The following is a 217,089-nucleotide window of genomic DNA, read 5'->3' on the forward strand; positions in this document are numbered from 1 at the left end:
TAATTTTTTGTTTAATTTTATATTATTAAAATAAATTAAACAATCAAATTAGCTATAAAAATAAAATTTAGATTTTTTCGTATATGTTATATTTTGAATTTTTAAAAACGACAATAAAGAACTAAAACTATTAAAATTATTATGTTAAAAATTAATGATCAATGGTTTAACATTTTTATTATAAGAAGATACACATGATTTTAAAACCATATGAGTAAAAAATATCATTTAATAATAAAATAAATAAATAAATATATATATATATATTAAACACTATATACCATAAGATTACATAAATATTTTAATATTTAAACTTTCAATGAATTTTCAAGAACATTTATAAATTATAAACTTATTAAAGATTTCAGATTGAAAATTTTGTTATCGATGATTTAATTATTTTGTTATAAAACGATATGAACGATCATAGAACCGTATGATTATAAATTCTTATTTAATAAATAACTATACAAAATATACTATTCCTAGAAAAATAGGTTGGTCCATCTTAACTTATATTACACTTTTTATTAAACTAACTATCAAATTGATAAATAACGTATCAAAAAATGTTTTGCACTTTCCTTAAATAAAAGCTACGAAATTACCTAATATGATTAACGTATATGTGAAAATTAATTATAATAAATAATAAATATTTGATAGCAATTTTTGTATCTTAGTTCTTTTTTTAATTTTATATTATTAAAATATCTTTAAAAATTACATTAAATATATAATAAAAACATTTATAATTTTTCTTATATGTTATATTTTGAATTTTTCAAAACGTCTATAAATTATTAGAAATTTGAAGATCCCCACTCTGAAAATTTTGTGATCAATAGATTATTTTTTTGTCGTAATAAGTTACAAATGATCATAAAATTGTATTAATATGAACTTTTATTTAATATTATAAGAAGATACACATTATTTTAAAACCATATGAGTAAAAAATATCATTTAATAATAAAACATATATATTTATATATATATATATATTATACTATATACCATAAGATTACATAAATATTTTAATATTAAAACTTTCAATGAATTTTCAAAATTTTTTATAAATTATAAACTTATTAAAGATTTCACATTGAAAATTTTGTTATCGATGATTTAAATATTCAGTTATAAAATGATATGAATGATCATAGAACTGTATGATTATAAATTCTCATTTAATAAATGACTATATAAAATATACTATTCTTAGAAAAATAGGTTGGTCCATCTTGACTTACATTATATTTTTTATTAAACTAACTATCGAATTGATAAATAATCTACCAAAATGTTTTTTGCACTTTCCTTAATTAGAAGCTACGAAATTACCTAATATGATTAACGTATATATGAAAATTAATTATTATGAATAATAAATATTTGATAACAATTTTGGTATCTTAGTTCTTTTTTTTTAATTTTATATTATTGAAAGATATTAAAAAATCACATTAAATATATAATAAAAACATTTATATTTTTTCTTATATGTTATATTTGAATTTTTCAAAACGTTTATATATTATTAGAAATTTGAATATTCCCACTCTGAAAATTTTGTGATCAATAGATTATTTTTTTGTTATAATAAGTTACAAATGATCATAAAATATAACGCATATGAATTTTTATTTAATAAATATTCAAACTAAATAATATATATATATATATATATAACCACTAATGATTTAAAGTAATAAGATTGGCTGATCAATTTAGTCGTCCAGTTGAAATCTTTCAAAAGTATGTGAAAGACTAAAGTCAAAGTAAATATGGATTTAGAATAGTAGTTATATTTTACTAACCAAATACCGAAAAAAACCGAACCGAACCGAAACCAACCCGATATTCGGATTGAACACCCGTAATCCAAATGAAGCCAAACTATTGTTTCATTCTCCAAAATATAATAAAAATAATAACTTAATCCCGCGCAAGGCGCGGGTCTTATCCTAGTCACAAGTTAAGAGACGAACCTGAGCTTCTAGATAGAGAGAACCAACCTCTTCTTGAGTTTCAAAGTCAAATATTTGAAGCTTACGCATTAAGAGTTGCGTGTTAGAGTCTGTTTCATGATCTGAGGAAATCACAATGAAAGTCACGAGTTGATTTTCATGCAATCATTCTCAAGATTCTTGTCTATTTTAATTTATTTATATGTAATTAAAGATGCTCATAAACAAAGAACGTTTATTCAGTAGACAATAGTTTATAATGTTTGAAGAATTAGACCAATGTTTTTAGCTTATTTTACATTTCAGGATTTGATTATATTTTGATCGGTCACACGTTTGAAATATTCATTGGTCAAAATCCCAAATCCTAAGTGAAAGTGAAAATTTCAAAAAAATTAAATTTATTACAATGCAAGATTAAGATCCAAACCCTTCTCTTCTTCTTCTTCTTCCTCCTCTTCTTTCACCTTTACATCCCCTTCCTTGTGATCTGATACAGCCATCAATGGCTTCACATCCGTACCACACTGAGAGAAATCTTCCGGCTGAAACGCCGGAACCACAGCACCGGATGCCTCTCCGACGTTAGTTTTCTTCCTCACATCTCCTGAATTTTCAGCCAACTCTTCTCTTCTTCGTTTCCGTGCTTCTTGATAACTTTTGATGAGCTTAAAGAACGTATCAATCCTCTTCTCTTCTTCATCTTCGTCTTCTCTTTCTCTCTCACCGATCCTGCTCGTCTCCTTGGTCTCGACATTTTGGTCCTTCTCGTTCTTCATGGTCTTTAAGACACTGTAGGTTATCGTGTAAATTAATTAGTTTGGGATACATTTACAAAGGTGATATAACTGGTTTATGGAGAGCGAGTTAAATGGCAAAAAGGTCTGATGATATTCTTTTAAAAGGAAGAAAATGAATTCATGACCAAACGACCAAGGGCATAATAGTCAAAGAACGCGGAGATACCGACGTTGCCATTGCGTCGAATGATGCTTTGGACAGATAAAACGACATGAAGCAGCTTATACGAGATTACGTTTGCGTACGTCATTGTGATGACGTAATCTTAAAACATTCTATTTGGGAAAATAATTCACAAAAGACTCATCATCAACAGCCTTGACTTGATGCGTTTACTTTGCTCGTGGTTGGTCGCGAGAGAAAAAGGATCCAGTGAACTGATCGTACATAACTTTCTTTTATGAACCGTTAGATCAACTTTCCTGGGAATTATTTATGAATCTAATGATAATGAGAGTGAGTCTTATTAAAAGAAAACAATGTCCGAATGATGAGATTTTCTAAAGATATGTCGAATCAAAATTGTACAGGTTGTCGGCCACTTGTTTTGTAATAAACGAGTAATTGATTCATATAAAGAAGAAAGAAAACTTCTCGTTTTGTTCTTTAATTATGAACCCTAATTATATCATCTCTGTTTTTTTCCACAATTAATTGTTGTTTTTGGGTCTAATAAACGTGATTAAAAAAGTTTTAACTATTCTTGACACGAAGAAAGAAACAACGCACCAACTATTTTCCGTACGTTTAAATTCTTAAATTGAAGGGGTCAAAGGTTTGATGAGTGCGTGCATGTATGTATGAAAAAGACTAAACGTATTGAACTTTCTTCTTTCTCGATCGCACATTATCAAAGACCAGATCCGAGGAAATTCATGACCCAATGGGTTCAATTAGGATTGTTGTCAAAGAATATGGACCAGTAGACTAATGGGCCTAAAGGTATGAATAATTTTTCAAATCTTATTGTTGCAGGTAGGGTTTTGGCAGACACCATATTCCTTAAACTTTCTTGAATATATCAACTAATGTTTTAGCAAAGAGCATTGCTCGTACAGTAATAACCTTTTGGCACACGATCCACAAAGTTTCACTCTCATAACCTCAAGTCTCAACATGTGAGAAAGTTAATCTATTAATTGACTGCGCGAAGTAAAGTAAATCATACTTTTGTCTGACCCTTGAGGTTATACGAATACGACTACTCTTTCCCGCTTCGAATCCACACACCCATAAGAATAATAACCTTTTTCAAATGAAACTACAAGAATGAGTGTTTTAAACCTTTAAATCAGTAAAGCTGTTAAGGTCAAGGCATCCTTTATTCGTTCTTCTCACACTTTTTCACTTTCTGGATCCTGAATTCACCTTTATGTAAATATTCCCTTTCCTATTCGTATTACATATATGATATATACCATGTTGGTAAATGGCTGCATGCAAAAGCTGAATAAGTTTGAACTTTTACGCATGGAGCTAGTTAATATGATTTAACTGACACATTTGTTAAGTTTTCAACGAGTATTAAGGCAAAAGTATATCGTTTAGTTTTTAGGAAAAATATATTATTACTCTTGACTAGATGGTTAGATAAATTTGTCAAAAAGATATATCAAAAATCACTTGAAACAAACCATTAGAGGCATAATTAGCATTGAATTTGTTGAAGTTAATTTAATTTGATCCGGATAATGTATAAATTGAATGGCAATGCAACCATGCAAGAGCTGCGCGCCTTATAGTTATTCTATTGTAAAATACTAAAATGGCTCAGTTATAAATAATAACAATAATAATAATAATAATACCAAATTGTGATGTAATTGAACATTTGTTTGTTAAATAACCCCTCTGATCAGTAACTCATTCACCTTCAAAAAATGTAGACGACGATGATAATTTATTTGAGAATGAACTCGCAGTCGCAGTGACAAAAAATGTTACCGCTAAATTCTTATTTTGTTGATTCAAAATAGAGGATTAGACTAATATAATAGAGATATATTGATACAGTCATTTCAAACAAAGGGGTTAATTTCCATACCACCTTTGTTTATGGAGAGCCTGACCAGACTAGAAGACAAGAGGTGTGGGACAACCTATCTACGCTCCATTACAACAACTCTACCCCTGGTTCCTTACAGGCGATTTTAATGAGATCATTGATAATTCAGAGAAGTGTGGAGGACCTGAGCGAGCAGAAGGTTCTTTTTGTGCATTCAGGACGTTCCTATCAAAGCATGACCTATTTGACCTAAAGCATTGTGGGAGTTTCCTCTCATGGAGGGGAACAAGACACTCGCACCTGGTACAATGTAGATTGGACAGAGCTGTTTGCAACACTGAATGGTCAGACCTGTTTCCCTCCTGTCGTAGCCAGTATATCCGCTATGAGGGCTCCGATCATCGCCCTCTGATATCGTTCCTGGACACACGAAAAAAGAAAGGAAATGGCATATTCAGGTTTGATAGACGGCTAAAAGATAACCAAGAAATTAAGGAGATCATAAAGGAGTTGTGGGAAAGCAACGCTCACCTTCAGGTTGAAGAAAAGCTGTCTATGTGCCGAAGAGCAATTTGTAGGTGGAGTAAAGCCTTCCAAGAAAACAGCAGACTTGCCTTGGAACAGTTAAAAGAAGAGTTAGACGCAGCGATGTCCAATCCTATTCCTAATGACTCCCTCATTAGAGAGATAAACTCTAAACTCCTAAAGACTTACAAGGATGAAGAGAACTTTTGGAGACAAAGAAGTAGGCAATTATGGCTATCTCTAGGAGATGCAAATACTGGTTATTTTCATGCATCTACCAAAGGAAGAAAAGCAAAGAATAGACTGACGGTGCTGGAAGATGAGGATGGACTACCTTGTTATGAAGAGGAACACATATCAGAGGTATTATGCAAGTACTACTCCCAGCTCTTCACTTCGATACCCGCAAAAGGAAATAACACAGTCCAGGAAGCCCTCGCCCCCTGCATTACTGATAAGAAGAATGAGACTCTAATCCAACTACCATCTAGTAAGGAGATTAAGGTAGCGACCTTTGCGATCCATCCGGACAAAGCACCTGGCCCAGATGGTTTCTCTGCTGCTTTCTTCCAGTCTAACTGGGAGGTAACAGGACCAGCCATAACCCAAGAAATCCAGCAGTTCTTCTCCACGGGAATCCTGGCAAAGTCAATAAACCACACTTACGTCAGACTAATCCCCAAGAACTTGGATGCAAAAAGAGCAGAAGACTTTCGACCTATTGCCTTATGTAACATCTATTATAAGATCATCTCCAAACTGCTTTCTCTACGGCTGAAAAAGGTGCTAAGTCCTATTATCTCCGAAAACCAGTATGCTTTCATTCCGGGAAGATCAATTACAGATAATGTTCTGATTACTCATGAAGTTCTGCAGTATCTAAAAACTTCCACAGCAACTCTACAATGTTCTATGGCAGTCAAGACTGATATGTCTAAAGCCTATGATAGGATTGAATGGAACTTTGTTGAGCAAGTGTTGACAAGGCTAGGCTTTCACAGCAAATGGGTTGGGTGGATTATGGAATGCATTTCGACTGTATCCTATTCCTACCTCATCAATGATAATGTCTATGGTCTAGTTAAACCTAGTAGAGGAATCAAACAGGGAGACCCTTTATCCCCTTATATTTTCATCCTATGTGGGGAAGTTCTATCCGGTTTATGCAAGAAGGCAGCGAGAGAAGGCTCTCTAGAGGGGATTAGAGTAGCAAGAGGTTGTCCAAGAATTAATCACCTATTATTTGCAGACGACACAATGTTCTTCTGCTCTGCTTCAGCGAACTCTTGTAAGGCCCTTCAGAGAATTCTCACACTGTATGAAGAAGCATCAGGCCAACAAATAAACAAGAGTAAATCAGCGGTTACATTCTCAAAGAAAACTCCTGTGGAGATGAAGGAAGAAGCCAAAGCAATTCTTGGAATTCATAAAGAGGGAGGAGAAGGAAAGTATCTTGGAGTACCAGAACACTTTGGACGGAAGAAGCGAGACCTGTTTACATCCATTGTAGATAGGATCCGTCAAAGAGCGGTAAGCTGGTCATCCCGCTGTCTCTCGAGAGCTGGAAAGCTGACAATGCTGAAGTCGGTTCTCACTGCAATCCCGACCTACACAATGTCATGTTTTGAACTGCCAGTTAGCTTGTGTAAGAGAATTCAATCGGCATTAACTCGTTTCTGGTGGGATGGACCAGACAACAAGAGAAAAATGAGTTGGGTAGCATGGAGCAGATTAACGAAATCAAAAGCAGAGGGAGGCCTAGGTCTCAGAGATATTCAGCTATTTAATCAAGCCCTTCTAGCTAAGATTGCATGGAGAATCATCACAGTACCAGACTGTCTACTTGCAAGAGTCCTCAAGGGGAAGTATTGTCACAAACAAAGCTTTCTAGAGGTGGAGCTACCCTCAGTAAGTTCTCATGGCTGGAGGGGAATCCTACATGGCAGGAACCTACTACGCGAACATCTAGGCAGGGCTATAGGAAATGGCTTATCTACAAAGGTTTGGAAAGACTCATGGATTTCGCTAGATGAAAACATTAAACCTTTTGGACCTATTCAGGAAGAAGCTCTAGATCTTCGTGTATCTGATTTACTTACGGATGATCTCAAGTGGAACAAGCAGAGAATTGAAAGATTCTTACCTGGATTCACTGATCAGATTCAATGCCTAAAACCCAGCCAGAGAGGAGTAGAGGACAGCTACGTTTGGCAACCGCTTCCTTCAGGAGTATATTCTACACGATCAGGGTACAATGCTATGAGTAGTCCACTTCAAAACCGTCACACCAACAGACCAGAGATTGAATTTGATTGGATAAAAGATGTTTGGTCTACCTGCTGTTCACCCAAGATGAAAGCTTTCCTTTGGTCGATTCTCCAAGATGCCCTGCCACTGGGAGAAAATCTCCAAAGAAGAGGAGTCACCACAGAAGTCAAATGCCCTCGGTGCAAGAGTATTGAATCTCCTATCCATATTTTCTTCCTGTGTCCGTTTGCACAAAAGATCTGGAGCAGAATCCCGCTAAAAGAAACAGTTCACATAGCTGTCACAGACACTTTCAAAACTGCAGTGGTCCGGTTCCGATCAGCCATATGCCTACCGCCAAGTGGAGTCTCACACAATATCATCTCGTGGGTGTGTTGGACTATCTGGAAGGACCGCAATTCGCTCATCTTCGAAGGCAAGGGCGATCTCCCTGAAAACTTAGCAACAAAGAGTATAGCTTTAGCACGAGAGTGGAGTGAAGCACAAGTATCGACAGCTAAAAGTCAAAAGACTTACTCTCCACCACTGAACGATAGACTCAACGAAGTGCCACATCCCAATATCGCGGTTTGTATGTCGGACGCAACGTGGGAAGCTACCCGATTCAGAGCCGGACTTGCATGGGTAATCAAGGGAGAGTCGACATCGGAGGTTAGGAGAGGATCATCGGTACAGGACTTTGTCAATTCACCTCTAGTCGGGGAGGCGCTGGCGATCAGAAAAGGTCTATTCATGGCGGCGAATCAAGGGATCTCGAATCTCTGGTGCTGCTCAGACAACTTAACGCTCATTAGAGCAATTACTCACAAAATACAGAGGAAGGAGCTACAAGGAATCATCAAAGACATTCACAATCTTTCCTCTGCTTTTGTTTCTTTAGATTTTTTTCATGTCTCGAGAGAGAACAATGAGGAGGCAGATGCATTAGCAAAGGCCGTACTCAGAAACTCTCATTTGTAATTGGACCCTTCTTGGGCTTGGGCTGTTTTTTGGCTCTTTTAATTAAGTATTTCTGTGACAAAAAAAAAGACTAATATAATAGAATGTGCGCGAAACACAAGTAGTTTAGGAGCATTCATTGATAACTAAAGTAGACATATTTGATACGCTTCGTCTAACTAGAATTGGGAATTACCTAATGAGAGGGTGTGAGTGTGGTGGGAATAGAGTCGGTCATAGATAGAGGAGACAATGCAGAAAAGCGAGAGAAGGAGAATCTTTATAATTTATGAGCTAACCAATAAAACAAGGGTATGCTTAATGTCCACTCACTTGTTTCATTTAACTTTTTCTAACTTGATTGGTCATTTTAAGGAAACTTCTGATGATTAATAACTCTTATATATGTGTCTAATATATACTTGAAATGTGTCTACTATATATACGCTTAAGTAAATTTGATTTGAAACATATCGATGCAAATGCAAAATAATGGATCGACAAAACATGCCTGGTCATGCAGATATATGATCATGCTTTAGATCTCATTTGAATATCTGGAAATATAAAATATCTGTGGACTATAATTTCATTTAAAAATTAATTTGGTCATTCTATATATGTTTGAAATACCTCCAAATTAATATCAAAAGTCCTAGATACCTTCAAATTAACAACAAAGGAAAAGGTAATGCGTCCATATTTATATATTATGAGTTCTTTTACGTACCTTGTAAAATATGAGTTCTCTTGACACAAAAAAAAAAAAGTAAAATATGAGTTCAGGTTACTGGAATAGGCATATTACATATACAGATTTGCAGATTTATTACTGATTACTGAACCAAGTATATAGTTATATATTGAGTGCTAGATACGTTAAACTGGGATTACGTGGTCACACCGAAAAAGGGGAGAGAATCGGAGGTGGGTATGTCTAACATTCCAATTGCGACCCACCAAACTTCTCCATTTGTTGATAAACTATATAATATTGTAACATATATCTTTATTTATTTAGTATTTACAGAAAACGAGAACCAGAACTTAGAATCTTCGGGTGGCCTTGTAAGCTTTTTCAGTTTTCCTTAACCTCAAAAAGGAAGTAAAATATTTCTTTGGTTGTATAATTGCATATAATATACATATACGTATATATGAAAGACACATACGCGTGACAGATTTCCATAATTAGAATTTACATCTTTATGCCCAAGTTACTTAGAACATGCATATTTCTAGGTGAAAATGATATGGTTTTTATTTACTGTACTGGAGATTAGAAAATTAAATCACAGGGGCTGATTATTACTTTAGTTACATTAAAATGTAAGTCTTGAATCACCAGCGCTAGCAATTGATAGGTTCAATGGCTATGCATGCATACATTTATATTTATGTATAAATGAAGACATAGGTACTCTAGTGGCTGAGCGTGCCTAGGAGAACCATGTAAACTTTAAACAAGTTGATCATATCAACTTTCAAAATCTTAACACACACAAGAACAAATAAATGCACAAAAAACTTCAGAAGTACAAAAGTAAAAAGGAACTCGACACGGAATAATTAATCGCCGTAGGACAAAGTTCGTTGGAAAAGAGGGGAAAAAGAAAGTTGTATGGTTTAAAAAGGAAATTGTATGGTTAAAAAATGGAAATTTGCGGGTTATCATATTAATCCACGAAAATTTTCAGGTTATCATATTCGTTATTATTTTGTTGTAAAATAGAGGATTTAAAAAAATTAACAATACATTTTCCACGTTTGTTTACAAACACTCAATTAATCTTTATTCGGTTAATGATGATTCAACCGGTCAATTTTTGAGGGAATGAGTTTTAAATTTATTCAATAAAAAATCGGTTCAATGATCATTTCAACAGATGTTATATATAACTCGAGTTTTGCCTGTAATGACCTAGCGGATCGCATATTAATTTCACTGATATTAAAATCTTTTACATAGTCAAAAGGTTTAACATCTCTATAAAAAATACATCGGTAGCTTCAAAATAATACTAGATAACGTAAATATATGACATGGATCAAATACAAAACATTTAACTTAAAACCATATGATTCCCTTATCATCATTATCTATTTTTTGGCTAATGATTTAACTAATACATTTCCTTGACTATGAAAGGTACACGTCGAGAGACAAATGAGCATATATGATTTAATATAATATCTAAACATTAATTCAGTTATATATTTATTAGTTCGACCTACCAAGAGACCAAGACAACATCCAAAAGTTGGAATATTCTTTCTACTTTCTACTAATATAATCCACTAGTTTATATATCATATTTAAGTGCACCAAGCATTTAGCTTAGATGATACTGGAAGTGATTGGTAGTTGCTGTAGATGCTGTCCACAGCCCTATTTATTTCTACAGCACCAAATTCAGAGCAATCAAGCTTTAAATTTTTTTTGAAACCACAGCTCTTAAAATAACCTACAGCTATACAAGTGCTCTGCAGAGCCAAATATCCAAAGCAATTTTTTAATGCTTCAATAAAATTCTACAGCAATAAAATCTAAAGCCACAGCAAAAAGTCTACAGATTTTATACTACAGCAAAATTTTTAAAGCTACAACAATTACCAATCGGACCCACTATATTAGATAAAGACATATTTCAACAACAACAAAAGAAGATAGTGACATATTAGATATATTGTTTGTAAAAAAAAAAGAAGACGACATATTAGATATAGACAAAACCAAAATATTGTTGCATTCTACGACCGTTTTAATTGTTTATGACTTCTATTTAACCATACGACACATTTCCTTTTTTATTTAAGATTTTTTTTTACTGTGAGATGGTAAAATTTTAACCTATATATTGAGTTATTTTAAAATTAAACAGGTAACAATATTATCTCAAATTAAAATAATAAACTATTTTCTAAGGAAGCTGTTAGACTTTTTTTACGATTCGATGTTGCAGTTTAATGTTAACACTGAACATGCCACTTGTACTGGTACATGACGGCACTATACTACTGGTCTAGTCTACGGTACAATAGTAATATGAGTATAAGAAAAGTTGTATCCATAGTGACATATAACATACTGAAGCTAAAACACAATCTTAATTATATTAATTACTCCATCATTAGTAAAACAAACACTTCATAAATCAGCATATGAAACTTAAACACGACTTTTAAATAGTTGGGAGGCAAATAAAACATACCACTCCTTAATGAAGAATCAATAATATGACTCTCCTCAAACTTATATACATTTCCCTCTAAAATCTCGTTAAAAGTTTAGAATATTGTCTAACTCAATTATTGATCCGAAGATGCAAATCACGGTGAACCGCACTTGTCAACAAGAGCACCTTGCAACGCCGTGGGAGGATCTGACATGAGACACCAAACCGGAGGAATCGAAAGCTCTTCCGCAAGTCCATAAGCATTCCAACAAAACGGATCCAGAACGATGTCGCCCTTTGCAGGAAGCAACTCGATGCCCGAAAGAGTTAGATTTGTGCATGGAATTGCATCGCTGCATCCAAAATGCATTGGAGGACTTCGAATATCGTAAGTTCCTTTGATGCCTTGGTATGCAATATCAGATACAAAAACCGCAGATGTTTTATTAGAACAATCTTTGGTCATGCAATAGTATTGGTCAATGATTATTGGGTTACGGACTGACTCCACGTGGATGTTGTTAAATGTCACGCCTGAGACCGAACCAGAACCACCTTGCCACGTTTTGATCCGAACTCCGTTGTCGGAATATTTTATGATGGAGTCTCTTACAGTTATGTTTGATACGCATGCGTGTGAGTTGTGGTTGCCCAAACTTCCAATACTGAAAATTTAGTATATAATGAAGTTAATAACAGTTTTTTATGACTTTTTTATTGGGATCTGTTAATAACAAATGTTTTTGATTAATTAACAAAAAATAAATTAAGAGTGATATATAGACCTAATTCCATGGCCACCGGGTCCACAAGTGAGATTCCGAATATCAACATCGTAGGATCCCGAACCAATCGATACACAATCATCTCCTGCAAAATGGAAGCATGAGTTTAATTATTCAGACAAGAATCATCTCTAAATAGTTCTGTTGAAATCCATATTTTCTTCTAGTTTTTAAATTAATCTATATCTAATCTATTAAAATAGGAGTACAAAATTAGATTATCCCTTAGTTTTCTACTATATTTACAATGGAATGCCACTGAAGTTATTAATTAACCTATCTTTTAGTATTTTTGTCTTTTCTCTTCAATTAATGTATTTCCAAAATCAAATTCTAACTAAAAAATCATGGCAATCTAATCTATTAAAATAGGAGTACAAAATTAGATTATCCCTTAGTTTTCCACTATATTTACAATGGCATGCCACTGAAGTTATTAATTAACCTATCTTTTAGGATTTTTGTCTTTTCTCTTCAATTAATGTATTTCTAAAATCAAATTCTAACTAAAAAATCATGGCAATAATAATTAATAAACCTAACTTTTAATATTTTTTTGTCTTTTCCTTTTTATTATACATATGTGTATTTGAAAATAATTAATTCCATATATACATTTCGTAATTACATACATTATACGGTAATTATTTTACTAATTCCACATATACGTAATAAATAGTATACAACAATTTCATTATACATAATCATAAAATTTTGATCCATAAAAACAGTTTATACAATAATTTTATTATATATAATCATAAAATTTTGATCCATAAAAAATAAAAATACATTTGTGTGATTTTACAGGTCGTATTCTAAATAAATGGATGATATAATTAAGGGTTTACATGATAAAATAAAACTACTCAATATAAACTATAAAATTATTGTGTTTATAAATGTCATATTAAAAAAAAATTAAACGGGTAAATTTTAAAATATATATTATCACTTATACAAATAAATATTCATTTATCAAAAAACTAACACCTGCGCGGGTGCGCGGGTCAAGCTCTAGTTTTCTCCTTATTATTTAAGTGATGTTTTTCTGTCAAGTTCAATTATAAACATATTACACAATCTATCTGACCCTTTAATTACAAAATAAATTATATTTTAGAGGGCTCCCGTTTTTTGGAACTTTATAGCGGTTGTTTAATGGATTTATAACTTTTTGTGTATACCGTTGGAGATGACGGAGTTGTAGATGGTAACGGAGTTAGAATTTTCAATGTGGATGCCGTCAGTGTTGGGACTTAACGGTGGAGCAGTGATGTGAAGGGACTCGACGTGAACGCCTTGGCATCCGTCGAATCTGAAATTAAACTGCGGGCTGTTTTTTATCATTAGACCTTCCACCGTTAGATTCGAGCTCATAAAGAACCTCAAAGCCTGCATGCAATTTAATTCATTATTATTTACCGAATTAATTAAAATAAACATAAGCAAATAAGTCGTAAGCTAACTTACAATGGGGCTGTCGCAGGGACCAGCAAAAATTGCAGATTTGTTGACGGACTGTAGGGAATTTAAAAATAACTCGTTACTTCTCTATTGAAGAGTTTTACATTCATTTGAAAATAAGGTAATAAATCAAACTAACTTGGAGATATTTGCTACAATTTCTTAAGTATTTTCTCTAGCTCGTGGCATTTGTTAAAACAGTCTGAATGATTAGTATAATATTTTTAAAAGTTTAATTAATTACCCGGTGAGGTTTGCAGGGAAGATCCCACCATTTTTGTCCCCGGCCGTCAATAACTCCGGCACCTTTCAGAGCCATTCCGTTGACTCTATAGAAGACAAGCCACTGTCTTTTACTTATATTACTTGGCCACGATTCTGGTCCATCTGGTGTTATAATGGTCCCGTCCACCTATTATATAAAAATGGTTATAAGAAAAACAAAATCTCATTTGACCCAATTAATTAGCTAGATAGTATATCGAAGACCTTTAATATTTTATTAAGAAGAGAAATAATACTTGTAATATTTGGTAAGAGTGGCAAGGACCGGTAAATATAGTAGAGTGAATCATGAATGTGTAGCCGTAAGGAACAAACAAAACTGAAACGGTGTCGTTCTGGTTACTACATGAAGAGTCCCACGCAGTTTTGAATGCTTCCGTGTCGTCCGTGACACCATCTCCGACCGCACCAAACTTTCTCACGTTGTAGAATCCATTGTTATCTTCTTCAGGCTCGTCTGTAGGTGACGGTGGCAGCGAAGGTGACGGTGAGTCATTGGGGCCTGGAGGAGGAGTAGGAGGCTGAGAGATTGAGGAAGATGGTGGCTCTGGTTTTGAGGAGTGATGGTTATGGCTATTGTGTTTGTGTTTCTCTTTGTGGTGATGGTATCGAGATTCAGTTAAAGAGGTTAACGTGAGAATTAGTGCAATGAAGAAGAGGATATGGTTGCGAGTATAAGAAGAAACAAACATTTTTGTTGGACAGAACATGTTTTCTTTTTGGTGATTTTGAGGTGAGTGTTGAGATAAAGTATGTAAAGTAGAGAGTCGCACTCACTAAGTTTAGAATGCTTCTTGGAAATGTTAATGCAGCAAAAGCAGACAAGGCTGGTTCCTTTATATATACTGCAAGGTCGTGGGCTTATAGGAAGTGGAAACCGACTCCGTAATGTTCTTATTATCCCTTTTTCATACTATTAATTTAAACAAGTGGAGTGTAGTGAAAGTTTACTTGCGGGGTTTTTGTTTGGTTTCTTTTCGTTTTTCTTCTTCTTTTATTGTCTTTTTGATTTTTGTTTGTTTGTAGAAAAATAGACTCACCAAACTGATGACGTTATCAGCTAGCATGAGACTCGGGCAGTATAATTCTACTCTCCGTTCGAGTTTTTGAATTTTTTTTTTTGTAATTGATCTATATTTTTGTTTCATTTTTCCTTTTAAGAAATCTTTCTCTTCTATATTCGGTTTAGTTATCTTTTTTTATCATTCATATGTAAAATTATCTAACAAAATTGACATTTGGATCTTATATGATCTGCTTTTCTTTTAAATCGGTTCATGTTTGTCAGACACTTTTATTTTATTGAATTTCCTCATGTGTAAGTGATTATTATTTATCATTATAACATATACATATATATTATATTTGAGAATTTACCTTGGACAAATCTATGGTCACATAATATTTGGGAACGAATACCATGGATGCGGCATGCATGAGAGTATCCACATAAATAATTTCTAAATCAAAATTTATCATCCTCATCATATGTATATGATTGGCTTGTACATCAAATACTCTATTAATTTAATTTGGAATTAAAATTTAAAAATATCTCGATTGTTTCAAATAATAGTGCGTACGCATAGGCTCATCTGTGTGGTACAGTTTAAGACATGCAAGGTGGATATGGGCATATGTTCATCATGGCAAATTGAATCAGGGTAACAATAATAGTCATAATTCAGTAGATTAATTAAGTTCGTGAATAAATCTCTTCTTTTAGAACGAAACTCTTTTGGTTTTAAGCAGAAACTCTTAGCAAAAACTCTTTTGGTTTTAAGCAGAAAAAATATTAGCCAGCCGGTATATGTTGAAATGACGAATACTGTTAGATTCAGGTTTATTATGGGCTTCCAACTTAAAACCAATTGGCAATTAGTGGATTGGCCCTAACCCTTTATATATTACTTAATGTCCCATTGATTTTCCAATGTGGGATACATATCCCTTAATACCCCTCCTCGAGATGATGGCTCTTATCGGCCAGAAATCTCGGAAACTTCTTAAGACAGTTATACTCGGTCGAGCGAGTCAATTACGACCTATATACCCGGTCGGATAGGGTTAATATTAATTAGGGGTTTAACTTATTAGGATCTGGGCTCTGATACCATGTTAGATTCAGGTTTATTATGGGCTTCCAACTTAAAACCAATTGGCAATTAGTGGATTGGCCCTAACCCTTTATATATTACTTAATGTCCCATTGATTTTCCAATGTGGGATACATATCCCTTAATAAATACACATAAATAGTCCATGAATAACCTCTTCATAGTGTAAGAAAAAAAAAATCCTCTTCGTAGTTATGAGCTGGTCGAAACGTTATCACAGTACATCTGTACATCTAATCTATTAAAACTGAAGTACAAATTTAAATTAACCCTTAATTTACTTTGATAATTACAAGCCATGCCATTCCTATATTAATGTTTAAAAATGTTTAATCAATATTTTGTTTCCTGTCACCTAATTAAAATCGGATCCACGCAGATTTTGTTCCTAATTAATAGGTGAATTTTAATTCATTGGTTAATCACCTAATTGCATCTATTTAATTCATTGGTTACAGTTGGAGTTTGCAAATCTAGAACACAGTTGCTTTGCATTTCTTTCTTATTTACAAATATGTCACTTCACTTAAAAACAAAAAATTAAATTACAATGAATTGTAATTTATTTTTGCTGAAAATAAAAACACAAACTGTAATATATAGTATGGTGATGATTGATTTGATTGTGGCTTTAAAAATTTAGCTGTAGATGTTTAGGTGTAGATAAATCGGTTGTAGCTGTAAAGTTGTTACTGTAGACTTTTTCTGTAGAGACTTTTGTTGTAGTTAAATTTGTTGTAGATGTAAGTTGTAGGCTGTAAATATTTTAAAATAAAATATATGAAATATGTGTCGTATATATAAAATTATTATTTTATATCAATTAAAATCATTTATATTAAAATTTATTGTAATTTAAAATTTATTGTAAATTAAATATCTTAATAATTTAAAAACACTCAAAATAAAAATTAAAATATTTATAAAAGTTTTTATTTTGATTATATAATTTGTTTGATATTATAGATATTTTGTTTTTTCATTTACAGATTCTACAGCCTATAAAAGGAAGATGTAGAGTTTTTGTCTAAAATACATAAGAAAAAGTTTTGCTTTATTTTTTTGGTTGTAGCTTTAAAAATAAAGCCAAAGCATGATTAATAAAACTAAATAAAAACTTTAACTTTTTTTTTTGGCAACAACAAAGAGACTCATATAGTCGCTGAATAGACTTTAAGTTTTAAAAGTAAAGCTACAGCATGATTGATAAAATTTAGTGATTTAAAAATAAATAAAACTAAAGTAGAGAGATAAAGCCCAACCAATCACTCCATATATATTAATCTGCTACAATACAATTTTCAAAAAAAACTAAATATCATAAAATTTATAATAATTCATAAAACCGTACTGTAAAAAGTTAAATAATTTTTAAATAAATAAACAACAAAAATATCAATAGGTTAATATATGAATATTACAATTACATCAAATTGCATTAAGTTATAAAATTATATATATAATATTACGTACATATAAAAAAATATTATCAAACATCTATTTTAATATAATATATTATACTCTAAATATATTTTACAAAACATAAAAATATAAATGGATATTTTATAAAATCTATGGTTTATAAATTTACATTGAACGCAAGTTAAATCAAACACCCGCGCATGGGCGCGGGTCAAGATCTAGTGTGTAGTTAAAGTTCACGTCCAAACGGTTTAATCTTGGAACATAGCAATGTAAAGACAGTGTTCACAAGGTCCATGAACTTGGTTAACCTTGTAAATATCAGTCTATCGTATTATTGTTTAATGCAGATATAATTAATGACTACTCCTTCCGTTGCTTAATTTAATGATAGACTTTTTAGAAAAAAAATTTGTTTTACAAAAATGTATTTTTTGTGTTTTCTATGAAAATTGTAAATTTCAAAAAAATTAATTGATTTTATTGAATTACTATTGGTTAAAAATTATTAAAAATTAAAAATTACAGAAAACGATATATTTATTATGGTAGTTTAATGTGTTTTTTTAATATGTGTGAAAATAGTAAAAAGTTTTATTTTTGTAGAATAGATGAAGTACTAGTTAATCTCAATAGTTTGTTATTTGTAATAGACTATCATTTTTAGCTTCGAGGGTTGTGCTAGTGTCGCCGTCACTACACCCTTGAATCCAAACCTGATTATCATACTAGGATTAGTATTATTAATAAACTCTAATTAGCCTCTTAATGCGTAATGATAAAAAACAGTTCTCGTCGTAGCTTTTGTCTTTATGTAATTAATAAGTACTTATATACTCCTAAAGTTTCTTTAAAATGCACATCTTTAAAATGGAGGGTTTACAATATTTTTTCTTCCCTTTTTATTTTAGTTTATCCACGCTTTGAAAAACTTTTCTGAATACGCGACGAAACATTTAACATGTAAAAAGAAGTATTCTCCACTAAAGATAATTGAGAAGAAAAATGAAATACAGTTCTTACGATAACTTTTTTTAGATATATAGCTCGATTATTTTTCAAAGAGAAAATAAAAGGAGGATGTCCACGAGTGGGTTATATCTAACGTCTTTCGGCTTCTTCAGTGGCCCAGTTCATTTTAATGATTTAATATAAATAGAGAAGGTGAGGAACGAATGATTTTTTAAAATGAATAATTTTGTTGCCCAAAAAAAAAAGAATAATTGATTGGTTATAAAAATAGAATATAAATTTGTATAACCCACCAACCATTATTGACTGTATACCCAGAAAACACTATTGTATGATCGTATTCGAGAATTTCACCGCCCCTCTTTGCACTTTTCGGTGGAACTCAATTATGTCTGGTCTCCTCTCTCATCTTCTTCCCTTCTCTCTCTTTTCTCAAAAACAAATTTATAATATTATAGGCTTTTAACACATACTTGTACTTACCCTGTATCTAATGGATTATGAATTTATAAATTCCAAACCTACATACTGCGTATAGTTTTCGGTTTCTTACAATACTTCATTTTTTTCATTTACCAATTTCCACCTCACTTATCTATACTATTATTTATGAAGTGATTTTGCTGATTTGTCACATTCTCCATGATTTTAAATAATTTTTGCTTATTTTTCATATTCTTATTATTTTTAACTTAAATATTTAATTTATTAACTGAAATAATATAACTATTTCGAAATTTCTAATTAATTTATTAATTTAAATAATATAACTATGATTTTGCTGATTTGTCACATTCTCCATGATTTTATATAATTTTTCTTATTTTTCATATTCTTATTAGTTTTTAGCTTAATTATTTAATTTATTAATTTAAATAATATAACATTTCGAAATTTCTAGTTAATTTATTAATTTAAATAATATAACTATTTTAAATTTCTAACTGGAACTATAATTATAATTATTTTAACTTTCACAAGTTTCTTATTATTTTTAAGCTTAAATCATTAATTTATTATTTTGAATAATATAACTAGCTTGAACATTCTAATTGGAACTAGAATTATAATTATTTGAACTTTCACAAGTGAAGACCAATTCTTATTTTAATGTGACGTAAGAGGTTTTAAACTCTATAGTTTCATTTTCATTCATTCCAAGTTGTATCGGTTATAATTTTTGTTTCATCCTCTAGGTATAGTGTTTTCTGGTTGTTTCAATTGTTTGCATTCTCTTAATCACTTTCATGCTGATGTGGACGTTCTCTTTTCAGTGGTTTAATCATTTTGTGCAGGTCAAACAATATTATTGGTTGGAGTTGTTTACATTAACGGTTATATGAACAACATCAAAATAGAAAACATGTTATATTTAATAAGTTTAGAGAGTTGTCTATGTTATCATGTTATAAACATGTGTTAATAGTTTAGTTTCTAAAACGGCTAAAGTAGATATATTCTTAATGAATAATTAGATTTATCATTATATATTAATTATAATAATAAAACTATCATTATATTTTTTTTAAATTGAATGTAAACTTATGAAATATTAAAATAAGTTAATGTATACATTTATCAAGTAAACTAATGAAATATTACCATTATCTCAATTCGTTTTTTAAAAAGCTTTCTTCTAAATTATCATTGAACTTTATTATTATTATTATTTATTTTTTACTTGGATATGTGTGTTTCAATGTTTTTTGGTAATTTAATACATTTTCTGGTTCAAAAATACAAAGTAGATTAAGAAAGACCAAAAGTTCACATTTTCCATTGTAAAGAAAAAAGTTCATATTTTTACTTTACTTTATTGTATGCAATATTTGATATGCGGTTATGCTCTCATGGTTTCATTGTTTTATGGTTTTGCTTTGTGTTAAGAAAACGTAGATCGAAATAAAATCAAAGAAAACTAAAATGATTAAGAATATAAAAAATAAGTTATCATCATCATGTTTAAATCATAATAGATATATTACTAATTATTAGCAAAACGATTATGCACGCATGTGCGGACAAAACACCTAGTTTTGTTTAATAAATATAGTGATTATTATTAGTGAAACAGTTATTAATTAACTGATTATGTATATTTGTTTTGGACTACCCTTTATTATTAACAAGTTTTTTGGTTTTGTGATATGTAAATAATCTATTCCCAAACACAGCACTATGTTTCAGCTGAGATCTAGTAACTTAAAATTTTCGAACGTCCTTTTCTACTTGGTTAATATTATCACAATTGAGTTTTGCAACTAGTACTTGATATTCGGTTTTTAATCGAAAGAAATGGTTTCACCTGTTTGAGCAATATGTGGCCAGCTACTTGTAAACCTACATCTTGTCGTTTTACTGAAATCTCGTTTGAATATGTATCAAGATATATGCCAATTTACTAGGACAATATCACGAAGTATTCCTTTTCTCTAAACCTTTGTTAAGAACTTGTAAGAAAATTGAAAAACGTTAAACTAAAATTTTGGATAAGTAATGGTTTTGGATTAAAAATTAACAGCGATTTTAGGTCGATTTAACCAAACTATTCATGATTATATAGACAAAAAAATCTGGAAACATTATGTTCTTAAGATAAAATATCAATTAATTTTCCTGATGGTATGATGTTATTTGATATGAAAAAGCATAACTTAAAAAGCTTATTCTCTTTTTTTATTAACCAACTATTTAATTAAAATTTATCTGCCAATTACCTAATTTCAATTACACATATACCTAATTTTATCGTCTTAGTAAATTTAATTTAGCCACTCTATAATATCATATAAGAACATAATGGATTTAATTATTTGTTCAACAAGATCATTATGAAATTTTACGTGCATCTTGTGACCTCATCCTCCACACAGAAATGGCGGCTACATTACGATATAATAAAGCCAATGGTTTTTTTTTTTGATATCTAAAGCTAATGAATTTGCTAAAATGATTGCGTAGGTTAAGTACGGATCTTATTATACAAAATTATATTTTTCAAAGTTGCTAATTAACATGATCGCGATACAGGCAATTATATATTTTAAGATTGTGACATGTGTTAATCTATCTCGAAACTAAACCTATATATACTAAGATATTAACAAAAAAAGAATTTTATTAAAAAGTAATTAAAATATTATTTAATAATAATTATCCTTTTTTAAAATCCTAATCAAAAAATAATTGCAAAAAACTATTTGATAATAATTTTTTTATAATATTGTGACATGTGTTTAAATATATAATGATTAAACATATATATAATAAGATAATAAAAATGAATTTTGATAAAAACTACTTTTAAAATTGATTTAATAGTATTTTTTTTAATATTTAGTAGTAATTATTTTAGAAATTTACTTTTTACAAAATCCTAAAACAAAATTGAAAACCATTTATTTAATAGAATTTTCCTTTTCTAAAAGTTTGGTTCTTCAAAATTTTTAGTTCATAAGATCGCGATACATGGTAATTATATATTTTAAAAATGTGACATATGTTAATTTATCTCATAATTAAAAAATATATATTAAGATATTAAAAAAAATCATTAAAAAGTAATTAAAATATTATTTAATAGTAATTTCCATTTTAAAAATTCTAATCAAAAGATAATTGCAAAGACTATTTGATAAAAAATTTCCTTATAATATTGTGACATGTGTTTAAATATAAAATAATTAAAAATATATATAATAAGATAATAAACCGAATTTTGATAAAAACAACTTTTAAAAATTATTTAATAGTAAAACTATTTTTTTTTAAAAAATAGTAGTAATTATTTTAGAAATTTTCTTTTTCCAAAATCCTATAAAAATATTTGAAAACAATTTAAGAGAGTATTTGATGATGAACATACAAAAAATTATTTAATTAACAAAATAAGTGTAAAATTAGTATTAATACGAAATGTAAATTTTCTTTATTAAAAAGTAATTATTTGATAGCAATTAATTTTTTCTGAAATTCTACAGAGAAGATAATTATAATATGTTATATGATAGTAATTTTCTTTTTCTAAAATCTTAAACAAAATTATAAAAGAGTATTTAATATTATTTTTTAACTGTAAATAAAAATGATATTTATAAAATAGAATTTTTTCTAATAAAAAAATCCTAACAAAATTTTTTTTAAAGAATTATTTAATAAAACATTAAATTATTACATAATAACATGTATAATTTTGTCATTGACTCGATTGATGTATTTGACTTTCATTTCTTTTTACTTTTCATTATGTTTCTTATTTCGGGTTGTATTTAGTTTAAACGTTTAGATATAGTATTTTATCTAATCCTAAGTACAAATTTTATAACAATTCATCTATGTACCATGACTATAGAATACAAATATTAACTTAAATTTATGTGTAAAAATGGGTTTTAGTTATAAAATAAATCTCTCAAACAACATATGCAAAAAAAATTATAAAACTATAATAAAATTATTTATTATTTTATATTTTTTATTAAAATTAAAACATCACACAAAATCTGTTGCAACACAACGGACTCATATCTTGTACTTTATAAAGATGTGATTAAGCATATAATTAAATTTGGTGTGTATATATTATATTACATTGTGTGTATATATATATATATAAATATATAAAAATATACTACTATTTGAGAAGTGAATTTACTTTTTTTTGTCATCTTATCCATGATTTTAATGAATTTTCTTATTTGTCGTTTTTCATGATTTTAGGATAAGTCATTAGTTTAATTAATATTGTTATTTAAATATATATATATATATATCTTGATATATTTAAAATAATTAATAAACATTAACCCATTCTACCATTACTTTAATATAAAATTATTGTGATATTTAAGATATTTAATAAATAAATATTAACAATTGATATTAACAATAACTACCGATAATATCATAATTATGTTTATCTATATTTAGTTTATGAATTTAGTGACTAATATTATAAAAGTTTTTCGGGGAAATTACATGTTTACCACTTTCATGGTACCACTTTTCATTTTTACCACCACTAAAGAGACATTTTCAAAAATATATTCTTCATTAAGTGGCAAAAGACTCTTATGCCCTTAATATTTATATATATAATAAATTATTATTTAAATAAAAAAAAGTAAAAATTAAAAAATTAAAAAATAAAAAATAAATAAAAAATAAATAAAATAAAATAAATAAAAAACAATAAAATAAAAATAAAAAACAATAATTTTTTTTTTATGTTTTCGAATTATACTTTTTCAAATTCGAATTTTTTTATAAATTTTTTTTTGAAGCTTTTTTCGAATTTTTTTTTTTTCAAATTTCTTTTTGAAAAACGAAAATTATGTTTGAAACTATTTTTAAAAAAAAATTATATATTTTTTAAGTATTTATTTATATATTTATTAGAATCCTAAATTTCGCATTCCAAAAACTCTACCCCACCCCTCAACTCTAAATCCTAAGTCTAGATTAGTTAAACCCAAGGGTATAATTGTCTTTTATCCTTCATTAAAAGTAAGTGTAAAAGTGGTTAGTGTAAACATGAAAAGTGGTACTATGAATGTGCTATTTGTGGTAATTTCCCAAGTTTTTCTTTTTGTTAGAAATAGTTATCCAAATACATATTATTATAAAATTTATATATAAGTATACTATTATATTTTAATTAATTGGTTTTTTTGTTTATTCGGTTAATATATTGAACCATATCCATATACTGCGGTTTCTTAAAAATAACATCCGTTTGGTGTATTCAGTACTACCAAATCCAAACTATTTTTCTATTCCAGTTCAGTAAGGTTTTAAATGGTTCGATTTTACCTGATTGATCACCCTTAGGTTGTTGTAATTTTGTTAATGTTTTGTGGGTTGTGATTGTTTATAATCCTTTTAATGCCACTGGAATTGTTTTTTTTTTTTTTTGACAGCAAAGTATTTACAGACTCATGTTGACTCTGTAAACCAGATCGGTAACTCCGCATCCATGTGTACGACAAAAGACGGTTGTTTCCTAGTACTGCGTGCTAAGCTATCCGCCCGAAGGTTCGCCGTCCGAGGTACATGGACGATGTCTGAGTTGAGGAAGCTTCCTTTGAGAAGCTTGATGTCTTCCAGATAGCTTTCAAATGTTGGCCATTCTTCTGGTTCCGAAACCATCTTCACCAATTGAGAACAATCCGTTGCAAACGTTACTTGAAACTGTCTTAAATTTTTCGTACATTTCATTGCCCAAATCAATGCCACTGGAATTGTTTTCAGTCTAAATACAATAAAAAATTTAAATTTCAAATCCAAGTTTCTTAATTTGATTATTATTATAGAAATTTTTTGATCCAAAATCTACATTATATAAATAAAACTATAAAGTTAAAGAATATAATTAATATATTGATTACCAATATAAATATTAAAGTTTATAATATTAATTAATTTTTAATCTAATATAGTAATTCATTTATAAATATAAAAATTAAATTTTTTTAAGTATGAATATATATTAGTCCGCACAAGATGTGTGACATCAACTAGTATCTTTCATATTGAAGTTTATAATATTAGTTAATTTTTATTCTAATATAGTAATTTATTTTTAAGTATAAGTGTATATTAGTACGCACAAGATGTGTAACATCAACTAGTATCGAATGTAAAAACAACTAGCAGAACATGTTTGTGAGTGCGGAAAAAATGTTAGAAGACAGAACAGTTTATCAAGTTAAATCAGTTAGCCATATATTTTGTTTGTACTCTTAATTTGTTATATTTATAAATTTAAATAAATGAAAATTCTATGATATAAAATACATTTAGAAATAAGAAAAACTAAAATATTTTTTACTGATCTTATGAATTATATGTAAATATAACTACTTTTTAGTTAATAACATCAAAACTTGTTAGACTTTATATTAGCCTCTAAGATAACCGGGTACTGAGCATTATAAAAAGGTGGAATGCATCTATTTCCTAAAACTATTTTATTGAGCTACGGTAATATTTAGGTTGATTTTCTTAACCAAATCAGCATATACTATGTTATTATATTTTGTAGAATATTGTATTTTTCTTATTTTTGTCACATTTGTGAAATTGTGTGTTGAAAATAGAAGGTAAAGTCATAATCTAAGATGGAGATCCATATGAAGAAGTTGGTCCCTATAAGGCACGAGGCTAGGTTAAGTGCTTAAGAATACCTATAAGCTAGAAGACTCTAACCTGTCTATGAAGAGTATGGAAGATGTGGCATGCTTCTTTACAAATATACGGGTATATATATATATATATATGTAAGCATTAACCTTGTGGATGTGAAATAATTTATGTTCTTTTTCATATGCATTTTTTTCTAATTATTGATCCGGTCGGTTCCAAAGAAATGCATTTAGTACTGTATAGTGGATATGTTATCACATTATCTGTTCCGAATTAAATGTTTTAATATTAAAAGATTGAGCAATCGTATGTTACGATCCACCATGTTAATCATCTAAACTGAAATCCAAATTTATGCAAGCTAAACAATAATAATCTAGGTTCCAAAAAGAATCATACTTATTATCGACATGAATACACATTGAATCCCAAAAAATTACCGATAGATACGTTTTGGTTAAAATTGTGAGTGTGAATAGGAGATTGACACCTTATATTTACTTAGATACCGTATACATTTTATATACACATGTGGGTATAAAATTGTGAGTGTGAATAGGAGATTGACACTTCCTACTTATGCCCCCAATCTAGAGGATTTGGTAGCTATACACTTTGCTTCATCTCCAGTGCACGTCTCCATAGTCCATACTTTGCTCCATCTTCTAATTTATCCAAAGATCGCTATCACTAATATATACGTAGAAGTTTTCTTGGTTCACCAATAACTTGAGAGATTTTACAGTAGACTAAATATCCTTTAAAATCAATTTTTCTGTCTAATTCCTCTAAGTTTCGAACTACTGTTTAAAATTATACCGGAAACGTGTTCAGTTGAAAAAGGCAATCTATAATTTGTACACATTAAATTTTAAATGCGATAAATCGTTAAATCTATATGTGATTCCGTAATTTAAATGCAAACTCGTTATTTTATATTTTACATAAAATGACGTATCAAATAAAAGTATGACATGATGTTTAGTATATTAATGTATTACTGATCTTTGTAAGAGTTTACAAGAATATTTTGTCTTTTGTGCAATTGGTTTGCCATCTGACGAAAAATCTAAACATAACTAGCGAGACTTTTCAACCGTATAAACGAACGGGCCACATTATACATACACAAGAGTGGAGATGTCGGCTACATTCGAAATGATTATAGGAGACTTGTGTGATATATCCGCATGAGTTTACCCCACTCATTTACTGTTTCTTCCACTCCTCAGTTGCTTTGAGAGTTGAGTTGATACTCTCTTTCTCTTCCTTCTATTAATGAGGGCCATTCAAAAATATTTAGAATTGTCATAGCCCTAAGTATAAATGGATTTTAGACCCAAGATTAGGATTTAGGAACTAAGTAAGACAAACATCGCATGAGAACAAACTCTGTTTTAAGTCGTTTGACTTATGCTAATAATCATTATCATTTCTTTATAAAAAATTTGGTGTAAATTTCTTTATAAAATTAGTAACGAAAACGTATGCATTGGAATAATATTCAACAAATATTTGTTTTGATAGATAGATATTTAGAAATAACAACATTATATCATGTTTGGACATGTTGCCTCCCAACAAAAAGCAAAAACAAAACACACTACAGAAAAAGAACAATTTATTTGGATTAATGCACATAACGTAATGTTTGTTTATGCCTTAAGTGGTCTTCACGAAGGCAGCAAAACTTTCCAATCCTCCACGAATAAGCCCCTCCATAAACGGTTTCATTAACTGAAAAGTTTTAAACATACATAATATATACTGAGACAAAATGTTGAGTAGAAAAAAAATTAAACGAGACAAGAAAAAAATACATAAATAACTACATTAACGTATCTTGCTTACGAAATAATCTATCATTCACAACATGGAGAATACTAGTAGGCTTACGAATGCAACTGGAGCAAAAGCATGTGGAACTTCAAATGAAAAGTTGATCTGAAAAAGGAGTGAACAAACGAAACTAAAAACAATTTCATTATATGTAATGAAAATGCGAAAAAATAGTGACAAGATACAACTACTAACCTCTACCAAGCACGAGGAAGGGCCTCTGTGGAAAAATCGAACACTGCCTCTGTTTTGATAAATACATAAAAATTTTACTTTCCAAAATTAAACTTGTATAAACCAAATTTGAGTTTACCTATTCGCAAAGCCTTCGATAGATCTCCAATGCAGCTTTCGATCCGGGATTGGCTGTTGAGATGATTCAAGACTCATATAAAATGTTAGCTATTCAAATATCAAACAAGAGTAAGATAATCTGTTTGGTTCATGTAAAAAACTTTTACCTCCAAATTTTTTGCGAGAAAATAATATTCAAATTTTTTACCAAAAGACTCGAATTTCACCAAATAACGCGATAAATCCGGACTGCCCTCCACTGCCTAAGAGAAGCAAAAGATTGTTATAACCTGTGAAAGAGTGAAATCTTCTAAGACTCTCTTTCAGAGTAAGGCTTACCTCAACGGATGACAAAAACGGCAACCACTTAGGGAACAATTCACGATCCGCGTATAACTTGTAAGCCACGGAAGCTGGTGCGTCCACTACCATCTTTACCCTATTTAATCCAAACCAAAGAATTATATTACATAATCTCTCTAGAAAGTATAATATATTTTAACATTTTTTGTTGTCTTTTGAGAAATTTTACGTGATGTCTTGCCATTGTACATGGAGAAGTCTTTCCTCTTCGAGTCTATCAGCTTCTCTGCTGCGCATAACGGGTCTGAAGGGTTTAGGAGATGAAGAAGAACTTGAGGAACCATTGCTAGAGTTTAGGAGTTTTGCAGAGGCAGGTGATGAGGAAGAAGATAACGATGATAACAACATTGACCGAGATGAATAAGTTCTTCTGAAACAAGCAGCGGATTTGGTGGTTGGAGCTGTACCAGACGCTATTGATGACATCTTTTTAGTCTTAGAGAGAAAGAGATTTGGAACTGATCATATGGGGTATTCATAGATTTTTAGGAAGTAGGTTTGCTTTGGCCAAAGTACAAAATTAGGAACATGGACTTTTCAGGGACAAGCTCAATGTCCTTTAGTGTCTTTCTTTTAAATGTTATCACACTCCACGCAAAGTGTGTTGACGTGTTTAGACGATCAACTAGAATAGAAAGGAAGAAAGAAAAAAACTCTGCTTGCGTGACTTAATTTCTTGTTTGGTTTGTTTTGTTCTTTTAGGGGGTTCACTAGTTCACACTCACTCACCGCCATAATTTCTGGTTGGTTTATTGAATTTCTGTTTTTTCTTGGTGACCAAAAGTAGTTCTGTTATAAGAGAAATAAATATTGTAACTTTTAATAATACAAAAGTCAAGAGTAGACAAAGCCCTCCTTAATCATGGGGACAATAATCAAGTTCCAGACCATTTATAAGCCTAGAATCAGAAAGACACAGAGATGCATACATACATACAGAGGTTCCTGCAAATGCAAAGTGTTGATATTTTATTTCAGATAATGAAATGGTTTAGGTGTATTTAAGGTTTTGTTCAATAAGTGTGTTACGGAGCATAAAGCTGACCTTTTCTTTAAGTGGTTTTAGCCAATGTTGCAAATCTTTCAAGCCCACCTCTAAGCAAGGTTTCTAAAAAGGGCCGGAGCGCCTTAAATTGAGGCCAACAAAGAAAAAAACTATAAGAACAATAGTCTGTTCACATAGAGAGGTTTGAATGTGAAAAGAGCCAAGATACTCACCGATGCCACGGGGGTTAAAAGTGCAGGGACTTCATATGATACAGTTAGCTATATAGGATAAGCATGAGAGAATTATTCAACAAGTAGAGTGCTCGATGTGTAGTTAAAAAAAAAAATGGAATGTTGTTTACCTCAACAAGGCAAGATGAAGGACCTTTAGGGAAGAACCGAACACTGCCTCTGCATCAGTTAATAAATTAAAAATGTTAGTCTCAGACTCTCTCAGGTATAAAGAGAGAAGAAAAAGAAAAAAAAGTTGAACACTGATAATCTCTTGGCTTACTTATTAGGAAGACCTTCAAGAGATCTCCAATGGATTTTCTGATTAGGAGTAGGCTGCAACCAAAAAACAAAAAAAAGTCAAAACAGTTTACTTGACAAAACACAAAAGCTGTAAGATCTAAAAAGAATAATGGTTTGCCTGAAGATTGCGAGCAAGCCAAGAATACTTGATGTCTTGGCCAAAAGCATTGTACTTGAGTGACCAACGAGATAGATCAGGCTTGTCCTTTAACACCTAAAACCACAACACATTCAAAAGTAACTAAAAAGCTAAAAGCAAAAGAAGCTTTTCATAGATAGTTTGGAGAAATGAAAAGAACCTCAACGGATGAAATGAAAGGCATCCACTTGGGGAAAGATTCACGATCCAAGTAGAAGTTGTACGCTACTGATACTGGAATATCTACTTCCATCTTCACTCTGAAATTAGATTCATTTCAATTTCAATTCCAACACTACTGTTACTTAAAGGATCGAACTTTAGAAGTAAAATTTCGATCAAAGCAGAGCAAAAGAGAGAGACTTTACGTGCAGTCTTGCCACTCCATGGAAACGGATAAGCGTTTGTGAGTGTTGAATCTCGATCTTCGATTGAGAGGGGAGGAGCCATTTAGAGATTTGGGAAGCAACTGAGACTGAGAACAGTTGGGTTTACGAGGAGAAGGTAGAGCGAATCTGCGATTGGAGCAGATGGGTAAGTGGAGATTGGGGGTTTTACAGGATGCTGACAAGTGATTGATCGAGTTCATGTGTGTTGCTGTTACAGACATTGAAGCTGTTTTTGCCTCTTTGTTTTTTTTTCTTTTGATAAACTAAAAAAAAAGTTTAAAAACCTTCGCAACCACACAAATGCCGTCGGAGATTTAATCTGTTTAAACTATTATTCTTCCACATAAATGATGGTTTAATGGACAGTTTAAGTAATAGAACAACAGCGGGGATAGCTCAGTTGGGAGAGCGTCAGACTGAAGATCTGAAGGTCGCGTGTTCGATCCACGCTCACCGCAATTATTGTTTTTTTTAATTTTGTTTGCTTTGACTCAGCCCATTGGACCTTTCTTCTATTTTGAACCTTAGCAAACAGTTAATTAATAAAGCCCATTCAAGACCCAATATAATTGGTTTAAACTTTCAAAGTCCAAGCCGCAGAGCTTTGTATCATCTCTGGATTTGAAATACGAGACAACGTGAAGGTAATCACACAGTTAATGCAAATAGCATCTCGCGGGGAATTGGGAATTGCGGCCCCCATGACCACATCGGATATACATTAATTAAACCATATTCATTCAGCTTGGTTTTCAAGATAGTACCAAAAAAAATTCTCATGTGTGATGTGTTTGTAATGGTGACGCAAGCAGTGACGGTTTTGTTTGTTAAAGTTTGTTTTCGCAGACTTGGATATATTTAATACGTATATTAAGTAAGATCTTTTAAACACTCTCTCTTTAATTAGTAGGTTTTTATACACAAATTCTTTCCTACAAAAAAAGTTAACAAAATCTCACATTTTGCATGAAACTAATAAAATCTTAATACAGCAGATCACTATATAGGGTTAACTACCCCTGCAAGTTGCAACATCTTTATATATAGCCTAGGCTTTAAATTGATCCGACATGTGATTTTGTTTTTAATTATTGTATCACACCATTGACTTAGTATATTTAATTCATAGTGTATTTTTGGTCTTACAAGGGAGCAGTCAGCATTAAGTTAACTTCTTCTGAACGCATACAAGTAAACTTATATGACATCGGTTTGGTTACAAAGCTTTGAACATTATTATAATTTATTCTATAATATGGACTCATCATGCCATGTGTTCCTTATTATAGAAGACAACATAGACGGACGAATGATTATAATCACTCACTAATTGTATTATTTCGGTGCTCCAATATAAATACTAACTAGGTTAAGCATGCGCGGAATGAACATTATATATATAAATTATTTTATATATTATATGTTTATAATATATTATGAAATAATAAATATATATTGAATAATTAAAAAATTATTATCTACTACTTATATAATTAAATTGGTGTGAACATATAAATAAATTTAATAAATCAAAAAAATATTTTTTCTATTTGATATGATATATAATTAAATTTAAATGATAGTAACATATACATGGTATATGTTAATATTAATATTTATTAAATAATGCTTTTTGCTCATTTTTTTTTATCATTTGTATATGTTATAGCAAAAAATCTAAATTACTGATAACAAAATTTTTACTGTGGAAATAATAGTTTAAGTAATTTATAATATTTTAAAAAATTAAGTTGTCAATATTTTTTCAAATTTTTTTATCAAAAAAATGTTCAAAGTAAATTTCAAAATTATGATATTTATGTATTTTTATATGGCATATAGTTTAATTTAAAATGATGCATATATTTATATATCTTTTATTTTTGATACTTATTAAATGAGACTTTCAATTTATATTATTTGTAATTTATTTGTATCATGTCATAACAAAAGTTTTAAATCATAGATCACAAAATTTGAATGTGAAACTTTTAACAGTTTTAGTAATTTATACTCATTTTTAAAAATTCAAAATATAATATATAAATAATTTTTTTTAATTTTTAGTATATGGTTACTATGATTGTTTAATTTATTTTAATAGCTTAAAATTAAAAAATATAATTATAATACACACTTATTTTTATCAAATCTTTATTATTCAAAATTATTAATTGTCATATATACTTTATCCACATTAGGCAATTCCGTAATCTTATTTAAGGAAATAATAAATCATATTAATAATGTATTTATTATGGTTTAATAAAAAGCTTATTATATATTTAAATGGACCAACCTATTTCTCTAAGAATTCTAAGAATCATTCTAGTGATGACACGTGGTTACAAAAAAATGTTGTAATACTTCTCAAATAATATATAAAGGATAATGTAACAGTGAATAATAAAATGCCTTAGCGGCCAAGAAAATATGTTTTATCTCTCAAGGGGGTGAGATATGTTTTACTGCAATATATAAAGTTGACTTATTGCTTTGTTGCCAAGGAATTAGTCAAAGGTCCTTTAGAGTGAACATTCTCTCCATCTCCATTTGACACATAATGACACTGTTTTAATAATCGGACGTGATTATTCAAGATGCAATTGGCTCCTTGATAAGAGTATTTGATCATGATTTCTTTGGTTTTAGAAGAATATGCGTTGGTTTGATACAGACTAGATGTGATTTCACGTAGCTCTTAAATGATATTATAATTTAATTTGACAGCTATTTTTTTAAAAAAAATTAACAACAAATTTTGTTTGCTAAATAAAACATGTATGTGGTTACTGTTTTTATTTTCTCTTAACATAATCTCACGAGGTACGGCATTTTGTGTGTGTGCATAATATGATATTTTTAAGATTATCATGTTTGCTGTTGGGAAAAAGAAAAACCAACCACAAATTCTGTCTGGTAGTGGTAAGTTTTAATCCTATCTAACATTTCTTATAATAGTCAGTCAATGCTCGTGTCCAAAACATTAGTTGATCATTTGGTTTTTACTTTTTATACAATAACCTAAATTGACGTTCAATAAATTCTGTATTAAAACTCTTATAGTTTTTCTTTTTAAATTTACAGAATAATTTTATTTCATATACAGTATATATATGTGTGTTCGTGAGAGGCAAAACAATATTTCTTGGGAGCAGGAAAAAAGAAAGAATTTTTTTTTGAATATAAACTTCAAAATGTATAATGATGATGCTTTTTGACTGATCCATATAACAATAGTTTATTCCCATTTCCCCTTGCTCCTCAAGCAATTTTCACCCAAAAATAACGATTGCATATAAAAAGGCAAAAAATGCTCTTAATTTTCTGCAGATACAAGTTGGAATCTACAAAGTTAGAATAAAATATACTAAACAAAGTTTATAACAAGTTCACAGTTTCGTCTTCTCACGTCTTATTCCCTCAAAGTTCCAAAAACCTTTCGATTTTCGCAGCTTCGCATCTTCAGGTCTGTTCTCTTTTAACTTCTTTCCTTTTCAGTTTCTTAATGTTTTTAATTGATCACCGATTTTTCGGGTAATCTAAAGCATGTGACTCTTTTCCCATAACAGACTCTGATTCATTGGTGATAGTTTCTGGGAACACTTTAGTTAGATTTTTTTTAAACGGACAAATCTTTTTCCACAAGTTGGTTTTTATATTTACATTAGCAAAACCTTTTTTCATAATATACGGTCGATCTCGATCTAGGTTTTATCAGATTTATAACGTTTTTCGAAATATTTATTTTCTCTGCCAGAGCCGGAGATGGACCGTGGCGAAGCCAGAGAAAGCGACTCTGTTTCACACGAACCTTCAACTTCTAAAACTCCCAGAGAAGGAGAAAAAGAAGATACTAAGAAGGAAAAAAACGATGAAAAGACGAAGACAGTTCCGTTCTACAAGCTATTTGCATTTGCTGATTCCATTGATGTGTTCTTGATGATCTGTGGCTCTGTTGGAGCGATGGGGAACGGTGTTTGTTTACCTCTCATGACATTGTTGTTTGGTGATCTCATTGATTCATTTGGACAAAACCAGAACAACAAAGACATTGTCGACGTTATCTCAAAAGTAAGCGGTGGTGGAACACAATAACCTTTTTAACTTTTTAGATATGTTCATAGTTACTAATAATGTTATTGTCTTGCAGGTTTGTCTTAAATTCGTCTACCTTGGACTTGGAACCCTAGGAGCAGCCTTTATTCGTAAGTCATAATCCATTTTCTAGCTTTAAAGTTTTTATCATTTTTTTTTTGTTTCTTCGTTGCTTTTTACACAAGTTTTTATTTTGTTGTTGTTGCTGCAGAGGTGGCTTCTTGGATGATCACGGGAGAGAGACAAGCAGCGAGGATAAGGAGTATGTATCTGAAAACAATTCTCAGACAAGACATTGGATTTTTCGATGTGGAAACAAACACAGGAGAGGTTGTTGGTAGAATGTCTGGAGATACTGTTCTTATACAAGACGCCATGGGTGAGAAGGTAATAATACCACAATAAATAAAACTTTGAAGCTTAAATAATATAATGACTATTTATTTATTTTTTAACAAAGAGATTATATTTTCTTGAATCTTGCAGGTTGGGAAGTTTATTCAGCTGGTATCTACATTCGTCGGTGGATTTGCATTAGCTTTTGTTAAAGGATGGTTATTAACATTGGTTATGTTAACTTCTATTCCACTTCTGGCTATGGCTGGTGCAGCCATGGCGATTATAGTCACTCGAGCTTCTTCCCGGGGACAAGCCGCTTATGCCAAAGCAGCAACTGTAGTTGAACAGACAATTGGTTCTATCCGAACGGTAATCAAACTCTACTTACATAAAGCTACAAATTTAACATCTGGGCTCCCTCAGTGTCCGGTGACCTACCTAGGCGTACTCCAGCCCGCGTAGGCTGCTACGGGCACTCGCCGCTAGTCTGGACCAATCTCGGTGGGGGCCAGGATACACCGGGTTATTCAAAAAAAAAAAAAAAGCTACAAAACACTCTTTGACTGAGATTTGTTTCTAAAATTTATTTTCTTTTTGTTTTAAAGGTTGCTTCTTTCACGGGAGAGAAACAAGCCATAAACAGCTACAAGAAGTTCATAACTTCAGCATATGAACAAAGCATTAAACAAGGTTTCTCTACTGGTTTGGGACTCGGAGTAATGTTCATGGTGTTCTTTAGCAGCTATGCTTTGGCCATTTGGTTTGGAGGAAAGATGATTGTTGAAAAAGGGTATACTGGTGGTGCTGTGATCAACGTGATCATCATTGTTGTCGCTGGTTCAATGTAAGTAAAATGCCGAGACGATCATTTACGGTAGATACTTCCTCTGTACTTAAAAGATTGTTGTTATAAAATTTGCATACATATTAGTAAAACTTAAATAAATATTTTATCTATAGAAAATTTAAACACACAGTTAATCTATTGACTTTTAGTTTTGTTTTTAAGTTTTTTGCTTCCTATTAAATTGCACCACTTATACTTTTAGATTTTAATTTATGTTTTACTTTAAAATCAAAATGTATTTAATTAAGTTTAAACAATTAATCTCTTAAATACAAAAACTAAAACATAGTGGATAATGTATATGAAGGGAGTGTAAGATACTAATCTTTTTTTTTACTTAACTTTGTGTGATTCCTAACAGTTATGTTCTGTTTTTTGTTTGTTTTCTTTTAGGTCGCTAGGACAAACATCTCCATGTCTAACCGCGTTTGCAGCGGGCCAAGCTGCAGCGTACAAGATGTTCGAGACGATTAAAAGAAAGCCTCTGATCGATGCTTACGACGAAAACGGAAAGGTTCTCGAAGACATCAGAGGAGACATCGAACTCAAAGACGTGCATTTCAGCTACCCGGCGAGACCGGACGAGGACATCTTCAACGGATTCTCCCTCTTCATCCCCAGCGGCGCAACGGCAGCGTTAGTAGGAGAAAGTGGAAGCGGAAAATCAACCGTGATCAGCTTGATCGAGAGGTTCTACGATCCGAAATCCGGAGAAGTACTAATCGACGGCGTTAACCTCAAGGAGTTTCAGCTGAAATGGATCAGAAGCAAGATCGGTTTGGTTAGCCAAGAACCGGTTCTGTTCTCGTCCAGCATCAGGGAGAATATAGCCTACGGGAAAGACAACGCGACCGTTGAAGAGATCAAAGCCGCCACGGAGCTAGCCAATGCTGCCAAGTTTATAGATAAGTTGCCTCAGGGGTTGGACACGATGGTGGGAGAGCACGGGACGCAGCTCTCGGGAGGACAGAAACAGAGGATAGCCATCGCGAGAGCTATTCTCAAAGACCCGAGGATCCTTCTCCTCGACGAAGCGACGAGCGCGCTTGATGCTGAATCCGAGAGAGTGGTGCAAGAGGCTTTGGATAGAGTGATGGTTAACCGGACTACGGTTATCGTCGCGCATCGGTTAAGCACGGTCCGAAATGCGGATATGATTGCGGTTATCCACCGCGGGAAAATGGTGGAGAAAGGTTCACATTCCGAGCTGTTGAGAGATCCTGAAGGAGCTTATTCGCAGCTGATTCGTTTACAAGAGATTAACAAAGGACACGATGCGAAAACATCGCCCGGATCATCTTTCCGGGGTTCGAATCTTAAGAAATCAATGGAAGGAGGATCGGTTATTAGCGGCGGGACGTCCTCCGTTGGGAATAGTAGCCGTCACCATTCGCTGAATGTACTCGGTTTAGCTGCTGGATTAGACCTTGGCGGAGGTAGCGTGAGCCAGAGGGTAGGTCAAGAGGAAACTAGTCAAGAACCGGCTCCGAAAGTATCTTTAACCAGGATCGCGGCTTTGAATAAAACCGAGATCCCGGTTCTACTTCTAGGGACCGTTGCAGCAGCAATCAACGGCGCGATTTTCCCGCTTTTCGGGATTTTGATTTCCCGAGTCATCGAAGCGTTTTTCAAACCGGCCGACCAGCTCAAGAAAGATTCGAGATTCTGGGCGATTATATTCGTAGCTCTTGGAGTGACTTCGCTGATCGTCTCACCGGTTCAGACCTATTTGTTTTCAGTAGCTGGAGGGAAGCTGATTCGACGGATTCGATCCATGTGTTTTGAGAAGGCCGTTCACATGGAGGTCGGGTGGTTCGACGAGCCGCAGAACTCGAGCGGTACGATGGGCGCGAGGCTTTCGGCCGATGCAGCTTTGATTAGGGCTTTGGTTGGGGACGCGTTGTCTCTAGCGGTTCAAAACGCTGCTTCCGCTGCGTCTGGATTGATCATAGCGTTCACCGCGAGCTGGGAGCTGGCGTTTATAATATTAGTGATGCTTCCTCTTATTGGTATCAATGGTTATATTCAAGTCAAGTTCATGAAAGGATTCACCGCAGACGCTAAGGTTGGTACCATCCTCTCTTTTTTTTATTCTTGTGGGTCAAGGAACTTATATTTGCTTTGGATTTTAACTTTGCAGACAAAGTACGAGGATGCGAGTCAGGTGGCTAACGATGCAGTGGGGAGTATAAGGACAGTGGCGTCTTTCTGCGCAGAGGAGAAAGTGATGCAGATGTATAAGAAGCAATGCGAAGGTCCGATAAAAGATGGGATAAAGCAAGGTTTCATCAGTGGATTAGGGTTTGGAGTCTCCTTCTTCATTCTATTTTCTGTCTACGCCACAAGCTTCTACGCAGGTGCTAGATTGGTTGAAGCTGGCAGGACTACTTTCAATAATGTTTTCCAGGTAAAGTAGTTGTCCTAAATTAATTTTCATGTCTCATAGTTTATAATAGCATAATTATCCGGCTTTAAAAAAAAACAATTTACATGTTTAAAAATCTGGATGGATCTTGATTTAAATATTTTCCAGGTGTTCTTTGCGTTAACGATGGCAGCTATTGGGATCTCTCAGTCGAGTACTTTCGCTCCTGATTCTAGTAAAGCTAAGGTTGCTGCTGCGTCCATCTTTGGAATCATCGATAGAAAATCGAAGATAGATTCGAGTGATGAGTCAGGGACGGTACTTGAGAACGTTAAGGGAGATATTGAGCTTCGTCACATAAGTTTCACTTATCCAGCAAGACCAGACATTCAGATCTTTCGTGATCTTTGCTTATCCATTCGTGCCGGAAAGGTAAAATATCACTCAAACTTTCTCGTTAACCATTTTTAATATCACTCGAGTTTTATGATAAGTTTCTTGTCCCTTGTCTTTTTTTTTCAGACCGTTGCTTTGGTCGGAGAGAGTGGGTCAGGGAAATCTACAGTGATCTCGCTGTTACAAAGATTCTACGATCCGGATTCGGGTAACATAACTCTAGACGGAGTTGAGCTCAAGAGTCTGCAGTTGAAATGGCTGAGACAACAAATGGGACTGGTGGGACAAGAGCCTGTCTTGTTCAACGACACCATCCGAGCCAACATTGCTTATGGCAAAGGAAGCGAAGAGGCAGCGACCGAGTCTGAGATCATAGCAGCTGCTGAGCTCGCCAATGCACACAAGTTCATCTCTAGCATTCAACAGGTAACGGAAAAAGTTTTGTTTTGTTTATTCTGCTTTTTAAAAAGTTTACTTACGCAACACTCAATCCACTTTTTTTAGGGCTACGACACGGTGGTAGGAGAAAGAGGGATTCAGCTATCAGGAGGACAGAAGCAGCGTGTGGCTATCGCACGAGCCATAGTGAAAGAGCCGAAGATATTGCTTTTGGACGAAGCAACGAGCGCTCTAGATGCGGAGTCAGAGCGAGTGGTTCAAGACGCGCTAGACCGAGTGATGGTGAACCGGACCACGGTCGTTGTGGCTCACCGGTTATCAACTATTAAAAACGCTGACGTGATCGCTGTGGTGAAGAACGGTGTGATAGCTGAGAAAGGAACTCACGAGAAGCTGATCAAAATCGAGGGTGGGGTTTATGCGTCGCTTGTGCAGCTCCACATGACTGCTTCCAACTGATGTATGCGAGGGATTCACAGTTTTGAGTCATGGGTGTCAAACCTAGTCTATGTACTAAATGAAAGTTTTGTTTTGTTTTCCATAATAAATATCATCAAAACCCCTTACCTAACAACCGAACTATACAATGAGTGATTAAAAACTATCCGAACCGATCTGGCAACCGGTTCTGGTCTTATTTTAGTTTAGTTCGGTATGGTTTTGAAAATAGTTTGGTTTTTATTTCTTCAAAAAACTAAAATAAATAAATAACCAAAAATATCCAAAAAAATCGAAAAACTCAACCAAAATACCTGAGTCTAACTGAAAATATCCAATTTTTTTTAAAAAATTATACCGAAATCTATCTGAAATAAAAAATGTGTTAGTTCGGAAGTTTAAAAACCGAGACTAACTGAACCAAACCTATTTTTTGGTTCACTTCGGTAGAATTGTGGCTGGACCAAATAGACCGAAACCAAAAATACTCTATTCGAATAACCGAAGTATCCAAAATCGCAGGGCTAAACGAATAAACCATGAATAAACCAAACGAATTATAACTCTCCAAAACCAGAAACTGACCCGCTCCATTGGGTTAAAACCCGACCCGATACGAAAATAGATAATAATCAATTAGAGCCTCTCTACTGAAGTCAGATTAGTCACACTCTTCGCAAGCAAAAAAAAAAAAAAAATCCCCAAATTTCGGATAAGCCTCGCCGGCGACGAAATCAGGGTTTCATCGAACAACAAGATGGCTCACGCTTGCGTCTCCACATCAGCTTCCTCTCTCAGGTTCACAGCCGGATTCGTCTCCGCGAGTCCCAACGCCTCCTCGTTCGATTCTCAGAAGCTTTCCCTCCCTTTCGAGCCTCTTCGTTCAAGGTAGTGTTTCTTCGCGAAATCGTAGATTAGATTTAGGGATTTGAAGGAACTGAACGAATTTGGTTTGCAGAAAGACGAAGAAGTTAGTTAGCGGCAGAAAGACGGCTCCGAAGGCTGTATACTCCGGCAACCTCTGGACTCCGGAGACTCCCTCTCCTCAAGGAGTTTGGTCCATCAGGTGAAGCTTTTGAGCTGTGATTGTTTTTTTTTGATGGTTGAATCTTGAACTGTGTTGTTACTTGGCAGAGATGATTTACAAGTCCCTTCTTCGCCTTACTTTCCTGTGTACGCTCAAGGACAAGGACCACCTCCTATGGTGCAAGAGCGTTTCCAGAGTATCATAAGCCAGCTCTTCCAATATGTAAGACTCTCTTTTGTTTAAAGATTATCAAAGTTTCAAGCTTTGATGAATTGGTTTCTTTTTTTCCTCAGAGGATTATTCGTTGTGGTGGTGCTGTGGATGATGATATGGCCAACATAATCGTAGCTCAGCTTCTTTACCTCGATGCTGTTGATCCTACTAAGGTCAGATCTTTATTTATCTCTTGTTCCTTGTTGCACAATGTTTTGCTTAGGATTCTGATTGTGCTTGCTTATTTATGTTTGACAGGATATTGTCATGTATGTGAACTCTCCTGGTGGATCAGTTACAGCTGGTAAATAATAACTCTTTATTAGCTTCTACTTTTCTCAGATATCGTTTCTCGTATGTATTTTTTTTTTTGGGTTCAGTGTTACTGATTCTTGTCTCTTTCACTTTCCTCAGGTATGGCTATATTCGATACTATGAGGCATATCCGACCTGATGTCTCCACTGTTTGTGTTGGTCTAGCTGCTAGGTATAACTTTCTCCATCCTTTAACTCTCATTATGCGTTTATGTTCTTAAGGTCTTCAGTGTGGTTGGCTGATCTTTATATTGGATGCATGACCAAAAGCATTTATGGAAAACAATTTCTTGTATGGGTGGATAATGTGAGTTTGTATGGATTGTAATACCTCCTTTTTTCTGTGTATGTGATTTTTTAAAATGTACAGTATGGGAGCCTTTCTGCTTAGTGCTGGAACCAAAGGTAGGCTCATAATCCTCTCATTCATAGTAAAATCTTTGGTTTAACTCTGTTCTTCTCAATTTCTTGGTGCGAGCTTAGCTTTATTTGTCATATCTGCAGGGAAAAGATACAGTCTCCCAAACTCAAGGATAATGATCCATCAGCCGCTTGGTGGAGCTCAAGGTGGCCAAACTGATATCGACATTCAGGTCATTTCATTAAACATCTTCTTATATTTGTTTTCCAGTCTCTGTCTTAAGTGTTTTTAAGGGACTAGATTGAGTTCAATATTCGATTTGATTTTTTAAACCTAACCTGGCAAGTTCATGATATGAAAACAGGCAAATGAAATGCTGCATCACAAGGCAAACCTAAACGGTTACCTCGCTTACCAGACTGGTCAAAGCCTAGAGAAGATAAACCAGGACACAGACCGTGATTTCTTCATGAGTGCTAAAGAAGCAAAAGATTACGGGCTTATCGATGGTGTTATCATGAACCCTCTTAAAGCCCTTCAGCCACTTGCAGCAGCTTGATCGCCTGAAGGTAGTGTTTCGGCTTAGCACATCTATTTTGATGGGTTTCCATAAAATGTGTGTTTGGTTCTAGAAAGAAATCAAAATCAGTAGCTGATACATACATGAAGAACAAGTAAAGTTTTCTTTATCTGCTGTTTGATTGAACAATGACTTTGTAATGTTTTGTTACTTTGTAATCGAATTATTGGTCATTCTTATTTCGCGTATCAGTATTCTAGTGTCGTACTTATATGCTGATAATCACTGATCGGTTAAATTGTGGAAGCAAATGTAGTTTGTTTCTAAGTGAAAAAAGTTACCGCATATACATTACCTTTTAACCGTTTTTTTGTCGGCTGCTTCTGGTAGCTTTCTTTGTGTGTTCTCACTTGATTTATTATGTTTAGACGGTAATGGATAGAACTTAAAAGATTTTACCAACTTAAGCATTTTTATTTGACTTTTATTTCGAAACTGAAAGTTACAACTCCACTAAACTTAATGATGTTGTCAATTTTTAAACACAAGGATTTATAACTAACTTTCTATTGAGTTATTACCTGTCGTTCAAGACCTTGAATTTATCTCCTTTTTTAGAAGAAAAATCAGGAAATACTAATATAATGTTTAATCTGCATATAGTATTGTATATACACGTATTTTTGGTCTAGCTTTTTAAAGATAGATGTGAAGCAAGTTTGTCCATGTAATGGTCGAACACTAAGATATGCAAGGGTCCTACGATGCATATTGGTCAAAGTCCATTGGCACATTATTTTCAATATAAAAATATGAACAACTTGTAGTAACCACCACGCTTAACGCGAGTTTTAGCTTAAAGTATTAACATTGTCCTCATTAATATTCTTTTTTCAAATATATTAAACCAACCACGAAGAGTATCGGCCGGCTTAACATATATGAAAATTGTGGGTAATTTTTCATTAGAAAAAAAAAACTGATTTCTTTTTGAAATAATAGATTAAAAAAGGAGGAATTGGAAAGGGACCTTTGAAGCTAGACGACGATCAACGTGGTTGCCAAACACACTTTCTAAAAGTGTTATATAAATGATATCCCCTGTTTCTTCTCATCCAAGCGACAGTGTCTTTCATTTTCTTCCTCAGTGTTTTATTTCTTTGCGATTAAGATGGAAGGCGAAGTAGCACAGAAGAACACAAGAGTCAGCTGGTCACTGCTTCGACCATTTCAAATGATATCCATTAGTCTTCTTAGCCTCCTCGTCCCTCTCTCCTTCCTCTTCCTTTCACGTCTCTCTCTCTCCTCAGTTCCCGTCACCGTCTCCCGCGTATCCTCATTTCTCCATCAAGCCGATGTCGGAGTCTTATACACAATCTTATCTCTCATCATCGTCTCCACTTTAGTCAACAACCTCTCAGGAAAACCAGAATGCTCTCTTTTGCATTCCCATCTCTACATCTGCTGGATCGTTCTCTTCCTCGTCCAAGCTTGTGTCGCCTTCGGAATCGAAGGAATCATGAGCACCACCACGCCAACAAATCCAGACGAAAACTTATTTCTTGCATCACAAGAAAGGTGGGTCTTGGTTAGGGTTATGTTCTTTTTAGGGCTACACGAAGTGATGATGATGTGGTTTAGAGTGGTGGTTAAGCCGGTGGTCGACGACACCGTTTTTGGGGTTTACGGGGAGGAGGAGAGATGGTCGGAGAGAGCGGTCGTTGCGGTGACTTTTGGTTTAATGTGGTGGTGGAGGCTAAGAGACGAGGTAGAAAGTTTGGTGGTGGTTGCACAGGTTAAACGTAAGCTTCTGGCTAGTTTGGATGCTTTTGACTTTTTGAACTGGTGGATGTATTACATATGTGTTGCGATTGGAATGGTGAAGATCTTCAAAGGTGTTTCGTATTTTGTGAATATGTTCATTTTGACCATTAAGAGGTCGAGAAAAGGATGTGAATCTTGTGTTGTTGTTGATGTTGATCATGTGTAAGACATTCGACACTTTTTAGTGTCAATTAAAGTTAAAAAAAAAACTCATTCAGTTGTTTTTTATCATTCTGATTTCTGACGGACTTAACTAGAATGTCAACAAATAGTATAATATTTTGATATTAACGATAAACTAGTCCTGTGCGGATATGAATTTTCGGTTTTTGATTATTTATTTAACTAAATGATGTATTTGTAATATTTGATGTACTATATTCAACAATTAAATATTTTTTTGGCATCTTAAACCATCTATTTACGACGAATATTCAATATCATATAAAAATTGAACAAATAGACAATTAGATAATTGTAGACGATATATAAAAACAATGGTTATTAACGTAAAATATGAAGAAATATTATATTATGACTTAGTATGACATAAAAGATTATAAATCAGTTATACATGTTTAAAGGAAATACAATGATTTTTAAACTTCTATGAAAAATTTAACATATAAAAAGGACGATGAATTAGTCATCAAATTGTAAATAATTTCATAATTTTATTAATAATAAATTATTTATAGTCTTTGTTTTTCGTCAATATAATTATTAAATGTCCATAACATTAATATATTAAAATGCCGTATTATGAAAGCCCATGTTGTAACAGTTTTTTTTCCGGGAAGTGTAACAAAAAAAAATTACCATTAACTCTTCGTTTTGTTTAAGTTCTTTGTCGGTAAAAGATTAAAAAAAATCTCTCTATCATTTTCAATGTTCAATTTGAAGCTTATTATGCGAAAATCATACGCAAATATAGGCAATTGGTTGGAATCTCTATATCTTTATATTCTTACAAATTTTAAATTTATTGTTTCCTCTTATGCAAGCAAATCAATTACCAAAGTAATAGATCAATTGGTTGGAATCAAATCTATTCTTATAATTAGTGTAATCATGGTTACAATTTCTATATTTAATAGGTACATTAAAGAGACGACATTGAAGATATTTTGTTTTGATTAATAAAAGATATTGGATTTTGAGTTAGTATTTATTGATTTGTTTTTTTATAAAGCTTAGAAAATCAATAAGATGATTGGTTGGTTGATACATCCTATAAAGAAAACGAAAACTATAGGTGGTTTGAATATTGTACATCGATAGATGCATGATGTAAGTTGACTATATAAAACTTGAGCATGATCATTTAAAACTAAAGTATAGTTAGGTTATATGCATTTGTTATATTGTAGTTAATATATTTTAAATATTACATATGTCAAGTGATTCATGTTTTCGTAAAAATAAAATTCAAGTTCATTATTGGGTTGTACTCGTTCGTAATAAGCTACGTTATATATGATGTATTTTTAGGTTTATTTAATGACATTAAGCTTAAATTTGATTAAGGAAAACTCATTAATTTAACTGGAAAAGACAAGCATTGAAATATGTAGGTTCATTTAATGACAATAAGTTTATATTTGAATAAGTAAAACACATTAATCTAACTGAAAAAGACAAGCATTAAAATAGGAAATTCAATTTAATTCTTAGTGGCATGGAAGTGTAATTAACTTTAAAAACTAAGGGGTATTTTCTAATGAGTACTTCTCTTTTAATAATAGAGATGGGTGTTCACATTGTTATTTTGTTAACAGGACCAGCGTAGGCCTATAATTTAACCCAGATCCGATATCCGAAATCAGTGTTTTGAAAATTCTGACTAAACACTTTGGTACTAAAAGTGATTTGAATCCGATTCAAGCCTTGTAGGCTCATAATAAGAAAATGAAACAGAGTTGGAAGAATTGCAATGCAAAATATAACTGTGTATCCTTTTTTTTAAACACATTTTAGTTTCATTATCATTCAACAATTTTAGGTACAGTGATTAGAGAGATACATCTTTTTTGATAATAAGTATAAACTACAATAAACATAGAAATTAAATGAGATAGATCTTTAAAAAATGACATCGGATTGCTTAAATGCATCGATAAGGCCTTCATGACTAAGTCCGGACAACTAGGAAATAGTCACAGAATATGGTTATGTGACGTTGCAAACCAGCTCTCACATGCGAGAAAAACTAAGGTAATTTTAACGATATTTTCTGATTCCGTGTAGACTGCTAAATAAGATGATAAATTGGTGAAGACAAAACCAAAACTCAGCAACAAAACCGAAGGATCGTCTCTTTTCATAGAAAGGAGAAAAAGTGACAAGTTATTCTTCTCAAGGAAGAGGATGATGTAGACATAAACGAGCCCGATGAGACCACATGTAAATTCTTCAAAACAATTGACATTATGCTCAAATTAAAGGCTCTTGTGAACCCATAGAAAATTTTTAAATTTTTTGCCACATAAATCAAATCATCACAATCCATAAACATGAACTTGAGATTTGGTAGGCCAATATGTGGGTTTACAATAAGAAACATTAGAGGCCTAGGCCAACATATTTAGCACTCTCGGTTTGGAGAGCAAACAACGCTTGATCGAGAGATATGACAGATTCAAATTTTTCTAGAGTCAAAAGGGTTATCGCATGCGAGTCATGCAGCAAGGAAAAGTGGTAATATATCCTCATTGGAGTCGGCAAGATTCACAGCAGGATATGTTAGAAGTGAAGGAGACACACCACTAACACATCAGATCTCGACATATCTAGAGAGGAGGATTTTCTGGAATGGAGATGATTGTTTCGATTTGAGAGTGTTCATCCTTTTCACTATGAACTTCCAAACCTAAACGATGGTTCAAGCGTGGAACCCCACAAACAACACTCACCTGGTCACCGTAAGAGGGGAGAACTTACAGTGAGAAAAAATAGAGTTCCAGTGAAAATTTCTGTTAGAAGCCTCTACAAGATATTGAGGAGGACATAGCTCACAAATATGAGCGAGGAACCAATAAAGAGACTTCAGTGAGGAGAGAGAGCAATAAGATCACCCGCATGATCTCAGGCAATAAAGAAACTAAGTACAAAAGAAAAAGTGAGAGAGAATCCGAAAGGATACATAACTAAAACAAACAGAGAATGAAAACGATAGCCACGATGCTGACGAGCAAAATCGTCACCGACGCCAAAAAATGATTTCAAAGGAGGTTGCTCTTAATTGTGACTGAGAGATTAGGGCGAACTCGTGCATGTGCATATAACCGTGTATACATTTTCGCAAAATACAAATGCTATGTACCAGTAGATTTATTCGTAAAATCGAATATTTTATTTCGGCTATATCCAGAACGGGCTCGGTAGAAAACCATACATATTAAGTATTAAATCTACAATAAAACATTTCATATTATCTTCCTTTCAATCCATGCAGTTCCATATATACGTTTATTCCTGGTCAGAGTTTTCATTGTTATTTTTCTTTGCCATGGTTTCTTTTATGTATCCTATTTAAACCACATACATTGGCTTCCAACAACATCAGAAAGCACTTGAAAATAAGAAGCGAGGGGGTAATGGAGAAGGTAAATTTACATGTTTGTTACACCATTTCTAGCTTTCTCATTATTTAACTTGTTTAGAGTGGAATCGAAGATTGTTTGAAAATCGGCAGAACTCTTTGGTATTCTAGTCGACTAGGATCTAAATCAGCAATATAATCTAGAATTTGAGCAATACTATGCAGCGCAAAACAGATCTGATTTACTAGTGTAGTAACATAGGATTTAGTTGGTTGTAACGATAGGTATTCCTTCTGATAGATTTATGTTATACGTCCGATGATCCATAAAACTGCTCAGAAGCGAGCACTAATAGGCATGACTGGATATGTGCCAAACTTAATGAAACATTGGTTTTGACCCCCAAATTTTTTATAGATTTTTTATACCAGCATAAGTTTTCAAATTATGAAGAAAAATTGTTTTTAAAAAATTCTTAAGAAATGTTTATTGCTTCCAAATTTTCAGATCCGGTACTGTTTACAGAAATTTCGTCATTTCTATTTGGTTTGTGGTGTATAAGTGATTCTGCTTATCTTTCCTGTGTATAAAATTTTTCGTGATTTGCTTCTCTTTAATTTTGATTTTATATTAGAAAAGGCGTAAAGATGGCAAGGAGTTGCTACCCGACTTGAATGAGGTCAAAGCGCAAATCGGAAAAGAAAGATTTGATCATATTAATGTAAGTAACTCTTGGTTGCTTCTTTACATCTCTTTTCAGCGTAATATACAGTATTAAAACCCGAAGGTAGCTTTAAATGCCAAATATCGATAAAACGCTTGATTATATGGATCATCAGAAGTCGCTCAACTATATATTAAAAGCTAAGGGTGAAACCACATGAACATTGTATATTCATTTTCTAAGATAATTTACCATATTTGATTGACAGAATAAATTCAAGTCGAGAGTCTTACCGAGTGTGACTGCTCATGCTGCCCATAATCATTTGCTTCCCTTAACCCGGCACAATGGAAAGCGTAACAACGAAACAGCCATCAAAATGCTTTCTTCGAGAATGGAACCTCTAGTCCATCATTTCAATGAAAATGATGATATTTCTTATGAAGAAGTTACATTTAAAATTCCTGATGAAGAGGTTACCAAGCTTATATCTGTTAAACAGCTACCTCGATCCCTTACCTGGGTTTTCACGGATAGGTATGTTTGTTTTATTTCACATTAAATTCAACAATCAACCATATACAATATATAGCACTTATATTGCATCTATATATTTCGTTAACATTGCAGTAATCAGCTAATGGCTGCAAGTGAGTCTGTGATTGGTAAGAAACAATTCCATTATGTGGATGGTGAGGCAGTGGAATTGAGTCCTGACAAGAAAAAGTATGAAGACGCCAAGAAACAAAAAATGGAGTTTTCCAAAGAGGTTGATCGGTTTATATGGTTAGTTTTTTGCGTTACATACGTTTTTGGTTATTTAGTGATCACTTATATATGCATGCAAGTAGTGCATTCATACACAACTTCGATTCTGAAATAATTTAACTATATTTTATAAATATGTACATGAACTAAGACCTTTACTTTTCTTTACCGATAGATATTGAGACGTACGGTTCATTAATATACGTTGTTAATGCTAATTTAGTCAATGATTTTGTAGGAAGATTGGTCAGAAATATAGTCTGGATGATCTGGTGGTGCAGAGGACTCTATCCAAGTTCCTTGAACTGAAGGTTTCAGATATTTTGGTAATAATATGATTGAATCTAATGATCCATCAATGAATAATCTTTTTCTTTTTGTTAATGATCGATCAATATATAATCTTTCTGCTTATTTTTTCTCATTCATCCTCGTGAAAAATGTTTTAATTTCGAGTATAATGTAGGAGAGATACAATAAGCTTAAGAATGATGGAGATATTGGTGAAATTTCTGACAAAAGCAAATTTATTTCTGTTCCGGCAACTGCTGATAAGCACTTTTGCCGTCGTTGCTTGGTAACTTTTGAATCTTTATTTTTTTGTCACCAAAATATATACATACATATATATATATATATACACATGTTTTACTACTATTTTTTACAGATATTCGACTGTCATCTTCATGAAGAATATCAGCCTCTGCCTGTAAGCTTTTATTTATTTATTTTTGCGTTGCATAAGCCTAAAGCTTAGTGATTAATTAATTTGATGACTTTGGCTTGTCAGAGAGAAAACAAATCTAATTTGTTTGAGAGGGAAGATGCTGAAAAACAATGCAGTAAGCATTGTTACCTTAAGGTAACTCTCTCCCTCTTTCGATCGCACACACAATAGTTGTCATATCTTAATTATGTTTATTACTGGTTTAATAGCCAAGGAGTTTCATAGAAGCTGATCATGTGGTGGATAATGATAACTCTATATCAAACGATAAAGGGAATAATGTGGTCACAGGTACAAACACAGAAACTGTAAACTGTACATGTACTAACTGATCGATCCTAATGAACTAATAAAAAATATTACAGAGATGTCACATACATATAATGAGTGGAGCCCTGTAGACAAGAATCTTTACTTGCAAGGAGTTGAAATCTTTGGGAGAAACAGGTAAAAATATAAAATAAAGCCATGTTATTAACATACAAATAATCTAAAATGACAATTCCCTAAATATTTCTTCATAAAAAATCTTCTTTATCAAAACTGAAACATTTGGTCACACACAAATTTACAAATGTACGTTAGACCGGAAAAAGTTACATTTATACACCCGGTATCATGTTTTCACTGAGTTTAGTTTTATTTTTTTTTATTTTTTTGGTCAAGAGTTTTATTAATTAAAAAAGGACTCCGTAAAATGACATTATATGTTAGGTTTGATATAATACATTGTAGAGGTATTTGCAATAAGTTTTCTCTCTCCCTATATATATATGATATTTTTATCTTATCTAGTGTTGATGTTCCAATATATATACTAAAGCTTAGTTTGTGTTCCTTGTCCATGTGCTGGCCGCAGTTGTCTTATTACAAGAAACTTACTTTCCGGACATAAGACGTGTTTAGAGGTTTACAATTACATGCGGGAGCAAGATCAAACTCCAGAAATAGACAATCAGGTAAATTTAAATATGCAGTCTTCATGACATTTATCTTTACTTGATTAAATCTTACTGATGATTTCATTAAAGGTTAATAAAGAGATATCTCGGAAAAAAACTAAGTTTGCCAGAAAAAGAGCCAAACTCAAAAAACATGTTTGTTATCCACCTGCTATAAAAAATTCAGCTAAGGAATTAAATAAGGAGTATAAGCAGTACACACCATGCACTTGCGAACCAGTATGTGGAGATCAATGCCCTTGTTTAACTAGCGGAAATGTCTGTGAGAAGTATTGCGGGTATGTATCACTAATTCTTCATATTCACTCTCCAAAACTAATCGCACACTCATTTTTCCATTACATTAGGTTAGACTATTAATTCTAACCACTTTATGTGATGTTGAGTTTTCGGGGAGAAAAACTTAACGAGGGTATATTCAGCAAAAAAAAACATTTTTAGCAATGATATATAGTATGCCGGTTTGAGTCCAAAATAAAGGCACATCAATGACAGTATCCTAAACCAATAGGCTACAGGCTTTTTATATCATAAGTTCATGTTTTTATCAGGTGTCTAAAGACATGCAAGAATCGTTTTGGGGGATGTAACTGTGCAAAGGGTCAATGCAGTAACCGACAATGTCCTTGCTTTTCTATTTCTCGTGAATGCGATCCAGATATTTGTCGCAGTTGTTCGCTTAGGTAACTTTTCATTTTAATATCAAATTCGATATGACTAAATCTCAACAAAAAATAAAGTTCTAAGAAAACTTTGTTTTATATTAGCTGTGGAGATGGCTCTCTCGGTGAGGCATCACAGCCAATCCAATGCATGAACATGCGATTCCTCCTTAAGAAACACAAGAAGGTAACCATCGACATAATCATCCTCTATTTTTTTTATCGGTAATACTAATATTGCTAATTTATTCGCTATTTTTTTATTATTCACTAGATTCTCCTTGCAATGTCTGATGTTCATGGATGGGGTGCATTTACACGGGTAAGTTATCATACGTATGTCAGAATATGGGTTAAATTTTTAATTAACACCAAAGGGTCTAAAACACCTATATAATATAAGGTTTTCATGATAGGAATTTAAAAAAAAATAATAATTAACCGAAAAAAATAGAGTTAACGATTTGTTAAACTTATTCTTCAGACATTAGAATTAACTTCTTCTTTTTTGAACAAACATTAGAATTAATTTTTTATAATGCATTCTTCTTAATTGCTTATGTTCTTGAAATCAATTTTAGGTAGATCATACTATAACAGTTGCTAGAAGTGTTTTTTTTTGGTCAATCTAGAAGTGTTAAGATTCGGACTAGCTTGGTCCCAGTAATACTAACTTCCTATATGCGCGAATATAACTTCCTCTTTCTCTCTTTGTTTAAAGTTTTTTTCAAAGTTTAGACCATTAATGATATACTCTGAGTTGATCTATCAGCACTCTCTAAAGAAAAATGAGTTTCTCGGAGAATATACTGGCGAATTGGTTTCTTATGAGGAAGCAGAGGAACGTGGGAGAGCAGAAAGAAAGAATGGTTTTTCCTATCTCTTTACCTTGAATGATAAGGTAACTCCAGTCTCCGACCTCTTCTTCAGACTGGTACTTACATGTTTATCAGTCCCCAGTTACAAATTTGTTCTCATTACAGATCTGCATTGATGCTCGCCGTAAAGGGAACAAGCTTAAATTTCTCAATCACTCATCAAAGCCAAACTGCTACGCCAAGGTACCAAGCCACTGTACTTTAATCTCAGACATATATTAACCCTAGACAAATACTGATTCATTTATAAAAAAAAAAGATAAATCATGCGTATATCAACTAAGTCGTTGGTGACAGGTTCTAATATACAATTAATCATATCTCCAAAACATTCCGAGAAACTCAAACTGATAAAATGATGATCTTTCAATTTTTAATTGTGGTTTCGTGTGCAGTTGATGGTCGTCAGAGGAGATCATAGGATTGGTTTGTTTGCGGATAAAAATATCGGGGAAGGTGAGGAGCTTTTCTTCCACTATTGCTATGGACCAGGACATGCGGATTGGTCTCAATAGACGTGGATCTGAGGAAACTATGATGCTATTCTTTTTTACAAACAAAAAAAACACTATAATGCTATTCTGCGTTACTACACCAAATTTTTTTAACTATCTTCTTTGTATGTTTTATAAGGTTTGTCTCTTTTGTCTCGTGTTTTTGAAACTCCTAAATTTCCTTTGATATTACTCAATTAAAACCTAATTTTTTTATGTTCGTTTTCTAGAACTTTGAAAGAAAAAGACTATGAATAATTTACATTTTGTAATCATCTTATAGCCAAATTGCATCTATGCTCATAATCAAAAACAAGTATGCATGTATTTATATATAAAAGACTTCTCTTATGAATTTATAATTCAATAACAATTAGCTATGGATAAACTGATTCAGCAGCTACGTTTATATAAACTTAGGTATTGATTTGTTGATATAAAAATTATATGGATTTTGGTAATATATGGAACATGTTATTTAGTCGAAAAAAACAACAAAGAAAAGTCTCGTGCGTCTAGCAAAACTGGTAATAATTCGCAGAAGAAAACATAGTCTTTAATTTTTGTGCTAGCTACTATGAAGTGTCTTCTAAAAACAAACATATGCGAATATGAATGACAAAGTTATTTTGCATTTGGAAATACATTGCTCTGAATCTATGCATAACTATACAAAGAATTGTGAATATTTACCAACAAAGTGGCTGTAGTATAGTGGTAAGTATCCCGCGTTGTGGCCGTGGAGACCCGGGCTCGAATCCCGGCAGCCACACATTTTTTGGTACGGAAAATGGGTTTTAAATAAGTAAATCGCTATTAGATCGCTACCGTCCATCTCTCCACCTGTCCGCTAAATCTCGCGCTATCTAATATATTAAAACATGACTTCTTTTCATGTGTGATTTTTTTAGTTTGGACCATTCCTAGAAAATATCATATTTTACATAAGTTCATTATTATATCTTTTAATATCTTTATCTTTTTATTTGAAATACCAATGAATATATTTAAAATGTTCTAACAAAATCTTTTTAAAATCTTCTTAGAATCTTTTTTAATTTACTTTCAAAAATTAGTTAGTTTTAATTTAAATTATCATAAAATATAATTAGAAATAAAAATTGAATATAGTTTTGGTTTATAAACGAAAATTTAAATAAAATGAAATTAATTAATTTCAAAAATGCATTTACTAATAATTTTTAAATATTTTGTTAGAAATAAATATTTATTTCTATTTTAATTTTTTTCAAATTTTTTTTCTAATAAAATAAAAATTATGATTTTTTGATGAGTGATATTTTTATTTGGACCATCATTTAAATTTTCTATTAAATGTATATCACTAATGCTAATATATATAATATTTTTAACTACTTTAATCATAATATCTTTTATATCTTTTATTTTTTAAAAAAATTTCAAAATTCTAACAAATCTCTTGAAAAAGATTATAATAAGATCTTAATTGTTATAAATTGAATATAAATATTTTCAACTAATTTAGTAATTAGTAATGAAATGTTACTAAAAGAATAAAATTATATCCTATTTTATCAATTTTATAATAATATCTATCATTTTAAAATAAAAACGTTATATTGAACAAAATATGATAAAATTATTTTAAATTGATAAGTTAACATATTTTATTTTCTAAAATATAAAATATTTATGCTAAAAATATAATATGTTTGTAGAACGGGTTAATATTAGTAAACTATATAATACACTAGATATGAACCCGTGCGTTGCAACAGGTTTTGTTAGATGTTTTAATTTAATAAAGAAATAAACAATTTTATTATACTTTTAGGATTCTTTTTGCATATGATGTGTGAGACTTATTTTATAATTAAGAACTCGTTTTACACATAAATTACAGTTAATATTTTGTATTTTATAATCCTAGTGCTTATGTGAATTTTTATCAATTTTCTACTAAGTGCTAGAGAAAACACTCATACCTATAACTTTAAACCCAACCCAAGCCGAATTAAGAATTAGAATTAAAAAAAAATTGAAGGTTAAATAAGACCAATCAAATCAATGACAACATCATACACATTCTTATTTAATAATTTAATATTTTATTAAACTTATCTGATGCTTAATAATTTTCTTAATTCATTATTTCTTAATGATATATTTCCATAACAACATTTTAAATAAAAATAAAGTAGAAAAATATTACAAAGTAAAAAAATGTAATAAGATGGCGATTAAACTTGATTTTTTTAACAAAATGCATATAAAAATTACTTCAGTGACAATAATAATAATAATAATTTATTTCTTATGACCAAACATGAAAATATATATCAGACATGTGTATAATTTTCGTATGACCAAACATATATAAATAGAAATCATGAAGACATCCTAATTTTTTATTTTTGTTAATTAAATAGATTAAACATCATACTTGTCATCAAATTCTTTTTTTAAAAATTATTATTACATAATTTTACAATTTTTTTTGTTTAGATTTTTTTAAAGGGATCCTTTTCATTTACAATTAATATATTTATATTTATCAAATATTCTTTTACATTTTTATTTTAGGATTTTATGAAAGTAAAATTACTATCATATAACTTTTTACAATTGTCTTCTGTTTAAGATTTTAGAAAAATTAAATTGTTATCAAATAATAATTTCTAGTTACCATTAAATAAGTTTAAAACATACTATTTATACAATTCGTATCTAAGCTAATTTTAAACAGATTGAGTAATTTTTTAGTATCATGTTCATCATCAAATTCTCTTTTAAAAATATTATGAAATAAATTTTTACATTTTTATTTTGGTTAGAACTTAAAAATATGATACAAAACTCTTCTGTTTATGATTTTTTAAAAATATATCAAATATTCTCTTACAGTTTTTAGGGCTTTAGAAAAGAAAATTAATATTAAATAAAATTTTAAAATTTAATTTTTTTTTGGATTTATAAAAATAAAATTACTATCAAATAATTATTTTCAGTTAATTAACAATTTTTAGCAGTTGCTATTTTCAAAATTCGTTTTTTCAATATCACTAATATTTTAGCAATTTTTCTTTGTTAATTAAATAATTTTTAGTATCATGTTTATCATTAAATTTTAAATTTTAAAAGTGGAAATTACTATTAAATAGACTTTTACAATGATATTTTGTAAGGATTCATTTTAAAAAAATTAAAAAAAAAATTTTATTTGGTCAAAATTAAAAAAACAAAATAATAATTATTTCAGAAATATCTTTTATTTAGGATTTTAGGAAAAAGAAAGTTATTTTCACATAATGGCAGATTTTTATTGACACATTAACATATAATTTTTTTAATGGCACATGTAACAATTATATCGGGTGAAATATTTGAATTTATTTGGTGTATAATTTTTTTAACATAAAATTACCTATGAAAAAGGAAAGTTAGTTATTTATAAGAAAAATAATATTTTTTTACAATTTGATTTTATTTAGAATTTAAAAAAAGTAGACTTACATATTTTATTATAATTTTTCTTTACTATTTTTCATTAAAAAATTTCTTGTATTGGTAGGATATTATAATTCGTTTTTGTTTTAAATTTTTATACATATAATTTATTTTTAAGAAAATGTTCTTTTTAACTGATTTTATATTTTGTCGTATACGTACAAACACATATTTTTAATATTTTTCATATTCACACATACTCATGTATAACAACACATCATAATTGGAAATTAAAATAAAATACTTAGGTAATACGTTTCTCGTAAATAATATTTCGTTTTGTGAAAATAATATGTGAAAACTTAAACCTAAATATAGTTATGAAATATTTGTAGCTATTTTTTTGTTTATAATTTTTTAACATACAATTACCTATAAAATGGAAAGTTTGTTATTTATGGTAAAATAATAGTAATACTTTTACAATTTTTTTGTTTAGGCTTCTAAAAGATAAATATTACTTATTTTATAGTTAGTTTTACTTTATGATATTTATTAAATAATTTCTTGTACTTGTAGGATTTTGATAATTCGTTTTTTAAATTTTTTTAGTTAATATTTTTATTTGACAATTTTCTTTCTTTAGTATCTTTAAAAAAGAAAATTATATTTTTTTAAACAAAAAATAAATTTACTTTCAAATAATATTTTATAATTATTTTCTTGTTTAGGGTTTTAAAACAAAATTACTATCCCATAATTTTAACAATATATAATTGTAAAAGACTATGTAATAGTAATTGTTCTTTTCCAAAATCTTAAAAATAATTGTAAAAAATATTTTTGTAATAATATATCATATTTTAAAATCTTAAAAATGGATGTCATATTTTTGACACATGTCACAATCTTAAAAATTTATTGACATATGTCGCGATCATGTTAATTATCAACTTTGAAGAACCAAGTTTTATATAATAAGATTTTAATAAAATTTGTTTTTTAAGATTTTAATATATGTATTTTTAATTATGAGATAGATTAACACATGTCGTAATCTTAAATATATAATTGTCATGTGTCGCGACCATGTTAATTAGCAAATTTGAAGAACCAAACTTTATATAATAAGATGTATAAAACTTTATCTTATCTTAAACTTTTTAATATACAGTAATTTATTATAAAAAAATTAATAAACCTTAAAAATTATTAAAAAAATCTAGCGATTTGTACTACGGATCAAGATTATAATAAATTAAATACGAAATTGTTTTCATATATGTTGTTTCATGCATTAAAAAAATTAGTTTAGTAATCAAACGCAAATTCAATAGGACAAATATATAATAATCAACATATATATGTGATGATTTTAATTTACAGCATGAAAATTATAAAATTATTATATTTGGCATAATTATATAAACATTTAAATATATGAGTAACATTAAAAATATATAATAATTATGTAAAACAAATATCTATATATATAAATGTGAAAATATATACCCGCACGGTTGTGCGGGTGGAAATCTAGTATTTACTTAAAATGTCAAAACGTATTTATTTTCTCCCAACCAAGTATATGGATGAAGTTGAAATATGAGAGGTACTTTATTTCACCTCTAATCTTGTTTTATAGCTTAAAGATCTTTATGAATATTATTTAACAGTTTATAGTGGTTACAGATTCCTATTTGTATATGTGTTGGGTCATAACATGATGATGACGAGAGAGAAAAAAGATCAAGCCAAATGTTGCTGTTGCTCTTCCTCCTCCAAGCCATCATCATCTTCAGAGCTTAACGTATCTTCTTCAGATTCCTATTAAAATTCCAACAGTAAAAAGTGAACATAGAGATACAACTAAAGACAATATCATATCAGAATTCATAATATTTTCAGTCAGTTATTGTTGTTACAAGTAAAGAAAGTGCTACAATATTTATTAATGTATTCATATTTTGGGTAACATTAAACCAAACTGTACCAAATCTCTGAATATTTGACCCAATTATTTTAGAATATGGTAAATGATGATGATAAGAAGTGGAAAAATTTTCTAGGAGCTTACGATAAACTGACGTCGGAGACTGCTCTGAACAGCTGCGATAGTCTGAATGATTACGAGCATTGGCAATAGTATACCAATGGCCTTCAGTGTTAATAGCTGCCATTAATTTCCCCCAACTAATTTAAAATTTAAAGCATACAAAACTAGATGGAGTAGTAATTAAAGACTACTAAAAGTCTAAAATTATCTAATCAATCCTTTATTGTTTATTAAGTTATACTAGAGGGTTTTCCGGGCTACGCCCGGATTTTCCTATAATATTATTAAATTAAATTAAACTTGCGTATTTTTATTTTGAGATGGTAATTGAAATTCATAACTAACAATTTACAATCATAAAATTATAATTATATTTTTAAGTTTATTATAATTTTTCATTAAGAAAGATGTTTGTTTAAGTTTGTATTTTATAAATTTTTATATGTTAGATAATTTTCATTATTTTGTTTAATTTTTAATAAATTCGGAGTATGACTTGTTTAACTTTTTTATTTTGTACCACATATTTTTGACACTATACAATAGATTTATAATTCATGAAATTTACAAATGAGTATAATAAATTAGTTTGATGTTATTTTCTTGTTCTCAGTCGTTAATATTTATTGACTTTATATGTGGTATGATGTTTATGTATTTTAGTTTTTTTTTGTTAATTATCATTTGAAGCTTCAAATAATTATTATGGAATTGTTAAAGTAAAATATTGTTAAAAATCTTATGGCGAGTATTAATTTTCATGCATTGTGTTGATTAATTTATAATATATTATATATAGTTAGTTAATGTGGTTTTTATCATTATATATTTTAAGACTATTCGTACCAAGATAATTTTTTCACTCTTTGATGTTCGATAGTTTTGTGAAAATATATATATTACATCTTAAATAGTTGGTTGTTCAAATGTGGACCTATGATAAAAAACGTTCATTCATTTTTGGTTTGGTTCTTGTGTTATATGTATTTTTCATTTATATGTTCTCAGTCATTTTTTCTATATGTTTTAATTATATTAAGTTTGTTAGTTATTTATGTCTTCAGTTATTTTTCCTATTTATATGTTTTTCTAGTCCTTTTTTATATGTTCAGTTATGTACTCACTGTTTAGTTATTGTTATTTTCCATTTTGTTCTATGATTGTTTTTTTTTAAAATGATATAATTTTTTATAGTGTCTAAAAAATGTTCATCTCCTTCAAGATACTTCTTATAATGATTTATATACACATTATATTGATATTAATTTTATTTTTAAGACATCATCTTGTTCTGTTAGATGAAATATTTACATGATTTCCATTGTCTTTAAATTTTTTCATGGAATTAATATTTTAATCAAGTTGATTTTTCTTGGTTTTTTGCCAGTGATTTTGTATTGGTTCTAACATTAATAGACAAAAATCGAAACTTTAATATTCAAATGTTTTTTCTGTTAGATAAATTGTTATATTTAGTTTCCAAAGATTAGTCCAAATTACTACTTTTAATGGCTGCATAGTTAATTATTTTCTGGGAAACTAAAAGACATTAAAACTTTTGTTGCTCCACAATCAATCTTTTTTTTTCTCACCTTAGAGAAAGTGAAGAGCAGCTCTCAACTCGTAAGCATAATGATATAAATGTGTGACTTTAGCATTAGAACTACAATTTCGAGAATATGTGCATAAGCCTAGACAATTTTTGCTTGTGAAAACTATCAAAGATTGTAAAAATAGTAGTAGTTGTGGAGCATAGAGTTATCAACATTAAGCCAAGCTTTCCAAGTATCATCATCCCCGTAAAGAGAGCATGAAATCACTACATTAACAATTTAGAACAGTATTACCATTATCTATGCAATCATTCAGCTGAAAAGAAAATTACAATGTTTTACACATAACTGAAACTTATACCTTGAACATGCAAAACGCCTAGATGGTTAAAACATCTTCTGCACCAAACCTGGGTGAAAAAAATCCAAACGAAACATTGTGTCATCATCAGGAATATATGTAATACATGAATTCTCAACAACAAAAGAGAGAGAAGGAAACCAAAAAAACATATACCTTCGGTTATTTTATAAATCTTAAAACCAAGAACTCAAAACAGTAAAAAGCATCAAGTAGAAAAAAATTTATAGTTCTAGTATTCATATATTGTAACAGGATCTTCGTAACGCCGTTAGTACTCGTAATCGCTTCAAGCGCCTTCTCTTCTTTGAAAATATAAGAGACGCTCCAAAGCACCGTCACGGCACCGTCGATACTTTCATCAGCTTCTTAACCACTTAACCACCGTCTTCAATCACTCACCGTCTCCTCCGCAGATTTCCGATCTGCCTTCCTTTGTGGATGCTAAACTCTTGAGAAGCTTCAAATATTTCTCCATCACCGAAACGCTCGCTTGTGGATCCGTGAAAAGATAAGAGACGCTCCAAATCACCGTCACGGCGTGCTCCGTCGCCGCCGTCGATACTTTCATCAGCTTCTTAACCACCGTCTTCAAACACTCGCCGTCTCCTCCGCAGTTTTCCGATCTGCCTTCCTTTGTGGATGCTAAACTCTCGAGAAGCTTTAAAGATTTCTCCGTCATTGAAACGCTCGCCGTCGTTGGATCCGTTAACAGCTTCGTAAGATCCTTGATGAGCTTCTCTCGGATTAGATTGAGTTTCACGCGCCTCGGTGAGCTGATCGCGATCAAGCAGGATAGCGTCGCTTCGATTAAGCTCGAATCTGAGTCTCTTCTAATTGATTTCATTAGCTCGCCGACTAAACCGTCTCTCTCGGCGATTAAGACCTTTGACTCACCATCTGGCCATAAGGTCGAGGAAAGGGATTTTCTTTTTTGTTTTTTCGAGAGGAGGTGGAAGGAATTCCTTAAGAGGGTATTGAAGAACATGGATAACAGTTGAGGTTCAGTAACAGAGATTGAATGAAGAAGAAACGGAGAAGATGGAGTCAAAAAAAAAGATAATAGATAGAGTTTTTTTACTTGGGTTAATTGGGCCGCAGATGAACAGGTAATATGACTTGACAGGAAAAATGATTGTTATTGGAAGATTTTACTAAACAAAGCCCAGCGAAAAAACATATGCACCTGAGGCCCAAACGTAACTCAATAGACTGAAGCCCATCTGACATGTTCAAATGAAATGTTCTGATTGGAGGAATATTTTTAGTGACGTGGACAACTTCTTTGCTCTCTATATCTTGCTTTTAGTATTGTGATACTAGGTATAAAAGGAAGAGCAAAATACCGTGAAAATCGTGAAGGGATACTCGTCGGTTCCGTAAACCACATCAAACGCATTCTTTATCAACAAAACCACCGATAGCTGCAAAAATAATAAATATAAAAAAATAATTCCAATAATATAAAGGCCACGCCGTAAAAGATGTATCATAAGAATAAATATATGTTATGATACAGTTGACAAAAAAAAATATGTTATGATACTATATTTAGTCCAAATAAAATTGGCCAGGTTCAATTTGGGCATAGCTTTAACAAATATGGGTTAAAGCTATAAAACGACACGACACATGGGCAACGTGATCCACTAACAACTGTGAACCATAACAGTACATTCTTTGGGTTCCAAAAGAAGAAACCATATTTGTTGGTAGGTGAGACCAAAGAGTTCCTCTTGTTAAAGGCTTAGGTTCCTGGTCGACCAAACAAACTAACCAAACCTAAGTATCTATTTTTTTCACGAATCCTAACAATCTCTCTAATCTTATTTTTCTGAAGTCGTTCAAACTTAAAAAAAAATGAAAGATAGCATGCAGTGTAATAGTGTATTATAATCTTAATAGGTTGTTTCAAAGATATCGTTCATATAGAGAAACCTATTTTTTTAAAGACCGGTTGGATAGTGGATACAATTGGTCGGTGACAAACGGTACTCAAAAGGATAATAAACGAAAGTTTTATTTTTCATTTGTTAAAAAAAGTTCAGTGGTATATGTTGTTATCATTTATCAAACAACCGTTTCACTAAGTTTAGAAAAATTATAAACCAAGTGGATGTCTTATCTCGTCTGTGGTTATTAATCATGCAAACCTTAAATGTTATGTTTAGTCAATAGTAGTGGTTCCCATCTCTGATTTGGACCTCACTAAACCAAATTATTTTCTTATCCTCGCATCATTCAGTTTAACTAACTTTTTAATGTCTATATCATCTAATAATCTAATTATTCCTAAACTCAAACGAAAATAATAATCATATTACGAGTATCTCATATATATAGAAACAAATGAATAAGTACTTACAATGAGAGCCAAGTATCTACAACAAGAATCGCCTCTGTTAGCTTCAGAGTTGCATTCTGGAAATTCTGATTCAGTTCTGTCCACTAATCTTCTATTTCTTCTTCCTCCATATTGTCTCCTCGTCCTAGGATCATTGTTGTTATTTATTTGAATCAGAAATAATAAAAAGATTAATACGTCTGTGAAGAAACGTTTGTATAATAAAAACAATTTCAGTTCTCAATCAATAATGTAATTACAATCTTCGAAGCTTAATGAATCTTACTTTTTTGCTTTAAAAGAAAACTAATTACCTGGTCGTGGCTGTTGCTTCAACTAAACGAGATGGTCTTGAAGTTGTGGTGTATCCAGGTTTATAATCCTGCAATGCAAGATTATAAACTTTTTTTCGCAAACCGGAGACTAAACCAAATTTTTATTAAACCGAAAACCTCGAGGACTAACAAAATAAAATCAAAACCGTTGGATGAATTTTCTCATAATAAATAGCATCAAAATCGTTTTTCGTAATTATCCAGCCATAATTAGAAAATACGTGCACCAAAGAAGCTAAGCAGTTCTTCCAGCTTCTCTCTCTCTTCTTCGTTCTCTCTCCAACATCCTTCACGAAGAAGATGATGAGATGAAGCTTGATCATGTCGCCGTTTTCTTTCGGTGACTTTTGTCTCCGGTATACCGCGGTCCACTCGACGGGTATAGCCGGCTTCTGACTCCGGCGGCTCGCGTTCCTCTTGACGGGGCTGTTCGGCTTTTGTCTCCGGTATACCGCGGTTCTCTTGACGGGTATAGCCGGCTTCTGATTCCGGCGGCTTGCGCTCTCCTCGGCGGAGCTGTTCGGCTTATCACCGAGTCTGTCTCGGTTAGTCGATCGACGTTTTCTGTTATCCATCCGTTCAATCCTCTCTCCTTCCTCATCTTCGACGTCTTCTTCCTCCTTTCCCTTAAAGGTTTTTTTATCTTCGGACGATTTCTCATCTATAAAGATGACTGATTTTCATGCAAGAAGATCGAAGGTTGTAGGAGGGATCGATGAAGATTGTCTGTAGAAGCGTAGATCCGGTGAGCGACTTGATCGATTTGAAGATTGCTTGACTTGATCGAGTTTCTTCTTCGGTTAGCCTCTGCTGACGGCGGAGTTCCGTCGCATCTCCAATTTGGCACCGGTGGAAGAAAGTCATCTCCGATCTTGACGCGTGGATTCAGATTGCTGGGCAACCGGCCACGTGGTGGATAGAGACGACTTGCTTCCTCGACGGGTTTTCCTCTTTTTGGGCTGGCGGCCCAAAATTGGTTCTGTTAAGTTGGCCTGTTGTTTAGGCCTTTCGTTTTATCTTTTATGTTGTTGGGCTTTTGCCCGTTTGGGCTTTTGTCCCTTAATAAAATTCAGAGAGAAAAAAAAAAGAAAATACGTGCACCAAGTTTAATGGGGCCCATAAAACGATGGATCATCCAGTTACCATTTTTTTATTCTGAATGTTTTTCTTTTGTTGAAACACTTTCTGAATGTATTAATCCATCGAAATTAAACATATAAAATTATATTTAAAAAATCGGTTATGATATTATCAACAGGATGTTATTGGCTCATTGATTAAGATTTTTTAAGCGAATCGAATATTTTATTTTTTTAAATAATGCAAAAAGATTACAGGACACAAAGGATAATAATACACGTCTTTGAAACACGTATTATCGTTTTGATTATTGAATAAAACATGGAATAATAAAACTTAGAAGAAACAAAACCTGGAGACATATTTCACAAATCGTGTTTCCTTTCTCATCGCACCATCGTTGTATGCAATCTCTGTGAGCGAACTGATCAAACGAAGCAAATTATATATTAAAATTCAGATTACAAAACACGATAGAAAGAAGCTGGTTTCAAGATTGAGATGTTGTTTTTAATACCTTGACGGTGCCTGAGCAAGAACAAGGAGCTTCAAAGTAGCTCTCTGCTTCTTCTTCTTCGTGACAAATTCTGCAGCGAGAGAAACTCGAATTCATATCTGTATCTTCGATGAATATTACCACATCTCCCATCTCTCCGATCGTTCGCCTCTGCGTCTGAACTTAGCGGACAAAAAAAGGCGCTCTTATTAAGCTCTGCTATTCAAAAGCTTTACTCTGTTTTTTTCTTTCTCTGAAAGAAGAACACATATGGTGGGAGAGAGAGGAAGAGTCCAACTTAAAAAGGTGTTCCTAAGGAGTGAATTACAAATTTACCCTTTGAATTGCCATGTTTATTTACATAACTGAACTATCCATTTTTAAATAGAAATTAAAAACGTTATGTAACAAAAAAGTTCTTACAAAACGTAATGTATTAAAAACGGAGGAAGTGGTAGTAGACTAGTAGTCAGTCAGCTGTAATAACAAATTTCAGTAGTCTAAGCTTTGACCTCGGGGGTTTTGTTTTTCCTGGTCAGATAGATTCTATAGTTGTAAGGCCAACATTATCAGTTAGTCCCTTAAGGGTCCCTAAGGAGAGGGAGGGGCCACAAAACATCAGGACCGAGGAAAAAAGAAGAGAAAAAGTCCTTAAATAAGGGACAAATGAGGTGAGTCCTTGTAAATCCTTGTACTATTCATTTGGGGACTTTCATCTGGGGACCTATTGATAATGTTGCCCTAACTTTGTGTGTTTGACCTGTACATTAATTAAAAATACTTGTCTAAGCTATTGTTTTACAACTAACAATATCATAGTAGAACAACTACGTATTTCGTTAAATATGTAATTTTAACACTCATATATGAGAAATTATAACATACAAGTATATAGCATATATATGCTTTGTTTTGAAAATATGGTAGATGAACCCATTTTGAAAATTCCAGTCTATGTAGTTGTAACACATTCATTTATAGCTTTGGTATTTTGAATAGTTTGATCTTTTTTTTTCTGACATGAACCAAATTAATTAGGTAATTATCTTTGAAATCAGATTTAAGAATTAATGAGTTGGACCGGATCTCAAAAGATCTTAGTAATGGAACGTGTTTAAGAAATAACTTAAAGAGGGTTTTGTGAAATGAAAACCACAATGCGCTTTTGCCAAAAGCTGGAACAATGGATATACAAAAGGCTGTATAGTTCCGAGATCACACATGTCAAAGAGCATACGCTGTGTCTTTTGTCATCTATCTTTTGTTTAACATTGGAAAGCACATTTTAATTAGATGTGTTATGTTTTTTTATTCTTTTTTTTTTTTGAAACACAATTAGATGTGTTATGTATTTAAGACAATTTACTATATTCCGAGATCAGACAGGTCAAAGCATACGCTGTATCTTCTGTCATCTAATCTTTTGTTTAATATTGTATTGGAAAGCACATTTTAATTTAGAAAAATTACACTGAGGGTTACTTCTATGTATTTACACTGATGTGTCATGTAATTAGGTAACTTACTATATTCAAACTGTTTTTTTACTATATTCCAACTTCCGTTTGGCGTGTCCCGATATTCTATAAGATGCCAAAGACTATAATCGTCATTAGTCATAATGTTCACATAAGTGCGACAGCGACAAGCCCAGACAGATATTAGATGTATAATATAACCAGTGGCGGAATGTAGGTTTATTTTGTTGGAGGCAAATCAAATCTAAACATAGAAAACGAGGCTAAAATATGATTTTTAGTAGGGCAAAACAACAAAAGTTCATACATGTTATAACAAATTTGAAATTTCATGAGGGCAAATGCCACCAACTTGGCTCACCTACATCCGCCACTGAATATAATCGATTCTCGACCATTAGAACAATGATAAATAACTCATATAGATAGCTACCATATTTTGTGATCTGTGTCAACTTACTGGACTTTATTAATCTTTGTTAACAAGTTATCTATTAGTATTAAACAATTTCCATTCCACTTGCTAAGCAAATATCTCCTCTTCATGGACCCTCTAGTTCGTCCAAAAACTTCTACGGCTTATCTAAATGCGTAGACTCCCACTATTACTTTAGCGTTTTATCAAGGCTTCGAGTTACGGGGTCTATTGTTTTATTTGTTTGCCCATTTAGACGTTTTAAAAACCTTTCCATGGCTCATTTGGATGTAATTGCTTCTTCTTTTTTGATGTAATTGCTTTTAACTAGATTTACTCGGTCCAAGCAAAAATATGGAATTTGAATTCTTGTCTTACCATAACAGTGAATTCTATCTATTGATATGACCGTGCTGATGGTAATGCAAAATGTGTAGTACTTGTTAGTTACTTAATTATATAAGACAAGATATGTTATAGTTGTTGGTAAATAAGAGTATACTAGAGCTTAGGGCATCTCCAACCCTACTCCATTTTCAACTCCAAACATCATTATGGAGTAAAATCTTCTCCAACTCCACTCCATTTTGGAGTTGAAAATGGAGTAATGGCTAGGGTTACTCCATTTATGGAGTAATCTTATCCATTACTCCATTTTGGAGTTGAACTTTTTTTATTTATAAACTGGTCCTTTGAATCTTTTATTGTTAAAGGACCTGTTCGTTTTTGGAAAAAAAATGTGTTACATGACATTATGACTACATGTATAATTTTACATAAGATGATAATTGAAGATGAGCGTGAACTTGATGCACCAATTGAACTTGGAAGAGAAGCTCCACCTCCAGATATCAAAATTGCAGAAGATGAAAATGACCGATTTCAAAATTTTCTTGCTCGATTTAGGAATATCAAAGATAAAGAAGCTCATTTTTCATTACAAAATGCATTAGTTGATCATTTGTGGGAAAAATATTCTAATGCTCATTGTTGAACCTATATATATGTTGTCTTTTTTAATGATTTCTTGTACTATTTAATAATAAATATTTAATTCAAATAATTTATATTTTAATTATTATCGTAAACATAAAATAATTGGGGTTAATTGGTAAATTTTTATAAGTATAAGATTTTATTTGCAATTATTAATAAAATAAAAATGAAATTATTTAAGAAATATTATTTTTGGAGTAGAAAATGGAGTAATACATTGGAGTAAAACCTTACTCCATTTTGGTGTTGTACCATTTTGGAGTAAAAAATGGGATAATACATTGGAGATACTCTTAAGATCCGTGCAATTGCGCGGAATGAATGTTACATATAAAACTATTTTTATCTATTATTGTTTATTTGTATTCATTTACGTATTATATATATAATTAAATTAGAGTAAATATATAAATCAAAACAGTACTTCTTGTTTATTTATGATACTTTTTGGTAAATAAATCAAAATAATCATTTTATTTATTTTATATGGTATATAACTAAATTTTAATGACATGACCATAGATATATAGTATATTTTAATATAAATATTTATTATTGAGAATCCATACTCATATGATATACAAAAAGTTTATAATGTGCAATTTTTTGAATGCAAATTTTAAAATTAAAATATTAATATTTCAATACTTTTTCAATACAAATTTAGAAATTATCATATTTATGTATTTTTCTATTTATATATTTAAATTTTAAACTATATTAATATATAATTTGAATGTCTAGTAAATGAGACTTTATATTCATACGATTTATGATCTTTTATATCTTGTTATTACCAAAAAAGTTAAACTATTGATCACAAAATTTTAGTGTGAGACATTTAACGTTTTTAGTAATTTATAGTCGTTTTATAAATTCAAAATATAGCATATAAGAGAAAAAATATTTTATTTTATTTTATATGATTACTGTGGTTGTTTAATATCTTTTAATAATATAAAATTAAACAAAAAAGAGCTAAGATACAAAAATTATTATCAAATATTTATTATTCATAATCATTGATTGTCATATATACGTTAATCATATTAGGCAATTCTGTAGCTTTTATTTAAGGAAAGTGCGAAAATATTCTTTTGTATACTATTTATCAATTTAATAGTTAGTTTAATAAAAAATATAATATAAGTTAAGATGGACCAATCTATTTTTCTAATAATTCTGAATTTCACTTTCATGATGACACGTGGTTACAAAACAATGTTGTAATGTTTTTCAATTAATATATAAAGGATAATATAAGAATATATGTAATACATATCAGAAACTATTAGCTTTTCTCCACTTTTTGAATACACTTGGATGCAGACATTTGGGCTTATCCTAATAAGTATTGTATTGATCTTATCTATGTATCGTCCTCCACGTAACGGCCCCGTGCGAGTTTACGCATTTGGATAAAGCTGTTATAAGCTCTTAGAGGGCCCATGGAGAGAGGAGGAGATATTTGCTTAGCAAGTGGAATGGTCCCTTTCAAATACTCTCTACATAACTAGAATCTAAATTCGAATGATAGATTGTGGAACTAATAAGTAAATCAAACTGAAAATTTCAGATTCTTTTAGTTTGTGAAGCTTATTTATGTTAAGAATCTCTACACACTTCTCGCCGTTTAACATAAATACCTTGTACATACAATCTATACACTGCTTGCCGTTTCCTACAAACTATCTTGTATTCTCACGAATTCTATATATGTTTTCTTCGTTTGGTCTACCCTGCGATTTCGGAACCGAAACGTAAATTTTGAAAATCAATTCCAAAATTAATCGAAATAAATTTGGTTGGGTTATCAGTTAATTTCAATTTTACTAGAGACTTTTCCGGGCTACGCCCGGATTTATTTTTATAAATTGTTAGCTGTTTAAAAATATTAATTTATTCATATTAGAATAGTTACTTTATATATATTGGAAACAGCAAAAAATATAAATTATCATAATGAAGTTTAAATGATTATATGTAAAATGAAAAATAATAATAAAACACACACATGTTACATTACTCAAAATATTATTACAGTATAAAAAATCAGGTTTAAACTCAAATCATTTTAAATTTTGATTTCCTAACTTATTCATTCCCTCTTTCTTTCAGATTTGTATTACTTAATTAGTGGCTCATGTTTTTTTTTAGTTTTATCAATAAAACTAATCTTTCTAGAAGTATGCATGAAAAATATTTCAACTTCAAAAGTGTTGGATCTGATAAATATTTTTGCAAATACATTGATAAAAGGTAAACATTTAATTGCTTATTGTGTATTTTCTGAAAATCCATAAAAGTTGAGAAAATAGAATGGTTTCCATGAGGTTTTTATGTCGTGCAGATATCTCTACTAAGTATTATATGTTATTATCTGCTAAATATTATTTTTCTAATTTTTCTTTTCAGGAAAATTAATAGAGATATTAATTTATAGTTATTTAAAATCTATGATAAAATGATACATTTATGTAAAACATTACGGTGTCATTTTACATTAATTAATATAAAGAAATATTAGTTGACAATTATGAATTATAATTTTTAAGAAAATTAATTGAATTGCTATGAATTTATAGTTATTTAAAATCTATAATAAATGATACATTTATGTAAAATAGTAGCGTGTCATCTATAATAAATTTTGCAGATTTTTAAGTTTTATAAATTTTAATTATTTATTAGTAGGTATAACTTGTGACTTATGAATTATTCATGTTAATATCTTATGAAGAAAAGCAAGATGCTAATATTTATTGACGGAATTCGTGGTGTTTTGCTAATAGAAAATAATGTGTTGCTTTCTAAGAAACTTGGGTTTTGTTTTTCTTGTCGCGTCATTGGTGTTCTTCATAACAATACTCTGTTGTTTCATTAGTAAAAAAAAAATCTCTGTTGTTTCTTCTGCATATATAACTAATTTAATATATACATTAGTGAAAGCAAAGACAGTAAAATACTGCAGAATATAGATTAATACACGTAGAAAAAAGAGACTCTCAAATCTCCAAACAATAAGCCAAAACTCTAATATACAAAGAGCAGGACTTGGTTATACTTATTTCTCCGTTGGTTGATTCAAGAGGTAGAAAAAGTGTACAATCATAGCAACATGCTGATCACAAGCACATACACACATATACAGATGTTGGCTCATAAGCTGTTTAAAGAACACTATTGAAAGAAGCATAAACTTAGGCGAAGCTCTGACATTCAAAAAGTTTATAATCTATAATCACAGTAGTACGATAAATGTTTCCTGAAGAAAAAGGTGAGAAGAAAACCCCTTCAATTCCAGAAACCATTTTGGTTCTAAGTAACCTGGTGAAGGGCAATAAATTTCTTCTCGCTGAGCAGTAGAAATGGCCTGGTACCTAATCCCTATTCTCAAATATTGGTTAAATTTTAACATCAAGAGCCAAGAGACAAACAAAATCTCAGTAATTCGAATTAAAAAAAAAACTGTCAGCATCACTATAGCATACCTTTTGTACTCTCTGATATGTTTGATCATTGATCATCATGCACCTGCTGATACATTCCAACTTTAAAACAATCAATTGAATAAAAGAGTATATATGAAAACCAAAGCATACTTACAACGTTTACTGCCCAATTGTTCTGGATACAATTTACTTTAGCCCTGTTCGCTATCTCAGTTCCCGTAGTGTAAACACATTCTACGATATTTGGGTTACTCAGGAACAGAACCGAGCTACATGTGCATATATCTTTTAAGCTCTGGAAAAACAGCAAAAGTAAAGACTAACGACATAGGATATATATTTTTCTTAAAATACTATACAAACAAAATTAATAGGAATCTACACCTTAATTTGTGATTAAATAAGAAAAATATGTAGAAAGAAAACCTTGTTAGAGAAAGACTTCGTGCGGGGAATTTTTTGAATCCCCTGATTCCTATGGTTGGTCTTTGGAACAATCTTGATTCTCATTCTCTCAGATCTTCGTAGAATCACAGCACCAATAACCTACAGCATGTGCATGAATGCATCAAATCATTAAGAAAAGAAACATGGCGTTGATTTCAGATGAGAACATAACTTATTTATCCTAAAAACAACAGTTTTTTGAAGTTTATTCTATAATATACGACGCTGCCGAAGGTGGGGATTCCGCTGGATAAGCAAAGAATGGATACATTGATAATCCTAACTACTTAATATCATATTCGAGAACGATCGTAAGAAAAAAAGAACCTTTCTTCTATGGTGGCCGAAAGACGAATCTAATGGATTTTACGGATATCCCTGCAACTTCCGGCGACCAGAGCATCCTAATCCTCCTTACTCAATCCCCCGCTAATCATCTGCTTATATAGAATGAGAACCAACCGACGAAGAAGGCAGAGAAAAAAGTGGGAACGTCAACGGTGAAATTACTCTTCGAAACGGATTTGGAGAGAAGAGAAATGGAAGAGGTAAGAGATGGAAGTCGAAAAGTGAAGAACAAAATTAGGTTTCGTCGGCCATCAATTGCAGAATGGACTATATAGCCCACAGATCAGACAGGCCAAAAACAACAGAAGCCCAAACAAAGAACTATTAAATGACGTGGAAGAATGCTGCTCAACCATTGGCTGATTTTATAGTCCGAGCTGGACAGCTTAAAAGGGCTTATTATTGCCCTTTTAGTATAGGTTAGATTTCCAAAAATAATCGATTTTTTTTTTGTTTTCGGCTAATTCCTGTCTAATTTTCTAAAAAGATCAGATATTTTCGGTTAAATTTGGTTATTTTGGGTTTTTTCAGTTAAATCCGGTTCGGTTTGTCGGTTATTTTTGTTTTTTTTTTATTTTTAACTTTAAAAAAACGAAAAAATTGAAACGAACCGAACCAAAAACCAAATATTTTTCAAAATCCTACCGAACTAAACCGAACTCGAAACCGAAAACCAAAAATTTCAGTTCAGTCCGGTTCGGCTGGTTTAGACAAAAATCGCAGGGCTAGTTAGATCTTTTTTAACGCTGATTTATTATGATATGGGCTAGATCTATGGTTGAAGATTAAAACATTTTATATTCTTTCACCAGTTTCATGTAATTAATCAACGCACGTGTTTTCTCATATGTGAACACGTCGATGCCTTATTGGCTAGACACTAGAAACTCGTCCTTCGCGGATTCGTACTAAGATTTTTTTTGTACTCTTATTATCATATAAAAAAAATCGTATAAAATATTCTGTTTTCTGTACTGAAGTTTTTTAAACATATAAAATCGCGCGGATTTATGTGTGTTGTATAATCTTATGAAGCATATAGCAAATGTCATTAACAAATTATATTTTTGATTAAGTCCCACTTTAGTCGAATTGAAATGGGCTTTTCCAATTAGGCGATGGTCATCATGGGCTGTTCAAATTCTGTGACGGTCATTAATGGTCCAAAGGCCCATAGGTAGGCCATCTGCTCTCGGCATTGCCAAATAAGCAATTAAAATAACCACATACATAATATTATATCCAATGGGAATGACCTAGTAGCTTTGAACCCAATCAGACTTTTATCTTACTGAATTTCCAATCCAGACATAATTGTATCCCTTCTTTGAATTCATCTCTTAAGATAATGGGTGGCAGAGAATGTTTTCCGAAATGGTTTTCATTCATTCAGTTTTTCTTCCCATTGAAGATATCTTACCAAATGCCACTGCTGCATTGTTTTCAACACTTCCTACTTTCCTAGCTTTGCCTTCTTCACAAGCATTCTGTTAATAGATCCGTCTCTATTTTCCATCTTCCCATAATAATTAAATATAGTTTTTAAAATAGTTATAGTTTATAATGTAACACATTATTATAGCTCGAAGAGGATAAATATGAAAGTTATTTTTGTCTCACACGAAATGTGTATACACTTGTTTGGTTGTTCCGTAGATGGTGTTTCGTATCAAATGAAAATTGAGAATTCGGGCCAAAAAAACACCAAACTTTCATTGACTTTAAAATTAATTAACAATGTTTTCGCTGACTTGCCAATTTAGCACGCCGTCAACAAATTTAACAGAAATATTTGACGTCGTTTATTGTTGACGTTAAGTAAAACGACGTCGTTTTCAAATGAGATGAAACGACGTCGTTTTACACGATTTGAAATTAAAAATATGTAAACCCCTGGATTCGAACCCAGGTTGGTTGGTCAAATGAGAAGGTATTTTACCACTGGGCTACAGGCACTTTCAATGTATTTACTAACATGTTTACTTTTATTTGGTACATATTAAATATAAAAAATTCTCTAAAAACTTAATAAAATCTTTAAAATTCCAAAAAATTAAAAAATAAGAAGATTTTTATAAAATTAATTTAGAAATTAAAATTAAAAATAATATTTTATTTTTCTTTCTAAAAAATTAAAACGAACTTTAAATTCCAAAAAATTGAAAAAATTAAAGAAATTTTTTATAACATAAATTTTGAAATTAAAATTGAAAATAAAATTTTATTTTTCTTTAAAAAAAATAAAAAATTATTTTCCTTTTAAAAAATAAAAAAATCTTCCAAAAATTTCATAAAATTAATTTTGAATTAAAATTAAATATTTGCTTTTCTTTAAAAAATCAAAAAAATTCCAAAATTTTCATTTTTTAAAAAAAATCCAATTTTTTTAAAATTATAATAAAATGCAAAAAATTAAAGTTAGAATTATCAACTTTTTATGTGTGTATAATTAATTTCAAGTTTTAGCAAATGTATTAAAAAAATTGAAAATTTTGGAAGATTTTTTATTTTTTTGAAAAGAAAAAATAAAATTTTATTTTCTATTTTAATTTCAAAATTAATTTTATAAAAAATTTCTTTATTTTTTCAATTTTTTGGAATTTTAAAGATCTTTTTAAGTTTTTATTTATTTTTTAAAAAGAAAAATAAAATCTTATTTTTAATTTTAATTTCTAAATTAATTTTATAAAAATCTTCTTTATTTTTTAATTTTTTGGAATTTTAAAGATCTTATTAAGTTTTTAGAGAATTTTTTATATTTAATATGTACCAAATAAAAATAAACATGTTAGTATGTACATTGAAAGTGCGAGTAGTCCAGTGGTAAAATACCTTCCCATTTAACCAACCAACCTGGGTTCGAATCTAGGGGTTTACATATTTTTAATTTCAAATCGTGTAAAACGACGTCGTTTCATCTCATTTGAAAACGACGTCGTTTCACTTAACGTCAACAATAAACGACGTCAAATATTTCTGTTAAATTTGTTGACGGCGTGCTAAATTGGCAAGTCAGCGAAAATATTGTTAATTAATTCTAAAGTCAATTAAAGTTTGGTGTTTTTTTGGCCAGCCCCAAAGTTCATGTTTGTTTTGGCAATTCGTGTAAAGTTGAGGTTTTTTTTGGCCGAATTCCCAATGAAAATTGAATATTTAAAGAACTCTGATATAGATAGATGAAAATATTTATGGAAATAAGATTATCTTATATGGTATCTTTTTTGTATCTCGTAGGTCCACTGACAGATGAACAATCTCTACATAAATTTATATAGAAGAAACAAAAACAGATGACATTTTTCATTCCTTATCCCTCCTTTAATCGATGATGCGTAATATGGATAAGAATAAGAATGCCCATTACGTGCCATCTTTTCTCTTGCTTTTCAGTTTTTTTTTTTATCTTTAACAAAAAATGAAACATTGTTTTTTTCTGGATTATTGAGTTTGTGCAATTCCTATCAGAATGACCGTATAATAACAATACTTTTCGTTTTATTTCCCAATAAAAAGTATTTCGGTTCTAGGGCAAACCGTCCGATTGCTTGTATTTGGGTCTGTTGGGCCGTTTATTTTATTTTGGATCTCGGCTTTTGTTGTAAGTTGCTTTTCGTGCTAGTGGGTTTTTTGTTCATGGGCTTCCGCCGTAGGCTTGGTCTTTTTAATCAATAAAAACAATTTGGGAAAAAAAAAAGTATGTTCGGTTTTCTTTTTCACTACGACTTTGATTTTAATATACCATAACATTTGTTGAGCTTTTTCTTCGTCTAAATAATTTAAGTACTTTTCTGTTAAAAGGAATGATGGGAGTTAAAATTTAATCAGCAATCACACGAAGATCTTATCTAGTAATGTCACATCATATGAATATGATGGTGGTGGATAATGTTTAACGTTACAACTGCCGGCTCCTTTTTCCCCTTTAATACCCAACTTATTACATCAAAAGACTTTGTAGTCCCTCCTTTGTTTCTAACACTTTGCTTTAATCACAATCTATCAATTTTGATTTGCTGCTTTCCATCTAAATTTCATAATAGAGGACATTAGCTCAATATACTAAAAGAAGTAGGATACCAGAATGAGGAGAAAATGGTAATGATAGGAAAAAGAAAATTGGAGAAAATAGGGTATGGAGTGCAAATAAAATAGATTTGGTGTGTAGAGAGTACAAATTCTCTTTATAATATATTCACCCTTTTCGTCAGATCACCTTGTTTTGTTATTATCCCAAAGATTTTACAATATGCAGGGTAATTCTTGGGTGTACACTCATATAAACCTCGGACAAATATACTTCTATAATATATTGCCTTTTTCTTATAAATATCAATATCAAAAAAGTAATTAGTTTCATAAGAGCATTTCCAAAAAACAAAACACTCTTTTTGAAGTTTCTAAAACTTTATATTTGAAGTTTAAAAGTATTTTTCTCCAAAATCAAAACTTTAAACTTAACTCGAAAATAATTTGTATTTTTTACTATGATCTTTATATTTATCATAATTAATTTAAGTTCATAAAATTTTTACTAGCACATATATAAAAATATTACAACAATATTAGTTAGTAAAATGTTATATTAAAATATAAAATTTTAAATAAAAATAAAATAACTAATATTAAAATTTAAGAAAAATACCACAATATTCCATAAAATTATTTTCTTAATGCATATATGATTATCCAGTGCATTTTGAAGTAAAAACAAATCTCTTTATTTTTAATTTGTAGATTACGAGCTAAAAATTGTTGAAAACGAGTGATATCAATACATGTAAATACATTAGATTTGAAAAAGTAAAAGAAAAAAATAAAATATTGCTAAAAAACTTAACTTTTACCGATGATATTAGTACTCGTGAATACATTCTATCTGAACAATAAAGAATTGTGCAAAAAATATATCAAAAAACAACAACAACAATCTTCAGTTACACAAAAGAAATTTGAACAATATTTTGGAGATTTTGGAGATCCCTGATCAAGTTTACATGACTGTTAGTAGTGTTTTAATATATAAATTTGTGTAATAGTTATGTCTTCATGTAATTTTTTTAAAGCATTTTTTTTGTTTAAGTTTTTTTTTGTATATTGTTTCTGTATAAATTTAGTTTTAAAATATTTTCAATTTATTTTAAAGTTTTATTTAATTTTATGTGTAAAACTTTAATTTGTAAAAAAATTAGAATATTTATGAGATATAATTATTTTAAAGATTAAAACGATAAATGTAAATAATATTTGAAGATCATAAATGTGATGTATAATTGTAGGGACCAAAATGCAAATAAAAATATGAAATTTCAAATTTAAAGTTTTGAGTGGTGAAATTTTAAATATAGAGATTCACTCTTCAATTTGAAGTTCATTTTTGGAGAACAAAAAACTTCATATTTAAAGTTGTAGAGTATCTTTTGGAAATGCTTTAAAACAAAACTGTTATGCAAATTATACAAAAAAAACAGTTATGCAACATGCATTTCTTAAAAATACAAATCTTAACTCAGATAAAATATGTAAAATAAATTTGAAATTTAATGTAATAATCATGGTCCATGATGGATACTCCTACAAAAGATCTCAAGAGTGCTTCGGTCCAAATCAATTAGTTGAATGTTAGAATCTCGTTCAAGTAATTTCAGCTTCACGTTTTAGTTGGTGTACGTAGATTTTCTTTTTATTGGATAATTATGATCTTAAGTTATAATTTGTTTATACGCTTCGCCGTGTTAATTTAATTCGTCAGTAGAATAGTTAATTTCAAACATGTTTTGATACTTTATACAACCGTTTTAAACCACCATTTTGGTTTTTGTTTATTTACTACAAATGATGATAATTAGTTATGGTGTGGAGCTGTGGTTCTTTGTTTTTACATTACAACAGTATGGTGTAGCGATTATGTCAAGCGTCTACGCGTTAATAAGCTGTCATATATCTAATATATCAATCATATTAAATAAGTAGGCTGTGCATGTGCTAATATATATATGTCAAATGCTAAATACTGGATTAACATTGGTTGTATACTTTATATGTGATCATGTGTTGTAATTTTAACTCGTGGCCATATTTACTAATGCATTATGCATATATGTATATATTTTAATATATATTGGATTCTTATGTTTCATCAGTTGTAATTTAACTCTTAACAATATGTATTATCAAACTTTTCCCGTGATCATGCATGGATACAAACATTTATGTAATGATTAAATTAAAAAAATTGATAAAAGAATATTTTTTGTTTATAACTTTTAAGTTAACTTTTAATCTCTAGAATATTATTTGAAAAGTCAGTTTGTTTATGTATTATTATGTTTCCATCTTAATTGGATATATATATATGATTTCACATATAATATTTTGTATAGTTTCAAATATTTTTTTTCTTAAATTACATCTATTATTCTAAATTAAACAATGATTTTTTAATTATATCAAAATTGGACTATTATTTTCTTAATTTTATGTAGTTAAATTCATTTTCTTATTTTTGTAAATATATTGGTGTTTTTGGTATAAATAGGTATATATTGTTTTAGAAAATAGGAAACGTAAATATTAAATCAGAATTGCATTAATAAACATAACTTGTAATATTTTGAAAATACATACAAAAGAGAATCCTTAAAGAGAAAGTCTTTTTTCTCTCGGGCACGAATTTCGAGGTTTGAAAGAGACAGCTTCCTACCTTGTTCCCTGCCATAGAGACCCGGTCTTGCTCCCCAAAAGCCTGGTTTTCCACCGCAGCTAACTGGTTTACCGCCGCAGTCGTCGGAATTTTCAAAAAATTTTAAAAAATTTCCGGTGATTCTGCTTGCTCAGCTTGCTCTTCACTTCTCGAACCGTGAAAGTCTACCGTTCTCATCTGAGCTATTCACACTCGCAAGCATGTATCTTTGTAGATCTGGTCAGAAGAGCCTCCCATGGGGCTTGGGATAGCTCTAATACCCTGTTGCTAGGGATTCTTACTGTCTGAGTGCAGTCTCCTGTTAACCTTTGTTTACTACCTCCCGGAAGTTTTCTTGTGGTTTCTTCACAGAGTGTTTTTGTTGTGAAACTAACTTTCAAGCAAACCACTCCTATCATCAACACAATGGCTCGAAGATACTCCAACAGGGAGAAGAAAAAATGGATCTCCGATCCTTCTCGCCCACCAAAGCGGGCACCGATACAGATTCCAGAGGAAGATTGCTCTAATCTGATAGAAGAGCACAAGTACACCCTGATTGGCCGCGTCACAAACTCTGCTATGCAGAACACTAGGGCGCTGGTGGACTTCTTCCTCCAACACTGGCAGGTGATAGGCACCATTACAGGGAAGAGTCTCGGTCCCCTCCTGTTCCAGTTTACATTTGACTCAGAGAAAGACTTACAGTCCATTCTCTCCAAAGCTCCTTACCACTTAAAGAAGTGGATGTTCATCCTCCAACGTTGGGAACCCATTGTCTCGGATCTCTTCCCAGCAACTATCCCCACGATACATGGAGTTCCACTGCACTATTGGACATACACAGCCCTCCGAGCTATTGGGAATGAACTAGGCCCAGTTGAGACTACGGATGCGAATAGGTGTCGAGTCCGTGTAATCATCAATGGGCTTAAACCTCTGGAGAGAACCCTGGAAATCAGCTTATCCTCAGGAGTTAAGAAGGTAGAGCTGGAGTACGAGAAGCTGGAGAAACACTGTTTCTCGTGTCTCTCTCTATCTCATGAGGAAGGCAACTGTCCCACAAGAGCAATAACAACGGACTCCTCCTCCCAACGCCTAGGCATCTCCCAAATGCGCACCTTGGATCGTATTGCGGAGAGTAGGAAAAGAGCTGATAACCGTAAACTCTCACGTTTCTCACCATATGAGAGAGGATATGGAGCTCCAAATAACAATGATAGGCGTCCTGAGCACTACTCTCGTGAAAGGTACCGCAGTAACAATGACCACCTTTTAAACGCTCACGAAGAGAGGAGAGATGGCAGAAGAGAGGGTAACTCTCATTCCTGTAACATCTCTTCCTCGGAAGATAGAGACAGAGATAGAAGTTACTCTCAACGTCCAACAAATGACAAGCTACCACCCATTCGGGAGAGCTCATATGTCTCTATTAGATCTCAAGGGATGCGTTCTGCTAATCCCTCTGCGAAGAGCTACTGGCGACCTGTCTCGGGTGATGGAGCGGGAGGACACTCTAACTCCGTCCAATCCCAAGTATCTCATACTCCATCCCCAAAAACTCAGCGCGAGCCTATGATAATGGATAGGACCCGATCCCTTACTTCACCGCAAACACCCAGAGACTCTGTTGCCTCTGTAGAGCGTCGGTCTGCACTAGAACGCATCTCGGGTGTCCCTGACAGAGTTCCCCTGCTCCATAATGGGGTTGCAAACTCAGACTCTGGCCGGCTTCAAGAGGTCAATATCCAGTATCTAGAGGACGCCCCACCATACCAGACCCCACCAGAACTCATGAGACCCTCTGGCTCTAGGACGACTGGATTGGGAAGTGCACAAAACCAGAGAGGAGGAAATGAATCTCCAATAAGAACATTAAGCGAGGACAGAGCCCATGTCTCGCTCAGATTAGGGCCCCTGCCCCCGGATGATTCGCCCCTCCCTATCCTTGCTAAAACAACAAGCAAAAGTGCAGGAAAGAAACCTACTCGCCCTCCTTCAACTCGCGCTCCAACAACTAGAAGGGTTATTCGAAGCCCGGTGCAGGGTGTCAGCCTCAACAAAAGACGAATTACCAAAGTCCAAAGCTCGCCGAAACGTAAGCTTGTGGTTGACCCGAAGGCGAAAGGCAAGGCAGTTGCAAAAGGAGACAGGCCATCTACAAAGTTGATTCCGGCAATCTCGAAGAAGCGGGCGGATTTTCGGACCGCTCCAAGCTCTCTTCCTTACCGAGTATGAGCTGAAACTGTCAGGGGATAAGGAACCCTCTCACAGTACAACGCCTCCGGGAAATTCGCTCTAAGCTTTCCCCTGACATCATGTTCCTTATGGAGACAAAAAATCAAAATGAAGCTGTTTTGAATAATTACCGAGGTTCTGAGTACTCCCACCATTTTACGGTCCCTCCAGAAGGGCTAAGTGGGGGTCTCGCTCTCTCTTGGAAAGATCATGTTCAGCTTGATGTATTGTTCTCCTCTCCGAATATTATTGATACTTGTATCACAAGCCAGAATAAAACATTTTATGTTTCCTACGTTTATGGAGCCCCTAGAAAAGAGGACCGCGCAGATTTCTGGCACAAACTCACCGAACTAGGAACACAAAGAAACGAGGCTTGGCTTATTACGGGAGATTTCAATGATCTCTTAAATAACTCGGAAAAAGTAGGAGGCCCCTCGAGATGGGAGGGGTCTTTCCTCTCCTTCCGTAGTTTTGTGACCCAATTTGGGATTTGGGATCTGCAACACTCTGGAAACTCACTTTCTTGGCGCGGGGTTCGTTATAGTCACTTCATTCAATCTCGCCTAGACAGGGCAATGGCCAATGTAGAGTGGAGTGAAATGTTCCCAACAGGTCGGTGTGAGTACCATCGTTTCGAGGGTTCAGATCATAGACCGGTGCTCACTCTCTTTGATAGTAATCTGCTAAAGAAGAAGAAAGGTATTTTTCGCTTTGATAGAAGGCTTCGTGATAAGCCGGAAATTAGAGCCATCGTGGGAGATACTTGGTGTGCGCAGCCAGATGATTCAGTTATTACTAAAATCTGTCGGGTGAGGTCAAAAATTGTGGAATGGACTAAGCTTCAGAATCAGAACAGCCGAGACCTGATCCAAACCTCCCAAGCACATCTAGAAGCAGCCCTATCTGATGTAAACCCGGATGCTGACCTCATTCTCTCGCTTCAATCTACATTGAGCAACGCTTACGCCGAGGAGGAGCAGTACTGGCGACAAAGGAGTAGGATCCAATGGCTAAGCTGTGGTGACAAGAACTCAAGTTTTTTCCACTCGGTAACTCGCGTTCGAAGGGCTCAAAACAAGTTTGCGGTCATTGAAGATGAGATGGGTAATGCTTTCTTTGAGGAAGAGCAAATTGTTCAGAACATAGCTTCCTTTTACCAAGACATCTTCTCCTCTCGTTCCACTGGCGATTTGAGTATTGTCCAAGACGTTATCACTCCGAAGGTTACACCGGAGATGAACCAGATGCTAATTGTTTCGCCATCTGACATGGAAATAAAACAGGCGGTTTTCTCCATTAATGTCGATAAGGCACCTGGGCCCGACGGGTTCTCAGCGGGCTTTTACCAGTCTTTCTGGGACATCATCGGTCCTGATATCTCGAGAGACATCAGAGAGTTCTTCACTGCGGGAGTCCTGCATAGATGCCAAAACGAAACACACGTGCGGCTGATCCCAAAAATATCAGGGCCCCGAAAGGTGGCAGATTATCGGCTTATCGCCTTGTGCAACACCCATTACAAGATCATCGCCAAAATCCTTACCAAACGCCTTCAGCCGCTACTGTCCCACCTGATCTCACGACATCAATCCGCCTTTGTGTCTGGAAGGGCCATCTCCGACAATGTCCTCATCACACACGAGATACTCTATTATCTCCGCACGTCGGCGGCCCGCCAGCGATGCTCGATGGCGGTTAAAACCGACATGAGTAAAGCATACGACATGATCGAGTGGGATTTTCGTAGAGAGGTGCTGGAGCGGATGGGATTTCATTCGATGTGGATCTCGTGGATTATGGAATGTGTGTCTTCGGTTTCATACTCCTTTCTCATCAATGGAGCACCGCAGGGAGCGGTCACACCTACCCGAGGATTGCGACAAGGGGATCCGCTGTCCCCGTATATCTTTATCCTTTGCACTGAGGTGCTGTCGGGGCTTTGCAACCAAGCACAAGAGAAAGGGGTCCTCGCAGGAATCAAAGTGGCCCGGTCCTGCCCGCCTATAAATCATCTTCTCTTTGCTGATGACACCATGTTTTTTTGTCGATCAGACCGAGCCAGTTGTGAAGCCCTAGTCTTGATCCTGAACAAGTATGAGCTAGTTTCTGGCCAGTGCATCAACCGCAATAAGTCTGCGATCACCTTCTCCTCCAAGACGCTTCAAAGTACAAAGCAAAATGTTAAGACAGCGCTAGGGATTGGACAGGAAGGAGGCATCGGGAAATACCTTGGGCTGCCAGAGCACTTCGGTAAAAGAAAGCGAGATATTTTTGCTTCACTGGTGGACCGTATCAGACAGAAATCACATGGCTGGACGACTAGGTTTCTATCGGGCGCGGGCAAGCTTGTCCTCCTGAAATCGGTGTTGGCAGCAATGCCGTCTTACGCCATGTCGTGCTTTAAGCTTCCACAATCCCTTTGTAAACAAATCCAGTCAGTCTTGACCAGGTTCTGGTGGGATCAGACACCAAATCATAAGCGACTGTGTTGGGTTTCTTGGGAGAGACTTACACTGCCTAAATCTGTCGGAGGTCTTGGGTTTCGAGATATAGAACATTTTAATGATGCCCTGTTAGCTAAGCTAGCTTGGAGATTGCTGAAGAACCCTTCTTCCCTGCTAGGACAGACTCTACTTGGGAAATATTGCCGAGACGGAAACCTGCTGGAATGCTCTACTAGTGGAGCAATGTCCCACGGATGGAGGGGAATCCTCGCTGGACGAGAAGTGCTGAAACTTGGTGTGGGATGGGCTATAGGCGATGGAAAGAGCGTCAATGTTTGGAAAGAAAACTAGCTGTCAACAAAGGAAATTCTACGCCCTATGGGACCTCCACCCTTTGAGAATCAGGAGCTGACTGTAAGAGACCTGATGATCCCTGAAACGACAGATTGGGATGTCACAGCTATCAGGTCCCATCTGCCTCAGTTCGAAGAATCTATCAGACTCCTCCAACCCAGCTCCCTTAATATGGAAGACTTGTTAATGTGGTTGCCGGAGAAGACGGGAGTTTACTCCACTAAGTCAGGATATGCTTTGGCGAAACTGGCTAGCGACAATATAGCACTCAACCACAATACAAGCCAGTTTAATTGGAAGGCCTCTGTTTGGAACGTTGAAACATCCCCCAAGCTCAAACTTTTTCTATGGAGGCTAGCTATCAGAGCCCTGCCTGTGGGGGAAGCACTTGCTCGGAGAGGTATTGCAGCTACAACATCATGTAAACGTTGCGGCGCCATTGAGAGTGAGATCCACACCTTTTTTCAATGTCCTTTTGCGAAAAAAGTTTGGGATCTCCTTCCGGCAATGCACAAACCTAGCTTGGCTACCTCATCGATTTGGAGCTTGATTGATAGTAGCAAGAAGATGATCTCTCTCCCCCCTGCAGGTATTGTCAAACCTCTGTTTCCTTGGCTGCTATGGAACCTATGGACTGGTAGAAACCAACTTCTGTTCGAAGATAAAGACTACTCTGAAACTGAAGTCCTAAATAAGGCAATCAGGGATGCAAAGGAATGGAGTTTGGCTCAAGCTACACCGACGCAAAAGACCCCTCCGATCCCACCTGCTAGAGTTCACAGTTACAATAACTCCGCTGCGACTGTCTGTTTTACAGATGGAGCATGGGACGCGACTTCAAAAATGGGCGGTATGGGGTGGTGTTTTAATGATCAATCTGGCTCGGTGATGGCGCATGGTGCTGATGCAAAGAGATATGTCGGTTCGGCCTTGATGGCGGAGGCACTAGCTCTTAAAATGGCACTGATGAACGCAACTAACCTCGGCATCCTCGATCTGAGGTGTTTTTCAGACTCTCGCAGTCTTGTTTCTCTGCTTAAGAACAACTCTTCAGTTGTTGAGCTTCAAGGGATCCTCCACGACATCCGTGTGTTGAGTAGTTCCCTCACATCTATCTCTTTTCACTTCATTTCTCGTTTGGAGAATGAATTTGCTGATGGGTTAGCTAAAACTGCCCTAAGAATATGTAAAAACTCCCCTCCCTAGTGGAGGTTGATTTCTTGCGCTATAATTAATGAATGAATGGTTTGAACAAAAAAAAAAAAAAACATACAAAAGAACACTACTACACACTAAATCTTAATAATTGTTTGATTTTTCATAATTTAGTATATTGAATTGTATCGATTTTTTGATTACAACTGTTTTGGTTACAATTAAACTAAAATAAGCTCATCTTGTTACTTTTATCTTAGGATGAAAAATATATTTTGTAAGATTGTGTATAATTTGCTATATGATGTTTTTCATAAAATTAAAAAATCTAAGTGTTAATAAATTTTGTTATGAAAATTCTAATCATTCAATCAAAAATATATTGATAAATAAGAAATACTATTTATATTGTTGTAGCCTCACGCTATAAAATATTTATTTAGTTTTAAAATAATCATAAGATATAATAATTTTTGGAAAAAAATGAGATATTAAATAATCATTTATGTTGTTCCAAATTATTTTCTTATTAATTATTAGATCAAAAGATATTTATAATAAAAATATTATTATCTTTTAGAAAAATATATCTGAATTATTATATTTTTAGATTTTGTGAAGTTATTTTTATATATATTTATAAGTATAAATTTTTTAAAGTTATTGAATTTTTTTTATTTTTGTTGTAGGAAACATAAAGAATAAAAAAAATTAAATTCGTTTTATATAAATGTCTATGTTTATATTTTATAATTTTTTGTCTTTTTATTATTTATGTGTTTTAATAAAAAAAGAAAATTACATTAAAAAGTTAATCACAGTTTTATTAAGAAAAAGAAAATATAGATAATTATTATTAATGGAAATCACTAATAATAAAAAAATGGAAATCACTAACAATATTTTAAATTTATTAAAAGTGTAAGTGTAATAAAACAGCTGAGAATTAAAGTGAGCGCGACACATAAAAAAATGACTTCTCAAATAATATTACAGAGATAAATAGGCCAGCTAATGTGCCTTTTTCAAACAAACAAAAAGCTAGCTAATAGCCCGTTTTAAAAGTTGTGTGGGGAATGGTGGGGATATCTTCTCTAATTAATTTTTATATATCTATACAGGATTTCATAAGTTTACAGGGAAGTTTATAATCCAAGAAGATAAGATAACGATGCATAGACTAAATTTATTAACACACAAATATACAGGGGTATATAAAGAGAGTATAAAACATTTCACATGGCCTCAAATAATTATTTAAGTTCCACCCAATGAGACAAGGTAGATTAGCCGCAAGTGGATTTGGATTCCCTTTCACCCCCATTATTATAGGTATTGATGAAATTGTAATTAGAAGTTTACTAGTTTAGAACAGTGGCACATGTAGTATTTACACTACAAGAAAACATCGGGATACTGAGGGAAAAAATCGTCGGTATGTCGTCGGAATAACGCTATTCCGAGGACATACCGACGAAAAAAGTCCTCGGAAATAACTCCTCGGAAATTCATAATTCCTCGGAATTCCGTCGGAATTTTCCGACGGAATTCCGAGGAAACAAAATTCCGAGGATACTCCGAGGACACGAAGTTCGTCGGAAGGTTCCTCGGAAAATACCGAGGGAATTCCGATGGCCCAATCCTCGGAAGTTTCGACGAAATATTCCTCGGAATGTTTATCGGAAAATACCGAGGAACATTTGTTCCTCGGACTTTTCCGAGAAACTCCTCTCCCTCGGAAAATTCCGAGGGAGTGGAGTTTCTCGGAAAATTCCGAGGAACATTTTCCCTCAGAAAATTCCGAGGAACTTAAAGTTCGTCGGAATTTGCCGAGGGGAGAAAGTTCCTCGAAATTTTCCGAGGAACTCCATTCCCTCGGAATTTTGAAAAAATTTATTTTTTTTTTTAAATTAATTTTATTTTTAAAAATTAAAATTTTTAAAATTTAAAATTAAAATTGAATAAAACATAAAATAAAACATAGTAGATAATATTCAAATTTAAATAAAACATTCAGAGTTTTTGGAAAAAAAAAAAACTACGGGTCTTGAATGTTCGGGAACGTCTCGTTCGGGTACATCCTCTTCATCATCTCCATCATCTGCTCGTTCAGCCTCTTCTGGGTCTCATAGCCCGCCTGTTGAGCTGCCATCTGAGTCTCCAACGCAGATATCCGATCATCCTTGTCCTTCAGCTGAGCCGTAAGAACTTCTGGATCAACATACGCATGTGGTGCAGAAGAAGGAGCAGCCGACCGGGAGCGACGACCCAAACCGACCAAACGTCCCTTTTTCTTTGGAACCGACTGAAATATAAATAACCAAGTTTAGATAATTTAAATTGATGATAAAATAAAAATCAAGAAATAATTAAATTGAACTTTAAAAAAAAAAAAACTTACCGATTCAACGATTTCGTTGATTCGAACCCGAGACAAGTTGGTCGAGGCCGTCGAATCGTCATCATCGGTTTGAAGCTGAGACACTTCGTCATACACCTGAGTTTGGACCAGGTCGACCACGTCCCTCACAAGACCATCATCAATCTGGCCGGTCTTCTTGTTGGTATACGCCCTTTTCATAAGGGCGAGATCATCAACTGGGTGGCCTTCATTTTCTTCCGCCTTGAAAAAAAATAAATTAGACAAACATTAGAAATTTGAAAATGCAAAAAAATAAAATTCTGAAACTTAAATAATTGAAGAAAAAGCGGTTGAGCTTACCATGCGATCCGCCAGAGTGGCAATAGATTGAGCACCCAAGTTATGCTTGTAGATGCCCTTTCCTTTACGGTCGCTCCTGCGGTTGTTGGAGTTGGTGGAAGAAGTTTCTTTCGTCTCTTCTTTATCCCAATGCGCACACAACTCCTTCCAGACCGTGTCGTTCATCGACTTTGGGACCTTTTAATTTAAAAAAAAAAAGTTTAATAATTTTAAAAATAGTGTAATAAATTAAAAATTGTTAATAAATTAAAAACTACCTTGTTTACTTCCCACTTCTTCTTCCACTCGTACATCTGCTTCCCATAGTTGTCCATAACTTTATGGACAAAATGGTGATAGATAGAGAGCGTATCATCGGCATTCCAGTTGAATTCTTGCTGAAATAGTTTAAAAATAGTTTTTAAACACAAAAATATAATAGTTTAATAATTACAAAAATCGTCGTTTTAATAAATAAAAAATAGTTTAATAATTAAAAAAATAATTTAATAATTACCAAAATAAGTTTTAATAATATTTAAAATGTCTAATAAATATAGAAATTAGTTTAATAATTACAAAAATAAGTTTTAATAATATTTAAAATGTCTAATAAATATAGAAAATAGTTTAATAATTACAAAAAATAGTTTTAATAATATAAAAAATATAATTTAAAAATTAGAATACTTACCGCAAACTGCTGAAACCACAGATGCTGCTTCTCGACAGGGAAGTGAGTGAAAGTCGGATGTCCGCTGTCGAGGGCCGAGTACATCATACGGTTGATCCATGCGCTGATCCCATTCCCGGATCGGTTGAACCTAATAAAAAAAAATTATTAATAAAAAAATAGTTTAAATAAAAAATAGTTTAAAAAATAAAAGTTTAAATTACCATGTTTGACCATGTCCATGTGGATACTCAGTGAGATAGGGAAGATGGTCACGACCGGGCTGTCGAACCAACTCCGCAACCCTCATCACTCCCAGAGGACCGGGTGCAGCAGCGGGACCAGGAGCGGGTGCAGCAGCGGGAGCGGGAGCAGCAGGAGCGAGTAATGGAGAGGGAGATGTATGGTATGAGCTGTGGGGCGAAACGGAATCCTGAACATGGCTGGAAGAACCCCGAGACTGGCTCCCCATACCACCCCGGCTACGACGCTGGCGAGGCCGGATCTGATCATCATTAGACCTGTAAATTAAAAAAAAACATATTTAAAAATTAGTTCTAATAATTTTAATTAAAAAAAACAGTTTAAATAAAAAAAGTTTTAATAAATAAAAAATAGTTTAAAAATTTTAAAAATAGTTTAAATAAATCCCAAAAACATAATAATTACGAAAAATAGTTTTAAAAATGTTTAAAATGTTAAATAATTACAAAAATAGTTTTCATAATATTAAAAATGTTTAATAAATATAGAAATTTATATTTTACATATAAAATACAAAAAAAATGTTTTTAAATATTATATAAATGATTTTTAATCTTAAAAAAAGTTTTATAGATTTTAAAAATGTTTAATAAATATATAAATGAATTTAAAATGCAAAAAATAGATTTTATATACAAAAAACGTTTTCAATATATATATATAATTTCAAATTCGATTTTTATAACCACAAAATTAATAAAAACTCTAAAAAAAAAATTCAAATCAAGTGAAATACATAATCAAACTCGATTTTACACAAATCTACCATTCACCCTAACAAAATCTATAAATCTCATTCCAAAATCATCAAATCTACTTAAAAACCATACAAATCTAACCTAAAAGAGTGGGATAGGGTTCTTACATGATTATGGGGGAGGATTAGGGGAGATTCGCCGGAAAAACGCGAGAGAGAACGGTGGAGTCGCCGGAAATCGCGAGAGGAGAGGCTCAGCGGCGCGGAGAGAAAGAGAGAAATGGGGAAGAAGATCGGGCTCGCCCTAATATTATGAGGCGTCCGACGGAAACTATCCGTCGGAATTTCCTCGGAAATATTTAATATTTCCGTCGGAATTTCCTCGGAATTCTTTGATTCAATTTTCCCGAAATATTTGGCGGCTTGGTTTACCCGGTTAAATGAAAATATTCCGACGAACAATGATTCCTCGGAATACCCTCGGTAATCTCCGAGGAATTTCTGAGGAACCAGGGTTTGGGGTTTTTAAACATCGATTATTTTCGCCGTATTTCATTTCTTATACAATTATAATGCATACCATTGAGGATTCTTTGTATAGATGATCATAAACCATGAAATAACACAATTTCAAAAATAATTGTAAGTATTCCCTTTACCATTTATTAAAGTGTATAAGTGTTTCTCTTATGTTGTGTGGTTTTCGTTCATGCAATCGTAAAAGTGTTTGTTATTGGATAAAACACCAAAGTTCATAGTTCCAAACATCATAATCTGGTTATGACACTTAATGAAGGTTATATACGTGTTATTCAATCCGTAAAACGTTGTTTTCGATTTAAAACCCCCAGTTCCTCGGAATTTCCTCGGAATATACCGAGGAGATTCCGAGGAAATCCTTATGTTCGTCAGCATTTCCTCGGAATATACCGAGGAGATTCCGAGGAAAAAGAATCTATAATCAAATCCCCATCTCCTCGGAATTTCCTCGGAATTTTCCGAGGAAATGCCGACGAACATAAAGAGTTCCTCGGAATTTCCTCGGAATTTTCCGAGGGAATTCCGAGGAACTTGGGGTTTTCAATCGAGAAGATCTATTCCGAGGAAATTCCGAGGAAAACCTATCTGTCCTCGGAATTTCCTCGGAATTTTCCTTAAAAAAAAAAAAAAAAAAAGGTCGACGCTAGTCTGTTTCCGAGTCGTCATCACCAGATGAATCTGAATCTGGATCTTGGTGAAACTCTCCAATCACTGGTTCATCCTCTACGTGAACGGCGGCTTCTTCTCCGAAGTCAGTTAAATCGACTACAAGGCCAACTCCACCTAAATCTTCTGCTGCACTTAAGTTGCCGGATGTGCTTGGTTGTAGTGGGTCTTCCAGCTCAGAACTTCCCTGAACTCGGCCTCTCGGGTTGAGTCTTGTAACAGTAACCCATGGATCATCTCTGTTCCTTACCCGGGGGTACTTGATATAACAAACCTGATCGGCCTGAGAAGCAAGAATGAAAGGATCATAATATTGCAGCTTCCGTCTTGAATTTACTGATGTAACACCAAATGCATCTGTTCTCACACCTCGATCTGGAGTGTTGTCGTGCCAGTCACAATAGAAAACAGTACAGCGCAATCCAACCATGCCCAAATACTTGATTTCTAAAATCTCATTTATGTGTCCGTAGTATACATCATCTCCTGATGCAGAACAAACACCAGCATCGTAAGTCGTACTCGAACGTCTCCTCTTCTGAGTTGTGAATGCATATCCTCGAGTACAAAATCTCGGATATGACTTCACAACAAAGTTTGGTCCAACGACCATCTCGCGTATCCAATCGTCAAATGTTTCACCTCTGGCCAAACCATCACTCACATAAGTAAACATCCATCCACCAAATTCTCTCTGCTTCATTTCTTCTAGTTCGTCCTCTGTGGCGTATCTATATTCTAACCGCTTTTCTGCCATGAAAATCCTTTCATATTGAAGAACATCTTCGCAGTTGGTGAGTAAATATGTTTGCAAATGACTGCGCTCCTGATCAGTAAGTCGACGGTCCTTTGGTTTTCCGCTAAGTCGTCCAACGTCTGTGAAAATGTCTGGAACCTTCCAATGATATGTTGCCCGTTCGCCTCTATCATCATGCCGAGCAGGTCTTCTGTTTTTGGTCTGAACTTCTGCTGGAAAGTAGTACTCGGCAAAGTTTGAAGTTTCTTCATTGATCATCTGTGCGACTATAGACCCTTCCACCCTACTTAAATTTTTCACCATCTTCTTCAAATGGAACATATACCGCTCATACAGATACATCCATCTATACTGCACAGGACCACCAAGTTCCAATTCTCTTACCAGGTGAATAACAAGATGCTCCATAACATCAAAAAATGAGGGAGGAAATATCTTCTCAAGGTTGCACTGAATCACAGCTATGTTAGTCTTCAAATTTTCAATACCTTCAAGAGTCACTGATCTTGTGCATAAATCGCGGAAGAAACCACTTATCCCTGCAATTGCTTCATGAACATTTCGTGGTAATAGTTCCTTGAAGGCAAACGGAAGGAGACGCTGCATCATTACATGGCAATCATGGCTTTTCAAGCCAGTAAACTTTCCTTCCTTTCTGTCGATACAGTTACGCAAATTAGATGCGTAACCGTCTGGAAATTCCACATCGTTTGAAATCCAATCAAAGAACGCATCCTTTCCCGCTGCATCAAGTCGGTATATGGGAAAAGGAGCCCTACCACTCTCATCAACATGAAGTTCTGAACGAGCACATATATCGACTAAATCCAGTCTTGACTTCAAATTATCCTTTGTTTTACCTTGAACATTAAGGATCGTGTTCATGAGATTGTCAAAAAAGTTCTTCTCGATATGCATGACATCTAAATTATGCCTTAGTAGATGATCCTCCCAGTATGGCAGATCCCAAAAAATACTTTTTTTGTGCCAGTTATGTAGGTTTCCAACACCATCTACCGGAAAATGCTCATGTCCACCGACGTCTGGCGTCCTTTCTGCACCAAAATCTCTAAGTTGTGTCTTCAAATCTTTCCCACGAATTTCCGGAGGTGGACTGTCAAACACCCTCTTGTTCTTCGTAAACAAATTCCTACTTCTACGATATGGATGATCTGGTGGTAGAAATCTCCTGTGACAGTCAAACCAACACGTTTTCCTTCCGTGTTTTAGTTGGAAAGCATCAGTGTTATCTTGACAATATGGACATGATAGCCTTCCATGCGTTGTCCATCCAGATAACATACCATATGCTGGAAAATCACTTATTGTCCACATTAGTACTGCCCGCATTTGAAAGTTTTCTTTATACGAAACATCGTATGTTTCAGCACCTTGAGTCCATAGTTGTTGCAACTCATATATTAGTGGCTGAAGAAACACATCAAGTGATCTCTTAGGATGCTCTGGTCCGGGAACGAGAATCGAGAGAAACAAAAACTCTCGTCGCAAGCACAAGTTTGGGGGTAGGTTGTATGGTGTAAGAATGACTGGCCATAGAGAATACTGTCTTCCACTCTTGCCAAACGGGCTGAAACCATCAGTACATAATCCAAGGTAGACATTTCTTCTCTCATACGCAAAGTCGGGATACTTTGATTGGAAATGCTTCCACGCTTTTGCATCTGAAGGATGTCTGATCTCACCATCTGTTGAGTGCTCCGCATGCCATCTCATTGGTTGCGCTGTGCGTTCAGACAGATACAGCCTCTGCAACCTTTCCGTCAAAGGCAAATACCACATCCTTTTATATGGTACTGGAACTCTTCCACTCGTATCTTTATAACGAGGCTTCCCACAAAATTTGCATGAAACCCGCTGTTCATCCGCCCTCCAATAAATCATGCAGTTGTCTCTGCATACATCTATTACCTGATACGATAAACCAAGACCAGCTACGAGTTTCTGAACCTCGTAGTATGAGCCAGGAGCTACATTATCTTCGGGTAGAATACCTTTTACATAATCAGCAATCGCATCCACACAGTCTTCAGCCAAATTATAATCCGTCTTAATGCCCATCAATCTTGTAGCAGATGATAAAGCTGAATGACCATCTCTGCAACCTTCGTACAATGGTTGCTTTCCAGCATCCAACATATCATAAAATCTCCTAGCTTCGGCATTGGGTAAATCTTCCCCTCTAAAATGATCATTTACCATCTGCTCAGTACCTACACCGTAATCTACATCCGTTCTAATTGGATCTTCTAATCTAACCGCTGGCTGAGGTTCGCTAGTACTACCAAGTTCATAATCAGTTTCTCCATGATGATACCAAATTTTGTAACTTCGTGTAAACCCACTCAAATATAAATGAGTCCAAACATCCCATTCTTTAATAACTTTTTTATTTTTACAATTAGAGCAAGGACATCTTAACATACCTGTTTTTGCTTCCGGTTGTCGGTGAACTAACCCCATGAATTCGGTTATACCTTGTTGGTATTCTTCCGTAAGCAATCTCGTGTTCGGATCCAAATGAGGTCGATCGATCCAAGAACGAAAATAATTTGAAGAAGACATGTTTTTTATGAATCAAATTCGTGTGTAAAGAAAGTGAGAGGGAGGATGAAGATATGGTGTGAATGAAGAGGAAGAGGGGTGCTTGTATTTATAGTTGAAATCCTGCCGACGGTCCGAGGAAATTCCGACGGAATTCCGATGCAAACGGCTAGTTCGTCGGAATTTCCTCGGAATTTTTAAAATCCCCCCAACGGCTCTCCAACGGCTCTCTAACGTCTATAATATTTCCTCGGAATTCATCGGTTTTTTCCGAGGAATACTAGTTTCCTCGGTATTCCGTCGGAATATTCCGACGAAATGAATTTTCCTCGGAATTCCGTCGGAATATTCCGACGGAATTCCGAGGAAGCAAAATTTTGTGTTTCCTCGGAATTGCCTCGGAAATGCCTCGGTATATTCCGAGGAATTCATTTTCCGTCGGAACGTCCGTCAGAATACCGCTGTTTTCTTGTAGTGTTAACCCATGTATTGTACTCCGTAAATGTTTTACTGAAATTATTGGTTCAAGAGTGATTATCATTTCTTTTTCTGAAAGACTATTTCACATTACCACTTTTCTATTGGACCATCTCTTCAAACTGGCACCTTTCTCAATTTTGAGTTAGAAACTGGATACATGCTATTAATAATACATATCCATATATAGTGAACTTTTTGACTCAGACAATAAGAAGTTCATATGAGCCAGACCCACCCAAGAACTGGACCACAAACAAGACCTATTCCTAGAAAAACAACCATGAAGACTGCCACAAGTTCTGCCTCTGATGCATGAACCGTTTTGGGAGCCATGATCCTGAGGACACTGGTGAGATAGCCGCTGGTGAGGCCTTGCATGAAGGTCAGAACAACCACGGGCACTTCTGTTCTAAGCCAGTGTGGTCTACGTAGACACGCAGAGGAGGGGATAAAAGAGAAGCCTAATGATACAAGCCCCAGTAGCAGATTTTACACTCTGCCATAGATATAGTCTGCAGTGAGTGACTTGCCAACGAAATCCTAGATGTTGTACACTGTGATGAGCAAAATCGGATACCAACTCTGGAGAAGTTGGGATTTCAAATTCTCAGCTATAAACCCGGGAGATATCGATAAGGTGACGGTATATATTATTAAGATACCCGAGGCTGGCCACTTGATCTTCCTCCCAACCATCCATATTGTTAGATTCGAATATAAAGGTTGTTAAAACTTAAGGTGTTGTTGCATCACAGGTAACTTTTGTAGCACGTTAATTACAGCAAAGGAAGCAGGAGAGTAAGATGGTCGAGCTCACTATGAAGTAGCAATGAACACTTGTTCGCAGCCCCTTTGGTGTCTGTGGCAGCGAAGCTTTTGTCGTAATCCTAACTCCTAAGGACGGAAATGATTATACCTAGCAAAAACAAAGATTAAAAAAAAAAATGTAGCGTTTTTACAGCTTTTGCTTTTATCATAATTAACCTTTTTTGTTGTTGATATAAATCTAGCTACCTTCAGGAGATTTAGTTGTTTAAAATATTAAACATATTGAATTTCTTAATAAGTTTTTACTTACAATAATTATTTGGAAAAAAATGATGGCATTACATATACAGATATTATAACTATTACCTTTGAAAACTACACTAAAAATAAAATACCTATATAATATATATGGTGTTCAGAATTATGTGCTTGGTCCGTTTGTCTTTCGGACCATGCTTTGAGGTAATTAGTGCATTATGTTAATTTTAATTGGAATTAGAAGATGTTCATTGCCTGAAGAGGCAGTCCCCGCAAATATTGGTTGCATGTACTGTCTAGGAAGCTTTCCGGCTGAACCAATCCATCAGCTAAACCACAGAGCACGACTGATCCAACCATCAAGAGGTAAGAGATATTCTCACTGTTTTCGCCTTTCCAGACCCAATCTATCATTGGCGAAACCATTATGGAGATGATGAACATATATGGAAAACCCTAAGTATCCTCAGTCTATAGCTCAATCTTGTGTTCCAAGTCATCATCAAAACCAGAACCAAGACCGAGCAACTCATGTAAGCCACGGTGAAAGTCTTCTCCACATGCTTGTCGGGATACAAGTAGCCAAAGTAATCAACGGCTGTGATCAAAGCGTTCCATGGTATTAAACTACCAGCACCCAGCAAAAAATGGATCACGTACGCAGCTCTATAAGAGACTCTTGTCTCGACTTCATTAACAATCACTTTCTCATCCACCATTCTCTCTTCTCACCAATTTGCTTTAGGTTCTTGAAAACTTTCTGATATTGGTTTCCTTATAAAGCAAGGGTGGTGGTGATTTGATTAGATTACTGTGTTGTTTGGTGGTGGGAAGACCAACAGTGTGTTGGATAATTCCAAGCTTGTGGAAACTTAACATATTATTAGATGTTTAATATGTTAAGATAAAAACAATAAAAAAACCTAGAAATAGGAAAAGGAAGTTTCTATTTAGGTTAGGTTGTGTTTTCCATATCCCACATGTTAAAGGGAATTGTCTTTCATATAAATATAGGTCTAATGGAGAGGTGTTCCATATGATCTAAGTGAAACATAATGAGAGCTTTAGTTTTGAGTAGTTTCTAAAGCTAATAAGAAAAGTTGTTCTTATAACTCTTTGTGTTTCTAAGAGATCTGAATTGGTATCAGAGCCTCAGGTTGGAGACTCGATCTAAGCTTAAGTTGTAGCTTAAGATCCTGGTGCTTGTGAACAAGAGATCGCGACGGCAAGATGGCTGACGTGACTAGGGCTCCACGCACGAAGGACTTTGGATCTACATCCATCCAATGTCCGATGTTGTCATCGACAAACTACACAGTTTGGTCGATGAGGATGAAGGTTCTACTACGTGTTCATGAAGTGTGGGACACAATCGAACCCGGTTCAGATGATCAAAAGAAGAACGATGTTGCGATAGCTCTTTTGTTTCAATCTGTTCCAGAGACTTTGATTCTCCAGGTGGGAGAACAAACCGCATCAAAAGAAATCTGGAACGCCATCAAGTCGCGACACCTAGGAGCTGATCGTGTAAGGGAGGCGAGACTTCAGACGTTGATGACAGAGTTTGATAGGTTGAAGATGGATGATGCAGATACGGTCGATAACTTCGCGGGGAAGATATCGGGCCTATCATCCAAAGCAACCTCGTTGGGAGAAAACATAGAAGAATCCAAGATGGTCAAGAAGTTCTTGAAGGGTCTTCCAAGACACAAGTATATCCAGATCGTAGCATCACTTGAGCAAGTCCTAGATCTCAACTCGACGGGGTTTGAAGACATAGTTGGAAGGCTTAAGGCGTACGAGGAGCGTGTAGGAGAAGAAACTCAGAAAGAAGACCAAGGGAAGCTGATGTTTTCGAACAATGAAGAGCATAGTCAGAGGGGCTATGAGAATTCTCGTGGTAGAGGAAGAGGACGGAACGGTAGAGGCAGAGGTCGAGGTAGGTCACACAACCAAAACCGTGCGTCACACACCGAAGATAACAACTCGGAAAAGAATCGCTCAAAGCTGATATGTTGGAGATGTGACAAGCCTGGTCACTACGCAACTGTCTGTCCCGAAAAGATAGAGAAGGATCAAGAAACCAACCTAAACGAGACAGAAGAGGCTGATGCACTCTATGTACACGAAGTGGTGTTTTTGAACGAAGATAAGGTGATTCCGAAGAATCTTGATATCAACAAAGGCGATGCAAGTGTCTGGTATTTGGATAATGGAGCGAGCAATCACATGACAGGGAATAAGGAGTTCTTTTCGAGTTTGAATCTCAACACCAAAGGGAAGGTGAAGTTTGGTGATGGATCGTGTGTTGACATTGTAGGAAAGGGTGTGGTTACCTTTGTGTGCAAGACTGGAGAGAAGAAGGCACTCAAAGACATATACTACATACCCGATCTGAAGCACAATATATTGAGTCTTGGGCAAGCAACAGAGAACGGATGTGAGGTTAACATGAAAGATGTCTACTTAACGCTCACAGATTCACATGGAAGGTTGCTAGTTCGTGTGACAAGATCTCCAAACCGTCTCTACAAGACCCCTATGGAGATAAGCTACCCGGAGTGTTTACATGTCAGGGACGTAGATGCTACATGGAGGTGGCATGCTCGACAAGGACATATATGCTATGGAGTGATGAACAACATGGTAAGGAAGGAGATGGTCGTAGGAATGCAGAGTGTAACACACGAAGAAGGCGTGTGTAACACATGTCTCGCAGAGAAGCAAACGAGACACTCATTCCCGAGTGTAACACACGAAGAAGGCGTGTGTGACACATGTTTCGCAGGGAAGCAAATCAGAGATTCATTCCCGACTAAGGCCATGGTTTGTACATCAAAACCATTAAGATTATTGCTTGGCGACCTGTGTGGAATAAGTGCACCACCAACGCCAGCAGATAATCGTGAGGCATTCTATCGGTTCAAAAGATTTCACACCGATAGAGGAGGAGAGCGTGCCTCAGCTATGTTCAATCTAGGTTGCACCGATAGAGGAGGAGAGGTTACCTCAGATGTGCTCAATCTAGGATGCACCGATAGAGGAGGAGAGATTGCCTCAGATGAGTTCAACCTATCTTGTGAAGAAGATTGGGTTGAAGCTATGGAAGACGAGTTGGAGTCTATCACAAGAAACAAGATATGGGAGCTTGTAGATAGACCGACTGGTTCTGAGAAGAAAGGAGAAGAGGATCGAGTTTGTGTGTTACACAAGACGTTGCATGTGTTACACCAGGCACCCAGAGCATGGAGTGTGAAACTTGATCAGGTACCATCAGTGTACCGCAAGACTGAAGGTGGAGACGTCTTGATCATAGCCATCTACGTTGATGATCTATTTGTGACAGGAACTTCGCTTAAGATGATTAGGCAATTCAAGGAGGAGATGTCTAAGAAGTTCGAGATGTCAGATCTAGGTAAGCTAACGTACTACCTTGGCATAGAGGTGATTCAAGGAGCAGACGGAATCAAAATAAAGCAAGAGAGGTATGCTCAAGGAATCCTGTGTAACACGACTCACGTAGGAGTGTGCAACACGACTCACGGAGGAGTGTGTGACACAAAGGTGGAAGCGTGTGACACAACGCACGTACCAATGGAGTCAAGGTTCTCAAAGGCTGAAGATGAACCAGAGATAAATCAGTTGGGTGTTGAGCAGAAGGCCGACATCCTTCCCAGAGCTCACGTACGCAAGATGGCGGATGTGACCAGAGTTATCATTGCAGTGAGCTTCAGCCACAAGACTCATCGCAACTTAAGTGAAGAGGTCATGAGAAGGTTCTACAAGAACTGGGCCGATTCTAAGAAGGAGCGGTACGGAAGCAAGGAGAGCATCCAGTCTAACCTTGAGAAAGATGTGAATTCAATGGATGGATTCGCACACCATGGTGTGGTGGAGGATGATTACTTGATGATTGAGTTCAAGCAAATGAGGAGCTTAATCGGAGTTCAAGAAATTGATCTCCCTAATTCAAGTTGGAATTAAGGGGGTGAATGTTGGATAATTCCAAGCTTGTGGAAACTTAACATATTATTAGATGTTTAATATGTTAAGATAAACACAATAAGAAAACCTAGAAATAGGAAAAGGAAGTTTCTATTTAGGTTATGTTGTGTTTTCCATATCCCACATGTTAAAGGGAATTGTCTTTCATATAAATATAGGTCTAATGGAGAGGTGTTCCATATGATCTAAGTGAAACATATTGAGAGCTTTAGTTTTGAGTAGTTTCTAAAGATAATAAGAAAAGTTGTTCTTATAACTCTTTGTGTTTCTAAGAGATCTGACAGTGCGAGTCACACATCTTAACAATTATTATTCGGATTATGATTCTTTGATTAGAGATGACAGAGCTAGTACAAAGAAACAAGAAACTGTATAGTATGATTTTCGGTGGGACATAAAACAGATGGGTTAGAATTAAAGTTACTACTTTGTGCATGACATTGGTCGGGACTCGTCTTTTCGATAACCTTATATTCCATTTACTGCATAGACTCAGCACTACTAAATCGGCTTCTTCTTCTGACCAATGCCTACTTTCAAATTTTCACCACTCTGAGCGTGAAACCTTACAATTATATAGTCCGTGTGACATTGTTCTTAGTTTTGTAATAAAAAAAGTTAAAAAGTTTTGGAGTTCCTTGCTGCTGATAAGATGTTTCCCAAGGCTTTCGCAATAGTTACTGAGTTACTACTTTAGTAAAGTAGTATTATAGTTTCATAAAAGAAAAGAAAAAATACTTACTTAGTGAGCACCGATGATATCAGCCAATGGAGTGTGAGATTTAGGACACTGAAGTAACGGGAGCACAACTTGTTGTCTGTTTCCGACACCCAGCCCATACTTATTTTCAGTTCTTTTTAATTACGGTGCCTTCTTCTTCGTGACCTCTTAGTGACTCGAAAAAAAAAAAATTTTATCCTTCCTCTTCTCACGGATTTTTCTGCCCATTTTCACGGTTGCGTTTTCAAATTCTAGTCGTCTTTTAATATTTGAATATTCGAAATATACATTCCCATGATCTTGCACTATAAATGTCTCGTTAATTATACCATCTACGTATTGTAGCATGGTCAATAACTCAATATATAATACAACTTTCATAGATCATACAAACCATATAAAATGTATTAATGCATCTATATCGAATATAACACTAATATACAACCAGGAAAAGATTGGTGTATAGAAACAGAAAATTTTCGATCTCTCTTTGTTTTAGCATCTAATTATTGATCACCCGCAAACATTGTTCCATAAGTCCTTTAATCTGCGTCTGCCCAAGCGATGAAATGGTATTATGGTACAAAGAAGTACTCGTAATATATAAATATTCTCATATCTATATGCATATAATAAATGATTCGTGGAATTCCACTTCACCGGCTACATGTAAGAAAAAAAAGAACCAAAATGTGTATTAAAAGAAAAAGCAGAATAAAATAAAGATCGTTAGGAATTTAGAATGGTGACATCTCGTATAAGCCAAGTTACTACTATCTTTACCTGCAAGTGGGAAACATGTTGAAGAAAAAAGAAACCGTATCGCAAAATAGATAGCTTCGAATATAAATCAACATTTTTCTTTGTTACGATCTAAAATAAAGAACAATCAAAACGAAATAGTTAGTCAAAAAAATAATCAAAACCAAATTAAGAGAGTTAGATCATCTCCAATCACACTCTATAATTTCCTCTATATTTCACTCTAAAATAGAGTAACTCTATTATAGAGTTGGATTTGCTCCAATGGTTCACTCTATAATAGATTTACTCTATAATAGAGTGAAATATAGAGTATTCTTGTTTTTTCACTCTATATTTGGAGTAAAAAAATAGGATTACTCTATATTTCAGTCTATTATAGAGTAATTATATTATAAAGTGAACCATTGGAACAAATTTAACTCTATAATAGAGTTACTCTATTTTAGTTTAAATTATAGAGAAAAAAATAGAGTGCCCTTGGATATGCTCTTACTACACCATTTTAAAATGAACTAGAATAAAATCTATCTAACTTGACATGTAATATTTCTAAGGAATCGGGACCCACGCTGAGACAACTGTCTTCCAACATTATCTAACCATTACATATCCAAAATGGCAGGTTAATTCACTCATCAAATCTCCCCACTTGTTCCTCAAATTTAAATGTAAATTATTTCAGAATTAGATATATAAAAATTTTATTTTTTAAAATATAAGAAAAAGTTATTAAGATCTTCATATGCTTGATTTTGCAATATGTGTATTTAAAATATAATATTGCAATGGTAGCGTAATAAATAAATAAAATCATGAAGAGAGCTACTCGTTATCATAACTTCATTGCCTCTCTATATAAGCACACAAACTTCACTCTCACAATCCTTCATCACATTTACATTTTTCTCTTCCACCCCACAAAGTTAACCGGAAGAGGAAAATAAAATAAAAACTAAAGAAATGATTCTCCACAAAATGGCGTTCTTGGCCGCTATTCTTTTCTTCTTTGTAAGCAGCAGCATTCACGTTCACAGCCGCGAAACGTTTGCTTGCGATACAAAGGACGCAGCAACAGCGACACTGAGATTCTGTCAGCAGTCAGTTCCGATACCGGAGAGAGTAAAGGATTTGATCGGACGGCTGACGTTGGCCGAGAAAGTAAGCTTGTTAGGAAACACTGCGGCGGCGATTCCACGGCTAGGAATTAAAGGGTACGAGTGGTGGTCGGAGGCTTTACACGGCGTTTCAAATGTGGGTCCCGGTACCAAGTTCGCTGGGCCCTTCCCTGCGGCCACCAGTTTCCCTCAAGTCATCACCACTGCTGCTTCCTTCAATGCCTCCTTGTGGGAATCCATCGGACGGGTCAGATCTTTTATCTCTCTCTCTCTTTATCCATTAACTCAGAACACCGATCTAGCTAGCATTAAACACTTCTCAATCAATATCTTCACTGTGAAAATGACGTAAGTAATAGTGTTATTACAAATCTAACTTATTAAATTCAGTAGCGATGCTAGTATAATTTATTCGGAATACTTTCGGTGGGTCGAAATATTCTCCTCTCTCGAAATATTACTTATATTATGATATTTTAATTTATTTTATTGTATATGATAGAGAATAATTAATAGAGGTGATATTTTGACGGTTCTCGTGTTTTGATATGTCTGGTAGTTCATGCAAAAAAAACGTAGGAACGAATCTCTTATTAGCCTACGCCATTTAAAGTAATATAAATATATTTAAAGTAACTTGCTTTAAATATTGTTCTTCTTTTGGTTTTGTTTGTTTTGCCTCCAATTTGTGACAAAGATCTGATTCTAAATAAAATTTTATTTTAAACAGCTGAATTGACTTATAATATATCTTGATTACTCGAATAGTATATAGAAAAACAAAATAACAGTACGATATTAAAACATTAAAAAGGCGAGAAAATGAAATCTGAACTTATCGTACACCTTTTGCTAAAAACGAGGCATCAAGTTGCACGACATGGTATCAACAACTTGCATAATTAGTATAGCGCATTTTATCAATGGTGATATTAATGTGACTAACTTACGCTATCGAGGGGGTGCGCAGGTTGTGTCAAATGAGGCCAGGGCCATGTATAACGGTGGAGTTGGTGGGCTTACATACTGGAGCCCAAACGTTAACATATTGCGGGACCCGCGTTGGGGACGTGGACAGGAAACTCCCGGTGAAGACCCTGTCCTAGCTGGTAAATACGCCGCCAGCTACGTAAGAGGTTTACAGGGAAACGACCGTAGCCGGTTGAAAGTCGCCGCCTGTTGCAAACATTTCACGGCGTACGATCTCGACAACTGGAACGGCGTCGATAGATTCCATTTCAACGCTAAGGTTTTATTTTTTATTTTCTCGCTTCAACTTTTATTTTAATCTTAAATTTTCTCACGAGAGAATTTCACACGTGATTGTCAGGTGAGCAAGCAAGACATAGAAGACACGTTCGATGTTCCTTTCCGTATGTGTGTGAAGGAAGGAAACGTGGCGAGCATTATGTGTTCGTACAATCAAGTTAATGGCGTTCCGACATGTGCCGATCCTAACCTCCTGAAAAAGACCATACGTAACCAATGGGGTCTCAACGGGTAATTTCATGCTACGTTAGCTAAAAAAGCATTTCTATAATAAATTTGATACACATCGCTGACCGTTGTCTTATATTTTGTTAACAGATACATCGTCTCCGACTGTGACTCTGTTGGTGTTCTATACGATACACAACATTACACTGGTACTCCTGAAGAAGCAGCCGCTAAATCCATCAAAGCTGGTATTTAATGTCTACAATATTGTTTTATAATCAATAAAAATTGATATCTATGTAGATTGTGACCACTGACCGATATGTCTATGCATATGTAATAACTAATATCATGTGTATTGTTGTAGGCTTGGATTTGGATTGTGGACCGTTCCTAGGAGCTCATACCATCGACGCCGTGAACAAAAACCTGTTGCGTGAGTCAGACGTTGACAATGCCGTAGTCAACACGCTAACAGTACAAATGAGACTAGGAATGTTCGACGGCGATATAGCGACTCAGCCTTACGGACACCTTGGATCAGCACATGTTTGTACACCGGTTCACAAGGGACTAGCTCTCGAAGCAGCTCATCAAGGAATCGTCCTCCTCAAGAACCTCGGCCCGTCTCTACCTCTCTCTCGTCACCGCCACCGTACGGTCGCTGTTATCGGACCAAATGCGGACGCAACAGTCACAATGATTGGTAACTACGCAGGTATTGCTTGTGGATATACCAGTCCGGTTCAAGGAATAGCCGGTTATGCACGAACCGTTCACAACAAGGGTTGCGCGGACGTGCACTGCATGGACGATAGATTGTTCGATGGTGCGGCTGACGCAGCTCGTGGATCTGATGCGACGGTTCTCGTGATGGGTTTGGACCAGTCTATTGAAGCTGAGTTCAAGGACAGAAACAGTTTGCTTTTGCCTGGAAAACAACAAGAGCTTATCTCTCGAGTTGCTCGGGCCTCTAAAGGCCCAGTTATTTTAGTTTTAATGTCTGGTGGGCCTATTGATGTAACTTTCGCGGAGAAGGATCCGAAGATCTCAGCAATTGTTTGGGCCGGGTATCCGGGTCAGGAAGGCGGAACCGCAATCGCTGATATTTTATTTGGCGCTGCTAACCCCGGAGGGAAGCTTCCGATGACGTGGTACCCGCAAGAGTATCTAACAAACTTACCGATGACCGAAATGTCTATGAGAGCAATCCGGTCCAAGCGTATACCGGGTCGAACATACCGGTTTTACGACGGTCCGGTTGTTTACCCGTTCGGTCACGGTTTGAGTTACACTCGCTTCACGCACAGCATAGCCGACGCGCCTAAGGTGATTCCTATAGCTGTACGTGGTAGAAACGGTACCGTATCAGGGAAGTCAGTACGTGTGACGCACGCTAGGTGTAACCGTCTCTCACTCGGAGTCCACGTTGATATCAAGAACGTTGGGACGAGAGACGGGACTCACACGATGCTTGTGTTCTCAGCTCCGCCAGGTGGAGAATGGGCCCCGAGAAAGCAGCTGGTTGCTTTCACGAGAGTACACGTGGCGGCTGGGGAGAACAAGCGTGTGCAGGTGAATATACACGTGTGTAAGTATTTAAGTGTAGTGGACCGGGCCGGGATCCGAAGGATACCGATCGGTGATCATGGGATTCATATTGGAGATGAGAGTCATACCGTCTCGCTTCAAGCCTCTACTCTTGGGGTCATCAAGTCTTGATTCTGTTTCTTTTTTTTTTTGTTATTGAATAACTATCAAGAAATTTAAAGAAACAAATTGGATTGTTGTATCATATCGATTGATGTGAGGATAAGGAAAAAAAGAAAAGTGATTCTTATGATTCAATCAAATATTTGAAATTGAGTTGTATGGCTTATGATTTGTTGAAAATAAATCTTATAGCTCTTTACTATAAAAAGTTTGTATATGTGTGTGGTAAGAAACAATCCATATAGGTCATGTGTGGTATTAATATAAATGGGCCTTTCTTAGGCCCAAACGTTAAAACAAAAAAAAATAGTGAAAATTTTATTATTTTCTTATAAAAAGCGAAGTCTTCTCTTCCGTCATCGTCGCCGATTTGCTACTCCCGTCTGTTCATCTCCGGTGAGTTCCTCTCTTCCTCTTTTCGACTCTTTTATCGTCCGGTAGCTCTCTGGTTTAGAGGAATTGAGAATTTGGACTTTGGATGCTTTTTTGTGAAGTTTTCCCCTAAAACACTCACACTAGGGTTAGAGAAATTTGGAGAGAAGAAGAAGATGAGTAACACACCAGGAGCGGCGGCGCCGTCGTCGTCGAAATCTAAAGCTACGGGAAATTCTCAAGCGCCGGAGAAACGCAAACCCCTCTTTCAAAAAGAATGTAATTTTGATTTTTTTTTTCTAACATTCTTTAGAGTGTAACAATTGGTGTTTGTGGTAACAGTGAATGTTATTATTTTTTTTGTTTTTGATGATTTGCAGTGCAGCATATGATGTATGGATTTGGTGATGAGCAAAACGTAAGCTTCTCTTCTTTTCTACATCATATAAGTGGATATTATTGCAGTTATAAGGTGTTGCTTTGAATGGTACTAACTCATGATGCATATCTAACCAAACTTTCTTTAGAATCTTGCTTGTTTTTTTAATTAATATACTTATGCTAAAGTTCATGTGTCCTCTGTCTTTTAGCCGCTTCCAGAGACTGTGGCGCTTGTAGAAGACATTGTTGTGGAATACGTCACTGATTTGGTATTCACTTTCTCTCATATTTTTTACTACATTACAACTAGAGAGTAGCTGAGTATCTATATTTATTGGTTGCTGCTAACCGGGAAAGAGATTTTTGTGTTAATGCTAAGACACATAAGGCTCAAGAGATAGGCACAAAGCGAGGAAGGCTACTAGTTGATGACTTCTTGTATCTTATCCGCAAGGTAAATTACTCAAAATGAAACCCTGAGGCTGGCTACGGTTTTGTGTTCTATCTATATGACTATGTTCTTGTGATATGGTTTTATGCAGGATTTGCCAAAGCTTAACCGTTGTAGGGAACTGTTGGCAATGCAAGAAGAGCTTAAACAAGCTCGTAAAGCTTTTGATGTTGACGAAGAGAAGATTACTTCACTCGACTGATTGATTGATCCTTCTTTCTTATGAGAACGCATCTTTTTTTTTTGTGTGATAAACCTTCTGAAAGTTAGTCAGTGACCTTTTGAAATCAAGACTGTAACTCAATGTAACAGTGAACTCATGTCTCTGTTTTATTGTGTGTTTGTGGGTTGCAGAAACTAAATGTCTATAGCAATGAAGTAACCATTTATTTAACCAAAATTGAAAACAAAAATGGAGAATTAACAAAAAAAGAGAAACATTTCCACGTGAAAATTTAGAACACTTTGTTATAATCATCATACAACGTCGTTGTGTTCTTTGTATTGCAAGTAAGAGATTTGTCTCTGTAACTTCATCTGTTGATAGAAGTTAGCAATAAACTCATCTGCTCTCACATCAACCCCTTTCTCATCTTCTTCTTCATCTTGATAAGTACCATCCGCACGTTCACATTTCTCATTGCAACAATCGTTATAATAGCCGTAGGATCTAACATCCTCTGTATCGTTATCTTGACGGTCCAATTCAAAGTCGTAATCAAAGTCAACGGGAGGAGCAATGCAAGGCAAGAGGAACCTCATGGAGGCAGGGCGATGCATCTTCACGTTAAAGACCGGCGTCTCGTCGAAAGAGAGCTGTTTCTCGCCGAGGTAACGGACGCTATCATCGACGCTGTTAGAATGATGAGCTAGGGCTTTGAGATGCTTGGAGACCAAGTTACGTAGCTCGAACATGTGCCATTTCTTGAATATGCCACCTTTTCTTCCCCAGAGAAGAGCCATTCTTACAAGATTCCAAGCTCTTTGTGTTGCGACTGATCTGCTTTTCTTCTTTGAGTCCCCCATGAGTTTGGATTATTACTTCTTTCTTTGTGGATTTGTTCGAGCTATGAGATGGAAACAGTTTTTTTTTTTGCTGCTTATGGTTCTTCAGGTGGATGTGTTGATGGGAGAAGGTGTGGACACTTGTGTGTGTATTTATACAAGAAGCTAGCAGCTTTTAGCAGTTGTCTACGCGGAAAGAGAGAGATTTACACATAAATATATTCAATAAAATAAAGTTGTTTCGGACAAAGAAAAGAACATCAAAACTTATTTTCATAAAGTTGGATTTCAAGTGGGACCTATCAGGGCTGTACGCGGGAAAGATCTGAGCTGTTTAGCCTTTTGTTTGTTTCTTCAAAATTTCTTGTGGTGTTTTAACAGTTGATTATTAGTAATTGATTTTTCTAATTACGTGTCTTCTGAGTGTAATATAGACGCGTAGACTCAATTAAGGAGACGTATGTAACTAGACAAAATTACAAACATTGTATTATATGTTTCCGGACCATGAAAAAAAAAATGTTTCCGGAGCATGTGCCTTTCGTTCCCAGTATTCTTCTATTAATCCAATATTCATTATTACCGTTCTCTAATCAGTCAAAAGTTACAGTTTTAGTTATTAGAGATTCGAAAGTGGGTGATTAACTAACACAATGAACTAATGAAGCTCGTGACAAAGTAAAGAATCGTGGTCGGTCCGGATATAAGATAGCTTACAAGCTTGTTTACACTTGCACACAAAGTTGTCTAAATAGTACTAGTATGTTTTTATCAGTAATTGTAATAAATACGATCTGAACAATACTTAGTGACTAATTTCAAGCAAATTTAGATGATTGGACTTGATTAATAATTGTACAAGTATAATAGAGATATACGTACGTACAATAGAACCTTCGTTGTAATCAAATAATAATTGTAGAAATAATCAGAGAGACTTGATCAATAATTAGCAAAAGACTTAAGAGAGAAGGTGATTGGTTTAGTTGCGCTGTCGTTGAATAATGTCTTACTGCTGTCTCGGTTATTTTACTTTCCACGGAACCGTGTCCTATCATAGATTTTGTTGTGTGTGTGTTTTTCCTAGGTTTCTGTTTGATTTAGTTCAAACATTATATAGAAAACCATAGAATATGTTCAATAACAAGAATCAATATTTGATTCGGCTTTTATTCAAAACTTTAGCTCAAATCCAGTTTGATTTAGCTCAACTGGGCTTATATGTTCGTCTACAAATATATACTGCAACAATATAAAATTACCTGAAATTTAAACTATAAACTATATATCACGTTGTGACAAAAAAAAAATTATATATCACGTTAGTTTTTTTTTCTTTTCGGACAACTATCACGTTAGCTAGTCAAAATTTAAAAGTCTACATGAACCGCTCTTATTTTCCTTTTATATTTTTGTTTTCTGCTGATCACTGTGATTATTATATCTGATCACGGATCACCGTCTCCTTCAAAAAAATAAAAATGTCTTAGATCAACAAGATATTGACTAAAATGTTTTATGTAATAACTTATGAAGCCATTCCCACAAATATATGGTCGATGTACATTGCATCTTTATTATAAGCACAATGCTTGAGAATAATTAACAGGTTGGAACGTAGTGCAAGTTCTATAGCTTGAAGACAAGAGAACAAGAAAGGCCATGATAAGGTATCAAAGGCCTTTGCTATGTCTACTTTTATTGTGATCCTCTTTGGCTCAGTGTTCTTATGGTAACTTTGAACCAGCTCTCCAGCCAATGATGTATTCTCAACCAATAATCTCCCTTTCACGAAGGCGGTCTGATTCGGGACGATCAAATCTGCAAGGATTGGCTTCAGTCTCTTAACAAGTAGGCGTGAGACCACCTTATAAATTGTATTCAGACTGGAGATAGGCCGGTATTCCGTGATCAGAGATGCGCCAGGGTGTTTGGGGATCAGAGAAAGTATGGTTGCGTTTGTGGATGCAGGCATGAAGGAGCTGATGAAGAAGTGTCGGATTGATTCAGTGACTTCACCACCTAAGATGTTCCAAGAAGCTTTGTAAAACTCAGAAGTGAGCCCGTCAGGTCCGGGCGCCTTGTTCTGATTGAGCTTGAACATGACTGATCTTATCTCATCAGCTGTGGGCAACGCGGTCATTTGAGCAGCGAGTTCTGAGGGGCAAGCGAAGTCTGTCAAAGAGTGGAACCATTGCGTAGAGGAGAGCACTCCCAAGACAGGCGCAGGGGATGGTCCGAGTATTTGTTGGAAGTGAGTAACGGCATGGACGCTCATCTGGATGGGGTCTGATATTATGACACCTGAAGGAAGTAAGAAGGATCGTATGAAATTGAAATTCATCCGTGTTTGGACCATCCTAAAGAAGAAGGTGGTATTCTGATCCCCTTCCTTTAACCAGTTGACTCTTGAGCGTTGTCTGAAGTAACTCTCCTCTATGCCTCGTAGGAAGTTCCAGGTTTGTAGTGCTTGTTTCTCCATTTCAAAGAGATGAGTGGAAGGAGCATTCAGGGCTTGTACCTGCACATCTAAAAGTAAACGGTTAGCTTCACTCACTCTCACTTGTATTTGTGAAAAATTTTCTCGATTTAAGTGTTTCAAGTCACTCTTTATCTGTTTTTGTTTCCAGTACAAAGCAGTAAGGTTCCAAACAGTGTCTCCGGCCTGTGTCCACGCATCGATCACAACCTGGTTGAAGCTTGGGTGTTTGGTTAGGTAATTATAGAACTTGAAAGGGCGGTTTCCAGCGGCTGGGATTTTTGTGGCTAGGTCCAGGGTACAAGGGCAATGGTCTGAAGTTAGGGTAGGGTGAAAGAAGGCCGAGCAGTTGGGGAATAAGGTGAGAACCGGGTTATTGATCAGAAGCCTGTCGAGTTTTTTGGTGATAGGATCTTCTGGTCGATGATTGGACCAAGTAAACAGAGATCCCTGGAACCATGTTTCGAGTCAGATTATTCGTGCAAGTAACTTACTAACTTAGGTCAATCATTGTAAGGACTTTGTTTGTATTTTAGTTATAATCGTTTTGTTCTTCTAACCAAAACGAATTAACTTGATCATTTTATATGATTTTTTAATTACTATAGTTAAGATACCAACTTCAATCAAAAGCACAACACTTAATTAATCTCACAATGGCAGTGCTTGCAGTTCACCTCTGGCTAATGAAATTCATGAGCTGCATGCTTCTGTTTAAGACTTTTTTTTTTGGTTTTTGAATATAACTTCTGTTCAAGACTGAAACAGAACCCTAGAAGAAATCTTCCTTTCCTTTGACTATGTTGCAAATAACATAATTAGTTTTCACTTACTTGTAAAATTTAGGAAACTCTAAATATACACATTTACGGAACTCATCTGGCATGTTACCAACCTTTTTTCTTTAGTTAAATTAACAACCGCAATAATTATAAAATGTAGACTAGTTTATGCTGTCTTTGCTGTTCTTTTCTTTTCTTATATAATCTCTTCCTCCCATAACGAAGGCAGAAAAAACGCGCTGTTTCTAGTTATAACGTTAAATATCCTACTTCTTTTTGACCCCTACACATTATAACCTCTTATTACTTAACCTCAATATTTCAATAACTATCGCTTACACCCCCTTTGGACAGAACACATATAAATAGAGACCGTTGGTCACAAATAGTTCCTCCCCTGAATCTTTCCTCAAAAATCAAGAAAGCAAAATCTCTCTTCCTTTGAATCCAGGGGAGAAAGATTTTGCATTTTCGTTGATTTCTCATTATCTTTCTGATATTTTGTTTCTATTTTTTTCTTTCTTTGGTAGTATGGAAACAAAACATGATAAAGATGACCAATTAGAGATAGAGCAAATAAACAAGAGTCCGACCATGAAGACCAAAAAGATATCACGTGGGATGCACGTCTTCTCCGTTGTCATGTTCATGCTACGTCGTCGCCGGAGGAGAAAGGCTTTCAACACCAGGTTCTGGCGGCGTGTGGTTGAGTCCGTACGCAAAGTCCATTCCGAGATTACGATAATGCCTAAGTCTAAGTCTACTAACACAATCCTCCTTCCTCCGGCTCCTCTTCCGGCGACGACGATGGAGATTAGCCAAGACGGTGGGGATGATGCTGATGTTATTAATGATGAATCCGGGGATCGTTTAACGGAGGTTATTGAGGTTTTCACGGCGGCATCTTCATCATCATCATCTGGAATCTCCGGATATGCCTCTGCCATGTCTTTACGTGATTTGGATCATCACTATGATGATGAGGATGAAGATGATGATGATGTTGATTGTTATAGCGATGTTGAAGAAGGAGATGAAATGATAGATGAGAAAGCTGAGGAATTCATCGTGAGATTTTATGAGCAAATGAAAATGCAAAAACAGGTTTATACTGAACGTTGTAAGGCCAAAGGGATAATAATAAACTGATGATCTATCGTTTACGTCGCTATCATGCATGCATGGAGATGAGATTATGGAGATGTCTCGTTATTTGATTAATTTGTTCGGACGGGGGATCTTCAGGTTTTCTTGGTCGATTCTATTTTTTGGTCTTGTAACTTTTTATTCTTTAATTTGTGAGTGCACTTCAGTTAATTAATGAAAATAGGAAAAACGAAATATATGTATGTGTGTATGTCTTATTCAATATATTTATTTGATTTTGTGTGTTAACTATCTCCATTTACTATTAGTTGGAAATTGGTCATGTACAATAACATCACATTTGACTCATTCATTAACTATACTGTGTTAAATTCTTTTCGAAAATTGACGAAATAGTTTTTTTCCAACCACAAAAATCAACGAACATGGACAAAACAATTAATTTCCTGTATTTATATATAACACACGTTAGTAGTTCTTCGCTTTCATATTGAAAGATGGTAACAATCACAAATTTGATTCCATTTCATGGAATACTCATTGAAACGACGGTGACCAATGAAGTTTGCATTGCGAAGAGCTGGATACTCCACGTACTATCAGAAAACCAAGAAGATCCACCGGTGATCATCTCTCTGAACTCCAAGACAAACCCTCAAGATGGTGCAAAGGCCGCTACCGTTCAGTTATGCATCAAAAACAAATGTCTCATACTCCAACTCCTTCATGTGAACCAAAACACCAACCTCGAAGAATGTTTTGGTGATCTATTTCGCGATGAGAAATTTGTTTTTGTGGGTATAGGTATTGCGGAAACGGCCAAGAAGCTCAACGGTCTAGTCACGCTTGTTAAGAAAGTTGATGTTCGTGACCTGGTAAAGGTTAATTATCCTATTAGTTATGGTGTGAGATCAAGGCTTAGCTTGAAGGCAATGGCTAGTGAGTTGTTGGGTTTTGGTTCGTGGAAACCGAAAAGGCAGATCTGTCCGAGAGATTTGGCTAGGAGAGTTCTTGATGAAGAGGTGATTAAGTTTTTGTCCATTGATGCTTATGTGTCTTATGAACTTGGGTTTAAGATGCTTACACAATAAATGATTTAGAAATATAAATCATATATTCTTGTCGTCCATTCTCTCTATTTAAAGTGCATGAACAATATGAAATGATTATATATAAATATAGCGAAGGAAGGAGATGACAAGAAAACTTTCGACTTGCTTCTCAAGCAACTGCAAGATGAGATCACTCCAAAGTTGCTTGATCAGTTGTTTGATCCTCAGAGACGACTGTCTTAGAGTCGAATCATATATAAGGTTTTCTGCTTAGTAACATTGTTAATGCAACCAAAATCAAACATTTAGCAAAAAACAAAAAAAATTGAAATCCAATGCCGGGCCCTTCTAAGGCTTGTGGCAATGTATATGCAAAAGAGTTTTTTTTTCATAAATTTGGGGACTTAATATTTTTTTATGAGCTTATGTCTATATAATTTTTCTTCAAAAATTTGGGAATTTGTTGCAAACGTTTCACTTACCATGGTCCATAGCCAATCCTACTAAATGGAGTTATTAGGCAACTCCAGATTACAGTAGATTTTTAGTAGGTTCTTTTCTACCAAAATTAAATATACTAGGTTAGTTCCCGCGCTACGCCGCGGGTTTTCGATAAATATTATTTTCTTAAAAAAAATATTTTATTAAATTAGTTTTTATTTATGTACTTTTAGATTTTATAAATAGTATATATTCACTCATTTACACGTTAGAAAATTTGTGGTATTCAGATTTTACAAAAAAAATAAAAATATATATGATCAGATACAAAATGAATCTTCTATAACAAATATTTCTACATTTTGAAAAGAAAACAATCCCAAAAATTACAACTAAAATTACAAATTTATATTGTAAGCAATGAAAAAGATAAAGTATTAGTCAACATATAAGAATAGATGACTATATACTTAGAAACCATGCATATTTAGGAAAATAATGCACCCCTAACTTTGGTTTTACTTTTACTGTGTATGTAGTTTTACAAAAATTATTATTATTCTTTGCATCTATTAAATGTATAGTGAATAGTTTTCATAACATATATATTATTTTAGCTAAAAGTATGCTTTTAGGAGTAACAATTTGGTTAACTTAATTATTTAGAGACAAACAATATCCTAATAAAAAAACTTTGAGAGCCAATAGAAAAAATGAAATCGGATATTAATTTCCTAATTCTTCTTGGCTTTTTAGATAAATATATTTTCAAAATTAGATGTATATATTTTTGAGATAAAATCATAATGTTAGTTTATATAGACAGAACTCGTTTTTGAAATAAAATCATAATATTTATAAGGTTTATTTATAAATATTAAAATAATTTTTGTTAGTTTATATAGACAGAATTCGTTTAGCGTATGTCAACAACGAGAAAATAATTAAACGACTAAGAAAATTATTTTTTATGAAAATTAAAAAAAATATTCCTAGCAATAAAATTTATCATATACTATATATTTTTGTTTTCCAAAACTTTCTAATCTTGTGAGTAATGTGCTTTGTCGCAACCTTTTCTTCTCCTTTATTGTGACATCTATTCTACTCATTTCTACTCAATCTCTTGCACACTTCCATAATAATTTTTTGGCTCGCTTTTACTTGAAACATTTCTTGAGAGATATATATTACAAACATAATCCATGTTCATAAATACTATATAATGGAATCAAAATTTAGTAATGAGAGACTGATAAAATCAATATATGATATCTTATAATTGCCAGATACAAATACAATCTGTTTCACCTCTTGTGAGCTTCTCTTTTGTTGTGAAGGAAAAGACCTCTGATTAAAATTTGGGAGGCAAACACATAAAGTCACAAACCAAATTGATTTTGTTTCATCTTAAGAAATTACCTTGTATAACAACATACTAACTTGATCTATTCTTGAATATAAACCCTCAAAAACGTAAGCACTTTTCGTTTAATTGAGATTAGTTAAAGAAGCTTGAATTCCCAACCCACTGTTCCTTAAAAATCACGAAACTTAATACATGAAATTTCTTTGTAACTCCTAGAAAAACATAATTCTTTAGTTAGTATTTGTTTGCAGTTTTCTCCTTTAATATTCTAGAAGCACTTATCCATGGACCACACAATATTACCATCCAATTATATAAACCCAAATGTTTATCCAAGGAAGCAACTCTAATACTCTATGGATCCTTCTGATTCCATGTATCAACCTATACAAAAACTACTGTTGGTGTGATGATATCATTGTCTCTGACTCTCTGTTTCATCTGTCATATACTTCAGAGCAGTTTAGACAAACAAGCCTCATCGACTTCGAATTCCAAATTTTAAGATTCCATCTAGAATTTAATCAAAAAGAAAGATAACCAGATCAGAGTTGAACTGATAAAAGGTGAGCTGGCTTGTAAGATTCCGTAGAAAGAGAATTTTATTAAACTCTTGGTTCAGAAATAAAGATGAGAAGCAGAACCATGAACACCACTATCGAGAACAAAGTTTTTTCTTAACGTAAAACACAACCTGGCTTAGCTTCGAACCTGCTTCAGCCCTGGTCCTACAGAAGCAATTGACTGGATAGAGCCTACTTTTCACCTACTTTCCATTCGATGTACTAATTGTTTGATGAAAAGCTTTTCAGTGTTGTTTATTTCTTGTTATGTTCTTATTTTGCAAGACCTAAAACACTGTATTCATTTTCTATTTAAATAGATAACACGACCATTAAAAAATAAAGCAGCAAACAAAGATTTAGAAAACATGGTTATGAAGAATTTACTTTATCATATTCACGGCTTCGTTCCAAGTAGAGATGTCAGCCCAACCCGTGACCCGCGGGTTCGGCCCATGTAAACCCATCACGGGGCGGGCTTGGACAAGTCGTTTGATGTCCAGGAATTTGCGGGTTTAGCGGGTCTAACCCAAGCGGGTTTGCGGGTGGCCGGGTCATAACCCGTCACGGGTTAGCGGGTTCGCGGGTTGTCCGCAAATTAATGGGTCAGTTCTTCGTCTTCTCTTACTAGATGCATCAAACCGATTCCAACTTTGATCGCCTTCAACAGATTTCATGTTTGAGCTATTGCATGCAAGAGATTCGATAAGATCAGTGATTGCAAGCCTTCGATGGAGATTACGTCCGTCTCCTGCAGAGATTAGAGAGTTAGTGTTTCCTCTGCCTTATTCTTCCCTCACAAGCTTTAAATTGTCAAGCCTTCGATGGAGACTATGTCTTCTTCAACTCTCGCTCATAGCAGGTTCATCTTTCTTAGACAATAATTCCTTAAGTTTGAGTTGTTTTTCCTTGATCATTAATTTTTTTTCTTTTATTTTTCAGACTTTTTGCTCAACAAATACCACCGGATGAGCTTTATTCTGCTATTGTTGTTCTGTTACTGAATACAATATCAAGGTAATAAGTTCTGATACAAGCGATTCATATTTGGGCAATTCTTATTCAAAACACTTTGATAACCTGCGATGGTTACTCTTGCCTTAACTGTGGGTGTTTGTGGTGCAAGAGCTGCTACTCTGAATATGACACAGAGGATAGTCAGGAAGGCATTAAGAAGCTTTGAAGAGAATGTGATGGTGAGGTTTATGAGTTGAGATGTCTCATAAAGTCTAGAATTTTCTTGCATAGAGTCTGTGCATCTTCATGAGATTACAGAGTGTTGGCAATTCATTGAAAAGAAAAACTGTAGCTCCAGTTTCAGAACTTACTCGGGTACATACACTTTCTTTCTTGAAACTTTGTTCAATAGTTCAAGATTTTGATTATGGTTATGGTTGGAGCTAGTTAAACTGTTGCAAAGTGAAAGATTATCTTTGTTTTCTTCTATTGAGTTAGAGATCTTTTATTTATTTTCTTTTTTTTTTGGGTTCTGCAGCTCTTATTGACCGAGACTGGAGACGATCTGGTTGTTTTATTTAGAAAAATGAAATGGATATAGGTGATGCCCTTCTTGTCAGTGAGCTTGTTGAGCATTTCTTTAAGGTCAACCATCCATACTTCTACCTCACGTACCAGGTTACAACTTTGATTTTACTCACAGTGATGATTCTTAGTTATTGGCTTGTATAGATTTTGGTGATCATGTTAGAATAAGTTTGCTTTGGCTTGGTTCTTAGTAAGAATTTTTTCTGAATGTAAAGTTTTTGTAATAATTTATATACGATGTCTAGCTATTATAAATATGAATTCAATACTTCTAGTCTTGATTCTCTTGAAACTTGAAAGCTTCTGTAGTTCTGTCGTAACTAGAGGTTGGACTGATTAGTATTTACTAATGTCTAATGATTAATAAATTAATGAATCATTAATTCATTAATTAACTAAAAACCTAAATGTCTGCAGCCTTTTTTTTAACCTAATAGTTACGTAACCACTAACCACGTTTCCTGAAGTCTAAAAGCAAAAAACTGCCCTTGAGTTTTGACTGCAACGCGATCTCAAAGGCTGATTCAGAAGGGAGCTATGGATTCTGGGGGTTTCTCAAACTTGATGTCAATAGATTTTGAGACACAGGGAGTTCTTGACGCTGCAAACGCTGAAGCAGAACGTACCAGATATGATGGATCTCAGCCATCTCAATCTCGTAGAAGGAGAATCATTGATGTTGAAGATGAATCAGATGATGATGCCATGGAAGATGATTATGAACCGGTAAAAGAGAGGGTTTCTGCCAATGCTGATGGATATCTAAATAAGAGAAAGAAACAGCAGGTTCAGGCTGAGGGTGATAATGACAAAGGGATGTCATCTAAGGCGCAACAGAGAAAGATGCATAAGGGAAAGGGTGATCATGGTGGCAAAGGGAAACCGCAAAAGAAGAAACAAAAGACTGCTGATTCTGAAGACGAGTCAGGTGATCATGATAACGGAAAGTCACCGGCTCAGAAACAGAGGAGACAATACTCACCTGTGTGGCAAGATTTTGTAGTGGTTACTAAGAAAGATGGCTCTGAAAAAGCACAATGCAAGCACTGCAAAATTGAATACGCACATGACTCTCACAACAATGAGACTAATGTTATGAGACGACATCTACTGAAGTGTAATCTTAAGGCTACGACTGGTGATGTTCGTCAGATGGTGCTCAATGCAGAAGCGAAACTGCAAGCAAAGAAGTATGATCACACTGTTTTTCGTCAGATGGTAGCAAAGTGTATCATTCTGCATGATTTACCATTTTCATACGTTGAATATGAGAGGGTCAGATCTGTTTGGACATACTTGAATGCAGATGTAAAGTTTATCAGTCGCAACACAGCTGCAAAAGATGTTTACAAGTTCTATCAGAGTGAGACAGATATTCTGAAAAAAGAATTGGCTACTCTTCCTGGAAGGATTAGCTTTACTTCTGATCTGTGGACGGCAATCACACATGAAGGTTATATGTGTTTGACAGCACACTACGTAGACAGAGACTGGAAATTGAAGAACAAGATTCTTTCGTTTTGTGCTCTACCGCCTCCACATACAGGTTTTCAGCTAGCTATGAAGATTCTTAACGAACTGGAAGAATGGGGTATTGATAAAAAAGTGTTTTCAGTCACACTTGACAATGCTACAAACAATGATTCTATGCAAGATATCTTGAAATCTCAGCTTGTGCTGCAAAATGATTTGGTCTGTGATGGAGAATTCTTTCATGTTAGATGTTCTGCGCATATCCTCAACCTTATTGTTCAAGATGGACTCAAAGTAATCGGCAATTCCTTGCATAAGATCAGAGAGAGTATCAAGTTTGTCAAAGCATCTGAATCTCGTGAGCTGCTCTTTGCTAAATGTGTTGAATCTGTACGTAATAAAGAGAAGGCTGGGTTGCTTTTGGATGTTACCACAAGATGGAATTCAACATATAAAATGATTGATATGGCCCTGAAGTATCAAGCAGCGTTTGGTCATCTCAAACTTATTGAGAGGAGTTACAAGTTTCACCCAAGCGAGGATGAGTGGAGAAGATTGAAGGAGATGTGTGATTTCCTGAAGCCCTTTGATGAGATTACTCGCCTCATGTCAGGATCGACATATCCTACTTCCAACTTGTATTTCATGCAAGTGTGGAGAATTCAAAACTGGCTGACACAGAATGAAACAAGTAGAGATGATGTTGTCCGAAGAATGGTTATACCGATGAAGGAGAAGTTTCAAAAATATTGGGAAGAAGTCAGCGACATCTTTGCTATGGCTACAGTTTTAGATCCACGTCTGAAACTAAAACTTGCAGAGTTTTGTTTTGGTAAAGTTGACAAGAACTCTCTGGAAAGAAAGATGAAACATTTGCGTGAAAAACTGCAGACCTTGCTTAGCGCCTATGAGAAGAAGGAAACATCGAATTCTCCTTCTGCAGAAACACATGAAGCTGGTCCAGACCAAGTTGCAGGGGATGAAGAAAGTGGAAATTTCAGCAATTATGATGTGAGTTTGCTTTTGACTCCTATTTTTTTAACTCTCTCTTAAATAGTGATTTAAACAACACCTTAAGAACATATAATACTTGATTTTCAGGACTTCTTTTCATTCTGCTAAGCAAATGTTGTTGTTAGTGGAAAATCACCACTGGAGATATACCTCGAAGAACCACCTATAGACGGAAAGGTGTTTGCGAGTTTGGATATCCTGGACTATTGGAAAGATAACTCGAAACGTTTTGGTGCATTGGCTTTAGTGGCGCGTGACCTTCTTAGCATACCTATCACAACCGTAGCTTCTGAATCGTCTTTCAGCATTGGGTCCCGAGTTTTGAACAAATACAGAAGTCGTCTGCTACCAAAACATGTTCAAGCACTGATATGTAGTCGAAATTGGTTAAAGGGATTTGAAGCTTACGAAAATGGTAATATTTTTTTTATTATAACAGCTAATTATGTCTACTATAATGCTTCTTGGTCTTCATTATAGTTAGCTAACTCATTTTGGTTCAAATATGTAGAGGAAGATGAAGAATATGTTGATGATGAGACATTACCATCCTTTGAATCCATTATCGATGAAGAAGATGACGCTTGAGGAGAATCGTTTTATTAGTGTTTCAGTTTAGCTTGTTGGTTTTCATATTTCCATTTAAAATTTTAAGTTTGTTCACTGGAATTTATTTGGTGTTGCTTTTGAACTACTACAGTTTGTTGCTTTCATGTTCTTTACGTTGATTTATTGGATTTATGTTTAGAGAACTAACATGTTTTTTAACCTGCAAATCAAATGTTATAAGGAGAATAAACAGGTGCGCTTCTTTCTTACGAGTTGACAAAATTTAGACTTTGTCTTCTGAAATAAGCATGTGCGTTAGGTGGACTGAGTCCACGTGAGAATATGTGTAGTTTTTTTCTGAGTTTGAATTTTTCCTACCTCACGTAGGAAACACAAAAGCACAATTATAAATTAACCAAGATAGATATGAGCAAAGGTCAAAACAGAGACCCTATTAGTATTAGTATTATTAGACATTGAACAAAGGTCATAACACGTTTTCTTTTGTAGGTAACCCGCGGGTCGACCCGCAAAAAAAGTAAACTAAGCTGGACGGGCTTGGACAAGACATTTCTGGCCGCAACCCGCCACGGGCCAACCCGCACGGGCTGATGAACTGACTGAACCGCTGCGGGTCTGTCCATATGGACGCGGGTCAACCCGTTTGACAACTCTAGTTCCAAGTACCTAAAAGCTAAAGCGTTGCCATATAAATCACAAATTAATGTGAAGAAGAGAAGAAGAGTGTCGGTCAATTTTTTTGAGATTAGCTAATGTGAAACAGAGAAGAAGAGTCTCTACGACTTTGAGAAGGGAAAGAGATAATTTCTTGAGATTAACTAAGCTGATGTGTGAAATTAAAATGTTTTGATTGGTAGTACAACTTTTTTCATTTATTGACATGTCAACTCCATAATAATTTAAAAGTCTGATGTGTCATGCTTTGTAGAGAACCTTTTGCTATTATTGTGTTGATTACAAAGATTTGATGAGGAGAAAAACAAAGAAAGTCCTTATGATGTTTTCCTTTTAGGTTACAAATATATAATTTACAAGATCTAGTGATATAGGCTTGAGACTGTGCTGGTTAGTCCCTATTAGAGCATGATTATCCCTAGCACCTGTAATGGAGCTCTTAATTATTTTTTAGTAATAAATGTGTCTTAACTTTACTTAAGAGATCTCCAAATTTTTGCCCTCCAATACAAGTATCTTATTTAGGGATTCTTAAAAAAACATGTTCTATTTTTGTTAGCTACAAACTACACAATTAACATCAACAAAAGTCACTACAACTAATCAAAACCTGAGGAATCATACAAACTAAGCAAAATTTATAACCAGTTTGCAATGAAACTCAACCCATGAACATTTCAACAAGAAAAAACAAAGAACACAGTTCTAATCCATCCTTGTCCTAAAAAACTGGAGATTCTTGTACATAGAATCGATCAGAGCCGAAAAGAGGAGCTGGACGTCAGCCAACCCCATAAACCCTAGAAGATGGAGAAGGAGAGAGTTACCTGCCAAACGCAACGGAGACGGGTTTTGGCATCACCATAGGCTGTAACTTAACCCTCCCACCACGTTTGTTCTGCACACCACAAAACCAAAAACAAAACAGAGTCAGTCCATCAACATCTCAGCGTGGTCTCGTTCCTCCACACCATTTCTTTAAGCTATTCTAGACACTGCTTTACACAACTAGTAACTGAACAATCACACACATGTCTCATCATTTAACAAGCTCCATCCCTTATAATGATCAAATTCTCTCGTCTTGGCATGCATCAGTACTTCAACATCCTGCAAAGATAAACAAAGCTTCACATCACCATTTTATTTTCTTGTAGAGACCGAGCAAAATAGAACTAAAACTGAGATCATAAAAGAACAAAACCTTGCAAAAGAACTAATACATCAAGATGAAACATCAAAGTTCTCTCCTTTATATTCTCACAACCTGTGTTTAAAATGGCGCATGGCGCACCAAGGCGAGACGTGCCGAGCCTTGCGCCTCGCGCCATGGCGCAATATGGCGCTCGCCTTGAAGAAAATTTTAGTTACGTCATTTTAGTTACGTCTTGTTTTGTTTTGTATTGGAGAAGAAACTTAGAGAACACTTATGCAATGATTGATATACTAAATTTAAATAAGATGCAAGCTTTATTATACTAGAGAGTTCTAACCTTAAGCAAAAAACCTTGAGATCTAGATCTATGTTTTACGTAACTTCTCTTTTATAAAGCTAGGGTTTGGCGTTTAAGTTTCCCCGGTTAAGTTTTTTTAAAGTCTAAGGTTTAATTTTTTTTTTTTTTGAGCAAAAAAGTCTAAGGTTTAATTATTAATTAAGGCTTATATGGTTTAGATACGGTTTACATTAATCTCGCCTTACGCTCGCCTTTGCCATGCTCGCCTTCTCGACAAGGCACCCATGGCGCGCGCCTTAGGGAACCCACCCTCGCCTAGGTGGTACATGGCGACAGAGCCATCGCCTGAGTGCGCCTTGCGCCATGGCGCAAAAGGCGAGCGCCATTTTAAACACAGCTCACAACGTTTCAAGGTTCAAACAAGTTAAAGCTTTAACATTCAATAAGATCAGCAGAAAAAGTCAGATGCTCATATGCTAAGTAAAATCAAAGATCAATTCAACACAGAAGAGAAACTATGACTCCACATAAACACCATACATATCTCTCTACGTTCCAATCAAACAAGTAAAAGTAACAAAATCAGCATACATGATAAACCAATCATCGCGTTGATGTACCTGGTCGCCAACTATATGAGAATCTGGAAACTATTATCAATCTGAATCAAAAGAATTAGACTTGGAAGCAGAAGCAGAATTAAAAGAGAGGGAGGAGCACGGAGGAGCCAGTGATTCGGTGATTGATGCAGTCGAACAGGATCGATCTCCGGTTGGCGAAGATGGATAGATTTCCGTCGGGAAGAAGATGAAGAAACGGATACAGAGTTCGTCTAGAGAGAGAGAGAGAGAAAGGAACGCAGAGTGCTGAGAGAGAGACACGTGTCCAATAGCACCGCTTCTTCATGGACTTAATTAAGCATCGACTCTTCTTTATTTATGGGATTTTTTTAAAAAAAAAATCTAAAAAATATTAAGCACTTCTCTAAGTACTCCCGTTAATGGTGCTCTTAAAAGCTTGTTCATTATCATAAAGTCAAAAAGACCAGCTCATAATAACAAACAATAAATAAATAAACATGGCGTTAAAAAATTAAAAACTTGTAACAATAATATCGTGATTAATACTAAAAGCATGATTAAAAGTTAAGAGACAGTTTTTAAGAACTCTCAATTAATTATTAATTGCTCTAAAGCTGAGGCCCAATTTCGTACTTACAATGAACCAAAGCCGCCTCCTCAACACATGACGTCACGTTGCACAAATAGTATTTATACTTAGCTTCGACTCCAAATCCAAAACCCTTGCTAATTCTCTTCGTCTTACTTCTCTTTCGCTCTAAATTTTGAGAATCAAAATCTCCATTGATCAGCGAGCAAGCATGTCTCTTAAACCTAGCGCGAGGACGGAGGTTCGAAGGAATATGTACAAGGTATCTGTGGATGCCGATGAAGGTCGAAGGAGGAGGGAGGGTGACATGGTGGAGATCCGGAAGAACAAGAGAGAGGAGAACTTGCAGAAGAAGCGACGTGAAGGCCTAACTGCTCCCATTGCGCAGCAGGGGCACGATTTATACTCCTACGAGAGAGTATGTGCTTCTTCGTCTTCTTTATTTATCTTTCTTCTTTCATGATTTGGCTCTGATTTAGATGATAGTAACGTTAAAGACCGTTTTAATTGTTTGTATTCAATCTAGCTCATATTTACATGTTGTTTATGTATATTGGAATTACTAGGCATTGTGTATATGGAACCCTAATTGAATCTGAATCAATTTGTTATAATTCGTTATAATATGCATATTAGATCTAATCATTCGACGTTTTTAATGCAGTTGGAAAAGATAACACAGTTGGCTGCTGGAGCTACTTCAGAGGATAGAAGTTTGCAACTGGAGGCAACTATTGGCATCCGAAAATTACTCTCAGTTGGTTTGTGATTTGAATGATGATGATATATACCAAATCTCTTTCTTATATTATTATTTAGTTTTGCTTATATAAGTGGTTGATTTTGTAGAGCGTAATCCACCCATCAACGAAGTTATTCAATCTGGTGTTGTTCCTCGCCTTGTCCAATTTCTTTCTGTCGACTTCTTCGAACTTCAGGTTAGAAGCATGCGTCTTTTTATATTCACGTGTAGCATTGTAAAAGGTCCGGGGACATTCCAATGAAACATTGACATTGACCCCTAAATTTTTTATGAGTTTTTACATAGATAAAAACCTCTATATATTAGATTTAAAATTTTATAAAATTCTTTAAATAATGTTCGTAGCATCTGAAATAGTAATATCTCAAATCCGGCTATGAGTTTTGTGTTTCCATTTATATGCTAATCTGTGTTTTTTTACTACAATAGTTTGAGGCAGCTTGGGCGCTCACGAATATTGCTTCAGGGACATCAGACAACACCAAGGTCATTATTGATAGTGGCGCTATCCCCGATTTCGTCAGACTTTTCGCTTCAAAAAGCGACGAAGTCCGAGAACAGGTATGTTTATCAAAAGCTTTAGGATTCACTATCGATTATTTTATTTTGCTTGGTCAGTGACATTTTAGTTTTATCTATGTCTTAATCTCCTGATTACAGTCTGTCTGGGCAGTGGGAAACGTCGCTGGTGACTCACCAAAATGCCGTGATTTTGTCCTAAGCTGCGAGGCCATGATGCCTCTTTTGGCTCAGTTCAACGAGCACACAAAGCCCTCCATGCTGAGAAACGCTGCATGGACCTTATCAAACTTCTGTAGAGGGAAGCCTGCGCCTGCACTTAAGCAGGTTGTTACCTTTTTCATTTATACCCAATTTTTGGAAAATAGTTTTCAAGTCTCTTCAATAATCTGATAATGTTTTCATTGATCCCAGACAAAACCAGCTTTACCAGTTCTTGAGCGCCTTTTGCATTCAAACGACGACGAAGTTCTCACAGATGCATGCTGGACTCTCTCTTATCTCTCAGACGGTACCAACGATAGAATACAAACTGTTATCAATGCTGGTGTCATCCCTAGCCTCGTTTCACTCCTAGCGTTAGTATCTCTCTCTTTCTAACAGCAAATTTCAATGTTATTGAATTCGCCTAACTTATTGTTTTGTCTACTTAGTCATCATTTGCCATCAGTTCTGATTCCAGCCATCCGTGCAATTGGTAATATTGTAACCGGAGATGATATGATGACTCAGGTGCCAGTATTACCCATTAACTACAACCACCTTGTATATGTATAAATATAATAAAAACGTCTCGTGACACTTAATCATCTATGTAACAGGAGGTTCTTAACCATCAAGCGCTTCCTCATCTCTTGTCCATTTTGACACGTACATACAAGAGGAGCATCAAAAAGGAAGCTTGCTGGGCTATCTCTAACATTACAGCTGGAAACACTAGTCAGATACAAGTGAGTATATACATTTACAAATTCAACAATTAGGTTTCTGACTCTTTTCTTCATGATGTTTTAACAAATATTGCTGTGCAGCAAGTGATTGAAGCCGGCATTATTCAGCCTCTTATTTACATGCTTCATACCGCGGAATTCGAAATTAAAAGAGAAGCTGTTTGGGCAGTCAGTAATTTAACTTCTGGTGGCAATCATGACCAAATCAAGTAAGAAGAGTAGTCTTTTTTTTCTTTCCTACCGTCTTCTCAGTTCTTTTCAACTGAGGTACTAATTGGTTCTTTGAAGGTTTCTTGTGGACCAAGGATGCATTAAACCGCTCTGTGATCTCCTCACATGTCCCGATCCGTTGACCGTCACAGTGATCTTAGAAGCTCTAGAGAACATTCTTAAAGTAGGTGAAGCCGAGATGAATCAAGGCAACACCGGAGGCTTTAACATTTACGTGCAGATGATTGACGACGCTGAAGGTTTGGAGAAGATTGAGAATCTTCAGAGACACAACAATAATGAAATTTACGAGAAAGCTGTTCAAATCCTCTCTTCCTATTGGACCGATGAAGACGGCAATGAACATGACAACGGTTTCGCATTTGGAAACCAAAGTGGCAATGCTTCTACAGGTGGATTCAACTTTGGTTGAAGGTCTAATCATATATTGCCTTGTTCGTCAAGCAACCTGTTTTTTTCTTTATGTTTAAGCTTGGCAGAAAATTTTGATAGAAGGTTGTTTTTGTAAATTTTAATAGTTCAACATTGATTTTGCTTTTGTTTAGTAATTTGAGGTTTTTTGTGCAAATTCAAAATTATTTATGCTTCAGACAAATCTAGTGACACCGAGCAGCTTCTAAGCTTTTCTAGTCATGCGCCACGTCATTACCAACGATGACAATTCGTCGACACGTGGGTCCTTTCACTTCTCAAAAGCTCTCTCCTTTGTCATCTAAATATATCAGAGAAAGAAACCAAAGTAGAAACTAAACTTACAAAGAATCACTAATACTACTACTTCTAAGCGAGAACACACTGAAAACATTGTGAAGAAGATGATGATGATGCAGTCCCGATTATTAGCGTTTGCTTCAGCGGCGCGTTCCCGCGTCCGACCAGTCGTTCAAAGGAGTTTAGCGTTTGGATCATCAACGTCCGGCCGAACTGCTGACCCGGAGCTTCATTCCGGAAACGATGGGGGTGATCCAGCTGTTTATCCAAAAGACCCTGAAGTACAAATATTATTTTAATCTTTAGCTTCTTTTTTTTTTGAAACACAGCATTCATAAATCAGGACAAGACTACGTCATATTCCCGCATTTAATCTTTAGCTTCTAATTATTGAAAGTTCATCTTAACCAAACTAAAGTGATATAAGTATTTACTTAAATCACTAAATTTAATTTAATTTCCTTACCAAATTTTTTTTTTTTTGTGTGGTTTGTATGAAGCTAACAAATGGACTCTTTTAAATATTGTTTTGTGACTGATTATGCTTCAGGGTATGGATGTTTTTTTTTTAATGTTTAGCCCTGAAGTACAAATGTTTTTTAAATCTTTAGCTTCTAATTATTGAAAGTTCATCTTAACCAAACTAAATTTGTATATTAGTATTTACTTTTTTTTAACTGATATTAGTATTTACTTTTAATCACTAAATTTAATTTAATTTCCTTATCAAATTTTTTTTTTTTTTTGTTGTTGTTTGTATGAAATGAAGCTAACAAATGGACTCTTTTAAATATTGTTTTGTGATTGATTATGCTTCAGGGAATGGATGACGTGGCGAACCCTAAGACGGCGGCAGAAGAAATCGTCGATGAACAACCACGGTCAAGTTTAGAAGAGCAACCGCTTAACCCGCCAAAATCTCCACGCGCCACCGCACACAAGCTAGAGAGCACTCCAGTGGGTCGTCCTTCCGAGCCTAACTTCCAACAGAAGCGGAGAAGAAGCACCGAGGCCTCTCCACCTTCACTTGATTCTGCGAGCTGCGTCAGCTTAGACGAAGGAGAAGAGGAGGAGCGAAGGCGGAGACAAAACGAAACAGAGAGCGACAAAGAGTATTACGCACACCACAAAGCGTCTCCATTGTCCGAGATCGAGTTCGCAGATACTCGGAAGCCAATCACTCAAGCTACCGACGGAACCGCGTATGCGGCGGGGAAAGATGTGATCGGATGGTTACCGGAGCAGCTTGACACGGCGGAGGAGGCTTTACAGAGAGCTACAATGATATTCAAACGTAACGCAGAACGCGGGGATCCTGAAACGTTTCCTCATTCTAGAATCTTGAGAGAAATGAGAGGCGAATGGTTCTAAACTAAATAAATAATAATAAATGTTTTGTCTGAATAAACTTGTCATGTTTCTCTGAATCTTTTCTTACAACAAACATAGAGGTGGTCTTAAACCAAATGATTATTACAAACATGAACTTCTTAAGAAACCAGATTCATAAAATCTGATTACTGAATTACTTTAAAAACTGTATTTTATAAAATCTGATTACAAACATGAAATGAGGCAGAGAGAGAAGAATTCTCATGCCTTAAGGGAACTGAAACATAGAGGTCTTAAGCAAAAGCTGATTACAAACATGAATTACTTAGAGAAACTGTATCAATAAAATCTGATTACAAACATGAATATGAAGCAGAGAAAGAAGAATTCTCAAGCCTTTTAAGGGAACTGAAACTGAGAAAAGTCCTGTCTCCCAGCAGGAGGGTTGATATAAACCCAAAGCATCGAGACAATGATCGAGAGCAGACCAGACCACACAAACACAATCGTAGGCACTCTCCCTCTCCTTCCCATCAACCCTTTAGCAAACGGATAGAGATGACACAGCACCCAAAAGCTGAAGAACACTCCACCCACAAGCTTACTCCACTGCGGAAACGGACTGTACAGAGTCCTCGCTACCCCAACCGCAATAGCAATCATGTTCACCATCATGATCGTCAACGGAGGAACCATCAGAAAGCTCCATTTCACAAGGTACAGATCCGCAAACTCGTCGTCTCCGTCTTCAGGCGTAGATGACTTGGAAGTCAAGGTGAAGGAGATATCAACACCAGCAATAACCTTGAGAAGACCTTGGAGAACGGCTGCAGGGTGCGCGCTTGTCCCACCAATCACCCAAAACTGCTCGTTCCTCCACCACTCGTGGAGAGTAACGCCTGACCACTTGATCTCGAGGAGTGACAACATGCAGAGAGTGAGTGTTATGGAGAGCAGGAAGATGAGGAACGTTATGTCGAGGGACTGGACTATGAACTGCCCCGAGAAGAGTGATACCGCGGGGAGAATGCAGTAGACGATGAGGAAGAGAGACGTGAACGGATACATCCCCACGTTGAAGTAAGCTACTCTCTGCAAGAACTTCATCCTTCTTGTGGCGAAAACAGCGTTGTTCCTTGAGAAGAAGATCTCTACTGACCCTGTTGCCCATCTCAGAACCTGGTGAAGCCTATCCGTTAGATTGATCGGAGCTGTTCCTCTGAAGGCGTCTCGTTTCGTCACGCAGTAGATAGATCTCCATCCTCTGTTGTGCATACGATACCCCGTGACCACATCTTCCGTTACAGAGCCGTAGATCCATCCAACTCTTTTGCCCCACTCTGTTTTATCCTCGTAGAAGCAAGAGATCACGCTGATGGCTTCAGCCACCGTGGCTGCGTCCAGAGGCTCACGTGGGACAGCGAGTGAGCCAGCTGGTCTACTGTTCTTGCCTTTGCCTTGCAGGTCCTGTAAGAGCCTCCCTTGGTACTCAGCAACAGGGATCGAAGCGACGAAAGAGTTTGAGTTACCGAATCTCTTTGGGAGAAGGAGAGACTCGATGTCTCCATCATCGTTCTCTTCTCCGTTGTTGTATTCTCCATTCATAGCCAATGAAATCTCATCATCTTTCTTCACCGTAGCTTTTGGTTTCCTTAGTGACAACTTCACCTTTCTTCTCCCAAGCCAGCCATGATGCTCGGTTGCTCTCGGCGGGCTAAAACCGTAAAGAGCCGTTCTGCGGAAGATGCAGCCAGTTCCAACGTACATTGGACCTTGAAGTCCATCCAAAGCTCTCATACTAACATCAAAGAAGACAGTGTTGTGGTTTGCGTAACGGTCGTTTGGGTCGATACCTTCAAACCTCTGAGGGAACTGAACGTAGCAGATTCTGTCACCACCACGATCAAGCATGAAGCACATTCCTTCTCTCAAGGCCATGGAGTTGTAGATGTAGTGGTCGCAGTCGAGATTGAGGATGAACGGTCCATTAGACATGATTGCGCTGGTTCTGACTAAAGCATTCATGGCTCCTGCTTTCTTGTTGTGGTCATAACCTGGCCGCTTCTCTCGAGATACATAGACTAGCATTGGTAGCCTGATGTCAACTTCTGTTGTGTCAATTAAGTTCTCAGAATCTGCTTCAGATCCGTAAACCGGTTCTGCATTAGGAGGAGCTAACATTGCCTGCAACAACCCCATAAAAGCATAAGTATTGGAACACAATTAAATCACAAACCTAATAAAACAATGTCGTTACCTGAATGATTCCAGCATGATCTCCACGAGAGTTATCAGTTTCTCCAGAGTACCAAGTCCCTGGCCAGTGAGACCCATCAGACATCCAAGTGGCCTTCGCAACTTTAACAGTCTCTTCAGGATTGCCTCCCATCATCATCTCCATCTGTTTCTTCTTAGCCCTTAGCTCCTCATGCACATTATAAGCATCAGACCTCCTCCTAATCGCCTCAGGCAACGAGTTGATCCGCACTTTAAACTCATCATACTCCCTCTTCACTCTCCTCCTCTCCCTCACAAAATCAAGCCTCACTTTGTTCTTGAGGAAGTTACGCTTCTGGCCAAAGTAAGCCTCAGGGTTCCTCGGCTCTATATTATGCTTCCTGCAAAACGGCACCCACGTGCTAGCGAAGCTAGCCGTCTGAGCCAAGGCCTCGAACGTTAGCAAAGCTCCTCCATCGTCTGATAAGTAACAAGCGAGCTTCTCCACAGGGTAATCAACGGCTAGTATGGAGAGAATGGTGTTGGCTGTGACCAGAGGAGGCTCCTTCTCAGGATCTGCCGTCGAAACAAACACATCGATTCCGGGTAGATCAGATCTTCCTTTGGGGTTTCTGAGGTTGGGAGACTCAAAACGCTCTTTAAGAACATCTAAATCGGTTAGTCTGTTGACAGGACAGAGCTTCGGAAGCTGGTCCAAAAGCCAGGAGAAGGCGAACCAAAGCTCACAGACCGTTGAGCTACCCCACAACCACATCGCCTCTCGGTTCGGGTGGCGGATCCTCCACGTCAGGAACAAACCAAGTGCCACCAAACGCAACACAATGAGTAATCTGTTTCATCACACACAAAGAACCAAATCAGACCATACTAAATTAGAAATATTTGTTTTTTTTTGTATAATTAGAAACATTTTGTTATACCTGTAAGGACTGATAATAGCAGCAGAGACGCTGACTTTCCTAGTCAAAGGTCTCTTGCTTCTTTCCCCAAACTCAGGTGGCTGTTCATACCCACCCGACCCGATTCCATACCCGTCTTTAGGCCAAACCGCGTTTCCGTACCCATACGTTCCTTTAGTCTCGAACAACCAGCGCGTGTGATCGAAATCCCCCGTCTGGTTCTTAAATGACTTCACAACCGAAAGCCTCTTGTCAAGCTTCGAATCCGCCATCTGAGGAAGAGGTTTCGCCTCGTCTTCATCCTCCTCCTCCTCAGTGTCTTGATCATCATCGTTGATGTCTTTGTACGGCTCTTTACACCCAGGACACTTCCCGCCACCGCTCGTGATGCAATCGAAGTAACAATCTCTACAGATTCTAAAACCACACTCGCACCTCCCGTGAACGACCTTCTCATCGCAGCCTTTCAACCAACAGATCTGACCTGATTTCTTCTCTGGATCAGCTTTCTCCATCGAGCAGTCGATGACGTGGCCACGTGTCACCGATTTAAACCCCCCGGTGAATATCGTTCCCGAGAGGAAGCTCCTGTTCCGCGAGTTTGTTTCTTCTTCTTCGGCGGCGTTGCTCTCCTGCGAAGCGAAGACGGTCTGGTGATCCGGCGTCGGCGGGATGTGGACGGTGTAGCTCACGACGCAGTCGGAGTTGTTCGTCGTCTCGGCGGTTAGATCCTCCACCGACATCGAGCAGTACCTTCCCGCGCCGCTGGATCTCCGGTTCCCGCCGCTGAGGGAGCTGCGGCGAGGTCCTCTTGAGCTTAGAGGGGAGTTCTGGTTGTTGGAGACGGAGGCGCGTGGGACGGGACTCGTCAGGCCGAGGCTCCTGTCGCCGGAGCCTTTACATGGTGTCACGGTGATGGTCACCGGAGAAGAAGAGCCAGCTGGTGGTTTCACCATTGTTATGAGAGACAGAGAGAGAGAGAAAAAATCAACGGTCTAGATCTGAGGAGGAAGAAGAAGGTGGTGAAGCTAGTTGGAAGCAGAGCATTTTAGTTTCGAAATCTAGAGAGAGGGAGAGGGGATATAAAGGAGAAAGAGAGTTGCTATAAACGGTCGAGAGATCTGAACCGTTGATTTGCTTCGCGTTGCAAACTGTGAGATCGGACGCTGGTTATCTATTCTAAACGGTAAGTTTGAAAGATCCTGCGGGCCCACGGAGATTTACAAAGCAGAAAGTCAAAATATAAGTGGAATAAAAGAAACAAAAGTGTTTTATTTCTCTTTTTGTAACGGTCAAATAATTTATATTGGAGCCGAATCATAGTATATGCTTTCTCATCCCATGTGATTTCATAATTTTGAACTCATTCGTTGGATTTTGTATGGTATTATGATGCTAATCTAGTAGATAATCATTTCTTGAAATACAATGGTAGTTTTATGAGTGATAGATAACTCACACTTCTTGATAATTTATTTTATTTTAAACTCACACTTGTCTGCTTGTATATCCTAAAATAGTTTAAAATTTGGTTCCTTGAGTGCGACGAGAAAACTTCCTTTTTAAAATAGAAAACTAATTTATCTGATAAACACCAAAAGATTTGAATTCATGCCATATATTGGCTAACGTATTATGTATTTATCTTATAATGTTATAATGAACATGTTTTTTTATCAGTAAACTTCAGAAAGTCACTATAACAAATTTAAAAACTAAAAGAAGTTATTGTTATAACGATGTTAACCATTTTCTTAACCGAGACCGAATCTATAGTTAGAAAACTTTAAACCAGCTCTCGTTACATTACGCATACCAGACAACAGAATCACCAAATGGAATAAACTTGGTATAGGGAAGCTCAAATTTTATGGGAAAAAAAAACGGCAGATGCAAATAATGTAGTGACGGAAAGAATAAACCTGACATCATTACGACTATTAACACCAAATGATGCATGTCTAGTTAGTTACCTGTAAGGCTGTAACAGACTCTCATCTTTGATACTCTCACTAGTGGGCTTTTTTATATAGGTCCTTCTTAAACTAAGCCCATTTTAAACGTTATCAAACCAGGCCTCGTTTGATAATTACTTGGGGACAAAGCAATGAATATCCTTCCATTTTATAAGACCGAAGACACTAAAAGACACAAACACCCCTGATCTACCACGCGGGTTGAAAAGTCCACAAAAGGGTCGGTGTAAGGGTATTTAAATAATTTCCCAGTCCACGAACTCTTGTCAATTAAGTCTAGCTCCATTAAAAAGGAAAGGTTGGGCAATTTTTTATTTTAATAGTTTTGGCGTTTTCTTTGTACACAACTCACAAAGTCGTCAAAGCTGCTTCTAAAAGCTGACATGTGCAAGTAAACCACACGACGACGAGGTCTACTTTACCTAATCAAAAGTAGTTTTGTCCGAGAGACTATATAAAGAAGCTCGAGGCTTCTTGGGGAGATTCAGAATCGAATAAGATGGACGACGATATGTGGGCTGTTTCCTCTTCTGGCTCTTCCAGAAGCCATCGATCAGCAGCAACCACTGCTAAGTACCAATCTGGTTATTCCCCAAATCCCCTCAAATCCCTAATTTTGATTTCTAGGTCAAGATTCTATTTTTTTTTAGGGTTTAGTGTTAAGAAAGATTAAAAGACTTTAATTTTCTTGTCAATTTCAGGTTCTTATCTAGATTCGGGAGATTTTGAGGAAGATGAAGATGATGTTGAAGTGGAGTACCCGTGCCCGTTTTGCTCCGATGATTATGATTTAGTCGAACTGTGTCACCATATCGACGAAGAACATAGTCTTGAAGCTACCCATGGGGTATGTCTGTCTGATTCACATCCTATCTACAACATTCAAGTAGTGTGTGATGGAACACTTGAATTGAAGCTTTGATTGGTTATAAAGATGAATGCTTACTTGTTGTTTGTGATTTTGGTAGGTATGTCCGGTTTGTAGCAAAAGGGTGAAGATGCATATGGTGGATCATATTACCACACACCATAGAGATGTCTTGAAGATATCCTTTTTTTTTTTCAAGAATGTCTCTTTAAGCATAATTTATTACTAGTATCTATATTGATTTTATTTGAGTTCCCTTGACAGAAAATTTTACAGCGGGCAGAAGGAGACTTACGAGGATGATCCATATTCTTCATCGGATAATTATCTTCAAGATGATCTGTCTCCATCTATGAATCATCATCATACTTCTAAAACCGATCAGTTCTTGTCTTTCCTCAGCAATTCTCCATTGCCAAACCAAACCAAGCCTGCGCAGGAGGTTGATTCAAGTGTTGAAGACAAGACTTTGGTTGAGGATTCAGGAAAAGACAGGAAGCTGTCAACGCCTTTGTCGGATAGTGAACAGCTGGAGAAGGCAAAGAAGTGTGAGTTTGTACAGGGACTACTGTCATCAGCCATGTTTGACGATGGATGTGACTTCTTCTGAGAAAATAAAGATGCTCAAGGCTTTTGATGGCAAAGGAAGGTCATTGGCATTGTTGTAATTTTATTCAGTCTATTTATTGTATATGTATCTTTTATTCAGACACAAGAGTAGAGTAGTTTCATAATATAAGCCTCATTATCTTTCCAAGAATCTTTCATTGTAGAGCTCTTGTCCACGCTAATCTATTGCCTTGAAGGTATAAGTTAGAACTATATACGCTAGATAAGTAACAAGCATGAGTTAGACACCAAGCCCGTCTAGCTCAGTTGGTAGAGCGCAAGGCTCTTAACCTTGTGGTCGTGGGTTCGAGCCCCACGGTGGGCGTGTCTATTTTTTAGCATCTTCTTGATGGAACTTGAAAAACCAATTCTCTGCAGTTCAACTGTTCCAAAAGCCAAAGAAACTCAAGTTCCTGTGAAGTTGTAAACTTGCGTTAACTTATATAGCTCTCCCAAAGAAAAACCTCACAACTTTGTTAATACAGCGGTCTTTGATAAAATCCCCTTTCTGTTCAATCTGTTTGTCGTCCGCAATCAAGAACTAGTGAAAGACTTTAAAAGTTTTGCATTTTCTAATGAGAAATGCTGCTATTAAGACTCAAAGGAAACGTTCCACATAACCATTTTAAATTTAAGGTTAATAAGCTGCATATTGATGCAAATGTGTGTGAATCAGATTTAAGTGAACAGCGTAAAGCAATTTAAGAAGAAACATTCAGGAAAAAAAAGACAATAGTTTCGAAAAGTAAATAAACTGATAAGCTAAAAATCTGAAACCATAACAATTATGTTTTTCTTGGCAACAAAAGTATTTCAACAAACCAAACTTCATAACACATTCAAAAAAACTTCTTAAAGTCAAGTAAGTGAACTGGTAGCTTGATGGCTATATCCTCTTCACTTCTTAGACTTCTTCTTCGGTACCCTACACAAGCAAAGAGGACCCATAAAGGAATTAAATATACGTTTTTAAAAGAAACAAAGCTCAATTTTATATACAAGTTGAGTCCACACTTACTCTGCGGTTTGAGCAGTAGTTGTAGCAGCAGCAGCAGCAGCTGGTGGTGCAGTTACAGGCGCAACATCTCCTCCAGGACCCTACACCAAAAACATAACAGACCCAGAGGTATAAGAACACTGTAAACAAATTCAAAGAAACGTCTTTACTATGGCGGCATGAAGTTAAGTTAATTACCTTAGCAAGACGCTCTTCTCTCCTAGCATGTTTCCTCTCTCGGCTAGCCTTGTTCTTAGCCCTCTTAGCCTCAAACTGATCAGACAAAGTTTTCTCTCTTGCCTTCTCGGCCTTGGACTTGTGGATGCTCTCCATCAAGACACGCTTGTTCTTGAACACGTTACCCTTGACACGCATGTACATGTCATGGTACATGTGCTTGTCAATCTTCTTCGACTCTCTGTACTTCTTCAGGAGACGCCTGAGAACACGCATCCTACGCATCCAAAGTACCTTTGTCGGCAACCTAGCTTCACGGGTACCCTTCCTCTTACCTGGTCAAGGGCAAAAACTCTAGAATATTAAGACACAAGTCAAATAGAGTCATTAGGGGATTGAAGAGTACACATACCGTATCCAGAGTGACGACCCTTCATCTTGGCGATCTTCATACGGCGAGCCCTGGAACGAGAGTGGATCTTAGTTGGCTTCCTTATGATGAAACCATCCTTCACCAGCTTCCTGATGTTTTGTCCTAATCATTTTACAAATACTAAGCTTTAGTTAATCAGATTTAAACATTAGCAGACATATTAATAAAATAAATTTCAATACTCAAAATAATAAAACATAACTCTTTATAGATTAGTGATACATAAACCATTTCCACTATCTCAAGGCACAGCTCTAAAAAGCTTATAATTAAATAATAAAACCAAACAGCTGTAATAACAACGAGCTTTAGATTTGTAGATCATTACAAGAGAGACAGTGATTCAACATAGTCAGTGAATTACAACACTACAGAACCTAAGTAACTTATGTTTCTACTAAGACTATCATCGCATCGCAGACAAAACACATGACAAAATGTAACATAAGAGAAAAGCAAAACATACGAGAGTTGGCCATGGAGATGTCGGAGGATTCATTCGGATCGAGCCAAACCTTGCCCTTCCCGCACTTCATCACCGACGCGGCGAGCCGCTTCTGGATCTTCAGAGACACCATTTTTGCTGCGCTCCCTTACCTGGAAGATTAGTGTGGCGGAGAACGGATGAAAGAGTTTGTGTGTATTATATATCATTTCTCTAGGGTTTCTTCTCCTCTTCAGAGACAATCCTTTGGGCTTTTGTTAATAATACAGGCTTTTCTGAAAAGCCCATTATGAGCCTTATAACAATACACGCTACGTACTTGCATTGACATCTTACACGCCTCTTAGCCAGAGTTTTTAATTCATGATTTAACATTTTTTTTTTATATTTTTCGGTTAAGAAACGATTATTCTTAAATTTTTTAGTTAAATTTTTTTTAAAAAATTAAAAACCGTCTATTTGTTAAAACTAAGAATCTCAGTTAAAACTGAAGTTAATCATGGTATTTTGTTTGAAATATTCTCGATCACACGTAACTTACTCAGCATATACTAGAAGAAACGGTTTACAAAAAAATAAAAAAATCATGAAAATATTCATAAATATGCAATTATGCAAATGGTTTTATCCTTTTCTAAGGTGAACTCTTATTAAGTTATAACTTTAATCTAATATTCTAATGATAGTTTGGTTGTCTTTGAAATTGTATACAAACCAAGAAGAAAAGCGACTTGGCTAAATTGTTTCGAATGATGAACGTTGGTAATAACTTATATGATCGGCTCAAACTGCATAGCTTAAAATATTGTGGCAGATTAAAATTAAAATTACTAGAATTTTTGTTTCCTAACAAGTATCACACTAATCACTATATATACGTACAACTTTTGTTTTGTTCGTGAAACAAGTCACCACGTTTCTTTGTATCTGAAACAAATAGAAACCAAAGCTGCCTTTACATAGGGGATGTCAATTTGAATTTAAGACATTTACAGGTGGCAATGTAAGAGGGTGAAGAAATATTCCTTTTAACACAGGTTTCCAATGATATGATTGGTAGAAAACCAAAAGAACCGAACAAAGATAATTGGAAAAGTTCTTAAGATGGAGAAATCGATAATCTCAGCTAGCGTGACTTTTTGTATCTGCTTGTAGGTTAAGCTGAATTTAAGAAACAATATTGCGATTCAGGATTGAAGCTGATGGTTTTTTTTACTTGTTTCTTTTGATCGGTGCTTTTTGAATAGAAAAGGATTTTTATACGCAAAATGGATACAACCAGCCGAAGCATCTATTTATTATACATTTACCCAAACTCAGAAAAGTAAAAAAAAAAAGAAACAAGTTAGGAAAACAACATTATCAAAAGTCTGATATTCCAATGATTATTTCATGTTGATAAACTTTCCAAACTAATCCACAAACAAAACAAATGTTTGTGGAAACTTTTGATTTTTTTCTTCCTTTATATATTATTTAGACCAAAAAGCTTATTTTTGATTTGGGCACAGAGGGAAGTTAACCCTTCCACCAAATACAACACCGGCGTTATTACAAAGAGATCCGATCAAACCACCTGACGCCGATGGATGTCCTCCTTTGTGGCCTACGAAGCTTAATTTAACATCGTCGACTACGACTCCTTTACACGGTACCGATTTGCTGCACATGAACTGAACAAAATCTTTTGTAATTGTTGTTCCTTTTACACCCTTGAACAACACATCGCTTATGGCAACTCTTGACTCCTACAAAACACAAAAAAAAAAAAAAAAAAATTATGTAAGCTGCTGAACGGTGAAGATGTTAATATCAGTTTTGGTTTTAAGATTTTCTCCGGTAAATATGTATACTTACCCCGCCTCTTGAACCATAGTTTTGGTCAATGATGATTGGGTTCTTGACGTTTTCCATGATAATATCTTCAAAATGAATGTCCACAGCCTTGCTTGGTGTCGAACCACCCCAACTCTTGATTCTAAGACCATTGTCGGTATTTCTCATTGTGCAGTTCTTAAAGTGAATGCCGCTAACGTCCTCCTCGTTGGGGTACTTACCAAGACTACCAACACTGAGGCCGTGTCCAGGACCACAAACCACACGTTCGACGGTTACATTGTTGGAACCACGACCGACTGAAACACAATCGTCTCCGGTCCCTATAAAACTGTCTAGGATCCTAACGTTGTCGGCATTGCTCAAATGGATACCATCCGTGTTGGGACTTTCAGCAGGGGCGATAATCTTAATGTTGTGGATGTTGACATTCACGGTTTTCACCAAGAACATGTGGAAGGCCTTTGCGTTGACCGAGCTAATGCCGCTGACTTCAAGATTTACTATGTTTCTGAATTTTAGAGACTGCATGTATACAAGTGATTAGTACACAACATATTAATACTTGGATGATATATGTGTACATTAACAAATTTTTACCGTTGGGGGGAGATTGCATTTAAACTTTTTGCCACAACCATCTGCTCCCCATATTGCTTCACCTCTGCCGTGAATTATGCCAGGTCCGGTGAGGTGGACATTGTCGACACGCTCGAATAAGATCCATTCAGGGGTTGCGAATCCGCTTGTTGTAGCACTGATCGTGCCTTGAACATTGACGGTCACTTTGCTTTTGCATGGACCGGCGAAAATAATTGGACCAGCCAAGAAATTTCCTTTAGGGACTAGTAGTGTTGCTGGTACAGGACTTGCACACACTTGGATCCATGCTTTCAAAAACGCCTGCATATTTGTATTTCTATATTAGAAAAGTTCCAAATACACAAATACTAGTAATAATTACAAAAAGAATCTAAGAAATCTTACCTTGAAAGTATTGGTGCGACCATCTCCCACTGCTCCAAACTGAGTTATATCAAATACGGTAGGGTTGCCAGTAAGTTCACGGCCGCCTCCAAGATATTCACCGTTAGCCACGCAAGAACCAAGTACCAAGGCCATTATAATGAATGAACCAATATTAGTGTTATTTGCCTTAGCGGCTAACATTCTTGCGTTAGCCATGGTGATAATATCTTTTTATTTTTTTTTGGTTTTTTGTACTTTTAAACAAGTATACACAAATTTAAAAGTGATTTGATCATGGGAGGATTCATGATGTTATATAGGTTAGTGGGTATGCTATTTTTGGATTCAAATCTCTTTTTAAGATAATGGTTTTAGGTAAATACCAGAATGTGTGGTTTCATCTTCTTTTGCGGATGTTTGACCACCTAATGTTAGCTAATAACAATCTAATTTCACGGTAAGTTTTGCATATGAGAAAAAAGCGAGCCTACTCCTTTTTATAAAAAAATTGTTAAATCTGTTATCAACAGAAAGAAAAAAAAAAGTTGTAATATTTTTCAATATGAAAAATTCGACATCATAAGAATATAAAAATAACTTAGATTATATTTCTACCATTGAGGCTCCTACGCTAGCTTTCCAACGCCGCTGCATCAAAAGTAAATATGTTGATTAAGTGGTTAGAAATGATAAGCAAAACTCAATTAATTACCCATCTAAAGATTGCAAGCAATTGCTTATCAAAAAAAAAAAAAAGATTGCAAGCAATTACTTGCAAATGATCGGTATTCCGCATAAATTGATGATGGAATCATGTTTTCTAACTTGGTAAATTCTTCATCTCAGTCAGTGAAGTTTTCTATTATCCACCATTAATCATGTTTGCATTATATGGTCTCATAGCAAAGTCATGGTTTGGCATTAAAATAACAGATGATATGAATCAACCGAGTCGTATAGTATTATCTTAGCTGGAGAACTAAATATTTGAATGTCTTAAAACTCGGGAGTAACCACAGTAACTTGAGTGACTAGTTACTTCTGGTGGCATTCTTTACACAGATATTAACCTCGCAAGTATCTTAAAGACTAAAAAAATGCGACTAGATATTTAATGTTTTGCAAATCTAGGTCACAGTCGGTCGTTTTCGGACCGTTCTGCCTTGAGATGGTTTCCATGACAATTAATTTTAACATTTCTATATATCTGACAAAAACTATGAAAATTTAACAAGAGTATTAATTCTAAGTTTCTAACACACGATTACTTGCTGGTGGGTTATGTAATCTATCCAGAACTGACTAATCATAATTATAGAGGCTTATTGTGAAGCTGATCGAATCTCAACGGCTACAATCACTAATTCTTAGGAACAACGCGACGTCGATAACTTCATTTGCACCAGTCGATTATTAAGCAGACTTAATTTACCAATTACATCTGACTGTGGAGATGTTAATGCAAACACCTCGTCGTTGATTAGTATTAATGTTGGTTTTAATCAAAGTGACGTTAAATATTGAATGTATGATGTACTACATTAAACAAAATCTATATGTAAGTGATTTATACTTGTATGGAGAAATGAAAACAATTCCAAACAGCATAACCGCTACTTCGAAATCGCATTGCTTGAGGGAAACGAGAGTACGAACTACTTATATATGTAATGGACTATTATTAAGATTCATATTGTGAACGATCACATGGTTCTGTATTAACAGCTAAGCAAGTCTGAATCAGCTGACAAGAGTATCCGATGGTTATTATATAATCCTGAAACAACCTACGCGTTTTTAAGACTCCCAAACGAGTTGACTTAAACAAATCTAGTTCAATATTATACTATACATATACATTGGATATGCCATTAGATTGATATGAAAGCAAGAACAATAAACTTTATGGTAATATATAAAAAAATGGACCCACCTCATCCCCGTTCATCATCAATCAACACATTCTATATAAACCACTAAACCTAAACTTTTTATTCACATAAAAATAAAAATAAAAAGTCCCAGTAACGATGGAATCTCCCTTGCTCTTTCTCATAACACTATTATGCTTTCTTCAGTCACTCCTTGTTGCTTCACACAACCTATCAAAGTCTTCAACCATCTGCAAAACGACGCCGGATCCAAAATACTGCAAAACAGTTTTCCCACACAGCCAAGGCAACGTTCAGCAATACGGCCGTTTCTCAATCCGCAAATCGCTATCTCAATCGCGAAAGTTCATCCGCACGGTCGATAAATATCTAAAACGCAACGCTCATGCATCTCCACCCGCCGTTACTAGAGCTCTCCAAGACTGCCGTTTCCTAGCCGGTCTAACCATGGACTATCTCTTAACGTCGTTTGAAACCGTTAACGAAACGTCAACCTTCAAAACGTTATCGTTTCCAAAGGCGGACGATGTACAAACGCTTCTCTCCGCGGCGTTAACTAACGAGCAGACGTGTCTCGAGGGACTTACCACCGCCGCTTCGTCGTCAGCCACGTGGACAGTGCGAAACGGCGTCGCTTTGCCCCTCGTCAATGACACGAAGCTCTTCAGCGTCTCGCTCGCTCTCTTCACCAAAGGATGGGTCCCAAAAAAGAAGAAACGGGCCGGGTATCCTTGGGCCCACCCGAGCTCCGGAACGTCTACTCACACCAAACCGTTCCGTCTGTTCCGAAACGGAGCTCTGCCGTTAAAAATGACAGAACGAACCAAAGCCGTTTACGAATCTCTCAGCAGGAGAAAACTCACCGACGGTGCCGGTGACGGAGACGACGGAAGCATGGTTTTGATAAGCGACATCGTCACCGTGATTCAGGACGGAACCGGGAACTTCACCAACATCACGGCGGCCGTGGGGGCTGCTCCGAATAACACCGACGGAAGCGGCGGGTTCTTCTTGATTTACGTGACGGCGGGGATATACGAAGAATACGTTTCGATCGCGAAAAACAAAAGGTACGTGATGATGATCGGCGACGGAATAAACCAGACGGTGGTCACGGGGAATAGAAGCGTTGTCGACGGTTGGACAACTTTTAACTCCGCCACCTTTGGTACGTCAGACATCACATGTTATGTGTAATAATGTCTCGAGATCTTAAAGTTATTTTCCCATAATATTTAATGCATCGAGTACGTCAATAGCTCCCCTTTAATTATTGCATTTTCAACTATTGGTCAAAAAAGATAAATTGAAAGTGGTGAATAGGAGACATGATACATTAATAACACTGAATGTGTACTTAACAACCATTTCATTTTGTTTCTTTATTTATCTAGTGGCGAGATGCATACTGTAATATTTTTGGATCGATTGATAATAATCTTTTTGCACGTGAACTTTTCAGCTGTGACAGCACCGAACTTCGTTGCGGTGAACATAACTTTCCAGAACACAGCCGGACCAGAGAAGCACCAGGCGGTCGCGTTACGGAGCGGTGCAGATTTCTCCATCTTTTATAGTTGTAGTTTCGAGGCCTATCAAGATACGCTCTACACGCATTCTCTAAGACAGTTTTATAGAGAATGCGATGTCTACGGAACGGTCGATTTTATATTTGGAAACGCGGCTGTTGTGTTTCAGAATTGCAATCTATATCCGAGAAAACCGATGCCCAACCAGTTCAACGCAATCACCGCACAAGGCCGGTCTGATCCGAACCAGAACACGGGTACGTCGATCCAAAACTGTACTATTAGACCAGCGGATGATCTTGTTTTGAGTAATTATACGGTTGAGACGTATTTGGGTCGACCGTGGAAGAATTATTCACGGACGGTTATCATGGAATCGTACATTGATGGTTTTGTCGAACCGGTTGGGTGGAGAGAATGGAACGGCGATTTCGCATTGAGTACGTTATACTACGCTGAGTATAACAATACCGGACCTGGTTCAAACACTACAAACCGAGTTACATGGCCCGGTTACCACGTGATTAATTCGACTGATGCAGCTAATTTCACAGTCACTGGTTTATTTCTCGAAGATGATTGGATTTGGAAGACCGGAGTGCCTTATACCAGCGGTTTGATTTCATAATATACATTTTTGTTACTTGCTCTTAGTTATTTCTTTTTTCAATTAATTAATTTGAAGAAAGAACCTGTATTCTTTGTGTTGGAACTGTAACAAACCGAAAACCAAGCTCAACGCCAAAGAAATGTAGGGCTAATCTAAGTTTGATATTATATATAAACACACAGAGACATCCCAAAACGAGACACGACGTTAATTAGAAACAATGTCCATACTCGTTCTGTCACTCTTCCTTTTTGCCACTTCTTTGTACGTTTCAGGCACAAACCTAACAGCTTACGATGTTGTCCAAAAATACAAGTTACCACGAGGAATATTACCAGAAGGTGTCATCGACTACGACCTAAACCCCAAAACTGGCTTTTTCAAAGTCTATCTAAACAACACGTGTCGGTTCCCCATCGAGGTATACAAGGTCAAGTACCAGCCTATCGTCTCGGGCTTCATAAAAAACGGACGGGTCAGTAGGCTGAAGGGTGTAAGCGTCAAAGTGCTTTACTTCTGGCTGAGCATCGGGGAGGTGACTAGTGACGGCCAAGAACTCGAACTCTCAGTTGGTGCTGCTTCGGAAGAATTCTCGGCGCATCAATTCGCGAGGAGCCCACAGTGTGGTTGTGGGTTTTATTGTCGTGAGCTGAAATTTTCCTCTTAAAGCTCACCCACCTCCAAATTGTCATGAATAAAATAAATAAATAATCACTTTACCTATTAGCTTAATAAACTGTTGTATTCATAATTTTCATACTAAACTAAAAGCTTGAGTGGTTTGTGATACTATGGACTAGTGACTGAATAAATGTTAGTATTCATATGAATAGTTACACATATATCATTTTAATTGCTAAAATATTAATTTTTAATACAATAAAAGCTCCATAGATTAATAATGTTGGAACTATGAAATTTTATTAATTTATAGAGTTATTAATTTACAAAAAGTTTTAACTTTTTGGAATCTTCTATTTTAAAAATATTTTTATATAAAATAAAAAATAGCTGATTTTAGAGAAATACCTTATGATAGCACTAAATTTTTTTTTTGTCACAAATATATACTCTAGTGATCAAAATGACCAAAATGTTTTATTAAAGAGGTAAATATACATTTATACCCCTACGGTTAATTAATTTAAACATTAGAGTTTAGAGTTAAATGTGGGGATTTGAGATTGAAGTTTAAAATTTTATAAAATAAAAAATAAATATTAAAAAATTAAAAATAAAAATTTTAAAAATAGTTTCAAAAAGTATTTTCGAATTACAAAAAAAAATTAGAAAAAAACAAATAAAAATAAATTTTGAAAAAAAAAATTTCGATGACACCTCATGTTCTCTCCGCAAGATAATCACTTTGGTAATTATCCTAACAATCCAAAAAGAGTAAAGACACCTCATGTTCTGTCCGATGACACGTGTTCAGCTGTTTGGTAATGACGGCGTCGTTTACTGGTCTGTTAGATATTTTCACATGGGCCAGCTCTTAAAACTCCGTCACGTCTCTCACTTCAAACCCTCTATTCCTCTTCCTTCCCGAGAAACTGTAGCAAAACGATAATCCAAACGGGATAAACTTAATCAGTCTTGTTTGCTCAGATTCTTAGAGATCGTGTGATTGAAAGACCCATGACTCTGTTCCCGATTCTAACCGCCTCGTTTCTCTTCCTCTTCTGCGTTCCGTTCACCACCGCATCTGCAGACGACGATTTGCCGACGGCGTACACTCTCCTCCAAAGCTACAACTTCCCCGTCGGCATTCTCCCCAAAGGAGTCTTGTCCTACGATCTGGACGAATCCACGGGGAAGTTCCACGCGTATTTCGACAAGTCGTGCAGCTTCGCCCTCCAAGGCTCTTACCAATTGGATTACAAATCGACCATCTCCGGCGTCATATCGGAGAACAAGATCACGAAGCTCACCGGCGTGAAGGTGAAAGTTCTCTTCTTGTGGCTCAACATCGTGGAGGTTATCAGGGACGGAGACGAGCTCGAGTTCTCCGTCGGGATCACGTCGGCGAACTTCGCGATCGAGGAGTTTTACGAGTCGCCGCAGTGTGGATGCGGGTTCGATTGCAACGGATTGAAGTCGGAGAATTTGGGAAGAAACCCTCTTGTCTCTTCGGTCTGAAGGTGCTTAGCTTATTCACTTGTAATTAATTTATGTGAATGAGGGGGACTTTTCTTACAGAACCTGAACTCTTTGGAGGCTTTGGTTCTTTGTTTCAACAATTGCTTTGCTTTGTATCTGTTCTTAAGAAGATCGTTGGATTAATCAACCAATGTATTGTACTCTTCCAAAAGTAATAAAACGGTGCATACATTGGGAAATTTGATTTTTTTTTTTGTTTTTGTTTAGATGCTTTACTTGTTATTGATTTATTATGAGCTTATTTAGTGTAGATGTTTAGGATGGACTGCAAGTATATATCTTTGGTATGTTAGGCTTCAGATAAGTGAGACAACAGTTTGATAGAGTTTCTCTGGTTTTTAGATGAATCAGTGGGTTCTTGGCCTGTGTTGGTTCGTGATTCAGATTCATGAGCTCTTGCTAAAATGAGTAATGAATGGTTCAAGATTCTGACTTTGATTTTTTTTTTTGAACACCACATACTCAAATTTAAATACCATTTTCGGAAACCTACGGTGGAAGAAACAGAGCAAATTGAGAGGATAGATGTTCTCCTGGATGATTCCAAAGAGTTCAGCCGGAGGGAGCTTCGAAGAAGAAATTGCTGGTAGGAGCGATTGGTAATCTGTTTTGAATTTATTTCCTCCATCAAAGGTACCAAGAATATGGAAACAGTAACTTGAAGATGAAGCTGAGATATAGTTTCTTTTTCTGTAATTTTAATGGTGGCATGATATCAAGAAGATAAATTCTGATTCGTTGAATATATGTATGGATATTCAGCTGATCTCAGTTGAACTCGGGTCTTTATTCAGGTTGAGAACCGGTTTACAGTTTTAGTTAACAGTTTGACTTTGACCCATATGCACAAAGCCGGTTTGCCATTTTTACCAGACCATGTTCCTCCATTTTTACCAGACCATTATTTCAAATATCTTCAAATAATATCTATAGAGATGTTATTTCACAAGAACTATTTTTAACTAAAAATAACATGAAGTCTCCTAAAATCTGTATCACAAATTTTTCTTGTTAAATATTGTTTTCAATTGAATAACAAGATATTTGATATAATTTATACAAATTGTTAATTAAATAACAGAGGATTGTAAGAGAATTGAAATGACTTTTCATAAATCACATATTGAATAACAGGAGATTTTAAAAGAGTTTTTAAAATTATTGATTGAATAACGAGATTTTAATAAAATTCTAAAATCTCCTAAAATCATTAATTCAATACACCTCTTGGCTCTTAGTATTTTTGATGATTCTTCCGACTTTTGCAATTGTCATTTATCTTTCTAGTACGTATAATTAAAAAAAATCTGGATTGTGATGGAAAAACAACCTGATATTTTTTTTCTTATTAGCCTAAAGAAACTCCACTTGGTTGTGATTGCGAGGTTACAAACTGTCCTTACGTCGTTTTTTCCCCGCAATTGGCCTTTGGGATTTAGTTTGAGCCAATACCTCTCAACCATAAACACGTAAGTTATGTGGTCTTTTTCATAGTCGAAAGTTATTATACGAGGCTCACAAGTTAGAGCTTTCTCCTCTTCTTATTTTCAAATTGCATTAAGTTCACTTATTATTCCTATGATCACCATTTCTCCTACTGCAACATGACGTGCCAGGTGGTTGAATCCTCTTATCACATTGATTCGTTAATGTTAAAAATATCTAAACATTTTCTGTATATTATTCTATTTGGTTTTAATAGCAACAAGATGGTCCTATCCTGATACGGAGAGAATAAGCAGAATCTTTGTTGTTGCAACAAAGAAAACACAGAATATTTTTGTGAGTAGTTAAATCTTGGGTTTCAAGAAATCGTGCTAACCATATTGTTAGCGATCTTAGGAACACCTAACTAACAATATATCATCATCATCATCTGTAAGGAGCAAGGACCATGTTTTTAGTTGTTAACTATTATTTAGATATGTATCGAGCACTAGTAAGAAACGATCTAATAACTTCAATACAAAGTAGTGGGGTTTTTCAGACAAGTCATTTTTAACTTCTGTTCTGTTACATAACTTTATCTAATGTTTTTAGATTTTACAATAGTAAAAAAAACTTGATAGATGAAACGTTTTTATAACTTTATTAGGATGGATCAAAACGATCACTAGAAAACTCGCAACAGAATAAGATGGTGGGTTCACCACAAAGGATCATAACCCATTTTCTCAATTCTCTCCCCTTAAAACATGGGATTAAACAACATTAACATAACTATCTTAGAAGCGTTTTTGTTTATTTGAAAAGTAATTATTGCTTGTTGTTCAAGAGAACAGCTCGTAGCTCCGCCGGGTCAATCTCCTCAGAAACGGTAGCGGGTCTGTAGTAACCGGTTTTAGGATCTGGGATCCACGGCGCCTTCTCGCTTGACTCTTCCCCAACGTTCTTCTTCATCGCCGCGGTAGAAGCGGTTGTTCCACCGCTCGCAACGCTCCCATGCAACGCCGTGTCGGCTGCGACGGCGAACCCTCGTCTGAAATGAACCCCAAAAACGTCACCATTTAGTTAAAGCGACGAAAAAACAGAACGATAGACACGTTTTGCATAGATGTAGGGCTGTTACCTGTAGATGGCGTTGGAGAACCCTTCGGCGACGATGACGGAGAGGGTCTTAGCGGTAGAGAGAGAGCGAGCCATTGTGAGGTGAGAAACTTTAGATCTTTAGCAGAAGAAACTTGATCACCTCTCTTTCTCTTATCTCTCTCTCTCTCTCTCTCTCTCTCTCTTTGCTTGAGTTGCAAATTGCTTTGTGGGATGAGGAGAAAGGAAGAGGGGGAGCAGGGGTTATATAGAGGAAAGGAGAGATGAATGGCTGCGTGACTGCGTTAATCTAGGCTTTTCACCCTTCTTTTATTTTCTGTTTTTAATATATACAGTAACCAAGGTTTAGGGTTTTAAATTGTAATTATCCGATCAAACTAATAGTAATCTGTAACTATTAATTTGTTTTTAAACGGTTCTGCTATGTCTGGTTGAAAAACGGCTTTTTGTTATAATGTCATAATAAAGTCTCAAAATTTAATACTTAAAAGTAAAAAAAAACGCATATTTACACTAAAGATGATAAATAATTTTTAATTTTTGCAGTTAATGAATTTTTGTGAAGTTAATTATTTATTTATATTTTAGGATATTTTCTTCTAAATAGAGAGATGTCAAATCAAAATTTTCGTCGGACCAACCAGGGGGAAGAAAAATATCAGGTCCAAATTGAGTGGTTACCAAATGTTATGTATGAGAGGTGTAAAATGAAACTTAGTCAAACATCATTCTTTCATTAAACTCAATGATCGAACAATCCAAATAAACACCAATGCCAACAATAATCTCTGACAAAATGTATATAAAAAAAAGAAATGAAGAAAGAAGAAGACAGTGCCTTAATCTTCTTCCTCACCAGCTGCATCGTCTTCGATGTTGAAGTACCTTAGCTCATAGAGGTTCCTGTCTTTGTTCGACGCAATCACGCGGAGCCAATCACGGATGTTGTACTTCTTCAAATACTTCTTCGTCAGATACTTCAAGTACCTAATTTTAAAATCCAAAACAAATTAATATTTAAGTAGAGAAACGATTGCTTGGCGCGCAAGTTAGGGTTTATGGTAGTTATAAAACTAACTGTCTTTTGATACATTTCAACTCAATAGCAAATTAGAGTCGTGATGTACCGTTTGGAGAAGGTGGAATCGGCGGTGACGGTGATCTTTCCCTTGGCGGTTGTGATGGAAACGGCGTCGCCGAGAGCTCCGGGTTTGCCTCCGACCTTGATGCGTTCCTGGAGGAACTTCTCGAGCGTGGCGATCTCCATGATCTTGTCATCGACTGGTTTAGAGCAGTCGATTACGAACGACACTCCTTTCTTCTTCGCACTCGACTTCACCGCCGCTCCTCGAGCCATCTTCTCTCTCTATGCAAATTCTAACTCTCTAGCTTAACCGCTGAACCAATTGGGTGAAAGGTTAAGAGAGAGAATATAAACGGCGTCCCTAGGGTTTTCAATTTTAGTGGAGAGATTATAAGCAATTAAGACCCAATGGGCTTTTGGCCCACTTATTCGGTTAATTTCTTGGGTTAATTCTTTTGGTTTGTAAAAAACTTTTGAAACAAACTCTCTGGACTAGCTAAATGGCGCTACTCCTATACAAGAGGAGCTTATTGCGACAACTGACTATAAAGACCACGTACGTACGTCTCCCATAAACCAACAATAGGAGCTTATTTTCTACACGCATATACTTAACTAGACGAACAAGTCATGCATGCATGGCTATTAATATGGTGGTCCAGGTGGATGTGAAGGTCTTGAAAACTAGGTAGCTCCGGGAGGTGGAGGTCCTGGAGGAGGAGGAGGAGCCTTACCATGCAGTGGCGTTGGTGGCGGCGGGTGGTTGATAGGTGGAAGAGGATGAGGCTCAGCATGAGTTTGACTTCGCGTGATGTAGCGAGGATCAACTTGAACCATTTTGGTTTTGAGCTTTGTTATTGCACATATATGTTGTTAGAGGTTCTAGAACCATTTAGAACCGACATATATATTTATGTTATACGAATTGTTATGTAACAATAAGTCTTGGAGTAGATATTAATATCGATAAAGACATATCGATTTGGTTTTTATCGATATCTAACAATATCTACTCCAAGACTTATCGTTACATAACAACTCGTATAACATAAATATATATGTCGGTTCTAGAGCCATCTAGAACTTCTAACATGTTGTGTACTTAGTTTATATAATATCAATAATGAATATGGTTGTTATCCACAAATCTTTCAAGTGTTAGGAGAGTGACAATGGTCATTAGTAAGATGTTTGGTACAATGGTAGTTATCTACCTAATGAATCTTTATTGTGGAATTAAACTAACAACTTGGGAAAAAAATTGCATGTATATAATTAGATTCATAACTCACCTGCTGTGTTTCTAATCTGTTTCAAATTATGTTTTTTTTTTTAAAAAAAATCTGGAGAAGAAAATGGTTTTGTTTCATAGATATGGAAATACTTACAATCATCGACTAGAAAATGGGAATTAATCCAAATTTAAGCAAAACAAAAAGGGAATTAATATGTATAACAGTGAAGTAGTAAAACTAAATTGGTCCAATGGATAATGGCAATATGGAATCTGTGGTTCTCAAGGGGCATCCGTGAATTTTGCTACAGAAGTTGATTTGATGACCATACGATTTAGAAAATCTCGTCATTATTCGTGTTTCAAGATTCTTATTTTTTGGGATGTTTTTTGGTTGATATATCGTTGACATTGATTGGCTTTCAAGACGAGGTTGTTTTTACATCTATCATTTTCCAACCCACTCTCATCTGACTACTGCCTCTGTTTTATTCAATGTTTCAGAAATCTGCTAGGCGGCTGACTCATATTTGATTAGTTGTGTCTGAATTGATATTTGAAAAAATCGGTCTAGAAAAATGGTTTTGTTTAGATTCAATTGGTTGACTAGTCCGAAGTGTAGATCGACTTTTAAAACACTGGTTTTACTAACTGGGGATATGATACAACTTTGAAAGAGTGTGATGTTTCTTCAGAACAAGTCACATGTTCATTCACACGTGTGTCCATAAGAAAGTAAAGAAAACTATTAGGACTTTTGAAAGCCACACCTTGTCTGCTCTTATTCATTAAACTTGTCAATCGAAACAGTAGAAAAAACAAACATTGAGATGTCGTGTTGCAACCTAACTCTTCCACCGCATGTGTATTTTCTATCTGTCGTCCTTGCTTACCAAAGTTTCTGCTAGGTTTTAATCTTCTTCTCTGTACACTGCAGCAACGAGACCACAGAGATGAAGCTAGTGAACAATAATAGTCTCATCATTCTCTTTCTTTTGCTGATTTTGGCATTTACCGAACTCTCATCACTTGAAGAAGGGTACAGCAGAGACGATTTCCCTCCAGGATTTGTCTTTGGTTCTGGCACATCAGCCTATCAGGTTCTCCTTCTTCAACATCTTTTTTTTTCCTGAATTTTGCAACCTTACATTTTCACCTTTCATGTTGCGATGAAAGATCACAAACTATCAGATAAAACAGTATTTTTTTTTAATATTGTCTCCACGATGAACAAACAGGTAGAAGGAGCTGCTGAGGAAGACGGGAGAACTCGTAGCATTTGGGATGTTTTTGCTCATGCAGGTTTTTATTATCTACTATTCCTTCTCTCGATCTCTCTCTATAGAGACTTTAACAAGAGATGTACACATAAGCTCGATGTATCATTTGCAGGACACTCTGGAGGAGCAACAGGGGATGTTGCATGTGACCAATATCACAAATACAAGGTCCCCTTCTCCCATCTATTATAACATTTCTCTATATATATATATTAATATTACGTGTGACATGGTTTATCTCATTAACCGCTGCACCAACCAAATTTGTCTTGCAGGAAGATGTGAAGCTAATGGTAGAGATTGGATTGGATGCTTACAGATTTTCCATATCCTGGTCTAGGCTTTTACCAAGTATAGTCTTATACATATCTTTCTTGTAATGAATGTAGGAGAGACTTCACAGCTTATGCAGATACTTGCTTCAAGGAGTTTGGAGATAGAGTTTTGCATTGGACTACAATAAACGAGGCCAACGTGTTTGCACTTGGAGGGTATGACCAGGGAGTAACACCCCCTGGTCGATGCTCTCTTCCATTTGGACTTAACTGTTCTGAAGGAAACTCTCCCACTGAGCCTTACATTGCTGTACACAATATGTTGCTCGCACACGCTTCTGCCACAAACTTATACAAGAAACAGTACCAGGTTCTTCTTCTTTTTCTGTCTTCCATATTCACTACCGTCTTTAGCTAAGACAGTATCTCCACTTCATCACACAGCATAAGCAGCACGGTTCGGTAGGCATTAGCATATGCACATACGGTGCTGCCCCCTTAAGTAACTCTACAGAGGACAAGCAAGCAACAGCTAGAGTAAATGACTTCTTTATTGGTTGGTAAGTCTAAAGAATCAAATGTCCACTGGAAACTAATATTATATGTTGTGATTTCGGGCATGGGAGATTTAGAGATTCGACCTCGAACCTCCTGATATTAAAAAGAAAAAGAATCAAATGTTGAAGCATCTATTATACTTTGATCACTGATTTTCATTTTTATTGTTGTAATTAAGGGTCTTACATCCGCTGGTGTTTGGAGATTATCCTGAGACGATGAAGACCAGAGTTGGGTCTAGATTACCTGCTTTTACAGAGGATGAGTCTGACCAAGTTAAGGGTGCAATCGATTTTGTAGGAGTGATAAATTACATGGCAGTTTACGTCAAGGATAACTCTTCCTCTTTGAAACAAAATCTTCGTGATTTTAACATTGACATGGCTGTGGAACTGACCCGTAAGTTATATGATTCTGTGTCGAAGATTAAAGCTAATGATGTGGCTCATGATTGCTCTTATTTTCCTTGCAGTGGTTGGAAACACATCTTTCAATAATGAGGTTTGTAAATATATTCCATAAGTGATCACTTGAGAGAGAGAGACTAATGTTTGGTGACTTTGCTTCATTCAGTTTGCAAATACACCATGGAGTTTGCAACAAGTACTGTTGTATATCAAAGAAAACTATGGCAACCCTCCTATCTACATCGCAGAGAATGGTCAGATGACTCCTCAAAGCTCATCACTCGAGGACACTTCGAGAATTAAGTATCTGAGCTCACACATTGAAGCAGTGCTACATTCACTCAGGTAAATTTTACTGTAGTACGTTTACAAGTTCCATGAATGTGTCAAGACTCTTTAAGATTTCAATTATACCAAAAGCAGGAAAGGAGCGAACGTAAGAGGGTATTTTCAGTGGTCGTTGATGGATTTGTATGAGGTATTTGGAGGGTATAACATGAGTTATGGATTATATTACGTGGACTTCAAGGATCCTTATCTAAATAGGTACCCTAAACTCTCTGCCCACTGGTACTCTTCCTTTCTGGGAGGAAGGCTTCATCATCGGTCGCATGCTTTATCTTCAGCTATCTGATCATTTAATGTCTGAGACGATTATACTGTATGGTTTAAAAAATTAAAAAAAATTTGTTGTATTTATTTAAAAATTATGAAAAAAATTCCCTATATTGTATGCTAAGTCACTAACCTTTGTATATGTATAGATACGAAAATCTTTTGACTAACTTTTATTTGGGGTTTTTTTTGAAAACTTTAATTCCACTGTTTACTGGGCCTAAAATGTTCACAATCAACAACCACTCGAATTGAATAAAACAAATTGCACTTTAGCAGTAAATCAATGGTGTTCCTCTTTCCTGTTAACTCTTGAAGATATTTTGGAACTTTTTAGAATAATTAATGTATGTTTATTTAAATTTTTCAATAATATATAATTACACTTTCTACAATAAATCCACATTAAAATTTGGATACGTTCTTGCAATTCACCAAAATGAAATTGGCCAAATCGTGATACTATGTCTTTACTGTACCTCAAAGGCTCAAACAGTATAGCTAAGGATTTGGGATCCTTTTAAAATGCATATGTACATATTCCTCTAATTTTTTTGCTTATAAGCTATAAGGAAATCACATTTTTATGAACAAAAAAAACTATGTAGAGTTACAAAGATTGCAAATAATGAAAATCTAAACAAATTAAATAAAATAAGATTTGGTGGCAAAATCTTAATGGGGTCACTAAGTTAAAAATAAACAAAATGGGCGGCTTGACAATGATAAAAGCAAAGATTTGGTGGCAATATGCAAATCAGTTTAAACTTCGTTGAAATGGTATTATAACCCTTTTTAGTTGCTAATTTGACCCCACTAAGAAGGCAATAAGAATTTTTTTTTGCTTACTAATATTTGATAGAATTTACGCAAGAGGACATAAAAATAATGACACCAATTCTTAAAACTCTAAAATATCTCCCACACATATTATTATTTGTAGATCAAAAACTTAAAATTATTAGTTTTAATTATATATTCTTTCTAAATTTTTAGAAACAAAAATTCATGTAAAATACTTCAACCAATGGGGTACCTAAAACTCAGAAACCACACGCGGCATTTAGAAAGAGATCTAATGTGAGATGTGTATTAAAGGTGGTCATTGCTAAAATTAAAAACTTGTTTGAATATATATCATAACGAGTCTGTCAATACATATTAGTTAATGTTAACATAAATTAACCGAAATAGAAATCAACCAACAGTCAAATATTATTTCAATAATCCCTTCCAATAACACAAATATTAGTACCTTTTAATAACTTTTTGATATGTTCCCAAAAACAACAATTTGACTTTTGCGTTCTTTTTAGTTTTGTTTTCCGCCGACATTACCACCTTTCTTTCTCCTTCTTCCTCTTCCTCTGTTTTTCTTCTATAAAGCCAACACGAGACGCAAGTGAGAGAGATAGAATAAGATAAAACTCGTTTTTCTTGATCAGATTTGTTGATGGTCATCTAAAACTTATAACCCCTCTCTCTTTTTGTGTGTGTCTTTATTAATTTAATTTAATTGTACGTTTTGGAGAAATGAAGTTCTGTAAGAAGTATGAGGAGTACATGCAAGGACAAAAGGAGAAGAAGAATCTACCTGGCGTTGGCTTCAAGAAGCTCAAGAAAATTCTCAAGAGATGCAGAAGAAGAGATCATCAGATTGCTTCAATCAATCACCAACATGGCAACAACTGTCCTCGTGAATGCACAGGTAACTAACTGTTCTTCCCCCCCACCTGAAAAATCCCTTTCTTATTTTTATTATTTAAATGTTTTTTTTAATTTGTCTTTGTGAAGTTTGTGATGGAACGTTCTTCCCGGAGCTTCTCAAGGAGATGGAAGATGTTGTGGGATGGTTTAACGAGAATGCTCAGAAGCTTCTCGAGTTACATTTAGCTTCTCGTTTCAAAAGGTGTCTTACTTGGCTCAAAGGCAACAACAATCGCAAAAGGAGCCATCTCGGTTTGATCCAAGAAGGCAAAGACTTGGTTAGCTACGCCCTCATCAACTCGGTCGCCATTAGAAAAATCCTCAAAAAATACGACAAGGTTCATTTCATCTTATCAAATACATTCTTTAATATTCAATTTATAATTAATATTTTGGTCATGCAGATTCATGAGTCTAGCCAAGGACAAGCGTTTAAGACACAAGTCCAGAAAATGCATATCGAAATCCTTCAATCACCGTGGCTATGCGAGCTCATGGCGTTTCACATCAACCTGGAAGAGACTCAGAAGGATTGCTCTGGAGCTGGTTTGGCTTCTCCTCCTCCTGCACTGTTTGATGGTTGCTCTTTGGTGTTTGATGATGGAAAGCCTTTGCTTTCCTGCGAGCTCTCTGATTCTCTAAAAGTTGACATCGACTTGACTTGTTCAATATGCTTGGTAAGCAAAAAATTAAGATGACTTCATAGAATCTCAGTGTCAAATAAAAACTATTAGTTGACTTGGTAGTTAATCTTAAGCCTATTATGATAAAGTCTTATCTCTGTTGTGTGTCAAAGTGCTATTCCACTCTCCTCTTGCAGATTCCAGACTAAGTCTTTTTTTTAGTATCTTATTGAAAGAATCTTGCCAAAAATTATGAATGTTTATATCTAAAATGTAAAAAGATTCTTCAACTTACGTGTTAAAACTGATGGTACAAAAAAAAAAAACAGGACACGATGTTTGATCCGATATCTTTAACATGCGGTCACATATATTGCTACATGTGTGCTTGTTCTGCTGCATCAGTGAACGTAGTAGATGGCTTGAAAACAGCAGACCCGTCTGAAAAATGCCCGCTTTGCCGTGAGGTTAATACTTATTCTTCACTGCTTTTATTGATCTAGTCTAATCTTGCATCTTAACCCCTGTATCTGGCCCATTCGATGACAGGTTTGTGTTTATAAAGGTGCTGTTCACTTGGACGAGCTCAGTATCTTGCTTAAGAGAAGGTAAAGGAATATAACCAAACTCGTTATATTGTAGTCTTTGTAGCCTGTCCTTTTAAGAAACAGGACTAAACTACAGGATTTTAATCGTGTAATGCATTCAGCTGCCGGGAGTATTGGGAAGAAAGACGTAAAACAGAGAGAGCAGAGAGGTTACAGCAAGCCAAAGAGTATTGGGATTATCAATGCCGAAGCTTCACTGGAATATAACAACTTGATATGCGTGGCTTCTCAACTTGATATTGGTTTTGATTGATTACAAGCTAATAAAAAAAAACTTAATCTTGGTTGCCTTATGCTTTCCTCTGTCAGTGTGATTTGCTTATACAGAGTGATACAATTTGTTTGTGAAAATTTTGAAAACTCTTAAAACAGATTCTAAAAACTAAGATTTTTTTTCAATTTATAAGAACTGGATAAGCATAGTGTTATAAAGTTGTAGTTGTTGCAAGTTTAGAGGGAAAAAAGAGCGCAGAAGAGACAAAGACGTAATACATTTAATTTTTTTCCATCAGAATGGAACTAAAACAGGGTTCTTATCCTTGTACATGTGATATCTTATGCACAGCTTCTGTAGTGTTGCAACCGAATGCTGCATCGAGTTTAGCTTCCTGTCCCGGTACATGGCCTGTTGTTCAAACAAGTAGGAGTTAGAAAGACAAGTAGTTACATGTGGTAGTAGATCATTAGAGAAGTGGCTAACTAACTAACCTCAATGTCATCACCATGTTTCTCGACCAAACGTCTGATATGCGTACGTTGCATAGTTGTAAGAGGCTGTAAAGGAGCACTCTTTCCATCTTTTCTTTGCTTCCCTAATGCTGTCTTAAGATCTACACATCTCAAATCAAAAGCATTTGGTACAAACTTAGTCAGACCCAATAAAAGATTCTTGCATTAACTCTTTCAACAGATAGAGAAGGTTATGAAGCAGATTCATGCTTATTTAGCTTGTGTAGTTGCTAAAGTGATCATAATACTCCATAGATAATAATCTAATAAACAAAAGCGTGATACTTGCATTACAAGCTAAGATTTTTCAGTTTCCCCCAAAATTTTCACTAAAAACCCTAATTTCAAAATCGAATCCACAAGACTACTCCAACTTGTTCCGATAAGAGAATCAAACGTTAGAAGAGAGAGAAAGAAAGTTACCGTCTTCCTCGAGCTCGCTACCGGAATCGATGGGCTCGAACTCCTTGGCAACGGGATCATCGGTCGGAGGCTGAGGAGGTGGGGGAACGTTGAGGGAGTCGTCCTGGATCATATGGTCGGTGCGAGATCGGATGCCGAGCAGGTTAGGGTTGGAGATGACGCCGAAGGATTTGTAGTTGTGGATGACGCTGGCTTGATCGTCCCACTCGGGGACGTCGTCGGCCATGAGGGCGCGGAGCTTGGGAGGGAAGTTGAAAGCTGGTTTGAAGATGTTTGGGTTCTTCTTGGGGAGAGCGACGCGCACTTTGGCTCTCGAGTTCTTGTACTTCCTCCTTGACCTCGCCATCTCTCTCTCTCTCTCTCTCTCTCTCTCGCAGACTTTTTCTTTTCTTTTTCAGATGAAAGGGAGATAAAAGTTCAAGCGGCGGAGAATGGGTTTAAGCACAAGGGTTTTGTCAAGTCTCCCCTATACGACGTCGTTTACTGACTGGGCTTTAGTTTGTTAGTTAATTCGCGGGAATGAGAAAGCCTTATTTATAGGCCCATTATTATAATCAAACGCCTTATCTATAGGCCCATTGTCATCATCAAATGTGTATCTCTCTCTCTACTTACCAGCTCTATACAGTTTCCTTAGCTCTACATTTGTACACCGATTCTGATCTCTTGTTCTTTAGAAAACGTTGATTGGCAGTGGATTTTGTTTTCACTTTAAAAATGGTAATTCTATACCTAAATTCATTTCTTCCATGGAAATTTAACACTTCCAGTCAATTAAAATATTATTTCACAGCTGAAAAAAGAAGCTATGAATGGATAGTGTTTGATTTGTAAAACTTAGATTAGTAGTCTATCGACTACCTAGTACTTATGGAGATAAGACAATATTATAAAGAGCTTCTTCTCACAAACTCTTTTAAGTCACTCACTACAAGCAACAAAAATATTCCAAGTTCAACAACAATAGCAATGATACTACTATAAGAAGAGCAAACCATACAAGACCCGAATCGGGAATTCAACAATCCAACAAGTAAAAAATAAGCAGAGGGAAAAGATTTAAAACGAACAAACCAACAAGCGGTTTTCATAAACAACTCTTGGTTAGCCAGGTTTCAGGATAGTGTCTTCATTTGTCACTCTTGACAGTTGTTTGCTCTTCGGTTTTCGTCTCCTCTGTTGCAGGAGCAGTGGCTTGAGCTTCCTCCTTTTTCTCTCCAGACTTGACTTCTTCTCCTGCACATACAAAGAGTTATAAATCAAGGATTACGCCAGCATAAAACCCGAAAAACATATCATATCAACAAAAATGAGCTGACCGAACTTAATCAAGAAAAGAGGTTTTGAACAAGATCTCACCTTCATCATCACTATCTTCAAATTCTTCCATACCACCCATTCCACCAGGCCCTCCCATACCGCCCATCCCACCAAGACCGCCCATTCCACCGAGCCCTTCAAGCCCGGCCATTCCACCCATACCACCAAGCCCCTCGAGACCTCCCATACCTCCCATACCTCCCATACCTCCCATTCCACCAAAGTTCTATAAGAAGCAAGAACCATGTAAGTCTTTCTCAAATCTTAACTAAACGAAACAAAAGATAGTCAACAATATAACATAAAAGCAATACCGAGAAATCCATCCCGCCCATTCCACCCATTCCGCCCATATCCATATCTCCAGGACCTATCCAAAAATATAAATAAGACAACCAAAAATGAACAATGCCTCAAGTGCAGAGAGCTATGTTGCTAACCAGTGGCGGGATCTTCATCCTCATCAACCCACTTGTCCCAGTCAACTTTAACATAGTGAGGAGGTTTCCCTCCAACACGCAACAGCTTACTCCACCATTTCGGCTCTGCTTTCTCCACGATGCAGAATATGCTCCTCAATCCAATGTTGATTTTGCTTTCCTGACATCCCCCAAAGAAAACATCAAAAGATGCAAAACAGACGGAACCGAAAACAAGGTCTTGTAACCCTCACCTCTACATTGACCTTATCACTAAGCTCAAGCTTAAGCTCATAAACCTGGTTCTCCGGTCCAGCTTTGGCAGAGAACTCAAAAACACCTTCGGGATCAAGCTTAACGTTCGCATCCTTAGCATCAGGCAATAGCACTGTCAAGTAAACCTTATCCTCCCTCTCTGCCCACTTCACTTCAGGATGGTGACTGCAACAATAAACCCCAAATCAGATTGCAAAATTAGGGCTTAAAACCCTAGACCCGAATCTAAACCCCCGTTCCCATTTTACTGGAGCCTAGAAGAAATCGATGATCTAATTGTACCTCATGGTTACTGGGAGCAGGAAAGAGCTTTGAGTAAACCCTAGAAGGACGATGACGATGACGATGACGACGCGAAGATATTTTTAATTCGATCGAGATTTTTTTCCGACTACAGGTAGACTATGTTTATAGTCCACTGAGTGGTTATCCTGTGTGTGCTAGTGTACATTATGTCTAATCATTAAACAATCAACGGCTGAGTTGTTGATGAATGTTTTAGAGTTTTAACGGTTCCGATTTAAGCGTTGTTTTGGGCAGGAAAGCAGTGCGCTTTTTACTTTCTTGAACCACGGATAACTACTTTTCTGGGCCATATTCAATTTTTATACTTTACCCAAACTTATAGTTTTGGTATCAATCATAAATCGAATTGTACTTTTAAAGCATGTAATTACAGTTAATTAAGTTCTTAATTAAAGAACAAAATATTTTTCAACTTTATGCGCATGTAACAGTGTTTCTATAAGATATCGAATTTTAGTTAAAACATAAATAATTTGAGACGGTAAGCGATTAGAGCTAAGTAGATAGATAATCCATAGTAAAACCAAAGAGACCACCGATTCAGAAGAACAACTAACAGCTCTATGGGAACAAATCATATTCAACAAGAAGGGAGAAACATGACCAAGCCGAATAAAATATTGGTCTCGAGGTTTCAAATTTTTGAAAAAAAATTACATGGATATTAGACATAGCTCCCAAATCTGTATAATTTTTTTTAACTGAAATTTTTACTAAATCGTTTACAGTACCTAAAATTTTAGAACCAGCGGAGAGAAGCAGAGGCTCTAGAATACATAGTGCAGAAACAAGGCTTATTCCCACCTGAACTTTACAAATCATGCATATTTTTTTTCCAAATTTTATAGTTGTGTGGATTCCATACTAAACTAAACAAAATTTAAAAAAAAAATATTACATGAACTTTACACATCATATTTTTTTTATTTCTGAACTTTATAGCCGTGAATATTTCAAACTAAACTAAACAAAAAAAAATCAAAAATACCACATGAACTCTCAAAATCATGCTTGATATATATGTTAATCGTCAAAAGTGTTAGTCATCCGTTTATTTTATCGAAATAACGTCATTTGGAGAAATTTTAAAATTAATAATTTTAAAATACTAGATAAACTCCAAAAATTGTACTTATATATATTATTTGATTGTCAAAGGTATAATTAAGTATTCTGTTAATCTATCAAACAACTATTTTCTGAGAGCATATTATATGCTAGATCAAATAACTTTCTTGTATAGATTGTGTAAACATTAACTTATATATAAGTTTTAGTTTAATCAAATAAACGTTATCTAAATTTTATTGTTTTAGTTTTATCAAATAAATCTATAATTATTTATTTTTTCAAATTTAACTTTAAAAATCATTATTTTATAAGTTTAAATTATTTATTATTAATTCAAATATTTATTTTATACTTATTCACCAGTGTGAGAGTTCGAATTTCCCAAAAAGTAATTTTTAGTTTTACAGAAATTATCTAAAATGACGGGTTTTGATAATTAACAGATGACTAACAGCTTTAACAGGTAATATATATATAAGCATGATTTTGAGAGTTTACGTAATATTTCCAAAATTTTTAATTTTACAAAATTCATCCAAAATGACGCCGTTTTGATAAATTAACGAAAGACTAGTGCTTTTGACGGATAAGCATGATTGTGAGAGTTCATATTATATATATTTTTTAAATTTTTTTTGTTTAGTTCAGTATGAAATATGCATTACTGTAAAGTTTGTGAATGAAAAAGCACCGACGCGTAAAGTTTATGTAGCATTTTTAAATTTTGGGTTTAGTTCAGTATGGCATAGGCACTCATACAAAGTTCGAAAAGGAATAAGTACGATGCATAAAGTTCAGGTTCAGATATACCTTTTTGTCATAAGGTTGAAATATACCATTTTACCTTATGTTAGGCGAATGTTTTTGGGTGAGCTGTAATGTAATTTCAGAAAATACGAGGACCAAATCGCAATTTATTAAAAGGTTAAACTTCTTAAAATTGGGTTTTGAAGCCTATTAAATTACCCGGATATGATGATTACGTGTCGCTATCCAAATGGGCTTTGATGATGTAGTTTCTTGAGGAAGTTTATTTCAGTGTGAATTTGTGGGTGCGAAGGTCCAAATACACTTTTGATAATATAGATATTAGGGTGGATTTTGAAATCTCGATACTATAAAAATTAACTCGCAGTTAAAGTCACCAAGTTACCGTTAGGGCAAATAAAAAAAAGAGAGAAAATAATAGAATTTAATTTATGACCGTTGGAGACAAGACGATCAAATCTCCAGCCTCGCCTATAAATAAAGACCTCCTCTCTTACAGAACCTTACACTTGTCTTCTTCCTCTCTTACAGAACCTTTATGTTTGTCTTCATTCTTTTTTGTTTTTGTCTTGCAAGAGCGATTTTCTTTGGTGTTTTTTCACCTTTTCACGGATGATTGTTGATTGATCTCTGCCATGTCTCTACGAGCTACAACGTCTTCAAGGTGTTGATCGTTCTTCACGCGGTTTATCAGGTCTTCTCTTTTCTTATTTTACAAACTTGTTTTTCTTTCTACCGAACATGTTTTCTCTGTATTGATTTTTTTCTCAAATTGTTTTTTTTTTTGGGTCAAAATTCTCAAATTGTTTTTTAAAAACATGTTTTCAAGGTTTTTAGGGAAATTTTATATAACTTGATTGATCAGTGAAGAGTTAAGTGTGAATTTGTGAAATAAATAGAGTGGGCTATCCGATCACTATATATGATTGGTTAGAGGTATTATCCTTTCTCCAGTCATTGTGTTTGTAAGCTGGTAGTATCCCTTTATTTGGTTTAACACTTATGATCACTAAATTCTTCTAATCAATTCTAGAAACTATAAAATTTTCCTTTTTCTAAAATACGTTTTCAAGGTTTTAGGGAAATTTTTTATAGAGCTTGATTGATCATGGAAAGTTAGTGTAAATTTGTGAAATAAATAGAGTGGGCTATCCGATCACTATATATGATTGGTTAGAGGTATTATCCTTTCTCCAGTCATTGTGTTTGTAAGCTGGTAGTATCCCTTTATTTGGTTTAACACTTATGATCACTAATTTTTTCATAATTGATTAAAGTTATTATAAAAAGTTTCCCTTGTTTTCAGTTCTTTCTTTGATTTCTTTCTTTTATTTTGTCTTTTGTTTGTTCCATATGATCGACTTGTCGTTTTGTTGTTTCAGGATTCCGGTGGATGCATGCTTGCTTTGATTGATGATGATGGCTGTTTTGGTGTTTGGTCCTTCTCTGTTGGCGGTTTGTCAGGTCTTCTATCTTTTTTCCCTTCCTATATCCTGTTTGTGTTTCAAAAGCTTGTGGTTGTTGAATCTCTGTTGATCTGTGAGAGAATGTTGATTATATACGGTTGTCAGTTTATGGTTATACGTCCTCTGCGTTCAAGTTCCAGAAACTTGTGTTAGTCTTGTTCTCGTTGTTGGTTTGTGTTATTTCTGATTGTTGTTTGCTGGTCACGTTCGTCGTTTGCTTTTGGAGCTCATTTTGATATTTGATTTTACAGTTCAGATAAAACCAAGTGTTGAAAGCTTCTGCTGGCGAGAGAAGGTTTCAAGCTGAGTTGGATTAGCCTTGGCACATGAGTTGTTTGTTATCCTCATCTTCTTGAGCGATTGGGAAAACAGAGAGAGAGAGAGATTAGGAGATTGAGAGAATAGATAATATAGAGGAACCGGTTGAGTTGTAATTTGTGTCTTGTACAAGTTGTAACCTTACAAAAGTTATTAGTTTTATCGAAAACAGATAGAGATATATATACAGAGTTTGTGCATTTGCCACTTAAAGAAAAATGATATAAACTTAGGCTTCTTTCTTGTCTAACTTAAAGGGCGTTGTTATAGTGCAAGACTCTAAAACAATGGACAAGATCCTTAAACCCTTTCGTTGGCTCTACGTAATCTTACTTGTTTCTTCATACGGCAGAAACTCGCTCGAGACAAATTAAGCAATGTTTAAGTAATGTTTGACTGATAACATCAGTGTTATGTTGCTTTGAACACATAAAGAGCTTTTGTTTGTTTGGTTAAGGGATTACTCGGGACGGTTTGTTCGTTAGTCTTAACAGTGATTGTACTCTACTCATTCACCCTTTGAGTTCTTTCTTTATAAACTCTAAACATCCAACTCTAATCATCCAGTCACAATGACTAAATCATTGAAATCATCTCGTAAAAAACGGCATCTAAGTAATCAGGTACATCCAACAAGTCTTATTCCTACCTGATGCTAGAGTGAAAACACAACAATAATATTGAAGTAGTGCAATGTATGAAAGATATCGTAGAAAAAATAGTAAAGTGTCGTTGTTGTTGTTAACCCCACGCCTAAGGTCTTGTGGAGTCTTGTTTCTTGATGGATATCGTCCACAAAAGATCTGAATCCGATTCAACTGTGATTTTCTCCCCTTTAACCATATTCGATGTACTTACTAATCCACCAAACCTCATCTCAGTGTTGTCTGAAAGACGATGATAAAAACAAATATAAACCATGGTTAGACCCATGAGATGCTTTAAGACAGATGTTAAACCACAGTGAATTGGTTTGATGTGTTACTTACTGAGATCCCATTGAAGCCCTGTGGTTGTGGTTTTGGCAGATGGAGCGCCGATAGGGATGAGTCCACAGTGAGGTCCTTGGAGAGAAGGCTGAACACGAATCTCGTGACGATGAGTCTTTGGAAGGAGTTGGATGAGGCAGTCATCAGACAAAAGGATTATCCTAGTGTCTGGATATCGATACAAGACGTTGAGATTACCGGCTTCGTGATCAAATCTTCCCCCGAGTGCCCCTGTAGCAAGAATCTGAAGCTAGCACAGAAGATAAAAAGAAGCAAAAAAATGTGAAAATGCGCTTTAAAAACATTCATAGCTTTCTGCCTAATGAGAAAGATTGAAATGATAGCTTACTCTGCAGCTCTCTTGATTCAAAGTAGAGTCACGGATAAACAAGATGCATTTATCAAGATCAGTGGTGTCTTGATCATGAGATTCATCTATCACTTTAGTTCCCTGAGACAAAAGGAAACACCAAGAGTAGAACAATCAATCAAAAGCAGAGAAAGACACACCATACAATGTGATTATTATACAATAATACAGAATGGAAGAAGAAGAACACACACACACACAAGAAGAAGCTTACCAAGCTTACATAAAAGTTGAGGACATCAGGGCGAATAGAGTCCATATCTCCCTTGATAACATCTGGTTTATACCTAAAGACATTCACATACATCCTCAGAACCACCTCTACAAGTTTCTTAATAGGTACAAAAAAGACTTGAGTTTTGGCTATAAAGACAAGAACTTTCCAGTTTCTCGAAATAATCAAAATTTCTATATACAAACAAACCATCATTCGTCAGCTCATAAGAAGATACAGTTTGAATCCATAGGCTTCTTCTCAATATCTTCAAAGGGAGACTAATTTTTGTTCCAATAAACCATCCCCAAAGTTTTTTTTTTTTTTTTTTAAATTTTTAAATCAGTCTCCCTAATTCAAAAGTTTCAGACAAGATAAAAGATGCGGAAACAGACAGAACCTGTTACGGATGAGGAGAGCGTCTTCGTGAGGGAAGAAGAGAGGTAACTCATCGTAGATGCGATTAGCGCCTCCATCAGCACAAAGACGGAGTTTTGCTGCTCTACCACATATATAACATTTTCATAACTTATTATAAACAAAGTTATCATCATATTTCTAACGATTAATCAAAAGAGAGAAGGGGAGGGGTACCATGTTCCCAGAGAAGAGGAGTGAATCGTGGCAGGTTCTGGTTAAGAACGACGATAGCGTATGCTGAAGCTTTGTCGGCGGGAATCGACGGGAGGAGAAAGCTCGAAGAGTGAATCATTACTTCCTCCATGCTTGACATCGGAAACGGCGAGATGAGATGATTTATATTATACTTTTTTTTTGTATTAAACTCTCATTCATTGATTTGCTGAATTTTTATTTTACTTTTTGATATAAATACATAAGCGAACCGACCAAAAGGGTTGACTTTTCAAAGATTGATTTGGTTAAAAAGGTGGGCCACGTCTTGTCATCTGACGTCGTTTTACTATTGTTTCTTCTTCCTTTTCCTGTCCATTGAAAAGGTATCTTTTTGACCTATACTTCCTATTTTATTCTTCTTTCTTTTTTTTTTTAAAGGAGAGATATTTTCCTTGCAATTGTATTATTGTCACTGACATCTTTCCAGAAGATCAACTTGGCCTCACATGAAATCAAACATTTTGTATTTTCAATGGTAACCCCATTAAAACAAAGAGAAAGCAAAATCTAATTAATAACTTGTTAAAAATAGTAACTATTCCTAGTAATAGAACAGGTTCGTGGACCGTTGTTTTCATATCCAAATTGCATTAACCAATCCATTCCATGCCAATAAAAGGATGCTCTTGCAGAAATCTCATTATCTAGTCCAATGACTTTTCAACTAACATAGTAAAAAGAAACAAAAAAAAATAAAGCTGGAAATAAATAACAAAATAACTAGTTAAATAACTAAACCTTCTCTATATACATAGTTCAGAGTACATCATTAAGCATCATTAAGCATGTAAATAGATTGCACATCCGATGTTTCTCTTTTTTTTTTGTTATGAGCGAACAAAACATTTTTTAGATCATTCAAGAGGATTCTTCTCTCTCTTAAAGGATCAACGAGAGTTTTTAATATGGATAATAAAGGGAAAAACAAAAAGCAACCTCCATGCCTCAGCTCTCTTTTCTCTTTACATGAAGTAGCTGAGTGACGTCTTCTTCCTTGAACCTCCTTCTCCATATAGCTCGTTCCACTGCTGAAGCTCGTTCATGTTCGATGAATCAGTCGACACACTCGCACACACCTACAACACGAAGCATCCCCATTCAATCCCAAAACTTATACCAAATGTTAAACTATTGTTTGTGTCTATGTTTTCAGTCTCTCAAACCTGTTCATGTGCGCTCTTGAAATCCTTCATGTTCAAGGGTCTGATGTCTGTACTATTATATAACTGCGGCATTGGTCGCTTTTCGGCTTGAGCTACACTTCTCTCCTGCGAGTCACAAACACAGCACTGAGTTCTGGTTTATAGAACCACAAATGTAAATAACACACTGTGATGTTACAGATAAGAGCCAAAACCTTCTTTTCTTTTTCCAGTATCTCTCGGATAGGTAGATGTGCTGCGGTCACGCAAAGATTCTGCAAACCCAAAATGGTATGATGTTTAAGAAACAGGCTTTTATATTTTTTAATCTGGATGGAAGAAATAACAGACCTTCAAGTCACTCCCAGAGTACCCATCTGTCATGTTGGCTATAGCTTCCAAATCTACGTCCTCTGCCATCTCTTCTTTTGCCAATATTACGCTCAAGATCTTCGATCTGTTTGCTGAATCCGGCAGATTAACCATCAACCTGCACATCAGAATACCAACTCTTGAGCGGTGCTGCTTCGAAGATGACATGAAACAGAGAATTATTTGACAGTTTATTTACCTTCGGGGAAGCCTTCTAATCACAGCTTCGTCAAGGTCGAATGGCCTGTTGGTAGCAGCTAGCACTAAAACTCTTTCTTTATCCTTTGTGCGCAAGCCGTCCCAGTTTATCATGAATTCGTTCTTCATCTTACGCATAGCTTCATGTTCTCCTGGATTCTCCCTTCTTCCCAACATGCTATCAACCTATATAATTTCGTTTCCAATTAAAAACATATTCAGAAGGCATAAGAAAAGGGAAACTAAACGAGCATTCAAAGAAGCATAAAGCAGAAGAGGGCTCTTTTGAAAAAGTCTCGCAACATACCTCATCAACAAAGATGACGCTCGGAGCTATCTTACTTGCTAAAGAGAAAACGGCTTTTACATACTTCTCTCCCTCACCAAACCACTACAAACAAAATCTAAACGTCAAGTCTAATCTCAGGGAAATATTCATGAATCAGGTCACAGTTCTTAGAAATACATACCTTCGAAGTAATGCTGGACATTGAAATATTGATAAAGTTTGCACCAGCCTCAGTTGCAACTGCCTTTGCCAGCATCGTCTTCCCTGTACCAGGCGGTCCAAACAACAGTATACCCTTTGTAGGCTGCATTTAAAAATAAAAACAGTTATATTTCAGTTTCTAAAGAATGAAGGAGTGAAAACAGACAATTGAAAGTGAAAAAGCGACAAGGTACCTTTGTAAGCTGGCCTTTGCCAAACAATTCAGGTCTTTGAAGAGGAAGCATCACCAACTCCTTCAAGGTGTCTTTCACATTTTCCAACGCCCCAATATCATCAAACGAAACACCAATATCGCTTGGTGGAATGACGTCTGATAGTAGCTTTTTCTCGAATTCATTCTCAGTAACAACATCCTGAAATGATATAAGCTTAGTAATTATTAAAAGAAAATTGGTTAGCGTAGGGAGGCAATGACGTAAGGATTATGAATATTACTTTGAGAGATTTCTTTGTGCTCTTGTTTTCGTTTTGAATCCCATGCAACACCTGCAGACCATATGTGATGCTGCCGGAACACATGCCAAAAAGGTTATATTTTCAAGAAAATATCACAAGAAACAATCCAAGTTATATACTACAGGGCTCTTATTCAAAAAGCTCACTTTTCCGCAGAGATGATAAGCTTGTTGTCTTTGACCGTCGGTTCTGAGCAGGTCATAAGATGGTGACTGAAAGCCCAGCCAATCACTTTCTCCACGCCTATTAATCATAAAGTTACGGGGTTAGCCAAATAATCATACACTCAAGGAAAAAAGACAGAAAAAGCAAGAGGGAAAGATCCCACTATCAGTCGGAAGGGATTGATCTTTGATGCACAAGGTTTCGAGGTCAGGGCAGTCCAGACGGTTTTTGCTAAGGACCTGCAAGAATCATTGAAAAGGGACATAAGCAAACACACAAAAGAAGAAATAACCAGCGACATGGGATATCATTCAAAAACGCTCACCGCACGGATGCTGGAAAGATTAGCTTGAGCCTTTAGGATCTCTGTATCACGTTCGAGTTTCTCCTTCCAGTCCAACAGCAAAGCTTCGTCCTATTATATTTTAGAAGAAAAGAAAATGACATAAGAAAAAAAAATGATTCCAGGCAAGAAAGAAAAAAAAAGAGAGAGAGGAAAGGATCTTACATCAGGTAACTGGATGGTCACTTTGTTAGGAAATAGCCTAGTGATTTGTTTCAGTGATTTAGGCATTTCTTTGTTCCTATCCTGCAGTCTACCACCAAAATTATCCTGCAGAGGACATGAAAAGAACTCAGTATCGCCACTTACAAGTTACAACTCAGGAGAAAATGGCTAATATTAAAGAACGAGTCGGGTTATCATACCGGAAATGCAAGATCCAGCAATGTTGTCTGGTTGCTGCCAAACTTTGTGAACAAGAAACCTCCAGGATGGGACTGAAGATGAAATATCAAAAGAGGTGTCAACTAATCATTTTGAAAAGAAGATAAGAATAATTAAGCATACAAAAATAGAGTTCAAATAGAATTCCTACTTTCTCCTTTCGGTTGTCCAATTGGGTTTGCGAGGCTATGACAACAACATTCTCCGGTAATTTCTCAAGCTTGCTCTTCAAAGTTACATATACTTCCGTGTTCCCCGACACAGATTTATCAATGTCTTTCAAGAACAATATCAGTGATCCTTTTTCACTTTCATTAGTAAGCACCTACAATATCATTCAAAGAGGTTAAAGGGACTAAGGAGCGCTCTTCAAATTAAATAGAGAGGCAACAAAAAGAGGTGGTAAAAACTACCTCAAAGATTTCATTAATGGCAAGTCTATCAGCATTGTCACTGGAAGAACTATCTAACCGAAGTGAAGTAGCTGCACACAACGAATGTCATTAGTACAATTAACTTTTGACGCAAATGCGTAGATATTAAAAGGAAAATTACCAGTACAAAAGAAACCACGGTCCTTTTCGCATAGACCACCAAGATCATTGCCATCTACTATCGGTCTATCAAATCTAACCCCGATTTTTGAAGATACATTGTCTTCAAACGCAAGGAGTACTTTGCCCTGTAAACCTGTTGTCGGTCCCCTAGATAGAATAGCACTAAAAGGAAATAAAACTGTGTTATGATTACAACAATCTACATCAGATGAAAAAAATGAGAAGAGAAACAACAAAACAATACCTATGTGCGGTATGGAAAGAAGTAACTGAAGAAGTTGCAGGGCCTACAAACTTCACTCGATCACCTAATAATTACAGAAGTGATGTTCAATAAAACAGAATGTTACACATAAAAGAAACTGAAAAATCATGCATAAATAAAATAACCATACCAGTTTTAAAGGTGTAACTTTTAGAGGTTGCAGTTGACACTTCTTGCCTCATAACAGCCTGAGAATTCAATGTTGATCCACCTGTTATATCAGCCTCAACACTTGAAGTTGGTTTCTTATGCTGCATGACAGCAGCATGTGCAGCCTGTACGGCTCGTTTGGCAATCACAGTCAATCTTTCACGCCTGGAATTATCTTTGGAAGAATCTGCTTCCTTAGCTGTTGGTCCCTGAAGTCACACATTCAAAGAGTAGAGAATCAATGTTAGTAATACTGTCTAAATTCCAGTAAGTTAAGAGATTCCCGGGATTTAATACATCTTCTGACGCACAACCAATATTTAATTCAAGAGCGCCAATTTAATACCAATATGCTCAAAATCAGACGCTCAAATGACAAGAAAAATATAAAAGGCTAACTGGAAGTTTACCCCAGGTAATAAGAGTGTGTCAACAATCATCAATTTGGCCCCATAATTTTTCGCAAGCGCTTTTGCTAAAGCTTCCTGATATATCTCAGAGCCTTCAAAAATATACCATATGAAAATTTTGTTATGAAAATAGATAAGAGAAACAAAATAATTAAAAAATTATATTCAGAGTTTCGTTCATACCAGCTGGCCCAGAGAGCAAGATACGGGGACACACTGTCGACAGATCTGATGCAAACTTCGCAAACTTGCTTTCAGACTTCATATGGACATATGTTGATGCTACCAAAACATCCTTAGTTGTGCCACTGACAAACGCAGAGAGTTGTTTATCAAAATATGGAAGATCACAATACGTGTTGTCCATCTTATCATAGTTTGTATAACTGACCTTAAAAAGTATGGGAAGTTCTCAAAAGAAACTTCTATGTCCTGAGGATTGAGTACTCCTGCTCGCAGAAAATCCTTATGTGCTTGACGTCTGGTAGCTACCGACGCTGATGAACTGCCACACTCTTTCGGCACTTCCTTCACTTCCCTTCCATCATCCTTCAGTATTTTGGAAACGTTACCCCTTAGATCAAGTAGGCGCAAAATTGGTCTAATTTCATATCCAGGACCAGGAATACTTACACCTTCTTCAGTTTCTTGAGATGGATCCATTCCGTTTCCATCAGCATTCAGGTCATCGTTGGCAGTTAAAGAGGGTGAGACAACTGATTTATCCGCCGAAGCAATCGCAGCATGATCATTGCTACTATCCGCATCATTCATATCAACATCCGGAATGCAATAATCGGAGCTAGAAGGTAGCACAGAAACCTCTGGATTTTGCTGCTTTTTGCCGTTTTTAGCAGGAGGTGGTAGAAAAGGGAGATTGTGTATCTTTCTTAAAGACGCCAATAGAGAACATGATGAAGAGTCTCCTGCTCTTGTCTCAACATGAAGCCCTTTCAGAGGGGCAGTACTCTGCGCTTCGAAAATGCTCACTGAAGAAGCTCTATCTGGTGCAGCTAGATTTTCATCTTTCAGAGGCTGAAAGATCTGAACACTATGTCAAGGAAACAAAACAATATACCAACAACAACACCATAGATAGATAGATAAAAAGAAAAGAACAATGTGATCATAACTTTCCAGAACACTCTTAAAAGGATACATAAGCATGCTTCACAGGGGTGTTGAAGATAACCTCGTCACCACCCCGCAGATGAACACAAGTACTCTTTTGGTAAATCTTGCCATTGACCTCAACAAGAACCCCCTTCCCTATTATCTCCAACGAAGCAACTGAAGGACCTGCCTGCTGCTAAAAAAAAACAAAACATTATAAGTAAAAAAAGGCTAGTACAAAACTTAACCAAAGAGATAGACGTTCATACCTCCATCTGCCTCAGTTCACATAGAACGTTGGGCATGGACTGATACTTGATAGATAAATCGCATCCTCGCCGTCCAACAGTAAACACAGGGCCTTTCATGACACGATGAGGGTTCTGAAACCGCAAATAAACAACATGATTAATACTCAACTAATGTGCATTGTCAGCTATAAATTAAACCCTACTAGGCTCACTAAACATGCAAAGAACAGACCTGTGGATACTGAGAAATAAGCTTCGCCCAAGGAGCCTTAGTCCGCTTCAGCCACAGCTTCTCAGCTTTTTTAGACTTGTCAGCTTCAGCCACAACTTCACCTGTAAAGATATTCAGAAAAAAAGATAAGTTCTTTTGTTTCTTTCAAACATGCAACATGCAAAAACCAAACCTGTGGGTGTTGGCGTCACCAAGCCTTGGACTTGCTGGTTAGTGTCGGCATCAGGACAGCTCGCATCGTTTGCAATAACTTGATCATTAGTTCCCAGCTTCGAAGGCTCTCCAGATTCGGATCCAGGAACCGAAACAGGGTTCTGATTATTCTCAATCGGAGCGTCACTCGCCGACGAAGACCCCGCCGGTTCCGCCGCCGTCGCCTAGGGTTTCGGAGCCAAAAGAAAACTCAAAATCAGAAGAAAAAAGAAACGAAATTGCGAGAAATAAAACAATTGGTACTCCGATCTTAACCTTGGATCGTTTGGTGGGGCGTGAGGATGAAGTTTCGGGAGGAGAGTTCCGCTTTGAAGCGGATGAGCTGCGTCTTGTCTCCACCATGATTGTCTAGAAACGAATCTCTCTTCTTCTTGTTCGCCGCCGCTTTGATCCCCCCCAAATCAGAAACGCTTCGAAAGAAAGAAAGAAAGAGGAGAATTTCGCAAAGGAACGATTTTTACTGCAAAGCTTTGTGTATATATATATATATACACACATTAATATCTCTTTTTTCCTAATATTTGTAAAAAGGAAAAACACTTGTTACATTATTATTCCCTCTTAAAGTAAATTTTTTTGGATTTGTTTCTTGTTTCACAAAAATAATTTTTTTCTATTTTTTATATTTTTAAGACATATTAATTATGAATATTTGAAATGATTAAATTTCATTGATAAATAATTATTAAAAAGTAGATAAAATAATAAATAATTAAAACTGTAAATATTTATTAGTATGCTTGAATATTCTAAAAATTTTATTTTGGAGGACTGAGAGAATATTTTTTTCCATTAAAAAGTATTTTTATTGTTGTCATTGTATTTAATTATTTTTATAAACTTTTGTCAATTTAAAATAAAATCAGCTCCACTTGAGAGCTTTTGACCATCCAGAAAACAGATAAATTAGTTTGGATATTTGATGGGGAGTAGATTCTCTCTTTACCTTATTGTCAAGTAGATATTTATTAAAAAATCCAAAGTCCAACAGTCAATATTTGATTTTTTTCCTAAAAAAAGAGAGACCAATTATTAATGGTTTATAAAAGACCGATAGAATATTCTGCATGCTAATGTTAGACCTGTTCATATTATAATGACAGCTTGGTATGCGTCTATCCCAGTTGAAGTAGCGTAGTTTACAACAGGCTTACAGCAAATCCACTTGATCATCATCCAAAAGTTGTAGTACTCTTTCTATTTTTTCAAGTTGCATGTTTTAGATTAGATTGTTGCATAGTTTACAAGATTTGTTAACATATTAGATTGTTGATGCTAGACCAATTGGAGCATCTAGTTAGTAGTTGTTTGATGTTGTCAAAAAAAAAAGAGAATAAAATAAATGCTAAGCGCTTTGGACATTTAATTCTCTTGTATTTGTACGCATGTCTTCAATTTGAGATTGTAGTAAAGAGATGTAACCACCAAGCTACTTAACAGTTGATGTTGTATTAAACACGTGAAATAGTCCCGCCTTTATATATAGACTGAGTAATAAACTAGTAATTATTAAAATCAAAGCTATTACAGTCAGAAAAATTTAATTGGGTAACGACCTATTGGTGTTGTATGTGTTTCAGGCCCATTAAGTTAACCCGTATTGGAATCTGATGATCCAGTATCCGAGTCTCAAATATCTTCCGAGTAATACCATGAAGTGTATCGATCATCTGTGAACAGTTGGACCGAAACCCAAACTCAAACTCATACTAACAAAACGGTGATAATTTAAGCTCTACAGTTGCTGGTCGTAATAAATATCACTTCCCAATTTTTATATTTTTGAAGGTTTTACATGTATTAAAAATATTACTCCCTCCATTTATGGATACTTTGTTTTTGTGATAAATTATAGTGTATAATTATGATCTATCAAAATTTGATAAATATAATTAATTTATTAAATTTTACAATTTACCATTATTACTTAATAAAAATATATTATAAATTTTTAAAATGTAATTTTAAAACAATTTTTTCTCTATTAAAGATTATTTTGAAATTGAGAGGTGTTATTGGTTTATATATTTTGATTGATTTAGATGAGAGAGTAACAAAAATCATCATAATTTACCGTAAATTTTTGAATTCAAATTCTCAGTATTTAATTTTTTACATGTTTTATTAGTGAGAAAAGAAAAAGGTAAAGCAATTTAAAGTCAACATCATTAACATGTTTGTTAGTTGTTAGGGTTTAGGTTGAGAGTTGGTCGCTTTGTAGTTTATTTACAGCTTGAGCACGCCATCCACACAAATAAACATAGACCTTGTACTATTATTTGTGCAAGATAGTACACATGAATATTCAAAGCTTATAGCACAACTAAACACTTAATGGATCATACAACAACCCAAGATTATTCACATCCAAATCCAACTTATATGAGTACCGTACAAATTATAAAGAAACCATAAAGAAGAGAAGAACTTGTTCTTGACACCTAACTCCTGCAACGAGCAATAGCACTGCAACCACGACTATAAGGATTAGCCTGAGCTCCGTTCTGGCAATTGTAATAAGACGCCCCTCTTCTCGAACAAGGGACACTGTTCCGCTTCAAAGCTTGATAGCTTATGTACTTTGTTGTCGCCAATATTCTTCTGTTGATCTCTGAGTCCATCTCCTCTTCCTCTGTTCCGATACAATCTGCTATTGAACCGTGGCAGCCTGAGGAGCCATGGACTCCCGTCGAGGACCATTCTAGACCCTTGAGGTCATCGGTGAAGCCGGCTTGGATCAGAGGTGAAGAGATGATTAAGAAGATGCTGACTATCATTAGGGTTGGGAACAGAGAGAAAGACTTGGCCATTTTTTTCCTTTCTTTCTTTAGGTTTCTCTTGTATGCATCCTTGTTGCTTAACTTATGTTTATATATATACATTGGCGAGTGCATGGATAAAAGTTTTGTTTTTGTTAGTGGTTGAACATGTTTTTTTTTGTTTTTATTCTATTTCTTATCAAAATTATGTGATTTTGTTTAATAGATAAATATTTAAACATTATAGAATGTATTAAGATATTTACATAAATGCCATTTGACAATGAGATTCAAAAAAGATTAATGAATGATTTATTAATGGAGATTTGTTGGGAGTGGTTGAATATTTGTTAGAACTGACACGAAATGTACCAAAACAATTTGATAAATTTGAGCGGTCAAGCGTTTTCTCATTATCCATTTGAATGTTTTTTTGTTTTTATATCAATAGTATCATATTTTCTTAATGATCTGAAAGCACTGGAATCTTTAAGCTATGATTTGTTTTCTCTTCCACAAAGACTCTGAGAAGAGTTGGGCTATCGCTATCCCAAGCAAACAAGGACAATAAAACCTAACCCCTCTTTAACTAATCTAAAATAATCGATAATTATTAGACTAGCACTTTCTAACGAAATCACGTTTTAAGATAATACAAACCTCTTTAAAAATACCAAATTTTGTTTCTCACCGAATCATAACGCGTTTCATAACAGCATTCAAACATCTTTAGATCAATGAATCAGTCTGTTTATCAAGACATGAATTGATGATACTTAAGAGAAAATTCTTGGAAGACCATACAAAATTAACGTCCTTTTGAACTGTGTTATCAACCTCATGGACTTGTTGTGAACACAGCCAAACAACACGTAGCTTTCTTCTCCCATTTGCTCTCTCTAGTCTCTTGTAAGATTTTATGAAGATACATATAACATACAATATGTTATATGCTTAGTTTGAAATATTTTTTCTTCTTACAATTTTGAAAAAGTTCACTAATTTTCTTACAATTATAATATTAGGTTACAGTTTTGAAAAATGTTAAAGTCTAACTTTAAAATATGATTGTTAAATAAAAATCTGTTTTTATATATCAAGACTCATAACTGAAGATTACATGCAAATCAATATCTCATTAAACCGAAAAGCAGCGTACACATGAAAAAAGAAAAAAAAAAAGAACAGAGAAAACAGAGTTTATGGGAATTGAGCTATGAGGTCATCCCCACATTTATTCAGTCTTTCTGATTAACATTTTTGATTTTTTAAAATCCACTTAAAGGAGGACCTTCTGGGAAGAAGGCCTAGAAGTGATGTCAGCAACCCAAGCACTGACATGTGGACGCTCATCAAAGAGTTTCTTAGTTGGAGTACCAAGCAAGTACTGAATCACAGGGATATGGTGAAGATCGACCAAAGTGAAGTGATCACAAGCCAAATACTTAGACTCACCAAGCCTAGCTTCGTAGTTGTCAAGCACTTTGCCTAACTTAACCTCTTCTTCTTTAACAACAGCTTGGTCTGTGGTCAAACCAAAGAAGTTCTTGAAGATTTGTTCCCAACCAAGCTTTGAAGCAACTGAGTCAAACTCATGAGCTTCTATTTCCATCCCCATGGCCAAGATTGCCATGTTCTTGGAGCCAGGCGAGAGAAGTTGGTTTCCTTTGTCCGCGTATTCATGAGCTATGTATTGAGTAATTGCTCTTGATTCTGCACAAAGAGAGATGAAAAAAATCCAGTTTATACTTTGAGTGTTTATGCTTTCTTCACAAAATCAAAGATTATCCAAGATTAGGCATCCATACCAAAACAGATACATTCAACCGGTTTGATTTATAAACCAATCATTAATATTTTTTTGCTTCATACTAAACCGAATCTGAATTTAGTCTAGTTGAAGTGAACCAAACTAAAGATTCAAAATTATGAGTTGTTTACCGAAAAGCTTGAAGCCTCCATCTTCAAAGGCTGGAATTTTACCAAAAGGCTGCAAAACAATTTTCAAGATTTTCAGACCAAGATTCTCACTACTATATATATCTTTTTTTTTATCTTGAAATATTATATTATATTAGTATATACTTACGTTGCGGGAAAGGAAAGGCTCTTTCTTGTGTTCACCATCTTTGAGATCGATATGAACAAGCTCGAAGTCGAGTTCTTTCTCGTGCAGAGCGATGAGAACTCGTCTCGTGGCTGTAGAAGCAGGGTGGCCAAAAACTTTGATTCCTGCCATTGACTGATTTTAAAAATATTTCTCTTGTATTTTTTTTTTGTATTTAAAAGTTGAGAGATCTTTGAGGTTGATGAAATAAATACGCAGACGGTAGAGTGTATTTATACAACTAAAACGGAGTACTTGGTGAATAAATAAAAACCAAACCGGCGGCACCAAACTTGAATACTCTTCGTCAGGGGATTAATTCAAAGTCAAGTTGATTATTGTGAAATAAGTAAATTTGATTAATGTATATGAATTCTTTGTTTCTATTGGTTCAAGACTTTATAGGGTTAAGTTAATGGTTTTTTTTTCAAAAGAATAAAGTTAATATAAGTTACAAAAAAAGAATAAAGTTAATATCTATACTATTAAAGCAGGATCCTATTGTCATAATTACCTTAGGGGCATGTTTCCTTCACTAACATTGCATGTTTCATTAAGGACAATTAAGTAATATTAATAACAAATCTATATTGGGTCATTATTTTTGGATCCAGCCCAAATCAAATCTCTCTTGGACTATTTGGGCCTATTAAAAAATCAGATTCAATTCTCACTTTTTTTTTTCCTTTGGGCCATTGAGTCCAAGTTCAAATAATTTGTTTTCAACTATTCTTAATTATTATTTTTTTTTCTTAATATAATTTAAGCATTCATAAAAATAATTGAATTTTTTTATTGAAAAGTATAAATCTTTATTAAAAATATATAATTTTTTAATTAAAATATTAACCCCGTAATAAAATTAATTTATCAGAGTTATACCAACTTAATTCATTAAAAAAATAAAGTTTAATTTTTTTAACATAAATAGTCATTTAAAATGAAATACGATAAATAAAGATCAAAATTTTAAGTCTTTTATAAAATAAAACACAAATATATGAAAATGTGACATTTACTAAATATTTGTCAATTGAAAAAAAAAAAAAAAAAAAACCCGCGCTTTGAAAGCGCGGGTCAAAATCTAGTAAAACATTATGATCAGAGAAATTATCAACCACCGGGGGTTGATAACGACCACTACTATAATACTCTTTTATCTACTCGTCAAAGTTTGACCGGTATAGTTGGGTTCACGTGTATTGTTGAGTTCCTCCGTCTAACCGAATATTTCATTTGATAGACTGAAAGGTAAACGCATGGTTGGTTACTTACACATTGGATCTAATCACTATCAAGATCAGTTTAACCTTATTTACTTAAATAAGTTTTACCATTTATTCATTTATTAAACTTCTTATAAGCTCATAACACACGCACTTGCATACAAAGTTATTAGTTCTCATTAATTCTCCATCTCATCGTACCAGGCGTTGGCGTCACAAGCTTTCCTCCAAGCCGGTCTAGCCATAATCTTAGCCACCCACCTGTGTACGTTAGGCCGGCTCTCGAACAGTCGCTTTGTAGTTGTGTTCATAAGGTACTCTATATTAGGAAGATGAAAAAGATCAGCCAATGTGAATCTGTTACCAGCCAAGAACCTCGATTTTTTCAGTCGTTCTTCGTAGATATCTAAAACCTTCTCTAGCTGCGGCTCGGTTTCATTTACAACTTTATAGTCCGTCTTTAGACCTGTCATAGGCTTGATGGCTTGCTCGAAAGTAAGTGTCGTTGCGGGTGGATCGAACTCAAAAGATTCGATATACATCCACATTGTTTCTATTCCCATTTTCTTGTAGTTTTTGTGATTCAGGAGTTTTGTGCCTCTTGATCTATGAGCACTCTCGATGTATAGTGATATGGCTCGGGATTCTGAGGAAAATAAATGTCTATCAAAATAACTAAAATCGAAAGAATGTTTATCATCATATCAGTTTAGTTGTAATCAAACTTCTAAAACTTACCAGTCAACTTTAGATGTCCGTCTAGTAAAACTGGGACTTGACCAAATGGCTGCATGTAAACAGATGGTTAAACATAAAACCTAAGATGTACCATAACTTTAATCACAAGTAACTGATCTCTAGGGCAGAAAACCATGTTAATTTTTTTTTTGTCAGCAATACCATGTTAATTATGTAGATACAGATCAATGATTCCGTTATTAGTTTATAAGTCGACCAAACAGATATATGTAACAATAAAAAAAAAAGGATTGGCGATCATGAAATCAAAGCCAAAATTTACACCAAAACGTATCTTGAAACACAAGCAATCAAACGAGAGGTAAAACTTACATTAATAGAGAGAAAACTTGGCTTCTTCTGCTCACCGGTTCTCAAGTTAACGGTGATGGGATAGTAAGAGAGACCTTTCTCATGTAGAACAGCCAAGACGCGCCAAGTGCTGGCGGAGTAAGGAAAGCCATAAATCTTGTACTCTGCAACTTTATATTATCTCATCATATACTACTACGAAGAAGAGGAGAATAAAACCCATAATATTATTCGTTTGAGAGAATTTAATTCGAAACTTAAAACAGAATTATATATCAAATTCAACTGATATTTTGCTTGAAAAAATCAGAAATATAGGTGTTATTATGCTTACCTTCTTTGTGAGCTAATGCGAATGGTTCATTAGAAATGGCCATCATCATCATGAGAGAAAACGTTACCAACAATCTAGAGAAACTCATTTTGCTACCCTCTCTCTCTCGACTCAAATTCTTTATGTTATTTCTTGAGATAGATTTGGTGTATATATTCAGGCAGAGACCATAACTATAGTAATTACATTTCCTATTCAATTTGGTGAATTAAACAATGTACAATGAAATGTTGAATAAAAGATTCAAAAGTTAAATCATTGTAGTTAATGAGTATGTTGAATAATGAAATTTGATAATGTAAATTAATTAATGAAGGCTACCAAAATCACATGTTACGTTCTAAAGATTTTTGATATTTTCATATTATCCTAGTTATTTAAAATCAATTATCTGATTATAGATTAAATAATTTTTTTTTTATTTTCTGTAAATAGAAATAAAGTTTATTTAATTTGATCATTTTCATTTTTAACACTTTATATTATGTTCTTTTTATTTCACTTGATAATTCAACACACATTCAACATTTATCAACATTCAAAGTTAATATCCTATTTCATTAATTACCTTGTAATTGTCAATTAATTCTCTCTTTACATGTAATTGTCAATTTCTTTCCTTAGTTTTTCTTAATATTGACTTTTGCATGTGCATCCTAAATTTACCATACTACTACCCTCTTTTTATTTGAGGTACATTTTTAAAAATAAACTTCACCCTCATGTATGATTAACAACTTTGTCATTTATTAGATGCCAGCACCACAATGCACCTCACACCCTTTATTGAAAAACTCTCTCTTCTCTAGGCTAATTACATGTTATGTTATGCCATTGCCAAATAAACTTACAAAGTCATTATAGTAAATGTTTTCATTTTATATGCATGATAAAGACATTATGGATAGTGTAATTTCGAATAATTGATTAGCCTTCTTACCTTATTCGACCAGTTTGATGTAATGTATATTTATATAAGAGCGAAGTGTGTCAGTAGATCTCAACTTGTGGAAGCCAAGGCATCAAATAATATTTTGGTGTAATATTATCACATCATCTCCAACTAGAATTCTAAATTCATACAACAATATTAAATATAATTATATTATTACATTTGATTTTATATATAGTGTTAAAATTGTAAATTTTTATTCTTTACAAAAGTTATTAGTTACATTTTAATTTTTTAATATTAAAATTTGTATATCAATCTATATGTTATAACTAATGACTTTAGTATTCCACCCCAACATGTAAGTCCTCTCGGATCATGCTGAGCTTTCAACTTTTTAAAAAAAAATTTACGTGTTTTTAATATTAAAAATTTGTATATCAATCTATATGTCATAACTTATAACTATGATATTTGTATATCAAACTTTTGTTATTATGATAATCTTTTTTAGTCCATTTGTATATGCTTTGTATAGCAATCTATATGTTATAATCAAAAGTTAGTGATCTATATAGTACATGTTCTACGTGTTTTCTACTCCATCTCAATCTCTTTCAAACAAAATTTGGTATGCAATTCAATATTTTTGACCGAAATAATGACGGTTATTTTTTCCTATAATACATTACAAATCCTAATCATGTCATTATGATAATGGCCATCATAATGATAAATCATAATCATGTCATTACTTGCACAATATTAATTCAAAAGAAACAATATTAGGAACTACATAAATTCAAACGGATTGATATTACCCGATATCGCTATAAATCATAATTTATTGATATTACAAAGTACATAAAATTTAAAAGGAAAATCCATAATAAATTGATGCAATTCCTTAACTTAAACACCAAGACATTGAGATTAAGAAATCTCAATAAATTTTAATAGACTAATAATCTTATTGTTCATCAATTTGCATTATTTGGAAAGACGAATGTTGATAAATCCTTATCATTTTCCTTATGAGCCCAATGTGTTGGTAAATACATGTTGTGATGATTAAGGCTTTGACTGGTAGAGCATTAACATTAGCATTATTCTCTAAATTATTCAATCAGCAATTGTTAGAGCATTAGCTGTCAAAAAAAAAAACAATTGTTAGAAAAACATTTGGAGAGCATTCTCTAAATGCTAATGCTCTCTGGCCAGTGCTCTTATATGAAACTTTTAAAACAGTATTTGCATTTATAATTTATAAAATTAAAGAAAATGTATAATTAATTTATTTATTTTATTTAATAATATCATAAAATTATTTTTATATCTAGAAAATAAAATTTTGATTTCTAAAATTAATTTACAATAAAAATATTTTTTTTTTAAAATATTTTTTTCACATTTAAAATAATATAATTTATTTTAAATGTGAAAATTATTTTTAAAAATAGATATTTTAATTATAAAATTTATTTTAAAATAATAGTTTTTATCTAAACATATTTTTTAAATTATTAATAAAATTAATTAATTATTTATCTTTTTAATTTTATATATTAATATATACTAGAAATATATTCATTAATATATATATATATATATTATATATATATATATATATATATTATATGCCATGCGCGGATTATCACCTAGTTAGTCTAAATAAAAGAAAGTATATGTCAGTGACTAACATTAAAGAAAAATTGAAGGATCGCTAATATAATATGCGTATACAGAATTGAAATATTTAAACATATGTCTGACTATGTTAAATATTCTTGCCAAACAAAGAAATGTCAGAGAAGGTATATGTAAACTAAGATTGGTACATAACTTTGAAATAAACTTTGAAATAATGCAATTTGATAGAGAAATTATCAGTGATATTGCAACAACAAGAGCATCATGAATGAATTATTAATAATTATTATTTCAGTGATATTCCATATATGCATCGGATAACACATAAACCAAATACATAGAATCTTATTCTTACAATACAATACCCCACCACACAGACAAACAACACAGGCTCACAAACAAAGACCCAAACACACACAACACACATATTCTTTTTTTTTTTTACGAAAACACACAACACATATTCTCACACAAGTTTTGATTTGACGACCATGTGGTCAATGTGGTATTAATTACTAGAAATTCGGGTTAACCTTATTTACTGAAATAAGTTTTGCCTTTTATTCATATAACATCAAACTTACAGGTAACAAGCACAACAAGCTTCTTATAAGCTCATAGCACCAGGTTATAAATATTAAAATAAACACTCAAACGAGACACACACACTTTGCACATAAAGTTCTTAATTTTTACTAATTCTTCTTCTTATCGTACCAAGCTTTGGCGTCACAAGCTTTCTTCCAAGCCGGTCTAGCCGTAATCTTAGCCACCCACCTGTGTACGTTAGGCCTGGTTTCGAACAGTCTCTTTGTAGTTGTGTTCATAAGATATTCTATATTAGGAAGATGAAAAAGATCAGCTAATGTGAATCTGTTACTAGCCAAGAATCTCGAGTTTTTCAGTCGTTCTTCGTAGACATCTAGAACCTTCCCTAGGTTCGTCTCGGTTTCATTTACAACTTTATAGTCCGCCTTTAGACCCTTCAGAGGCTTGATGGTTTGCTCTCAAACGAGTATCGATGCGGGTGGATCAAACTCAAAAGATTCGACATACATCCACATTGTTTCTGTTCCCATTTTCTTGTAATTTTTGTGATTCAGGAGTTTTGTGCCTCTTGATCTATGAACAGTCTCGATGTATAGCGATATTGCTCGGGATTCTAAGGAAAATAAATGTCTATCAAAATAACTAAAATCGAAAAATGTTTATCCTCAGATCAGTTAGTTGTAATCAAACTTTTAAAACTTACCAATCAACTTAAGATGTCCGTCTAGGAAAACTGGGACTTGACCAAATGGCTGCATATTACAAACAGATTGTTAACCATAAAACCTAAGATGTACCATAACTTTAATCACAAGTAACTGATCTATAGGGCAGAAAACTATGTTAATTACGGATATTCAGATGATGATACCTTGCTAAGTCACGTCGACCAAACAGATATATGTATCAATAAAAAAGGGATTGACGACCATGAATTTAGACCTAAACATATTTTGAAGCACAAGTAATCTAACGAGAGGTCCGTAAAACTTACATTAATAGGGAGAAAACTTGGCTTCTGCTGGTCACCGGTAGTCAAGTTGACGGTGATGCGATCGAACGAGAGACCTTTCTCGTGGAGAACAGCCAGGGCGCTCCTAGTGTTGGGGGAGGAAGGATAGCCATAAATCTTGTATCCTGCACCTTTATATTAACTCATCATATACTACGTACGAAGAAGAGTAAGAATAAAACCCATCTAGCAAATCGTTATTCAGAATTGATAGTCAAAGGAAAACAATGTAGAAAATTTCAGAAATCTAGATGTTATTATGAATTACCATCTTTGTGAGCTAATGCGTATGCTTCATAAGAAATGGACATGATCACAATCATGAGAGCTAACGTTACGGACAATTTAGAGGAACTCATTTTTGCTACCTTCTCTATACACTGATTTTTTTTTTTCTTGAGATAGATTAGGTGTATATTATTTATATCATATAGATAGAGTATGAAAATATTATTTCTCACTGTAGTATATATATTCTTACCAAACAAAAATATACTTATACAGTATGAAAATATTTAAAAATATTATTTCTCACTGTGGTATATATTCTTACCAAACAAAAAAATATCAGAGAAGGTATATTATAAGGTATATTATACATAACTCTGAAATAATGCAATTTGGTAGAAAAATTACCAATGATACTACAACAATAAAAATTCATGAATGAATGAATAATTAATCATTAATATTTTTAAATCCATTTATTCATATGCATCAGATATACAAATAAACCAAACACAAAGCATCTTAAAAGACCCCTACCACACAGACAAACAACACAAGATTATAAACAAAGACCCAAACACAACACACAACACACTTTCTTACACAAGTTTTATTTTGCTTTCATTTATTTCCCCTGATTAACAAACCAAGACTTTTCTGGATCACAAGCCATTTTCCAAGCCTCTCTACTCGTAATCTCATGCACCCAATTGCGCACTTTAGGTCGATTTTCGAACAATCTCTTCGTTGGGGTTCCCAGAAGGAATTGTATATTGGGTAAATGATGAAGATCAACCAAAGTAAAGGTATTACAAGCCAAGAATCTAGATTCTCCAAGTCGTTTCTCGTAGACATCTAGAACCTTCTCTAGACCAGCCTCGTTTTCTTTGACGACCATGTGGTCAGTCTCTAGACCGTAGAGAGGCTTAATGACTAGCTCCCAAGTGAGTTTCGATGCAAGTGGATCAAACTGGTGAGCCTCGATTTCCATCCACATTGTTAGTATTGCCATTGTCTCGTGGCTTTGAAGATTCAGAAGTTGTGTACCTCTTGAGCTATGAACATATGCGATGTATTGAGTGATGGCTCGAGACTCTAGAAGAACAAAATTAAAAATGAAATTAGTTCAAGAAAAAAATTTCAATATAAAAAATTAATTTTTTACAGTATGTTGTTAATTAGGGCGTAATTTAGATTAACCCACCACAGAGCGTAAGGTTACCATCTTCAAGAACTGGGACTTGACCAAAAGGCTGCATCAATAACACACTGTTTAAAATAAAACTTGAAATCTTTGAGTTACAAGTAACTAATCACTAGTTGAATATCAAAGATTTTGAAACTATATCAAACAAATTAAATGTATATGCAGATGCCACAAACCTGATCAAACAGGTGGATCAGTAATAACCATGGTTGAAAGTTAGAACATGAGAGTGTAGCATAAAGATAAAGTTAACTAACACATGATATTTTAGCCTATAAACAGATCTGGCATGCCTTGAGTGAAATTAAAAGAATCTATCTACAGGCGATAGCATTTACATTGAGACCAAGGAAAGAATCCTTTTTGTGTTCACCGGTTTTCAAATCGACGGTAATCGGCTCGTAAGAGAGTCCTTTCTCAAGAAGAACAGCGAGAACACGCCTTGTGTTGGTGGAGAAAGGATTACCATGAAGCTTGTAACCTGCAACTTTTAATCAATTCCATATTCTTTAGTGTAAAGAAGACTAATCATAGAAACGAAATTCATAAATGAGAAATCATGCATGCTTATCTGAGTACATCTACATACATAAACCTATATAGATATATCTTACCTAGCTTTTTAACTTCTGTCGCACGCTTCCAATTTGGGAATAGATTGAACACCATTTTTAAGCAGTCCATGAAGGGATGACTTGTATTGCTCATCGATTACCCAATGATATAGTTATACATATATATACAGTTAAGTTATTATATATATAATTCAGAACCTTCTTTCGCAATACAAAAGCGAGGAACATATTGCTTTTACTGGCATCCACGTAAAGACTCACCACCTTTCTTGTATCTCAAGCGATGAATATTGTTCCAGTGATACAGATTCAAACTAGGGATCTACACTCTAGTTCAAACCAAGTATGAAAAACATTAGAAAACTACTTCATTGATCATTTCTTTCATACAAAGTCTTTTAAATCCGGATGAAAAACATTAGAAAGTTACTTCATGTTTTTCATAAAGTCTTTTTGAAGTTTTATTTTCTTAGTATCAGCTTGTAATCTTATACTACTAAAAGGGGGATATAGAGAGCAGGGAAGGTGTCCACGTCGGATTGTTTATTCGAACCAATCAGGAGCGTCGCAATTGACACGTCATCCCGGGCTCGCGGTTTGCGATTTCTATCTGGTATGTGTTGTGGGCTTCACCGAATGTTGTGGGCTTCACCAAAGTTTTGTGGCCTATATTGGAGTTTAGCGTCGTTTTTGCCGTAATTGAAACCTCGAAGAATCCGTCGAGGGATGAGATTCTCATCGCTGCTACCTCTTCGTCTTCTCCGATCGATGAGCAGAGAAGCCGAGATCTAATCGATCCACTTCTATACAATCAATATACCTCCTTAATGATTTCGTTTCACCTCCCCCTTTTCATCCTCCTTTATATACTCCTTTTCATCCTCCTTTATATACTGATCTTCTCTATTATCCAAAACCCTAGAACCACTCAAATCTCGATCCATGGCGATGAAACGAAATGGGAAGTCTCCTGTCTCCTCCGACCCTGATGAACAAGTCATGTTCTTCAAGGATGTCTCTCTAGGTCCACATGAGACTCAGCTTCGCTTCCGGCTCATTCATTTCTGGGAGGCTCGAAACCCGGTCAAGAAGACGCTGATTGGCCTCGAAATGCTCCTCATTGACGAACAGGTGCGTCGATTCTCCAAAAATAGTTTCCATTTTTTAGATCTATGTTTCCGAGAATTTAAGCTAGGGTTTCGATGATTATTTAGACGTGTGCTTATACGCTTGGTAAATAAGTTATAGTATTGTTTCAATTGTTTCTGTTTTAATTCTTTGGTTTCATTTATTTCTAAGGTTTCATTCTCATTTTGTACGTCGATTCTTCAAAAATAGTTTCCAGTTTTATATCTATGTTTCCGAGAATTTTAAGCTACGGTTTCGATGATTATCTAGACGTGTGCTTATACGCTTTGTTAATAAGTTATAGTATTGTTTCAATTGTTTCTGTTTTAATTCTTCGGTTTCATTATTTTCTAAGGTTTCATTCGCATTCTCATTTTGTGATTTGTTATTTTTTTCCGACATTAGGGAACTGTTATTCAAGGATTCATCCCACCGGGACGAATTAAGAAGTACTTACCTGACATGAAACGTGGCTCAGTTTACAAACTCATCAACTTCTACGGGTCGAAAAATAAACCGGTGTATCGGGTTACTGATCATGTCGCAACCGTGTCTTTCGCGTGGAACTCTGAGATGTCTGTTCTTCACGAGATTCCCATCTCTTTTGATGAAGACCGTTTCAGGTTTCATTCATACGAAGATTTTGAAGCCAACTGTGATCTCAAAGGCGACCTCTACGGTAAGCATATTAGTTTTACAAATCTCAGTTACATTGCTTTGTATGTAGTTTTTCGTCTATTCTCCTGTTTAGGTAAAGAAATCTAGATTTTCAGAGTTTTATCAGTCATCTAACGTACACTTTTCATGAAACTGTTATAGATGTTGTTGGTCACATGAAGCTGGTCGATGGCCAGACTCTAATTGAGCGTCCCAGCCTTGATCTTGCGAAGATCGCTACCACTCGGCACATTGTGGTTCACGTGCAGTCACATGAGTAAGTGTGTTCTTTCATTCCAAGTAATCATCTCTCGGTAGTTCTTAAATCTATATGAGTTTATCTTTGCAGGGGACCTGTGATGAAGCTTTACCTTTGGGACCAGGCTGCAACAGACTTCTGCGAGAAGTTCAACTCCTGCGAAAACACTCCCACAGTGCTTTTGGTCACCACTGTTAACACCAAACGTCTCGGAGGTAATTATTTAGCTCTTTGAACTCATGTTTTGAGTGATAATTATGACATGTTTTACAAAAAGTTTCTCTCTTCTTTGTCATTGGTTGCTAATTTTACTTAAACACTTATCTCTTTATACTTACATTTCCAGTGATAATTGTGACATGTTTTTGGGTGGTTTATAGTTGTTCCCATACGTGATAGTAGCTTATTTACCATTCTTAAAACGTTTTTCTTCTTAACATTAGTGGCTAATCATCACAACATCCTTTTTAATGACTCTTCCATTACTGAGCAGGTACCCTTGCCCTGACCTCTATGTCTCCTACACGGGTTTTCATGGACTCTGATGTCCAACCAACCAGAGATTATTTCACCTGGTATGTATCCCGTCTTCAGCATCTATTCCAACACTTACACTTATAGCATTGAATGACTGAAGCACTGCTTTTCATTTTGTTTCAGGCTGGGCTCTAACCCAGAGATTGCTAATCAAGTTAGCGCAGACGTCATCACTAAGCGTGAGACACTGAGTATAGCAGAGATATTCTCCTACATGACTCAGGAATCCGCCAAGGTAAAAGTAAACGCTAATATATTTAAATATTGTGACCAAAGTATATATATTTCATGCTAAGTATTATATTGAATATATTTTAACCATATGCCTATAAACCGTCCAGGCTGCCTTTTTTGAGTGCACGGCTACGATTGATGATGTTGTGCATGGCTATCCTTGGTACTATATTGGATGCAGTGGGTGCCATTCTAAGGCTACCAACGGCCCGAGTTCGTTGATTTGTACAAACCCAAAATGTGAGAAGGTTAACACAGATGGCGTTGCACAGTATGTTCTCTCGCCTTAATATTCAATTACGCTTTCACTGGTATTAGTTTTGATTATCACATTTGTGACGTTATTTTTTGATTCTGTCACACCAGATACCGTGCAAAGATTTCTGTTTACGACAACAGTGAACAAGCTTTCTTTGTCCTGCTTGGAGATGCTGGTCGGGAGTTGACTGGGAGGCACGCATCCGAGTTAGTTAGTAGCTACTTTGAGGTAACTGAGCACCAGTTTGTAATCTCAAGTTATTTTTTACTTTTTTGTTTTCTAACCTCTCAAGTGATTTAAACTGACACTATTGTACTTAAATGTAAGGCTAATAAGAGCGAAGGAGCTGACCATGAGGTGCCTGTCCCAGAAGCTCTAATCAGCACCATCGGACAAACACATAAGTTCTGTGTGAAAGTTACAGACCACAACTTCTCAGGCAATACCCGAGCTATCACTGTCACCAAGATCCTGTCTCTAGACCCAACACCACCCACGGAAGCCTCAGTGAGAAATGACATTGCTGCAATGTCCGAGGAAGCAGCACAGACTGGAAACGACGTATGTGGACCTCTCAAAGGCCGTGGAGTCTCTGGAGATGAGGAGAGCAAGCGGATGTGTAGCAGTGCTGATCCAGAGACAGCTAAACGCCCAAGATGTGAGAATTAGAGCCTCGGTTCCTTGATGCAATTGAGTTGGTTTTTTAAATTTGCTGCTGTTTAAGTACATTTTTGTTTAAGTTAAAGACAATGCTTAGTTTGTTTTCATTTTCAGACTTTGTCTTTCAATAATTTGAACTACCTTTCTTATAGACTCTGTTGTTTCTTATAATCTCTGTTGACTATCTACATATCTGAGCAAAATGTAGAAAATAGATTGAGTTTCTGTATGTTTTTAAAACAATTATACCATGATTTCTTATCATGATTCTATATTACTGATATCAATTATACACATTTAGAAAGTTTAGAGCATGTGCTACATTCACGGTAGGAATATTTGAACTAACCAATTATACGTTTGTGAAACTTTAGGAAGTTTTCCATATTCACAATTATCATATATTCTTATGCTTAGAAAGAAAAACCCCTTAACCTTAACCTAACTAATCTTCAACGCCTCTCTCAGCCCAATGCTTCTCTCCAATTCCCTTCTACTTCGAACAGGTATTGTCACACTAATATTGGCCAGTTTCATTTTGTTTTTTGTAGATTGGTTTCACCATAGGGTATTGATGTTTTATCGTTGGTTTCAACTGATGGGTTCTGTTTCTCTTAGTCCCTTTTATATTTTTTCGATTATTCTGTGTTCATTTACGTTCTGATATGTTTTATGTGCCTTTGGTATGAAAGGCCTGAGCTTTCTCTGTTTTGGTCTTTTATTACTCATCTGTGAATATTGGTCTCACTATAGTGTAGGGATTTTGATGAGAGCTTATCATATTCTGCTCTGTTTTAGTGGTGGAAATTATGATATTTCATTCCATTGTTCAGTTTGTTAGGATCTGGAATACTTGAGCTTTTTCGGTGTTGGTCCATCTACCTACAAATCTATTTATAGTTTTTTATGGCTTTTCCTTCTTGAATAAAAAAAAATTGAAGAATCAACCTTTTTTTTTTTGTTTTCGTGAGGGGTTTAAGTTTCTTTTTGGTATTTGGAATAAAAATATAGTATTATAATAATTTATAAAAAAATAATTAACAATATTAAAAAAAAATTAAAAATAGTTTCAAACATAACTTCGATTTTCAATTTTTTTTTTGAGAAAACAGTTTATGGAAAAAAACTTTTTAAAAACATTTATAAAAAAGTTAGATTTTAAAGAATTATAATTCCAAACCTTAAATTTTTTAAAAAAATTTATATATTGCTTTTTCTCAGATCCAATTTCTGCCGGTACAAAACTTTATGCAAATTGATAAAAAAAAATATATTAATGTGATATAAAATTCTGTGGAAATAGATAGTCCAATTAAAACTATAAATTAATAATTTCTATGCATATATATTTTATACAAATAAGAACCAATCATTATAATGGTTGTCTTATATTCATAATGGAATTGTTTTATATTTCGTTAACACTTAAATATTTAATATTTACATTACCGCTACCTATGCCAATGAAACCATTATTTCAATAAATATCAATAACTATCGATAATACTTTTTCTTTTCTTCTTACATTCAGTGATTATTTTAAGCCAAACACTGTTTAATATTAATCATAATTTAGATAAAAATATATTAATCTAATATAATATTTTACTTTAACAATTTTATAGCAATTACCCGGGCGTAGCCCGGGAACAGCTCTAGTAAACCTAAAAAAAAAATGAAGACCATTCTAGAGGCTTGATTGAAAGAAAAAAATGATTTTGTATTTGGTTAAAGCGTGTTATATAATTTTTTAAATCATATTTGTTAATGTGTGAAAAGTTCAAAAACTACACTTAATTAACTTATAACGGAAGGAATAATATTATTTTATGTTCTATCCGTTCTTCAACCCTTCTTTACGTTTCGTTTTGTTTCGTTTCATTACATAATTAAGAGCATTTAGTACAAAAACTAATACACTAAGGGTGTGACCGGTGACCAAGGGAATGAGGAGGAACACTATATTCTTTAATATTCCTTAAATTTTTTACCATTAATGTGGAATGGATTTTCCTTTTCATTCCCATTCATTTCTTTGTTCGTAGAGAATTATAGAACAAATTTATTCCTCATTAATTTTGACAAGGAACCATCATTCCTAAAATTTTATTCCTATTCATTCATTTCCTATCCGTTCCTATTGTTTTTATGATGGTCACCAGTCACATCCTAACTCTTTTTAGTTTCGTGAGGTTAACACAAACTATAATTATATGGAATTAATTTCGAGATTCAGCAAAGCTCAAAAAAATAATCAAACCAACAAAGAGTTCATACTTAAACTAAAACGAGTTGAACAACTAAGCTGAAAACATTAAACTATCAAAAATATCATCTTTTTTTTTTGTAAATCAAATCACTATCCCCTAAATATTAACTGATAATCATTTCAAAAGTTGTAACCTTAAATTTATACTAATTGAAAAGAGACCATACGTAGGTGTCACTTAATTAGAATGCAAATTTAGCTTACGTGACAGTTTACGGATCAGTTGAAAAAAATGTTAATCCAAATTCAATTACTAGGGAACATTATAATATAAGAAACATATATTATTTATTTAAATAAAAGCTATAGAATTATCTAATATGATTAACATATATATATGACAATTAATGACTGTGAATAATAAAGATTTGATAACAATTTTTGCATCATTCTTCATTTTTGTTTAATTTTATATTATTAAAAAAAAACAATCACAATAACCATATAATAAAAAATTAGATTTTTTTTTCTTATATATTATATTTTGAATTTTTGTAAATGACTTTAAATTACAAAAATGAAGAAACCTTATATGTTATATTTTTCTATATGTTATATTTTGAATTCTTTAAAATGACTTTAAATTACAAAAATGTAAGTTTTCCTTAAGCATACGACGAAAAACATTAAAATGACATGTATCAATTCGATGGTTGATCTGAAACCTTTCAAAACCATATGAAAGATAAATGTCAAAATAATTCAACTGTGCAAACAATATTGTTCACTTTTTTTTTTCAAGAATGTATTCGGTGAAAAAAATAAAGTTTTTGTGTCGTAATTTATTTAATATCCAATCCGATCAACTTATGATATATTAATTATAGTTTAGTTTTATAATTTTTAATTAAAATTGATCTGATCCATTGGAAATAAATTCTATAGTAACAAAAAAAATTGTATATGTATAAATAAAATGATCAAATATATAAAAAATTGTCAATAATATATATAAATAAACTCACCATGCGTAAAACGCATGTTTTATCCTAGTATTGTATTATTATATTATCTATCAACAAAATAAATTCACATCGTTAAAAATAAATATAATCACAAATTTAGGGATCTTTTCTATAAAAACGCAATCACCAATTAATGTGACTGAAATCATATCCATCGAATTGTCGTTGACCATCAAAGTATCTCATTAGTCATTAGTTTTCAGATTTTTATTTCCTTAAAAATCTCAGTTTGATAACGGTTTTCTTTATTGAATAAATAATAATAATAAAAAATGACGATTCAAATTCTTAACCGGTTCACTGCTTCTCGGACCCTATAAATTACACCGTCACTTCTCACTTTCTCAGTCTTCACAGCTCTCACAAACCCCCTTTGGAATACGATACGATCTGGGAGTCTTCAGGTACGTTCACCATCTTGATTAGAGTTTATGATTCAATGGTTGAGTATCGTTGCTGATGCCTAAGATTAGGGTTTGAATATCGATGCTAAAGATTCTCGTTCTCTATTACTTTGATCGCAGAAAATGTGTAGCGACACGATCATTGAGTATGAGCAAGGATGTAGGTTCTTGGAAACTGGTGTTTCCAAGCTTACAAGGATTCTTGAAGAAGAGACGTCTGAGAAACCGTTTACTCGTGAACAATACCTAGAGTATTACACAACAATCTACAACATGTGCATCCAGGAAAACCCTCACAACTACTCTCAGAGGCTTTATCATAAGTATCATGACATTGTTGAACACTATGCCAACGAAACGGTATTGAGTTTTAACTTCGCTCTTTAATGTTTGAGAAAAAAAGTTTAATTATATATATTTTGTGTGGGTTAGGTGTTGCCTTGTATTCAGCAGAAGGATGCTGTATACTTGCTCAGAGAGCTTTCTCGGAAGTGGGATCATTATAAAGTTTTCGTCAAGTGGTTATCCCACTTCTTCACCTATCTTGAACGTTCCTTCATTTCATATAGAAACTACCCATCACTTCTTGAAGTTGCCATGAAGTCCTTCCGCGACCTAGTTTACCTTGAGGTGCAAGTCAGTGCCAAAGATGTTGTTATGGCACTGGTAAGCACACACATATATATAATAGAATCTGTGACTGAGTATCTATCTAACTATAGCTAACACGGTTTGTATTTTAACAGATTAATAAAGAACGTGAGGGCGGAGAGATTGAGAGGGAACTACTGAAAAACATAGTAGACATCTTTGTTCAGAGTGGGATGGGAACTATGGAAATGTATGAAAAGGATTTTGAGATGTTCTTGCTTGAAGACACGGCGTCTTACTACTCACGCAAGGCCTCAAGCTGGATCCAGGAGGATTCTTGCCCTGAATACATGATAAAGTCTGAGGAGTCTTTGAAAAAAGAGAAGGAGAGAGTCACTCACTACCTTCACTCAACCACCGAGCCCAAACTAGTTGAGATTGTGCAGGAAAAATTGTTGGTTTCGGTTGCAAAACAGCTTCTAGAGAAAGAGCACCTATGTGCGTTGCTGAGAGATGACAAGATGGATGATCTCTCCAGGATGTACAGGCTTTTTAACCCAATTCCCAATGGTTTGGAGCTTGTTGCCAAAGCCTTCAGGCTTCATGTTACTAGTGAAGGGAATGCACTTATCAAACAAGCCCAAGACTCAGCTACTACTGGTAGCGTGGAGGGACAGGTCCTTGTCGGGAAGATAATAGACCTGCATGATAAGTACATGGTCTATGTCACGGACTGTTTCAAGAACCATACCCTCTTCCATAAGGCGTTGAAAGAAGCTTTTGAAATCTTCTGTAACAAGAAAGTGGGTGGAAGCTCTAGTGCAGAGTTACTTGCAACCTTTTGTGACAATCTTTTCAAGAAGTCAGGAAAGAGTGATGAAGCCATTGAAGCTGAGATTGACAATGTAAAATCTCTGTCGATCAGTTTCATTTTATTCTTGGCTTTGATGCTAATAGTTTATTTTTTTACATGATGATTACAGGTGGTTAAGTTGCTTGATTATATAAGTGACAAGGATCTATTCGCCGAGTTTTATAGGTAACACATCTCTGCCTCCAATTTTATTTGTATCTTATTCCTCAAGCTAATGCTTTAATGGTTGATTGCAGGAAGAAGCTAGCACGTAGACTCTTGTTTGATCGCAAAGTCAATGACGAGCATGAAAGAAGTATGCTTACAAAGCTCAAAGGACAACATGGTGGCCAGTTTACATCTAAGATGGAGGGCATGGTTCGTTTAAAAATGATTTTATTTTATTTTTCCTTGCTTTGTTTTAATAGTAACCTTTTGTACATCTTATAGTTGACTGATATGGCATTGGCCAAAGAAAATCAGAAGGGCTTCGAGGGATATGTAAACGGAAAACCAGGTGGGATTGATTTGGCAGTCACTATTCTCAACACAGGTTTTTGGCCGAGTTACAAAACATCCACCGACCTCAATCTACCACGTGAAATGGTCGAGTGTGTTGACGCTTTCAACTCATATTATGGATCGAAAACCACTAAGAGGAAGCTCAGCTGGACTTATTCTCTGGGAACATGTCATGTTATTGGAAGATTTGATCATAAACCAATCGAGTTGGTCCTTTTTACCTACCAGGTATCTATATATCCTTTTGGTTTTGGTTTGTTCTCTCTTGACTTGATATATTTTCATTTATTTGTTTTCTGTCAGGCTGTTGTGCTGTGTCTATTCAACAACACAGAAAGATTAACCTACCAGGAGATCATTGAACAACTAAACCTCAGCCATGAAGATCTTGTAAGGGTGCTTCATTCACTCTCATGCTCAAAGTACAAGATTCTTAACAAGGAACCAGCCTCAAAGAGTATCTCTACAACGGATGTTTTCGAACTCAACACCATGTTCACAGATAAAATGAGGAGAATCAAGGTATGTATGCGTAAGATTCATTGTCTTCTTTCCAACAAAGAAAGACTGGCTACTAATGATTGTTGTGGAACAGGTGCCTCTTCCTCCAGTGGATGACCGCAAGAAAGTAGTTGAAGATGTTGATAAAGATAGAAGCTATGCGATTGATGCTTGTATTGTGAGGATCATGAAGAGCAGAAAAGTGTTGCTGCATCAACAGTTAGTCTCTGAATGTGTTGAGCAGCTTAGAAGAATGTTCAAGGTAAACACACAAAAACAAGAGTGTGTATAGTCACATTGGTTTCATATTTGGAGATTAAGAACATCTTCTTATTGGTTGTTTTTGTTTTATCTTGCAGCCTGATGTAAAGATGATCAAGAAAAGGATTGAGGAGTTGATCAGCAGAGAGTACTTAGAGAGGGACACCAAAAACCCCAATACTTTCAAATATGTGGCTTAGTTCAGAGTACCTTCTAGAGGAGAGTAGAGAAGGTGTTATGGTATTCAACTTTTTGCAAGTCTTTACTTTTTTTTTTTTGCAAGTCTTTACATTCTCTCAGTTGTCTTGTACAAAATGCTGGAATTAAACGGATAAAAAAACCTTTAATTCAAGTCACAATTGCTACAAAGCCAGAGAGTATTTACCTTTTCCTAAAGATCTCTATACCATGTATATACTATATGCTCAAAGATCCTAACACTATACACTTGAGAAGTGAAATAAGTTTACATATAAGGATTGCCATGAAGCTTGTAACCTGCAACATTTAATAAATTCCATATTCCTCTCACATTAGTGTAAAGAAGAATAATCATATAAACCAAATTCATAAATGTGACATCATGCATGTCATATGATATTATCAGAATCAAAATTAATATCTGACATTAATTATCTCCATCTATAAACCTGTAAATATCAATATCTCACCTAGCTTTTTAGCTTCTGCCGCACGCTTCCAATTAGGGAATAGGTTGAAGTGAACACCTTCTTTAAGCAGTACATCGGAAGACGAGCTCATTGATTACCCAATAAAATTTATAATATATATACAGTAAGTTATTATATATAATTATATATAATTCAAAAGAGAGGAATATTTTGCTTTTGCTTTCGTGCGACTCAAGTGATGAATACGGTTTATGTATTTTTTTAAAAGATATATAAAAAGAAATTGACGATTCAAGTTATTCACCGCTTCACAGCTTCTTGGACCCTATAAATACACACAGTCACTTTCTCAGTCTTCACAGCTCTCTCAAACCCCGCTGGAATCCGATTCGATACGAATCTTCAGGTACGTCAAGATTTTGATCATTAGGGTTTTACTCTTTGATCCATGCACCTTTCTTGAGTCTTACGTTTTACGCTCACGATTCCGATCTCGTAGTTTACGACGGTTTCTCGATCGCTTCTTTGCTTAGGGTTTGCGTTACTGTAACCTGTCGTCGTTGAGTTAGGGTTTGATTACCGATGCTAAAGATTCTCCTCCTTCTCTGTTACTTTCATCGCAGAAAATGTATCGCGAGACGATCATCGACTTTGAGCAAGGATGCAAGTGCTTGGAAGCTGGTGTTTCGGAGCTGAAAAGGATTCTTGAAGAAGAGACTACGTCTGAGACACTGATTGATCCGAAACAATACTTAGAGCTGTACACAACAATCTACAACATGTGCATCCAGAAACACCCTCACGATTACTCTCAGAGGCTTTATAATAAGTACCGCGACATCGTCGAACACTACGCCAAGAAAACGGTATTGAGTTTTTTGACTTCTCTCTCTCTGTAATGTTTTGAGAAAACAGTTTAATAATATGTGTGTGTGTGGTTAGGTGTTGCCTAGTATTCAGCAGAAGCATGATGAGTACTTGCTGAGAGAGCTTTCTCGTAGGTGGGGTCATTACAAAGTGTTCGTTAAGTGGCTATCCCACTTCTTCAACTATCTTGAACGTTTCTTCATTTCACAAAGAAACCAGCCGCCACTTCTTGAAGTTGCCATGAAGTCCTTCCGCGACCGTGTTTACCTTGAGGTGCAAGTCAGTGCCAAAGATGTTGTTATAGCACTGGTAAGCATATTTATATAATAGAATCTGTGATGACCTTAGTCTTGAGTAGTTCTGATTCTGCCTGGTTTGTATTTTAACAGATTCATAAAGAACGTGAGGGGGAACAGATTGATAGAGAACTACTGAAAAATGTATTAGACGTCTTTGTTCAGAGTGGGATGGGAACTATTGAAAGGTATAAAGAGGATCTTGAGATGTTTTTGCTTGAAGAAACAGAATCTTACTACGCACGCAAGGCCTCAAGCTGGATCCAGGAGTGTTCTTGCCCTGAGTACATGATAAAGTCTGAGGAGTCTTTGAAGAAGGAGAAGGAGAGAGTCACACACTACCTTCATTCAAGCACTGAGTCCAAGCTAGTTGAGATTGTGCAGGATATATTGTTGGTTTCGGTTGAAAAGCATCTTCTAGAGAAAGAGCACTCAGGCTGCAGTGCATTGCTGAGAGATGACAAGATTGATGATCTCTCCAGGATGTACATGCTTTATCATCCGATTCCCAAAGGTTTGGAACCTGTTGCAGACGCCTTCAGGGTTCATGTTACTAGAGAGGGGAATGCACTTATCAAACAAGCTCAAGACGCAGCTGCTAATGGTAGCTTTGTGGAGGCACAGTTGCTTGTGGGAAAGATAATCGACTTGCACGAGAAGTACATGGTCTATGTCATGGGCTGTTTCAAGAACCACGCATTCTTCCATAAGGCGTTGAAAGAAGCTTTTGAAGTCTTCTGTAACAAGAAAGTGGGTGGAAGCTATGGTCCAGAGTTACTTGCAAACTTTTGTGACAGTCTCTTCAAGAAGTCAGGGAATGACAAGCTGAGTGATGAAGCTATGGAGGCTACTATTGACAATGTAAATCTCACTTCTTAAATTTCATTTATTATTGGCTTGATGCTAATAGTTCTTTTACAGGTGATTAAGCTGCTTGATTATATAAGTGACAAGGACATATTCGCCGAGTTTTATAGGTAACACACATCTCTGCCTCCTATCTTTATTTGTATCTTATTGCTCACGCTAAGAGATCCATATGGTTGTTTGCAGGAAGAAGCTAGCACGTAGGCTCTTGTTCGATCATCACAAGGTTAATAAGGAGCATGAAACAAGTATGATTACAAAGCTCAAAAGACAACAGGGTGGCCAGTATACTTCTAAGATGGAGGGCATGGTTCGTTACAAATGATTTTTCTATATTCCCTTGCTTGTTTAATTAGTAGTGTAACCTTTTTGTACATTGTCTATAGGTAACAGATATGCAACTGGCAAAAGAATTTCAAAAGGGCTTCAAGGGAAGCTTAACCAAAAAGCCAGGTGGAATTGATTTGGCAGTCACTGTTCTCACCACAATTCATTGGCCGAGTTACAAAAAATCCACCGACCTCAATCTACCACGTGAAATGGTCCAGTGTGTTGAAGCTTTCAACTCTTATTATCAATCGATAACCACTGCGAGGAAGCTCAGCTGGATTTATTCTCTGGGAACATGTCATGTTATTGGGAGTTTCGATCCTAAACCAATCGAGTTGGTCCTTTCTACCTACCAGGTATACACATATATATATATATATCCTTTTGTTTTGGTTTATGTTTTGATTTATCTGTTTTTCTTTCAGGCTGTTGTGCTATGTCTTTTCAACGACACAGAAAGACTAACCTGCCAGGAGATCATTGAACAACTAAACCTCAGCCATGAAGATCTTGTAAGGGTGCTTATATCCCTCTCATGCGCAAAGTACAGGATTCTTAACAAGGAACCAGCCTCAAAGAGCATCGCTACAACGGATGTTTTCGAGTTCAACTCCAAGTTCACCGATACAATGCGGAGAATCAAGGTATAACAAGAGCTATTATTGCCGGATCAAGAAGAAAAGATTGTAATGATTGTTTTGTTTTCCTTGTGTTTGTGAAACAGGTCTCTATTCCTCCACCTTCAATGGAAGAACGGGAGAAAGTAGTTGAAGATGTTGATCGAGATAGACGCTATGCGATTGATGCTTGTATTGTGAGGATCATGAAGAGCAGGAAAGTGTTGCCCCATCAACAGTTGGTCGCTCAATGTGCTGAGCAGCTTAGCCGAATGTTCAAGGTTACAAACAAGTATAGTCACGTTGGTTTTCATATTTGGAGATTAAGAACATTTTCTGAATGGTTGTTGTGTTTGTTTGCAGCCTGATATAAAGATGATCAAGAAACGGATTGAGGATTTGATGGCGAGAGATTACTTGGAGAGGGATGCAGAAGATCACCACATTTTCAAATATGTGGCTTAGTTCAGAGTACCTTCCAGAGAGCAGCGAAGGTGTTATGGTTTTCAATTTTTTGTTAAGTCTTTACATTCTCTCAATTGTCTTGTATAAAATGCTGGATTGAAACGAATAGAAAAAAACCCTTTGATTCAAGAAACAATTGCTAAAAAGCCAGAGTAATTTTCCTTCCAGTCATTTTGAAGACTATCATTAACCCTTTCCTAAAGTTGTCTTACACTATGTATATACTATACGCTACAACACTCAAAGGTCCCAACACTATACACTTTAGAAGTGAAATAAGTTTATACAGTCTTCAATTATCCAAGCAAAACTCAACGGTCAGCTTCCCCCTTGTCTTCTCTGCAGTGACTCACTGCCAGTGAGTATGGTCTGTGGTGATAAACTTAACTTTTACATGGTAGGATCATAATTCATTATCACATGTTTATGGATTCCATTGCAAGCCTCACCACACGCAACAGTTTCTCCATGTCCTGAAAATCGAAATCAAGAGCCCTTTTGATGGATGCTATGCCATTACTACTGTATCGAGTGCCAGACGATATTCCCTTTGCAATTGCAAACGCTGTCTGTGCTTTTCTTGATGCGTCCATAGCATAGCTTACGTTTTGTGACTGCAAGAGCATAATATAACATGTATATAAGAATCATTCATTAACGCAACTGAACACTCATGCATCTGATGATGATGTTTACACACACACAACACTACTCTTTTATGAAGATGGTATTGAATATGACGCTATATTTGAAGATGATTCCAGTTCATGTTGCTCAAGTCTCAGTCAAGCAACCATCTTAACTACTTACTAACTTCCTGTTGAAATTCCCAGATACGGAAATGAAAAGATTTAGTAGTTTAAACTTTAGGCTATAGAGTAGCTAAATGGTTCTGTAAAGCCAAACATAACTGAACTAGAGCAGCAAAATGGTGTTCTGTAAAGCTATACTTACAAATGACAAAAGCTGTGAAAGAGAGAAGTTGTTTCCTGAAGAGAGAACATGATTTCCGGTTACTCTAGGAGATGACCTCACAGTGTTGGACAAGGCAGCCTTCTCTGCTGCCAATGTCTGGTTTGGATTTTCACCATCAGAAGCAAAGGATGGAGATCCACCTGTTTGAAACCCCCAACAACATGGAAAGTAATTCATCAGAATCATGCTCACAAGAAAATATGAACCAACATACTAAATACATTGAAGGCCATTTGTTTTAAATACATTCATTCAAGAGATTTTCAAAATTATGATAAATTTTCCCAGACCGAAACATTTTAAAATATAGCTCTTTATCAAAATACCTGAAGGAATCTCTTGCAGAGCTGCTTGCAACTCAGACCGGTATCTGTTTATGTTTCCATGGGAGGAATAAGTTATCCTCAGATATGCTACTTCCATACATTTATAAGCAAGAGCAGCTGCCCCCATATCTTTATTTTTCTCATATTCATGAGCACAGAACCTGTTAACATAACATGAAGATATACGGTTCAAAAGAACATTTTCACATCTTGACATGCTAGAAATATCTCTAAGCCACAACTCAGAAGCTCAGCAAAAATGAGAGGGCAACATGAACAACTACCAACACAGTGAAAGGCCTCTTCTAGGCAGTAAAATAGTAGAAAGTCACAAAGTCAGATCTTGCTGAATGCCAAACTTACTCGCAAAGTTTTGATGTGCTGCCATAAATATCATTGGATCTGGCAATGCTACCAGAGGACTCCAAAAGAGAAGCACCATGAAGAAATTTAAGCGCGGCCTGAAAGTAAACACTAGTGCTCTCTTGATTGGACACAACATTCTGCAAAAGGTTACTGTCAATGTTAAGCCACATCAAACATAACCACTGCAACATTTTGCCATGAATATACGCCAAACCTTAAGACGATCAGCCATGTGTTTCAAATCTGTAGCCTCTTTGATTGAGTTGGAGGCAGTCTGACACGTGGATTCCTTTTTCAAAGGGCTTGAGCCAACATCATCATCCTTATGCGTACTTCCATTCTGCTTTTGGTTTAGTGAACTGTGATTATCATTTCTCATCATCTGTTCCTTTGTATTTGATATCTCAGTGCCGTGCCCCAAGACTTCAACTGGTGGAGATGGTTTATTCTTTACTTTCTCAGCTGTCACTTCCAAGTGGTTGCTCTTCCCACGAATAGTTTTTGCTTTGTCAGAGTTCTGTGGAGAATGAAAATGACTACCATTTGTATCTAGCTTAGTATCAGGATCTTGATATTCCTTTGAGCCTTCTTTATTACTCTCCCTAGACACTTTTCTAGTAGGTATTTTCTTGCTTCTACTTTCTTTTGTCTTTACTTCAACAGCAGTGTCTTTGGAACTTTGTGCACCCTCCTTTGTTGTCCCTGGGTTATCCATAGTGCTATAACCTTGACCATCTCGGCATCTTTTTAACGCATCACCAGCACTAAAGTCAATGTCATGGTGTTCATCCCCTTCTGAGTTTCTTCCTGGTTTAGGCTCAAGTGGGTCTAAGGCTGAAGGGGCTGGTGTGTCAACTAGCGAACCTTTGACTTCATGGACATTAGTTTTGATAATTTCAGAGCTCAAATCCTTACATAATAAACTTGGAGACGACGCCCTAATAGGTAGGTGAGAAGCACTATCTCTACCATTTTCCTGACTACTTCCTCTGTCCTTATCACAACTTGAACCCTTAAGCCTCTTTTTCTTTCTAACTTTCTCTACAGCTGACTCCATTGCTGCAGCTTCTCTAAGTCTCATACAATCTCCACTTGCTTTATTTTCCTCCTGTTTCCTCTTTCTGTCTTCATGTCCATCATGCGAGGAAGCCTTGGCAATATCCTTCAGTTTATGGGCTGAGGCTTGAGTAATCATAGTTTTATTAACGCCGTCCAGAGTTTTGTTGGATCCAGGTTGATCTACAGAAGAGAAACGTGATTTTCCAGTCTTTGGTTTCTTACAAGTCCCAGAAAGTTCTCTTTCAGATCCCACTCCCAAAGGAAGATGCTTACATGCCTCTTCATCACTTTGAACACTGTCTAAACTCTCCTTCAATGCATTTTCTTCTGAAAGCTTTTCTTTCTTAGCTTCAATAACCAGGCTACTTTGTTCTTGTTCTTTTGATTCTCCTGAATCACCAACGAGTCCTTCACACACATCTTCGGATCCTCCAATATCTTCTTGATATTTATCTACTACAGCCGTATTACTTATATTTACAGCAGTGTCCTTGCCTCTCAAACTATTCCTGCTAGAACCTTTTTGTGACTTATGTGCTTCAGGCAGCTCTGACTTCAATATCTGGTCTTCATTCCTTGTCTCACTCTTACTAACCTTTTCCAGTTCAGGCTTTGAGTCTGACTTGTTGACAGAAACATATCCAGAATCTGTTATGATCTTTTCTTTCTTTCCCAACTGAATGAGATCATCAGAGAGAGGTGATAAAAGCTGATCTTTATGCAAAGGGAACGACACGATAGCCTACACACAAACAAAACTCTTCTTCATCATTCTTCAACCATTCATGGAGAGAACAGAGAAACAGAAAAAGGTAAAAAAAATATTTTACCATAAGAATTTTAGTGGGCGAATCATGAATCCCATTAAGTAACCCTTCTTCACCTTCTGAAGTTGATGGTGGCGTATTGAAGCCTTGTTTACTATTATAGGTTGAAACGTTTTTAGGTGAGGAGAGGTCACTTGAACCAACTTTAATACGGAGTCTGAATGTCTTATGATTCAATGGACCAGAAGAAGAAGGTTTAGTGGCAGATTTTGGTTTGCTATCAGATGTCCCTATATTACTTGATTTGACCAAAACATCGGAAGCAGGAGGAGCTTTAGAAGTGGAACCAGATACTGATACTTGAGGAACAGCCGATGAAGCTGAGCATTTAGATCCGCTCACCTATAAAATAGGTTGACCTCTTAATAAAAAAAATGCATTCACTAAATGTCTATCTGAAGATAGAAATATTAGAAGATTGAGTGGCTCCTTACCACCTGGTGTTGACCTTGTGGTGGTGGACTCTTACAAACAGGAGATCTTTGATACATAGACAAAAACGAACCATAGCCACCATACTTTGCACCTATACATATATGAGAGATGGTGTTAAAAGGGAATACCCTCAAAGGCAAGTAAAGCATAAGAAAGGAACATTACCCAAATTCTCAGCAGAAACTCCACCTTCAAAATCTTTCTGAAAATGTCCCAATACATTCTCGAGCTTCTCATCCTTTAAAACAAAAAATCAAAGGGGTTTATGTCTAAGTAGTAGTTGAAAACCAACAAAGAGCTAAGAAGAGGTCATTACAATATAAGAGAGAGCAACATCAGGGTCAACGCAAGAAACATAGGAATGAATGCTATCTTCCTCAAAGTCGCTGTCTTCCATCATCATTTCTTCCTCAATTCCACCAAACCCTATCCCTATTTCGTTTCTCGCAGAGCTGTTGCTCACCGAAATCATCTAAAAATCCAAACTTTATCCGACCCAAATCGCAGAAGCCAAATCTTCCAATCATACGAATTTGGAGCTCACCTGAAGAATCTGGAGATGCAGAAAAAGAAAAACTTGCAAAGATGGAAACGAGATTCCTCAATTTGGTTTCAGAAATTCAAAATTTGAGTTTTCAGATTCCTCCTCCTCATTCTCTCTTTGTCGCTATTTTCTCCAACAAACTAAAAAAAAAAGAAGAAGAGAATTTACTCAAAAACACAAATAATTCATCAAAAACGAGTTCGGACCAGCTTGCACAAACAAAGCAAACTTCCATGTGACGTGATGATGTCAGCGTTTAAAAAGTTGGTTCTTTCCGACCAACTATATAATTAGGATTTGTCTTAATAATCTCCTTGTGAAAAGGATATGCTGTCTACAACAAATTTGGAACCAATTAAGATTCTCTAACCCAAATCAAAAAGGTTTTATTATTGTGCTAATGTCATATGTACATAGAAGGTTTTAGCTCTGTAATCTGTATGCTACTTTTTTTTATTTCGTTGCTACTATTACTGAGGAGTTTTAGCTGGAACGGCCTTCAAATTGGTCACGAAGCGCCTCGTACTTCTTCAGTTCACTTATGGAGAGTGATGGCGATAGCTGATCCATAGCCTACAAACACAAAAGTAACAAGAATGTTTAAAAAAACAGATATTTGTCTGTTGTTGCAATGCAAGAGATTGGATTTTTCAACATTAACGTGTTCAAAACTCAGTTCTCAAGCTCTTTTAGGGTAGATGAGTTAAAAAGGTTGTACCTTTATAAAATCCACATACTCTACAACAACAGAATCTGGATCGTCTTCTGGAAGAGACTCCTCTGAATCTGAGTTCAAGACCTGTAGGAATTTGCCAAGTAAGCAGAGATTGAACATGGTCTCAATAAGATTAGAGGCTTATTTGTAGTGTTAATCTTTCTCACCTTTCTCACCTTTCTCACCAAGCATCGGCACACAGTGCATACATATCAGCCCCGGTGAACGTAGAGGGACACTTCTTTGCTACTGAATAAAGCGATACGTCTTTATCGCTTAGCTTGAATTCCCGAGTTAGTGCTTTTAGGACCCTGTAAAAACAAGGATCAGATGAAATTTTTGTTTTTGTTGCTGGATAAAAACTCAAGTCTTTGATTGTTTAGATGCTGAAACCTTTCTCTGTAAGACGCATCAGCGTTGACTCCGACATAAAGAAGTTTGTCGAATCTGCCAGGTCGTAGAAGAGCTGGATCAATCAGCTCAGGTCTGTTGCTTGCTCCTATAATAAACAGATCCTGTGAAGAATCGCTGAGTCCATCAATCTCTGCAAGCATCTGAGAGACCACTCGATCCATGACTCCTCCTGAATCACCAGAAGCACCTCGAGCTGGAGCAAGTGAATCAAGCTCATCAAAGAAGATCACACACGGCCGTGCTGATCTCGCCTGCCACAACACCAGTTCAATCACTCAAAGAGAGAAATGGGACCAGAGATTCAATACGCTTCTTCTTCAAAGGGAGGAGGAAAGATTCAATACCTTTTCGAATATATCTCGAACATTTTTCTCTGACTCGCCAATATACATGTTGATTAGCTCTGGACCTTTTACGCTCAGGAAATTTAAGGAACACTCTGTCGCCACAGCTTTTGCCAGTAAAGTCTACATATTTAAATAATGAAACGATCAATATAACTGCCAGAAAACAGACATATTAAGGGATGCTAAAAAGTCACCAAGGCAAAACAGCTTACTTACTTTCCCTGTTCCTGGAGGACCATAGAGAAGTACACCAGAACGTTTACGTAGTCCAGATGAGAATAAATCTTTATGCAGGAGAGGTAACTGAACTGTGTCCAAAATCGAAGTCTTCACATCCTCAAGCCCACCAACATCATCCCATTTCACATTTGGAACCTAAGAACGCAAATAAGCCTTTTAAGTTAACAAATATGCAAAGCTGTCTCATAAACAAGAAAGCAAGAATAAAACACCACAGAAAGAAAGAAAAACTGTGGTAATGTTACCTTAGGAGCACCAAGGGCTGATTCATTTCTCTTCTTTGATCGATCCAAAGCTTTAGTGAAATCTTCCTTAGGTATTAATGTCTCGTTGCTCTTATCTAGTTGACTTGACTGGTCTACATCATCTCCAACATGATCACCCGACAGAGAATTCATCTTTTCAGTCTCGGAATCTTTACTGATGAATAAGTTGGCACCAGCATCAGCCACAAGAGCACGCAAGTCCCGAGGTAGGAAACCAGAAGTCTGTCCAACTAATTCTTTCACAAATTCATCTGAGCTGGTCTACAAAAAAAAATGATAGTATCTGTGCATTAAGCTTTGAAGTTATGAACTATAGTTCAAACTTATATCATTGTAAATAGCTTAATTTAAGTGCATTGTACTCGCATACATTAAGGAGCTGAGAAACACCTTGGAGTGACTGAGACAGCATCTCAGATCTCTGTTCGTCATTTAGAGAACCCATCCGTATCTCATGGCTAAAGCAACGCCTGATTGTCGGAGAGAGACCTTCAGTGCTTTCAGCAGATGCGATTAAGAGCACCTGGTGTCCCCTAAACTTCCCAACTTCATCTTCAGACTGCATTAGCAGATTTTCAGATATGGAATCTCTTCTTTACTTGTTACAGCCAATTTTTAAAATCATTACGAGTTGTTTGTGGCCTTAACTACAGCCTTTAGTAAAATGAAGAGTGAACTTAAGTGACAAAACTTACGGAATTGTCATTCGATTCTTCTTCCATGGAACTGTATTCACCATTAGAAACTGGCTCAGTGAGTTCCCTAATAACCGATGCAATCTCAGAGGCCACGCCAACTCGATCCCCCTGTGAGCCATCCTGAGATCCCAGATTTTTGAAAACATCGAAATGGCGGAGCAGAAGTATCGTTGGTGCATACCTGTGACAATGAATACAAAGGCATTGGCCAAGTTGAAGGTATAAACTTCAAAAAAACAAAGTCATCTAATGCAGACATATAGCATGTTCCAACACATAGTACGAATAATGCTTATCCGATAGAAAAGAAGATATTAAAGACTACTGATTTACCTTCGTGCCATATTAAAAGTCTGTGCCAGAACAGTAGACGTCTTCCTTTCAGATGATGATAATAAACTGTGGCAGCTATATTCAACTACATGCAGACCCAACCTCCTAGCTACATAGTTAACAACAGTTCGCTTCCCGCACCCTTGACACAACCATTAGATAGCACATGATTATTTTATATGCAAAAAGCATTAAAAGATATGAATATTGGCTTCCCCCATATCACGGCAGGCCATTTGAAGAAAGAAAATGTACCAGGCAGGCCATGTAGTAAAACAGCAACCCTGAGCTTTGAGGAGAGTGCTGATGGGCAGAGAGGTGGAGAAAGCACCGACGCCAAAACATTTACTGCGTCCTCCTGCAAAGGCATAGGAACCTTTGATCTAGAAACCAGCAAATCCGGTGGAAGACCAGAAGAGACCGTTCCTCCAAGTACAAGAGCGGTTTGGTAGTGACTGACTCGAAGAAATCTCTCATTAGAAGGTTCCATCGCAATAACCTGAGCATGTGAACTATAGTTCAGTAAACTCTGGCCAAAATTAGCTTTTCTCCTGGCACAGGTTCCAACTCCAAACCAATCTTAGAGCCACCCACCGCAGATTCCCCTTCGTCGAATTTAGCAACAAAATACTTCTCCAAGACCTCGTTCCCTCGATGGACGAGGGACTTCAGGCAAGACACGTGCAAGCCGAGATTAAAGGCTAACATCGGAGACAAGTAAGCAACCTCTTGAGATAGTAACTGCTGAGTCATCATCAAATCGTAAGTAGGAAAGACAAGCATTGTATGAAGAGAGTCCAAAACGAGAGAAGCATCATCCAACGTCGTCGTCTTGGGAGGAGGATCAAGTACAACGACTTGCGCAATGCGTTGGATGCTTATGTCGATGTTGTTGATAACAACCTTGCATTATTGAATACTACTCAAATGTCAACATCAAAACTCAATTCAACATATATATACAAACAATAAAGTATCAATCTTTTTCTCTTTATGTAAGTCAGTGAGTGAAGAAAGATAAGGACTTACCAAAGAGCCAGCGTTGATTGAAAGTCTCTTGAGCGATTGAGTCGAGAGTCCGACCAATGCGGAGTCATCGAAAGAATCAAACTTTGAATCGGAAACGTTCTCTCCGCCCCGAGGAGGAAGAGGATCAGGTGATGCTGAGAAGATGACGCGCCAACATATTTGCATTTTGAGTCCAAATCTTTTGTTAAAATTACATTTTCGACACTTATTAATATACTCCGGTTCAGAAACAACCCTTTTTCTCTGTAATTTAGTAATTAGCCACTAATTTCTTATTAGTCAACCTTTACACAATCAAACTCTCTATCCATCATATAGTATCATAATTACCATAAATATAAAATGATAGGTTTTGAGGGGCTCAAGAATGTTTATGTAACATCATTACATAAACAGCCTTAAAGCTAAGTGTAAATCTCATTAGGTGTAATCACTAGGAATCACTACAGCTTTCTATTTCTTTATTTGACCAAAGCAAGAAAGCCCCTAAGTTTTTTTGGACCACACATAAACAAGTACATATTCAAAATATTATAAGCATGGAGTGAGCTTAAAGCTTGGTCTCAATATAATTCACATGCAGGTACATCATTCTAGTTAGATTTATATATCATTCTAGATAGATTTATATACGAAAAAATGAATTATAAAATACACATGCTTATAAAAATTCACATGCAAATACATCATTCTATACTTAGATTTATATACAAAAATTGCAATATAAAATCCAACATGGAATATTAGTAGACAAATAGTAATCTTGACTATTGTTGTTAGAAATGTTTCAATATACTTTATCTAAAACCTCCAAGAATATTATTTTTCTAGATGTCAATACTTGGCTATTGTTTGTAGGTGTGTATAAAATACAGAACCTTTTATTAGCAGAGAGTGCCAAATGAAAATTAGTTGCTTAACTGAAAGAATTGAGCAAACAAGAGTACTGGACATAATCATGAAACTTGAAGTAATCATTATGATTACCATAGGATCAACAAGAAGAAAAAATAGACACCTTAAGCCCATAATAATGAGACTGAAATGCCTCAAAGGACAACAGCTATTAATGTATGTACATGCATTTTGTTATTCACTAACTTAATTTCATCTATGATAATAATGAACTCAGCTTTACACGTAATTTAACAGATTAATTTAACCTAAGTTATCAAAACTCTTTTCTGTACCTTTTAGCATCATTAACTACGTACATTCACTGCAATTACAACCGCAAGAGCTCTTCTTCTTCTTCTTCTTCTTCTTCTGCTGTGAGGAGAGAGATGGGACTTGTTACGGTCGGAGAACTGAAGCCAACTTTCACAGGAAAGAGAGGGTTTCGTCTGAATTCGAGCATCAGACATGCTTCTGAGTGGTAACATATATATGTACTCTGTTTCAAAAACATTTTCACTAAAATGGTTCTTGTTTTGTCTGCATTCACATCACAAGCATCAAGTCATTTATTGTGTATAGTCTTTTACTGTTCATCAAAACCAATAATTTCTCACATCTTACTTTTGTATTGTGTGGAACATATATGTACATCAACACTTCATCTGGTTCTGTCTTTATTTGAAAAGTTTGATGTTGACACAACCTTTTTTACATGTCCCATTTGAATCTACAAATGTCTTAATAACCAGGAAAAAATATACACTATTTTAGATGATAGTTTTACTGTTTCCTTATCCTATAATCTTTAGCGTTGGGAGTCATGGAATACAGAAGCAGTTCTTATATGATCATCAAGTTCAACTCCATACACATCTTTTTTACTTCATTATTCAGAAATCATTTTTATTGAAATTAATGAGTTTGTTTATATGTTCTTGCAGGCCTATATCTGATGTCTCTAGTGATCTTACAGTTCAAGTTGGATCTTCAAGTTTCTGTCTTCATAAGGTAAAAAACAAAAAAAAAAACAAAAACACAAGAACCTTAAAAGTTAAAACAGAGAATCCTCTGTTCTTGAGTTGTATTGAAGTTGCTTGTTTGTTGTTTTGATAATCTCCAGTTTCCTCTTGTGTCTCGAAGTGGAAAGATCCGGAAGCTTCTCACGGATTCAAAAACCTTTAGCATCTCTCTCCCAAGTGTTCCTGGAGGAGCCGAGGCCTTTGAGCTCGCAGCTAAGTTCTGCTACGGAATCAACATTGAGATCAACCTTCTCAACGTAGCTAAGCTTCGTTGCGCATCTCATTACCTAGAGATGACTGAGGAGTTCTCAGAGGAGAATCTCGCTATCAAAACAGAACACTTCTTCAAAGAAACGATCCTCCCAAGCATCTCCAACTCCATCCTCGCTCTACATCACTGTGAAGCCCTTGTCCCAGTCTCCGAGGATCTCAACTTGGTGAACCGTTTAGTCATAGCTATCGCCAACAACGCCTGCAAAGAACAGCTCACCTCGGGTCTACTAAAGCTAGATTACACGTTTTCGGGTGCCAACATCGAACCGGAGACTCCGTTAGACTGGTGGGGGAAGTCGCTAGCTGTTTTGAATCTTGACTTCTTCCAGAGAGTTGTCTCTGCGGTTAAGTCTAAAGGGCTTAGACAAGACGTGATCAGCAAGATACTGATCAGTTACACGAACAAGTCTCTTCAAGGGCTAATCATTCGCGATCCAAAGCTTGATAAAGAAAGGGTTATCGATTTGGAATCAAAGAAGAAACAAAGAATGATTGTAGAAACAATCGTTAGGTTACTTCCTACGCAAGGAAGAAGAAGCTCTGTTCCGATGGCGTTTCTCTCAAGTCTTCTCAAAATGGTCATCGCTACATCATCAGGACCATGCAGATCAGAGTTAGAACGAAGGATAGGTCTTCAGCTAGACCAAGCCATCCTCGAAGATGTCTTGATTCCGACAAATCTCAACGGAAACAACAACACGATGTACGACACTGATTCGATCTTGAGAATCTTCTCTATATTCTTAAACCTAGACGAAGAAGACGACGATGAAGAGCAAGATCAACATCATCGTAACCGTTTTGGAGACGAAACAGAGATGATTTACGATTTCGACTCTCCAAAGCAGAGCTCCATCTTGAAAGTATCGAAGCTAATGGATAACTACTTAGCAGAGATAGCTTTGGACCCGAACCTAACGACTTCAAAGTTCATTGCCTTAGCAGAGCTCTTACCAGATCATGCACGTATCATCAGTGATGGACTATATCGAGCCGTTGACATCTATCTCAAAGTATAAAACACTCATTTGAATCTTTCTATCAGTTTATGAAATTTTCCAAACTCATTTATTGTTTTTTTTTGGTGGTAAGGTTCATCCGAATATAAAGGATTCAGAGCGTTATCGTTTATGTAAGACGATAGATTCGCAGAAACTATCACAAGAAGCTTGTAGCCATGCAGCGCAGAACGAGAGGCTGCCTGTGCAAATGGCGGTGCAGGTGTTGTACTTTGAGCAGATTAGACTCAGAAATGCTATGAGCAGCAGCATTGGTTCTACTCAGTTTCTGTTCAGTGGTAACTGTCATCAGTTTCCTCAACGAGCAGGAAGTGGAGCAGGTAATTTTACTCCCCTCTTGATGTGTATAATTCATGGTTCAGTCTTGGGCCTAGGCGACAAATCGGTCCTAACTGAAACAATTTTTATAAAATCTGATTTATCGTTTCGAATCGGTTTAATATATTCTAAATCGATTTAGATCATATTCTAAATCGATTTAAACTGATCTATTTTAGATCTGTTAAATTAAGCAATAGTGTTCGTGCAAATTCACAAAATTGTCAATTTTTTATTTTTATATCTAATTAATATAATTCATCAAAATAATTTTATAATTAAAATAATTTTTTTTATATAAATAAAATAAATCAATAATTCATTCACGTATAGGTCTAGCCTCTAGGCTAGGCTGCCATAATATACCTCTGCAAAACGCCTTTTTTGAACATTGGTATAATCTAAATGTTGCAACTAACTGAAACGTTTTTATAATATTTTGGTTTCGTTGGCTTGGAACGCAAGGAAGTGGAGCGATATCTCCAAGAGATAACTATGCGTCGGTGAGAAGAGAAAACAGAGAGCTAAAGCTTGAAGTTGCGAGGATGAGGATGAGATTAACGGATCTAGAGAAAGATCACATCTCTATTAAACAAGAGCTTGTTAAATCCAATCCAGGGACTAAGCTTTTCAAGTCATTTGCTAAAAAAATAAGCAAACTCAATTCTCTTTTCAGCTTCAGTAGTCTTAAACCTTCGTTGAGCGCAAAGGCAAGTACTGATAGCCGTTTCTTGTTTCAGAGAAAAAGACGCCACTCGGTTTCTTGATTAAGACATACAATCATCTTATTATTTCAATATTTTTATTCACTCTCTATAGTGAATATGATTTTTTTTTTTCCTTCGGGAGTTTGAGTTGTGATTGCGTGTGTATGTATAGTTTATATTATACTTGTGTTTATGAAATGTGAGCGATGCTGTTAATTTGGTCCGGTCCTTGCTATTTGCTTGTATAAAATGTGATTAGGAGGATAACTCGATTTTGTGAGCTTATGACCAAGTCATCAACCACTATATCACAGTTTGTTTTCAATGATTCTGTATTTTACTTAAATCTTGAGATGAATCAGTAGTATATTTATGTGAAGTACTACCTAGTATATGGAACATAACTTATTGTTTTTCTTTAATAATACTAGTAGCTAGGGTATGTATATTATATTAGAACTTTTTGACCAAATTAGAAGTTTATTCAACCAGATATCTGAAGACCTTAGCACATCCTAGTTATAAAAGTTGCACAAAGCACAAAGCATACTTATCGTAATAAAGTAATAAACCGATCGATACCATTTAACTATAATGTACTCGAGTAAATATTTATTACGCAAATACAATTTTACTTCTTAACAACTGCGATTGCATTCAAAACACAAGCGAAGTTGAATCAAATCGCTATTTTTTATTTTGTTTCTCTTGTATTCAGATTGACGCTAAATAGTTTTCTTGTAATTACTATATATATTATGCTTCAAACGCTGATCACACGCTATACTAAAAACATATAAGTATAAACATTACGCGCTTAGTTACGATTAAGGCCACTTAAATCCATATGGCACCAGCTCTTCTGAGCAACGAACCTAGCTGGTTCCTGACTTGAAGAGACATAAGCTGACTTGCACCACCTGTGAGCTGTTGTCCTATAAAGACAGCTGGCACGGTCGGTTTGCATCCAAGCTCGACCAGTGCTCGTTCGATCTCCGGTCCATTAGACATCTCATCTAGTTCATATACCGTTGAATTCGCACCGTAGCCAGATATTAGTGACTTGATAGTGTGGCTCATACAGCATGAAGTTTTGCTGAATATCACCACTGGCTTGTCTTCTAGCAAATTTGAGATCTTCTCCATTGATGATATATGAATGTTTGTGTGCGTTTAAGTGTATTAATGTAAGCAGTTTTCTGTGTATTGGTGTAAGTAATGGGGAGATATGGTTTGAGTATGGTAAGGAAAGTCATTGGGTATATATAGATGATCTTTATTTCCGGGAAGCCCTTTTATTTTACTTGATATGCTCGTTGAAACCCTACATTGTTTTCAACTAATGCTTTATACTTCTGATTTTGTTCAGATTGATACCTAATCTAATCTTCATATTCTCCACATCAACACACAAACGTATCCATCCATATGATATGAGATCAAATTCAAATTACCATTTGTCTATAGTAAAAAAAGAATCAGATTGAAGCCAGATATGTATAGTTCTGTGACTATATATGTTAATTCTTAATTGTTATAGGGAGTTGGTTTAGTGTTACAAAAAAAAAAAAAAAGTGTTACAAAAAAAATATAGGGAGTTGGTTTCAATCTTCTTACAAAGATATATTTCTGAAAGATTTAAAGCACATTCATGCATGTTTATATGTGAATAACTTAGCATTATTCAAAAAAAAATTCGTCGGCTGATACAGTTTGATTTTGTTTGTCTTCACTATCACACTATATAATAAAACACATGCCGTTGTAAAATGAAACTTTAGGGTTTTTAGGAAGCTTTCCGATTTTTTTGGACTATAATGCAAAAACATATTATTGAAATGACAGAACGATGGAAAAGGTTGAAGAACATTGGAGAGCTATTCCGAAAAAGAACCACAATCAACAAATATTCTATCTCGTTTTCGATTTTCAAGAAATTTATATTAATTATTAAAAGAAAGAATCTCAAATACATGGTAAATGGAATTATACTAGCAAGACCACGAAAGAGCCAGTGTCGTTTAAGCCGTACATGATGGAGAAGATCACGAGAGGAAGATGCTACCTCTGTACGTTTGGATTATTCGATCGAACAAGAAAGGAGAAAATAATATATGATTACTGAATACTCATCGACATTTTTGCCCTAGCTCCTAAGCTTGACTACAACTACATACATTATTCATACGATATTATATCTTACTGTAAGATTAAGTAAACGTTGATGTCGGACACCCAGAGAATTAATCAATTATTTTTCCTTCATTGCACGTGTTTTCATTTAGTTTTGTGTAATCAACTATTTCACAGTTTCACCGTTCCACTATATGAATCACAAGATCCACAACTTATTTTCTTTTGCGTATTATAAAAGGAAAATGATTCATATGCTTGCTTCAAGTTGATGTATTTTAATATTCTATCTTTCACATGATCACATCTCCATATGAACTTTGCCCTAATAATGGTTTGGTTCATCACTACGTATCTGTATTTTAAATTATTAGACTTTGTACGATCATCTAACGTATGAGGACTTCAAATTGCCTACTTATTATACTTTCAGTAATGAAAACGATCTAAATCGAGATTAATTTTTTTTCCTCTTCCAATAATCAAATATATTTTTGTTTTCATTCATCAACAGAAATATGCCGAAAGAGAAACTGAAAATAGTCAGCCCCATGGGCGAACCTACATAGGCCAGCATGGGTGCAGCTTCCCCCACTAAAAGTTTTTTTTTTTTTTTTTTTTTTTGTAACACCATATTTCATTCAAATAGAAACTTAAACTCCAATGTTTATGGGAGCCATTACACATGCTTAGAAATAAATTTATTTATACTGAAAGTCAATGAATATTTTGTAGCTAGGTTGGTTAAAGCCCACTAGTTGCCCCCACTTAACCAAGGATCGACTCTTCCCCAATCCCTTTACACAGTTATTTATGTTATTTTGCTATTTTTATTTTCTTGCCTCCATTCAAAATATTTTCTAGATCCGCCACTGGTCAGCCCTAACAGATATCATTCGGTGATACAAACTACAAAGATATAACACGTATATTACCAAGAACATATTCGATATGGAAGAAGAGATTAGACATGGACCCAACTTGCTTTTCATTTTCTCATAGATTTTCTGAAATGTAAGTCTATTTTAATTTATTCCAATACTAAAATACTAGGATAAGATCTGCGCCTTGCGCGGGATTAAGTTATTATTTTTATTATATTTTAGAGAATGAAACAATAGTTTGGCTTCATTTGGATTAGGGGTGTTCAATCCGAATATCGGGTTGGTTTCGGTTCGGTTCGGTGTTTTTCGGTATTTCGGTTAGTAAAATATAACTACTATTCTAAATCCATATTTACTTTGACTTTAGTCTTTCACATACTTTTGAAAGATTTCACCTGGACGACTAAATTGATCAGCCAATCTTGTTGCTTTAAATCATATAGTATTTATATATATATATATATATATATATATATATATATATATATATATATATATATATATATATATATATATATATATATATATTATTTAGTTTGAATATTTATTAAATAAAAATTCATATGCGTTATATTTTATGATCATTTGTAACTTATTATAACAAAAAAATAATCTATTGATCACAAAATTTTCAGAGTGGGAATATTCAAATTTCTAATAATATATAGACGTTTTGAAAAATTCAAAATATAACATATAAGAAAAAATATAAATATTTTTATTATATATTTAATGTGATTTTTTAATATCTTTCAATAATATAAAATTAAAAAAAGAACTAAGATACAAAAATTGTTATCAAATATTTATTATTCATAATAATTAATTTTCATATATACGTTAATAATATTAGGTAATTTCGTAGCTTCTAATTAAGGAAAGTGCAAAAAAATATTTGGTAGATTATTTATCAATTCGATAGTTAGTTTAATAAAAAATATAATGTAAGTTAAGATGGACCAACCTATTTTTCTAAGAATAGTATATTTTATATAGTCATTTATTAAATGATAATTTATAATCATACAGTTCTATGATCATTCATATCATTTTATAACTGAATATTTAAATCATCGATAACAAAATTTTCAGTGTGAAATCTTTAATAAGTTTATAATTTATAATTTTTTTTGAAAATTCATTGAAAGTTTTAATATTAAAATATTTATGTAATCTTATGGTATATAGTATAATCTATATATATATATATATATGTTTTATTATTAAATGATATTTTTTACTCATATGGTTTTAAAATCATGTGTATCTTCTTATAATATTAAATAAAAGTTCATAATAATACAATTTTATGATCATTTGTAACTTATTATTACAAAAACAATAATCTATTGATCACAAAATTTTTTAGAGTGAGAATCTTCAAATTTCTAATAATTTATAGACGTTTTGAAAAATTCAAAATATAACATATAAAAAAAATATAAATGTTTTTATTATATATTTAATGTGATTTTTAAATATCTTTTAATAATATAAAATTAAAAAAAAAGAACTAAGATACAAAAATTGTTATCAAATATTTATTATTCATAATAATTAATTTTCACATATATGTTAATCATATTAGATAATTTCGTAGCTTTTATTTAAGGAAAGTGCAAAACATTTTTTGGTACGTTATTTATCAATTCGATAGTTAGTTTAATAAAAAATGTAATATAAGTTAAGATAGACCAACCTATTTTTCTAAGAATAGTATATTTTGTATAGTTATTTATTAAATAAGAATTTATAATCATACGGTTCTATGATCATTCATATCGTTTTATAACAAAATATTTAAATCATCGATAACAAAATTTTCAATCTGAAATCTTTAATAAGTTTATAATTTATAAATGTTCTTGAAAATTCATTTAAAGTTTTGATATTAAAATATTTATGTAATCTTATGGTACATAGTGTTTAATCTATATATATATATATTTATTTTATTATTAAATGATATTTTTTACTCATATGGTTTTAAAATCATGTGTATCTTCTTATAATAAAAATGTTAAACCATTGATCATTAATTTTTAACATAATAATTTTAATAGTTTTAGTCATTTATTGTCGTTTTTAAAAATTCAAAATATAACATATACGAAAAAATCTAAATTTTATTTTTATAGCTAATTTGATTGTTTAATTTATTTTAATAATATAAAATTAAACAAAAAATGATGGAGGGGATATAAATTGTTATCAAATCTTTATTATTAAAACCATTAATTGTCATATATATATTAGTCATTTATGGTAATTTCGTAGGTTTTATTTAAGGAAAGAAAATATCATATCATATCACTATATCATATAGTTTGACCAACTTATGTATCTAACAACATATAAAAATCGAATGTGGACCTACTTATTTTTCAATTGAATGTAATTGACTAC

General features: G+C 34.9%; 42 protein-coding genes, 4 long non-coding RNA genes, 2 other non-coding genes and 4 pseudogenes across 63 annotated transcripts; 26 read left to right on the plus strand and 26 right to left on the minus strand.

The window, feature by feature from the left end:
• Positions 1-2,191: 2,191 nt before the first annotated feature.
• LOC125579315 lies at positions 2,192-2,920 on the minus strand (annotated as a pseudogene).
• A 2,504-nt stretch (positions 2,921-5,424) lies between these two features.
• On the plus strand, positions 5,425-8,529 carry LOC125579259. Its single transcript, XM_048743232.1, has one exon. It carries the CDS (start codon positions 5,425-5,427, stop codon positions 8,527-8,529), a length of 3,105 nt encoding a protein of 1,034 aa, XP_048599189.1.
• A 3,074-nt stretch (positions 8,530-11,603) lies between these two features.
• LOC106370081 (polygalacturonase At1g48100) lies at positions 11,604-15,008 on the minus strand. Its single transcript, XM_013810150.3, has 6 exons — positions 14,458-15,008; positions 14,181-14,348; positions 13,943-13,990; positions 13,657-13,864; positions 12,470-12,554; positions 11,604-12,349 (listed from the first exon to the last, which is right to left on the minus strand). The coding sequence occupies exons 1-6, from the start codon at positions 14,929-14,931 to the stop codon at positions 11,839-11,841; spliced, it is 1,494 nt and encodes a 497-aa protein (XP_013665604.2). The 5' UTR covers positions 14,932-15,008; the 3' UTR covers positions 11,604-11,838.
• Positions 15,009-27,373: 12,365 nt separating this feature from the next.
• On the minus strand, positions 27,374-29,016 carry BNAA10G01170D (uncharacterized 17.2 kDa protein in melC2-rnhH intergenic region). 2 transcript variants are annotated; one of them, XM_022693209.2, is made up of 7 exons: positions 28,541-29,016; positions 28,348-28,447; positions 28,176-28,271; positions 28,028-28,080; positions 27,910-27,958; positions 27,727-27,819; positions 27,374-27,612 (listed from the first exon to the last, which is right to left on the minus strand). In XM_022693209.2, exons 1-6 carry the CDS (start codon positions 28,795-28,797, stop codon positions 27,742-27,744), a joined length of 633 nt encoding a protein of 210 aa, XP_022548930.2. In that variant the 5' UTR covers positions 28,798-29,016; the 3' UTR covers positions 27,374-27,612; positions 27,727-27,741. The 2 variants fall into 2 exon arrangements, with proteins under 2 accessions (XP_022548930.2, XP_013666366.2); XM_013810912.3 differs by having other exon boundaries at positions 27,772-27,819; positions 28,541-29,005.
• A 149-nt stretch (positions 29,017-29,165) lies between these two features.
• On the minus strand, positions 29,166-30,758 carry LOC106370912. The gene is made up of 8 exons (XM_013810913.3): positions 30,400-30,758; positions 30,192-30,291; positions 30,011-30,106; positions 29,873-29,925; positions 29,721-29,769; positions 29,590-29,637; positions 29,417-29,498; positions 29,166-29,316 (listed from the first exon to the last, which is right to left on the minus strand). Exons 1-7 carry the CDS (start codon positions 30,639-30,641, stop codon positions 29,424-29,426), a joined length of 663 nt encoding a protein of 220 aa, XP_013666367.1. The 5' UTR covers positions 30,642-30,758; the 3' UTR covers positions 29,166-29,316; positions 29,417-29,423.
• Positions 30,759-30,805: 47 nt separating this feature from the next.
• TRNAF-GAA lies at positions 30,806-30,878 on the plus strand. The gene has a single exon. It is a non-coding gene; the product is annotated as a tRNA-Phe (tRNA).
• A 2,736-nt stretch (positions 30,879-33,614) lies between these two features.
• Positions 33,615-39,533, plus strand: LOC106370910 (ABC transporter B family member 11). Its single transcript, XM_013810910.3, has 11 exons — positions 33,615-33,889; positions 34,181-34,494; positions 34,574-34,628; positions 34,730-34,905; positions 35,005-35,226; positions 35,463-35,701; positions 36,098-37,769; positions 37,845-38,111; positions 38,238-38,501; positions 38,592-38,891; positions 38,970-39,533. Exons 2-11 carry the CDS (start codon positions 34,189-34,191, stop codon positions 39,321-39,323), a joined length of 3,855 nt encoding a protein of 1,284 aa, XP_013666364.2. The 5' UTR covers positions 33,615-33,889; positions 34,181-34,188; the 3' UTR covers positions 39,324-39,533.
• Positions 39,534-39,933: 400 nt separating this feature from the next.
• LOC106370909 (ATP-dependent Clp protease proteolytic subunit 5, chloroplastic) lies at positions 39,934-41,989 on the plus strand. Its single transcript, XM_048743337.1, has 9 exons — positions 39,934-40,190; positions 40,261-40,368; positions 40,437-40,551; positions 40,623-40,715; positions 40,801-40,846; positions 40,957-41,029; positions 41,228-41,262; positions 41,362-41,450; positions 41,583-41,989. The coding sequence occupies exons 1-9, from the start codon at positions 40,060-40,062 to the stop codon at positions 41,775-41,777; spliced, it is 885 nt and encodes a 294-aa protein (XP_048599294.1). The 5' UTR covers positions 39,934-40,059; the 3' UTR covers positions 41,778-41,989.
• Positions 41,990-42,237: 248 nt separating this feature from the next.
• Positions 42,238-43,823, plus strand: BNAA10G01210D. The gene has a single exon (XM_013809560.3). The coding sequence runs from the start codon at positions 42,910-42,912 to the stop codon at positions 43,726-43,728; it is 819 nt and encodes a 272-aa protein (XP_013665014.1). The 5' UTR covers positions 42,238-42,909; the 3' UTR covers positions 43,729-43,823.
• Positions 43,824-47,965: 4,142 nt separating this feature from the next.
• Positions 47,966-52,280, plus strand: LOC106369400 (histone-lysine N-methyltransferase MEDEA-like). The gene is made up of 16 exons (XM_048743233.1): positions 47,966-48,305; positions 48,399-48,554; positions 48,775-48,862; positions 49,003-49,113; positions 49,204-49,245; positions 49,327-49,398; positions 49,473-49,547; positions 49,652-49,710; positions 50,123-50,222; positions 50,295-50,503; positions 50,777-50,908; positions 50,993-51,074; positions 51,162-51,239; positions 51,660-51,788; positions 51,871-51,948; positions 52,161-52,280. Exons 1-16 carry the CDS (start codon positions 48,148-48,150, stop codon positions 52,278-52,280), a joined length of 1,689 nt encoding a protein of 562 aa, XP_048599190.1. The 5' UTR covers positions 47,966-48,147.
• Positions 52,281-57,330: 5,050 nt separating this feature from the next.
• BNAA10G01230D lies at positions 57,331-64,228 on the minus strand. Of its 4 annotated transcripts, XM_022693207.2 has the most exons (8): positions 63,935-64,228; positions 63,770-63,841; positions 62,317-62,384; positions 62,024-62,147; positions 61,005-61,082; positions 59,659-59,707; positions 57,766-57,861; positions 57,331-57,515 (listed from the first exon to the last, which is right to left on the minus strand). In XM_022693207.2, exons 1-8 carry the CDS (start codon positions 64,064-64,066, stop codon positions 57,508-57,510), a joined length of 627 nt encoding a protein of 208 aa, XP_022548928.1. In that variant the 5' UTR covers positions 64,067-64,228; the 3' UTR covers positions 57,331-57,507. The 4 variants fall into 4 exon arrangements, with proteins under 4 accessions (XP_022548928.1, XP_013666361.1, XP_048599295.1 ...); XM_013810907.3 differs by lacking the exon at positions 59,659-59,707; XM_013810908.3 differs by lacking the exons at positions 57,331-57,515; positions 57,766-57,861 and adding an exon at positions 59,353-59,563.
• A 5,595-nt stretch (positions 64,229-69,823) lies between these two features.
• LOC106451166 lies at positions 69,824-71,469 on the minus strand. 2 transcript variants are annotated; one of them, XR_007317304.1, is made up of 3 exons: positions 71,029-71,469; positions 70,681-70,800; positions 69,824-70,549 (listed from the first exon to the last, which is right to left on the minus strand). It is a non-coding gene; the product is annotated as an uncharacterized LOC106451166 (long non-coding RNA). The 2 variants fall into 2 exon arrangements; XR_007317303.1 differs by having other exon boundaries at positions 70,681-71,065.
• Positions 71,470-93,478: 22,009 nt separating this feature from the next.
• Positions 93,479-95,244, minus strand: LOC106423053 (annotated as a pseudogene).
• On the plus strand, positions 93,658-94,342 carry LOC125579318. The gene is made up of 2 exons (XR_007317305.1): positions 93,658-93,899; positions 94,018-94,342. It is a non-coding gene; the product is annotated as an uncharacterized LOC125579318 (long non-coding RNA).
• Positions 95,245-100,626: 5,382 nt separating the features above from the next.
• Positions 100,627-104,247, plus strand: LOC106423090 (probable beta-D-xylosidase 2). Its single transcript, XM_013863878.3, has 5 exons — positions 100,627-101,141; positions 101,865-102,143; positions 102,225-102,394; positions 102,482-102,579; positions 102,699-104,247. The coding sequence occupies exons 1-5, from the start codon at positions 100,740-100,742 to the stop codon at positions 104,051-104,053; spliced, it is 2,304 nt and encodes a 767-aa protein (XP_013719332.1). The 5' UTR covers positions 100,627-100,739; the 3' UTR covers positions 104,054-104,247.
• Positions 104,248-104,318: 71 nt separating this feature from the next.
• On the plus strand, positions 104,319-105,642 carry LOC106422944 (transcription initiation factor TFIID subunit 13-like). Of its 2 annotated transcripts, none has more exons than XM_013863736.3 (6): positions 104,319-104,440; positions 104,539-104,695; positions 104,797-104,834; positions 105,007-105,066; positions 105,177-105,251; positions 105,340-105,642. In XM_013863736.3, exons 2-6 carry the CDS (start codon positions 104,593-104,595, stop codon positions 105,448-105,450), a joined length of 387 nt encoding a protein of 128 aa, XP_013719190.1. In that variant the 5' UTR covers positions 104,319-104,440; positions 104,539-104,592; the 3' UTR covers positions 105,451-105,642. The 2 variants fall into 2 exon arrangements, with proteins under 2 accessions (XP_013719190.1, XP_013719189.1); XM_013863735.3 differs by having other exon boundaries at positions 104,343-104,440; positions 104,564-104,695.
• Positions 105,611-106,274, minus strand: BNAA10G01300D. The gene has a single exon (XM_013863734.3). It carries the CDS (start codon positions 106,272-106,274, stop codon positions 105,726-105,728), a length of 549 nt encoding a protein of 182 aa, XP_013719188.1. The 3' UTR covers positions 105,611-105,725.
• A 3,537-nt stretch (positions 106,275-109,811) lies between these two features.
• Positions 109,812-111,724, plus strand: LOC106422952 (nonsense-mediated mRNA decay protein 2-like). The gene has a single exon (XM_022692977.2). It carries the CDS (start codon positions 110,046-110,048, stop codon positions 110,661-110,663), a length of 618 nt encoding a protein of 205 aa, XP_022548698.1. The 5' UTR covers positions 109,812-110,045; the 3' UTR covers positions 110,664-111,724.
• On the plus strand, positions 111,119-111,712 carry LOC106422953. Its single transcript, XM_013863741.1, has one exon. The coding sequence runs from the start codon at positions 111,119-111,121 to the stop codon at positions 111,710-111,712; it is 594 nt and encodes a 197-aa protein (XP_013719195.1).
• A 4,404-nt stretch (positions 111,725-116,128) lies between the features above and the next one.
• Positions 116,129-118,666, plus strand: LOC106422954 (zinc finger BED domain-containing protein RICESLEEPER 2-like). The gene is made up of 3 exons (XM_013863742.1): positions 116,129-118,079; positions 118,188-118,493; positions 118,590-118,666. Exons 1-3 carry the CDS (start codon positions 116,129-116,131, stop codon positions 118,664-118,666), a joined length of 2,334 nt encoding a protein of 777 aa, XP_013719196.1.
• Positions 118,667-119,901: 1,235 nt separating this feature from the next.
• On the minus strand, positions 119,902-121,347 carry LOC106422946. Its single transcript, XR_007317307.1, has 2 exons — positions 120,355-121,347; positions 119,902-120,221 (listed from the first exon to the last, which is right to left on the minus strand). It is a non-coding gene; the product is annotated as an uncharacterized LOC106422946 (long non-coding RNA).
• Positions 121,348-121,397: 50 nt separating this feature from the next.
• Positions 121,398-125,004, plus strand: LOC106423034 (importin subunit alpha-6). Its single transcript, XM_013863814.3, has 10 exons — positions 121,398-122,365; positions 122,612-122,708; positions 122,797-122,885; positions 123,140-123,271; positions 123,371-123,556; positions 123,644-123,807; positions 123,883-123,961; positions 124,051-124,179; positions 124,261-124,388; positions 124,468-125,004. The coding sequence occupies exons 1-10, from the start codon at positions 122,159-122,161 to the stop codon at positions 124,820-124,822; spliced, it is 1,566 nt and encodes a 521-aa protein (XP_013719268.3). The 5' UTR covers positions 121,398-122,158; the 3' UTR covers positions 124,823-125,004.
• A 126-nt stretch (positions 125,005-125,130) lies between these two features.
• On the plus strand, positions 125,131-126,525 carry BNAA10G01350D. Its single transcript, XM_013863881.3, has 2 exons — positions 125,131-125,402; positions 125,941-126,525. Exons 1-2 carry the CDS (start codon positions 125,226-125,228, stop codon positions 126,490-126,492), a joined length of 729 nt encoding a protein of 242 aa, XP_013719335.2. The 5' UTR covers positions 125,131-125,225; the 3' UTR covers positions 126,493-126,525.
• Positions 126,526-126,646: 121 nt separating this feature from the next.
• Positions 126,647-130,645, minus strand: LOC106423094 (cellulose synthase-like protein D5). Its single transcript, XM_013863880.3, has 3 exons — positions 129,612-130,645; positions 128,711-129,521; positions 126,647-128,637 (listed from the first exon to the last, which is right to left on the minus strand). Exons 1-3 carry the CDS (start codon positions 130,544-130,546, stop codon positions 126,853-126,855), a joined length of 3,531 nt encoding a protein of 1,176 aa, XP_013719334.1. The 5' UTR covers positions 130,547-130,645; the 3' UTR covers positions 126,647-126,852.
• A 1,237-nt stretch (positions 130,646-131,882) lies between these two features.
• LOC106422925 (protein DEHYDRATION-INDUCED 19 homolog 2) lies at positions 131,883-133,194 on the plus strand. Its single transcript, XM_013863708.3, has 4 exons — positions 131,883-132,150; positions 132,268-132,413; positions 132,535-132,612; positions 132,709-133,194. Exons 1-4 carry the CDS (start codon positions 132,066-132,068, stop codon positions 133,042-133,044), a joined length of 645 nt encoding a protein of 214 aa, XP_013719162.1. The 5' UTR covers positions 131,883-132,065; the 3' UTR covers positions 133,045-133,194.
• A 101-nt stretch (positions 133,195-133,295) lies between these two features.
• On the plus strand, positions 133,296-133,368 carry TRNAK-CUU. Its single transcript has one exon. It is a non-coding gene; the product is annotated as a tRNA-Lys (tRNA).
• A 408-nt stretch (positions 133,369-133,776) lies between these two features.
• On the minus strand, positions 133,777-135,363 carry LOC106423107 (60S ribosomal protein L19-1). Its single transcript, XM_048743339.1, has 5 exons — positions 135,117-135,363; positions 134,630-134,752; positions 134,239-134,552; positions 134,062-134,141; positions 133,777-133,968 (listed from the first exon to the last, which is right to left on the minus strand). The coding sequence occupies exons 1-5, from the start codon at positions 135,226-135,228 to the stop codon at positions 133,941-133,943; spliced, it is 657 nt and encodes a 218-aa protein (XP_048599296.1). The 5' UTR covers positions 135,229-135,363; the 3' UTR covers positions 133,777-133,940.
• Positions 135,364-136,331: 968 nt separating this feature from the next.
• LOC106423001 (exopolygalacturonase clone GBGE184-like) lies at positions 136,332-138,195 on the minus strand. Its single transcript, XM_013863787.3, has 4 exons — positions 137,919-138,195; positions 137,532-137,834; positions 136,953-137,456; positions 136,332-136,843 (listed from the first exon to the last, which is right to left on the minus strand). The coding sequence occupies exons 1-4, from the start codon at positions 138,114-138,116 to the stop codon at positions 136,586-136,588; spliced, it is 1,263 nt and encodes a 420-aa protein (XP_013719241.1). The 5' UTR covers positions 138,117-138,195; the 3' UTR covers positions 136,332-136,585.
• A 1,706-nt stretch (positions 138,196-139,901) lies between these two features.
• On the plus strand, positions 139,902-142,018 carry LOC106423066 (probable pectinesterase/pectinesterase inhibitor 7). Its single transcript, XM_013863848.3, has 2 exons — positions 139,902-140,960; positions 141,255-142,018. Exons 1-2 carry the CDS (start codon positions 139,931-139,933, stop codon positions 141,947-141,949), a joined length of 1,725 nt encoding a protein of 574 aa, XP_013719302.1. The 5' UTR covers positions 139,902-139,930; the 3' UTR covers positions 141,950-142,018.
• A 58-nt stretch (positions 142,019-142,076) lies between these two features.
• LOC106422955 lies at positions 142,077-142,784 on the plus strand. Its single transcript, XM_013863743.3, has one exon. The coding sequence runs from the start codon at positions 142,152-142,154 to the stop codon at positions 142,596-142,598; it is 447 nt and encodes a 148-aa protein (XP_013719197.1). The 5' UTR covers positions 142,077-142,151; the 3' UTR covers positions 142,599-142,784.
• A 627-nt stretch (positions 142,785-143,411) lies between these two features.
• Positions 143,412-144,270, plus strand: LOC106422913. The gene has a single exon (XM_013863694.3). It carries the CDS (start codon positions 143,570-143,572, stop codon positions 144,068-144,070), a length of 501 nt encoding a protein of 166 aa, XP_013719148.1. The 5' UTR covers positions 143,412-143,569; the 3' UTR covers positions 144,071-144,270.
• A 1,887-nt stretch (positions 144,271-146,157) lies between these two features.
• Positions 146,158-146,933, minus strand: LOC106423002 (late embryogenis abundant protein 2). Its single transcript, XM_013863789.3, has 2 exons — positions 146,661-146,933; positions 146,158-146,570 (listed from the first exon to the last, which is right to left on the minus strand). The coding sequence occupies exons 1-2, from the start codon at positions 146,732-146,734 to the stop codon at positions 146,348-146,350; spliced, it is 297 nt and encodes a 98-aa protein (XP_013719243.1). The 5' UTR covers positions 146,735-146,933; the 3' UTR covers positions 146,158-146,347.
• Positions 146,934-147,352: 419 nt separating this feature from the next.
• On the minus strand, positions 147,353-148,080 carry LOC106423011 (60S ribosomal protein L22-3). Its single transcript, XM_013863797.3, has 2 exons — positions 147,766-148,080; positions 147,353-147,625 (listed from the first exon to the last, which is right to left on the minus strand). The coding sequence occupies exons 1-2, from the start codon at positions 147,993-147,995 to the stop codon at positions 147,478-147,480; spliced, it is 378 nt and encodes a 125-aa protein (XP_013719251.1). The 5' UTR covers positions 147,996-148,080; the 3' UTR covers positions 147,353-147,477.
• A 1,737-nt stretch (positions 148,081-149,817) lies between these two features.
• LOC106422956 lies at positions 149,818-152,229 on the plus strand (annotated as a pseudogene).
• Positions 152,230-153,384: 1,155 nt separating this feature from the next.
• LOC106422917 (E3 ubiquitin-protein ligase BAH1) lies at positions 153,385-155,415 on the plus strand. Of its 2 annotated transcripts, none has more exons than XM_013863699.3 (6): positions 153,385-153,799; positions 153,886-154,136; positions 154,203-154,475; positions 154,751-154,888; positions 154,971-155,029; positions 155,131-155,415. In XM_013863699.3, the coding sequence occupies exons 1-6, from the start codon at positions 153,625-153,627 to the stop codon at positions 155,234-155,236; spliced, it is 1,002 nt and encodes a 333-aa protein (XP_013719153.1). In that variant the 5' UTR covers positions 153,385-153,624; the 3' UTR covers positions 155,237-155,415. The 2 variants fall into 2 exon arrangements, 1 of the variants encoding a protein (XP_013719153.1); XR_002654605.2 differs by having other exon boundaries at positions 153,392-153,799; positions 154,827-154,888; positions 155,131-155,380.
• LOC106422918 (nucleolar protein 16) lies at positions 155,401-156,604 on the minus strand. Its single transcript, XM_013863701.3, has 3 exons — positions 156,182-156,604; positions 155,738-155,859; positions 155,401-155,654 (listed from the first exon to the last, which is right to left on the minus strand). The coding sequence occupies exons 1-3, from the start codon at positions 156,525-156,527 to the stop codon at positions 155,538-155,540; spliced, it is 585 nt and encodes a 194-aa protein (XP_013719155.2). The 5' UTR covers positions 156,528-156,604; the 3' UTR covers positions 155,401-155,537.
• A 462-nt stretch (positions 156,605-157,066) lies between these two features.
• LOC106423108 (co-chaperone protein p23-1) lies at positions 157,067-158,622 on the minus strand. The gene is made up of 6 exons (XM_013863891.3): positions 158,479-158,622; positions 158,175-158,361; positions 157,942-158,101; positions 157,816-157,871; positions 157,541-157,727; positions 157,067-157,417 (listed from the first exon to the last, which is right to left on the minus strand). The coding sequence occupies exons 1-6, from the start codon at positions 158,481-158,483 to the stop codon at positions 157,311-157,313; spliced, it is 702 nt and encodes a 233-aa protein (XP_013719345.1). The 5' UTR covers positions 158,484-158,622; the 3' UTR covers positions 157,067-157,310.
• Positions 158,623-160,564: 1,942 nt separating this feature from the next.
• On the plus strand, positions 160,565-162,362 carry LOC106423015. The gene is made up of 2 exons (XR_001284561.3): positions 160,565-161,805; positions 162,059-162,362. It is a non-coding gene; the product is annotated as an uncharacterized LOC106423015 (long non-coding RNA).
• Positions 162,363-162,681: 319 nt separating this feature from the next.
• Positions 162,682-164,516, minus strand: LOC106422916 (thiamine pyrophosphokinase 1). Of its 3 annotated transcripts, none has more exons than XM_013863697.3 (6): positions 164,293-164,516; positions 164,099-164,195; positions 163,699-163,771; positions 163,464-163,565; positions 163,115-163,358; positions 162,682-163,012 (listed from the first exon to the last, which is right to left on the minus strand). In XM_013863697.3, the coding sequence occupies exons 1-6, from the start codon at positions 164,429-164,431 to the stop codon at positions 162,879-162,881; spliced, it is 789 nt and encodes a 262-aa protein (XP_013719151.2). In that variant the 5' UTR covers positions 164,432-164,516; the 3' UTR covers positions 162,682-162,878. The 3 variants fall into 3 exon arrangements, with proteins under 3 accessions (XP_013719151.2, XP_013719150.2, XP_013719152.1); XM_013863696.3 differs by having other exon boundaries at positions 163,115-163,364; XM_013863698.3 differs by having other exon boundaries at positions 163,115-163,364; positions 164,099-164,200; positions 164,293-164,427.
• Positions 164,517-165,039: 523 nt separating this feature from the next.
• On the minus strand, positions 165,040-171,576 carry LOC106423073. 4 transcript variants are annotated; one of them, XM_048743342.1, is made up of 28 exons: positions 171,352-171,576; positions 171,056-171,260; positions 170,884-170,984; positions 170,670-170,783; positions 170,447-170,593; positions 169,921-170,331; positions 169,679-169,836; positions 169,471-169,595; positions 169,288-169,379; positions 168,858-169,086; positions 168,707-168,770; positions 168,461-168,624; positions 168,319-168,389; positions 168,057-168,230; positions 167,887-167,958; positions 167,687-167,791; positions 167,504-167,593; positions 167,342-167,417; positions 167,160-167,256; positions 166,993-167,062; positions 166,731-166,910; positions 166,517-166,639; positions 166,354-166,437; positions 166,048-166,232; positions 165,828-165,966; positions 165,692-165,751; positions 165,498-165,602; positions 165,040-165,410 (listed from the first exon to the last, which is right to left on the minus strand). In XM_048743342.1, the coding sequence occupies exons 1-28, from the start codon at positions 171,436-171,438 to the stop codon at positions 165,297-165,299; spliced, it is 3,642 nt and encodes a 1,213-aa protein (XP_048599299.1). In that variant the 5' UTR covers positions 171,439-171,576; the 3' UTR covers positions 165,040-165,296. The 4 variants fall into 4 exon arrangements, with proteins under 4 accessions (XP_048599299.1, XP_013719311.1, XP_013719309.1 ...); XM_013863857.3 differs by having other exon boundaries at positions 170,447-170,596; XM_013863855.3 differs by having other exon boundaries at positions 169,679-170,331.
• Positions 171,577-173,351: 1,775 nt separating this feature from the next.
• LOC106423014 (protein RALF-like 1) lies at positions 173,352-174,100 on the minus strand. The gene has a single exon (XM_013863799.3). It carries the CDS (start codon positions 173,988-173,990, stop codon positions 173,538-173,540), a length of 453 nt encoding a protein of 150 aa, XP_013719253.1. The 5' UTR covers positions 173,991-174,100; the 3' UTR covers positions 173,352-173,537.
• On the minus strand, positions 173,352-176,334 carry LOC106423035 (glutathione S-transferase F6). Its single transcript, XM_013863815.3, has 3 exons — positions 175,945-176,334; positions 175,797-175,845; positions 173,352-175,568 (listed from the first exon to the last, which is right to left on the minus strand). The coding sequence occupies exons 1-3, from the start codon at positions 176,092-176,094 to the stop codon at positions 175,135-175,137; spliced, it is 633 nt and encodes a 210-aa protein (XP_013719269.1). The 5' UTR covers positions 176,095-176,334; the 3' UTR covers positions 173,352-175,134.
• Positions 176,335-177,247: 913 nt separating this feature from the next.
• Positions 177,248-180,603, minus strand: LOC106423055 (glutathione S-transferase F5-like). Its single transcript, XM_022692976.2, has 4 exons — positions 178,573-180,603; positions 178,260-178,402; positions 177,927-177,975; positions 177,248-177,834 (listed from the first exon to the last, which is right to left on the minus strand). Exons 1-4 carry the CDS (start codon positions 178,658-178,660, stop codon positions 177,368-177,370), a joined length of 747 nt encoding a protein of 248 aa, XP_022548697.1. The 5' UTR covers positions 178,661-180,603; the 3' UTR covers positions 177,248-177,367.
• Positions 180,604-181,144: 541 nt separating this feature from the next.
• LOC106423062 lies at positions 181,145-183,110 on the minus strand (annotated as a pseudogene).
• Positions 183,111-183,353: 243 nt separating this feature from the next.
• On the minus strand, positions 183,354-184,879 carry LOC106423003 (glutathione S-transferase F4). 2 transcript variants are annotated; one of them, XM_013863791.3, is made up of 4 exons: positions 184,725-184,879; positions 184,449-184,591; positions 184,108-184,156; positions 183,354-183,998 (listed from the first exon to the last, which is right to left on the minus strand). In XM_013863791.3, exons 1-4 carry the CDS (start codon positions 184,816-184,818, stop codon positions 183,529-183,531), a joined length of 756 nt encoding a protein of 251 aa, XP_013719245.1. In that variant the 5' UTR covers positions 184,819-184,879; the 3' UTR covers positions 183,354-183,528. The 2 variants fall into 2 exon arrangements, with proteins under 2 accessions (XP_013719245.1, XP_013719244.1); XM_013863790.3 differs by having other exon boundaries at positions 184,449-184,597; positions 184,725-184,859.
• Positions 184,880-185,171: 292 nt separating this feature from the next.
• On the plus strand, positions 185,172-190,990 carry LOC125579325. The gene is made up of 8 exons (XM_048743347.1): positions 185,172-186,492; positions 186,633-186,747; positions 186,820-186,944; positions 187,223-187,304; positions 187,390-187,501; positions 187,608-187,771; positions 187,867-187,987; positions 188,087-190,990. Exons 1-8 carry the CDS (start codon positions 186,276-186,278, stop codon positions 188,426-188,428), a joined length of 1,278 nt encoding a protein of 425 aa, XP_048599304.1. The 5' UTR covers positions 185,172-186,275; the 3' UTR covers positions 188,429-190,990.
• Positions 190,991-192,180: 1,190 nt separating this feature from the next.
• LOC106423040 (cullin-1-like) lies at positions 192,181-195,007 on the plus strand. Its single transcript, XM_013863818.3, has 9 exons — positions 192,181-192,417; positions 192,490-192,723; positions 192,804-193,553; positions 193,632-193,687; positions 193,759-193,879; positions 193,952-194,251; positions 194,327-194,545; positions 194,619-194,786; positions 194,884-195,007. The coding sequence occupies exons 1-9, from the start codon at positions 192,181-192,183 to the stop codon at positions 194,983-194,985; spliced, it is 2,187 nt and encodes a 728-aa protein (XP_013719272.2). The 3' UTR covers positions 194,986-195,007.
• Positions 195,008-195,730: 723 nt separating this feature from the next.
• On the plus strand, positions 195,731-198,898 carry LOC111213490 (cullin-1-like). The gene is made up of 10 exons (XM_022715250.2): positions 195,731-195,823; positions 196,041-196,283; positions 196,360-196,593; positions 196,674-197,441; positions 197,502-197,557; positions 197,634-197,757; positions 197,834-198,133; positions 198,203-198,421; positions 198,502-198,675; positions 198,758-198,898. Exons 2-10 carry the CDS (start codon positions 196,044-196,046, stop codon positions 198,857-198,859), a joined length of 2,217 nt encoding a protein of 738 aa, XP_022570971.1. The 5' UTR covers positions 195,731-195,823; positions 196,041-196,043; the 3' UTR covers positions 198,860-198,898.
• Positions 198,899-198,963: 65 nt separating this feature from the next.
• LOC111213489 (cysteine-tryptophan domain-containing zinc finger protein 7) lies at positions 198,964-203,204 on the minus strand. Its single transcript, XM_048743349.1, has 9 exons — positions 203,164-203,204; positions 203,013-203,085; positions 202,847-202,930; positions 202,416-202,754; positions 200,741-202,327; positions 200,524-200,663; positions 200,161-200,321; positions 199,814-199,974; positions 198,964-199,473 (listed from the first exon to the last, which is right to left on the minus strand). Exons 1-9 carry the CDS (start codon positions 203,202-203,204, stop codon positions 199,276-199,278), a joined length of 2,784 nt encoding a protein of 927 aa, XP_048599306.1. The 3' UTR covers positions 198,964-199,275.
• A 553-nt stretch (positions 203,205-203,757) lies between these two features.
• On the minus strand, positions 203,758-207,730 carry LOC106423088 (peroxisome biogenesis protein 6). The gene is given in 13 exon segments (XM_048743350.1): positions 203,758-203,964; positions 204,110-204,194; positions 204,274-204,417; positions 204,500-204,771; positions 204,865-204,987; positions 205,084-205,242; positions 205,353-205,634; positions 205,744-205,932; positions 206,069-206,252; positions 206,405-206,546; positions 206,660-206,965; positions 206,968-207,307; positions 207,434-207,730. Coding segments are annotated over 13 exon segments (2,481 nt in total). The 5' UTR covers positions 207,599-207,730; the 3' UTR covers positions 203,758-203,874.
• Positions 207,731-208,701: 971 nt separating this feature from the next.
• On the plus strand, positions 208,702-211,894 carry LOC106423018 (BTB/POZ domain-containing protein At1g03010). 3 transcript variants are annotated; one of them, XM_048743346.1, is made up of 5 exons: positions 208,702-208,808; positions 209,272-209,338; positions 209,451-210,635; positions 210,715-210,961; positions 211,425-211,894. In XM_048743346.1, exons 1-5 carry the CDS (start codon positions 208,717-208,719, stop codon positions 211,724-211,726), a joined length of 1,893 nt encoding a protein of 630 aa, XP_048599303.1. In that variant the 5' UTR covers positions 208,702-208,716; the 3' UTR covers positions 211,727-211,894. The 3 variants fall into 3 exon arrangements, with proteins under 3 accessions (XP_048599303.1, XP_013719256.1, XP_048599302.1); XM_013863802.3 differs by lacking the exon at positions 208,702-208,808 and adding an exon at positions 209,082-209,185; XM_048743345.1 differs by lacking the exon at positions 208,702-208,808 and having other exon boundaries at positions 209,102-209,338.
• A 369-nt stretch (positions 211,895-212,263) lies between these two features.
• LOC106423037 (monothiol glutaredoxin-S1) lies at positions 212,264-213,110 on the minus strand. Its single transcript, XM_013863816.3, has one exon. The coding sequence runs from the start codon at positions 212,810-212,812 to the stop codon at positions 212,504-212,506; it is 309 nt and encodes a 102-aa protein (XP_013719270.1). The 5' UTR covers positions 212,813-213,110; the 3' UTR covers positions 212,264-212,503.
• Positions 213,111-217,089: the final 3,979 nt, after the last annotated feature.

The sequence above is a fragment of the Brassica napus genome, chromosome A10 (assembly GCF_020379485.1).
Source record: "Brassica napus cultivar Da-Ae chromosome A10, Da-Ae, whole genome shotgun sequence".
NCBI lineage: Eukaryota > Viridiplantae > Streptophyta > Magnoliopsida > Brassicales > Brassicaceae > Brassica > Brassica napus.

Excerpts from the sequence above, each read along its gene's own strand:
- LOC125579259 (XM_048743232.1), top strand. The coding sequence starts at position 5,425 with ATGTCCAATCCTATTCCTAATGACTCCCTCATTAGAGAGATAAACTCT.
- LOC106370081 (XM_013810150.3), bottom strand. The coding sequence starts at position 14,931 with ATGTTCTGTCCAACAAAAATGTTTGTTTCTTCTTATACTCGCAACCAT. Across the intron at positions 13,991-14,180 it reads TTCCCTGCAAACCTCACCGG|TCCGTCAACAAATCTGCAAT; the intron begins GTAATTAATTAA and ends AATTCCCTACAG. Across the intron at positions 12,555-13,656 it reads CAACTCCGTCATCTCCAACG|GAGATGATTGTGTATCGATT; the intron begins GTATACACAAAA and ends TCCATTTTGCAG.
- BNAA10G01170D (XM_013810912.3), bottom strand. The coding sequence starts at position 28,797 with ATGTCATCAATAGCGTCTGGTACAGCTCCAACCACCAAATCCGCTGCT. Across the intron at positions 28,448-28,540 it reads GTACAATGGCAAGACATCAC|GGTAAAGATGGTAGTGGACG; the intron begins GTAAAATTTCTC and ends TGGATTAAATAG. Across the intron at positions 27,959-28,027 it reads ATCGAAGGCTTTGCGAATAG|AGGCAGTGTTCGATTTTTCC; the intron begins GTAAACTCAAAT and ends TTATCAAAACAG.
- LOC106370912 (XM_013810913.3), bottom strand. The coding sequence starts at position 30,641 with ATGTCTGTAACAGCAACACACATGAACTCGATCAATCACTTGTCAGCA. Across the intron at positions 29,770-29,872 it reads CTTGAAGGTCTTCCTAATAA|AGGCAGTGTTCGGTTCTTCC; the intron begins GTAAGCCAAGAG and ends TAACTGATGCAG. Across the intron at positions 29,499-29,589 it reads TTTTAACCCCCGTGGCATCG|GCGCTCCGGCCCTTTTTAGA; the intron begins GTGAGTATCTTG and ends CCTCAATTTAAG.
- LOC106370910 (XM_013810910.3), top strand. The coding sequence starts at position 34,189 with ATGGACCGTGGCGAAGCCAGAGAAAGCGACTCTGTTTCACACGAACCT. Across the intron at positions 34,906-35,004 it reads AAGACGCCATGGGTGAGAAG|GTTGGGAAGTTTATTCAGCT; the intron begins GTAATAATACCA and ends TGAATCTTGCAG. Across the intron at positions 37,770-37,844 it reads GATTCACCGCAGACGCTAAG|ACAAAGTACGAGGATGCGAG; the intron begins GTTGGTACCATC and ends TTAACTTTGCAG.
- LOC106370909 (XM_048743337.1), top strand. The coding sequence starts at position 40,060 with ATGGCTCACGCTTGCGTCTCCACATCAGCTTCCTCTCTCAGGTTCACA. Across the intron at positions 40,369-40,436 it reads CAAGGAGTTTGGTCCATCAG|AGATGATTTACAAGTCCCTT; the intron begins GTGAAGCTTTTG and ends GTTACTTGGCAG. Across the intron at positions 41,263-41,361 it reads GCTTAGTGCTGGAACCAAAG|GGAAAAGATACAGTCTCCCA; the intron begins GTAGGCTCATAA and ends TCATATCTGCAG.
- BNAA10G01210D (XM_013809560.3), top strand. The coding sequence starts at position 42,910 with ATGGAAGGCGAAGTAGCACAGAAGAACACAAGAGTCAGCTGGTCACTG.
- LOC106369400 (XM_048743233.1), top strand. The coding sequence starts at position 48,148 with ATGCTTTCTTCGAGAATGGAACCTCTAGTCCATCATTTCAATGAAAAT. Across the intron at positions 48,863-49,002 it reads TGAAGGTTTCAGATATTTTG|GAGAGATACAATAAGCTTAA; the intron begins GTAATAATATGA and ends AGTATAATGTAG. Across the intron at positions 51,075-51,161 it reads TCCTTAAGAAACACAAGAAG|ATTCTCCTTGCAATGTCTGA; the intron begins GTAACCATCGAC and ends ATTATTCACTAG.
- BNAA10G01230D (XM_013810907.3), bottom strand. The coding sequence starts at position 64,066 with ATGGGAGATGTGGTAATATTCATCGAAGATACAGATATGAATTCGAGT. Across the intron at positions 63,842-63,934 it reads CTTGCTCAGGCACCGTCAAG|TTCGCTCACAGAGATTGCAT; the intron begins GTATTAAAAACA and ends TCGTTTGATCAG. Across the intron at positions 57,516-57,765 it reads GTCTCCGACGTCAGTTTATC|GAATCTGAAGAAGATACGTT; the intron begins GTAAGCTCCTAG and ends GAATTTTAATAG.
- LOC106423090 (XM_013863878.3), top strand. The coding sequence starts at position 100,740 with ATGATTCTCCACAAAATGGCGTTCTTGGCCGCTATTCTTTTCTTCTTT. Across the intron at positions 101,142-101,864 it reads TGTGGGAATCCATCGGACGG|GTTGTGTCAAATGAGGCCAG; the intron begins GTCAGATCTTTT and ends GGGGGTGCGCAG. Across the intron at positions 102,580-102,698 it reads CGCTAAATCCATCAAAGCTG|GCTTGGATTTGGATTGTGGA; the intron begins GTATTTAATGTC and ends GTATTGTTGTAG.
- LOC106422944 (XM_013863736.3), top strand. The coding sequence starts at position 104,593 with ATGAGTAACACACCAGGAGCGGCGGCGCCGTCGTCGTCGAAATCTAAA. Across the intron at positions 104,696-104,796 it reads ACCCCTCTTTCAAAAAGAAT|TGCAGCATATGATGTATGGA; the intron begins GTAATTTTGATT and ends GATGATTTGCAG. Across the intron at positions 105,067-105,176 it reads TGGAATACGTCACTGATTTG|ACACATAAGGCTCAAGAGAT; the intron begins GTATTCACTTTC and ends GTTAATGCTAAG.
- BNAA10G01300D (XM_013863734.3), bottom strand. The coding sequence starts at position 106,274 with ATGGGGGACTCAAAGAAGAAAAGCAGATCAGTCGCAACACAAAGAGCT.
- LOC106422952 (XM_022692977.2), top strand. The coding sequence starts at position 110,046 with ATGGAAACAAAACATGATAAAGATGACCAATTAGAGATAGAGCAAATA.
- LOC106422953 (XM_013863741.1), top strand. The coding sequence starts at position 111,119 with ATGGTAACAATCACAAATTTGATTCCATTTCATGGAATACTCATTGAA.
- LOC106422954 (XM_013863742.1), top strand. The coding sequence starts at position 116,129 with ATGGATTCTGGGGGTTTCTCAAACTTGATGTCAATAGATTTTGAGACA. Across the intron at positions 118,080-118,187 it reads TTTCAGCAATTATGATGTGA|CAAATGTTGTTGTTAGTGGA; the intron begins GTTTGCTTTTGA and ends CATTCTGCTAAG. Across the intron at positions 118,494-118,589 it reads ATTTGAAGCTTACGAAAATG|AGGAAGATGAAGAATATGTT; the intron begins GTAATATTTTTT and ends TCAAATATGTAG.
- LOC106423034 (XM_013863814.3), top strand. The coding sequence starts at position 122,159 with ATGTCTCTTAAACCTAGCGCGAGGACGGAGGTTCGAAGGAATATGTAC. Across the intron at positions 123,557-123,643 it reads CTGCGCCTGCACTTAAGCAG|ACAAAACCAGCTTTACCAGT; the intron begins GTTGTTACCTTT and ends CATTGATCCCAG. Across the intron at positions 124,389-124,467 it reads GGCAATCATGACCAAATCAA|GTTTCTTGTGGACCAAGGAT; the intron begins GTAAGAAGAGTA and ends GGTTCTTTGAAG.
- BNAA10G01350D (XM_013863881.3), top strand. The coding sequence starts at position 125,226 with ATGATGATGATGCAGTCCCGATTATTAGCGTTTGCTTCAGCGGCGCGT. Across the intron at positions 125,403-125,940 it reads TTTATCCAAAAGACCCTGAA|GGAATGGATGACGTGGCGAA; the intron begins GTACAAATATTA and ends ATTATGCTTCAG.
- LOC106423094 (XM_013863880.3), bottom strand. The coding sequence starts at position 130,546 with ATGGTGAAACCACCAGCTGGCTCTTCTTCTCCGGTGACCATCACCGTG. Across the intron at positions 129,522-129,611 it reads GCTATTATCAGTCCTTACAG|ATTACTCATTGTGTTGCGTT; the intron begins GTATAACAAAAT and ends GTGATGAAACAG. Across the intron at positions 128,638-128,710 it reads ATCATGCTGGAATCATTCAG|GCAATGTTAGCTCCTCCTAA; the intron begins GTAACGACATTG and ends GGGTTGTTGCAG.
- LOC106422925 (XM_013863708.3), top strand. The coding sequence starts at position 132,066 with ATGGACGACGATATGTGGGCTGTTTCCTCTTCTGGCTCTTCCAGAAGC. Across the intron at positions 132,414-132,534 it reads GTCTTGAAGCTACCCATGGG|GTATGTCCGGTTTGTAGCAA; the intron begins GTATGTCTGTCT and ends TGATTTTGGTAG. Across the intron at positions 132,613-132,708 it reads ACCATAGAGATGTCTTGAAG|AGCGGGCAGAAGGAGACTTA; the intron begins ATATCCTTTTTT and ends AGAAAATTTTAC.
- LOC106423107 (XM_048743339.1), bottom strand. The coding sequence starts at position 135,228 with ATGGTGTCTCTGAAGATCCAGAAGCGGCTCGCCGCGTCGGTGATGAAG. Across the intron at positions 134,553-134,629 it reads GGGTCGTCACTCTGGATACG|GTAAGAGGAAGGGTACCCGT; the intron begins GTATGTGTACTC and ends GCCCTTGACCAG. Across the intron at positions 133,969-134,061 it reads ACTACTGCTCAAACCGCAGA|GGTACCGAAGAAGAAGTCTA; the intron begins GTAAGTGTGGAC and ends TTGCTTGTGTAG.
- LOC106423001 (XM_013863787.3), bottom strand. The coding sequence starts at position 138,116 with ATGGCTAACGCAAGAATGTTAGCCGCTAAGGCAAATAACACTAATATT. Across the intron at positions 137,835-137,918 it reads GTCGCACCAATACTTTCAAG|GCGTTTTTGAAAGCATGGAT; the intron begins GTAAGATTTCTT and ends ACAAATATGCAG. Across the intron at positions 137,457-137,531 it reads AATGCAATCTCCCCCCAACG|TCTCTAAAATTCAGAAACAT; the intron begins GTAAAAATTTGT and ends GTATACATGCAG.
- LOC106423066 (XM_013863848.3), top strand. The coding sequence starts at position 139,931 with ATGGAATCTCCCTTGCTCTTTCTCATAACACTATTATGCTTTCTTCAG. Across the intron at positions 140,961-141,254 it reads TTTTAACTCCGCCACCTTTG|CTGTGACAGCACCGAACTTC; the intron begins GTACGTCAGACA and ends TGAACTTTTCAG.
- LOC106422955 (XM_013863743.3), top strand. The coding sequence starts at position 142,152 with ATGTCCATACTCGTTCTGTCACTCTTCCTTTTTGCCACTTCTTTGTAC.
- LOC106422913 (XM_013863694.3), top strand. The coding sequence starts at position 143,570 with ATGACTCTGTTCCCGATTCTAACCGCCTCGTTTCTCTTCCTCTTCTGC.
- LOC106423002 (XM_013863789.3), bottom strand. The coding sequence starts at position 146,734 with ATGGCTCGCTCTCTCTCTACCGCTAAGACCCTCTCCGTCATCGTCGCC. Across the intron at positions 146,571-146,660 it reads TTCTCCAACGCCATCTACAG|ACGAGGGTTCGCCGTCGCAG; the intron begins GTAACAGCCCTA and ends GGTTCATTTCAG.
- LOC106423011 (XM_013863797.3), bottom strand. The coding sequence starts at position 147,995 with ATGGCTCGAGGAGCGGCGGTGAAGTCGAGTGCGAAGAAGAAAGGAGTG. Across the intron at positions 147,626-147,765 it reads GATTCCACCTTCTCCAAACG|GTACTTGAAGTATCTGACGA; the intron begins GTACATCACGAC and ends TTTTAAAATTAG.
- LOC106422917 (XM_013863699.3), top strand. The coding sequence starts at position 153,625 with ATGAAGTTCTGTAAGAAGTATGAGGAGTACATGCAAGGACAAAAGGAG. Across the intron at positions 154,137-154,202 it reads TCCTCAAAAAATACGACAAG|ATTCATGAGTCTAGCCAAGG; the intron begins GTTCATTTCATC and ends TTGGTCATGCAG. Across the intron at positions 155,030-155,130 it reads AGTATCTTGCTTAAGAGAAG|CTGCCGGGAGTATTGGGAAG; the intron begins GTAAAGGAATAT and ends TAATGCATTCAG.
- LOC106422918 (XM_013863701.3), bottom strand. The coding sequence starts at position 156,527 with ATGGCGAGGTCAAGGAGGAAGTACAAGAACTCGAGAGCCAAAGTGCGC. Across the intron at positions 155,860-156,181 it reads TAGCGAGCTCGAGGAAGACG|ATCTTAAGACAGCATTAGGG; the intron begins GTAACTTTCTTT and ends TGAGATGTGTAG. Across the intron at positions 155,655-155,737 it reads AACATGGTGATGACATTGAG|GCCATGTACCGGGACAGGAA; the intron begins GTTAGTTAGTTA and ends TTTGAACAACAG.
- LOC106423108 (XM_013863891.3), bottom strand. Across the intron at positions 157,728-157,815 it reads TGGGCGGGATGGATTTCTCG|AACTTTGGTGGAATGGGAGG; the intron begins GTATTGCTTTTA and ends TGCTTCTTATAG. Across the intron at positions 157,418-157,540 it reads TGAAGATAGTGATGATGAAG|GAGAAGAAGTCAAGTCTGGA; the intron begins GTGAGATCTTGT and ends TTGTATGTGCAG.
- LOC106422916 (XM_013863696.3), bottom strand. The coding sequence starts at position 164,431 with ATGTCAAGCATGGAGGAAGTAATGATTCACTCTTCGAGCTTTCTCCTC. Across the intron at positions 164,196-164,292 it reads TCCTCTTCTCTGGGAACATG|CAAAACTCCGTCTTTGTGCT; the intron begins GTACCCCTCCCC and ends GTGGTAGAGCAG. Across the intron at positions 163,772-164,098 it reads GCTCTCCTCATCCGTAACAG|GTATAAACCAGATGTTATCA; the intron begins GTTCTGTCTGTT and ends GAATGTCTTTAG.
- LOC106423073 (XM_048743341.1), bottom strand. The coding sequence starts at position 171,438 with ATGGTGGAGACAAGACGCAGCTCATCCGCTTCAAAGCGGAACTCTCCT. Across the intron at positions 167,792-167,886 it reads TGCTGGATCTTGCATTTCCG|GATAATTTTGGTGGTAGACT; the intron begins GTATGATAACCC and ends TGTCCTCTGCAG. Across the intron at positions 165,603-165,691 it reads TACTGGAAAAAGAAAAGAAG|GAGAGAAGTGTAGCTCAAGC; the intron begins GTTTTGGCTCTT and ends TGTGACTCGCAG.
- LOC106423014 (XM_013863799.3), bottom strand. The coding sequence starts at position 173,990 with ATGCACTCGCCAATGTATATATATAAACATAAGTTAAGCAACAAGGAT.
- LOC106423035 (XM_013863815.3), bottom strand. The coding sequence starts at position 176,094 with ATGGCAGGAATCAAAGTTTTTGGCCACCCTGCTTCTACAGCCACGAGA. Across the intron at positions 175,846-175,944 it reads AGCCTTTCCTTTCCCGCAAC|CCTTTTGGTAAAATTCCAGC; the intron begins GTAAGTATATAC and ends ATTGTTTTGCAG. Across the intron at positions 175,569-175,796 it reads TGGAGGCTTCAAGCTTTTCG|AATCAAGAGCAATTACTCAA; the intron begins GTAAACAACTCA and ends CTCTTTGTGCAG.
- LOC106423055 (XM_022692976.2), bottom strand. The coding sequence starts at position 178,660 with ATGAGTTTCTCTAGATTGTTGGTAACGTTTTCTCTCATGATGATGATG. Across the intron at positions 178,403-178,572 it reads CGCATTAGCTCACAAAGAAG|AGTACAAGATTTATGGCTTT; the intron begins GTAAGCATAATA and ends ATAAAGTTGCAG. Across the intron at positions 177,976-178,259 it reads CAAGTTTTCTCTCTATTAAT|CCATTTGGTCAAGTCCCAGT; the intron begins GTAAGTTTTACC and ends GTTTACATGCAG.
- LOC106423003 (XM_013863790.3), bottom strand. The coding sequence starts at position 184,818 with ATGAGCAATACAAGTCATCCCTTCATGGACTGCTTAAAAATGGTGTTC. Across the intron at positions 184,598-184,724 it reads GACAGAAGTTAAAAAGCTAG|TTGCAGGTTACAAGCTTCAT; the intron begins GTAAGATATATC and ends ATTGATTAAAAG. Across the intron at positions 184,157-184,448 it reads ATTCTTTCCTTGGTCTCAAT|CCTTTTGGTCAAGTCCCAGT; the intron begins GTAAATGCTATC and ends TTATTGATGCAG.
- LOC125579325 (XM_048743347.1), top strand. The coding sequence starts at position 186,276 with ATGAAACGTGGCTCAGTTTACAAACTCATCAACTTCTACGGGTCGAAA. Across the intron at positions 186,945-187,222 it reads TAACACCAAACGTCTCGGAG|GTACCCTTGCCCTGACCTCT; the intron begins GTAATTATTTAG and ends ATTACTGAGCAG. Across the intron at positions 187,988-188,086 it reads TAGTTAGTAGCTACTTTGAG|GCTAATAAGAGCGAAGGAGC; the intron begins GTAACTGAGCAC and ends CTTAAATGTAAG.
- LOC106423040 (XM_013863818.3), top strand. The coding sequence starts at position 192,181 with ATGTGTAGCGACACGATCATTGAGTATGAGCAAGGATGTAGGTTCTTG. Across the intron at positions 192,418-192,489 it reads AACACTATGCCAACGAAACG|GTGTTGCCTTGTATTCAGCA; the intron begins GTATTGAGTTTT and ends TGTGTGGGTTAG. Across the intron at positions 194,787-194,883 it reads AGCTTAGAAGAATGTTCAAG|CCTGATGTAAAGATGATCAA; the intron begins GTAAACACACAA and ends TTTATCTTGCAG.
- LOC111213490 (XM_022715250.2), top strand. The coding sequence starts at position 196,044 with ATGTATCGCGAGACGATCATCGACTTTGAGCAAGGATGCAAGTGCTTG. Across the intron at positions 196,284-196,359 it reads AACACTACGCCAAGAAAACG|GTGTTGCCTAGTATTCAGCA; the intron begins GTATTGAGTTTT and ends GTGTGTGGTTAG. Across the intron at positions 198,134-198,202 it reads TGGTCCTTTCTACCTACCAG|GCTGTTGTGCTATGTCTTTT; the intron begins GTATACACATAT and ends TTTTTCTTTCAG.
- LOC111213489 (XM_048743349.1), bottom strand. The coding sequence starts at position 203,204 with ATGTTTCTTGCGTTGACCCTGATGTTGCTCTCTCTTATATT. Across the intron at positions 202,755-202,846 it reads CACAAGGTCAACACCAGGTG|GTGAGCGGATCTAAATGCTC; the intron begins GTAAGGAGCCAC and ends CCTATTTTATAG. Across the intron at positions 199,474-199,813 it reads TTTCACAGCTTTTGTCATTT|TCACAAAACGTAAGCTATGC; the intron begins GTAAGTATAGCT and ends ATGCTCTTGCAG.
- LOC106423018 (XM_048743345.1), top strand. The coding sequence starts at position 209,102 with ATGATAGTTTTACTGTTTCCTTATCCTATAATCTTTAGCGTTGGGAGT. Across the intron at positions 209,339-209,450 it reads CAAGTTTCTGTCTTCATAAG|TTTCCTCTTGTGTCTCGAAG; the intron begins GTAAAAAACAAA and ends GATAATCTCCAG. Across the intron at positions 210,962-211,424 it reads ACGAGCAGGAAGTGGAGCAG|GAAGTGGAGCGATATCTCCA; the intron begins GTAATTTTACTC and ends TTGGAACGCAAG.
- LOC106423037 (XM_013863816.3), bottom strand. The coding sequence starts at position 212,812 with ATGGAGAAGATCTCAAATTTGCTAGAAGACAAGCCAGTGGTGATATTC.